Raw genomic sequence first — 262,765 nt, forward strand, 5'->3', positions numbered from 1 at the left:
GATCAGATATTTTGCATGTTTGGCTGAGATCATGATGTAATGATACAAATGTAATGTGTAACAGACATCCCTGGATGTTTTTGGTGCGTTTTTTCTCTCAGTTTGTGTTAGGTTTAGGATTACTTTGCATGCCAACTGCTTCCATAAGCTTGCATGACTTGAGTTATACAGTTCATGGGACAGGGAACCCTATACATACAAAGGAACAAACACATGTTGCATAAGATTTATGGATTAAAGTAACACTGAAATTGAACAAAGTGCAAATCCCAGATGGCCCATTTAGATGTCAGGGAATAAGTACAACACAACAATAATACATTTACCGGTAGGGGGATGTGCGTCAGATGTTTTCAAAGTACGATAAACCTTTCATTTCAGGTTTGGCCACAAATCTTATACCTGATTCCAAGTGTTGTCATGCATCTGGATCTGCATGATAATGACCTACATAATATGACCTTATGCAGCTTGGAAGTGTACATTAAAAAGCGTAATACACTGAATGCTGTATAACATTCAAGATGATCCCAGTGCGTTTTAATCCTGCCTTATATCCTACACAATACCCAGATTTATTTTTTGCCAAATACCCTGCTTCTTGCCTGATAAAATGTGCTCTTGTTTTCCTACGATAGACTCATTGGTCATGCTGAAATTGCAGTGTGTCTCAAAGATTACAGCCAGTCATATCTGCTTACAGTCAATAGCTCATCTGGACATGAAACATTACATACCCCGCTCTGCCACCCATTGCTTACGCCACAAATAGCAGCCGGCTACAGGATGGCAGCGTTGTATTACAATGTCCCTTTTTTATTTTCTGCAAGTCATTCTATGTATAGTGACACTATTCTTTGGAGAGGCTGCTTACAATAGTTTGAGCATTTGGAGTGATGCCTTAAAGGTCACCTATTATGGAAAATCCACTTTTTCATGTCTTTTATATATCAACATGTGTCCCCTCTGTGGAAAGAGATTCTGGAAGTTTCAGGAAAAAAGATTTGCTCACTTTTTTTCCTGATCCATTTATATAGAAACCGGTCTGAAAATGAGCTGATCAGATTTTGGCCACTTTATGATGTCATAACGATTTTTTGGCTTGTGTAAGCCAATAACCAACCAACAGTAAATACAAGAAGACAAATAGTTTAAAAAAGTGAAATAGTGAAATAGTGCAATAAGAGTCTATATGCAAGTCATTGAAATATGATGTATTAGGTAAATAGAAAAATATTTTTTAAGTAGCAGCCAGATGAATGTTATGGATGTTGTTTCAACAGTTAATGTGTTTAACAGTCTTATTGCCTGTGGGATGAAACTATCTCTGAGTTTGGTGGTTTTAGTCCGGATGCTGCGGTAACGCCTGCCAGACGGCAGCAGACTGGACGGTTTGTGGCTGGGGTGATGGGGGTCTTTTATAATCCTGAGGGCTTTCTTCCTGAGCCGCTGGGAGTAAATGTCCTCCATGGATGGCAGCTCCGTCCTGGTGATGTTCTGTGCAGTTTTCACCACCCTCTGTAAAGCCTTACGATTGAGGGCGGTGCAGCTGCCGTACCAGGCCGTGATGCAGCCAGTCAGGATACTCTCTATGGTGCACCTGTAGAAGGTCAGGATGCTCTCTATGGTGCACCTGTAGAAGGTCAGGATGCTCTCTATGGTGCACCTGTAGAAGGTCAGGATGCTCTCTATGGTGCACCTGTAGAAGTTGCAGAGTATCCTGGAGTCCATGTTGAACCTCCTCAGCCTGCGGAGGAAGAAGAGCCGCTGTCGTGCTTTCTTGGTGATGGTGGTGGTGTGAAGAGTCCATGTCAGGTCCTCAGTGATGTGGACACCGAGGAACCTGAAGCTGCTGAGTCTCTCCACCGTAGTCCCATTGATGGCGATGGGGGCGTGTCCCTCTCCCTGCTGCTTCCTGTAATCCACTATCAGCTCCTTTGTTTTGCTGACGTTGAGATGGAGGTTGTTATCCTGGCACCAAGATATCAGGTTTTCGACCTCCTCTCTGTACGCCGTCTCGTCGCCGTTGGTGATCTGGCCGATGACGGTCGTGTCGTCAGCAAACTTCACGATGGTGTTGGAGCTGTGTGTGGCCACACAGTCGTGAGTGAACAGGGAGTAGAGGAGAGGGCTGAGCACGCAGCCTTGAGGGGCTCCGGTGTTGAGGATCAGGGTGGAGGATGTGATGTTTCCCACCTGCACTGCCAGTCACAGAGGGCGCTATTGAGCCTGAGGTCTCTGAGCTTGATGGCCAGCTTGGAGGGCACAATGGTATTGAATGCTGAACTGTAATCAATGAACAGCATTCTCACTATGTGTTCCTCGGGTCCAGGTGTGAGAGGGCAGTGTGGATGGTGAGGGCTATGGCGTCGTCTGTGAACCTGTTTGCTCTGTAGGCAAACTGCAGGGGGTCCAGAGAGTCAGGGAGGGAGGAGGTGATGCATTTTTTGACTAACCGCTCAAAGCACTTCATTATGATGGAGGTGAGTGCTACTGGGCGGTAGTCGTTGAGGCTGGTGATTTTTGTCTTTTTGGGGACAGGAATGATGGTGGAGTGTTTAAAACATGTGGGGACAACAGACTGCAGCAGGGACCTGTTGAAGATGTCTGTGAACACCTCTGCCAGCTGAACTGCACACACCCTGAGAACACGGCCAGGGATGCCATCAGGTCCAGGAGCCTTGTGTGGGTTAACCCTTTTAAAGGATTTGGACACATCTGCCCTGTTTAAAACAAAAGGGCGGGGCTCCTGATCCTTCTATGCCTCCACAGCCTGGCTGCTCTCAAATCGTGCAAGAGATGTGCACGCAGACACTCCCGCAGCACCCCCCGCTATTTCTATACCTGAATACATCATCTGTTGTGTAATTGTTGTAAATAGCATATAATGTCACTAAAACATCCAGGAGACCAAGCTCAATAACTGAAACAAATTAAGAAATACAAATCTTCCACCTCCTGGGCCAGACATGACTACTAATTCACTTGTCCTCTCTCTACTCTTGTCCCATGACTGACTGCTTTAATTAAACCCTGATTGGAGCTGGGAAGATGGTAGTGTTGTAACAGGATTGCGAGCTTTGGCTCAGAGTATCATGGACCTCTGGGATGACGCGGAGGCATTGGACAGGGACCAGACGAGGCCAAAGGTGACTTAATCAGCAAACCGACTGGTACAAACAAATCTGAGCATTACGAAACTCACTCAAGAAGATGATTGTGATAAAATGACGGGGTATAGGTATGCAAACATCAAAACGAGCAATCCAATTAACGGAGTGCACAAAAACACACCGCCCCATTGTTGCTCGTCCCTACCAGTGAGCCATTTCACCGATCTATGAACTCGGCCAATTATATTAAACTGAGATGGTGATATTTCAACAAAAATCAACGACAGAATACAACATTTGCAGAACAAACATCCTTAACATTAGAGATGTCCCGATCCGATCACGTGATCGGGGATTGGAGCCGATCACGTGATTTTCAAAAGATCGGAATCGGGAGAAAAAAATCGGGGATCGGGAATTTTTGATTTATTTTTCTATAAAATATTTGTATTATTTTATTTAATGTTACAAAACTAAAATTACCATGTTCACGTCTTAAAGTCATCCTGAGGACTTAGTTTTGGTTTAAAATTACACAACATCATGTATGTGTTGCTTCTTTTGGGCTTGTTTTCATAGACCTGGTTGCTTTTTCTCTCAAATCTGGCAACAGAGTGGGCGCAGTGTCTAATAGTAGCAGTAAGCTAACGAGAGGCTACGTTCAGCTCGTGACTCGGGAGTCGGGACGGAGAAAATGTCAGGAGTTTGGAAGTATTATAAAATTGAAAGCGAAGGCAGTGTAACAGCCAGATGCAATGTTTGCAAGGCGGAGGTTCCGCGTGGTGGAAAGAACAGAGCTACGTTCAACACGACCAATATAATACGCCACCTGAGAAACAAACACCAACAACAACACGACGAGTACACAGCGGCCACTCAGGTAACGGCACTGAAACAAGTGAACAACCGACACTTTCAGAGACTTTTAAAAGGAAGGAGAAACTGCCCCAGAACAGTGAAAAGGCCAAACAAATAACAGCCAAGATAGCTGAATTCATTGCGTTGGATGACCAGCCGTTATCTGTTACCTTTTTTTTCTCTTAATGCATTGCATAAAGATCGGATCGGGAAAAATCGGTATCGGCAGATTTTCAAAATCAAATGATCGGAATCGGATCGGGAGCAAAAAAAGGTGATCAGGATATCCCTACTTAACATGATGTGAGTTGCTACATTACTTTGTGCATCAATACAACAAGTTAACCACTAGCAATTCAGCGGGGTTAAAGTGACAGTTGGCATGACACATCATTATTAGATCCACACAGCTGGGCACTTGTTTAACCTCTACAGATTACACAACCACAAGGAAACAGTTGTACTTAACCTTTAAGCTGATTTTTAAGAACTAAGAGTTATCCACTACTTATCGCTGCGAGGGTCAAAGCTAATGACTTATTGTTGTATTGGCTAATGCTTGAGTTGCGCAGTATTAGGGCACTATCTAAATATATATGTGTATGTATAATACAACTTCTCACTTTAAATGAAACACTCTTGTTTGATCGTCAAAAGTGAAGACCACGTTCATGTTATTAGAATCCCCATTGTTAAAACGTGTAACACCTCAGGCATAGACTCAAGATGATTGTAGAGTTGCTCATATAAGGATTAGAAATATAAAATGTATTTACATAGAGCATTATGAACTGTACAATTGTGTTTGATTACTTTGAATGTTTACATATTATCAAAGTCAGACATCTAAAATCCTTTATAAATGGTTGACCATTCGCATTTTTGATTCTGATAATACATAATTGTAGAAACGGGTAGCTAGAAATTCCAGTGATCCTGATAATACATACTGGTCAATTCTAACTGATGATTTATTTTACCTTAAATGTGTTGGATATTTAAGAAACCCCTATACTTTCATTCCAAATGGTCACAAGTGAATTGACAGTTGGGGAACGTCTTGTACGGTGCTACTTCCTGCTATCAACATTGATTTCCTTTCCCAATCCAGTATGCTAAAATAAGTAACATACATTGTGTACAGTACATTTACTGTAGTACTTAGTATAGTCACAGCAGAGCTCTGACCCTTAATGTCACATTGGGCAGCCTGCCTGACCTGGATGCACTCCAGCTTCTTCAGACAACAAAGTGGCCTAACACCTGATCCTGATTAGCAGGTAGGACAAATAATTGATGCCCCATTACAAGTTAATCATTTCAGAGCTGACCGTTTGCCCTGATGTCTGGTCCTTCGACATGAAGGAAAGACATGTCGCCCAAAGACAAACTCTGTTGGATGATCAAAAAAACATGGTCATATATATTAATGATACTCCAGCAAGTCTTGCATCTCGTCTGTGCCCTTAAACAGAACTCAAACAGTCTATTATTACCGTTAAATGTATGCAGCTCTTCATCTTTTAATCCATCCATGATTTTAATCTTAATCCATGTATATTTTGCTCAAATATAACCATGTTTCTAATGTAGTGGCATTGATCACGGAAGGTATTTTTTGCTTTCCTTTTATACATCAAATTAAAGTTATTGGCTTTATTCGTGATCATGACATTAAACAAAGCTCAGTGTAACATATGCTGCAAGTTGGTTGAAGTGAAACAGGTGCAGGTACTCTGCTTAGACAGTGGATCAGGTGTTGAACCATTGACAGCTTTTCACTGCCTGAGTCTTGATTTGTTGCATATGCGTAGTAATCCCATAGGATTGGAAAGTATTTTTAGTAATGCTTTGCTGGCGTCTGTTGATCCCCTGATGGGTGACGTCTATTAAAATAGTCATGGACCAGCCTTGCTCATGTTGCTTGTGTTACCAGTATGCTTCTTAGCCATCTACAGGTAGGCACACCCACAGTGCTTGAATAATAGGATTAGACCTGATGGAGAAATCCAATCGGGTTTTCTTTCATTGTAACTTTAGTAAGTTGCTCTGTCTGCTGTCTTATCAGAAACTCATGGTAATGAAAACCAAACAAGAGTCTGATGAAGATCTCCTCACACTGACCATATGGTATTTCGTTGTGTGCTGCTCAGTGATCTTGGTTTATGGGCTGTCATTACGTGCTCTAAGTTTGCTCTTTAGTTTCGTTTCACGTCAGGATTTCTACTCCACAATGACCAAATGTTTACAATATCGCACCGGAAATTAACTACATGTCGGATAAAAACAGAACACGTAGGTTTTGAAAAATAAATTTAAGAAATCACCATTTGAGAAGGGGTGGAAAACATTCATTTGATATTTCACCTTTCAAATATTCCAAACAGTGTTCTTAAAATTGTTGTCCGTGACCTACAAGTACCTTTAAAAGGACAGATCTTTCTCCAACGTGCCTCTGCTAATGCATCAATCATTACGGCTCACTTTTGTGTTTTTGTACCAATAATCAAGATGAAATGTAAGTGTTTTTCACCTCTCTGAATCTTTTCAAGCTATTCTGTTGAGCAATTACAGGAAATAAAAGAAGGTTTTCTGTTCTCACTATTAGTCTTCCACTGAACATTTCAACATGGTAAGAAGCTTCTAGGAACTTTCTGTTCACCTGCATTATTACTTACAATATCTGCAAAGTATGTCACCTGTCGCATGCAGTGATTAATCTCACAATGTAGGGGTTGCAGTATCTTTTATGGACGTCAAGCTGGAGAAACTTCAAGTCTCTATCTCATAATATTTCTCGCTTATATCCATTTTTATGTCAATGTCTTTGTTATTTAGGAATAATATATTGATGTAGATGTCACTTAAATATGTGAGACATCTCTTATGTCACATCAACATGCGATAACAACTGGCAGGATTTATTTCAATAGTGTGATATTGTTGTTTTTAAAATACATAAATACTCTGCGTTTCAGCTTCTAAACCTCATCATGTCGTGTATACATGTCTGCCATGCTATGAGCAAGTTGAAACCCTGGAGTAAAGTGATGGCGACGTCATGTCCGGCTGATTACGAGAGAAATCTAAATGTTAATTATGTTTCCAAATAGTCAAATCCCCTGAATGTTGAAAGCCAGAGATTTTAGAGGCTGCTGGGAAAATCCCGTAGTAATCCATGGTGATCTGAAGTACTCTAGCCCCCAGACGGCGCAGACCACAGCCAGCTGCTAACAGACAAGTGTCCGTCTGTGTGTGTGCACGCTTGCATGTGTGTTTCTGTCTGCATTTAGGGCAGGGAACAAGAGGGAATTACTTTAGATAATTCAGGACATTTTAGGGTAAGAGGATACAATTTGTTCCTGTTCAAAGGTTGGGGAATGAAGTAAAGGATAGTCTATAGACATAAATATGTAATCTGTGACATCCACCTCTCATCTACCCTCTAACTTATCCCACTGACGATAACTCCTCCTAAAACATATTTTTAGTTGTGACACTATAGCCCTCCCCTGTTTCAGCCTCGTATTACTTTTCACATCTGTCCTCCCTAAACCTCAACCCTTCAATCCGTCTCGGCGATAAGGCTTCCTGTTGTTTTAGGCTGCTGCGTCAGCAGAACAGCAAGGTTACAGTTCCCTAAAGAAAGAGGTTTCCTGCAGCTCGATCTATTACCTCACACAGAGCCCTCACCTTGGAAGATTGATAGGTCAGGCTTGATTTTAAAAGGTCACCTATTATGCAAAATGCACTTTTGCATGTCTTTTATTCATAAACATGTGTCCCCTCTGTGGAAAGAGATTCTGAAAGTTTCAGGAAAAAAGATTGGCTCACTTTTTGTCCTGATCCATTTATATAAGAACCTTTCTGAAAATGAGCTGATCACATTTTGGCCACTTTATGATGTCATAACGATGTTTTGGCTTGTGTAACCATTAGCCAATCACCAACCAAGGTAACCCCCCCCCCCCCCCCCACACACACACTATATCACCTGAATCTCCTCCTAGAGCTCCATTGAGTTCATTTTAACCAAGTATCTCTTAGAGGGGCGTGGGGAGTGGCTCCTTATTTTCATCTAAAGTAACAGGCAGAGAATCAGCACTTTTGGAACAGGGCTGAAACAGAGGGGATTATGGGATGCTGCAATGATCTGTTTGGTATTTTAGCCAATCAGAGACATGTTTTGTATGTATCTGGACTTATAATATATTGATGAAAAACAGTATAATAGGGTTAGTAGTTAGAAGTACTGAAATATACTTGCACTATGCAAATGTCCTCAACAATGCAGTAGCCCTAGTTCAATGCACTGCCATTGAGGAGCAGATGAAAGTGTTGTGTAAGGTTGAAGGTTTTCAGAGTGGGTCAAGGAGGAGCCAGGGTCATTTCACAGTGATGCAAAGTCCCTTAATCTTGGAATTTTCTTGCCTTGAATTCAGCCCCGCAGCAAGTTTTAATCCCAAGCTGCCCTCACCAAGCTACACCAATCTAATGACTGTGTTTATGGTCTGCAAATCCTCACAAAGAAGCCTGGATTTGCAAGTAGGAAAAGTGTTGTATCAGACACGAAGAACATTTTGAGCTGGATACATTTTTGATATACTGATGTTTTTTTTAAATAACGATGACAAGATATATAAAATCCACCCTATCCTTAAGCATAATGAATGTTAAAAGTCCCCTATACTGTTTTTCATCACCTCAGTTGGTTATTGGCTAATGGTTACTGTTACGACCCGCCCCCTACTTAGTGGTAGTGGCTCGTGGGGAGACCCGCAACATAAAATAAAACACAGCAAACACGCAGCATTAAACGGCGTCTTATTTATTCCAGACACAACCGTACTCACATGGCCAACTGGCAAATGAACAAGGGCTGGAGGACAGGAAAAACAAACAAAAGGACGAAGGGGGCCTGGGCCAGCCACACCACGGGCCGTAGGACCCAGAGCTTCCCTTCGCTACCCAGAGATCTAACAAATCCCTGCGGGAGAAAATAAAGCCTGCACTACCTGGTCCTCCAGATTACATAAGACACACAAGTAACACAGGGGATCTACAGATCCTAAACAGCAGAGTGAGGTAGTCCACGGACAGAGTCTTCCGGCATCTGGATAGGGAAGAGAACTCTTCTCCTCCAGCTTCCCCTTTTCAAGTCCCCAGCTGAATGTCATTAGGACACCTGGGGGAGGCGGAGCCAGGGGCGGACCAGGTGTACCTGCGCAGCAGAGAGACAGAGAAAAGCAACACAAGCACGTAACACCCCCACCATGAGTTAGTGATTTTTTATTAAACAAAACAAAACAATCGACTTTAAGTTGACAGACGTGCTCAACCACTCAGTCCACACACCGAACAGGCTACATATCAGTCAAAACACACGCAAAAAAAACACTTGCAACCACTGCGACATAGTAAGAACAGTAACACCTCCAAGTGGTTTAGAGCCAGAACCATAGCCAGTGCTTCCTTTTCGACTGTGGAACCAACGGTGGAACACGCCCGCTGGTGGGGATTGAATTTCCCGGAGCGGTACGACACAGGGTGCTCCACCTCACGATCAGCTCCAATACGTCTGCACGCTGCGCATCAGGCAAGTGTGCCAAATGAGACTCCATATTGACCAGAGTCTCCGCAGCAATCGGGGCCTCTGAGGTTACAGGGGTGACACTTTTAGCACTGGACAGGGCCTCCACACAGGCAGCGACAGGGTTATGAACAGCCCCAGGGCTTATCGTACCGGATTTCCCACCATCACGCCATGATGGAGGGTCCCTGACCGGTCTGTCCAATTCCGTAGCCGTAAAAATGTCGCGGGTGACTGCCACCGCATTCACTCCCGGCTTAACGAGCACTCTGCCACCGGCTAAATCATTCCCCAAGACCAAATCTACCCCTTCAATGGGAAGACATGGCCGAACCCCGACAGTTACCGGACCTGTGACCAGATCTGACTCAAGATGAATATTATGCAATGGCGAACCCACACACTGCATACCCCCTACCGCCAAAAAATCGTTATGACATCACAAAGTGGCCAAAATCTGATCAGCTCATTTTCAGACAGGTTTTTATATAAATGGATCAGGACAAAAAGTGAGCAAATCTTTTTTCCTAAAACTTTCAGAATCTAGTCTTTACACAGAGTTTATGAATAAAAGACATGAAAAAGTGGATTTTGCATAATAGGTGACCTTTAAAATAACAACTTGTGTCTTACTTCCATTGTTTGGCCTTTGATTTGACCGGTAATAACATTGTACTGACCAAGGGAATTGCTGGTAAATGCAACCCGATAATAACATCAGTTGCAAATTGCTGAGCTCTGCTGCTGATTGGCAGGGCCCTTCAATTGATAATAAGTGTTATTAGTCACACCTGTGCTTGTCCTGCTATGACATGTCAAAAAGTACACTTTGAAAAGGGTCTAATTAACCATGCGGGAACAGAGTGGTAAAATGCTTGAAGATAATTAAGAATCACTTCAGAATTACGAGGTGGTAGCTTTGAGAAGGAGCTATTGATTAGAGAGTGTCATGTGGGCTATCAGTCTCTTAATTGTCTTCAGTTTAATTGCTTTACTTTGTTGGACCATGCTTAGTTAAATGTTGTATTAACAAGGGATCAATAGACGACAGCTCAGGGTATTTAGATTTGTACAGAAACAAGTGTAATCCTGTCTATCAAAGTTAATATGTACATGACATGTTCAAAACATCCTTGTTCACATATGGCTTTTGTTGGAAACTGATCCCAGACCTGAATGTGAAATGTGTGCCTGCACTGTATTTATGACAAGCTGCAAATAAGATGTTGTAGCTGGCACACATGCTGCTGGTGTATTAAAATATGACTTAATTTTGGTTCATTACTCTCAAATCCAAGTTGTAATACAGCAAAACGCTTTCGGCTGATTTTGTAAATAGTATTTTGCAAGCAGAAAAGCAATCATCAGCCTTTAGCACAAGTACTATTCCATTTATTTTGCCTATAATCAATCGTGTTACTGACACGCATTGCATTGGTTTGGATTGCCGTAGCAGTCTTAAGCAATGCAACATTTATTGTGCCGTCTGTCGGCCAGGATCAGTACGATAAGAATCTTCTAGTCACAGTCACACTGTCAGGATCCCTAAATGTTTAATAGACCATTAGGAATCAAGTTTTCAAAGTGTGTGGTGTCCATTTTAAACAGCTGCTCCTGATTAAACATATCATTCCTTTGTAGGTGATTTATCTAAATTGATTAAAAGTCGTTTGTGATGATTAAAGTTTTCTTTAATGTGGCCCAGCAGAGGTTAAATAATGTGTGTATCTACTGGATGTCCAAAACACTAAACTTGTTTTCTTAAATCAAGAGAAAACAACTACTGGTGAGTATATGCAAAACTTTCTTCACTAAAGTGTAATTTACTTCTCTATTTACCTTCAGTACAACCAAATGAGGTTTACGAGAAAGCTTTAAATCCAGGTTTAAGTCCTTTGAGCTCATTCTAATGAATAATTAAGGTGTCCCAGTTCGATCTCAAGCTAATGAATCCATCACTAATGACTCATTTAGCTCAGGAGGCTTGACATCAGTATCCAACATTTACCCAACAGCACTTGACTGCATGACTCTGCTAGTTTCAAGTGTTAGTCTGTGTCGAAGCTCCTCTCCAGCAACTCTTATTTCCCCAGGGAAGAAAAGTCATTTGTCTGTTTATATTATAAGTTATGTCTCATTCAAGCTGGAGGTTGGATTGACTGACCTAATCTTGTTTTTATTGCAATTTATTCCCTGTTCTTTTTGGATAGACTTATGTCATCGTTACGTGTCATTGGTCAAGCTTAATTTGCCAGTGCCTAATGCTGGCCTTCTTTTAGAAATGAGAGCATATGTCTTTATATTTGGACATTGCCCCATCACCCAAAACATAGGCTGCTGGGACTTTTTCCAAAAAGTGTCAAAAGTGTATGAAATAAAAAATGTGGAAGAAAGGAAAGTACCTTTGTCAAATGATTTTCTCAAACTGATCAAATCAATGAAAGTGTCAGAGGAAACTGTCCTAGATGATTGTTACTCTACAGAGCAAATTCAGTTAGAGACTCTAAATCTACTTAAAGACAGAATGTTATTTAATTCACTTTCGAATATCAAGTGTTTTTTGTACACATTTTTTTAAATGTGCAGTTATCCGTTAAATGGACCCCATGGGTAATTATTATTTTTGCAGGTTTTTGACTATGAAACACACTATAAATCACCTGTTTGGAAAATCATTTAAAGGGGACCTATCATGGAAAATGCACTTTGTGATGTCTTTTATACATACATACAGTATGTGTCCCCAGTGCGTCGGGGAACTCACGCAGCGTCAGAAAATAAAACCCTCTCTCTTTTCCTCCGTACCCAAATCTTTTAAAAACGGGTGTACAATGAACGGATACAGATTCCATCCGAACTGACGTCAAATCGGCAGCGGGCCCACAGAAAGTTGCTATCAGAAACAATGCCTGACGTGTTTTGGACGTCTTTGATTACATTAGCAAGCCTCGCTAACACTCAGAGCTAACCTGTACTGAAGAGCACAAGTGTTTGAAAAGCAGGAAATAAAAAAAGAACTCACCTTGTGATAATCCTGCAAGAGAAAAAGCATTTGAGCTCCATACTATTTCAGAAATAATCCTTGACATGGTTTAAACAGGATGGCGTTTTATCACAACCAAATGTAACTTTATCTCCGGTAGAATTCTGATCAGGCATTAGCTCCACCTCCTCTTCTTTCATTTTTTCAAGCTAAGGACCCAAGATCCGCGTTTCTCTAACAGGGCTTCAAAAGAGGGGTTTGAGCAGTATGAGGGATGGCTACAATGGGTGACCTGTTTGGTATTTTGAAAAAAAGACTTCACAGACACGTTTTGTATAGGTATGGCCCTACAATATATTTTTCAAATATGGCATGATAGGTCCACTTTAAGGGACCTACATTTATTTGCTATAATGCATCATGAGGGGTACATGAATTTCAATACCAAAAAAACTAAAAAGAGAGGCGATTCATTTAATAATAGATTTTTTAGTCTGGACCAAAGCAGTGTCCTGACATAAAATACATGAAAATTCAGAGCCATGCAGCTAGTATGGTGGAAAAAGGCTAAACACCTTGGACAAGACAATCACTCTGATAGCGATTAATATCATTAGCTGGTTATAAGCAGATCAATGAGCCAACAAGGGCAGCTGGAGATATGAATATGAGGTGGCAGATGAGAGAGAAAAGTTCACAGTATGTTAGCCTGTAGCCTAGCTTAGCACAAAAACATGAAGTAGTTGAAATTATAGGTTTGTTCGGCAGAAACATGTGCTGCTAAAAAACATTTTATCCCAGCAAATGAAAATCTTTTGGGTGTTTTAATCAAAACCCATACATTGAGAACTGTTAGAGAATATGTCTTCCTTATTCCTACTGTAAGTGTCAAAGAATAATTATTCCTTACTCCTAAGATATTTAACCTTATTGCCTGTTGACGTTTACGACCAAACCCTGGCTCTGTTATCTCTCTTAAGGAATGGGAGGCTCCAGCTATCTTGATAAACCAGTTCAACTCTCGGTCACAAAATGGTTTACGACTGTGAGAATGCTGGCTTTCTAAGCTCCACAGATGTTTACGCCCATCCCCAATATGCTCATTAACTCTCTGTAAACTAGTTAAAAGGTCTATCGAGAGATAGGCTGGGCAGAATTGACATGACAACCCACCCGTGCAGTCAGAACCTTTTGCTGCTGTGACTTGTGATATGAATTCTCCGGCCGTATCCTTGCAATAAACTATCATTGTTTGACATCAAAGCTCCAACTCTCCTTGTGTCTCTCTGAGTCCTGACTCTCCATTGCTGCAGAAGTTTCCCTTAGAAGAACCATGTCAATGAGCCAATTAGGCGCTTTCACACCGGAATACTTTTCCGAGGAATAGTTCCGATAGTTCCTGGGATTTTGTGTTCACACAAAAAAGATCTGGAACTAGAACTTTTTTCGGGAACCTTTTCACCCCTTTTTAGTCCCTGCTAGAGAGCAGGGACTTTCCTGGGGAGAAAAAGGTTCCAATTTCTGATTGGCTGGGCGAATTGCAAACCACGGCCAGTAAAACTCGGAAAAGTTTTGTGAAGCCGCCATTTTATTTGATGGCATTAGCTTTATTAGCATTAGCACAGCGCACCAATGGAGAGAGACTAACTTATGGCAACACAAAAAAAAACATGGGAGCGGTGGAGTGATGAGGAGGTGTCGGCGCTTCTGGCGATTTACTCGGAAGGCTTCAATGGAAGCTGCTGGGGGTCCCCAACTCCGGGGACTTCCGGCCGGGGACTTATGGTGGCAGTATACGCCGTGAAGTTGTTTGCGGCCTGCCAGTAAACCCAAAGCAGAAGAAGAAGAAGTGACGTCAGCGGCTTCATTTGCGTAATCCTCCGCCAGGGACTTATTCCGGTGTGAACGCGATCTACTAGATAGTTCCAGAACTAAAGATTTCCGGGGAACTAAGTTCAGGGAACTATTCCTGGGAAAAGTACTTGGTGTGAAAGTGCCTATTGGTTTGGTGTAGACGTTTCTAATGAACTTTTATTATGTTCCCAACCACATTTAATTCCAAAACCACAAATCAAAAATATGTCCCATTTCCACAAGATTTATTAGTAGAAGCTTTCACTGCAATTTCTTAAATCAATAAAGAAATTGTGCAAATGACCTCTGTGCTGATATGAAGCTGCATAGCTTTGTTATATATGGCTTACGTGACCTCCTACAGTCAACTGAGATCTTGAGATGGTGCCAAATAGTGCGATATCAAACATATGTTACTGTTTTGTTGGTAATTATCTCTTCCTGGTTGGCGGATGTAGATTACATCACCCTCGCCTACACATAATGTGAGGGATTCATCACTGCTGCATTAGGCAAAAAAGATTTGCCCGCAAAGAATACAAATTAATTGTATCTGATTTAATCAATGCAGCACTCAGAAAGGATCCAGCTGCCCCTAGAGATGTCGCTGCCAACCTCTAACCGAGAGGTCACTGTATAAATATTGTTTCCTGGCAAAAGCGAAAACATTGTTCATAAAACTGTGGGCAGTAATTCTCAGCCCTCAAGCTCATACAAGCTGAGTATACACTACCTGGACAGCAGAAGATGGCAGAGAGCCAAAACAAACAAGTGGCAGCGGAAGATAGTAGAATATCAAGCCAGGGAAAAGACTCTCAGGAGTTGGCAGAAAAATCCAGAGCTAAATTATGGGTAAATGTTTAGTTTATGCAGCAGATAGCGATAAAGAGGATTCCAATGTAATGCTGATTCTCTGCTGTAGAATATGTGAGGGATTTTATTTTGCCTTGTTTAACATTCATAACCTATCATTCGTTCTGTTATTAATACTTTTACCTCCTCTATACTGGAACTTAGCCACTTTTTTTGTCCAGAAAATACACTGCAGTATAGTGTTCCCCAGACGTTTTTAAAACTATTGGCCCCAGTCTTAACATCATAAAACTCTGTATGAGACTTCTTCAATCATAGTATTGACCTGCTTTTAAAAGGAACCCGGCTTCACGTTGCATCTGAACCTTTTAGAGACAGATTTATGAATTTAAGTCACTTTCAAAGGTTTTCTTGGCTCCTGGAAGTAATAAAACAGAGAGATTTATTTTAAGAAAGAAATAAGTTATTCCTGCAAATCAGCTGAACTTTGGGGTTTACCAAGACCAGGTAACTTAGGTTCAAAATAACATTTGACTTATTTGAATGCGTGTTCATGAGTGTTTTTCAGTGTGGGTCTTCCGCCTGTGAAATGTAATCCGGCCTGACAACAGAGCTGTCATTCTGTGTTTACAACGTTTCATGGGCTGCTCTTTTCACTAGTACAAAGTGGCCAAGGAATTGACATTTTGATAATTAATCTGCCATTTTGATTATTTATCCTTTGCTCTCTTTGGGGATGCTTAGAGGCAAGTCTACAGTGTTTGGGCAACAAATGAATATATTATGATTATAATTGCCCTACGATATAAATATGCGTTTAAATAATTTTGGTAAACATAAGCAGACTGAGACCGTTTATTATTTTGTTGCTTTTTTAATTGGGCTGGTAGATTTTATTCTAGCAAAAAACTGTGAAATAAATGCGGGAAAGGGAGAGCCAAAAGTTTGAAATTTACAAAGTCCTATTCAAATTGATATAAATACAGTACTACAATCAATATATCAGTTTGTTATGGATAGTGGATCGTATCTAAGATAGTGGACATCCCTTTTTCTTCCTTAAATCTATTGCTTTCTCTTTCAAGCTCGCAATAAAATCACCTTTGGCGGGACAGACATTCGATGAGTCAGTCGGTCCACCTACTTATATCACACAGCCATGCATCACATGTGGAAAAAAACCTTTGGCTCTGCAGCTGTAACCCCATTGACAGAAAAGCTATCAAGTATAACAGAAAGGCTCCAGCTGAGTGGATACAAACTGTCGCTGTATTTCAGTGTCGGGCGCTTGCGGGAAGCTGGCAGCGTCCCACCGTTGACTAATGTTATAACCATGAGGAGGCTTTCAAGAAAATGAGCTTTCCGAGTGGGAACATACAGGCGCTGATGGATCGCTGTCAATTTCCCACCTTTATGGGCTACAGGTCACGGGGTTCCTTCCTCTTCCTTGTCCTTGCTTCTCGATGCACGAGATGGTTCAATGGAAGGTCGAAGGAAGTCTCACTAATCAAGCGCGGCGGCACGTGTCTCTGGCTGTGTGCACCTCTGCGATATGATAAGTGCGTTTACAGACATACATTTGGATCCCAAGGCAAAATGCTGTGTTCTAGGAGGGTGATGTAAACTCACAATAAACCCGACATAATGTTCTTTTGAGCAGCAGCAAAAAGTAAACAGCAGCTGTCTGGGACATGTGACTGAACGCACGGAACGAGCTACATCGTGATTGATAAGCCCGAAGATTGCCTTAATTGAACACAGTGTGGCAGCAAGGCATATCAGCTGGAAACAAACATACACAAATTTGTACAAACTGTAAGCATGAATAAACTTCATACACACACTTTTCTCACAAGCACTCCCTTTCATCTGCTGTTGTTCACTTCGTGCTTTCTCTTAACTGTTTTATTTTGTCTGCCATTTTCTACAGCTTTTCTTCCTTTTGTGGTAAACACAAATCCCTTATGCAACAAAAGCCTGTGTGGGTATGGACTTTATCATCATGCTAATAACGTAGCCAGTGTGACACGTGGCGGACAGCTTGTCCAGCTACCAGTCCAAATCCATCAGATCTAGCTAGTTCTAGCTAATGATATGGCTGCTGCCCCCTCCCTACACGCAGATCACGCAGACTCAAACATCATCTTATGCCCAAATTCCAGCTGAGAGGGTCTTCTCTACAGCTGGCCTGATTGTGAATCGCCTCTGCACCCGCCTCTTCCCTGAGCATGTAGACATGCTCATATTCTTAAACAAGAATGAGTATTGAATAGCTGCATTCTGTGCATAGGCCCTGTTATAGGTTGTTGATCTCTGTTGTAATAGGGTTACGTTACCCTGACCCGTTATGTTGTTCGTGTCTGATCCCTCTTTCATTTAAAAACCAAGTTATGTTTTAAGCATGAAAGCTGTAGGCCTAGCTGTCAACTGTTCAAACTGTGATCACCAGTTCAATACATTTGACAAGTTAGACTTGGTTTCTATACTTATTTGAACATGTATTTATTTATTTTTCAAAATTAATTATTATTTATTTATTACTTTTTTTTTTTTTTTTAAATAGGATATGTACATTTTGGTTAATCGGTTAACCGTTTTTGGGAGTCGAATATTCGAATATACATTTGCTTTCAAATTCTCATCCCTAATATGTACACAGTACAGTACATGATCACATCAGCTGTTTGTATGATGGGTGACCTTTTGGCCATTTTGGGGCCACATTATTTACATTGAATTGTTATTTGATACAATGTGTTTTTATAAGAAAAAACATGGATTATAATAAGGTTCCTGCAAAAACCAATAGTCAGAAAAATGGTTAGAAACTTAAAAAATAGAATTGGGCAGGATAAAGATGGACATTCAAACAATTGTACCAATAATAAATGATTCATTCTTCAGTTTTTCATATGGTTGAATATATCTGTTCCATAGGTGAACATTTGTATTAACCTTATTATCCAGACATGACAGCTACAGCACGGTAAATGCACTTTTTAATTATGGATATGAGAGCCGTTGCTAATGGGCACAAGTGTTTCCTAGTTAGCACTTCCTGTCTCCACGGACACGGCTTGACATTTGTGTGAAAGTGTGTGTGTGTGTATCTGCATCCAGTATTTGCTGTTGTTCTCTACTCTGCATATAGTGACATTTCATCATTAATGCAAGTATGAAACTATACATCTACACAATGGTTACCACTTGTATCTGTCTTGTCATTGTGTGGCAACATGGAGACGTTTGAGGGCATGGTTAAAGATTCTCTTTGTAAAGGTGGGCAGAAGCTCTCGAGTTTCACAGTGCCACTTCTCTCCGTCTGAGAACTGGCATGTTTTTACAAGTGCAGCCAGGGCACCTGATACCTTGTGTGTAACACTAGAACATTTCCACAACCCTCACACCAGCCCTGCGGGGTAAGATTTGATCACAGACACCTCAAGTGCAAAGGAAGGACAATTAAACCAAATCTCTGCAAATCTTATGTTGTATTTGGTCATTTTTAGTTACTCTAAACTAGTTTTCTTCTATATCAAAAACACACACTTTGGTTAATATTGGGCAAGAATGTACCGTGAACAATTTCAGTATGATCCACTGTTCAAATAAATATAATCATAAGACTGAGAAGAAAGACGTATCTGCTGTATTTTATTCTTTATCTTGCTGAAGATAATAGGAATGTCCTAGTCTCGGGGGGAGTTGGTTACATCTGCAGGTTTTAGATCATACACGAGGCACAGTTGGCTGTATGATTAATATTGCAGTTAACCAAGAAGCTGAAGATAAATCACAGGCGCTGCTTAAAATATAATCTTCAAGGCTTTGATGTTAGCACAACTGTGTACAAGGACTTACATGTAGGTCAGGTTGATCAATTGTATTTTCATGCATCGCTATCATACAGTGGAGATCAGATCTAGCGAAATACAGTGGAATTGTTAAAGAGGATATTCTCTTTTTTTTGTACCTTTACGGTGTACATAAAATAATAATATCAGAGTAAACACTGAGCAGCATTTGAAATAAGAAAAACTTGAAGACTGCCATTACATTTATTGTACAGAACTTCTCTCTCTCTACACACACACACAACACACACACACACACACACCACACACACACACAGCACACACACCACCACACACACACACACACACACACACACAGACACACCCACACACACACACACACACACACACACACACACACACAACCACACACACACACAAACACAAAAACACACACACATACACACACACACACACACACACACACACACATCACACACACACACAGCACACACACACACCACACACACACACACACACACACACACACACACCACATCACACACACACACGACACACACACCACACACACACACACACACCACACACACACACACACACACACCACACACACACACACCACACTACAACCACACACATCACACACACACACACACACACACACACACACACACATCACACACACACCACACACACACACACACCACACACACACACACACAGTGGGGTATTAACAACACAGTCAAGTGAATATTCAGACCATCTCAAGCCCTCTTGACAATCCCTGCTCTTTCCTGCACTTCAGGCTAATACCCCAATGCAGCAGTCGCTTGTACATTCCGCACCAACACTCACTGAAGACACATCCATCTGCCTGAGATGCTCTGTGTGCAAGAGGCAAGCATATTCCAGCTTTAAACACTAGCCACAAATATTTGACAAACAATGCATATGCATATATTCAATGCATACATTTACACCAGCACACTGTGTCGTATAGTAGTGGGAATATTCAAATGCACAAACCATCACTCCTGACATCAAAGTATATTCTGGTTACATTAGAAATCCCTTTCAAAGCCCTTTTTTTTGTACCGCTTCCATGTTCTGTTTGTCCCTGTTCTGTTCTGAGCTGATGTGTTTTCAAATGGGCAGAGGAGGTTTCTATTTCAGCTGCAGAGCATGTATTCATGCAGTATACTGCAAGTTTCTCACACCAAATGTACAGGTAATGTATGTTTGCACATTCACCTACTGCACTGCAGGCAGCACTCTATCGCCCCCTCCCCATCATACCCTTTGAAATCCACATAATGCAAGGTGTCTGATGCTTAATCTGAGACTTTATTGATCACAGGAGAGTGTCTTTGGGGTAATAAACATGACAGAGAAGTGAAAGGTGAAGCTTGTAAAGGAATATAAATTATATGAAAAGGTTGATACTATTCTGGTCTGTGAGATTGCCCTGCAGGCACAGTTTGGCAGCTTGAATGTAAATCCCCCAGGTGCCAGGTTTATACTGTACAGTATGATGCAGCCCTACTTTGTTTGGTATTTTAGGCTCAGAGGCACACAACTAGGTCCCTCGCCAACACATCCTGCCCTTCCCTTTTCCTGTGTCATCATCTCTGTCTACACACCATGTGAATATAGGGTTGGATGTAGTGTGGAGATATATGGGCTTGTGTTATCCTAGAAAACATATCTCTGAGGGTCTGAAAACACACAACAAATCATAATCAGAGCCACATCAAAGGATCCCTTTATTTATTCCATCTAATGTCCAAACCACAAAGTATTAATTCATTATAACATGCTGCTTCCTGTGCAGGACATATTTGAACATCAAATAATAAAACAAAATAATAAAAATAATAATCATGGTCAGATAACAACATGGCCAGATGGCGAACGCCAGATGTTCATGATTACTTAAATACAAAAGTATTCCCGATTTGAACATCATTAGCAAATAAAAAATTAGAAGAGAGGGGAGGTGGGTGCGAGAGATTCCTGTTACTGGCACTGCATCAACGAAGCAAATAGGAATGCCCTTCGTGTTTTGACTGCATATGGGGGGGGGGGGAGGCTGGCTGGTGTTGATGTAATCACCGCTGCTTTATAAAAAAAAGATGGGCTGGCTCGCAAGGTCCTTTACCCAGATGCTGTTGCGCAATAACTCATTGAAAATTAAAGCTCCGTTGTTTAGTATTGGCTTCCAACCTCTGGGAGCAGCCGGACAGCTTTGGCTGCATGTCGCTGAGCCGATGCCCATTGCCAGCCGCAGGAGGCCATTGATGATCCACTGTCTGTAAGCCGGAGGATGGAAGGACACTGTGCGACGCTTGTAAGCCCCGGGATATTAGACCACTATAGCTCCAGCTTCATACACATTTAGCAGATGATGTACCATAATGTGGATTTAAATGAAAGCGGATACACTGAGCCTTAGTAGGATTTAATTAACATTTATTCGAAAAATGGCGAGACTGTGTTGCTGATTGGCTGACCTAACTGGTGTGACATGGAGGAGGATATCAGATCACCACTCAATCACACTGAGAGAAGCAGGATGTATTTTTCTCTGGCTTACACAAAAAAGCCACAAATGGATGGGCATTTGTTGATGTGAGATAATAATCCCATAGGAAATGATTTTAAGCATGCTGCAGTTGGAATTAATCAGTTTATTGCATTACCTATAAACTTAATTTGGGGCCATATCACACAGTCACTTTCATCTGGCCAAATACTAGATAAATGACAACAGTTGTTAATGTTTACAGATTTAGAGTGCATACACAATCTGGATAGAATTAGGTTTCGTATACAGGTTATTTGAAAAGACTAAAGTTATTTGTATAGCTTTCTTTATTGACGTCCATTGGTTTATGCAACATACTTTATGTTGGAAGAGCCAAGGTGGTGCAGAAGAACATCATTACTCCTTTGATGAGATTAGTCTGATGACCCAGATGGAGAAATTGGATTGGAGCAGAAGTAATGGTATTGAGCGGGAAAAGATAAACATAAATACAATGTACTGTAAATGTTGGATGATGATGAATTCAATTTTTGTAGAAAGTATTGGAAACGCAGACTTGTCTTTCTCATGAACATGTCTATAACAGACTTTTTGCTGACTGTGCTATACTATAGGTGACACATGCATGCTAAATCACATACATTACTACAGATAATGACTTTACCACCATGACAGGCTTAATTCAGCATGACAAATTAATGGTATCACATGACATTAGGAAAACTGTCATTTAAGTGCTTATAAAAGCCTTCTACGAAATGATGTTTCACAGACAGCAGCATTTCATTTGTGCATGCCATAGACACACATTTCAGCTTATACGTAATTATCTCAATGTTTCGTATTAACTTGTTGCTGTATTCATTTGTGGCTGGTTGGTGAATGTTGCATCGGCCAATGATAAAATGGTGATGTTTAGCAGGTACATAGTTTACCAAGTTTAGGTTGTTAGCATGCTAGCATTAGAAAATTAACATAAAGTACAGCTGAGGCTGATGAGCAAGTCTTAGTTTTAAACATTGGATAATTTGATACATTAATTTATAAGATGTTGGGTCCAATTACAAATGCAATGGTTGTTGAGATAATTCAATAAAGTCAAACATGTCATCTAGCTTGTGGCTTTAGAGGAAATGGGATTCAGATACATTGACTGGAAAGCCTGAACACAATTGTGTACCAAGCTTATATATACAGTCTATGGTACCAAGCCATGTATTAGATGTTGAGATATTTCAATAAATAAGTGAATACTTTGACCTGCTCATTGTGCTTCAGGATATGTCAGATGACCTTCAAATTCATTTGAATTGATGTGAATAAGACCTCAAATATCTGCACAGAATTGAATGGCATTCCATCTTAAAATTGATGTGATGAGTCTGCCTCTGATTTGGCCCTTCTGGCGCTGAGCTTAATCAAAACTCAAAAATAGCCCCCAATTTAAAACCTATGCCGTTGAATTAAAGAGGTGCACCTGATACAAGTGTTTCTGAGTCCTCTTTGATTCATTCCAGAAAGGTCCAGGTGTGTGAGGAGGAGATTGTGTTGCCCATTCAGACACTGATGCATTATTAATCAGAGCAGTCTCACCAGGTTCCCACCGAGTGCCACTTAAATTCTCCTTAGGTCACATAACACACCTCAGCGTTTCACACCAAAGGGCCAATTGAGGGGAACTACAACAAAAGAGCACGCTGGTGAAACGCTGTTATCATGACAGCAACATCTGCTCATCATACTCAAAGAATGAATCAGTCAGATGCTAACACAAGGTTATGTTATGGGTTATTGTAGAGGTTTTCTAAAAATAACAAATCCCATACAGGTTAAAACTAGGGCTGCCAGCGATTATTCGATTATTCGTTACAGTCTCCATCATAGAAAATTATTTTTAAAATTCGATTTTATTTATATATAATCGATTATTATTCGCCAGGGCTGTCCGATTTTGATCATGGTCAGTTTCTGGCATCCCTAGTTAAAACACATCTGATTTGATAAACCAAAAAAACAAAGAAAAACTAAGTACTGGTGTATTCATCTGGAATTAATAACAATGGGGTAAATTCAATAAAGGGAAATCGAAATGTAAAAATGTGGGGGTTGTTTGCAACATAAATTAAAGCATTTGTCTTTGTTCTTTTCAGATAGGTTGTTCCAATGTAAAAGAAGATTCCCTAAAAAAAGAAGGCATGGCTTTTCTCCTCAGGGATTAATAAAGTATGTCTTAATCTTAGTCTTAATCCCTTTTTTACTAAATGAACTCAATTTAAGTGAATACCTTTTGAACAAGTTGGAGGTAAGAGCCAGATAAATCCTTAAGATATTCACTTTTCTTACTGATAACTTTATAAGAAAATAAAGTATTATTAAATATAGTGATCATGGTACACAGTTTACTTGCAAAATATCCGGATGTTTATACTGCCGTCATGAGCATGTTAGAAAGCTAATGCTATGCTTCTCAAAACACAAAATGCCATAAAGTAAAGCCTCACAGAGTTGCTAGCCTGGCTGTTTTAAGTTACTTTAGATATTATTCGTTCTGCTCAGAATTCCAAAGGCAGATTTGCCTTCAATATTGCTAACTGATGCAAATGTATGCCATTGGGAGTATAAACTGTTTTAAAGTGGACCTATCATGCTATATTTGAATAATATATTGTAGGGCCATACCTATATAAAACATGTCTGAAGTTTTTTTTTCAAAATACCAAACAGATCATGCATTTTAGCCATGCCTCATTTCGCTCTATTTGCTGTATTCCAGCCCTGTTTTTGCAAGGGCTGATTCTGTGGCAAATGAGCTGCAGTTGACCACGCCCCCCTGCAAAGGAGGGGGGCGAGGCACGAGCGTCATGTTACCATGCTGTTACCATGCCACGGCAACCTCTCATTCCCCTGATAGGTGGAGAGTTGCCATAGGCGGAGCTCCTTGTTTCTGATGTCAGAGATATTTCAAATCTGTATCAGATCCGTTGCAGCCCCGTTTTTAGAGATGTGGGTATGGAGGAAAAGAGAGAGGGTTGTGTTTTCTGACACTTGGTGAGTTCCCTGACACACCGGGGAATCATATTCATGTATAAAAGATGTACAAAAGTGCATTTTGCATGATACAGTAGGTCCCCTTTAAATTTGGCTTCAATTTTGCAGTTCAGTTTTTTATTTAAAGAAGAAGAATACCATAATGATCCAAAGTTATTTCAATAATGTTGTCAGACACTTATTATAACAATCTGAGATTGCCAGTAGCAAAGAAAAGCACTTTTGATGGACTTAATGGATGGCGCCAAATTGCTTTAAGGATCAAATTGCAGCTCGTTTCACGGCTTTATTGTTCTCACTCATTAATGGGCCAATCTCAGAAGTTGCCCTATTACAGAAGGATATAATAGTTGTATTGATCATCTACTTTAACTCTCATAAAGAAAGTCACTGAGCGTAATTCCCAAAATGTCAAACTATCCTGTAAAGGTTTTCGCATAAACTGAGGATGTTATTAAATACTTGCAGGATCTCATATCAACCCTTTCACCACGCCCCTAACTGCTTCCTGTCGTCTATCTAGTACACATCATAACAACCTGAATGTCAGTTGGTAGGCCGGTGAGCACATCCGTATCGCATCACAGACTGAAACCGTACCAGAGTGCAAAGTGTCCGTTGGGGTGGGAATCAGGTGACCATCCCTAAATTACCTCAGTGAGATTATGTAGGTCAAACCCTCCTTTGACTAATTACAAATTAAAGATGGAGAGTCTTGCTTCATTCTCAGAAGGCATGGAGATATATATATATATATATATATATATATATATATTTACTACAAATAACAGTAAAACTTAAATTGCGTGCAAGATAAAACATTATTGTCCGCCATTGTGCTTGGTCCACAGTCCACACTTAAAATACTACAAGACCAAATGTGTCAGACTATAAAGCTTAGTTAGAGAAATACCTCTTTGATGTTGAATGTTTAGCTGCATTTCTCTCCATATTTACCCTCTGGCTAGAGCTTGAGAACAAACAACAGAGTATTAAAACATGTATTATTGACTTGGCACTTCCTTTTGTGACTGTAATTTTATTTGGACATCTAAAAGATAATAGCATGTTCACTGAAGCAGGGTCCATTCTGTTTTTAAGGCCTGCGGCTGTTTTTCAAGGCTAACACAAGATTCAAGATGTTTATGTAAGAGAGGGCAAAACTGAGAACATGATGATACGTGTTCATGCATGAATCTGTTTATAACACAACTACAACGCAGGGGGAAATGGGAGGGATTGTTCACTGCAGAAATGTGGGATTTGATTTAAATGTTTGCACCTAAATGCAGAAGGATCATAAAATATAGGGGTAATGTAAGTGTTGACAATACTAATCCATAAAATACACTCACATTTAAACTTAGTGCACAATATGTATTGTACAAGCGGAAACTAAAATACAGAGTTGCTTATTAAACTACAGTCAATACATCTAAATTATTCAGCTGGACAAGGGCCACCGGAAAATGACGGAAAAATGACATTTACATTTTAAGGGCCAATTGAGCTGTTTCTAAAAGTGGCCTTATTGATTTCATATAAATGAATATTCTAAGATTTTGGAAAACAATCTTATTGATTTTTGTTTTTACGGATTCAGAAGATAACATTAAAGAGGATGTATCATGCTCATTTTCAGGTTGAAATGAGTATTTTGGCCTCTACTTTGACATGTTTTCATGCTTTAAAGTTCAAAAAGCTCAGCACCTCTTTTCACCCTCTGTCTGAAACCAGAGCCCAGTCTGCTCTGATTGGTTAGCTTGCGGACTCCATTCTGATTGGTCAACCACTTAGAGATGTTCAGCCTCTGAGCCCATCACATACAATGTGTTGGAACACTAGCCAATAGGAGTGCAATAGTTAAGTCTTTGCAGACCATTACAAATGCACAACAACCTATAAAACATACTACAGGAAAGGAAAAACTCCAAAACACAATAGGGAACTTTTCACTCACAGATCATCCCATTATATCTCACTTGACTTTTCTTTTCAGGAGTTAAAGTTACCAATTTGAGGTTTCACTTTACTTTCTCACTTGTCATTGTCAGGTTCACAGGAAACAGTTGCAGCATCAGGAAAAAGTGTGTGAATGTGTGTTTCCATCTTCCAATCAGAGCAATGCTATATACCTTGACCGTATTTGGATCAAATGACAGCTGTGAGTCAGCTTTCTCAGCTATGAACATTATTAAAACACAGTACTGTTCCAGCTTCACCAATAAACATACACATGTGCATAGCAATGGAACTCACTCCATTCAACACAACATCTAAAATACTGGCAGGCCCATTCCTCTGACCAAATGCAATGTGTGACATTACATATTGTAATTGATATGAAGATGCATGTTAAATAGTGTTTTTCATGTATTAATGAGTATAGGGTATATGATACAATTAAAACATTATGAGGTCAGGACCTGAGCTTGGAGGAGATGTTAGAACTGGACCTCTTTAACACTAGAACCGCCAGAGGTCGCTGTATACCTAAAACCGCCAACGGGTCAAATGTACCCGCTATTGATTTGCAAGGTACAATGTTCTTTTATTTATCATACAGAACAGTGAGTTTTGATCGCACAGGGATGAAACCTATACCAATAGAATCTGTGGACTCTCAGCTTTTCATATGATATAGTTTGTGCAGATAGCATGAAGTATAAAATATCGCTAAGAGTGCTGATTTAAACACTTGGTGTTAGACTTGTGTTTTGTTTAGGTACAAATCTCTCTATCTCTCTCTATCTCTCTATAACTATCTATCGATCTATCCGTAATGTTCTGTTCTATGTTCATATAATTGTCTACATAAACAGACGACCCGGACTACTTCTCTCATTCCGAGTGTCCATCTTTATTCAACTTGCACGTAACCTGCACATGCATTACGTCCTCAACGTGAGCTCAGTCATCCAAGATCTTGTATTCTCCAAGATGTTACACTATCTATAACTATCTATCTGTCTATATCTCTCTCTATCCATCTATCAATCAGACAAAAGGCGTTGCTATAGCAACACGTCATGTTTACGCTGCATTTTCTATGAGGTAAATATTACCCGCTGGCGGATATAGGTATAAATGGCATTTTTTTTGCCGATTTTTTCAATCTGACTTCCTATTGACAATTGTTAACAACAGAGGGTGCTACATAACACACTTTCAGGAAAAGTCACGGACTGGGAGACTTTAATATGTTATTGAAAAAAAGTTACATACAATCAAAAAACAGCTGCGGGTAAAATGTACCCGTTGGCGGTTCTAGTGTTAAACTTTAATTAACAACAGTCTGGCGCACTGTGAGCTCAGGAATGTGATATATGAATGGAAGATGAAGGACAACTCATGAATGGCATGATCATTAATTCAAGTGAATTTTAACATATGCAAGTGTAACTACTGTAAGGCAGAGCTCACACTCACTTCCCTGAATACATGCTGCACTGCCACTCTACTTATGCTGAATTGCTTCCATGTAGTGTGCTAAATTATGATGTCACCCCCCCTCTCTCTTCACAGTGCTGCCGTAATTCATGCAGCCCATGTTATAACAAACATGACATCCTAAAGGATTGCTTCCTACGATGTAGGTCAAGGATCAGCATGCAGTCTCTGGTTCACAAAGCCAAGTCCTCGGTTTGTTTTTATGAATGCATCAAAAAAGACGGATAAATTAGGAGATACCCATGTGCGTTTTTGAGACTGAGCAAAAATGTTATGTTAATGTCACTTGAGTGTAAACAAACTACAGTAGGTGGCCTAGTTTGAGCGATGACAGCAAAACATTTCATTCTCTTTTTAAAGTTTATGACGCAAACTAAGGACAGCTGTTTGGGCATAACATCTCAGTCCAAAGAGATTCAATTCAATTCAAAACCTTTATTTATCCAGGTAAAATCCCATTGAGATCAATGATCTCTTTTTCAAGGGTGACCTGCAAAAGATACATGCGTCAATGCACTCAGGTTTTAAAAGGTGTAATTGGAGGAATATGACCACATACTGTTTGCTATCCAGTACGTTGTCAGATCAAATAAGCTGATGGGGAAACAGGGCGAGAGATTAGCTGTCAGTGATGTGCATCATCAACTATACTGATCTCTATGTGTGTGTGTGTGTGTGTGTGTGTGTGTGTGTGTGTGTGTGTGTGTGTGTGTGTGTGTGTGTGTGTGTGTGTGTGTGTGTGTGTGTGTGTGTGTGTGTGTGTGTGTGTGTGTGTTTATTCTCAATGCTCTCTTGAACATGCTTTGTGCAGCAGTAAATCTAAGGCTAACGACCACAGTGCCCTCCTGTGGGAATAGGAAATATGACTTATTCAAAACCAGGTGTGTTGGACATACATACAGTATATCATTTAGCTAGTCTTTAGTATTGATCCGCTACTTGTAATAACGAAATACTAAAGGTTTTGCAGCAGCTGGAATTTGATATGAGTTATAATAAAATAATCATTTGAAAGGACTTGTTTGATTAAGGGAGGGCTACTCGTTTATAGGAAGGTTTACAATCTGTGTCAGTGCTTTCTTTTACACTATAATGCTAATTCAGATGCAGGAAGGATTTAATCAGTTCATTCATAAACTACAGCTATTTCCTATCATTTAAAAAATCATAGTTGGTCTTTGTACTGTCCTCTTCATTTTCCTTTTACATGCATTTCACACAAAAAGTTAAAGTTCTAAGTTCTTTCAGGGATAGATCTTCTAGAGGTCTGAATACTGTAGAAAACAATAATGTAATGTAATAAGGAATTCATGTTTTTAATGATCTTGTTTGTGGTTTCTTTTGTGTGGATTGATGGGATGTCCCTTCTCTTCTCCTCAAATGACTCCTGTGTCTAAGTTAATTTAGTTTAAACTATTTTAAACACATTCCTGACATCGGTTTTTTCTGCCTTGGCCTTGATAAATGTATTTAGTTGATAGATGGATGTTATATTTATACTTGACGAGGGCTCTCATGAAGAGCCCCCCCCTCCCTCCTCCCAGCTGCAGGGCTGCTGACTGCAGGTTGAATTCTGCCTTCCTGGCCACTCGGCACCAGGGAAGCAGATGGGTAATAAGGTCACCGCAGACGTACATCAGCACAGACACACTGCAGACGCACCAGCTGTGCTGACTCAGGACAACATTAGACCCAGAGGAATTGAATTAAGATCTCTTTTTGTAACAAGGGGATTGTTGCTCTGTGTGTTATATGACAAGCTGTTCGGCAAGTGGAAATGTAATAAAGCAGAATCCAAAAAAAGCTTGCCTTCAACATGAATACAGACGAAAACACACAAATACACACCCTTTTCTGCCAAAGTTGCAACCGTTTCTTCTCCAGGAGATGTTATGGAAAAGGACTAGAGCCACGAGCGCATGAACGTTTTCATTCTTTCCGTGGTGAATCTGTATTGGCACTTGTATAGGTATCAGCAATTTCCTAAACAAAAGAGCCGTTTCACTTTCTGTAACAAATTGAACAAGGGATTTATCCCATGTTGTATTTTGTTTTGACCAACAGCATGATGAATGTTTGGTATACTTTTGAATACTTTTCTCACAAAGCAATACATATAAATACTTTGTTTCCCTCATACACAAACGACTTCATCAGCTGTCTCCTTATAATCAGAGTTGGCCTATACTTTGGTTTGGTAAGTTTGACTGAAATTATCATTTATCACAGCTTTTAGTGAGTTTCCCTTGAAATAAGTGTTTCCCTGCTGGGTAGGGAAGTAGCAGGGAAGTTACTCATATAGTTTGATATACTTTCTATGATAGTCATACAATGTTTTGATTCTCTATGTAAAGTAAATGGGTTATATTGGAGCTAGAAAGTGCAACCACTGGAGTACAGTATGCTATGTGCAATGTGTTTAAAAGTGGCTATAAGGTGTGGAAACAACTTTGTAGACGGATGCAATACCAGAAAGTAAAACAACTTCACGTAATGGGGCACTTCACACTCAACAGAATACCTTTGAGCACGTACCTGTTCTCCTTTCCATGTCCTCTTTGTGTTCGCTGTCACATTGGGTTAGCTATGTTTGTTGTGCCAAGCAAGCCCACCACTCTAAGATGTCGTCCTGCTGTTTTCACGTTGCATGTTCCTCTCAAAGATGTTTGATATCCTGAAAGTTTGTTTTTGACCATGTAGGCCAGCATTCCTTCGTACAGGCAGAAAGCAAAAAATGCGTCTTCTCTGACAAGCTAGCAGCTAGCCATTTATCACGAAATACCACACAGCGTTAATTCGGCTGAATTATTTACGTTACTACAATGGCTTATGTTTATAATATAATATGCCTCTATTTGTGGGCCCCAAAGGTTAATGACTTTTACATATTTGATGTAGAAGATATTCAAAATGGTTCATGTTGACAAGTGTCTTCCAACTCCTGACAACTACAGTAAGTGGTAACAACAGTGCTTGGCTAATAGCCAATCAAATTGCAGCAGGGTCATGATCCTTTCGTTGCCATCTGGTCACGCATGTGCATTAATTGATGTTTTCCTACGCTCCACCACAATACATTGCGGAAAGCTCATTAAAAACGCCTTTTAAAACGTGTACATTCATCCACTGCCTTCAATTGTAGGATAGTAAAGAAACGCAACATTGACTGAGGTAATCTCTGTCAAATCACACTTTTATTTAACTCTGGCCTTAACACACACTGCACGAAAATTGAACATCATTTAACAACGCATGCTGAACAATTTGAAAAACTGCGGCAAAATGAAGCTTTCCTGGTTTGCGGATTATATTTTTATAAGAAATAGTGTAGAAAGAAAAGTCATTTTGTGCTTTTTTTTAACATCGACATGATTCAAATATTGTTGCAGAAAGCCCATCATATCAGCTGCTAACCTATCATTAGCTTTTTGCCTATCATTGATTTTACATTACAATATTTGACACATTTCAAAAATCATTACCACCGCAATTGCGTCACTGTCACAGCATTTTGATCATGTTTAAGTGTGCCCTGCAAACTGTGTTCATTGTGAAAAGCTTCTTGCTCCTTTTTTCTTAATTAATGCTATTACCTTTGCTTTGCATTCACTTCCTTTATAGAAAATCCCCTTGATTTACAATCGGAAATAATGTACATTTTGTGATGTATACAGTATATTCAGAATGAAAACTCATGCAGAGTGATTGTGTGATGCAGAAATAAAAAAGAAATACACCAAATCCTTATTTAAACACTCTTTTATTTTACAATAATATGGTGTGGGACAGGTCATAAATTATTACATATTTTCAAACAAACAAACAGGCACATTAACTCCTTTATTGTGGCTTATTGACCTATATTTTTTGTAAAATCTTGTTCTGTTTCCCTGTAGTTTTTTATTCAGAGTAAGCACTGCAATAATTACAACACCTTGCACAGTTGGAAAACCAAAACTACACATATCTTCAAGTCAACCAACATATAAACAGTACACCACCTTACAGGTTTTGGCGAATAAAAATCTGTGTTCAGTGCATAATGTGCATGGCATGGGAGAAGATACATTCATCACCATCTAGTCGCTCAGTCCTCGTTGTCGGAACTGTCCACTGGGTCAGTGTTGTGGGTCAGCATGTAGTTGTCCATGTCGATGGAGGGGCAGTTGTGGATGGAGTAACGCAGGCGCTCAGCGAGGATGGCCTGGCTGGTGTACGGGGGGAGGCGGAACAGGAAGAAGCAGGTCTGCGCCGTGGGGAGGCCGTTTACAGGCTGAAGGAAAATAAAAGAGAAACAATATATATTGTTGGTACTTTAATATGTTTTACCTTGTGATAGTTTTTTTGTATAATATTGGATAAGATATGAGGGCTTCAGGATTTTACTGACTTTGCAATTGCATGATCATTCACAGAATTTGGAATTGATCCTTTTAGATTCATAATTCTGCTTATAATAGAGACTTATTAAATTATTATTATGTTATTTATTTTAGAGTATCTGTACAAATCATCTGCGATAATTCTGTTAAAATAGATTTTGTGGCCCGGGATATTTGTACAGCCAGATAATACTCTATTCAAAATGGTAATTTAACACATATTTAGCCTTTAACAAACATTGTGCTTCCTGCTATTTGTATATTCACCAGTCCATATTTCGATTTTGATCTATCCTATTAGATATCTATCTATATCTATTTGGAATTTGTTTGCACGGTGAAAAAACATTGAAATTAATTACCATTAACAGTGTATAGAGCAGGGGTGTCAAACTCAAATACACAGTGGGCCAAAATTAAAAAATCGGTACTAGTCGAGGGCCGGACTGGTTCAATGTTTATTGCAAAACTTATTGAAATGAACTTATTGCACATATTAAACCTGGAACTAACAAAGCTTAAAGTATTGCCTATAAAAACAACATTAAAAATTAAATAATCAGCTGCATTCATTTCTTATGGCTCTATCTGCAGCTTTTCCGGAGTCATTTCTTATGATTACATTTTTCCACAGGCCAACAACAGCTTCAAAAAACAATTAAATCCACCACGGGCCGGCCTTGAGTTTGACATGTGTGGTATAGAGTATCTATAGAATACACTATCTATACTATAAAAAAATAAGTTAAAATACACTGTAATAGACCAAACAACTACTAAAATAAATATAACATAGGATATTGTATACTTACAATACACAAGGTTGCAAAGTAGTTGCAGTTTTTATAATATCAATTTAAATAAAAATCAGGTAAAGTGTGAGTACAACATGTATAAATTGTTCAGGGTTCTTTTTTGTGACCTCACCCTATCAACCTTGATGATCTGGAACTTCTGCGCGATATCAGCCGGGTTGGAAGGCAGCCTGGACCGGCCGGAGACGAAACGTAGGAAAAGCACTCGCTCCTCATTGGTGAACTCCTCCAAGCTCTGCCAGAACCAGCCAATGAGCTGGTGGCTCTCGGTGATGTCACGGTAACGCACCAGCTTCTTCAGCATCTCGACTGAGACCTCTGGCAGGCCACACACCAGCTGCTCCAGCTGCTGAGCTGTCAGCAGGGAGAGGAGGGGCACGGGGATGATGGTGGACATGCCCTCTCTGGTTGCTGCCACCTGGACAACAGAACAACAGCGCTTTGATACTTCTGAGGCCAGATAAAGGGAACAACAGCAGCACAACAAACAGCCTGTGTAGTGAGCACTAATGGAAACTGGTGGCCACGGTGGGTGTTTAAAATGGATGAGTTTCAGATACAGTGGAGGGAAATGCCCGACAAAGTTTTTATTGCACAGTATTATATCGTTTTTTTCTCAAACTGTCTGTCTGAATTTATCGTTTCACCCCGTGTCTGACATGCTCTGTTTTAGCTTGTCTCTTTAAGCCCCTCTTCCAAAAATGATGGTGCCCCTTTGCAGCGGTAGTAATCAAGTAGTTGGTGAACATACTCAAACTGGGGGATATTCTGGTCATGCATCCCACAAAAAAATAACTGACTGGGTTGCCTTTCACAGTTTGTGAATTTGTAGGCACTCCATATACCCAAATGTGTGTGTACAAGCACTGAAAAGTGTGTTTTTTCATGATATGTCCCTGTTAACACGTCTGTTCAATACATTTACAATATTATCCAACATTTCAACCCTTTATACCTGTGAATCCATCTCATGCAGCCTGTAGTCCATTGCTCTCTCAACATATTCAGTCCGGTTGGAGAAGGTCAGGGAGATGTTTTGACCTCCAGGAACTACAGGTACCAGCCTTCCATCTGCACTGTGGGCCATAAATGTGTCCAGTGGGATCATCTTTAGAGGTCAAAATGGCAAGGGTGAATAAAGGTTAGTATAGAAAAAGGGCTTTAGGAAAAATAAATTGAAAAGGTTCTCTGCCACAAGACGATTTGTTTAACATCTCACCACATGGAAGTTATCCTCAGTGATTCCACTGTTTTCCAGGTGAAGGATGCCTTGGAGGGTGCGGTATGTGAGCAGATCCACCTCCTCCAGGTCCCCCCCTCCTAATGGCATGGAGCAGAGCTGTTTCCACACCCAAGGAGCCAGATGCAAGTCCAGAGGTTTCTTGGTGCGGATGGCTACAGCCATGAGGATTCCAAGGAAGCGAAACTGGACTATGTGATCCTCTGAGAGAGCGGCTGGGTTCAAGAAGAATCTGTGGGGGTTCACAGCCAATAACAGAAGTTAGGTTTGTTTTTGAAAATGTGATGTTTTTTCCTCTGTAAAGGTTACTTTGTGTGTTTGTGACTACCAAAAGACAACTGTACCTGTCTGTGTTACTGCCCACATCAGCAAAGCTGTTGGGAGTACGAATCAGAAGATCCACCACACCAGCCTGCAACTCCTGGTGAAAACACATTGTTTGTGTCAATTTACAAAAAAGCACAGAATAATCCAGGCTGTTTCATCTCTGTTCAGACCTTGTGTTTGTGTTTTCTTCCTACCTGGCACATCTCAGTGATGGTGTCATCAAACACTCCTCCGGCATCGTCCGCTCCCTCTCCGACAAGTTTGACCTTCCAGGCTCGTGACGGCAGCCGCAGCTCCAGGGGATTCAGACTCACCACTTGCTTTGCGATCTGCACAAAGATGGGCTTGCTCGAACGCCCTCTGTGGGAGTGTAAGGGAGGAGACATCAATCAAAGATTAAAAAAAAACATGGAAAATATGTTCCACCAGTTCAAAACAGCCAGATTCTTTTTTTTTCTTCATTCCGATTCTTTAGTACCAACTGTCTGAATATCATGCTCATCCTTACCTTGTGGAAATCCGTTTTACAGTGATCTGTGGCCCATATGTTTTGCCCTGGGTCATTGTCCTGCCAATGGAGCGTACTAGAGGCAAAGTGTTGACCTTGGGTGATAGAAGACCTCTGAGTTCACCTCTAATGATGGCTGTCGTCCCTGAACTATAGCGTGATGTGGACACCTGGATAGAGTGAAGGACAGGGAATAAAAAAGGGCAAAGTGAAAGAGGCATTACAATGGCAGAAGGACGGCCGGGTGCAAAAAAGACAAACAAGCGGCATCCGCAAGATTAAAAGCAATATTAAAAGTTATCCATGTTTACCGGCTTTTTGGTGTCCAGGTTGAGCAGCCTCCAGGACTTGTACATGAGGTCAGAAAAGTGGTAGAGTACCCTGAGGCGCATGCTGAGGACATGAGGGCTGCAGTCTTTGAGTGTGTTGTACTGGGGGGGGACTGACTGGGGAAGGCCTAGCTGGAAACTTCCAGAGGTACCTGGAGATGAAGGTGACAAATTAAGTCCCAGGTGTATTCCCCTTAGATCACAGCTGCCATGATAGAAGTGTATTTATAGTTACAGTAGGACTGATCGGTACCTGAGTTTTTCAGCGAGGTAGAGGGGGTGGTCCATGCTGCACTATGGCAGCGGCCGGCAGAGATCTGTCTTATGTTTTTCCCCTGGAGGCTCGATATGAACGTGGGCTCCTTCACCAGGTTGGAGTGTCCAAGGCCAAGCTGGAACACACACATAAGGCTATAACAGTGCTTCTGATGATCAATCTTCAGATGGTTGAAGGGTAACGTTTTTAATAGAGGATGTTGGTTGCATACCTGTCCCTCACTGTTGCAGCCCCAGGCGTAGATGTCTCCAGTGGAGGAGAGGGCGAGCACATGTTCACAGCCCACAGCAATGTCTTCAATAAACAGTCCCTCCAGAGACGGCACCACCTGGGGGCAGGATTTATTCTTCAGCATGGAGTCTGGTAGGCCGATCAGACGCTCTAAGAGAGGAACAGAGGGAAGTGTTGTTAGGCATGGGCATCAATATATCATAGTTTATTAGTTGTGTCTCAATTATATATTCTGCAAAGACGGTTGTCAAATAAATGTAGTGAGGTCAGAAGTGTAGAAGTGGAAGCATAAAGTAGAATAGACATGGAAATAACCAGGTACATGTACCCCACCATGTCAACTTAAAAACAATATATTTTTTCCAACTCTAGTAAATTCATGTTTAATGACAGCAGTTGTAGTATGCTGTTTCTATTAGATACTCATACAATAACTACTTATATTTGAAACTTTTCAATCATTAAGACAAAAGTAAACGAAGACAGTACAGTAACAATATGTTCACAATAAAACATACCTTGTCCAAATGTGTAAACATGTCCATCACAGGCCAACGCCACAGAGAACTGCGTTCCACAACAGACCTTCTTAATCCCCTTGTTGCACAGCTGCTCCACTTTCTGTAAAAACAGCACAAAAAAAATGCATCTAAAATACATGAAAGCACTGAATTTGTGTTAAAATAAGTCAATAGATACCTAAAACAATAGATACAAAAGAGAGAATATTAAGCTTGACTTTGGTGTTCCCCATAACCGGGAATCTAACATATATGCCCAGTGTTTTGCCTTTTGAAGATTCTTTAATTTTAGCGCTGTGTCACTGTTGTCACTCACCTGAGGGTAGTATTTGGCTGTAGAGGAACCTGTTCCCAGTTTGCCGTAATCCCCATCTCCAAATGCCCACACAACCATGCCATCAAGGGACAGCACCAGTGTGTGCTTAAGACCACATGACACCTTGGAAAGTGAACCAAGATAGTTTGTCGAGTTATATTTTAATATGTACATTTCACTGTGCATACTGTGTCACCAAAGGAGTTACATTTAAACGCACACAGTTCATTTCTTACCTGTCCCACATGATATCCCTCAAGCGCAGCCACCCTCTCAGGCAGCATCTTGTTGGATGTTGACCTTTGACCCAGACGACCAGATTCACCGCTGCCGAAGGTGAACAGTTTCCCATCTGCTGTTACCACGGCCGAGTGCCGGAAACCACAAGCAAGCTGGGAAGGGAAAGTAAAGCCAGTTGAATTCATTTATCACTTGCTCTTTTAGAACGTTGTCCTGTACCATAGAAGAGTACGGAGCATTTTATCTTTACCTGAACGACCTCTTCTCCTTGTAAGGCCTCTATCTGTTTGGGTCTCCTCTGCCTTTCACTGTTACCGTGGCCCAGTTTCCCAAAATCTCCATCCCCCCAACTGAACACCTCCCCGGTCTCAGTCAGGGCCATGGAGTGTCCGTCAGATCCACAGGACGTCACCAGCTGAGTCACCACATACCCTGCACACAGAGCAAAAGTCAGTAAAGCTCAACAAAACACAATAAATGAGGAAAGTGGAAGCTAACTTTCTGTTGTGGTTAATCAACATTGTTGGAGGCAAGAATGACACTATCTAAAAGTAGAACAACCCTGACTTGTACCTTGGAAAGCAGAGATGATAGTGGGGATGTAGAGGTCATCAGAATTCCCCTGGCCCAGTCTGCCATATTGTCCTTCTCCTACAGCCAGGACCGTCCCATTGGACTGGACCAGGAAGGAACAGTTCTGTCCACACACGACCTGAAGGACGATGAAAAAACACCCAAGGGAGAGAAAAATGAGACGACAGTAGAATGAAGGGCAGAGTCAGTGTCCTGGGTGAAAAAGTTGTTACCTGTTGTGTCTGTAGAAGAGAGGGAGCTAGAGTGGGCATCATCAGGTTGGTTCCGATTCCTGCCAGCTGTCCGTAACGTCCGTTCCCCCACAAGTACACCTCACTCTTCCCCCCCAGCTGCCAATCCTGAGAAACAAACAGTATTACACTCTGCAGCTCGAAGAAAATCTCATTGTGTACACAGACGGCGAATTAAAGAGACATTTTATCATCATTTTGTTTTGTTTTCTAGATGGCTTGGCTGTTACCTCTGGTCTGGTGGTGGCCCATGACATCAGCTGTTCATCCATCCTGAAGCTCCACTTACTATTGTCCTAAAAGATAGAGAAGTCTCTCAATACATGCCTAAAATATTTGAAACGTGTGTTTAATGTGGCTAATTTAGATTCCTGCAACACATCAAACCTTTCATAAACTGCACATTCCAAACACAAGGAGGAGAAGAACAATCTCACTTACTTGTCCCTTGCGGAGTATTTAGAGTCAAGGTGGTTGCAAAGATAACAAAACTGGGACTTATTCATCTCTTATCATGCCTAAATTAAATGGATCATCATAGCAGCGATGAAATTCAATCCAGTTTTAAGCCGCAACAAAGGCCAAAATGTGGCCTGCAACGGAACTGCTTGTTTTTTAGCCAAGCAGGTTAAAGAAGGTGCCTTTGTTTCTTGGCTTTGGCTGGTAGCCCAAAAGTGGCTGGTTAAGAGCAGAGTGAAGTCAACATGCAATGACATTCATTGAAAAGTAAATATAACAACGGTTTTTTCTTGTAATTGTGAATCCCATATTGAGGATACAATCATACATTAGCACAAATCCCCCCACATACTTAAACCTGGCTGACATAACAACAGCACAAAGTCAATTGTCACTACTTACTAGTGCCGTGGTGAACTCAGTGGCATCCACCTCCTGCACCTCCGAAAGACTGAAGGATTCTGGGAAGGCTGTACCGCTGGCAATCGCCTCAGCGCTGCGGACAGTAGTGGCGTAAGTGGCGAGCCAGCTCCACTCCGATGGGCAGGAGTGGGCATCAGGACTGCTGTGGTGTGGAGGGCGAGGGTACCGGCACAGATGTTTCTCTAAAGACAATCCCACCGTCAGGGAGGCCAGGCTCTGCAGGAAGGCACTGTGGACGAGCTGATCACCCGCCGCCACATGCGTCTGCATTAAGAGAGGACATTATTTTCAGCTCAGGCCCACAAAACAACGAATAATGAAACTTTGAAGTGCAGTTTCAGTAATGACCTTCTCATAATTGTACTGTGCCTGCAACAGCAAGGGCAGCCTCTCCAGGAAGACGGCGAAACAAGGGGCCCGATTTAGACCCAGGACGTTCTGGCTTCTGAGGACCATACGACAGGAAGCTAGCACGTGATTCTGACTGATCCAGTCAGGGGTGCAGCAGATCAGCAACACATCCTGGAAAATAGACAATGACAACCGAACTGTAAGGCAATACAGGCAAGTCCAATTGTTTTATCTACCAAAAAGAGAACCACTTTTTTTATCTGCTCTTATGAAATACAACTTGGAATTTGGGGAAGTTAGATGATAAGAGCGATTCCATGTTAAATATGAAGGTAAAACCATGAGACAGTTAGCTTATATTAGCATAGAAACATGAAACAAGTCTTTGAAATGATGTTATGAGTGATTCAAATTACCTTTGACCTCCCAAAGCAAGCGGCCACACCCAAGTTTGGTATCCAGGTAGTACTGACTACCGAACCCAGACCTGTAACCGTCTGCAAGACTGAACCATCCTGCAAGATGCAAAGAGAAGCAAAAGGGTTAAAACTCTAAATTAGATCTCTTACCGTTTCTTAAAAATAATTTTACGAAACAAAAGTTTAATTGTCATCAAATCTAAGTGATATTTGCACTGGCTTCAAGTAGAGCAGGTGGTACAGTATATGTTGTTTTCTGACCTGTAAAGACCAGATGTTGAGCAGTCCCCCTATGCCTCCAGAAACCAGAGCCAGTCCACTTGAGCAAAATGAAAGGGACTTCACTGCTGTGATGTGGCCATGCAGCACGAACACACTCTTTGCACTCTCCTGCTGTAAGAAGAAACAGAACTGGATGATGTCATGAGCTAAATCAGAGACACAAAAGCTAATTCAAGACAAAATGGCCATACAATGCTGAAACAAATTTGACAACAGAAATGTAAGGATTCTTTTGTAAAACAAAGGCTGCAAGAAGGAGCTTCAGATGCAGATGCAAACTGACCTTTTCTGACCCTGTGCTTTTCTCCTGGCCCTGGGAGCTGTTCAATATGTTGGGCAAAGATACAAAAGTGCCCCCCTGTGGCAGAGTCCAGACATGCACAGAGCCATTCTGACAGCCTCTGAAGAAACATGGAGAGATAAATAAGAATATGCAGCAAAGATACATTGAATATTATTCTTCATTCATGTTAGATTATAATCATCCTACAATTACATTTTCACTTATTAATTATATTTATTTGTACTTCCGCATTGTTACCATTTCAATTGTTCAGAGTATAGTGGTTATTTAAACTCACGCAGCCACCATGAGTCTGGGGTCAGGGGCTCTGCCAGCGACTGGGCACCACTCTGCGATGTTAACGGTGCTGCTGTGAGTGAGGGAGTGGAGGGTCACCCAGGAGCCTCCGGAGCGTCCCAATATCTTCACTACCTCTGACCTCCCCAAACAGAGCAGTAAGTGTCCTGTGGGGTCCCATTTTAGAGAGCTTATACCGTCCTGTAAGTTGGAGAGGGGTAATGAGAGGTCAATTAGAGGAAATAGTGTGGAAAATGTCTTGACTGTCAATTGACAATTGGTTACGACTTTAGCAAACAAACCTGGAAGACTGAGAGAACCACAGGCTGCTCGTTCTCATACACCTCAGTTGTGGCCAAAAGGATCTTTCCACTGGGGTAGCCCACTGCAAAAGGCTTGTCCTCGCTGTGCCAGGCCACACACTGGGGAGCTAAGAGAGATTAGAGCACAAGATCAATCCCTTTAATTTAATTTGTTTGACTTTCTGAAAAAATACACTTGTTCACTTTTTGCCAAGTTGGATGAAAAGATCAATACCACTCTCTTGTGTTTACACTAGATATTGATTTACAACAAGCAGGTAGATAGCTTAGTTGAGCATACTGACAAAGACAGAGTGAAAGCAGAGGGGAACAGTTTGCTCTGCCAAAATCCCCCCAAAGAAATCTAAGGGGAAAAAAAGTCTCAAGAAAGAATAAATAGTTGAATGCAAATCTTGTAAACCAGCAACATGAGTTTTTTACATTTCTGCAAATATTAAACATGCAAAATATCAGTTAGTAAGAAAGCATAAGACTTGCTAGTAGTTTCCCTTTTTCACATTTGCATTCAGATTGTGTGCTAAACTGAGCTAATCATCAGTTGGCCTTAGCTTCATATGTACTGTATGGACATGAGAGTGGTACCAATTTTCTAATTTCTTTAAGTGATAACAGTGTGTGCATTGTAGTAGTCTCCTCACCCTCTTTCATGTGGCAGTGGGTGAGTTCAGTGCTCTTTACATTGAGGTCTAGCTGCTGCATTGTGACCTGCAGCCAGCAGAGGGAGCCATCCAGCCGGCCCACCAGCAGGCTCTCAGCAGGTCTGTTCTTACAGGCTGCCGGCTGCTCCAGAACCCACAAGCTGAAGGCCTGGGCCCAGCAGAGCACTGTGATCCGGGACATCTGAGCCTCCACATGACAGTGGGATCCTGTAATGTAACAGAAAAATGACATTTGTAAATGTTTACTATTAGTGATGAGCAGTGGCGAACCGTGTCTATCACAACTGGACCTTCTGTAGACTAGACACACACACACCCCCCCCCCCCCCCCCCCCCCCCCTCCCTCCGTGGCATTATTATAATATCCGTCTTTTCACTGAATTGTCGTCTTGAAAAGGGTACTCACAACAATTCCGCAACAACTTCATCTTCACCTGTTGCACTTGTCATTTCAACGTTAAAAACAATAAAACGGCATGAATTGCTTCGTCGCATTCATCTAGATCCTCTGTCTCAAGCCAGTTAACTAGCGGGCCTTCTAGAATACCCTGGAACCGAGGGAAACTGAAAGAATACGCCCATTGGCTACAAATCAATATATGATTGGTTGATCAAACTGTCAGTCCAAATGTACGCTCTCATTCAGTGCAACGGCCAGGGCATTCGATCAAGGATGTAGAATACCTTGTTGAAGGATATTCTACCCAGAGACCCAGAACAAGATCTGATTGGTTGCTTTCTTTTCTAACACAAAACCACTGAAATGCGTAGCATGGTCCGAGAAGGACAAACAAATCAACGTAACACTGTAATATTACAGATCAACAACACAGATAGGATTCTCATTTATTCATTTTATATACATTTTATTTATATAATTAAATCGATTTTTTGTTTGTTTTATCTGAGTGTTCCAGGGTATTCTCTGAATACCTTGAAGGCCCTGACGGTTTGCCACTGGTGATGAGGGAGGCAGAAATTCAAGGCTATACAAAAGCAACCAAAAACAGATGTACCTCTTATGTTCATGATGTTGATGTGTTTGTTCTCTGGGGCGGCCAGAAAGTTCCCCCCTGTGCTCCAGTACACAGGAGACATGAGACTACATCTAGCGGCCCTCTCACTGCTCGATCTGTCCGCCTTACTGGAGAAAGAAAGTCACAGGAACAAATATTTAGAACTATAAGTAACCCAAGTTCTTTGACAGGATGCACATTTTCTGTAATATCTTCCTAGGTAAATCGTTTTTTGTATTAGTACTAAGTAAATGTACCTGTTTAAGTTTCAACCTAAAATATGGTACAACGTCAGTTCTATTGGAAATATTTGACCTAAAATGAAATGTGTATTTCTCTAATTGAAACCCATTTTCAATCTGAAGCTAAATCTTTTACAGATTTTGACACACTCTCTAATTGTGTAGCTGTTAACCATCAGTTCAATCTGTGTTATTAAATACACTCCTTATTGGTTTTCAGTGTGTAAATCTAAATGTTCAATTATCAGTAGAAATTAAAGATATAGCTACAAAACAAATTATGAATTTGGTTGTATATGTTGCTAAAATGAAAAAAGCACATCCAAAAAAAAGTCAAGGTTTGCCGTTTCATCTTCCATCAAAGTGTATACTTTCAGATATAAACTATAGCCAAGCACGAAACCCAATACTAACAGTACATTTCATTTTGAAAGTGTTAATATGGATATTCCTTTCAAACAAGACAGAAACAGCACCTGGTGATGCAGGAGAAGGTGGTCTGCAGCTCCACAGTGTTCTGGCTCAGGCTCCACAGCTGCACCACCTTGTCCTGAGAGCAGGTAGCCAGCAAGCTCTGGTCACTGTTCCAGGAACAGCTGGTCACCTGAGGGGAACAGACATAATGGAAAGCTTCTTTTCAATTCTGCTCACATGATAGGTTCTGAAAACAAACAGTACTGAAATGTGCCACGTTCTCCCCAGGTCCAAGGATACTTCTTTGTTTCTAAAAGACTAACTGAAAGAAATATCCCTGTCTTGGTGGATGTTTTAAGGACCGTAATCCTCAAGCCCCGCCCACTTAATGCTCTGCACATCAATGGGGAAGCTATGATAAAATTCTTCATGTTGTCAAGCTTTAATGCAAATGATTGGATTGCTCTTTTTTGAGTATATACTGTATAAGCTTTTACATTGTTTACGTGGATGGAGGATGGGCTTTGCATTTGATTTTTCTAATCCGTCTCTCATCCAAAGGCAACAGTGTGGGTCAATACAAAATGTATAAACAAAAACACTGCATATCCCGTTTTTAAATAATCGAATGAAGCAGATTTTTATAGCGTCCCTCACCTTGTTGTAATGTCCTTCAAGCCTCTTGAGAGGACTTTTGCGTAAGTCACCAGCCAGGTCGCTGTATGTTTGCGTCCGATTAGGACCATCCCTGCCTGTGGCGGCCAGAGCCTGCACCAGCTGCTGCGCGGCCCACTGGCGGTGTTTACTGGTCAGCCGCGCAGAGAGGACACAGGCTGCCAGCGCATTAGCCAGCTCCAGAGGGCCCACTCTGGTCAGGAGGGGTAAAGGGGAAGGAGGCAAGGACGAAGAAGACACCCCTTGGCTCCCTGTATCTAGGCCACCTACGCAGAGCAGAGCTACCATGAAATAACAACATCACAAGTTTCTAACACTGTGTGGAGGAAATTCTTAAGAGAAACTGATACATGCTTAATGGAAAAAGTTTGTCTTTTGTTATATTTAATAAAGTAATAAAGAAAGTCAATATACAAGTGAAATCGATCTCAAATGCAGGAACAGAGCAACTTCATCCTTAGAGGAAAAAATAAGTTCTGCACCCCGAACACAGGTAGCAGTCCCACTTCAAGTATATATTCATGACAGGAAACAGCCCACTGGTCCTACACCCCATCATTAAACCATTAAACCCCTTTGTCCCCCTTTTACACTTCCTTTTGCCCTCCTGAAATCTAAATCCTTTACATATGTCTCTGTTAAACACATACAAGACTAAAAATACAATTTAACAGTGTAAAAGGCAATCAGAGTATAAGACTATATGTTTTAAATGATTATATGATCATTTGACATGACGACACACTGAAATAAATAAATGTTTACTTTCTCTCACCATTAGCCTCATGTTCTGTCTTATCTGAGCTGTGGCAGTGAACACCCTTTTCAGTGAGCAGGGACACCAGATTTTGTGTGACCAGGAACGTGGGGGGCGTCTGCTCGATGTAGTCCTTCTGCGGCTGGGAGGCCTGCGATGCAACTGTCAGGCAGGTGCTCAGACAGCTCCTCTGCTGCGGGTCGCTGATGGCCCCGATGTTCACCCCTGTAGCCGCTGCCATTAGTTCCTACAGGCAGGAACATTTACAAATGTACATAAAAATGTTAAAAAAAATCCTATACCACACTGTGACACAGGATATATTATGTTATCAGGGATGATATTTTCACCATTTAAATTTGGAAGAAATTAATAATTTAACAAATATATTATTTATTCAGATTGTGATTCGTTTACTGACCTAATGTTACTCCTATAAAAGTTACATTGAATATATCGCCTGATTCATATAAAAGCAATAAGATATCCAAGCAGATTTTCAATAAATAAATTGGTCCAGCCCAGAAGTCAACAGTATTATAGTGAAAACTGTAATTATATTTAGACTGTTATATAAAAGTTATCCAGTAGAAAAAAGGAAGTTTAATTGATGTACTAAAACATGATATCGTTTTAGACAAATGTGTCACTTCGTCAAACATAATTGATATGGTGATATAGTATATTGTGATGTTTATTTTAGACAGGATTTCACATATCCCAGACATAGTGCAGTTATTGTCATATGCTGTTTTTTGAATTAATTGATTAACTGACCTGAGTGCATATCTCCACCAGCTGCCTGTAAGCAGTAGGGCTGTGGGACACCACACTGCCGATGGCGGAGGTCAGGAAGCTGAGGCAGGTGGAGTTGTTGCGCTCTGTCGCCGGCCCCTTCACACCTGACTGTCTGTCCACACAGGTGTGAGCCCTGCCCCCTGCTGCCAGAGTCATCAAACGCACCAGGATCCGGATATCTGCCAGACCCAGGGACTCCAGTCCGTTAGAATGGCTGCACACTGACGCACTGGAGAGGAAGAAAAGAAGACTCTAGAAATCACAGCTCAAAAAAGAACGTCATAAATGCTGTATATTCTTGTTGAAACATACCTTGAAGCAGTCTGAGACAGTGCTCTCATCACCATGCTGTAAGCTAGCAGAATCTGGGCTGTGGATGTGACTCTTCTTAAAGCTTTTAGTCTATCATGAGAGTCCCTCAGAGATACTGCCTGCTGCCCGAGGCTCAGAGAGGTCTTCTGTTCAACAAGGGCATTCCCTGGTGAGGAAAAACACATTATCAAAACATGAATCAATGGACAAATCCCTGATACATGTTGCTTAACTCACAGTTTTACACACCATCTTGTGTGGGCATGCAAAAAAGTCAAAATACTGGATCAACTTCAAGAACACCATGTTTACTTTTGAGGCCCAGCTATGATAAACGTGTGGTGAGTCACTACGCAGCAGTGAGTTTGGCTGATTCTCCTGCTGCCAACAAGCACAGAGGGAATGTGGGTGTGTGTTACAAGTGGGGATACATCTTTCACGGGAGATAAAGTGACGAAAAATGCACTACCACATAAACAAGAATACAGTAAGCAACTTCATAGAGGTGTGCTGACAACAGAATTTGTAATTGTGGCTGTGGCTGGTTGGTTTTGTCACACTGTCCTAGACTCATGGTAAGACAAGCAGAAAACAAGACTGGAAGATCATGCAGAGACAATGTCTAGTGCTCTAAAAGTGTGGATTAGTTTCCATATTTTGAACTTTGTGTTGCAGAAAATATTTTTTTTCCATCATATTACGCATTCTGTTCTTTAGACATGTTTACAATTTCTCTCTAATAATCAAAATAACATATATTTTTTACATAAAAACCGATCAACTTGCACTCTTGTTTGCATAGACCTGATCGGCTTGTAAGGGTTATTTTGGCAAAACTTCAAGACTTTGGCCTTCCTATACTATTACCAAGACATTATACCTTTCGGAGCTCCGGCTTTTGTAGGGTCAGTTGAGCTGTACACGAGGGCCCCGAGTGGATCCGGCTCAGTGAAGGTAATGGGGTCTGGTACCAGCTTCTTCTCCGTCAGTCCCAGGGGACGCAGCAGAAGCCCAAAGTCCTCCTGTCCTGTCAGCTTGTCTGGGTCACACTCGTCTTGGTGGCTCATTTCCCAATCATCTGTTCAGACAGAAGCACCAGCCATTTGATAAAATTACATTTTGTTCTGTTGTACAACTGCCATTTCAGAGTGAAAGTGCCTCCCGTACCATCTGAAGTGCTGTCCATTTGACCAATCAAATCTGATGTCAGACCTTTAATCCTGAAGGAAGACAACAACAATAAATAACAGGCTATACAAGCAGCTTACTTTCACCAACCAAACATGATACCAATAAACAGTCTAGTGGCCCCCTTATTGATTGCCATGTGTAGTATGAATCCATATTTTTCCTTTATTACTATACCTTTCATATTTAGAATTTGGGTCGTTTAAGTTTGCAGCCAGATACTTCTCCCTGCAGGAGCTGCAGAGGAGGTAGAAGGGGAAGTTGGATCCGCACTCCCCTTTGAACCAGACATCCACGTAGGCCCCGGTGCTGTCGTATCCTTTACGCGCCGCACTCTGACCGCAGCCCGGGTGACGCCGCTTTATGTGGTTGTTGAACTGCAGGGTGAGGGTGTTGCACAGTTCACACTTCACCATCTGACTGTGTTCCTCTCCGGCCTAAAATGAGGGCGACAAGATGTAACATGATTTATTAATTAGAGGAAAGTAACATCATGTTTGTATGGAGGGAGAAGAGACTGTTTTAATCTGCTTACGTATTTTGTCTCTTCAGTGGGGTCACATGTTTTATGTATATTATGTGCTAAATCTCTTTTCATTGCAGTTTCACATTTTCCTTTTCTTTATTCCACAAAGCAAGGTGTTCAAAAATGTTGGGTATATTTCAAGATTTATTTAAAAAAATGTAAATCACGTCTTGCATGATAAAAGTAATTGTAGATTGTATTGTGTTTTGCTTATGTGTGTTTATGTCACCTCCACTATCTGCAGTGTGTCCCTCTCCAAGCTGAAGAAAGACGGGGTCAGCAGGTCCTCATAAGTTTCCTCATGGTAAGGGTCGTCCATGTATCCCAGCTCTGACTCCTCCGCGGCGTAGGGATGAAACTCCACCTGCTCTGGCCAATCACTGACGGAGGTGTGCTGCTGGTACAGCTGCGGGAGGGGGTTGGGTGATGGCAAGTCTGAAAAGATGGTGTTTGCTTCAAATGAAAACGAACAATAATGTAGGTTAAGGATTTATTAAGAGTCAAGACTCAGGCTGATCACATTCACAATATTACAATCATGTAAGGGAAGCTTTAAAGGTCTCCTATTATGCAATTTTTAGGCATGGGTATACAAATATATAAAAAACATGTCTATGATAAGTTTTGCTCAAAATACGAAACAGATCATGCATTTTAGATATCCTTCATATCCCTCTATCCCAGCCCTGTTAGAGAACTGCAGGTCCTTAGCTTGAAAAAAAATTAAAAGGGGGCGGGGCTAATGCCTGCTCAGAATTGTACCGCAGATTCAGCTAAATGCTGCCGTGATGAAACGCCATATCATGTTCCAAACCACATCAAGGATTATTTCTGGAAATGTATGGAGCTCAAATGCTTTTTCTCTTGCCGGTTATACCACAAGGTGAGTTCCTTTCTTTATTTCTTGCTTCTTTACACATACTCTCTCCAGTACAGGTTAGCTCTGAGTGTTAGCGATGCTTGCTAATGTAAACACAGACCATATTACGTCCAAAACAAAACACGTCGGGCATTGTTTCTGATAGCAACGTTTCTGATAGGGCCGTGGGTCCACATTTCGGACATTATGTCATATCGGACGCAAATCTGCATCAGCTCCGTTGTACCCCCGTTTTTAGAGATTTGGGTACGGAGGAAAAGAGAGAGGGTTTTATTTTCTGACACTTTGTGTGTTCCCCGACACACCGGGGACACATATGTATGTATAAAAGACATCAAAAAGTGCATTTTGCATGATAGGTAGACTTTTTCTTTCTTACAGCTTTTTGAATTAACGCATGTTTTGATGTGTTTTGATGGTTATATTCTGTGACTCTGACCTGCTCTTCTGAACGAGGTCCTCTGACTCGGGCCTGAGCGCCGCCGCCGTGCAGGAGGAGGTCTGTTCCTCGTGAGGTGGACATCCAAAAAGTTCTCCCTCTCTATCCAGTCCAGCCCCGGCAACAGACTGTAAACAAATAACATAAAAAAACATCACACCACTGACAATGATAACACCACCATGCCTGAACCAGATTAATAAACGTCCTCGAATCCCTAACCTTTCATTGATTTGAGTGGTTGGCCGCTCGGGACATTGTACCGTCTCCGGCCCATCTGGAGACGGGGTGTCGGGAGCCCCCTCCAGTCTGGATGACTCCGTCTGCTGCTCCTCTGTCAGCGGGTGCTCAAGCATCCAGCTGGCCAACACCTCGATGGTTTGAGAGTCCAAGTCACCTGCTACATCTGGCGGGCACATGGAAGTTAAACCGTCAGAGTTCAAATGGAAAAGGAGGATCAGAGAGTGTTGCATTGCTGATTCGTGTTTGACATCGCCACCAGATGATCATGCTTCCGTGTGCTGTCTGAGGTCACACTGCCACATCTGTTCAGATGATAGTGTGTGAAAAGTGTAAGTGTGTGAAAATGTGTGAAATAGTAAGAGGGAAGACCTCAAATTTAAATAATGAGAGTTTGTGATAAAACAGGGGTTACTAAAATTAATACAATGTATGTTGGCATATGTTTACCTGTAAATAACACGTACTGATATATGCTGTGTGTGAGCCAATAATCTGAATTTGTTCAGCTTTACAAAATGGCCGAACCATATACTTAGAAATCTGTGTCCAACACTTTTTGGGGAACCTTCATTTGAACTTTTTCCAATGAGAAATAGTTCAAATCTGGTAAATATCTGATAAACTACAGTCTTCAAGGAGTTATAACCGATTTCAGGCATAAAATCATGTGCTTTTTAAACACTTTTCCAATAAAATCATATTAATAAATTGACTCCCACCCTGAATAACAGCATCATATGAATCCTCAAACTAATAATTTTGTGTATCTTAGAAATACTCTTTTTTTTTTATTGAAGAACTTCTAACCAAATACTTCAAAAAGGCATGAGCACACAGACAGATGTTTAAAATAGAAAGCATATGAGGCAAATCATGTGTGATGTCAGACTCTCCACCAAGCAGTACCTGCTGCCTCCAGGGCCCAGTAGATATGTCTCATAGAGAATCCCATTTCTAGCAACCGACTGGTGACAAACATTTGTGTCCGTTCTGGTGGTTGAGAAGAAAAGGAAAAGTACACAAAAAACAGAAAAGAAAAAACAAGCCCACAAGCTGAATTTTTAAACGTGTAGACTGTAGTGAAATTTGTCAGAATAATAAAAAATGATTATCACAATTGTTTTTAATTTCCCCTCCCTTAATTTACTTTCCGCTTATTAGTTTTACAAACTACAAAAAGCACAATAAAAATGACAAACAACTGATGATGAAAAAATGGTGCCATTCAAGCATGTGAGGGCAAATCATTGTCAATCATGCATTAGCATTTGATTGTGAAAATATCTTTCCCATAGCAAAGCAAAACACATGCTGAACATATGTGACCATGCAAGAGACAGAAAGATCCTGCTGAGTAAATATAAATCTACTCCTTTCAATTTTTCAAATCATATTAGTAGCATGTTTGATTATGAAGCCAGCATGGGGAAAAAGTGTGTTAAAAATGAACTGACCGGCAGGACTGCAACGATTAGCAGAGCTATTCTCTTTAACACTGTATGTCGTTTGTCACTCATTTTAAATTGGGAGAGATATTTCAATCAGACTTTTTTATTGTGTCTTTTGTGTATGTATTGATGTCTGACAGCTTTTCCCCCATTAAAAAGGTCTCTGCACTTGTCCTTACCCAGGCTGCTTCGGGCCTGTGTGCTGCAGGGACCTGGTTCCATGAAGCTAGTCTGCTGCTCTGTGAAGGCATCACAAGAAGCAGAGCTGGCCAGGCTGAAGCAGGGGTGCAGCGCGGGGGGGGCGCTAACCAGGCCCGTAAGCGTGGGGAACCGAGTTAAGACCATGTGCCTAGAGGGAGTGAAGATACAGCATATACATGGTATAATAAAATATAAAATAACACAGTTCAAGTGGTGCTAAACTGCCAGTGTTCAGTCGGGACCCAACATTTGAAATAAAAGAGAATCTGAAGGAATAAGGAACAACGTCTCTGAAGCAACGATGTTTCCTTCCGATGTAGCGTATCTGAAGGAATAAGGAGAGCTTTTTTAAGCAGATTATTTTACTCGGATGTGCCTAAAAACACAATAAACCAAAGCATGTATCCCTATATTATCATTTGTTTCAATATTAACATCATGATCAAGCCAGGTATTTGTTGTCGTGGTGTAAACTGATATTCAAAAGGTAAAATATGTGAGATGAGAGCTTTTGGCAAAGAGGTCGGTCCTTTTTGTCGAAAAAACTCATATTTAAATGTTGTGTTTGATTGTATAGTAGAAAGGAGGCTGTTTTTGTTTCCTTTATACAAGCAGGAACAATACAAACACTATGGTTAGGAGAGCAACAAGCAGGCAGAGCTGCAGCTGAGGTTAAAGGCAGAACAGGCACAATCCTCACTCTCTGTTTTCAAATACATCCTAACTCACCCATTCCCTGGACTTCAGAAAAGCTGCTGCTGCCAAAAGATACACGTCTGTAGCAGTCAGTAACAACATCAGAACTGAAGATAACTGTAGTTTGCATCTTTCTGAGAATGCACTGATTGAAGCATTTAGTATGAATTACCCGTCCAACAGTCAAATCCAATTAAATCATTCATGATCAACTTGTTTTATACTCACTGGAGGAGGCTGATGGGAAAGAAAGGGTTGAAATTATCGAGGCCATCTCCCTGCAGGTTAGTTGGCAGAGAGGATGCCAGGTCAGTGTTAGAGGAAGAGGCAGAGGCTCTGTTTGATTGGCCGAAGATGGCAGTGCCTTCTGAACCTGCGCTGTACAGGGACAGAGAGCTGGAGGACTTGGAAATGGGCTGAGAGGACGAGTGGTGGCCAGATTCTGCAAGAACGAAGAGAAAGGAAGATCACACCCAGTACTTATTATTGTACTATGTCTTGAATAAAATAAAACAAAACTGCTTTTAAGTCATCAGTCCAACTCCCTAGTCCTTTAAGACAAGACTGAGGTGTGAATATTGATTTTTGATTAATATATGTCATAGCATTCCAACATTTTACATACAAACTAGAGCTGCAAAACTAGTCGATTTTCAAAACTATTTTAGATGTTTCTCACTTATCCTATAAGATAAGTGGATGTTTTTACTTCTTCTTATTGTCTTATGTCAAACTGAATATCTTTAGGTCGTCTCCTGTTACTCAGTAAAAAAAAAATGAATGAGAGAGACACTTTTGCAAATTTGCAACGTCAGGTTCTCAGAAAATGTGGTAGGAATTGTTCCTACAGATTCTTTCAGACAAAACTCAAAATTGGGGAAATAATCTACGGACGTTTTTAGTAAAAGCTCTAATACTAAATATTATTAAATAGTCAAGTACGGCTAAGCCATGCCTCCGTCATAATTCTTAATTCCTTCAAACTCAAGATCAAACTTCAATGACTGACATAACTCAAGTCAGGTTAAGTCAATATTACCAACATAGCTTTATATATATATATTATATAGTAATCCTAGATCACAAATTGTCTAAAGGGGCTTGGAAACCAAGTTTAAAGTCATCAGATCTGCAACACAACATGACTTACAAACATCACTACTAAAGTATGTTCAATCTTTAAATCTAGATACCTTTGTGTTCTTTGTTCTCCTGCAGTCTGTTCAGAGCTCCTTTGTAGATCATGATCTGAGCCCTCTCCAGGTCGACCAGAGACACGCTCTGTTTGATGGGGCAGGGTCTGACCGCCCACTTCACCATGCTCTGCACCACATACTGCAGCACTGACCTCAGCTCAGCACTCTCATCCCACTGTTTGCTGCTGGTCTTGGCCTGGTCTGGGTTTGTGCTGGAGAGGGGACTCGTTGGGGAGTTGGGAGGGTCGTGTTTTGGCACTAGGAGCAAATCTGAGAGCTTCTCACAACTAAAAATGACAGTCAGGGATTTTAAAGCTCCTATGAGAAGGTATGAGACTCTGACGGCTCTCAGTTCATGTGCAAAGACATCCAATTTGGAGGTTTGGGGAGGTTGGGTCGACTCCTTTTGGTCAGCCATCTTTGTGGCATCTTTGGTTGTGGACGATGATGGGAAGGCGTCTGTCTCGGCACTGCTCTGCGCCGCACCATCTTTCATGTTCTCCTCAGAGTATTTCCTTTTAGGGTTGGAGGCCGGATGAGTCCCCACCCATCCCTGCTCCTCCAGCAGCCCCATCAAATAAATCAGGTCTAACAACACCTTGGGTTTGAGGCCTCTGAGCGGGGTGACGTCGCAGCAGGATACGTCGCAGGGCTCCAGCGAGATGATCGGCGTGTCGCTGGGTGACCAAGAATTCATGGAGCTTAGTTATTGAGAAGGATGAGAAGAACCCACAGATACAGCATGGAGTGACGACGGGACGGATTCAACAGGGGTTAATGGATTAAAATGAAGAGGAAGAAGGAAGAAGAAAGTAAGATCAGGGGGGAAATGATAAAATAAACTAAGATGTTAGACAGATTACAGGGGACGGAAAATAAACACAAAATTGAACAGTAATCAACATGCTGAAAGGACCGAGACAGGAAAGATATAAGAGTTGTTACATGGAAAGCAATGAGAATCATCTTTAAGGAAAGATATGCAAAGAGATTCCATACATAGGTGAGCATATTCATATATGTGTAATACCTGACAGAGAGGTCTGCCTCCTCCCACTGCAGCTTGGCCAGGGGGCTTCCTTCCTTCAGGACCCCCAGCAGAATGGCCCTGCGCCCGCTGGGCTTGTGCAGGCAGAGACCTCCAGCCCGGAGACCGCTGTCCACCCCCCCGATCAGAGCCAGTACGGGCCACACCTCTGTGCAGAGAGCAGCCAGCTTGGCGTCGGACAAGGAGCGACGCTGAGACAACAACTCCTCCGTGTCCTCACCTCCCTCCCTCTCTCTGTCACTCTCCTCCTTATCAAAGTGTGTGGGGCCAACGCCTGTGGGAGAACGTTTAAACAGTGAAAAAAGACAAAGAGTAATAATTGATAACCATGAATAAAATATGCTTCATAAGGATATAATACCTTTAGCAAAAGATGTACTGAAACAAACAGACAGTTTTGAACACTGCACGCTTATTCTTTGGACACTGCAGCACATTTTGATCGACAGGGATGCTAACTTTATTTTAGCTTCACATGATTGAAAGATAATGTGATAAAGGGTACTATATTGAGATGGAAAGGCCTGTTATAATCTTTACAGGGGAGTAATCTGAGTGACAAGACAGCTGATTCAATTATGTTGAAGGGTTATGTACCGTACAGGAAATATTCAAATGACCATGTATTAGTACATTTTCATATTCATATGTTCTAGGTTTACACAGTGAGCAGTTAAATAAGTAAACCTGGGGATTTAGGTCAACAATGAGGGTGGCTGCACAACCCAAAGCAACTATTAACTTAGCATTAGCAGTATCAGAATACACCTATGAAGGTTAGTTAGCTGGTCAGGTATCTGTTATGGCATCAATTATGTTTGCACTACAAATGCAACCTGTTTATTCACCCCATTTGAAATGAGATATAAAGGTCTATGCCTTTATGTGACCACTGCAGGAACTGACTGACCTGGATTGAAGCTTCCCAGTTCGTCGTCTTTCAGCAGGGGGCCGATGAGCTCCAGGTGGGTGTGGATGTACTGGTTGATGTGCGAGGCCCACTGGTCACAGCGATGGAGTCGGCGGAGGAGCTGCAGAGTGGACTCCAGCAGCACCGTGGTGCGAGGGCTGCAGAGGGGCTCCCCGGGGAGGAGGTTACTGGGCATGCCTCGCATCTGGAGGTCCCGCAGTGCCACCTGGGAGAGATACAGAAGCGAAAAAGAATGTCTTGAAATAAAATGTACTGTATGTGATGCTAAAGAAATTTGGCAAAGAAAGACCATTTTAATTTGCTTTATACATTTCTCAAATATATACTAATTGTTCTTATTTCCTTACATTCACTGTACATGTGGATTCTGTCTATCTATTCTCCTCTTTAATTTAAGGTCCAGTTCATAGTTACATTCACCGTTACCAAAGATATTCAATAACTAATCATATTTGACGCACTAATACCTACACAGGATTTGAATAGGTAGAACAAGAGTGCCACTATGTAGTAAGTACCTTTAGTAGGTACAATAAATCCATTACCTTTTCTCCAGGATTACTGCTGTAGAACAACACACAGGGGTACAGTTCAGAGGCCACCACACCTTCAAATGCCAACTTTGGATCCTAGTAAAAAAAACACAGACACGCAGAAATTGCAGTAAAGTCCAATTGAGTAAAAGCCCTGCACGCTAACTTTGAATGTGTTTTCTGACCTTGTCATTCTTAGCAAATGATATAGTGTGAGCCTCCATGTCCAGGATGCAGGTGATGGTGTCCCCCTGGGTGAAGGAGGGAAGTGTTCGGACCAGCTCCCCCCCGTGGTACAGGTTGCCGCTATAGGCACGGTACAGCCACATGTCAGTAGTAGTGTGATGGTTGTGATCTCTGACTGGCCAACGAGAAACACCCACACATGTGCCCTCATTGCCTCGGTTCTCTTTGGTGATGTGGAACTGAGAGGAGGAGAGTTTGGTATATATATAAGGTTATTTTTAAAGCATATTTCTCTGGTAAAATCTGGGCAACAACCAATAAAGAAAGATTAACTTGGATTAATGTAATTGTTTTCTTTCATTTTGTCCTTACCTTCCAAATGAAGCAACCAGATGTGATGGCAGTGGTTGCCAGGCCGTACCCCTTTCCTCCTGAGCCATGAGAGAGGATGTTCCCGCTCTCCAAAGAACAGCAGATTAGCTTGTGAGGGTCAAATGAAAAATCTCCAATGGGAATACATTCATCATAGCTGCCAGGATTCTGCAAAACACAAGTTGGAAAAAGGTAATGGTCAAAGATTTATAAAAACAAGCAATACTTTACTAACTGACTACATAATAAGTGCTTAGCAACATTTTGAAATATGAATTATCATATGATGCCATTGACTTTTGTTTCATTGTTATGTTATTGTCCTCTTATCCTGCCCCCACCAGGGAGAACAGGCCCATCTGCTCCTCTGGTAGTCCTGCTGTTAATAATTTACATACTGCCAGGAGTGAATTTCACTTTTTCCTGAGCAAAGCATTTTCTAAGTCTTGGATACATGCATTCGGGAAAGCTGAAATTTGTTAAAATGCAGTGCACACTAATCTTGGGCCAGTAAGTCATTTATGGCACTTAAATAGGGTTAAAAATATATCATGAAAGCCGGATTCAGGGCCACAGGTCATAAGACTATTAAACACCTGAGCTCTGTTAAGTGCCTCCATAAACATTCATCTGTTTCCATCTACTTATTTATTTATCTATCTATACAGTATATCCTATTCCATTGACGTGTACATAGACTCTTCTTGCACTATTTCTATTTTATTTGTATTTACTTGCACATCTTGCAACATTGTCTTGCACTATTTTTATTGGTTTTATCTTTTTGATGTCCTATATATATTCATGTTGCATTGTTTGAGGAGCCTTGGACTTTTCATTGCCATATCTACACTGTAGCTACTGTGCAAATGATAATAAAGACACAATTGGACTGCAAGTACATTTTTGTTTACACTGTAACACACTGACATTAAACTGCTATATAAGAGGTATAACAGGAAGTACATGATCATTTACATAGAATCATTATTGAAAGAAAGGGAGTGTTGATATGAGTGCATCCAGAAGACTTTCTACAATAATGATACTGCTGTATTACCCCCTTGTCTTTTTCAGCGGTCTCCTCGTGGTGCTTCTCAGCTAGTGGTTCCTTCCACATATAAACAGACACAAGCTGAAAGAGTTGTTTAACAATCTACAAGAACAAACAGAGAAAAGGGAAACAAAATGTAAGTCTTCATTATCCCATTCACAATTTCAAACTCACATACATTGAATGCAGGAATGTCTCCTATATTGGCATGTTGCATTGACATTTTTACATCATACCTGTTGAATTTGAACAGGCTCAGAACAAGCAGGTAAAGTCTTTCTAAAACATGGAAGGCCAAAAGCTTAGTGCGGAGGTTCTGGAAGCACGGAGCACCTGAAAACAGGACAGAGGAGGTGAACACGGAGTAAAACCAAAGTAAAATGCACTCAAACATATAAAAATATCAGTGCTGTTTTTTTTATTTTAAAGTTCCTTACCTGAGGAGCACTTGTGTGAAATGATAGACATGAGTGGATCAATCCATTTGACAAAAGTAGATAGTCTTTTCATTACTCTTAAAGACAGTACACGCCTCAAAAACACCAAGAAGTCTGCAAGCTGAGATTCAACCACTTTGCTGCTTTCCACCCCTAAAACAACAAACAAAGAAGGAAAGGTATGTACTGTAAGGATGCATTCCATTGTGCTCTTTGTAAAAAAGAATAATTCAGTGAAGTTTTAAATTGTTAAATGTGAAATACCAATAGGATGTGCACTCTTGCTGCTGGAATCGTTTTTCTCAGCCGTTCCTCTCTCTGCCGTCTGCTGCTGGTGGAAAGTAGACAGGATATTCTGGAGCTGCTCACACATCACTTCCATTAGAGCAACGGATACATCCATAGGCAGCATTTCCTCACAGGAGCTGAGGACACAGGACAATTCGTTCGGAAAAATAACCGCTTAAGAGTACTTTCACTTTCTAATGAATCCAATAGTTCTCACCTTGCAGCCACAGTCAATATCTGAAGCAGGCGAGCACAGGCTAGTCTAACAGAGCCACTTAGCAGCATGGATCCAGATGTAGTGGCTGCAAACCAGCCCTGGTTCATCACTGCACAGCTGTTGTTGGTCAGCATGGAGAGGATTTCAAGAATGCCGCATTTAATGACCAGCACCAGGTCCACTGGTTGGTAGCAGAAGTTCAGTGCAAACATCGTGGCTAGGAGAAGGTGCTGGCAGGAGCCTGGGTATGAAGAGACAACATCTTAACTGCTTGCAAAATCTACTAAAACTGTGCATAAAAATAAGTTCAAATCCAACCTTAATGTGTCAATATGAGAAACAATAATGAACAAACCTGGATGTTCTCTCTCCAACAGGGCCCTCTGTTTGAGGACACGCACCACCTGCTGGTAGAAGGTGTGCGCTGCAGATTGTAGCTCCCTTTGCGTTTCCAAAGAAGCTGAATTCGTACCAGACTGCAGAGCGGATTGGAGAGTAATTCATGCAACAGAATGTTAATATAGAACAAACAAATCCAATGAGTACAACATTCAGTGATTCTAGTCTCTCCATCTGGCTTGAATTAAATATTCATCTGCACAAACATTGTGATAGCACTATTACTAGATGTACCATGTAATGCTGCGTCTCATAATTAGCTCCAGAGTGAGAGCCGATGATTTGTGTTCCCAAAGAGAAACATCCAGAGAGGAACTGGAGCTGCACGGAATACAGCAGAGCGGGAAACCCACTGCTCTTCTCCTCCATCTTAGACAGGAAGGAGGACATCTGACACAAGGCCTCCAGACGCAACTGATCACAACAAAGGGAAAATTAAAGGTGGGTTAACAACTTTCAAAGCATTTTCTTTCACTCATTTCAACCTATATTGAGCTTATGGTGGCTGATTATGTATAGATGATGTTTCCCTGGTGTCAACATGTCGACATTATTATGTGCCCAGAGAATTCACCATTATTTTGCTGCAAATTAAAAATGTGTTTATAGGGAAGCACTACTGACTTGAAAATAGGCATCATTTAGTTGTGCAATCATGTGTTTCTGAAAAAAAACTATTGTCCCTTGAGTTAATGTAATCTGCCATTACATGAATTGACTTCTAATAAGGAATCAAACAGATTTGTTATAATATAAACACAAAGCTGCAGCTGTTAAGTAGTGTTGTCATTCCTCAGCAATAATAAGGCCTGTCTCTCTCCTCCCGTTCCTGTCTAAATCACTTGAACGCGCTGTCTTTAAACAACTCTCCTGTTATCTCCATCAGAACAACCTTCTGGATCTGCACCAGTCTGGTTTCAAGGCAGGTCACTCCACAGAAACTGCTCTCCTTGCTGTCTCTGAGGAACTGCACACGGCTAAAGCAGCCTCCCTCTCCTCTGTCATCATCCTTCTGGACCTGTCTGCTGCATTCGACACGGTGAACCATCAGATCCTCCTTTGCACTCTCCAAGAATTTGGAGTTTCAGGCTCTGCACTTTCCTTCCTCACCTCATACCTCAAAGACCGTACCTACAGGGTAACTTGGAGAGGGTCCGAGTCCGACCCTTGTCAATTAACTACAGGAGTCCCTCAGGGCTCTGTTCTTGGTCCCCTCCTCTTCTCCTTGTACACAAACTCGCTCGGATCAGTCATTAGTCCGCATGGTTTTTCATACCACTGCTACGCTGACGACACCCAATTAATTCTGTCCTTTCCCCGCTCAGAGACCCAGGTCGTCGCACGCATCTCTGCTTGTCTAGCAGACATCTCTCGGTGGATGTCTGCTCACCACCTCAAGCGCAACCTTGACAAGACTGAACTGCTTTTCCTTCCGGGAAAAGATTGTCCCACTCTTGACCTAACAATCAACATCGGTACCTCTATTGTTTCCCCGACTCAGACTGCAAGGAATCTGGGTGTGACCCTAGATAACAAACTGTCCTTCACTGCAAACATCGCTGCTACAACCTGCTGCTGCAGACACACGCTTTACTGCGAGGGGGACCCAAGTTCCCATCAGCAAAAACACGTCGGTTTGCTATCGTGGCTCCAAAATGGTGGAATGAGCTCCCCATTGAAATCAGGACAGCAGAAAGCTTATACATCTTCCGGCGCAGACTGAAAACTCATCTCTTTCGACTCCACTTCGAGCGATATAATTACTAACAAAGAATTGCTAACAAAGCACTTATATACTAATAAAGGACTGGCTCATCTAAAGCCAGTTGAGTAGCACTTGAAATGTTTTTGCTCAATGAAACCTGATGTACTTATATGATTCTGTTTTCTTCAAGTTTATATCTTGTTGGTCGAATGCACTTATTGTAAGTCGCTTTGGATAAAAGCGTCAGCTAAATGCAATGTAATGTAATAATTGACTGTATGCTTGTAATACCATATCAAATAAATCAAATCTCATTACCTCCGCCCTCTGTTGCTGCTGCAGTATGGCAAAAGTAATGGATTTGGGATCGGCTTGACCACAAGTCTGTCCAGCCGGCAATGTAGGTGAGGAGGGGGACATGTGGATGAGGCTTCCACAGACAAAGTGGAACACCTGGTTGAGAATAGGCAGAGTGTTGCTGCCATAGTGGGTTGAGGTGGTGGGGCTAATGCACTGCCGCAGGCGATCCCAGGCATCTTTCATGACACCCAGAGAACACAGAGGTAATCCTGGAAGAGATAAAAGATTAAAAAAAAGGTTAGTTTTTGTACACCTCGTACAGAGTAATTTATTCAGTGTCAATTCTGTTTTTAAAAGATACTTGGTTGATCCCTGACAAGAAATAGCAAAATAACAAGTTGGGCGCAGAGCAGGACATTTTATAATAAGAGACTAATTCTAAAATGTTTCTTAACTCTGGAAATAATGCAGATTTGACATGCCAAAATCTTTGGTGAGAGAACTCCAACATCATTACACAATATGGAAGTTGGATATTTTGGGTGACATGCTTATTGTTGCAAAACCTTAGCCGTTTCTCCTTTGTTTCAGTCCTTATTCTAACCTAAGAAAACAAGTTACAGCTGAAAAGATATCATAATAATATTGCTCAAGTAAAAATGTTTTATAATATGCAAAACAAGTACAGAAAGCAGAGTCTCCCTCCATCAAAGCTAATTAAATATGTATTACAAAAAGAATATCACATAAGTAAAACTAAAACGAGAATCCAAACCTAAAATAGTGAAAATTAAAATGAGGTATACAATAAAAAATATATTGTTATTTTCCTCCTCCAGGAAACTGTTCCTTTAATACATGACAGTATGGTATGACGTACCTTTTAAACATATTCCACCTACCCATTTTATTCTTTGAAGATCCCAATGAGTTTTTGGATTGGTCAGACTAAGTAAGACAAAGACAATACATTAGCACTGATGAAGAGGTGTGGGGCAAACTGTTGGAACAGAACAAGGCTTACCTGTTTCCGGCCTTCAGCAGCCATCTTTAGGAGTTCTGTTGTTGATTTCCTGAAATGACGGGAATAGTTAGTGCAGAAACAGCTCATACGAGAAACTAAGAACATATGCTGCCTAATATAAACTCTACCTTGCTCCAGGGTTTATAGTCTGACTCTCTCTTTCACTGGGCTCCGCACAAGCAGGCCTGAGCCCGAGCAGCAGGAAGAGGCAGCGGGACACCACCAGATGGCAGGCGTCAGGGAATCCCAAGCTCTCCTCAGATTCCCTCTGCTTCTCCCACTGCTGCTTGGGATCCAGCTCCCTCTCCGGGCTGACGGGGCTCTCCATGCTGCTGGGGAGGGTGGAGGTGCCGAAGGACTCGTACACCGTCACGTTCTGCTGTACCTGCATGGCTTCCCGGGTGGCCATGAACGATTCTAGGACTTCTGCAGAGACAGGGAAGATGCATTAGAATCAGATGTGTTGTTATTAAGATGATGAGTTGTGTGTATGTGGGGGGAATGTAATTATCCCTGTCAGGGTCTGTCTGCCTTGAGCAATTAAGATTAAGTTAAATAATGGGCATATATTTTTAAAATGTCATTATTTTCATTGACATTCAAATATCTAAATTAACATTTGAATGCTGCGCAGCTTTTTGTATATTAAATTAGTTTGAACCTGGTATTTCAGCACGTGACTATTTCTGACTTGTGTTATCCAAACCTTTCCAATAACTCCAGAGCATTATCAAGTAAAATAGTCATAACAATTAATAAAAGATCAATGTAACCCTTTCCAAAATTCACAACAAGTTTTATTATTTAAATAAATGTTGTTCATCAATCCATATTTGGTGGCATTTATCCTTTAAAAAACAAGAAAGGCTTTTTAAAGAAAAATGTGTTTCACTGCAGTCTGCTATGTTCATTAAAACATACTTGATTTTTTAAATATATGAAGTCATTTAATCTGATAAATTACGTCATTTAAATTGATGATTTTGATTAAAAAAAACTTAAAAACATGACGGACATTTAAAGACTCATTCAAAAATCTCAATAGATGCTTTGAATGTAAAAATAAATAAACAAGGCATTTAATACAGCCATAAATCTCCCATTACTGCAGAAAGGGCAGGAATAGAGATTAGCCTTTCTAACCTGACAGGTACATACGACTGTTGCCAAAGGCGTCCTCTTCTGTGACCTCTTCCTGGTTGTGGTTTGCTGTGGGCGGGGGGGGCACCTGCACCTCCCGGCTGCAGTGACCCACTGACTGCTGCTCAGGGTCCTTCCCCACCTGCTCCGCTGAGGAGCCCGGCTCCTGCCTGTCTGCATCCGGACTTTGAGGAGACGTGTTCTGCAAAAACAGAAACGTTTCAAATACACTGTTTTTCTCTCTCTCTTTTTTGGGATTATATCAGAGTAAAAATTAATATTTATGAAAAAGAATAGTCTCTTGCCAATGGAATTGTTAATAATATTTACAGAACAAATATTAAACAACAGTATATTGTCAGAGTGATTGTTTAAGTTTGTTTTAAGCAAGATATGCACATGCATAATATTTTAGTAATGGTACCTGTTTATCAGCAGTCTGCACCTGGGACATCTTTGGAGAGTTTTTATGGGCCAACAGAGAGCTTCTGATTTTATAAACCGTTTCATAGACGTTCAGCAGCATCTCACAAGGGTCGTATCTGTCCAAGGGTGAGTGAATACATAGTTTATAATTAGGTTTGTTCTGCACAGCGGTATGAATCATGCACAATTAATCAGGGAATATTAAATGTGTGTTACTACTGACTTGTCCTGCCAACAGGCCTCTTTCTGCAGCCCAGTGTGTTTCAGCAGAGCAGCAAGACTGCAGCGACAGACGGTCTGCAGCAAACAGTCGCCTGAAGATCCTGCGCTCTCCCACTCTGCACTCACAGCAAAACAACACAGCTCATTACAACAAAATCACAAAAGATAATTAAAATAATAATAATCAATGATGTATTGTGAATCATTTGACACGTCAGGTACATCAATACAGATGCATAATACTACTTCGTAATTTCTCTATAAGCAATAGTTTAAATGAACTTAGTTTGTCCACTTTCACCTTGATAAATACTTTGAACACACGTGATGCACTCGTAAAAAAACAAGCAGATGTCTAAATACCTTTGCTGTGAGCGTACTCCTCCATATTCTGCCACAGGCCCCCTGCAGCCCCTCTGGAGGACCCCAGTGCCAGCTCCAGTAAAGTCCTGGTTTCCTCGTTCAGACTGAGCTCTGCCAGCCGGGCGTCACTGCTGCCCAGCAGGACCACCTCCGTCAGCCATGCCATGCTCGAGTCTAAAGGACAAAGCATCACATGGGACATAGGAAAAGAGAACCAGTGAAAGCTAAGTACATTAGAGTGTGTTTGCATATCACAATTGTGCATTCAGTTAAAGGGACCCTATCGTGCTCATTATCAGCCTATCAGGCACAGGCTCTAATGTTCAAAGTTTTTTATTGTCATACTGCCTGTGCTATAGCACCTCTTTTCTCCCCAGTCTGCTCAGATCGGTTAGCTGGCCGGCTCTGTTGTGATTGGTCAACTGCTTATAGATGTCCCGCCTTTTAGCCTATCAAGAACAATGTGTTTGAGCGCTAGCCAATAGAAGCGTGAGTCTTATACAGGGATTTCACTATCTTAGATCAAAGGTCTCCATCAAGGTGGGGGGGTCACGGGGTGTGGGAGAGAAACTCCCTCTGGAGGGAACATTGGGATGTTAGCCTTGGCAGACCATTTACATGCACAAAGACCTTTATAACACACTACAGGATAGGGAAAAACCCATAAACACATCCATGAGTGGTCTTTTTTGGTCGAAGGTATACAAAATAAAAGGTTAGCCGGGTAACTCCATTGTTTGTCATCTGTTTTACTCCATCCCCATGTTTATTGTCTATATTACTGACAAAACCTAACCTAACAACAACACCCCCTAGTGGTCCGTGAGTATATTGGTAACATTTCACATTTGAAATAAATAAATAAATTTAAGTTTTCCGCACTCTCGCGGGAATATCTCCCTAATGGAGCGAGCTTAAGTTTCAATTATTTCGATTGTATGATATAGCCCAGCGCAACACCTTCATCACACATGTTGCCACTTGTTTGTACCATTTTCAGGCGATTTGTAATCTGTTCTAAAAAAAACGATGTGTTTTTGGATATTTGTGGAGTTAGGTGGTCCGCGAGTGTTTTTTGTATTGGTTAAGTGGTCCTTGGTATGAAAAAGTTTGAGAAACACTGCTCTATAGGCTCTTAGCCAAAGAAAGATCTGGTTCCTAACAGAATGTAGAGACATTGATGCAACAATATTCTGGGGAGGAAGTTGGTATCTATCTGCCAACACATTGGCTCATATGAAAGCATGGAGAGAGCATGAAGTTTGTTTTCCTACCCAGCTGTTCAAAGTCCATCTCGAGCCCGTTCCTGAGGAGGATATTTGATAGCCAGAACTCTGACATTTTCTCCTGAAGGGACGGCGGCGGGCCTTGCAGCATACCACCGAGGCACCGGCCCACTGCCAACGCTACAGAGCGCTCCAGATCCAACAGCCAGACCCACGTGCCCTCCTCCTCCTCCTCCTGCTCTTCCTCCTGCTGCTGCGGCTGCGGCTGCTGCTGTCCAGGGCACAAGTTCTCTTCACTTTTATCTGTAAGGAAGATCTCTTGTCAGTGTATAGCTTGCATATATTTTATACTATAAGAAGAATCTTCAGCGTAGGTCCTGTATCCGTTTTTTTTATACATTTTCAGTGGTAGAAAGTAACTAAGTACATTTACTCAAGTGTTGTACTCAAGTACTTTTTTGGTTACTTGAGTGTTTCTATCTAATGGTACTTTATATCTCTACTCGGCTACATTTCAGAGGCAAATATTGTACTTTTTACTCCACTACATTTGTTTTAACACTCATAGTTACCAGTTACGTTTAACATATAAAAACACATGATGTGCTGATATGGTATAATGCGATACTTTACTTCTAATTTAAAAACTATTTCTAAATTTGCTCCAAGACAAACTACAACACTGAAATGCTCTAACATGTATAAAAACAGATAATACCTGATAATACTTCTGTATTTTATATTATTCTGAAATGGGCCATTGTGCAGAATAAGTACTTTTTGTACATGAAGTACATTATGTTGCTAATACTTTTACTTAAGTTTCATTTTGAAATCAGGACTTTTACTTGTAGTGGAGTATTTTAAGAACATAGTATTTGTACTTTTACTTTAGTTAAGGATCTGAGTACTTCTCCCAACAGTGTACATGTGACACTGCTGTAGCCACTAGTAACAACAATAAACTATGGGTCGAGGTAGATCTGACGTTAACTGACCTAAACATGTTTTCTGAGCCTCCATCCTCAGCTCTTGTTCCTCCAGGAGGCCGGTCTCTGGTATGAACCTGTTGAAATCATTGAGTTGTTCCAACAAGGCCAGCAAATGGCTGAGGAGGGGCTGCACTGTGCTGAGGGGCAGCAGCAGCAAGGAGTACATTACCTGGCACAGCAGGCTGCCAGCCACTGAGTTGAACAACACCACTGGGACAAGGGTTGAGATGAGAGAGGGGGGTTAGAGAGACTGATCAAAATAAGTGAGAAATTCAGATGGGCAACAGACACATAGAAGCAAAGCATCAAACTGCTCTAAAACCTATGGACCTGGGGCCTCATTTATAACGCCGTGCATAGGATTCACGTGGGAAGGTTGCTTACGTAGTAGAAATCCAAAAAATAGGTACAAAAATGTTCCGACATTTTCCGATTCACCAAACATTGCGTACCGGCGAGGAAAGTGCGTACAGCACTCCCTACGCCGGTTTCCCTTTATAAATCACAATCGACTCGAAATGCGGTGCAGCTTTTGCGGGCTTCACGTAACGCCCATATTTGCCTATAAATAGTCAAAGAAACGCCCATTCATTCATTCTGACTGACTTTATGAAGAAGATCGCAGGAAATGACGACAGAACAGCTAAAAAAGACATCTCACACCGTGTCAGATGTTGGTTATTTTGGGGAGGTCGAGATAAATCATTGTTTGGTGGATGCAGTTTGAACTAGAGTAGCAGCATGGAGGTCGGAACGTCACCAAATAAATAAATAAGTGGTCCGAAAAAGGTTCATGACAAAAAAAATACACATAGCCTAACCTTCCTCAGGCAGTGTGTTTGTACCGGGGACAGGAGACACCCCCTTGATGAGAGACTGTAAGAAATGATCGGGGAATCCCTCCGGAGTGGAGTCATGACGACTGGATCTGAATTATGTTTTCGTATTTGGTGGTTTGTGTCCCAGCTGTCGATCAGCTGTGCGCAGCGTCTCCACTGCAGCAACTCTATATCCACCAGTTGGAAATACAACTAATGTGTTGTGTTATATTAGCTGTACAATTTACCACATATGGTGTTCTTAGTTTCCATACCTCCTGTGTTTTATGAGCGACTTATCAAGTCTTAGCAAACGGCATAACACATGATTAAACATGGTAGTATATAAAACCATGCTCGTACAACCTATAGAAATGCAAAACCGCATCATTTATGAGAAAACATTTCATAACATTAACACAACATATTCGAGGTGGTTTTAAATAACATATCCGTATTTATTTATTTCTCCAAGTTATGTTTTTGTGTGCACTGAGGAGTCTCAAACAGGCGTTTGTTTAATCATTTTAAGATTGGCTTTAATCAATGTTTGAAAATGAATTCTTCATATATGATAAATGAGAGGTAATATTTTGTTTATGGTATTATTTCCACATATTTCTCTCCATTCTTCCTTCTGCCAACGGTGTCGCAGTTTCTCGTCCCTCCCGTGTTTGTGCTTAGTGCGTACGCATGGGTTAGAGTTTGCGTGGAGGACTGCACGTTTTCCCGTCAAGTTAGTATTTTATAAATCGCAAACATTGCGTAGAAACTGGCGTACGCCATTTTTTGAGCGTATATCCCTTTATAAATGAGGCCCCAGGACAGTAACAAAGTAGAAGAGTTTGAAAACTTCAGTGGGTTTTATTTTCCATCTTTTATTATACATTTGATTTCATCTTATGTGTGTTTTATTTTCCATTATTATTGCATTCTAACGGTTTTTATGTCAAATCTTTTTCTAATTTCCATTATTGTAGAGCTTTTTGTGCTGCATTTCTTGTATGAAAGATGCTATATAAATAACATTTATTATTATAATGATTTCACAAATACAAATAATTATACCTGTTGCCGTAAAGAACCCTACTCTATACGTACAGCGTGTACATATATATTGTTGTAAAAATGTTGGAAACTGTCTTTCCACTGGTCCTTAAATATTATTAAAAAAAATAGATAATAGAAAAACGATGATATTCATTCTATTTTTGTGAATAAAAGCACCTAAAGCTCACGCAAAAACATTTTTGGAAAGTCAATTTGTATTCTTACCATGCAGCTTCTTGATTATTTGATTATCCTGGGAACTCTCCTTCAGCAGTTTGGTGGATCTCCTGAGTGTCTCAGCAGCACAGGGAAGCAGCAGGTAAAGATGCTCACGGAGCAGCGTTACACTGCTGTCATCCTACACAACAGCGGAAACATTAAAAACATTAATGCAACCATATCACTACAGAACTCCGGGTAAAATATACTTGAACATGAGTGTACCTCAGGGCTTGAATGGATGTAGCAATGGCCCAGCAGGTGTTTGTGCAGTCCTGACAGCAGCTGGTGGAAGTGACAGGGAGGATCAGTCTGTCCCTGGCTTTCACTTGATAGCTGCTTGTCACTGTTCTTCTCCAACTCTCCAAATGCCCGCTCCTGCATGAACACACAGAAAGCATGCAAAGGATTAGGAACATCAACTCTAATTTAATGGTAAAAATGTGCACCAAAATACTGAGAAAACACAGGACCTTCTGAAAAACAGCAACATTATTTGAAAGACAAAACCAAGTATGCACAATGCATCTTTTCAGTACCGTGTAAAAGCCGATACTGAGGAGCAGAGTTCTGAGCAGCACCTCCGCTAAGTGCAGAGGGTCGTAGGCATCGACAGAGCTGGAAGACGAGGGAAGCCGGGCCGACGGAGCGGGGGTCAGAGGGGGACCCAGGGCTGTCACCTCCCCAAAACTGCTGTAACCGAGTAGAGAAGCAACATGGCTCTGATCCTGAAGGCTGCTGAGGACCATGTCTAACTGCAGACGCTTTAGAAGATACAGAGAAAAGAATAGGAGTTAAATGTTTGGTATTTGATCATTTTAATGTGAGGTTACTACAGGCGTCTCTGTGGAGAAGCAACAACAACACATTTTCACAACATACAAGGAGTCTTATATTGCCTAGCAACGCTCCAAGTTGGTGCTGTGATTTGGACAAACTGTTCCCTAGCTTCATCTGAATCAGAGTGATATTTGTAATGAGTGAAACAAGACAAGGCTTTTTCAAGGCAGATTAAATGTAATGTAAAACATGTGTTCTGTATTTACACCTATGTCTTCTATACAAAACGCATTGCGGACTGATCATTTGTTCAGGCAAAAATGTAAACTTACATCATACTGTATGGTCATGATTACCAGCACTACTGTAACAACACATAGGGGAATGATTAAAATAGCACCCAATGGCTCTACATACCTGTCCTTTAGAGAGGACATTTAAGCTCTGAGGGCCCTGAGGAAGGAGAGAGAGGAGCAGCTCTGTTCTCTCCCTCAGTGGAGGAAGCAGCAGGGACGCACCGATGGACAGCGTGTTCAGAACTGCCTGAGGATGAACGGGAATGTTAACACAATATGGAAAAGATAGTTGGATATCAATGGTTAGCATTTACTGCAAGCAACCAATTAAATTAAATATGTACTCTAACAACCTACTTCACACTGATTTAGACACAAAACGGTATCTTTATTGTTGCACCTGCACCATTGTTTTTCACGATAATTGTGAAAATAATTCAAGCAGACTTTTAGTGTACCTGTTGTATAGAGTCTGGCATATTAGTATCTATGAGCCGGAAGAGCAGGTTTCTGAGGGGCCTGCCCTGAGCCCCCAAAACCATGGCACCAGTGCCCCCAGCATGGGCCAAGGACAAGTGGATAGAGAGCAGCTTCATGCAGAGCAAAATAAACTGATGGTGGTCCCTGAGGAATACACAGAGAGAGCATTAGGAGTGTCTGTTAAGTGAAGAAATACAATCTAATGTCACAGGGTTTAATACCAGAGTGCTTCATGAATTTAATGTCATACCTTTTAGATAAGAAAGGGGGAGGGGGATTGTCGTCCCCGATGCCATCACAGTAACTCTCTAGGAAGTTGCGTAGGTAAGTGAATGTGCTCTCTTCCAAGTCGACACAGAAAGGCCTGTGCCACGCCACCAGTTGCCTGGAAAATACCAAGTCACTTGAGAGCTGAGCAAGCACAAACGTGTCAAGACTAATAAGAAGAGGGTGAGACAAACATTGTTTCAGCAGTATGAAACAATCCTCAATGGAGATGTTGTTTGGTGAGACCACGTCTTTTTATGGAATGGAAAATATACAAAGGAAACACATCCAATACAAAAATCGAGACATGTATGGGGAAGAAAATATATCTTTAATTTGTTTTAGGTATGTTAGGTTTACCTGTCTGTTGGGACTGCGGTCCAGGCCAGGCTGTGAGAGGTGCCAGCAGTGATTTGCTGGATGGACACCCCCTCTAGACCGAGCACTTTCTTGGGTTTGGTAATAGGTGTGGAGGTGTGGCCTTGCCCACACTGGCCCATGGTGTTGTTGCCCCAGGCATACACTTCATTCTCTGATGAAAGGGGGAACAATACAGCCGGAGTAAAATCACAATTTTGATATCCCTGATGAAAAATGATAACACCTACGCGAAATTACATTTATTCTGAAAGCAAGGTTACATTTTTCTTTCCACACGTCATCTGAACAAATGACCTTCAACTGTTAAAGGTCTCTTACCGTGCGTCAGAGCCAGACAGTGGCTGTCTCCACATGAGATATCGATGATCTTGGTGATACTCAGGTCTTCTATGAACCTGGGTCTCAGAGAGGTGGTCTCAGCGGAGCCAGACCCTAAACACGAGCCACAGCCCCATGCAAACACCTAAATAAAGAAATACAAATGTATTGTCTTGATCTCCTTATTTAACTCTGAATAATACATATTGACAATATTGATAACAGGCAACAACATGAATTCCACTATTTAGTTTAGCGGTTTCATTATTTATTTTTTATTTATTAAATATTGCTTTTTTTAGGGATACTTCTTGTTATTGTACTATCACCTTTGCTGCTGTCACATTTTCCCATGTTGGGACAAATAAATAATTATCTGTATTATCTTAAGGTATTAGCATTTTTAATGCTTATATTTTTTTGTATATGGTTTGTAGCATAAACCAATGCCACACACCACAGCATGTAAAGCCCAAGCTCATTTTGAATACCTATCCCTGGATGTGCCTTGAATACAAAACACTGTTTTGCATCCTTTCATTCGGAGTGTACTCAAATAAACATTCATTATTTGTCGCTAAACATATCAAACCTCTTACAACACTAATCTAGTAAGCTTAGCTACAGTATGGTTAGTTAAAAGATGACCATCTTCCCTCTCACCTGTCCTGCAGAGGTGAGGGCCAGAGAGGACTGGCTGCCAGCACACACTTTCCTGATGATGAATCCATGCAGGGCCTCTATGACCTTTGGGCGATACACACGATTGGTGTCTCCATGACCTAGTTTACCTGCAAGGGTGAGTCATGTACCAGCATTAGTACACACTAGCCTAAGACATTGATATTATGATAGACCACAAATGATCTAGGATCCTGTCCTTCAGGTACAATTATTTTCATTGTGTGTCATTTTCATTTTATTTCCTCTTTTCTATAGGAATAAATACCTTTCACTCAAAGCATAATTTTACTCAATTTCATAACAAACTACATTATCTATGGGCTTGAATCAAAATGTGTCATTTGTCAACACACCATTGTCCCCTCCTCCGAAGGACCACACAGTGCGTCCATCCTGCGCCACAGCGATGGTGTGAGAGCTGCCACAGGCCACCTGTCCCACACCACTGATGTCCTTCACTAGAGTGGGCATGTTACGACTCTGACTGTCACTGTGACCTGATCAGGGGATAAACACAGGACAACAGGTTGATGCTGATGTACCCGAGGAGGCGCTTCACTGAAATAGTTGAGACAAATAAGATCTAACAACTTGAGAAAAAGGGCGTGTACCAAGTCTGCCAAAGTCGCCTTCTCCCCATGTATAAAGCTCTCCATCATTGGTCACAGCAGCACTGTGTCTGTAGCCAGCAGACACACAAACAACAACCTGGAAGAAAAGCCATAATGTATGTTAAATTATGTTAAATCACATAGCTTTAAAAGATGAATAAATAAAACTGAAAGGCTTGAATTCCACATCCATCTTTTCTCAAACAAGCAGCTTTATTTCCGTGCTTACTTTGCCAAACATAGGTCCTTGTATGATTTTGGGGTATTTCTGGGTAGCACTGTTTCCATGGCCCAGTTTCCCATATTCTCCATCACCCCAGCTGAATACCTGAAAGAAATATTTTGGAAATGTTATATCTCATTGAAAGTAAACAAGAGAAGCATAACAGTCAAAGGTACAGACTGCAGTCATTTTAACTTGTTACCTCTCCCTCTACAGTAATGGCCAAAGTGTGGCCGTCAGAGCCCTTGGAGGAGGACACCTTCTTCATGTTCCTATGTGGCTCCAGCACAAGTTTTTTGGGCATGGACTGGTTATTGGAGTCTCCAAGGCCCAGACGGCCATAGCTGCCTTTTCCACATGCTTTCACTGAGCCATCTGCAGAGACTGAGAAGGTGCAGTACTGCCCCGCCTCAATCTAAAAGGAGGACAAAGTTGATAGAAGGAAGGACATTTAAAGATCAAATTTAAAGTGGCAGAAAAAAATAAGGTTAATACTATTTTCTTTTTATTTATTTTTTAAATATATTTATTGAATTTCTACACAATCAAGAAGGGGCATGATACCAATATGTACCCCCTTTTTTCCACTTATCCCAAACACAGAACAAATTCTCCACACATGCAATAAGATAATACATAATATTAATTAATTAATTAATTAGGTCAAATAAAATAAAAAATAAGTAAATAAATCCCAAAAATAAATAAATGATTTAAAGAAAATTACAAAGACAGCACAACAGTAGATGAATATACAGATGTGTACACCGAGGGTAATAAGACACAACAATTACTTAAAGGCTTGTTAGAGATGATAAACTATATGGAAATATGCCTCGAAATCTCCGTCCATGCTAGTCCGTAGAGACCACTTCGGAGGCCTTGGGTCCCTAAGACTATTATTTTACGTGGAATATACTTGTTCTATCCGTAAGGGTATCCATACCATTTGGGCATCACTGAAGCCCTGTGTCAGCTTTGGCAGTAGGATTTTCTCCAGAGTTCCCTCTGCCAGCTGATGGCTGCTGTTGCTGCCCCACACATACACCATCACTGTGTCACTCTCTGATCCAGGAGCAGCTGCATCAGTGCTGCAGGAGCACAGGCAGTAGGACGCTAGGTTACAGATCTGTCAGAAGGGAGGAGGAGGAGGAGGAGGAGGAGGAGGAGGAGGAGGAGGAGGAGGAGGAGGAGGAGGAGGAGGAGGAGGAGGAGGAGGAGGAGGAGGAGGAGGAGGAGGTCCATAAAGTCAGTAACTAGAAAGTATAACAGTTCTTATCAGTGCCTATCTCAAAAGCCCTCTTACCTCCTCAAACAGGCAGAGAGCTGCCTGGGAGAGTCGACAGAGTCCATCTGCTTCCTTCTTCAGCACCTGAGTGTTGACGGAGTCCCCACGGAAACCCTGGAAAAAAAGATAGTTTAGTTTACTCATCAAAGTGTGTTTGTAATATAAGATGTGACTCACTGTGTGTTTATTTTAGGTTTGTTAAGAGGTACAGTTTACTAGTTTTATTACACTTTAATTATCCATTTGTATGCACACATTCTTTCTTTCAGAGACAAGTCAGTGCATGATCAGGCAGAGGGTGAAATCAAGAAAAACAGAGAGGAAAAAAAGGTTAGATCCTAGTCCTCAGATGCAGATTAAGTGTGTTTTGTGTAATACTGTACCTCGGGAAGCTACTACATTTATCTAAATTCTGTTTAGGACGAGTAAACTCAATCATGAAGTTGTTAGCAATACCCAGACATTGTTATTCTTTGTCAAGATAAAGTGCAAAACTGATTACCCTGCTAAACAATTAATCAAACAGGCTTATAGGGGAAGGGCAGGAAGACTGGCTCAATCTTAATCTTATCTGCACAATAAGGCATCACTCAAAGCTTCAATGAGAATGTTAATAACAAAGAACCACCTACCGCAGGGATGGGTAGTGAAGAGCTATTTTCCTGCTTTATCGTTACACATATGTGCATGTAAGTGTGGACATTTCATTTGTAATATAACATGAATTACCTACTACGAATAATACAATAATATACCAAGGCAAATCAGGACAATCAGAAGGGCTGCACAAAATAGTGTTTTTTTTTTTTTATTGTTATCAAAATATCATTGAATTTTGTGCCTAAGCAGTCAAAAGGCAGACCTACGTAAAGTTAATGATTAGTTCACTAAAGGAAAGTGTTTTTCACCTGATGATTTAGCTAGATTTTGCATATGTCTCATATTGTGCAGCTGTAACACCCGAATAGACCATTTCCAAAAGGCAGAAACAACCACTTCTGTTGAGCTGCACACGTCTGTCAACATTTCTTCAACTTGCTATAAATTTGCCTTATTTATAATTCATCCTTTTTAGAGAAAAGCTGTTTAAATTAATAAAAGTTAACATTGCCCATACAATCAAACTAGAACGATTACTCCAGATTATCCAATGTTATGGTCTGGAAATATAACATTTCAGAAACCTAATAAATCTAAATAATAATGTGATGTTAAGACAATACAATTCAACCTACGTCAGCGCGGACTCCAATGGTGTTAACAATCTGTTCTCTCAACAGAGTTAACGGATCATTCAGTAACAGGAAGATTTCTCCAATCACACCAAAACAAATACAACACAACAACAGAAACAAAACAAAGGTCCAAATGTAAAGACATACCGAATATTGCTTCATTTGTAGAAGCGTTTGATGGATGACATCAAAGCCCACGCCAGCCGAGTGCTGGGAGCTAAGTGAGGAGGAGGAGGAAGACAATGTAGAGGAGGAAGACGGCATAGAAGCAGCCAGAGCTACCTCCACCCACTCCAGCAGGAACTTCAGAGAGCCTCTCTGCATGGCCAGGCCCAGCAGCAGCTCCAGCGCTAACCTCCGACCGGTCGGGTCCGCCCCCCCGGTCCCGCTGCTCACTGATGTCTTCTTCAGGAAGTCCGCCACCTGCGCCAGGCAGTCCAGCCCCACTGTCGGGATCTTATTCTCATTGGCCAGAGACAGCGGTGGCAGAGAAGTCAGCACAGAGGACGCCGTGGCTAGCACGTCATTGCAAAGCACCGACTCCGGGTGAACGGAGGCCGCGTACCTCCAGTTCTGCTGCAGTAAGGAGAAGAGCAGACTCAAACCTGTCCTCACACCCATCTCTATCAGAACATCTGTACCCGACTTGACTTTGGACACCCCCCCCGGCAGGCAGGGCTCTGAGGCCAGCTCGAGTTGCCCACATTCTGTGCCATTGTCTGTGGACTGTGAGTGTAGCTGCACGTGGAATTTGTCATGGTATTTGCTGTGAAGTGCGTAGTAGATCCTCTGGAGGACTACCAGCCTTTGGTGGAGGCCCAGGGTGTAGGAGGTCTGCGTCAGCATGCGGTGAGTCAGCCATCGCTGACTGTGGAGCAGGGATGACAGGTACTCTTCTTTCGCCGCCGAGGCACTAGACTCACACTCGAAGTCTGGCAGGCGGGGGCCCACCAGTTCATGTACAGGTTGGGCCAGAGTCACCACCTCCTTGTTATTGAGGAGCTTGTTGTAGAGCACAGCAGCTCCATGTCTCCTGGCTGTCTGTACACTGTCTTCTGCGGCCCAGGAGCTATTGAAGTGCTCCTGCCATTTCAGCAACACATGGGTCTGACAAGGCACCATGTCTGAGCATTATCTATAATCGTATATACACCTGAAAACAGAGAGGCAGATTTGTCAAATTCACACGTACCATTAACATAATAAAAAGGATCTTTATATTCACTCTAATACATTTACAGGCAACATTCGCAGCTGAAAGCCAATGTCCTAATGCGTTTTCCTGCCAAGTAAATTTAGAGAAAAGGTGTCAGGTTTCTCCTCAGTGTTGGAACTTACATCCAGGCTAGTGGCATAGGCCCAGTGGGTATCACTGAAATAGGTCAGCTCACCCTGTAATAAACACACCCACACTAATGAGGAGGATTTTGTCTCACAAGATGCGAAAAAAAGGGAGGTTTTTGGTTTATTAACATTTGAGTGTATTCATTTCATAATATAACATTGCCAGCCAAATAATTAGACCTGATTTGAGAGATTTGGCAAATGTGTGACTAAAATCTGATTCCCGTTATAATTATCTCCGATTCTCAATGCAGTTATCATAGTCATCATCTCTAAGTTGGACCACTTGAGCTCCACCTGACCCCCAGTCAGTCTGCATTTTTGTCTGCCTTCCAAACAAATAAAGACAAAGTTGATGTTGCAGTTTGGCTGAAAATGATACGTTTATTAATCGATAAGAGGGTCCAAAGAAGACTATTCACCAACTATTGTGATAATCGATTCATCGTTGAGAGATTTTTTATGAGAAATTGTGGAACATTATGTTTTCAGCCTCTTAAATATGGAGCTTTTCATTTTTTTCTGAAATTTAACAGACCAACAATTAATTTATTCATCTAGAATATAATCAGCAATAACCTTTACTTGCAGCAAGATCATTTGTACATATGTATTATTACCCAAATATAAATAAGTTGTCTGTCGTTCCTGTCAAGACACAAACACAAGTTGTAGGTAAACAAACTGGGCAAACCAGATATCTTCATAGCTAAGACTCCTAAGGATAAAACTCCTTGCGTAAACATGGAGTCATCTGAGGGAAAGCATGCCACCATAGTCCACCGTCATCTGCCCTGCCTTGCCTGAGGCCTGTGGGGCTATATGGTTTCCACTCGGGCCAAAAATAACACCAAGCATTGATATAGCAATGGGCTCTTTGGGTCAGGCAACCACCGGTAAATAACCAGCAGCGATGTAAGGCACAACCATCTCTAGTTGTAGGACATGGACCTTAAGGACACCTCTCGAGTGTTCCTCAACACAGTCTATGGGTTTTCCTCCTTTTTTCCACCTAACTAACTTTATAGTTAATCAACCATTCACTATACAGCTCATGACATCAGTCCATCACACAGTATTCGCAGTATACACTTAAACAAAAAAAAATCCTCTCGTATAACTTGTTAATTGCTATGCTAGCAACTTGCCAGTTAGATATACAAATAAAACACGAAGGCTTGAGGGGGGGCTAGTGAAACCCTAATGATAAAACCATTCACACATCAAAAGCAATATTAGATAGTGAATGCATGCAGCACCAAAATGTAATGTCAGTGATTTTAAGAACCCAAAGCCACGTCAACATGTTTCTACACATCACATGTGTTATTGCTTCTCCAAAAAGTATACTAGCCAGCTGAGGTGACACATGATATTAGACCGTGACAGTGAAGTACGGTTTATGACATTTAAACCTTGGCTTTACGGGTTACCTCCTGATATTTTTCCATTAGATACATCTTTTGAATTAGCTTGTCTTTATGTCATAAATGTTACAAAATAGTGAGCCTAGTGTCACTTGATTTAATCCCTTGTTTACTCCTGCATACTGTCTGAGACCCCAAGATATTGAATGTGAAATGAAAGAAGACTGAGGAAAAACTCCTAGCTCTCATCTGGATTTGAGAATGAAATAATGCCAATAGACTAAATCAAATAATAACATCAGGATAACTGGGCTTAATATGCAAAAGAGAGAAATGCTCAGCTATTTAGGAGGAGCTGCACCATGATGCTTCACTTTATGATTGCAGAAGATAAGGCTGCTGGATCTGATCCAGGGGTTTGAAAGTCATCCAGAACAAACTGGACCAAGGGATGTGTGGGCTGCTGTTGCCACGACAACCCTGACCACAATAAAGCAGTTCATGGTTGCATTAATGGATATCATAACCGTTGCTAATGTTAGCATTCATGGGTTTATTCACCACAATATGAGCTGCATAATGTCTGACAGCAACTTACCAATCATGCTAAGATGCTGGGGGTGGGAGGCAGTGAACAAAAACACACCATTTAGCTTTCTGCATTAATTTGAGCAATGACATTAGCCGGCATGATAATATAATAACTGTACAATAACAACGTTGTCCAGTCGTGCTATCAAGCTTGCTACTTGAATATTCTGTCAACCTTTTTGAACCGTTATGTGTATTTTATCTCTGCCGACAGTTTCAGTGTAGCATTAGCTATTCGCTACAACGACATAAACAGCCTAATGTGTGCATTTAAAACGCAGTCTCCGCCGTGTCATTGAAAAACACCGGTATCTTTATTATAGCATCTGCGGTGACAGCTGAGCTAACGCTGGCTGCACTGCAGTTGCTAGTCTGGTCCATGGCTGTCAAAACGACCAAGCCCCTCCGCTTGTTGTCTGACAGCTCTCAGCAAAACACTCCCGCAGCTCGTTAACGTCGTTAAAAAAGATTAACATAAATATAACAAAGAATACACCACAGACATGTTAGCTACCTTGACTGTAAACACCCGCATACATTTGGTTTGCGTTACCTGTCCCGTCCCAGTGAGGTCTCCCTTGGACGTGAATATCATATCAACCTTCTCCTCTTTCTTCTCCTTCTTCGGCTGCTGCACTGTTAACCGGTGATGGCCACCACAGTTAGATGTCTGCCCCCTTGTGTATTGGAGTGGGTATCATCAAGCTTTCATAATATTATTTTTCGTATGTGATTGAAACCATTATATTAAAAAAATGTCGGCGATAAAACAAATACTCTAGTCAGCACATGTTGTCTTTAATTGATACACCTCTAATATTAAAGCAGTAGAATACAGTGCTATAGAGAGCCCTTGTCCACCAATGAGATGCATGGGTGGAAAAAAGGCCCTGTAAGTCAATCAGTATAATGGATTGTAAATAATGACTTAATATCTGAACATTATGACTTTGAATAGAAAAATAAGAACGTTGTATTTAAAATGATTAAGATAGCATCCCAAAATAATGACTTCTAACCATAAATAGCCTAATGAGAAAAGTGTTCTAGTTGTTTTGTGACATTATTTTTGATGTCATATCTATTTAAAGCATTGCTTTTCTATACATGAAAAAAACAAACATGTGGGGATGTTCTCAGAATTCTGACTTTTTTCTCAGAACCCAAAAACAATATAGGCTATTATTATTTTCACATCCCCAAATTATTTTTTTCATGTGGCCCTAATCCTCTTCCGTACTTTTCCATGTCATATAGATGAGATCATTTATTTCAAATGATGTGTATAAAAGAGAAATTCCCCTATTGTTGTACACCAAATTAACTTGACATGAGTTGACTCAGCATGCAACTAACTAAATAATTAATGCATCATGTTTTCTGAGGCTCTGGGGAAAGCTTTGTCAAGTCTGAGGAAATAATTATGATGTTGCATTATGGAAATGTAGGATGTCGTGTTTTTGGACCTTGAACCACAGTACTGACCAAACGTCAGGATGTCTCAGGCTGCAGCTTTGATTTTGACCAATCTTTTTTTAATCTCGTTTCCCACATTTTTGGAATGGCAATAATACATGTGCCCCCTTTAAAGAACTCCACATGGGTTCTCTGGTTGTTGGTGTGTTGTAGTAATCCCTTGTCACGTTTATGCCCCAATACAATACTATGTTTAATGTATTCACAATCAGTTAAAAAGACGAAAAACAATCAAGTAAAGAAAGAAAGCTAAACAAACTAAATCACCTTACGAACTCATAAAATGCCATTTTTTGTATTTTCAGTCTGTTCCTTCGTTTTTCTGTTACAGCATATCTTATAAACCTTAAAGATGTGATTAAAATACTTGTATGCATCTTAGTGGATATAAACTAGTGTGCAACACATTCTTTTATTACTATTTTTGCTTATTTTGGTGTTGGACCATTAGACACAAACAACATTAAGAACATTTCACTTTTCTTATGCGAGTCTAAAGATGATTTTATTTTTGCAAAACTGTATTAATTTTGGTAATATTATTAGCATAATTTCCAATCATAGGATGTTGTGACTAAAAACATCCTAACATCAGATGTGATTCTTCAAAGCTGAGCCAGTCACGAGGTTTGGGGGGGGGGGGGGGGGGGGGGGGGGGTCTGTCGGTCCCCAACACAAAAACAAACCAAAAATAACTTATGACATCAGGTCACACGGATTTCAATTCGTGGATGGCGGTCCAGAGTTAATCCCACGTCCAAGCCGGATCTCTAAAAAAGGGAGCTGACTGGCAAAAAGGACGACAACACCGGAATGAGGAAATTGACGAGGGGCAAAGCCATGTGCAAAACAAAGTTGTTCATCCCTGATAACCATACAACCTGATGAGCCGGGGGTCACTCCACTGAAGTCTCACAGAGGTGCTCCGTCTCTCCCCGAGATATCCAACACACAGCAGCCCATCCAGGAGCTCTTCACCCGGCACCATGTCTCTCCTCCTCATCACGGTGCTGACTTCACTCATAGTGCAGGATGCTGAGGCTTGGAGCACCAATGTCAAGTACGCGGTGAACTGCCCGGACAGATGCAACACGGAGCGGTGCGGCGCGACGCAGCGCTGCGCACGGACGGTGCTGGATGACTGCGGCTGTTGCCAGGTGTGTGCAGCCGGCAGAGGGGAGCACTGTTACCGCACCGTGTCGGGCATGCACGGGGTGAAGTGCGGACCGGGATTATTCTGCGAGTTCTACAAGGATGAGGACGATTATGGAGACGAATATGGGATCTGCAAAGGTACTGTCGACATTGTAATGTGCCCAGGGTGCTGCTTCTGTTTGCTGCGTTTTGAGTGTGTGATGCTCTGCTGCACCAAATCTCCTTTTGGTGTTACAGTGTTTAAGGTGCTATTCATTGGATTATCACAATGAATAGCACCTGCCTCATAACCAAATACAGTGTATGTGTGCATGTGCAGACTTGTGCATCCTTGCTTCCAATGAGAATTAGACATTTAATTTGACAAGCTTAGGAGTTTATAGTTGAAACATCAATGATAATACAATATAAATGATTTTTTTGGGTCTATTGCTCATGTATCTTGTAATTCATCCTTATGATTTTGACTGTGAATATGAGTCTATAACAGGAGTAGGCTACATTAGATCCAGAGACTTCTCTAAATTATTGTTTTCTTTTTCTTCAGACTGCCTGTATGGGACCTACGGAATTGAGTGCCGCAAGACTTGCAACTGCAAAGGTGGCATCTGTGACAGGGAGACAGGAGCATGTCTCACCCTCAAATTCTTTGCCAAAATTGCCAGCAAGCTCAAGACTGACACTCAAGAAGGTATACATCTCGACACTTTAAAAAAAAAAAACTTCACTCTGCTGTCAAATGTCTCACCAGATTGACTCAATTCAGTTCTGAAAAACAGGTCATTTGTGAATTGAGAGATTAATGAATTCTGTCACCTGTGTTTCTAGGGGGAGAGGGGGGCTCAGGAGAGGTCAGCTCTGTCCAGAACACAGATCAAGACACGACCAGATCCACGGCTCCAAAGCGGCTCAACCCTCGCTGACAAGTCCTGACAAGACTGAATCTGTTCAGTGTAAATGTGGCATTAACTTATAAATGAACTGAAAGATATATTTTATTATGTTAAACGATGAAATACTTTTTTTTTTTACAGCAATACGTTATATTTGGTTTGTTTGTTTGTGTTTGACACAAGCATCAATTCCAATTAAGTATGCAGTCTCTGTTATTTTTTTGTTTTTGTTCATCGTCTTTCCTTTTTGTACTCTGTTCCCATGAGCTTCAATCTCGATCTGATGTTCTCATTTAGTGTGCCTTCATAAATTACTTTGGAGAAAATGACAAGAAAAATATTGCATATATTTTCAAACTGGACAAGCAATAGTTGTTTCATTGTAGTCCGCTAAACATTTTGAAGTCTTCCATTGTGATATTTAATGTGTACTGTATACAAAAGGGACATGGGAAATATACTGTATATGACACCAGCCAATGTAATGAATGCTCTTACAATTAAACCAAAGTTATCACTGACTGTTGTCATGTTTATTTTAATTGCCTACAATGTTCTATTAACCTAATAAGCGATGCAGAATTTGTTACAATAAGTGTATTAATTTAAAAAAAAACGAATAATTTATTATGTAGTAACCAATAATGTAGTAACTTCAGCAGTTTATTGTCATGTTACTGTTAAGGAAAAATGTAACATCATTAATGGTTACTGGAGTTTCGGACAAAACATTGGAATTCAGTATGTTTTTTCATACTAGTGACTGCTACAGAGAGTGATATCTTACAGAGGAATTTCACATTTCTAACAGAGGCACAAATCCTTTAATATAAGCCATGATATTACATAACCGGTACTGGTATTGGAAACTGAATTAATATATGGTTAGTTAAATAAGAGAGTGAATGTCGAGTATGCTGTAATAGGAACATTATTTGTCATTATGGCATGCTAACATAGTTCATATTACATTTTCTTAGTTTGAAATATACAGTGTACTTTTGAACTTGGGTGTGCATTTAATTCAGTATTTTAGAATGATTTCAATGAAAAAAGAGGAGGATACATAGTTGCTCTCAGGACAACATTAGAGAGATTAGAGAGGTGGTCTTTGAACTGAAGAAATGTTAAGTAGTCTGTATAGAAATATCCTCTGGGTAAGAAGAATTTGAGTTTTCCATGATGATCTGAAGTGGTACATGCCAACTGAGGAGCAGAACGTGCTGAGAATGTTTCAGGCATCCTTGACTCTTGAGTTCTTGGAGAGCTCTACTTTCTCAACTTCCACAAATGGCAAAGAAATGATTTGCTCCCACGTTTAAAACATATCTCACTGTCATTGCAAACATACTTTATTACTAAAATTAAAAAGGACAACTGAAGAGCAAAGGCTGGGTTTCCTGGCTTTACAAAAGATCACAGACGGGGCAACATTTGAGAAAGTTCCTCTACCTTCTTCTCATAAAAGCCGTGTAATAATGATTGGAAACAACATGAGAACAAATGTGATTGGTTTATTAAGGTTGCATAAAGTATTTGAGAAATGGACATTGTAAATTCAGCTAAACATTTATATTATTTCAACTCACCTCTTCAATTTTCAGAAAATAAGTGAAATGGTTATTTTTGCAGGCCGATTTTCCTAATATTGTTAGTGTCATGCCAAAATGCATGCAAATATAGAATACAGCTTTAGTATAAGTCTTTAATTATCTACATCAGACTGTCTTTGAAAGAGATGTAGGTTCCATTTGAATATAAATGTGTTAACTTACAAATTATATTACAATAAATGCCATGATCAAATGTGAATTAAGCAATGAGTTAAACATGTGAACTTATTGCTTGCTTGTAATTCATAATCAAACAGGATAAGTTATGCTTGATGAGAGGAAGATTTCCCCTCAAAATCTCTTAAAGTGCACGCAATTAAAATAATAAACATTTTGGCCAAAACTGCAAAAATAATCCTGTCCCAGCTAAAAATATCTCTTATTAGCCTCACCTCTGACTCTTACCGGTACAAAAATGTTTTCCAGTATTCAGCTTGTTTATTTCCTGTGCTTCCTGACACCTGTGAAAATGTCCCTTCTTCCTGTTGTTGTTGTGTCTGACCAGGACGGGAATTTAAAAGCAAGGATTTTTTCAAGAGACACTTGAAAAAACCTTGGAATTTACAAGTGACACACAACTGCAAAGGCTCTGTCCTCTTGTCCAGGGACAGAAAAAAGACACTTCACATCCACTCTATTCAATGCTTACTAAGATTAAAGACCAACACCTAAAAACCCATCAGTGAACAAACCAACTGTCCCTGTGAAACAATGAACTTTAATAAACTGACTGACAAAATGTTGTTATATAATCTTGATTCACGTTATCTATTGTAAATCATGTCTTAAGTTAAAAAGTGAATTATTAGAAATCAGTTTTTTTTAAACAAAGAGTAGAAATGTTTTTGCATACAAATAAATTATGCCTTATGGAGCTGAAGACACACACACCACACACACACACACACACACACACACACACACACACACACACACACACACACACACACACACACACACACACACACACACACACACACACACACACACACACACACACACACACACACACACACACACACACACACACACACACACACACACACCACACACACACACACAGACAGAAAGAATTGGGAAACTATTGAGGAGGACCGGAGAGTTCACAAGTGTTCGGGGCTCTAATGTTGCTCTCATTCCCCTGAGAATGGACAGGCCGAGACCTCGTAACCAAACAAAGGACCCTTGAAAATAACAGGAAAGCGATGGTGAGAAATACCCTTTATCTGACTCCCTGAACACGTCACTGCCGCTCCTGCAGAAACAAATGTGCGTGAACGAAGTAGTAAATAACACTGATTTACTGCAAATAGATGGTCTGGTATTTACAGTTTAGCCCTGCCTCAACAGGTTGTTTATTGTAGCTGAAGAATGACATGTCTGAATGGAGACAACATGTAAACACTGAGAAAAAGGAAATTAAGTGGTGAGATTGATTACATTGATAGCAGATAGCTAACCTGAGGCTTGTGAAATCTCACTTAACTCATTGGCTGTTATGTTACTTCATCAAGATGTGATGCAGTTTGAGTAATTAACTCACATTTCCAGGATTCCCAACTCCTTTTCTTTCCCAACAGGAACATCTTGAGCCGTAAACGACTGGACTGGTCAGACTTCTGACCCCTGGAGGAATTGTCAATGTGGCGTGAGAAGAAACAACAGGTTTATCATCACACATCAGAATGACAAAGAGTTACAATGTTAATATAGGTTGCCATTTTAACCATACATCTGTAACAGTCTTCTCTTTATGTATTTGACTACTCTAAAGTGTTTTATTCCATAAAATGAAATGTGGAGCAACATTTTGTTCTCGATTATTTGGAGCAAAAAAAAGTTTGGGAAATTATAATTATTTCTGCTTCAACAGTAGCACCACATCAGTACTACAGTATGTACAAAATACCCTCAGGGAATAATATCTGAGCAAATCACAATCTGTTTGAGACAAACAACAATATCATGTTGTGTGATCAAAAGATAAGGCAATTTATTATTTCTGACTCAAACTTCTACTCAATTTAGGTTCAATCTATTAGAACATGATGTATTCAAGTGCAAGTTTGTCACTCATTAGGCTTAAGTTACAGTAGATAGATCTTAGCAATAGCCTATCTTATGCCTCACAGAATAATTGAATGTCCAATACAAGTGCCAAATGCTGGACAACTACCATATTTGCATATTCTAGGCAGATTTATTGAAGAAGGTCTGAGGCTAGGGTAGGTAGGATTTACGATGTAGATAGAGGTAACTGATTTGAATAAGTTTCACATTTCTTTTTATGTTAATTTGTTGTACAACTTAATTTGGTAAGGGCTCTAAGGTTGCACAACACCATTTTTTTAAATTATATCTCATATTATTATAAAACAAATGTATTTTGAGCTTTGAAAGTAGTAATACATTGATGTTGTAATACATTGATGTTGTACCGGATAGGGTTTTTAATTGAAAACCTTCTGAGTTCCTCTTGTGCTGTAACACATGGACATCTGGTGGCTCTTTGATGCTATTGTGCTGAAAAGTTTTCTTCTGCATTTATTTTCATGTGTTTGTTTTGAAGCTTTGATAAATTAATGCAATAATAGATGTTACTTCGGTTTAGTGTTATTTTGTATTTGTCATAAGTATAATAAGGATTTTACAGCACGATCTATTGTTAGATTAAAGATAAACATTTTAAAGTTTTAAAAATCACCACCAGAGAGCAATATTGTGTAAAGTAAAATAAGGAGAGCTGATTTTAGGTATGGAGGGATGCACTGTTTCTAAAGTAAAGACAAACTCCGATAGAAAATCAGAATACAGTTGCAAAGGAAAGACTAAAAATAGAAAAATAAAAACAACCAAGGACTAAAAACAAAATAATAATTAACGCAGCAAAACATAGCTGCCGCTTATCAAAGCATGATTGCTCATACACCATTTTACTGGCATTAGTAAACAAGGTCTACTGGATTTTGACCTTTCAGCAGGTTGAGAGAAGTAGCAGCAACATTCCTGCAATATTTTCTGTCCCTATTGAAGTCAGGAGGAGAATGAAACCAGCAGTGACATGTAGACTGTTAAACTAAATAGGGGTGACCTTGACCTCTAAAGCCTCCCACTTCTTAGACCCTGTTTACATGGAGACGGCTTGTGTTGTATCTGCTACTTTTCTCTTTCGTATAGCCCGTTCGTTCACACAAGGCCGTAATGGAACCAGGGAAACGGACCCCTCAAACGATAACGAGTCCCAAGGTGGGTAGATCTGCGGACGGAATGCTCTGGGGGGCCGCCCGTCCACAGAGCGGCGTGCGTTGAAGCTTCAACGCAGCTTCCCATTCACTGTGAATGGGGTGACGCCATGCTTTGCCCAACTACATTGTGGTTCCGTCGCTTCGCTTTGCTCACGTTGCTCGCTTCAAAAGTTGAGAAAAGTTCAACTTTTCAAGCTTTGACGGAAGCGTCAGCCAATCAAATCATATGCTAGCACAAGTTCTAGCCAACTAAACCGCTTGTGTGTCCGGGGCGGGAGATTCATGTGAGTGGTTGTGGGTCGAGCTTCAGAAAACGCCCGCCGGCAAGCTTCAACGCACGCTGCCGTGTGGACGTACCGTAACGGCTCCGTGTGTACGTCCTATACGATCATTTCCTGATAACGATGAAACCATAGCCCCACCTCTGCTGCTCACTGCTGTAGCATGGTCAGTAGCAGCATGCTACAGATGTTAGTGCAAAATCCACAGCTCCTCTACCACAACCATCAGCAACAAGTGGACATGGAGAACTGCATGAACTACATGTTGTTAAATCCACTGCGGAGCATAAACAGAAGGGCAACCATGGCAACCATTCTCGGGGGGGGGGGGGGTCTTCTTTGCTGCTTTTGGTGTATTTTATGGCGGAAGTACAGCGCCACTTACAGGCCCGGCATATGTACTACAGCGTCTCCAGCGGTCTCGTGTGAAAGGACAAGTTTCTTGAGCCGATACTGTGTGAACGGAAGACTTTTTTGATATCGAATTCGGTTCGTTCTCCGTTTCGTCTCCATGTAAACGGGGTCTTAAAGTTGTGTGTTGTATATCAATAGGATTGTCCTATTGATATACTATATGTCAGGTGATTACTATCTGTAGGACCGCACTACTAGCAGTACATATAAGTGACAATGTGATCCATTGTTAATGTGAAAATATTGAGCAAAGCTCATTTTAAATTCTGCAATGACCAGACACTTACCAACAGAGGTCATGCACACACAGATGTATAATATCTGCCTAGAGCAGTGAGGGGACAAAAGTGTACACAAAATACAGCAACACTAAAGTCCATATAATAATGGAATTTAAAGTCGATGACTTACTGTGTCATGCGGGTCGCTGGGAAAGGATTCCCGTCGTCTGCCTCCAAAGTTTTTCATTATCTTCCCAGAAGTCACCAACTGTCCAAACCTCTGATGACTGCAAGGCCATGAGAACAGCAGATCCATTGAGAATATTTTAATTCCCGGAGGCTTTTTTGTCAAGATTCATCCATTCCAACCATATGAGTTATCTCCTATCGGATAAGGTCCCCCACAGTGTCTCATGGGAGAAGATGCATCCCCAGTTTGTTTACAGATGGCAACTTCTCACGTCACAAGGTCAAAGTGTTTCATGTTCAGCATTCCACGTCCTGCAAATATATGAAACATGCTGAAGGATGGCTGAGCACAGATGGCTCAGGAACTACTATTGTTTGTTCTCTACATTTCATTTAATCTGTGTTTTCATCTCATGAGGCTTTAAATACCCAGAAAATGTGTATTGTGTGGAGTGTTATTGGTATAAATACATTTGACTTCATTCTCACTGTTAGGTGTTGAATGTAAATGTCTTTGCACAGCTGCAAAATCCTTATTAAAAGTGTTTTCATTTTATAAAGTATAACTAAAATTACCTTTAATAGTTACTGCACAGGAGCTAGCATGGCTCACAGCAGTTATACCAAAGTCAGAATGAAAACAATGTCTGATTTCTAGGCTGTGTTCTAGCAACAAATAAAAAGCCACGTCGCAAATAACCAGTGTTAATGAACCATAATGAACCCATATTTTGGGAAATATACTGTAGGGGGAAGGTCTAATACTGGTGGCTGCAGAAGACTTGAAAATGTACCAAAGCTAGCTCCAGGATTTATCGAGACCATTATTTCCCAACATCGGGTTAGGATAGAAAGAATACAAGTGCATTAAATATAATTAATCTTTTGTAACTTGTCAGTTGTGTTTATTTTTCCATACAGAATACCAATACATCGACCAAATCACCAAGTATAGTGGTAATGTGTAAACAGTAGTTTTTTTGAGGGGTTAAAGACATAAGTGTTGGGAACCCCTGGTGTAAATTATTATTAAAAAAATGGCATACAAAACAGAAAAAATGTTTTAAATTGTTGCTGTTGCTCAATATGTGCCATGCAACATGTAAGATTCAGATGACTTTTTCAGGTTACTCCGCACTGGAGAGAACACGGGAAACACAAGGGGAGAAAGGTGTTCTGGGAAAACGCTGATAATAAACTCTGCATTAAGGAAAGTGTCAGATTGAAGCTTTGGACAGATTGATGTGCTGCTGCTGCTGCCACTTTGATCTATGGTTTGACAGATGCTAATAGCAGGTCCGAATGTAATGTTGACCTCAATCCTGCCTCACTGCTCAGGGTCTGCCCGTAGATCAAACAGATCAATAGATAATGTGTTCGGCCTGACCCAACACTTGAACCTCTAACACCTCCGTACCGTCCAGGACCACAGCAGTATGACATCACCGCAAAGTACACACACTGCCTCAGTCCGAGTTGCACCCAAGTCTCACATGGTGTATTGTTTGTGTGTGTGTAAATTAATACATTTCCATCCTGATTTGATTTTGAGGAAGTAATTATTGATGATACATCAGCCCACATAGACTGGAATTTCCCTTCATTATTAGTAATGAGAACATTTTCCAGGACCAGGAGATGTGGAAAACACGTGCTTTGGATACAATAAGGCGGTGTAAAGGTTCTGCATCTGTCTTGTGTTGAGACAGATGTTGTTAGTTCTAAATGTATGTTTTCAGTATTGGAAAGATTGGTTTTTGTGGTGGATCTCTGGTTGTGTTTTTTTGTATCTTTTTAAAAACATCTCATTCTTCATCATCTGCATCAAATTGTCTTCCAGCCTTATCTTGTTTTATACATTTCTTTCTCATCAGTAAACTTATTCTGTAAATTATTACACATCATTTTCATTTGATTAGCTTGCATGATAAAGAAATTGTGTAAAATGTGCCTGCTCTCTTGTCATAAATCAATAGTCTCCGTGTGGTGAATAGGCAGGTTGTGAGGAGTTGAACAATAACTCAATGATTGCATGATTAAGCTCAGGAATGTACTCCACATGTCAGAATTCCTCAGTTTGTTAAAGCAGGTAGTAATTTTCTCAAACCGCAAATGCCTCACATCCACTACGGTTCAAAAGCTTTATCCATGATATAATCTCCATTTATTCTATAGAAAATTAATCATACTATTCTTTGGAAGGAACCACTGCAATACTATGGAAACGGAAGACATTTCAGACCACTCCCAGGTAAACAAGATGCACTTTACACTGGTGTGTATACAGCTGGGCTTGCACCAAAGTGAGGACAGTGTCACTGAATAAATGTTTGTGGAGCTGCATGCACGCAGTCATTTGTATACAACATATTGAAGACTCCTTAAAAGAGGGGCAGCTTTCTGTGTTTGTATGCAGAATAACTCACAGATGATATAAAGGGAACTGAGAATTGATATTGCACATTAGTAAAGTTTGGGGAATTTCCTGGCTGTTTACAATATGAACAAAGTGTGAGAGTTTTAAAAACTGCCAGTTGCTTTTGTGTTATCTGAAATACAAGCGAAAGTGAGCTGCACTGCTGGAGCTCTGCTTGGTGAGAGCTCTCATCTTAAGACTTCCTAAAACACGCTCACTGAAAAACACACACACGCTTCCCCCCTCCCCTCCCTCCTCTGTAACCAACATATACACACACAGTGTTCTCAGACAGAGTGTGAGCCAGGATGACTGGAGGAGTTAGGACTGCATAGGCTGCAGTGTGAGGGGGAAAGAGTGTGTGTGTGTGCATATGGGTTTGCATGTGTCTGGGTGGATTCCCGCTGTACTGCTGCCCCATGTGTGACTGTGCTGACCGCGACAGCCATCCTGTTCACAGCGGAGACTTTCTCAGCATGCAGATGGTGTGAGCAGTCAGGGGAAAAGTTTATAGCAGCTCGTCTGATCCTCTGCTAACTCCATCCACTCTGCACGCACCGAGTTTGTTCAGGGGAGCAGCAGAAGGAGCTGGAGTACAACTTCAGCTCTTCTCACCCCGGGATCTCTGTTGCTGTTGATTGATTACCTGTCACAGGATTGGATACAAAAAGGTGTGTTCATCACCACCACCACACATCAGAGCTGAGGGATTCGACAAGGCTTTTAATTTGAAAGGTGAGTCTACTCTGAGTTTTATAGCGTGTTTATTGCCTCCGGGGTATTGTTGTATATTGGTGATTCTGTAGCAATGTCCCATTTTTCTTGACATCTGCAGGCAAATTGTCTGACTGACTGGTTCTATTTTACTGATTGACTCTATGAGGTATGTTATTTATATTTCAGTAGCTATCCCTGAGCTGAATAGATACAATTGCAGAAACACCCCTATGTTAAGCACAGCAGTTTGTGGTAGTTGCTGCTATGACATTTGGTGTTGTTGTTAAGAGTCTGTTTTTTTCTGATTTGTCTATGCATTTAGTCTTGCACACATGAACCAAAACCATAAGCAGAGGAGGTCAGCAAGTGCCTTCAGTTTACCGGAAATCATTATGGTACTTTTTTGAATATGCTTTTCCAACATCACTCAGAAAATTGTTCACCTTCTTTGGGATTTGATGTTAATTGCACATCTGTCTGACACCATGTACAAAATACAGTGCGTCCTGTAAAGTATAACCAAACTATTTCCAATGAAAGTAGGTAGTTCTAGCTTCAAAAGTGGCTCACAGATGCCAGCTGACCCAATACACCCATTTGCATATTGGCAACGTCATTGAGCCTCATTTGCATGAAGCTTAGTAGTTGTGTTGGTTGAAACGAGGGACAGTCTGCCTGCGCCAAGGCAAGAGGAGAGGGAGAGAACGACTTGGCAGAGGAGTCGTGGACTTCTATTACTCCGAGCAGCATGGGCAGGGGTCTGCAACCTTTTTGACCAAAAGAGCCAATTTGTTCCTTTTTCCCAAACATTTTTTGTCTGGAGCCGCAAAACATATTTCATAGATTGATAGCTTATAAAGTTGTATTTATTGTTATATCAGACAAAAACTACAGTTTTTTTGCATTTATTAGGCTATTTATTACATTATATAAAACTGTTAACCTCTAATAAGAAACAAAGAACTCCTATAAGCAGAATGAAAAATAATACACAGGCCTACTTTAAAATAAATTAAACACAGCACTTGGGGAGTCCTCTGCACATTTGAAGGAAAAAAATATAATTAAAATGGGCCCACTTTGAAATAAATAAAAGATCTGCCTCTTCCTTCAGACTTCCCTACAGAGCCCCTCCTCCAACACACACGAACGCGCACATGACCAATGAGGGCACGAGATAAGTTTGTGCACAGATGGAAGGCTGACAGGCAGGTAGGCCATCCAGTTATTTTAGCCGGGACGGTGTTGGTACCATATGTGTTCGGGGTGTCACTACCCGATCTGCAGCTCTGCCCGATCTGCAGTGCGCATGTGCGAGAGAGAGATGAGTTATTGTTATTACGACGTGACTTCACTATTATTTAACAACTCTTTTTATTGGGTTCTTTTATTTGGGGTTAAGTACATTGTCAGAATAAGTGAGACAGGGATTTAACTTCTGTTAGACAGCCATATGCCATACATTTTTGCACACATTCACAGTAAATATGTATTCAGTATGATAGCTGTCTAACAGAAGTTAAATTCATTTCTCACTTATTCTGACAATGTACTTAACCCCAAATAAAAGAACCCCATACAAAGAGTTGTTAAATAATAGTGAAGTCACGTTGTAATAACAATAACTCATCTCTCTCTCGTTTTATTTTTGAGCTTTGCTAAAAGCCACTGTGTCAAGTGTCCATCTTGGGTTGCCGTCTGGAGTTGTCCAATATGGCGGACCATCTCGCACATGCGCACTGCAGATCGGGCAGAGCTGCAGATCGGGTAGTGACACGGGGTACCATATGTGTTCGGGGTCCGTCTCTTACCAATGACGTCATGCATTGTGATTGGCTGTATGGTAATTTACCGGTAATTTCGATGTATATTTCCATAGAAAATGCTAACCGCTAGCCAGAGATGGGGTCGTTACTAAAAAAATGTAATATATTACATATTACATATTACTTTTTAAAAAAGTAATATATTACACTACTTCGTTACTCGCTACATAAAGTAACTCGTTACTTTACTCGTTACTTTACTCGCCGAGCACGTACGAACTGCGCATGCGTGAGTGGCAATAACTCTCCTTACCAGCAGGCGGCGGTAGTGTGTATTAGTCATTCAAAACAGGCAACAACCGGAAGACAGAGAAGAAGAACAGACTACGTGATATAAACAAACAACAAATAGCTGTGCGTTAGCTTCACCTTAGCATGTGTTCTTTGCAGGTGCTTGTTGAGGTTTAACGTGGTGTTTCCAGCAGTGGATAACAGCTTCTGGCCTGGACACAGTTTGCACCTCACCGTCACATTCCTGTCTATTCTTCGGACGAACTCAAAATAATGGGCATACCTCCACCCCTCGAAAGTTATCGCTGACTCAGCCATGTTTATGCAGCACTGCAGATGTGGACGCGCAAATCGCGCAGATTACGTACATATAAACCTGCGGCGGAAACCCCTCTCGTCTGTCAGTGTGATTATGACTGATTTTGAGTAAGTAACGAAGTAACGCGTGTCGGGGCAATGTTAGTAACTGTAGTATGATTACTGAATTATAAAAGTAGCGCGTTACACTACTCCGTTACTTTGTAAGGCGTTACACCCAACTTTGCCGCTAGCCACAAAGCTAGCATCGCAGCCACTGCTTCGTTTTCGGAGACTTTGCACACGTTCTTCACACGCTAGGAGTACTTCCACTAGCTTCGTCTTGGTCTGTAGATGTGATTTGATGTGTCGTGTGTCCCCCAAAAATAACAATCGACAGTGTAAACATAATTATGTAAATAACCCAATTTGTGTTCTGTGAAACGGAAAAGGATTTTACATTTTTTTTTTACTTTCGTTGCAGTGTCTTAAATGTAATTTAGGTCAACTTCCTGTTTGAAGTTGTTGCTATGGAAACAACATGACGGAGAAAAAAGTAATATCTTCTACATATAATAACGGACAAAGTAAAGAATTAAGTGTAGGCTATGTTTAAATGTTCGGAATTTGACCGTGTATGATGGTCCTCTTGTGTTGCCGTACAGCCAATGCTCCGTTTTCGGAGACTTTGCACATGTTTTTCACAAACATTTTCACACGCTAGGAGTATGGGAGTACTTCTATTCGCTTTGTCTTGATCTGTAGATGTGATTTGCCCCCGAGCACCCCTGGGTAAATTACCGTACAGCCAATCACAATGCGTGACGTCATTGGTAAGAGACAGACCCCGAACACATATGGTACCCCGAACCAAGCCCCCAGGAAGTGCGCCGGAGTCTGATGAGAATATTCGTGCTGGTCAAACGGCGGTACTACACTTCCTTTAGGTTGCTGGGCCCGGAAACACTTTTTCTCATTAACTTACATTGGAAAAGAGTGGTCTGTAACTCGTTGGATAATTTTTTTTAAACTAAATAAACTACCCAGTATGAATGTTTGTATAGCCCTTATTAAAAACATTCGGTCCTCAAGTTGTAAAAATTTGCTAATAACGTTATTCTGAGTTATTTCCCTCGGCATTATGAACGCGCATCTAACCCACGGGACCGCGCCGCCCGGCACGTTCATTACGTGTTCAGTACTACACGAGTTTCTCTTTACCCATGGATGCACAATAACAACGGACCATATCGCCTTACTGCCAGCCCACGGAGCTGTAATAATGGATATATTGCACATGTTTGCTGTAATTCATCATTTGTAAAATATTATACTACATGGGCTGTATGATGTAAATCTTGTACCGTAAATGTTGTATTAAATAAAGTTAATATTACCGACGTAGATTAACGTTCCTGTAGCTTCTTATTGCACTTGCAATTGTTTTAGTTACTTGTGGGCTACTTAACATGAATAATCACAGTTACTATCCTTTTACTCCATCACATTTCAAAAAGAAATAGGCTATTGTTATTTTAACTCCACCACAGTAATCCATCATCAGCTTTACTTTTTAGATAAAGTTTTAACTCACAATTGATCATAACAGGCTTCAACATTTGTATATATTACCAAGTGGTTTCATGTACAACCCACACAAGTATCATGCTAAATGAAGCTCTGTTGCTTGGATATCACTAGATCCTGATGTCAGCGTAATATAAAAGTACATAACGATTGATGTGTAACTTAGCATAATTTACTAGCTAGCCGCTAACTGCCGCCTCGTTAATATAAATCCAGTACCATGCTGTCATGAACGTGCGGTGCTGTTACGTATACGCAAATTCACGTGCTTAATGTGAACGAGCCTTTTGGGCGGCATGGTTAAAGTTGCGCATGCTCTGAGTGCACATACGGGTACTTCTCAGGCATGCCGGGTAATCTGTGACGTTTCGCTCTCTCAAAAGTTGGGCCATTTTGTCATCATGCGCTAATGAGCAACTCTCATAGGAATTAATGAGGCCCCGCCTCCCACGCTGTATCCAGTTCTTATTATACATCCATGCCCCGAACATATATGGTACCGACTGTCACTACCCGATCTGCAGCTCTGCCCGATCTGCAGTGCGCATGTGCGAGATGGTCCGCCATATTTGACAACTCCGGACGGCAACCCAAGTAGGACAATATTGACACAGTGGCTTTTGGCAAAGCTCAAAAGGAAAACCCGAGAGAGATGAGTTATTGTTATTACAACGTGACTTCACTATTATTTAACAACTCTTTTTATTGGGTTCTTTTATTTGGGGTTAAGTACATTGTCAGAATAAGTGAGAAATGAATTTAACTTCTGTTAGATATGCCATACATTTTTGCACACATTCACAGTAAATATGTATTCAGTATGATAGCTGTCTAACAGAAGTTAAATATCGTGCTATCGGGACGTTAAGAGCATTCCATAGAATATAACAAAAAGTGTTTTCTGAAATAAATTACATACCCCATTGAATTATTACTGAAGATCGTCAGCTGTCTTCCTCTCCCGTGTTGTTCCTCTATACGTAAAGGCTGCAGCACCTTTGACAACTTCTCTCTATATATCAAACATATCGGTAAACCAGCATTGTTTGCTGTGAAAACATATAACTCTGTCCACGCAGAATTAAATCCTGTGTTCCTCCGATACTTTTATTTTCTTTGATTTATCCATAGTTCGCTCATCGAGCCGGGGTCAGGTTATTCGCCTGCGAGAAAAGGCGCTAGCGCGGAACCGTAGCAGGATGTGACGCATAGTTTAGTTGACCTCATTAAAACAGTTTTGTTTTTTATTTATGTGTCACAGTATCACCTCAAAATACAAGATACGAAACATTTTCAACCATGCAAGAAATTATAAATAGTCCTACAAATACTTTTATTTTATTTCCTTCTTATTTTTGTCTAAGCTCAAGGGAGCCAGAGCAGAGGGCTTAAAGGGCCCCGGGTTGCCGACCCCTGAGCATGGGGGATGAATCACAATATTTTGAAATAATTTCTTACCCCTTTAAAACTAATTGAAAAAAAGTTGTGTATTGCCAGCCACTTTGACCTGATGTATGTCCTATTTGGTATCTGGACCCAAGTAATCCAACTGAGTCACCAGTAGTGTGAAGATATAGTGAAGAAGAAATGCACCTGAGGAAATAAGTTCACACCTTTCAGTTTAAATATAGATGCCTCACACCGATTCATTACTATAATCTGTATCTACTGTAAAGCATGCTTGCTTCATTGTAGTCCTGTAGCAGCATTCCTGAAACAATAATTTGCTCTAGGTAACCCATACAATAACTGCTGGAGAGCAGGGAAGCATCAATTTCCTTACCTTTTCAGGTAGTCATGTTATTAAAATGATTTGCACAGACTGTGTTGTTGCTGTGTTATACTAGTATTTTCTCAAAAGCTTGCTAATTCTGGTGCAGGACATACAGATGGATAGAGTGTTGCATATGCCATCTGAAACAACCGTCGGCTGGCAGAGCAGACACAACAACTAAATTATGTTTGGATTAATGTGTTTGTTGTGGTAGATGTAAGAGGATGTCACTGATTTCCAAATAACAGCACATCCATAATGAAAAAAGGAGGAGAAAAAAGGATGAGAAGGTATTTCAAATAAAAGGAAAGAAAGGATGAGAAGGAAATGACAAGGTTTGTAAGTGTTGATAAAATGCTTTATGTCAGGGAGGACATGAAAGACATCTCGTTTCCCCCACCTGATGTGTTAATAGAAAGGGACGATGTGAAAAGCAACAAGGCATGAGCTGAGGTAGAAGGAGAGGAGATATGATGACCCTCGCGCCAGGAATGTCTGCAGTGCACAGGCTGTGTCGCTGGAAAGCCCAGGGATCAGGTTCCCCGTGTCAGCTGCTGCAGCCGACTGTTCCCATCTCACTCTGTGATATCGGCTCATTGAGACAGAGGAGGGGACGTAAACAGGGAAGACTAAAACTGCAGCAAAACTGGAGTTGATATCAAATTATTTCAGGAATGGTTTGGGCTTTCTGGAAGATGAGAAGATTGATGAAAATGGTATCAATATAATACTTTATGCCAGAGTGAAGATGTCAAACTACAAACAACTTCTGATAGTTCGCCCAGAGAATCCATAGTGGTGACATTTATGAAGGTTAAGATGCAGAGTCAGCAAACTGCACTCGCAAACAATCTCTGGGGGAAATGACTATGATCACAGGTGTGATTTTCAATTTGCCCTCTAACTTTGGGAACGTATTTGTTACCTCCCCCAAGGAGGTTATATTTTCAGTTCTCTTCTGAAGGATTATAGGAAAACGACTTGCCTAATTTGCACAAAGTGTGGTGGAAGGTTGAATCTTAGGTCAAATGAAACACCTATTACATTTTGGTGTGGATCAGACACATTATTTTTTACTTTCATTAGCAATGCAAGGTAGGGCAGATCTTATGGTGCTATTCGAGTATCTTATTTCTCCCTCCATTCATATTGCTGTGTTACAAAGGATAGCCACATCAACAGTATCGTTCACTCAGTTCTAGCGCTGTGTCAAACACATGTAGAATGAGTCAGTGGTCAAACTGAAAGTCTTCACCCTCGTTTCTTTCATAAGGCTGCTGCTCTGTTTCCCAGACATACTGTGACACATGGCATGGAGGAAAATGGAGAGGGAGGGGTGGCAACGCTAGTGATGGGGTAGCGAGTGTATCATACCAAAAGGGCTGCAATGTAGACTATAAAAGGGGGCCACATATGGCGTGTGTAGACAAAATAGAAACTGACTCATCACATTGATTCATACAGGAAAGCCAGTGAGTTAACTTGGCTTTTCAGCAGCAAAAAGGAAATGTGTCTCCAAGAAACATATCGCCCACCCTAACCTCGCTACCTCTCATCCTGCTTTAATCCATCCTCTTTGTGACTCAGTCAATTGTGTGGGTAGAGACAGGACAACCCAATAATGAAGGATAGCTTCTCAGATCGTGACCTCACCCCTTCAGCTTTAAATCATTCATGAGAGACCTGCGTGTGTTGGATGAAGCATTGGATTACGTTTTTTTTTCTTTTCGAGGGTTTCGAGTTCTTCCATCTGTGACAGATCTGAAACCCTTCCTCTTTCACATCCTATGCAAAGATTAGCACACTTACAGCGCAGAGAGAAACCTACTCTCACCTCTGTAAACTTTTCAGCAGGAGTCTAACAGAAACAGACGGCTCTCGAGGTAGCAACTTTGGTAGCGGCGGGTTATATTTGTCTTTAACACATATGGGTCACGGAGGCCCTAATGTGTAGACTTGAAGGGGCAGTTGCTTAGGGATATTTAAAGGTTTCACAGCTCTAACTATGATCAGAAGTTAATGTTACCTCTGAAGCATGATTGTTGGTGTTTGCAGTTTATCATGCACAAATGAGATCCACCGTTTCTATTAAGTGTGCATGGACTTTGTCAAATCTATTGGCTTTTATCTGAATTAACCTTAGAGAGATGGCTGCTAAGGGAAGAAAGAGAGTTTGTCATAGCCAGGTGGATTCAATCAGTTGTCAAACATGCATATAGAAAACAGTTGGTACATCATGTGGCCACCAATCACATCCTACTGGCAACTTTCTGATAGTGTACTAGAGGAAAGAAAAACAGAAGACATACTGTACACCAGACATTGTCAACAAGACTTAATCAGAGTAGTTAAAGGATGTTGCTGTTTTGACCCTCCTTAGTGACTTTTCTGCTTAATGCACCAGTGACCTTTACATCATCCCAGGAAAGTTGGCATAAGCTTTACTGGCAAGAACTGAGGCAAATGTGGAGTACAGCAGCTGCTGAAAGTACAAAAACTGGAGACAGACATATGGTAATGGCACTGTCTGCCACATGTTAAAGGAGATTACAAAATTGGCTGCTATTCATCAGTGTATCATTAAGGTTTAAGTCAAGAGATTTTCGATCATGCGATCATTAATGACCTTAATTATAAAACATACTGTATATTACCTATTAGTTATATGTCTGGGAAAAGTAAATTATGTATATAAAATAAGTCCATGTCCAATTCTAATTTAGCAAAGTTAAGTCACGTTTTTGATAATTATACAAGTAAAAGAGGTGTGCATGGGCCTGTATAGCAAAACCCAGAAGTAATGATGAAAATAAAGATACAGAAACTTTATATACAATAAATGTTATGAGTATATTTAAGAGCCTAATTAAACCACACAATTACAGTGCAACAAAATTCAGCAAGCAGCATTAAAAAGTCAGGTAGGATTTCAACCAACTCTTGTAGCTAATGGTAGCCTAATTAGCTAGATAGCTAAAGCTAACATTTTAACCGACTAATCGCCTGAAATTGTTTCAAAGATTACTCAAAATGTGGTACATGTCTCTAAAACCATTGCACCATTTCGGCCTGTGATGCTTTATAGCAAGCACAGGATGGGAAAAGCAGCAGATACAAGTTTATTGAGTCCACATTTTCCTCAACAGAGTGCTCCCTTGCGGCTGTTTTGACCGGCCACTTCCTGTGGTGCTAGAAGATTTCCTGCCACTGTCCCTACCTGACACCAACACTTTTGACAGTATGTGCCACACTCTATAAAGTTTAAATTGTGGGAATTGAATACTCTTCTTTTTACAGCCTAAAACGTATGATTTAGGAAACGGTGTTGTATTTTACCCCCAAAAGAAATCTTTAATTCCCCAAAGGATGAGCCAGACTCAATATCCTTTCCTCCAAAGAAGCTCAATTCAAACAAAGCCATGTCAAACAGTAGTTCAGGCTCTCTGGCTTCAGCTATCTCATATGGGGAACAAACACACTGTGCAAGCAGTGCAAATGAGCAACCTCCCCATGCTGTGCGAAGAGTCCTGTATGGACAATAAGGTCTGCATAATTACATTTCAGCGATTTTACAATCTCATGAAGCTCCCTCTCTTGTTTAAACCTCTATATAGCCGTATTTCCTTTGCGCGTGGGTATAATGTTATTCATAATGTAGCCAACACATGGTGCTTCTGACATAATTTACACATGAGGAAAATAATAATTCCTGCTTGCATATAACCGCATTCTGTGTTATCCTAAACTGTATAATGCAACAGCACTTACAACTTTTTTTATTAGCATAGGTCTATCATCACAAGTATTACCTTACATCAAATGTTTGTATCCGACACAATTGTAAATGATTTATATGCAATTCAGAGCCATCTCGGCTGCCCTGAGAACAGCTTTCATCACTAAAGACACATCCAGTAGCTGTATTTTATGAATTTGTCGACAGATGCATATTTACAAACCAACAACTGGCATCCCTGATCCCGAGATGGCCTGGCTCAGCATCAATTGTATTGAAGGATAGAGACGGACAAAGAATACCAATACCTGTGCCAAAATAGAGACAAACACTAATGGCGTATTGAAAGATGTGTACCCTTCAAAGAAAAGGCAGTCCATTCATTTTTCCTTTTACTTGTGGAATGTATTCATTGTTATTCATCTGCCACAGGGCCATGCATGTATGGCATCCTGCTAAGAAATGACAGAGCGTGCCACAAAACCTTAGGGGGCTGATTCGTGACTATCTTTATGTTTTCTTTTCGAGTGGGTCTGGTATGTGCAAGTGTTTATGTGTGTGTTTGACTGTCTGTGCTGTATGCTGAGCTGCTGTTGTTTTTTTATAGTGAAGGTCAGGGTGTCCCTTCCCACTGACTTCGTATGGTGAAAGTTTTCAGGCGGACTGTGAGAAAATTCTGGGATATTGTTAAGCTCAAATCAAGACATAATCAAGTGAAGTGTTACTAGACAAGAGCAGATGGTAACGCAGAGCACTTGCTGCTTTAGAAATGAAACGCTTCATCATCCTGCCATACTCATTATTCTAGAGATCAATCACCATGTCATCACCAAACTTAAAAAGAATAATTGAATACAAGTTATACATCTCATTTTACTGCTTATTTTGGTGTTTGAGAGTCAAGGGGAAGATAACATTGTCACATGCAAAGATAGAATACGTTCACACAAACTGAGACACCTGCAGACACAGGGACACAGAAAGCACTTCAGGGAGGCTGGTTCAATCTGCTGAATGGATAAAAACATCCAGGTAGACTGATGTGTTCTTGCAAAGACTTTGCAGTTACATCATGGATGTGCTTAGAACCATACTGTATTTGGCATCATCTGTAGGTACACTGTGCTCACAAGTGTCAGCAAAATATATGGTTACATATAAAATACTTTTTTCCTTGCTGATGTTGGGTTGTTCATAAGCCTAAAGAAAGGTATTCAGTCTGCCAGCATTGGCCTGGTTAAGAACCCAGTGTTATTGTAGGTTTTTTCAAACATATGAGCAAGCTTTTGTGCAATACAACGTATACATAAGAACACTGTGTAGTTGTGTTGGCGTCTAAACTGTATACTAAGCAAAAAGTCAGAAGAGGAGTGAGTCAGTGAGAAAGTAATCATTTCCCTCTCAACAGCTTTTTCTAGCAGCAGTGACTGAGAATCTACTGCTATCTTCCAGTGCTCACGACGAAGCAGTTGTTTATTCAACCATATGGTTCATGAAATATAGGATCCATTACTTTATGTCCATTATTAACACATAATTCTGTTAAGATATGTCTGCTTAAACTCACAAACGGGTTTAAGAAAGATCAATTAAAATGTTACAATTCATAATCCCATTCCTACATACAGTAGGCCAACACTAACTTTTCTTCTTATCTTTTTCCATTTGCCTGTTGATTTATAGATGTAGTAATGGTTATGCCTTTTATATCTGTGTAGCAATTTATTACTTCGGGAATAGACCACAGTGTAATGCACATTTTAAACAGTGTTTCTACTCTATGCTATTAGTCACACATTGAGATACCCATAAGTAATTTACCATTTCCCACTGTAGCAGTGCAGGTCAGTCCCAGCAGTGCTGTTAACTAGGCTCTGTGCAGGAGGCATGAAGTTGTAAAGGGGCTGCGGCACCAGCCTGGCAACACAGCAGGTGATTCCATCAACAGATGGTGCATCAAGCCTAGACTGTGATTTATGCTGTGTGCGTACACTTACAGATTGTTTTAACTAAAAGTAACAAGTGTATCATAGGCAGCAGGGATACAGAGGTTATTCCTTCAAATATTAGTATTAACCGTTCCTACGAAATGAACATTTTCCCCATCTCAGGTAATAGCTTTCACCGCTGTTGAAATAAGGGGACTGACCACTTTTTTCTTCTCAGATCCAGCACAAAAGTAGATCAAATATGATGTATTGATGGACAAAGGCAATAGGTAGGATTTGGGCCCCATGTTGCAAAACAAGTGAAAAACTAGAGCAGAGAGTGTGTTTATACATGCTCATGCATACAGTGCATGCTTTCTGGGATTGTGTGCATGGTACCAGAGACATTTTTGAAAACAAAACAGCAGCCCTGCTGCACTTGTTCTGGTGCTGCCTGGAACGCTGCTGGGCTGCATCTGGTCCTCATCTGGACCTGTGGGCTGTTTGGACTTCCACCAAGGCAAGCGCTCAGCTAGGGCCATTGACAACATGGCATTGCTTAGAGCTGACAGCAGCAAACTTTACGCAAGTAGCACTGAATGATGAGGTTAAAACAATCTATTATGCGTATGGAAACAATAATGTGAAGGGTGGTGTCTATGAGCGCACTCAGGCCAGAGGGGCCTAGTTTTTCAAGCTTAACCTGCGACACACAGTACAATAACAGTGCTTTTGAGTCCATGCCTCAGCAACAACAACAAAACAATAAGGGCATTTTGCCTAAAATCTACTTTAGGCAACAAAACAAGGCTACTTGGCTAGGTTTAGGAAAATATCATAGTTTGGGTTGTGGCTCAGTGGATAGTGTGCTGGACTTCGAATCAGGGGATAGCAAGTTCGAGTCCCACTGCAGTCAGCAGGTCGTTGTGTCCCTGGGCAAGACACTTCACCCCAAATTGCTCCTGTGGGGATTGCCCACAGTACTGAATGTGTGTAAGTCGCTTTGAATAAAAGCGTCTAACAAATGACATGTAATGTAATGTAATTATAATAGACCCTAAAAGGCAGAGAGGCCGGAAAGCTTATTCCTCCAATGTGCTTAAAAAAAACTAGGTATGTATGAGGCCTGATACAAAAGGTTGGCTAACAAAACCAAGTGACGCCGTTTGTGTTACATCATACATGTACTGTACAGTCCATGCTTGCTTCTAATTAACAATCCCAACGAATCCCCGGAAAACGTCACTTACCTTTGTCCGGCCAGCTGCTGCACTTTGGTCCAGGCTGTGAGGGCGGTGTGCAGGTGTGTTCACTGGGTGGATATAAGTCCGTTTCTGTAACAGGAAAACAATGAAAGACGGACTTTTTTGGCTTGTTGCCTCAGTTAACCGGCAGTAATATGGACTGCGCCTCCTTCCTTGGTGAGCAAATTAGCCTAACGTGCCTTTATTTTTTAAACGCTGTGAAAGATTTTGGCTTCTCAACATATGAAAAGCACAGGTGCAGCTGATAGAGTTCACGTGAGCTCAATTAAGGCTAGCAACAGAGCCTGCGTGCACAATACGTGGTGTAATTAATGTTATTAGCATCACCTGTGTTTTTGTAGGCAAAGGTCTGCTGCAGGCCTGTATGCTGAGTGTATGTGTCAACACGTGTGTGACAGTATGTAGGGGCCTGGGTACTTAAAAGTGCAGAATGCCACAAATAACCTCAGTTTTGCAGGTGGGCCTCTTTGGTCATTAATCAAAGTGTTGAAAAACTTTTACTGTTAACCTGTTGATACTGCTAGTAGATACAACGTCAGAAAATAGCTATCAATACATCCTGTTGGGGACAGTTAATGTCAGTACAATGTCATGGCAATACCTCTAAAGGTTGTCCGGGCAACCGACAGATAGATATTGCCGTCCATACAGCCATGTCGCTTTAATGGGGAAAAATAAGATATTTGTCATGATCCATAATGTTTCTTAACCCAAACTGAACATAACCATACACGTACAATGCATCAGAGACCCCAGATCAGATTTCCTCCCTTGAATAATAAGGGCTTTGTCATAAGAAAAACTAAAAACCATTGAGGCTCAAGGAAACTGAGACAGAATGTTACACAGACGCAAGGGAGAGACTGGGGGCCAACATGTGTAGGTTGGTGACACAAGAAGCCGATAAAAAGGGATTAGAGGTTTGGCCTGTGCTCTTGTTATCTGGTTCATGAATTCCTCCTCCCACACTTCCCCTTCTGCTCTCATCTCCTTGCCCTCACTCAACACTCAACACTCAACACTCAACACTCTGTCTGCCTGGAGTTCTGTGTAACGTTCCCAATTGACACAGCAAATAAGCAACTCTTTAACAAAATACATTTTGAACCTCATGAGGTATTGAGCCACACAAATAGTTTAAGTGTTATTTGAAGAGGTTTTGAGGTGTCGCATTTTGTTAGAACTAAAACGACATTTGAAAAGCTTGTATAACCCACAGACTACCTAAAGAAAATATTTTTATTTTTGTCAGGCTGAGGTGATTATGATACCATTAATCTCCCCAATCATATGACATAGTACATTTGTCTTTTGATTAAAATCTTGAAGAATATTTTTGTTTTACTTTAGAAGGTTACTGCATTTTGAAAGAGAGCATTTATAAATTCTGCAGCATCTGTTCATAGTATGTTGCAGAATGTTCATCATTTGTTCACCCTTTGCCTGCTTGGAACTGCTACTGCAAATAACAATAAACCTTTTCTTTCCCTTTTTTCCAGATTAGAATTGCTGCAATGGACGAGCCGTGTGTGTCCCACAGCAGTCCCCAGCGCAGTGGAGGTCAGGCCGGCACAGAGGTCCAGCGGCAGGGACGACCCAGTGTCATCAGGTGTGGGTGGCTCAGGAAGCAGGGAGGATTTGTCAAGACTTGGCACAGTCGCTGGTTTGTTCTGCGAGGGGACCAGCTCCACTATTACAAAGACGAGGAGGAGACCAAGGCCCTGGTAAGGCTGTGAACAAACTGAAAGACTACACACAACTGATTTTGAAATAATATCATCAAAATGGACTGCTGTCTCTCTTAGTAACAACAACATATTAGATGCCAAGTATTTAATCATGCTGGAACTTGTGTTAACACAATAGGTATTCAAATTAATCCATTGTGCATTATCAAATACCAGAACTAAGAAAATGGAATTACACAAAACAGTCATTGAGTTTGGTCTACTCTACAACTACAGTTGTAAGCTAAATCAACAAACAATTATAATCTCTCTAAGCTGATCAAGCTGGCAAATTGAATTGATTCCAGCAGTCAACTCACTTATTGTCTTAGAAAATATGATGAACTTTTAGACATTGTGTATGAACAGCTGATCATATCACAGGTTCATGCTGCAGGTGGAAATATTCGGTAATTATTTGGTTAACATACACTACCCTTATACTACTATTCAGTGACGTGCGGTGAGGCACTGACTCTTTCAGTTTCAGATTTACAAATATTATATTTTGACCTTAATCGAAATATTCGGTTATTTTCAAAAGCTTTTTTAGTCTGATGCTTCAATTCATTTTAAACAGACCGTTCAACAAAAGGATAGGCCTACCCACAATTTAAATATTGGATTGTTCTTTCTTAGTAAGATGCCATTTGCATTACAATTGTGGTCTTACCTTGACTTGAAGATGAAGTCCATGCTATCCTTCTGGACAACAATCTCTATTACTTTTTTGTAAAAGTCCTCCTTATCTTCCTCTAGTTTCAAAAGTCTAGTTTGTTGTTCGCATCTACCGTCCTTGCGTAGAATAACAGTAGCAACAAGAACCTGTGGGCTCACGTGCGCCCCCTTCAGTGCGGCAGAGGTTATGGCTGCCTCTCCTGGTGCTTTTTTCATTGCCGTTGTATGATGAGACCAGCGAGCCTAAATATCATATACGTGAAATAAGTTATTTAGAGACTATGGATGGCGAGGATAAATGTAATAAAGGGATCTACAAACATTACATTGGTGACATACAGTGAGATGGTGCAGGCATGCGCTTAGGGCCCGCTTTCCAGCCAGTTTCTGTGGGGTGACGCATTCTGAGGTGAGGCAGAGCTCATCTGTGCCTCACCTTACCCCACAGTAACTGGCTTGAGCGCGCTCACAAAATAAGTGCCCGCGCTAAATTAGTGCCCGCGCTCCAGCCAGTTACGAGAGGCAGAGCTCGTCCCTGTCTCACTTCTCATCGCTACCCGTAGTTGTAGCGGAGCTCGGCAAATTTGCTGATTTTGACTATAAAAAGCGATTGGAATCATACATAAATCACATTTACAAAACAGATCAGTGGAGACATTTTATTATTATTACTATTTAGTTTTTCTTTAGTTGTTTTTCCGTTACATTGGAGGAGTATGACAGGTGAGGCTCTGCCTCCCCTGCCTCCCCTGACTGCACGTCGCTGCTACTATTAAAGTAAATCAAAGAGTTCTCCAATTTGTGACAAACCCATCTACCCAGACTTATCAAAGAGGCGTATCACAAAACAATGGAAATGCACATTGTAAATAGTAAACCAATAACTCAAAATCTACGTAACGTATATTTCCTGTATTTAATAAAAATAAGATGAACCAGGATATATTAAAAACCTGTTTAGCATGTAAATGATGTATAAGTATGTCACCAAAGTTCTCAGGTAGCTTGATATGGTAAACAATCTTTTATACGTTTTTTTGTATCTTATCTTCACAGAAATTATTTGGTAGTGTTAAAAAAATACCTCCCAAAAAACTGTCTCGTTCACCTGGAAAGTTTAGATGTTGAAATTGTACATGTCAACACTGCATGAGTCAGGTTAATTGATTTGGAAAAACGTTAAGCACGCTAGCTCATTGGCACACCAAGACACATGAGGGAATGAGTCACATCTGGACACACAGCTCTTTGTCCATTATAAATGTGTTTTTAATTTGAATTAGTTTAACATGTATTAAGTCAGGAAGTCCCATAATTAGGCAACAATTATTACAACCATTGATACCGAAGGACATTTCAAGACATCAGATTGAAAAATGTAACACCTGAAACAAAATACGTTGAAAGATAGAATCTGAAATGTCTTCACGCTACAAGATAATCTGTGTGAGCCATCAATCAAAACTCAGCCTGAGACTGTAGATCCCATTACAGATAGTCGGGGCTCCCGCATGTGCTTTATAGCGAGTAAAATAATCCTCCACTATGTCTTCAGCCAATGTCACCCCATCCTATTACAGAGTCTGTACACCATGGATCAATGAGATCAAAACGCAGAGAGAAACATGTATTTTTAAGGTTAAAATAAAGGGGATTGTTTTAGGACAAATATAGCTCAAAACGAAATAATGTGTGTTTCATATTTATTTTGTCAAGCGAGATACATAATAGACATTTAAGGTCCTGAAAAACGTATGTAAAACTTGTAATATGATATAAAAACATTGTATTGCAGTAGTAACGGCCAAAATTAGTTAGGCTTCAGTACTGCAAATAATGCTACTCTTTGTAGTTTTTTTTAATAAGGCTCCTGCTGGTTTTAAGATGACTCTACGTGATGCATGTTGTATAAAGGATCACATTAAATGAATCTAGAAACACATGCATTTAGTCAGAATAATATAAATTACCATATTTCTGAAACAATGGACACATGGGGGTCTACGGAGCAGATGCTATCACACATAACCACGTCCGACTGTAATTCACATACCCTCGTTTGTTTTGAATGTTTGACTGTATGTCAAAGTAAACTGTTGAGAGCCAATACACAAAGCTACCCTCAAAGAAGAAGAGACAAGGAGTGATGCAGACAATAAGGCCGTCTCTAACGTTACTGTAGCCGGGCAGCCGCTCACACTGAGCATGTGCCGACTGAACAAAGAGGCAGACAGACTTTTGATTCTCATTAGAAAAGACAAACCATAGACATGTGAAAAAGAATCATTTCACAAGGATTATTTTATTCACTGGTGATATTGAACTCACAACTAAGAGATTCAAATCAGTTTCATTGATTTGTGTGGCTGCTATTATAGAGCTGTTCAGTGATCAGTTTGCTGGAATTGAGTGTGAAGAGACAATTGAATAAAGATGACTAGTGATGTTCAAGGAGTAGTTCAACATTTTGGGAAACAATGAAGGCTTATTCACTTTTGCACACAGTGATGAATACAACTTTCATATTTCTCCATTCAAAATAAAGCTCCAGCCAGGAGATGATTATTTTATTCTTGGCTAAGGGCTGACAGCTGATAGACATGAGTCAGTGAGCAGATTTGCAGATCTCTGTTTTTATTAATCGGTGATTTACATTTAACTGCTCAGCTATTTCATGTTGTGTGTCAACCTTTTGCAATTCAACTGGCCAGCTGTTTCACACCAGAGGCTTTGTTCTTTGTTCGCAAAAAACCCCCACAAAAGACCACAAAAACATTTATTTCCACCCAAACAATTTCCACAGGAGAATTTAGCACAATTGAAATCTTCAATCTGCTCCTCTACCCACACAACGTCGTCTGGCTGATTTCCCAGTGAGCTCAGCTCAGCTCAGCCGAAGCCGAGCCACACCAGCAGCAGACCTGAAGGTGGGCCGCTGGCCAGATACAGAGAGGAGATACCGTTTACTGCTATTTCTGGGATGCTCTGGTTCTTAAGCTGTCTACAGTGTTGCCTTAGTTATTTTGCCTGGGAAAATCCTGTGGGAATGATGATCAGCTCTTCATTATAATTTAAATTCACTGACAGGAAATAACCTTTGAATTATTCTCGCCATCTCTATTTATCCATTCAGCTACTCCATGTCTTTTCTTGCCTACTTCTGAAACAAAGCCAACATACATTTCAGACACCTAGAACTGCTACTTTTGGCACAGAATGGGAGATTTCAATAAAACTAGGTCAGGCAGAGTGTTCAATGCCCTTAAATCTTTGTGACCTCCAAAGCAGAACAGCATGGCACAAAACAACCTCCTAACAAGACACAGCAACAGAATACAAGATAACTAGTCTGGAGTTTCCAACGTCCTGAAAAAAGGACACATGTAGGGAAAAGTGGTGGGAGAGATGAAGTTGTTCCTTTTGCGTCTAATACTGACATTCAAGATCAGAAGACCAAGATACATCCCCTAATTTAACTTAAATCTCCCTGTCCTGAACTACATAAAGAAGCGGTGTGAAGACATATTTAGATCAGCTATTAATTAAATCTCTCACGTGCTGTGAAGTCTCCATTTGTTATCTGTCACATTAGACTAATTGCTGCTTCCTCAGTGGGAGAAGGAACATCTGCCCCTCACTGTTGCCTAGGGAAACAGACGCCAACATAACATAGACTGATTAGACACGAACAGTCACATATTTAAACACAAAGGCCACATTTTCCTGAAGCAACCTCTTCTGGCAACACTTTAAATTGGTTCCTTTTTACCCTGTCCACAATTTCTTTTTTTTGGGCCATAGCTGACATACATTGGTCCGATTCTAAATTGATGCAGGTGTCTTTACACAATAAAGCAGAAAGTTGTAATCAAGTTAATATTTCAATGATAAGTGAGTTATACTTCGACCAACATGCAAATGTCTAAGTCCAATCTCTGTTCAGCTATTTTTTTGTTGATTCCCAACTCCTGAGGGAATTATCTGGATATTTAGCTGATAAATGCTCCACTAGGTATTTACAAGATGTGTTTGTCTGCTGGCTGGAGCAGTTGTTTTTGTATTGCTTTTGTGTTGAAAACTGTTTCCTGCAGCTCCTGTAAACAATCTTTAAGAGTGGTTAAAAGAAAACTGTTATGTTGCTGAAAGAAGCTTTCAACTTTTATAGAGCTGAGAAGTTGTAAGCTCTAGGTGTCACTACTAGAAACATATTTTACATAATGCATTGTTGTTTAATGATTCGATAAACAAATATTGAATATATTTGCTTTAATTTTAAGCGATTGGGAAATGCTTACTTTAATTGTTTTGTAATGGCCTCTCCAGACATAAGGATCCAATTAATCTGATTTTAGGTGGTAGTATTTGTCTTCTTTCGTGCATTTATACTGCTTAGTAAATATAATGTAATGAACTGGCACAAAAGGAGAATTACAAGTGCCTTGAGGAATTCTGATATTTCTAGATAACAAATAGCGCATATTATTATTGTCAAAACAGGGACCATGTTGTGTCCCGTACAGTTGTGCCAAACCTCTCTGAGCAACTGGTGGAATCTGAAGAATGGGAGTCAGATAGAGGTGAAGGGTCACTGAAAAGCATGCGCAGGGTACGGCACGTGTGGGCTCAGTGTCAACATGCCATCTGCCTGCCCTTACTCGCCCATGGAGATGTATGCACGCACAAGCATGCATGTACTCGCTCACATTCTCTCACACACACACACATGCACTCAGATTTCATCTGGCCGAGCCATTAACAAAGACAGAATTCATTCAGCGGGTGAAATGGTATGATTATTGTAATTTAAACCACTTAGCATCGTAACTACGTATATTCCAGTGAAGTATACGAGGTACCATCATGAATGAATGAGACAGTTGTGAATGAATACATTGGACTAATTTAATTGTATTATAATATATTTAGAAATGCAGGGCTTATTAAAGTTTGATTATGATATTACGTTAGCCGATTAATATTTATAGCACAAAGGCGACGTGTGTGAATCCAAACAACATGATCTAAAGAAAAGTAGTTTAATGAGACATTTTATTAAATCAATAATGCAACAGTGCAATAACGCACTGATAACACTTTGTTCTCGAGCTTTAGCCGTAAACTGTTTGACCTTGGCATTTAATGGGAGTAAATAAAATGCCATTGCAGCTCTGTAATTATTCATTCTGCAAGACTGTGTTGCGAAACATTAACACTGTACCATTTGTCTGAGCCTCGCTTCTGCAGTTACTCTGTAGCCACTTTGGAAATTGCCAAAGGATGGTACAACTTGTGACTTTAACAGTACCATGTAACTGTAGCAGAATGTATATTTGTATGTGTACTTGTAAATTGTGAAGGTAGCAATGAGATCACATCCAGGCGTGATCTGACTTGAATGTCAGAGGAATGTGGACAATAATGTGGACACTATCCAAACACCCTCTTGTTTACGTCACTAAACGTACAACTGACATCATCTTCTGGTTACAAATCGAAACACAGATGTCACATTTAGGTGTTACATTGAGTCTGGGTCACAACTCATACTTAAAGCCAAATAAGGCATCTTCTCATACATTATTACTCTGGATAGACAATAATATTTAGGCAGAGTCCTTTTCTGCAGCAGGCTTACAGTAGTACATTAAAGATGGGATAACATCTAAGACAGTGCTGGCTGTCAGTATTCCTAGTATGCACACTAAACACGGAGACTATTCCCTGACATTCCCTGTATGGGGAATAAACGTGGAATAAGCTCTGTATTGATTGACAGAAAAGTCAATTAACCCTCACTAGACAGTTTTCTCAAACGTTCTCTGTACCCAATACCTTTGGTGGTAGCCTACTTACACTTTAGGTATGTGCAGGTGCAGGGGAGCATCTTACCTCACAAGAAGTGAGTGTGCAGCTGGTGCAGGAGCGGTCTCAAAGCACATCAAAATTCTAAACACAAAAGGGGCTTCAGTTTGTATCCCCGGGCAAAAGACCATGTCCGTTACATGTACAAGCCCCTGTATTATCAAACAGCATATACTTGTATTGGGTTGGTTAATGTCTGTAGTTTTGGGATGATTTAACTTCCACTTACTACTGTATAATAAGTATTTTTTTTTAAATATTAAAGGTGGGGTAGGTAAGTTTCAGAAACCGGCTCGAGTGCACTAAAATGTGAAAGTACACAGCCGAAAAGAATCCGCCCCTTCCTTCAGACTTACAGAGCACCTCCTCCAACACACATGAACGCGCACATGACGTCAGCAGACTGGTGAAAGTGGCCGCCTGTTGCTGGCGAGTCATTGAAGTACTGCTGCAATGCACGCCCAATGACTGCACGCCCAATGAGGGCACGAGATACATTTGTGCGTGCACGAGATGGAAGGCTGACAGACAGGGCGGCAATCCAATCCGTTTAGCCGGGCCGGCTAAACGGATTGGTTGTACTTTTTACAGTATTACGGCTTCCACAGATGACATTTTTTAATGGATTTTTTGTCAAAGCACTTCAGATATTCATTGCTATCGGGATGTTAAGAGCATTCCATGGAATATAACAAAAAGTGTATTTCGAGCCGGTTTCTGAAACTTACCTACCCCACCTTTAATGGATTAAAAGGACCTGATTCAGCACCTTTTAGATAATTGTTTTGGCTTTGTCACCCTCAATTGGCTTTGTCACCCTCAATTGGCTTTGTCACCCTCAATTGTTTTTGTAGCAAATGTGAACAAGCTTAGAGAGACATTTTTCAGGTACTATTATGAAAACTATCCTTCTTATTCTGTGTGGCAGGTCGCTGCTCAGTCAGTCCCAAGTCAGCAACATAAGTGACCTGTCAGACAAAAATGTGTATCAGAAGTATCAGTTCACGCCATATAATCCATTCCACTGTGTCCCCTTATACGCCCCGGAGGGAGAGCTGAGAGCAGAATCCAGTTTCAGAAACACAAAAGTTATCTGTTATAGTTCTGTAGTCTGTCTTTATTTCAGTTTGCTGTGAATAACCTGAACTATAAATCAAAGCTGTGCATGAGGTTAGTATAGCATGTCTTAGTAAGGTACTATACATCATTATCTTTAGAGAAAGCTTAATCGGATAGCAGGAAGGAAAGAGCTTAAATTACCAATAAGGGGACATCAAGCACATGTGAAAGATGATCATACAAACACACACTCTATGTATATACCTAAAATGAATGCAAACATGCTGGATGACAAACAAATGTGTGATATCGCTGTTGAAAAGTCCAGTAAGCAATGACTGACCGTGTGTGTAATATAGACACTGGTATGGCAGTACTGTAGAATATCCACTGAAAGACTTTGGTCAATGACAAGGCATCTCAAAAAGTAATGGTCACATTGAAATCCCTGTAGGTATTCAGTTTCTCCTGAGGAAAAATACAGATAAAACTCAAATCAACCCACAAAATATATCATACTATGGCAGGCAGCCTCATCCTACTATCCACCTTATTTCAAACTGTCAATCAGCATTTCCTTTGGTTCAGCTGGACTAAATGTCATCATATTATCACTTCAGAAGATATTCTGTACATCAAGGCTTTATTCTAGGCTACTTTTTCTTTCCTGGTAGTCAGTGATATTTAAGTCCTGGGGGTGTTTATCATCTAAGACCCCAGGCAGTCTGCTTTGAGATGTCAAACAAACAGCATGAGACACGACTTCAGTGGAAGTAAAGCTAATGAACAGTAATGTGGTTTCTCTCCGTTCGACTGCAAGTGCAGCTGTGCTCTAGTTTTAGAGGTGGGACTCTACGGTAACAGAGGGTCCAGCTGAACTAGCTGCAAACTAATTTAACTGGAAAATAGATGTGCAGGAACTTTGCAAGGCTAAGCAATGGTGCCTCCTGCAGCTGTGCTCCACTTTTAAAGGTGTAGATATTCTGAAACTTGGAGTTCAGCTGAAAGAGCCATGAAACAAAATCATAGGAAACATTTGAAACTTAGATTTTTAAACAGGACCATGTACATACAGTATGTCTATAGAATTACACAGTACTTTACATACATACACTTGCTACTGAATTGTCATTAATTGTTACCTTATGTCTATTAAAAAATGTTTGATAACTTTACCACAACTTGAAAATGTTTTAGTACAACTCAATACTGTTCACCATCAGTATGATGTAGTATTATACAGTGTGAAACAATATGCCTTACAATGACATAGCACTTTGTATCTGCACATGTTTTGTTTAATATTGACCTTAAATGCATACATTCAGACATTAATAAGGTTACACAAAGAAAATCCTTACATAGATTTAATAAGGTTAAATAACATTTATTACATACTGTAGATTTAATAAGTTGAATATAGATATCGCTTATATATATATTTAATAAGGTTAAATAAAGACATTAAGAGACGTTCTGCACTGCAGAGGAATCTTTATGACAGATAAGCAGTGCATCATTAGAGGACATTTTTAATGCTTGTCCTTACATTTACAGTATTCTATATGACATCAGTTTCATTTCATGTTTTGGCTTGAAGCCTGTTAACATTTGAGTCCGACTCCATGTGTCCCACTAGGTCATATAGCATCATTTTTTTTTTTTAAAGTACATTTTTGACCTTCTTCTCTTGAGGTTTGACTTTTTTAAAGAGGACTGTTTATCCTTTAATGTATTTCATTTTATTTTTGACAAGATTTCACAGTAATTGCTTTGGCAGCAACAATAGCAGCAGTGACGGGACACTGTGCGTTTTCCAGCTGCTCGCACATAAATCGCTGTACTGTCTTGTTGTTTTATTCTGTCTTAGGGATCTTGTCGTTTTTTGATGGATTTGCTTTGTGAGTCAGACCATGCTTTTCTTTATTGTCTGCCTATAGCTCCCAGCTTTTTTTGCACATTATTTGTTAGAATGTTGTATTTGGTGCCAGAAATTGTGTGTTTTTCATAAATTCTGCCTGCATTAAAGCCTAAGTATGATCATTAATCTATTTCACATTAGAAAAACACATAGAAACGAATGTGCATTACAGTACCTGTTCATTCTTCTTTGGTCACTGTTTTAAAGAAAAATCCTTGCTGCCTCTCACTGATTTTAGCAAACATTTCACATACTTGTCTTGTCTAAAAGATACATCCTTGTTTTGTCATTTTCCCATTTTTTTCCAATTCCCCTCTCTCTAATTTTAGTCTATTAAGTATCCTCTCCTCTTGGTTTATCATTTCTAATATCCCACATCAATCACGCACAGTTAATCCACCAGATAAATAAAGATTAATGTAGAAATGCTTACTTTTTTCCACCCTGCGTTTGACAGGCATATTAATATTTCAGTGAGTGTTATGAAGGCGCAGCTTTGGGTTCACTGGGTATTGTACTCTTTTGAACAGAGCTACCTGTTTTATAACTGTGAAATAATGATGACATTTATTGGATTGATGGACTCAGTGGAGCGATAAGGGCAAAACTACCGTTTGTAAATCTTTGCCACATGGATAGACAGGTCTTTAGGGCAAAAGTACAGACTTGACTATTGAAAAGAATAAACACAGACAGACTTATGCACTTACACGCTTTCAGAAACATATAGAGAATGTCTCCAGGTCTCCCAGGGAGTTTGACTTCCTGTCTGCAAGGTCACTGAGGCTGGAGAGCAGTCATTATTGGAAAAAAAGGACCTCTGAACAACTTGCCAAGGTTTAATGAGCACTTAAATGACCTGTTGCACCAATAACTTCTGCTTAATTGACTTCAGTGTGAGCATTTGTCTGTTTGAAGCCTGGAATCAATTTCTGCTCCACAATATATTGATCTGTATTTCATTTTCGTGCCACATGTCCTTTTTCCTTCACCATCAAACCAAATCATTATTATTCAACAAACTAATATTATCTCTGAACCAGAACAGAATATGGTGGCATAATTATTTTTATCCGTAAATTGTCTAGAATCTTTATTTTCATTAACACCAGGTCACATGACTACTTGCTGATATGTGAAGGCTCAAAAACAAGTAACTCATCGTGTAGAGCTACTTATCTACAATTGTAGTGGTTTGGTTCATACTCACTGTCCTGATAGTATCAGTTTCTGGTGCAGCTGTTTTCAGCGGAAAAATAAATAAAAACCTACTGTTTAATAGCCTCTCAGCACAAAGTTAGCCGTTCTCTGTCGGCTGGATGAGAAAGCCCTACCTTCTTTAAAGGGCAGAGGACACCATTTATTTCCATTGACTCATCAGAACATATAAAGATATAAACAGTGGATTCCATATGTCATGGTGTACAAGCTGCTACTGAGTATTCCTATTATTTTATTGGAAAAGCCAATCTGACCTAGTGGTAATTAATCAAATGTCTAAGGCTGCAGTAACAATGAGGCACACCATTCCATTCACCCTTTAACTGTCAATAAACTCCAAACAAACGTGAAAGTTCACAGGGGTAAAATGTCTTGTTTATGACCAAAATGGACGTCACATTTGGATTTAATAGCTGCAGTGGTCAAAAAACTGGAAGTGCTTGAATCACAATACAATCAGTATTATGGTATTTGCTTGCAGTCTGAGAAAACACACTGAATTTGATTTAATTTGGACCTGAGCTTCCTGCTGTCGCTTCCCTCAAACAGATTCCTCTGAGCCTCTTCTGTCCCATATGTGTGTGCAGAGCTTTTTAGTTGAGAACAAAAGATAAGTGGGCTTATGTCATTACACTGTTTCCAAAAAATGACCTCATCCTTGTTAACGACTATTAAAATGGCAGAGAAAACCCCAAAATAAGTTGGGTTCCCTTGCCATGTTGGGTTGGGCCAGGCTACTCTTTGCTTTGTAAATATTACGCTGTCTGTGGTGGGGTTTGTCTGCAGCAAACAACAGGCCACCAGGGAGGATGTCAGTATGGAAAGTGTGGCTGTGGCTTAGAAACAGAGGGGAGGGAATATCAGTGGTTTTGTGGCTTCGGAATATGGAGCAACTACACAGGTCCTTTTCTTCTTTCTAATAATATACACAACCCATAAGGCATACATGTTTTAATCTATCTCACCCACACACGAACCATTGAAGTCATCTCTTGTTTCCTTGGATCCAGTACAATGTGCATGACAAAAAGATCTGTGTTCGAAGAAAAAAAAAAGAAGTTCTTAGAGAAGTTTTTAATCCCATGACACTGAAGCTGAGCAGATTCCCTTGCGGACAACCACATCAAACACTCATTCCTCCAATCGTGAGCATGTCTGTCCCATCTTTATAACCCTTTTAAAGAGCTTCATCTGGGCCTCAGGTAGGGTTTCCACGTCCTGGTTGTCACAGTTATGGCTCATTAAAGAGCTCTCTCTCTGCAGGAAGGAAACGGACTCCCCTCAGATCCTGTTAATGTGTTTGGCTCCTTAATACTGTTGCTGTCACCAATGCACATCTTGTCTGCGTTAACCAGATGAAGGGCACTCTAATGACTGTCAGATGCTGCATTGTGGCACGGATGTAACAATGTTCATCAAGTAAAGAGTCACTGTTTGAATGCATAATGGGTCAACCTGCAGCTGGTTGTGTTGTAATCCTTGTTTATAGTTTCTCATTGTATCTGTGAAGAATAATTAACTGCATAATAGTTACTCCCTAGTTTAAGTAACTTCTTTGTTGTACCGATAGAATTACCACATGGAGGTACTTGTGATTTACCGGGCAGTTACTAAATTGCTAAGCGTGTGGTGTACGTAGTTAAAATATATGTAATTCTTAAGGGTTGCATCTAATGATTTGTTGAATTATATAGCAATTCAACATTACTTTTAACTTATAGACTGACCGTTTTGCCGATACAATGTTATAAAATATAAAAATTACACACTATTTTCACATACTACCTGTGGCCTTTCTGAGTACAGATATATTAGAGGTAAATATCTAATCTCTGGTCCAGTCAGTGAGTGTGTCAGTCTCTTGTGCAGACACATGCTGTAAATCTGCCTCTCTCACCTACAGAAAGTCTCCACAGTAAGGTCACTGAGAGGTACAGTCTGGAAAAAGCTGATGCTGAGTCTCCTGCTATTTAAAGCAGAGATGATTTGACCTCCAGTGTCACCCAGATTATGTATCATTGTGGACAGAGCTGAGGCAGAGATGGTGATCCACTATAATGCTGCCACTTTGCCACATTTTATAACAGCTCAGCTCCATCATCCAGACCCGCCCATGGGGACTTGGGTACAACCTTTTGACTGGCAAATATGTTGAAATACTGGATATGATGATGCAAACTAGTTTGACTAATATGTCAGGGATTTAAACATATTTCTCCTGTTATGGTACATGAGATTTGGTGAGCTGCTGAGCTCAGGAGTGCAGATGGAAAGGTCTTGCAGAGTGAACTGTTATATCAAATGGCAGATGTGCAGTAACATCTGAAAAAACCCATTACAAATTAAATGCAACTATGATTCAAATAAGCACTGCGCGTCCGGTGCCTTGCTCAAGGGCACCACGGCAGGGCAGGAGGTGAACTGGGACCTCTCCGAGTAGCAGTCCACACTCCATATTTAGGTCTGAACCGGCGACCCTACGGCTCACAGTCCAAGCCCCTACTGACTGAGCCACTGCCGGACAGATGTATGATTAGCATAAGTTCGTTCATGATGGCTCACTTCAGTGATAGTGAGGACATCGTTGCGAAATTATTAACCGAGTTATTTTCAAGATTGAGTTACAATGATAAACTGGAGTGGCAAAGGATCATCTGAATGACCCGCCATCAAGTACTTCATCCAAAAGGATGGACTTTGTGTTTAAGTGATTTGATCATCAAAGGTAGGCCTAAGTCATTTTCAATGTGGGCCGCCGTGCCGACTTAATTCATTTTTAATTGTTTCTTGGCTGTGGGTGCCCTGTCATGATAGGTGTTTATATAAATGGTGTTGTTTTGTGTGGTAGAGGGTCGCTGTCATTGTGCGTTTTGAACGCCACTGCGTTACACATATTTTCTCCAGTAGCCTACAGCATTAGCTCTGAGTGTTAGCATGCTTGCTAATGGAAACACAGACCACATTACTCCCAAAACACGCCACGCATTGTTTCTGATACAGCACATAGCTTGACATGTTCTTTCTTAAGTGTTTACCGCTAGAACAGTGCCATTATATGTATTATATAACAACTTTACTCTAAGTGCCTCCTGCAGACATCTTGCTGAATACACACAGCTGCGAGAGGGGATTCAGCTAGACGACTGTATACGGAGACGATAGGTTGGGACGTGTCACGTGTGCCGGAGACGATAGGTTGCGACGTGTCACGTGTGCCGGAGACGATAGGTTGGGACGTGTCACGTGTGCCGGAGACGATAGGTTGGGACGTGTCACGTGTGCCACATGCCGCCAATGACGTCATAGGAGCCAAAATCCTGAATCTGCTCGTTTGCACCCCCGTTTCTTTTCTTTTTTTTAGAGATGTGGGTACGGAGGAAAAGAGAGAGGGTTTTGTTTTCTGACACTTTGTGAGTTCCCTGACACACCGTGGACACATATTTATGTATAAAAGACATTAAAAAGTGCATTTTGCATGATAGGTCCCCTTTAAACAATAAGGATGAATAAGTGTAAAGTAAAGGGAATATATACTTAACTGAACAGATGTATAATGCCGAAGATGTTAAGTCAGCATTTAATCCTAAATGTTTTATCAAAAATACCCTTATTCTAAACTGTCAATGTTGTTTCTCCACAGGGAGCCATTTTCTTACCTGGAAACAAAGTTACAGAACATCCAACCAGCGGCGATGAAGGAGGGAAATTTCTCTTCGAGATCATTTCAGGTAGGAAGAAAAATACATTTTTCATTTTAACTAAGGGCAAAATGATAATACTCATGTGGACTGAAGCAGGAACAAAAACAAAATGTTGCTCACTGCAGCACAGGCATTACATTGAGTGAGAATCATCAAGAATTCAACAATGCCAATTACTGATTTTATACATGCTGCTTTCTATCGCTCTATGTATTTGCTTATTGTTTGCTGTGATTGCATGCACAGAGCGTTAAAGAGGTATGCAATAATAGATTCCGATGATATATAAACTGTTAGTGATTTCGCTGTGTGAAAAATACTCATTGACTTTGTTGCTGATAGTTGGGACGAAAAGCTTGATGGTTCTACTATTTGATATGAGAGGGGTGTCGACCATCTCATCTCAATTTATGAGTAATTGATTTACTTCAGCTCAGAAGTCTGACTCACAAACGGACTTGAACCACACTGCCAACACTTCACCACAAGGACTAACACATGCACTACTCCAGGAGACTGTAAGGAAACATGGACTGCAACACTAAGGACTAGTGGGGGTATTTTCCCAGGCGGAGCGATGCCTGGAATTTAAGTCTATGGAATAGATATTTAAAACACACATGCACACTGGGGAATAAGGACAGCTGGTAAAAGATGCAGTAGCATAAACAGTAAAACATACAGGAAACACCAGATGTGTGCACAAACAACTGGCTTTTTATTTATCTTTGTATTCTCCCTGGTGTAAATATCTCTCAGAGGAAACTGAGTTATCAAGACAATTTCTCACATCATTTGTGGTCCCCATTGGACATACTCAAAATAAGTGTGACCTGATAGATACCGGGGCAGTTAACATAAGTGAGCCAACAGTAATTTGGGCAGAACTGACAGTTGAAAACTCTAGCTGTGGTGCAAATACAAGAGAGTTCGCTTGAAATTATCTTGATGGTGTTTTTGATATTGACTGCTAATTACCTAGCTGTTTATATAAATAGTTTCCACATCATATGAGGATTAAAAGATCCCTGCAGAGATTATTTTTCATGCAATTTCCGTTGCTTTTTTTCTTCGTGCAGGCTAATGTTCAAATTGAAATAGTCAACTTGTCAGCTTGTGAGTAATAGCTCTCATGGTAGGAAGTGGTTGTGTTACATAGAAATAATACAACTGTTTCATTTTCCATCTGCTTGTGTGCCTATGCCATGGTAGAATATATTTTTGATGTACTAGCACATGTGTGGAGCAAAAATAGTTTCCTGGATATAGAGCTGCACATGGTGTCTAAAAGCATTATATGAGATGTTTTGATGCTATTTGATCAGCTTAAAGGGAGGGATTGGGTGTTGCTCAAAGACATTTTGACAGGACATGTAGATGATGAGACACACTGCACTGAGTTTTCAATCCTGATACTTTTAGTAGTAAATTATTGACACTATCCATATGGATCTAAAAATGTGTTTCCAAATAAACGGCAATGCTTTTAATGTGTGTAACGCTTGGCTAAATTAGGCTGTTTTGCAAAAAAAGAATTCGGTGAGAAAAATGGCATAAAAGGGAAGTTTCAAAATAAAACTTTCACTTCTCTTTTTTTACTCTAGCTGAAAATGACATACAGTAGAAATAAATACATGTTTAGGTATTTTTATGATTTTTGACACAAGCAGAGTTAAGCTTTACTGTAAAAGAGAAACTAAACAAATACATTCACACCCAACAACATAACATGCTAGTGTAAATATTTTAGGGTAATGTAGAATGTCCTATAGGGTTAGGGTTAGGGTTTGTCATGTTGCCAGGTGATCAGTCTGATTATCATGCAATTTGCATTTCAGAGTATTACTTAAAATCCAGTTCACCGAAGGAGTCATCACATGCCTCACTGACTCAAATGTGCCCAAGTTCAGTCTCAGTTTCATTTCCCTTCGTAGGTGCTGCACTATGTGGAGAAGTTGGTTACATAAAACTGTTTTATTTTTCCTTCTGGTTTGGTGTATTGACAACCTTTCCATTTCTCTTGACTTATGAGGCTTAGGGTTTTTGTTTTCCAGGCTCCACCACTCCAAACACTTTTTCATTGTGTCCCCTGCTGGATCAGCCTGTATTAACTGCTCTAATAAAAAAAAAACTGAAAGAGGGGAGAGGAAATGTAAAATCCTGTGAGTTTTCTCTATCTGGAATAGCAGTCATCACAACATTTCCACAGTATACAGGGTGCTATTTCCAGCTGCCATATTCAACTTAAGTCACCATAAAGATGTCATATGTTTTTGTCTGTTGGAAACAGTTTTCTGATATACTGTAGTTTTTTTTTGTGGAAGTGATGGTAATTGCAGTCAAATATCTGCCAGTTTTAACGTTGTTGTTGTAGGATGTGCGAACACAGTCCCTGCTTTATTGGGCCTAATAGATTTAGAATATGAGAGGTACAATAATATAAGACTTCCCATTAGGGAATACAAAATGACAGATGTTTTCTCACTAGCTTTTTATCCAAAAGTATTTGTGGTGCGTTGGAGTTAAAAAATCAGGGGCGGTTACCTGAAGGATGCCTAAAATAATGAATGACTTCTGCTTTGGATATCTGTATTTTTAACCAAGGTCTAAACTGATGACTGATGAGTCTTTCTTTATCGTAAATGCAACATTTTCATAGTTTTGTCCTAATTCAGTCTCATCAGTTCTTCTAAAAACGTATTTTTCAAATGTATAAATGCCAGGCTTGTTATGGTGTCTCAGATGCCGTTAAAATGAGCCGTTACAGAAATGAAAATGACTCCCTGTACGTAAAGCAAAACAAGGTCTCAACAGACTTGAATTCTTTAAAATACCACAAAAAAATACTGCTCAACAGTTTTTTGCCATTCGGTAACATCCACAACTACGCCCTCACACGGATAGAAAACAAGAACATGGCTTGTTATGCGACAGCAAATAAAGAGGTCTTAGAGAAGCAGGGAGAGCAAGTGGAAGGAAAACACAACACATTTATTCCACTGGTCTAAATGTGGCCGTGCAGTTTGAACACAACACGTAGACAGTCTCTGGCAGACGGACAGACGGGATGTGATGGGGGGGGTTTGGTTTGAGGAGGGGAAATGGGGAGGAAGTCAGAGTTGTACAGAGATGTCCGTTGTCTTGTAAGGGTAAGGTTTGAGCATGTGACGGGTGTCGAGTAACTGCCAGGGGCCTGAACATCAGCATCAGGACATCTGTATGTGAGATTATGCTCTCTGATTAACACACTCTATGTTTAGCTTTTCTCAGTTAACCTGCTCCTTGAAAACATCTCTGCTACTTTGTCTGCTTGTGTTGATGCTTTTTCTGCATGTCCTTCTGTCTTGTCTTTGTCTCTGTCACATCTGGATGATGTGCGTAAAACCTGCAGACTCAGGAGGAGAGGGGGCTTTTGGAGCACATTAACCACATGGTTAACAATATTTAGACTGGAAACATGGCGATGTCTTTATTTTATCACTGTGAGACACACAGGTACAGACCTATGGTACAGACACAATGAGGCTTTTGTTATGTTCGCCCACACCGAGGCTTAGCACCGTGACGTTCTTCCATCACAGCGACACGTTCCAACATGTGCAAGCACACATGGGCCTGAGCTAAAGAGAAGAAGAATCACAACAAGTATATGTTGATACAGCTGTCAACATGTCTGTTCATAGCATTATCTAAATCTATGTTTCTAATGTTTTATATGTTTAAGCTTAGCTTGAGGATTACATTATGATCAGTGCTTGAATTGGAATGAAAAAGGTGCCAGTACTCTAAAATCAGCAACTTTTTCAAGTCAATTTTATATATACAGCCCACAAACAAGAATTTGGCTACTATAATGCTGGTGGGTTTGTCTCTTTACTACTGTATATTTTAGAAAGGTTCACTGTACTTAACATTTTTTATGATAGGCAGCGGATATGGCTAAAGCTCAGTAAGGTCAATATTAACTGAAAATATAGCAATCAAAGTCTAGATCTTCTGCTGAAGACACATGAAGCAGAGACCTTTCAGGTGAGAGCCCCTCTGGTGGTGTTCAACATTAATGACAAGGAAACAAAGCTCTGGTCAGAAGCATTTTTTATAAAAAGCTTTAACAAAATTAAGTATTTCTGTACATTTTGAATGCAATCTAACTTTCCAACTCAGAAAACGAAAAACGAAAAAGTGCCAAAAGTCTTCTCACATGGCTGAGCTGCTTTGCAATATACTTCACCACTGAAGAATACAAATATGTATAAAGTAAACTATGATGCAATCTAACTTTCCAACTCAGAAAAATGATAAAGAGCATGAACAAAGAACATGTAAAAACAAATGCAAAATTTGCACAATCTAAAATGAGAAACTGTAACTGCAAGTAACAAAGTCTGAGCCATGGTAAAGAGTTACATTGAACACCAAGCTGATCAGATAACTCCCTGGTTGGTCTGAAGTCCTTCTATCTCCAGGATCTGTACAAATCGGCACATTATGCCAAAAGTCTTCTCACTGGGTGAGCTGCTTTGCAATATACTTCACATTGTTAGAAAAGGCTCCAGAAGGCCTTGGGGACATCAGTATCAGGGGCTGGAGCTGGACAGGCTCTTTCATCAGCACTTCTCCTTCCCTTTGCCAGCCAGGACCTCACATACTGTTCCGGATTGAACTGTCCTAGTGATGGTCCATTACATTTAATGAAAACCAGGCTGGACAGTCGGCTGACAGAGAGAGCATTCCTTTTTGCAGTAAGGATATCGTTCATGCAGCTGAATGCCCGCTCACACTCACTAGTGGAGACAGCGATGGTTCGGACTGCTTTCAGTAGAGGCTCCATGGCAGCAGGTGTACGGGATGCCCTGGTTTCCTTGTATTCGCGAAAGCCCTGAACAGTCTCTCTTCTGTCCACTTTCAGCACTTCGCACAAACGTAGCACCTCTACGTCCCCATACTGTACGTCTAACTCCTCTTCAGGCCAACTTCCAGGATGGATAACTTTCATGTCCTGGATTAGCTGATTGTCCCGGGCCTCCCGGCCATGTAATGGGATTTCTCTTGTGCTGACATGAGAGGAGGTTGTGGAAGTCATTCTGTGTCTCAGATTCTCTACCATACTGCGGAAAAACTGACCTGCATGAATCTGTACAAGCCTGCCATTCTCACGCAGGGCAACACCCTTGAAGGACTTCTCAGCTAGAGCTGTATGAACTGTAGTCATGTGTGGGCCAGGCATGGTGACCATGGATTCAAAAACTCGTATTTCTCGAGTTAAGAGCCTATCTGCTGTAGGCAGTGTCATCTCTCTTTTTTGGAGTTGCCGAGAGAGGTCGCTGAGCTCTGTGAGCGCATCGTACATCAGTCCCAGATTGCTGACAAACGTTGCAGATGTGAGCACATCATCCAGGCCCTTGTACTTTGCTCTGTCTCTGGAATCCCTGCTCATGTCGTTTGCAGCATTTGTGAAGTGATCATGAAGCACTCTGTAGTTTTCCCAGACTGCTCTGACGCTCCTTTCACTTGAAGCCACCCAGCGGATGGACAAAACACGCCCTATCACCAGGAGACGCTGTCCGACTGCTTGCGCACACTGCGCTAACTGCCTCTGATTTTTGGGGGAGGCATGGAACAAGGAATAGAGTTTGTCAAAAAAGATCTGGAAATGATTGAGCCCTGAGACCTCCTTGACCACATCCCCAACTGCCAGCTCTAGACGATGATTGGAGCAGTGCCACACAAACAGGCTTGGGAATTTACTACACAACTGGGTAGCAACGCCTGTTCTCTTCCCTAGCATGACTGAAGCCCCATCACATGCAAAAGAAACGAAACACTGACCTAAAAAGTCCTCGTTAAAATCTCTTCCAAGACACTCCATTAACGCCTTTGTGATGTCATCAGCCGTTGTTCCATCCAACTCGATCAGCTCCCAAAAAAAACGTTTCGGGCTCAGCATCAGCTAATGCTGAGCGTAGACACACAACAAGCACCGTTTTTACCACTAATAGTGGTAGATTCATCGACCAAAACACAGAGTTTTCTTTGGTTTTCTGTAATGTCTTTTGCCATTTTTTTCTTCAGCTCATGAGCTATGTGGTCGATGATTTCGCCACAGGTTTTATTGGAGTGCAAAACCCTGCCCACGTTTAGCCCATTCAGTTTCTGTACATTCAAATCAATTGGCATGTCTGTGAATGGCCGGCTATGTTTGCCAATTTTATATGCCGTTCGAAAAACTCTGATAGTGGTGTCTAATTCAGATTTATGCATAGACTGCACTTGATGTTGAATAGTTTCACGTGAAGCAGATGTAAGGATGTCAGCAGCTTTTACATGGGCTTGTGATTCTTTATGTTCTTTGATTTTTTTTTCTCAGGCTAGCTTGTTGTTTGCCCTTGTCAACACCGAAATGAGACACTGCACACTCACCCCATTCAGTTGACAGTTTCAGTCCTTGTCCAGTGTGTATTCCCAAATATTTGACATCTCTGCATATCCGACATCCTAGCTTCTTATCTTTAAGAAGGAGCCATGCATTGGTCTTGCAAAAATATTGCACCTGGTCCGTTGTCCAGCAGTCAGGTGCATCGCTTTGCCCGGTGTTGGTGGTGGCAGTTGCGCCAGCAGCAGCTAACGTTAGAGGCTCTGGAGGAGGCGGCGGAGCTAGTGCTAATGCTAATGCACTAGAACTTGGAGCAGGAGGATCAACCAAAGAAAGCTCCCCATCAGACACAATTTCCAACACAGGCACAGCATTCTCTGTATTTGAAGTTTCTTCCGGCGACAACCACTGTCTTTTTGCACTTTTATTAATCCACGCTAACATTTTAGAAATGCTAATTTGTGACGTGACTTGCTTTCCTTCTCTCGGGGGCGTGCCTGCTCTGTTCTATCACTCTACATAGCCACCCACTGGGTGGGAGTTGCACTGCATAAACACAACACACGTGCATCTAGGTATGTAAATTGTAAAGCATTAAAACATGGTTTTACTAACAGTTTTCAGTATGTTGTTACTTCGGCATTATTATTATTATTTTGAAACGTGTATTACTATTAAATCACGGTCAAATAGGTTAATTTTGACATAGTCGTTTCCACCACAGTATTTACATGGAGAAGATAAGCCCCGCCCCCTCTCCAGCACGTTCTGTTTGAATGACAGGAGTAAACAGCTGACAGCCGCTGTGAAACTCCAGCGGTTAGAGCGATGAGAATGTCCGTTCGGCACCTCATGACGCATCTACTGAGTACCGGGCGGCTGTATATATATATATGGATGTATAATAAGAACGGCGGGAGAGTGTTGAGTACTGGCACGGTGCATGAGTACCGGAGTACCACCAGCATGCCGGTACTGAGCAAGAAGTGCCGGTACTCCATGGGTCAGAACCAGAAGTGCCGTGCGTACCGGTGAGTACCGGCCCAATTCCAGCACTGATTATGATACAAGACATTTTCTACCAGCCTATATTTCCTGCAACTGCAAACTTTTCTAAAATTCCGTACTTCCATTTGCGATCAAAGAACAAGAAACTTCTTAAGAGTATCTCGCACACACAGGTGGTGCTGACAGAATAAAAGCTGGATTTCTCTCAATCCATATATCGGGACATCCTGCTGCTCAGGATCCGCATGCAGCTTTATCTGATCTTAGTGAATCCTCCAAAGAATGTCAGGTATGATCTGAATACAGCGAGGTGATGTAACATAACTCCTAGCTCCAGGGATATGGGTTGTGCGACTCCAAAACAGTGAGATGGCAGAGCCTGCCTTCAGCAAACGATGCATTCAGACACAATGGCACAGACTCTTTGTTTATTCATCACACAAAGCTGCATAAGTACTTGTAGCTAAATGTCAATCCCTGTGGTCTAACTGTGATTAATCATCCCACTCCCATCAAACGAGAATCAACACAGGAAACACTCCCCGCTGTGTTTTTGATGGAAGTGCAGCTCCTCTATCCCCAAGCTCTGATAAACACAGGCTGTTCAGAATGTCACTCTCTTTTTCTTGCGCAGTCTTTTGCCCCCTCTCTAAAATGCTCTTGTTAGTCTGGTTAGAGTGGTCAGGCCACAGCAAGTCACCCCTGCTGAATTATGGGAATATTTCTCCACTTATCCCCAGAGGCCACGTCCATTCATTCATGAGAGGACCTTGGCATCAACCTGCCATGAGCAGGTAGACAGCCTCCAGCCTGAATGCTGTTAACATGCAGGGCTCAGCCTGAGTCTATGCACACCTGAAGAGGTGTCCTCTTCCACCAGCATCAAAGATTATGTTTAGCTTCAGATTATTGTGCAACGTAAAGTAATGTCTGGGCATTTCCTCGTTTTGAGTTGACATCGTGCTGAGGTGAAGTGAGGATGAAGCCTCAGAGCTCTTTTTTAATAAAGGTGATAGTGCCCTCATGTGGATGTCTAAGTCATTGCAGTGACGGAGGAAAATCCTATTATTTTGTACTCAAATGTGATATTATTTGCATTGAATAACATAGTATCAAAACATGGATTTCCATATTTTGTCAAAAATTGGAACAATGAACTAATTGAGTATAATTCATACTTAATCAATTCTAACATATTTTAGTCTGTGTGCTGATATTTAATCCAAGGTACATCTCTGTGTACAGAAATGACTAAAGTTCAGATTGTATTTTACACTGTATTGTTATGGTTTTGGTATTATGGTATCGGGAAAATGGAGCACAAAATAATGTAACTATTAAGCTTTTGTTAACATGCTGACAAACTGCTGATGAGGACTGTGAGAAGCAGTTCAGAGCTTTGGTTCAAAGTAAACTTTTGTGTGCGTTTTTCTTAAGTTTGATCACCTTCTACTTACATTTTATCGCATTTCGCTGCCTGTATTTATTATCTTTTTGCCCCTAGCTAAAATATAAGCATCATATTCATTTACCAAGTTGTATATGTCCTTTTTGTTTTTGTATTCATGCTTTTTTGATTAAGAGCATCTACAATTAATGCTCCTTATCATTACATGCATGCCTGGTTGACAGCCAGGTAGTCGCGTTTATGACCCCTGCAGTGACTTATGAGTGTCATATGTCACTGAGGTAAATGTCTTATTTATACAGTGTGACCTGTGTGATTGAGTTATGATAATCACAATGTAAAAATTAGTCTTCACGCAAGGCAGTGTAAGTAAATCAGACTCAAAGATGTTTGAAGCATGTTTAGAGACCCTTCTTATTGTTATTATTCCTGTTAATGATATTATATGATAATACTTTGAATGTGTTTTACCAGGACAACATGCTAATCTCAATATATAGTCAGTTTCTAAATAAAAAGTAATGACTGAATGATTATTGGAGGGTGAAGACAGACAAGCTATTAGAAGACTACAGACCCTGAATGTTCATTATGAGGAGGTTGCTTATAAGCTGTCATGTTGACTATATACACCTGAAGTTGATGATAGGAAGATGGATGGGTGAATTTAATAAACATAGGCCCAAGCCAGCAGGGGGGATTTAATAACCCAAACAATTATTCTGCTTGTTCGTGGATGGTAACAAAATAGGGCAAGCTGGGAGTATTACTCTCTATAGGTATCAGTGTTCAAGGTTAGGGGATCCCTGTTAGAGTAATTGAGAAAGCATATTAATCTGTGGTGCTGACATATCAGTGTCCAGATGTATGGAGGCCCCCATGTCACATTAGTCATGGATAACTTCTGCTGCTGGTATTGGCTGTATGTGTGTGTTTGTGTTTAACACTTTGTATAGGCAAAGGTTCAATGGCTACTGGTTTAGTTTTACATTGTAATTGTGTTTATTCCAGAACTACCTTATTCAATGTGTATCATCTCATCAGCATGAAATGGATACTTCTCTACAGTGTATATAGGAGGGAGAGACCAAGAGCAGCACATTGATCACTGAACTGCAAGTTAATTTATATATACATTAAATTAGATTGGACTTAAATTGCAAACCTGACAAACACCTTTCAAAAATGTATTGTTGATATATATAGCACATACATACTGTAGATTCCTATTAGTTACTCTCCAGGTGTGATCTAACTTTAATACAATGTGTGATCTAACCTGTTTTACTGATGAGATCTGATGGCAAAGACCTCCTTTATACCCCATTAAGATCCTCCCGATGTTCTGCCCTTGCTTATGTTTTTTTATTTCATAGAGGGCACTGTGACTTCATTATATCCCGGAGGACAGCGAGTGAGCAGATCATTTTGGCATCATAATTCTCTGAATACAATTCATCAAAGTCTTTGATAGATTCCATGAATTCAGAGATTCAACTATTCATCTCAAAGGTTGAGGAATGGGGTCACTGAATATCTCATACAGCTTATATAAAATGTACATGTAATGTAAACTGCACTGTAACTTTTATCCATGTATTTTTTCTTTTAATGTTTATTTTATTATCTTTTATTTGTAATGACTGATTTTAAATGCCATTTTCTTAATGTCTTTCGTTTTTTGTAAAGCACTTTGAATTGCCTTGTGTTGAAAGGTGCTATATAAATAAGCGTGCCTTGCCTTACATGTAAGCATATTTCTGAAAAAAAATTATTCTGAAAATAAATCTGACAAATATAAAACAGTTACAAGACAATGTGAACATAAAATGAAACAATCTTTAGGAAAGTTAAATAAGGTAAAAGACAAGTGCTCACACCAATCAAACAGATGAATAAAGAGAACAGCATAGGCAGGGGGCGCACAACAGTTGTTGGATACAATTTAAAACCAATGTGTGTTGTTAGCTATAATATACAAGATCAGTAGCATCAGGAAAAGTTAGAGGATTAACGTGATAACCCTGAAAGAGCTTTAATAAAAACATCATAAAATTGAATCATAAAAATGAAGGTCCAGCTATCAAACTCCAAGGAGAACGGGGAGACAGCCCCACTCAGCTATAATAAATAAAATGACAACACCTCCTACACCTACTTCACTGTCATACCTAGAATATACATTAATCAATATGCAAGTTTGATCAAATGAATCTGACACAGAGTATATAAACAAGAAGCAGCTCTCTGTTTCAGACTCCATGTTTTGACATATTGATTCAATTAGCAGTTGGATGTATAGTGCCCAGCTTGTAATGCATCATAAATCCAGGAGGCATGAAGTGGCAGTATCAAGGCATGCGTTTAGAGGGAAAGCAGTGGAATTTATGGATATTAATATGATGAAAAACAAAGATGCCGGGAACAGCATGAATGACAAGAATATTTTTAGCATCAAGTGAAAATGATCCTCATTTGTACGACCCCCACTACTCTATCCGTTCAGAGTGTGTCCTTTCCCTCTCAAGAATTCACTTGTGATTTGACATTGCCATAACGAAACTGAACTTCTCTTTCCGCTCTATCTTCCTCAGCATGTGTGTGTGTGTGTGTGTGTGTGTGTGTGTGTGTGTGTGTGTGTGTGTGTGTGTGTGTGTGTGTGTGTGTGTGTGTGTGTGTGTGTGTGTGTGTGTGTGTGTGTGTGTGTGTGTGTGTGTGTGTGTGTGTGTGTGTGTGTGTGTGTGTGTGTGTAGACATGTTTATGCACATCCATGTTTTACCAGCATGTGTAAGAAGTCATTAAGCTGCTGTCTGTGACACAGCAGCATATTGCCTCCTGCTGCTGTTGACATTGCTCATATGGGGCCTCCAAGATTTACATTCCTTTTTGTAGTTTCACTTGAGATCTGAATTTATGATCCAAGCACTCAGCATTACAAAGGGGCTGCATGAAGTGAGAACATACATGTAGTCACTAGTCAACAAAGAGGATTTTCATGTTGAATGATGTCAGCCAGTATTATATCCCTCCACATTATAAAGCCACAATCCAACAACTGAAGATAACTGGCTACTTTATTTACATTTTCCCGACGTTAGATTTCAGGCAGAAGATGTTTGTGTTCGACAGTGTGACAGTTCATTTGGCATTGTGATGACATTACAGTAAATATAATTGTGTGTTTGTTTAAGCCATGTTAGCCGCGTGGATGACTGTCAATCCCTCGTTGGGTCCACAGTTTTGCCCAAGATTGAATTATATCAGTTTTTTGACGGATTGTAATGAAATCATTCAGACATTCATAGTCCCCAGAGGAAGAGTCACACAGACTTTGGTAATATACTAACTTTTTATTTAGCATCACTAAAAGATCAGTAGGTCGACATTTTAGTTTTTTTATTGGAAAATACCTCAACAACTGTTGGATGATTTGCCATGAAATTATGTACATATATTTGTAATCGTAAACGTTGTAATGACTTTACTGACTTTTTTAATTGGCATCACATTTTGTACAGGCAGTCATGATGGATTGGTGGCAATACATTTCGCGACAACTTTACTTTAGCAATCCATATATGTTTAATGTACTGTTACTATCAGGTCGGAATTACATTTGTTTTCTGTTGTTTGGTTTATGGTGATTTTCTCTGCCAACAAAGCTGCTGCCTAGTTGCTGAAGTACAAGCTTTGTTGAGGAAAAGAGAAAATGTTTTTTACTTGCTCCTTATCGATTTCTGGGAAACCATTCAGTGGCCCAGGTGGTGGAGGCTGAACGTTGCTTAGTGTGCTTTTCCAGAGGCTGGGAAATGCTTACAATCTACTGGGGAAATAGTTGGAAGGTGTAAGAAGCAGTTTAGGAAAGTAAAAACCCAGCGGACACATCCTTTATTCTGCAGAAAAAGGAGGAAAATAAGTCTGAGAACTTTTCCTTGGCAGAGGCTGCTATATAGGAAATGCATTAATGTCAAGGCAGCATACTGTAGATGAAATACCTCTTGATAATGTTGGAGAGCCATGATTGAAAAGACTCTGTGTGACCATGAATTTAGGAGCAGGTCGACTGTACTGGCATATACTGAAAGCAGACCATTTGAGGGATTGTGTCTTTAAACAGCACGCAGACAACTCAAACTCCCTTCCTCTGAAAGTCTGTGACAAGACGCTGGAAAGGCAACTGGCTGACTGTCAAATATATTTAAAAGTAACAATGCAGACTTGGGTGGTTGTCAAGGCAAAGGGAACATCTTTTTTGACCCTCTCAGAGAACGTTGAAAGGTTTGGAGTTGGCTAATTATGACTACATGTGGCGTTATGGATTGGTGAAAGGTCTCTGACCAGTTTTCCCAAGGTAATGTTGCAGGAGGTGCTGTGGGAGTCTGGATGGAAGCTGTTCAGGCTCCGTAAACGTTGAGAGGAGATATTTATAATGATCAGGTTTGTTCAAGGGGGCATTGGACTCTCTGACAAGGATGCCTCCCTTCTGTGTGGGATTCTCCCAGACTGCTCATTACGGCAGTAGGTCTGGAGAGTGTTAAGTTCACTGACTGTAGGGGGAAATCCAAAATTGTAGGAAACATTGTCCTTTTAAGGTAATCTGATGTTGGGTGTAATGGTTTGCATCTCTCAATTTGAAGTTAAGTTTGTTAAGAAAATACTTTCACTTCAAACGGAGTAAAAGAAAACTTGCACCTCAAGAACGTCGTTTTTGGTGGGTTATGCTCATGCATGAGGCTAGAATATAGGGATTAACGTTTTGTGTATCAAATGTAATTCAAAGATTTCTTTAAGAATGCACCATGTTGTGCCTTACTTCTGCATATGCATACAATGTGAATGCATTGGATCTGACAGTAAACAATATGCTTTGTTTTGTAAGTGGGAAGTTACAACTGTATGACAGCACATGAACATGACTGATGGTTTTACATGGTGTCGGTATCTTCATCAGCAATCTGCTCAGTGGTTACAGTCCTTTTACAAGTCTCTATAACAACACCGTTTGAAGTTTATATATTTGAATGATGGGTCCAAATTCTTGTACGAGCTCCTATAATGGCTCAAGTGAGTTATGAAGCCCATTTTTCATAAAGCCATGATTGATCAACCACTAAATGGGAAAAGGCAGCTGCAATAACAACACCAGAGGTGGACATTTAATGTTGCCTGCTACAAGATTTTAAATTGTGTAGCACACTATGTACTCTCGAAGCTGTCACAAAATAAAAAAGATGACTAACTACAGTAGCAGCTTGTGGTGGTAAATCGTTTTGTATCTGACCTGTGAAGGGCAACAGATGTAAGGTATTGAGAAAGCAATGCACACAACCATAGATTTGTACACACATGTATTTAACCCATGCATACGATCCTTACTTCTCAACCACTCGTGTGAAGAGCTGTTGAACTGGTGATTGGAAAAGGTACGTGACAGAGAGCAGGAGACCGGGGAATGTAGTCCGTCTAAACAATAGGCGTCACTCTTTATGTATGTGGTAGAAATATCTGCCTCATTCTCATCTCCTGTTTGAAAATTCCAGACCGCCTTCTTCCTGCGTTATTATTCCTGTGATTGAGACTGAGATCTTATAGAGGAAATGCAAACAGGCCAAGTCTCTGGCCTAATAGAGGGACCTGACAGGAAGCGCAGATGCTTGCATAACAGCCTTATTGAGAGGATCGGTATTTGACATGTCACATAGCAATGTCCTCCATTAGTCTCCCCTTCTAACCCCCCGTCCACAACCCCTGCTCCCACATGTATCAGGTGAGCACATATTAACTTCCAGTGAACTTTCTGCCTGGCTACTGCTGTGTGTTTGTCTGGTGGGGACACTTAACTTGAAAAATCAGACCAATGGTATGTAAACTGGTTTCTGTCTGGATAAATATTTAGATGTCTCCCACAACCCGTTTTTCCCCCCTCTGAGTTAAATCCAACAGGTAATGTTGGGTCTTAAAATGTAATCACTCTCAGGTTCAAAGGGGCGCTCTGTGCCATTTGATGAAGCAAATAATGATGGGTGAGATTGAATAACGATAAGAAGCCTATTAAAGAGGTCCTCCAGCATGGAGAAACCCCGGTGTCTCAGGGCTTCTTGGCCACCAGTAGCTGCAGCTTGTGGACCCTGTGTGGCTGTATTTATAGAGCGCTGTGGATGAGTCATTTGGCCGAGTGCCCACTCTTCCTTCACCAGATTTACAGGTCCCCACTTTGGGGAGGGCTGCTTGATTTACGATGCACTCCCTCCACCACCACCAGCAGCAGCCCCCACCCCACCCCTCTCACTTCCTTCAGAGAACATCTTGCCTTCGGCTCGCTGTCTCACTCGTTTTCATTCGGCTGCCGTCTCCTACACTTCTATCGTGTGTGACTTAGAAATGTGCTTCCTCTGCTCTTTCAGCAGATATTTGCAGAGGAAAGGCTTTCTGAGATGCAGACAGACTAGCCTCAGCCTGACTTTGCCTACAAGTGTTGCAGATTGCTGTGTGACAGTGACCTCCCTTTGACTTGGTAAAATGAAGTTTTAGACAAAAAGAGTTATATGAGGTGGAAGGAAGCAAGAAGAGAGGAGGAGGGGGAGAAGGAAGGACAGTAGTAAGTGGTAGTGAGCAGTGAGTTTTAGTAGAAACAGAAGGAGACAAATCTGACTGTGGCACCGAACGAGAACAGATGAAGAAGTGGCACGGGGGGGTCGGCGGTCAGGAGCCTCAGCGTGGCTTTTGCTCCCTCACCGTCCAGCTGAGGAAGGGGCACGCCTCTGCACCCCATGGATCTTAACTCCAACCCAGGTCTGTCTCTCTACATTACAGAATTGAATACTAACGCATTTGCCTCTGGTTGTGAGCGTTTAATTTGATTTGCGGTGATATTATAAGATCAGTTTGTAGTTCAAACTACAGGAAAAGGGTGGAACGATTTCTCTGTAGCTTTAGTTGTCTTAAATGTGTTCTTACTCACTTTCTGTTCTCATTGAGACAGCGGTTTTTCCATATGCTGTCCATTCATCATTTCAGCAGATGGGCGTTTTACAAGTAACGGTTCACAGCTTATGTTTATTACAGCTGTGATTTCAGATGAGCAGTTTATGATGCTTGCGTTTTTGATTTTCCCGCCGTTAATGTGACCTTGCTTTCTATTTATTTATCCATCTGCAAACTATGAATAACTGATTTATTATTTCTCATAAAATGTGTCTTTTCATATGCAGTTTGTCTTTTGAAGAGGGGCATTTGTGATGCTGTATTGACAAAATGGCAATAACCATTCATCTCTTGGAGCTTAATGAAGATCCTCCTTCCTGTGTCATTCGTTATCATTTACACTACACTGCAGTTTCTCTTTCCCCTTAAGAACATGCTGTTATCTGCTGGGACTTATAACTACATTAACATTGGAAAACATTTTAGGACCAAACATTGCTTCTAGGACATGAAAAAGGAACAAAAGTTCAGGACTGTATGGCAGAAGCAGAAACACATCACACCTTATTTATTCCACACATTCTGCTTCCTCGTCAAAATATGGCGCCTACATTACCCAAAATGCAATTAAGCTGTTGACAGTTCATCCAGAGATTTGGATGTGTGAGAAGCTAATGTACTTATGTTATTTTACTCAAACAGAGACGAGGAGCAACAGAGGTCTGGTAAACTCACTTATTCCTTTCTCCACTTCCCAAGATTTATTTTTATATTAAACTTCTTTCTTAGTTGACATCCTATTGGAGCCCCAACAGGCTTAAAACCATTTATTTCCCACATCTGCAGTTGTACTTTCCAACACCTGTGCACAGTTTTTGGTGTGTAAAGTAACACCTTTCCAATATTCCAATGACTGTTGAATGAGTAAATATAAAAGCAGCAATCTGAGTCTTCCCTCGCTGCCAAGAGATAGCAAAGATTATGGAACATTTTCCATCGCACTTGTAAAGTATTATAGCCTTATAGATGGTTTCTTGTGAAAATGTCAAACCAATTTAGTAATGTGATTGCAAACTGTTTGCAAAAATGAAAGGCAGTCCGCTAGACTGATGAGGCCAGCCTACCAAGACCTCATTAGCAGAGAGCATCTCTAACAGTAAATGTTTTATTGCTCTGCACCCTGCTGATCATGACACATAAACTAAGCAAACATTACATATCTCAATGTTAACAAAAGGAAGACTACATACAACGTTTAGCAATTCCCATGTACACTTATAACTTGTAAGTATTAAGCTATACTGACACAAGCCAGAATAACTTGTATAATAACATAAGCTTGTACACCTTGTGCCGCTTAAATGCCACCCACTTGATATGTAGCTTTAAAAAAAGTCTTTCCAGAGGAAGGAAAATCATGCTAAGCAAAAAAGCATTCTCAGCCGGGTCAAATTTCACTTTGCTTGGCTGCTTGAGGCTGATAACAGAGCACACTCCTGAATTCATGGCTCCCTGCCTGCCTGTAAATCCGTCCTGGGAGAGACGTTCTCCTGCAACAACCTGAAGCAACAGATGGGAGAAAGGAGAAATACAATGTTGGATCCTGTGAAACGAGATTTCAAGAAGTGTTGAAGGAGGAAAAGGAAGAGAGGTGTTTTATATGTTTGAGAACTTAATGATTAAAACAGTTTCTTATGAAATGATAAGCTCAGCATTTATTTATTTTTTATCATGAACACTGTCCAATTAGTTAGATATCCTCAGCATCTGCTCAACTTTCTTATGGGTTCGTCTGACTTTAGTTATATCAAGAATTAGATCATTCTTGGCTGTATTGGTACTAGCCAGCATTAAAACCAGTCCATGTGACAATAGAAAGCACATCAGAACAATCTAGTATCTAAACTTACTCTTATGCTTCCCTGAATGGCCAGCAACTAATAATACTGATGATTGTGCTAAATAAAGATCAGATTAAGAACTACACTGATTTTACAGAGAAAATAATTTATTGGAAGTGTGGTGACTATAAGACTTGTGATGGCAGTAAAAGCAGCAATAAAACTCACTGTATGACATCATTTGACAAGTTTAGCATCTGAGCTAGTACTTACTTTTTAACAAAAATAATAAAAAAAACACAGAACACACTGCTTTTTGTTAATGCCATAAACCAAATTTTAGCGGGAGATCTTACCCAGTGGCCATTACATTGTGGAATCAATACATTTACATAGTCAAAAAAACATTATATTTCTGACAGCATTATTTAAGCATTAAAGCAGAAAAACGGACCGATCAACATCAACAACAGTTCAGCAGTGTACACTCAAACACACAAAGAGCCAACATCAACGTCAGCATTTCTCTGTCTCTCCACTTAGATCACCACCAATCTTTTTATTTGAACTGCACTCCCCCTGCACTGCAGCCCTCTCCGGCAAGCACTGCTTTGGCCAGCTTTGTCAGAAAAAACAACAAGGATGTGGAGCGGCTACGCAGACAGGACTGCTGCGATGGCCAAAATGAAAACAGGCTTATCTTGCCCAAGCTGATGGATGCTGTCTTTCTCGCTGTCTGAATAATTCTGATGCGAGTCAACAGGAGGTTTTTATGGGGCCTGCTTCGGTCACACAGATTTGTGGGCAGAAACACACATTAAAAATAACTGACAGACAGATACAGGCAGCAGTTTATAAACACAGCGACACGGATGCTTCTGCTATTTTTTGCACCAAAAATGGTTGTGGTTCTTATTCCACCTCATCAGTCACTAAGTAGAAATGTGAAGTGGTAGGAGAGGCTCATGCAGGGTGATGAGTAATGGATGTATGTCTGCTTTACATCAACAATAATGTTCTCATCTGACATGCCCTTCAATCTCCCAAAGCAATCAAGCAAATTGAAATGTTGATGAATGCTTCTATGACACATAACCAGAGTGAGTTCATTGTGAAATTACTTCAGCTAAATGAAAATCATGAGAAACATCTTTAACGCAACTATCAGGAATTTTTACCATTTTCTTTATCTCTCTGGCCTTAACCAGCCAGACTCACACTTTTCCTGTTTACTTTCATTGCTGGTTGTCTTTATTTTTCATGGTTAAAGACATCATATGTAAGTAGTGCAACAATGAACCAGAAGTCCAGTATTCTGTAACCCTGTCTGGAAAGTTCAAAGGGCATTCCCAAAGGCCACGCTGACTCAAACTATCAATTTTGGCTGTGGGGAGTGCAGGTGTGCATCTGCCCTGAAGCCCTCATCAGGGCTGAAAGGTGATATTATGAGGTATTAGTGAGCAGAGCAACAGGTACTTTGTCAAGTCCACTCCTTGTTTCATTCTCTGGACAGATAAAGGGAGGCGCAGTCACTTTGCAGAGAGCCAGGATGTTTGTCTACGTCTTTTCCTTCCAAGTAATTAAGATGAAAGCTGTCTACAACATCTACTTGATTACTTTCTTTGTCTAGTTTAAAAGAAAAAAGCAGTAGCATCCTTATCTGCATATATGTGTATAAGGCTAAGCCCTGAAAACATCCTGTATCTAAATCAAAACAAAATTGGAAACCGGACAAACATTGTGGGAGATCCTTCATTTTGGGGTCAAAGAGTGCACACCCAAGTATGAATTCCTGGCATGCATTCCACACAGATTTACAGTTTCACGGAGATAAGTGCATGATATATACACTTGTCCAGTTGGTGATCTGTCATAGTGAGATATGTTTACATAACTCTAAGGATGTCTGCATGTTTCACACAGACACAACACATCACATGCATGTTATAGAGCACATACATAGCACAGAGAGAAACATAGGGTATTCGTGTTTGAAGTGCATTTGGCTGTACATGAAACACAAATTCTCTGACAATCAGTGATGATACCAGGCTGAAGGTGCATTAAAGACCAGTATCAGGTTGACTTTAGAGGGCTCTGCTGCAGAGTTTATTCCCTGTGATCTGTATATACTCCACCTTCCAGAAGCTTCCTCTGAAGTATCAGTCCTCTTGTATCCCTGATTTGTTTTAGCCTCCCAGCATAGCGTGCAAGTGTTCAAGTGACAACAGCTGCCATCCCTCACCAAAACGCAACACACTAACATTTTAATGGGACATTAATCCCTGAGTCAGTAGTCACTGAAGCTGTCAGTGGTTCACTCGTAAGGTTTTTGGTATTTTAACAAACCTCAAACCCTTGTTGTGCATAGTTAATTAAAGTTATACTGCAAGTCACCACAGAAATAAATAGCTTGAACAGAATGCTTGTGGGTTCATGCCAATGGCCGAGAGCTACTGTAAATGTCACTTGTGATTTATATTTACATTTGCCATTTTTGACTGTTAACACTTTAAATCCAAGTAGAATATTAAAGGATAATTTCAGGGTTAGTGTTTTCCTTTACTATAAATCACACTTTACATTTCTTACATCACTTTACTTACTTTTTCCATTTTCCAAAGCAAACATAGTTCATTGTCGGTTGCAAGATTCAAATGTCATGGCCTGAAGGCTGCCACTGGTTTCCATTTCAGTACAGTAGGAACATAAACTTTAGGAAACTAAAAACTATCTTAGTTTACTTTAGTACTATTTACTCATGTTCTTCTTTCAGAGTAACATTAGAATAAAGTAGCATGTGTTTGTGACATGAAGTGAAACATACAAAAATGCAGGTGTGATTCTTATAAATTGCACCCGCAGACACTGTATAACTTTATATTCCATCTGTACTAGTCTCCAGTCTTTATAATTATCTCGCCGACTTATGTTTCAACACAAGCTCTGGATTTTAAGTCGAGTCTGATCCGTTTTTCCTAAAGTTTAAATTGATTCCCCTTACATAATACTATATTTACAGCAGCCTTGGCAGGACACACAGACACAGCTCTTTACTTAGTTGGCATGAAATTGTCACGGACACACTTGGCTTTTTGACAGCCCTCCCTGAACGGGACAGACCCACTGCCTCCCCCCGACTGTCCTCATGACAACTCATTAAACTCTTCATATTTCCTCACTCAACAGCAAGGTATCATATTTACCATTCACCACCAAAGAATATCGGACATTTAAAGATGATGGACATTGGACATTACTCTCCATTTTTGGTGCCAGGATTACCTTCTTTCCCTGTGGGTGCCTGTAGAGGGACAGTAGAGCCAAACAATCCTCGTCCCCTTTGACCTCCCCCCTCATATTCACTCTGTTACTCATTCAGCATCAGATGGTAATGGATAGCCATAGTAATTCTATGGAGTCTGTGTTCTTCACGAGACAATGTCTTTGGGGAGGATAATGTTGTGGTGTCTGCCTTCAGATAATGTTCATTGACAAGCAAGGACCACCATGACACCAGGAAGATAATTAGCCATCGATACCTTACTGGGGGTAAGGTGGAACAGGACACCCATTAGATAGAAGGATAGATAAAGCCACAGAGAGAAGAAAGCTATACACCAGGAGTCTGTCAGCATGACAAATCTATTAGTTTAGTGAGAGAGAAAGCCAAACATATTAGATGTTCAATGATCGAAAAGCAGAGAAAGTAAATCCTCACATTTGAGACAGTGGAACCAGATAATGTTGTACGTTATGCTTTTTGTGCAATTATTATTTGATAATCAGATTCTGAATATCTGTATTGTCATCATAATCAGGTACAGTGAAATGTTGTAGGCTTCTCTCAGTGCAGTTAAAGAAATATGAACACGTAAATAACCACAGTGATAAAAGCAGTAGTAACAGAAAAAAAGAGAAGGCACATATATAAATAAAATAGTTGGGGAAATGGATTTTGTTGCATCTCAAATGTGTAACATCATTGTCCATAAAGCAATTAGAATTGAATTGCCACATAGGGCTTCATCCAACAATTATTATTCATTATTTATGACTTATCAAGTAATAGCAGTCCAAAATAAGAACAACTGCTTAGCCCAAATTCCTATGTCCCATTTGTTTTTCCAATAGTGCACTATTTCCCTACTTTTACTTTGTCTTCATTAGTTTTACTTATTAACCTAACCCCAACATATAATGTCACGAAACATAGCATCCAAGTGATAAAATAGTAGTAATAAAGTAATATAGCCTCTCTCTCCCACATGCCAAAAGTCAATATTATGTCATTATTATACTCTAAATAGTTTGAGGTTGGAGATGTTAACAAATCACTGCAGTGTGAATGGGACATACCATGTTTGCTTATAGGGTCATGCCCTGTGTCAAAGCAGTGGCCTTTTTAAACTCAAGCCTTCAGAGAGATCTGCCTATTGTTCCCATTACAGTGCTTAGATGTGTGTGTGTGTGTGTGTGTGTGTGTGTGTGTGTGTGTGTGTGTGTGTGTGTGTGTGTGTGTGTGTGTGTGTGTGTGTGTGTGTGTGTGTGTGTGTGTGTGTGTGTGTGTGTGTGTGTGTGTGTGTGTGTGTGTGTGTGTCCCAACCCCCTCTTCAAACCTCCCTTTCTCTTTCACACCCTCTCAGCTGTGCTCACTCACTCATTCTCATTCTGAGCCAGGCCAAAAATCTGGCAGAGTGGCTCCTCCGTTAGGAACTCCCGTCCTTAAGTTAACCCGGGCTGCTGGGACTTTGCATCCCACTCAGGGAGCTTCTTTTCTGGATGCCAGAGATATGGAGATGGTTCATCAGGCAGTGCATAGTTTTCCACATTACGGATTTTGTGATGTACTTTCCTCTCACCAAGGTAACAAAAAGTGTTATTTGACTACTCTGAGCCTGTTGACATCTATCTAACTCCACTAAGCACTTTACTTTACACACTTATTTGTTGTAACAGCTGCACTTTGCATAGGGATTGGATCATCTGGAGGTGATATCACTTATGAATTAAACTTTTTATAAACAAAAGATGAGAAGGGAGCTGGCAGTAGTTTTTCTTTCCACTTTAAATCCTCGTCATCATTCCCAATGAATGAACAAACATTTTTTCATTGTGACTCGCTGAGTTACTTCCTGTTCTGTTGGAGGTATTTATGATGTGTGGACTTCTGAGAAGACCATCATTAGACACAATATTGAATCTCAACTTGCCCCTGCTTGCATGCAAACAAGAAGACTCTTGCAGACAACAGAGTACAGACAGTGATGAAGTCATTTAATCTCCCTCTGTATACACACATGAACACACACAACCACACACACACACACACACTGGAAGAATTATGACACATATTTTTGCCATTTAAAGTTAAGCAAAGTAGTTACAGTGTCTGCATTGTTTTCTGAGCCAGAAACAGCTGCTTCCTCCACCTGGCAGGCAGCACAATCAGGCCTAACTTTTCACATATTTTATAAGTCTTCCACGAAATGTATTCCACTTTACTGAATATTGACGACACTAGATACGTTTTTGTTATTTCGAACCCTTTAACGTCCCACCCTTTTGGGCGATGTCTGCCAAAATGAGACAAACTGACTTATTTTCTTTCATTGTTAGACACTTGTGATGAGATGAACATAAGGTTAATCACATTGAGACAACATATTTGTAAGGTTAAGTGGATTCTCTGCCAAGTAATGTTGACGTTAAAGGAATAGTTTGACGTTTTAGCAGAGGTTTGATGAAAAGATAAGTAGGATGTCTGTTCAACAGTGTTCATTCAATATAAAGCTACAGCTGTGACACAGTTAGCTCAGCTTAGCATAGACTGACTGGAGGCAGGGGGAAGCTAGGCTGTCTCTGTTATGTGTTTGTTAAATCCATACAAAAACAGAGCTGTAAAAATAACATGTGGCAATTTAACAGAGGGTTTAGGTTCTGAGACAATTTATTTGTGCTAAGCCAAATGTTGCTTAGCTGTAGTTTCAAATGTAATTGGAGCACACCCCAGGATAGCCATAACACCCCCTAAGCACCCCCAAGAAATGTATGTGGTTTTTTTATGTGTGAAATTCATAATTTGAAAAAGGATTGATTCGAAAATAATAGACTACAGTGCAAGTAGCCTACTTCTGGGTCTCAGTGTTTCATTCTAGCTCTGCTCTGTGTGTGTGTGGCACGAGCCATTTTGTGTGCGTGCGCGAGCGAGAGAGAGAGAGCGAGCGCGCACCGGTACCGGAGATTGTTGTGGTTAGCCTCTGGTGCTGGCTAAGCTAACGGATATAAGGAGCTTTTTCAACAACAAGGTGGAGGGAGAACTCTCTCCTGTCAGTGTTGCAGTACAAAATTCAACTGTAGCGCCAGGGACATTAATGGGAAACCCTAAATGTTTGAGCACCCTCTATGAAATGTCAAGCTACCCCACAGCACCCCCAAAAGAAAATATCTGGCGCCGCCACTGCATGTTGTGGATGCTCTCACTGCGTGTTGATGTACAGGTCATAGAGAAGTGTAGCTGGGCTGCAGGTATTTGTGAGCAATTACAGCACAGTGGGATCCTTTGTTGTCCCCCACCTGTTTCTGAGCCATTAGTTAAAGACTAGTCTGCAGCTGGGTTCGGCTGCTTATTAAGGCCGGTGGTCAACACTGGAATGAACAGCTGTTTGAACCCAGCTCAGATAGTAGCCTAATTATGACACACAGCTAAACCTAATGGTGTTTGAGTTCATTAATATGATAGGGTTTGATGTGAGGGCATGCAATTATTGAGATGTCATTTAAATAAATAGGACATATCCATTTCATTTTAGCAATGTATTTTCTTTGTTTACTGATGCTGTATGAGCTATCTGTCTGTGGTTATTCTGTGCCGTTGGAGTAGCCTACAGTGTTCTCTGTATGTAAATAACAGAAGTTAAGTAAAAGCTGACTTCTTTTACCAGTAGATACTACACAGCAGAGTATTTTCAGTCGTAACTTGAACAGGTGTGAGTCTCAAGGTGAATAAGGAATCCTTCTTTATTACGAGCTCTCTCCTCTGAAGCAGAAGTCTGCACGCCTCAGTAAAGCTGACAATTGTTCACCGCTGAGTTTATAAAACTTCGGAGCGGTGTTCTGGAGCGTGGTGAATCAGGGGAATTGTGGCAGCTGTCACGGTTGTCTCTTCAGGTACAGTCATGCTATCAGTAAATATTCTCGACTGTCTCTGGCAGGGAATTCCTGCTGGAATTAGTGTCATTTAAGACGCAATGATTTGGTTCTTTTTTAATAACCGCTGGTGCCAGTCACAGAAGAAGTGTGTGCTGGAGAATAATACCTGCAGGCAGCTCCACCACAGAATAAATGAAAGGGGAGCCTCATATTTACTGGACAGATATGGAGTATTTACCTACTGGTGACGGGATGATATTTTGAGATAAAAATGCTTTTTCAAAATCTTATCTTGTGAATGTTGCAGAATAGAAATTGCAACGCTAATATTTGTGCTTCACTGGAATGTGTCTTTACTTATATTCTCCCTTTTATGATGGTGGTTTTATCCTAGAGACTAATCATTGATTGGTTTCTATTTGTCTGAAGTCAGGAGACAATGCAGCAGGAGTTATCTGGGAATGCTGTGTGTTTGTGCTAAGGCTCAACATGTGTCTCCAAACAATTAGCTCTTATGCTGTGAAATAGTTTAATTGCATTTGGCCAAAAAAAACTCCCATAGAAAATAACTATCCATCAGTTCCTGGTGCAGTTTATAGCACCTATGTCATTCACAAACCGATGAATGGCAGCTGCTCATTTGAGTCAGTTTTTCCAATGAACTCATTTGTTTAATCAATTTAGCTCTAATTAAACAGTCAATTAAACTTCCTGGACATAAACACAAAGGGAGCCAGAGTTACATTGTTCCGACTTGTGTTATCTTTTGTAAAGTAGTAATCAGCAGTAAATCTAGATAAGGGTTGTTATTCATGTCATCTGTCTCAAACAGCCTGAAAATGGATGCCTATCTGCTGTTCCTGATACTTGTCTGTTTCATAGGAAGTATTAAGCAAACTTGCTAGAATAAGTATTATACTGATATTATAGATAGATAGATGGATAGATAGATAAGTACTTAATTGATCCCAATTTGGGAAATGTTTGCGTTGCAGCAGCATAAAAAACAAGGCAACGTACATAACAGAAATTAAGACACGAGAAATAAACAATCTAAAATATTTCTGAAGTAGAAATAAAATAGCATTAAAAAGTAAAAAAATATACATGTGGAAAATTACGTGGAAATACAAATTTCCAGTAACAAAATTATAATGCAGGATTAAGTTACTGGGCTACAGAGGTAGCAAACATTGTTCCTCAGTCATAAAGAGATCTCAGGAAACAGCGCTCTCATAGTGTTTAAAGGTTTCATCCAGGATGTTGTCCATATGCTGAGCAAGTTTGACATTGCTCCTGTCTTTATAAACAATGCAGCCAATTCAGCCACTGTGGAAGAAGGTTGAGCATCACCAGGAAATGGCAGTGGGAACAGGAGTGTGCTGTAATAGCCGTGGTATGCTGTATAATCCTGTTGCATGCTTGTTTAATAGCTTCACAACCGTTGTTTCCAAAAGGAAGTACTGTCCCGCCATGCAAGTAATGGAAACAGAAAGGGCTGATTGATTTTAAATGTGGACAAAAGTACTCTCAGGGGAACCAGGAAATCACAATTACTTTGCATCACAGTCAATGCAAATGTGACTGAGAAACTTTTGGGTGCCAAATTGGCAAGTGTGACAAATTGGCAAGTGTGACAAATTGGTGTCACTGTGGAATCCATCTGACAGATCCACTTCACTGGTCAATAAATTAACATCAAACGGTTGACTTTTTAACTAGTGACGCTAATAGAAAGCAGGGCAAGGCTTTTAACCATTTTCTTGTGATTCTAGCCCAAATTTTCTATTTACAGGATAGTGACAGTAGTTTTTCCTGCAAAAAAAAGCCTGCACCTGCCATTAAAGGGTAACCTAAGATGATGTCAGTTGTAGCTAAATAGACAAAGGTCTCCCTTAATTATATCGTTCCTCTTTGTCTCAAGGACACAATATGCCAGCCATGTGTCATTGTTATCATTTTCTCTTATTTAATTATTGCCGTTTAGCTACTAAAGTGTAAATATACTTTTGAAATGTTCATAATCCACCCATTTTTTAACACTACAATACAGCCATGAACATTAGCACATTTCTTCTGAACAAATTTAATTTACATTTTTATTTGTTACCTAGCAAAGGGTGATCATTTTGTTTATTCACAAGCTGCAACAGCCTCTAATGGCTATTCGGTAAACTGCAGTTTTTGGCACAGGTTACTGAAGAAGTTTACAATGACCAATGACCCATGTTAAAGTTATCAGTGCCCTACCTAATTATTTACTTTATTTATTTGTTTACTGAATAATTTTGCAATTATTTATGTGTGAGCGATGTATATTTTCAATAGGGACATGGGGGTTGGGGCTAACTTGGTTTCGAGTCCACCCTTAAAAAAGCTTTGCCCGCCCCTGCTGGTCACTGTTTTACAAACAGTGGACCCACGGACATCGATATTCTCTTCCTGTCTCCATCTCTGCATTTAAATCCATTATTTTACCAGCCAATGTGGCCACTTTGTTACTCGGAGTTCTCCTGGTTAATACTCTTTAACGTGAAGCTTGTTTGACGTATTTTGGAGCGACGGAGCTCTTCCACCGGCGGAACAACTCACATGTGCGCAGAGAGCTGCACATTCACCGTCTGAGCAGTGCATCGTTCCGCTTTGTTGACAAGTGGCTTCAGTGGAAGTCTGTTGCATGTCGCAGGTTGAGGAAGCTAAAGATGAAATAACATCGTGGATGTGAATTCTGCGCTTAAGAGGTGAGGAGAGCCTCTTTGTTTATGTTGAAGTGATGAATGGACGAACAGCAAAATAGCTCGAATACAAATGCTGCTTTGGCTTTGCGAGACTAGAGATTAGGGTTAGATTGACAAAGTTAATCAATCGTGTATCCGCCTGCTCCATGCGAGGTGTTAATAATGGCACTCAGGAGCTGGTAGCTACTGATCACTGGATCAGAGGGCACTATGCTAAAATTAAGACGAACGACTTGTTGCCTGGACACAGATCATAATACAGGTAAAAACCTCAAAATGTGTGTTTAGAGTTTGATTTTGCAAGCTTTAGTTAGGTAGCTCTACTGTTACTTCAGTCACAATATGGAGGGATTATGCATTTATTTTACTTACTGCAATGATATTTGGACACCATACAATCATCATTAATCTGCTTTTTACTATATTGTTTAAACTGTGACTTTTCAAACCTGATTCTAACAAGAACAGAACATTTCATAAATCGTTTGTTTAGCCTACTACCCAAAAATATATCCCAAATTTAAAATGTGATCATTTTGTGTGAATTAGTTAATAGTTGTAAAAGCGTAGACATGCATACCGCACATTTTACTTTACAGACACCATCAATTCTACTTTTACTGATTATTTTCATTACTGATCAATCTGCAGAAAATGTCACAGTTAATTGTATACAACTGTATTCAACAAATACTATCAATGCTTTTTACAATGCTATGCAATGGATACTAGCAGCAAATCCTTACATTTGAAACCTGGAACCAGAGAACATTTGTCATTTATGTTGATCAACTTATCAATAATTGACTACTCGTACATTGATTTATGTTGGCAGTCTGAAAATGCTGAGAATGAGCAATAACAGTAATGTTTCGGTAAAGTATTTCGATATTCAAGTACAATGGCTCTTCCTCTTGAACTGTTCTTAATTCTCACATTGGCTGTGTTTTATAAAGTGGGTAAAGATTGCAGAGAAGGAGAATGCCACACAGAGAAAACACTGGCATCTGCTGCCTGCTAATGAGATCTCACTAAGACTGACAGGGAGCATCTGTATCACTGTCAACGTTTGGCTCCAAATATAGCTCTCCGACTAATCCAGATCAAAATAAATTTGAGCCTATTTTTTTCGGTTCTTCGAAACTGGTTTACATATGGAACTGTTGTCAGAGTGAATTCCTTAAGCCCACACCTGCAAACGTGATTGTTCATTTATGAAAGTGAGTGACATTGATAATAATAACCTGATATTGGGATGGGGAATGAGAACTGCTTTTGGGGAAAGAATACATTGTTGAATCTATTAGAACATCTCTCATTCTGATGTTATGAACCTCACTATTAAAACTTGAACTAATGACTCGTTTGGTCCTTTTTGAAAAACAGTTTACATTTTTGCTTCATTTCAAGTCATTAGGACTCCTTATTGGTAATCTGTCATGTTATGTTTAGAGAGTCCATAAATATCTTTTATATGCAACGCTCAGGTCTCATCCTGGAATACAATCGATGGATCAGGATCCCTAGTGGTCAAAGTCATGCATAATTCAACTGTTGTGTGACACCCCATTTGTCTCTTAATAGCGCATCTCTTCCGAGAATAGAGCAGGTGCATCAGTGTGAAATGCCACGAGTCGTTTGTTTGCGTGTTTAATCTCAATAAAGATACGTTTGGCAGTACAAATGTTGTCTGTTGTCGTAGTAAATGGCTGCAGCCAGATTTGTCATGTGAAACAGGCCCAGACCCTCGACTTCAGCCTGTTGGTATCACATGACAGTAGAGTGCTCCTGGCTATTATCCACGAGTCGAATCAGGATAGCTGAGCCTGGCTCAAATGGAACATACACGTCTACCCAGGGATATAAACATTATTTTTGATTTATCGCTGCAGCACAGTGGAGAAGGAGTGTGTGTGTTTCCAGAATTGAGACACCTTATGACTGAATTATTGTATCATCCATGAACATTTGAAGTAAGTGATGTGTGGGTTACCAAGAGGTCATACAAGAGTCATCTTCCCTATATACATTTCTTGTCCTTTGGATGTTTTAGCTTCACTGTGCAGTGTGATGTATGTCCGAGTTTGACCCTGAAATGATTCCCCCCCCCCTGTATCTGCTGAAGGGGGAAAGCTTCTTCTTACATCTGAGTTTGATGATTTTGTGCCATCACATTTAGTGTTAGTGCGAGTATGCAACATGAAGTTTCCAACGCTGAGAACGGACTTCTCAGTGAAGATCTTGTGTATATTAGTTGACTGTGGCTACAATCTACGGGAGAATCTAATCGTCTATATTTCTGTGTTTTGTTTGAACAGGGGGAGACAGAGAGCGGATGACAGCCAACCATGAGACCTACCTTCTTATGGCCAGCACCCAGAATGACATGGAGGATTGGGTGAAGACGATCCGCAGGGTCATCTGGGCTCCTTTTGGCGGAGGTCAGTAAACAAACAACCACTGTTGTTATTAGCTGCATAACATCTTAATGTTAACAAGAAACAGTTTGGTCTTCTTTGAGATGACTTGCATAGTTTACAAAAGACAATCAAAGTGTTAACCGTCTGGTTGAATCCCACTGATTTAAAAAAACGTCCATTATATTGAAACATCCATTATCATTGAGAACTGAAAGAATGAGTTGCATTGTGCACAATGATAATAATGTTACTGTAGTTGGTGCATGGTAGAGTTGGGACTTACCAGTCATTTCCAGGTACAAGTCAATACCACATGTATTTTCACAACTGAAACTAGATGTGATTACACAATACAGGTTTAGCTGTTTTATAAAGATGACTTGAATCAGTTGACCACAATTTTACCAGTATTATATATCCTAACTTTTGAAGACTTTATCTCCAAATTTGACAACATGGCATGTTTACAAAGACTGGAGGTTGTAACATATGCTTCCTCCTTCCCTCCTCAGTGTTTCGTTCAGTGTCCTTCCACGTTTCTTACTATAACTACACTAGTTTAGTTTAAACAGCCCTTAACACACAGGCTTTTTCATGCACCTAATTAGCACTTCAATATGTTTTTCCGAACTGTTATCTCCCTGAATACTTCCACAAAGAACACTTATATAATGCAGCAAAAATGAACATAATCTCTTATTAGAACAAATGCATAAAGGCTTCAACCAATGACATTTTGCGGAATGGTTTTTGTTGAGCCTATATCTTAAATGAAAATATGAAAAATAAATATTTATGAGAATTATAATAAGACAATGACTTTAAAGAGGCAACTTGTCTTGTCTTTCGAAATAAAACCCTGAAACAGATAATATTTGCAGGCAAGTATTTTGCATTTTAAATGTGTTTATTCATCACGCACATACTTTGTAAAGGCTTTTAGTCCTAAGAAAATTTGCTGCGCTTGATTTGTGCTGCTTGAATCTCTTCTCACACGTTTGTGTCATCATCGTGCAAGTTTGTTTTTCTCTTCCTATCGCGCTTGTTCGTGCTAAATAACAATGGTTGTTAAAATCAATTACATGCATCAAATAAGCCAACAAACAATGGTGATGTAATAATCAAAAAGTGCACAGTAATTCAAAGCTGAAGTGCATGATGTTGTAATTGTTCTCATGAAGTTTTCCCTGGGATCAGTGTGATGATTACAGAGTGTCCTGCTGCGCCGCTACAGCTTGTTATTGACTTTGCTGGCAGACATTGGTCTACATTGTGTACGAGCGGGGCACAAGTGCAGCGTTTGAGACCGGACGGGCAGTTCAGGCCGCTCTCTGTGTCACAGTGAATGGACGAGCCTGAGCTGGCCCCTCTGTTTTCAGTGCAGGCAGTTTGATGTCTATTGCAGTTGACTGCTCTTCAAAAGGACGAGCCATTTGTCAAAGATGCCACAAGAAAGGTGGCGGAGCCGGCTTTCACACATATACACACACAGCTCACACACAAACGCACACATATTCCAGGCTTTTACATTTTGCAGAGACTCAGCTGAGCCCTGATTGGCTGTTATAGAGTGATTAAAACTTTTGATCAGAGTGACAGATAGAGAGGGAGACCGTGTTTGACCCACAGAGGAGCTCGGAGCTGTCATGTTGTGCCCAACACTTGCTATGATGTGGAATTAATTACTGGCCAGCAGTTTGACAAGAGACAGTTTGAAGTCCGATGATTGAGAAATGTGCAGCTGTGGTCTCTCCATCTGGATCTTTGGAGAATTTTTCCATGGTAATTACCAATTCTTCATATGTAAAGATTTAGCATTTTAATTTGAGCTGTTGTTGGATTCCTGCTATGTAGTCAATTCAAATGTTAAACTGTAAAAGTACAAATTGAATATTTCCACCCATGTAGTTTATACATTACATGGGAGGGTTTTCTAGACAGTTTCAGTTGTTGGTTTGGAGGACTAGTGGCTAAAGCAGACAACCACCTCCAAATATTACATTTCCTTTTCTTTGACATTTGAAGGCACTGTTTTCAACCTTACTTACAGTTAATACCACAGTTTAATGTGATGTGTGTCCGCCTTCTACTTGTGGGTTAGAGTTCTCATTTAGTGTATGACTTGCTCGATTTGGGGCCGTTTTGTTTCACTGTTTATATGTAACATTCAGAAAAGTCATCAAGGCGTTCAAATCAGGTTCATATCTCCTATTTGAGGAACATTTATCTACCACATCACAGAACAGGAATTAAGGACAAGGAAGAGAAGACGATAAGCACTGGAAAAGGAAAAATTGGACCGTGTTGGGTCTGGACCTCTTTCCCCTTCCTCGTGTGTGTGTGTGTGTGTGTGAAGATATGAGTGTGTGTGTGTGTGTGTTGCAGCTGGTGTAGCTGACAGAACCTGAGAGTGCTGAAGGAACCTGCTGAGTGTTAGCAGAGTAGAGGTGTTGCTCTTGTGTTAAGACTTTTTCTAGATGTGGTACGAGCCAGCAAACATAAACACATGCACACACTCTTCATAAGCTGGTCCACACACACAGCTACATGTGACCCAGGGAAAACATTCCTAGACTCATGACCAGAACGTCTGGTGGGATGAACTCTTTAACATCCTTTTTCTCATTTGTTCTCTGTTGTTCTTTTTATTACGTGAGGATATTCACTGTCCTTTACTCTGGTGGAGCTTGACTTATCCATCTTTCACTTTGATTCAGCTAATATTTGGAACACGGATACACAGCTTTCATTATATCTTGGGAATTTCTTGTGACTGTTTCGTTCATATTTGGGTTTTTGTGAGGATTGAAGTGGAAAGGTCCAAGACTTCTCTGTTGATTTCTGAGCTGCTTATTTTCAAATGAAAAATCATTTTAATCAACATTTTCTGAGACATGGATATGAAGACGGTTTGACTGACCTAGCAAACTGATGCAGCGCTTTTATTTCAGAACAGTTTTTTTTTTGCTTTATGTCAAAGCTGCAAAAACCGAGGCTGGTTTTTGTAAAATGCTAGACTGCAGACACTTTAAATTCTGCGCCTCGGGTGTGTTATCTTATCACAAATTTATTAATAGGCATTTCTTCCGGAAGCTAACAAGTTGTGTCCTTTTCAAGAGGGGTGAGTATGACAACATACCATAATATTGATAGTGGTAAAACAGCTTGCGTAAAATGTACGTTATGTACCAATACTCCTGTTCAAAACACTCATTTAAGATACAATTTCACCAACCAACACCAGTTGATTTAAAGCTTTGTGTTGCTATCTTAAGTGTCAATGCACAAGGGTTCTGTTAAGCTCTGTTTAATTTAGTTACTGTATACTACCTTGTTGTACAGCGTGTATGCATGAGTGTGAGTAGCCTCTGTCTGTCTCTGGAGACCGGAAAACTGTGCAGATCCAAATCTCTCAGGAAGGCTGCCTTAATCCCCTCTTGTGTTGCATCCACATGAGACTGTTGCAAATGGAAATCAGTCTCTTTTTACGCCGACTGCCTCAGACAAAAGGCGAGAGGTGCTCAGCAGGAAGTTAGAGATTTGATCATCAGACTAAGGCTTTGTGGGTGTACATATTTTTTGTTCGGACTGTCTAGCTGGCCTTATCTGACTTTTTCTTCAATTGATTTAACTGCTCTCTTTGATGTGCCTTAAGCTGCAGATGCTAGGCTAATGTTTTTTCTATGAAAAAGGTTACTTTCACTTCAAAAGAGAAAGTGAATTAGTGCAGGATATTAAACGGTATTAATATTTCAAAGGCTATACTATAATTCTAGTAATTTCAGAATCATACTCTGTAGCTGCTAAGAGACAGTTTCTGTCACAAATTGAAACAAATTGTAAGCATCTGTGATACAAGACAATATCATAAAACCCTGGAAACACTGGAGTTTGATATTTATATCGCTTTGAAATAAAAGCATGCTGATTATGTCCACACAAGCATCAAAGAACAATGACCCAATACTGATTTTGTGAAGCATTAATCAATCTCTTACAATCATTAAAACTTTGGTCTTGTGTTTCAGGGATTTTCGGTCAGAAGTTGGAGGAAACTGTGCGCTATGAGCGCCGGTTTGGGAACAAGCTGGCCCCTATGCTAGTGGAGCAGTGTGTGGATTTCATCCGGCAGTGGGGCTTGAGGGAGGAGGGCCTCTTCAGGCTGCCCGGACAGGCCAACCTGGTCAAAGAGCTGCAGGACGCCTTCGACTGTGGAGAAAAACCTTCTTTTGATTGGTGAGTGTACGGGCTGCTTGGATTTCCTCAGTGCATTTGAATGGGAAGCTGATATGTTCAGGTTCTGCACCTCTGGAAACACACAGGTGCGACTGTTAGCCTGAATTCCTTCAGACATTTTATGGAAACCAAAGGTGTTTTCAATACTGTTTTTCCATCAAAAAAATCTACAATTTTTAAGGGACGCCTTATAACACACAAAGATAATTGGGAAGATTCAGAAAATTACTCTAACCACCATTTTAAACAAGTTTCCTCACCTTCATCCTTTCTCAACAGGAGATAAGTAAAATATATTTTATGTAACTTACAACACATACATACAGAAAATACATATTTTAACAAATATTGGTCTATACTCACCCTTTTGAACACAGTACCTGCTGCGATATACTAGCAGATGCTGACACAATTTGATGAATTCTTATATTCCTCCATTTATTGTGTTTTTTCTCATCTCCAGTTCGCCTTTTTCGATGCTGAATTGTTAAACACAGCATTACAAGGCATTGTAAGTGTTTATATCACATATGTTTTTCAGTGCCGAAAACACGATGTAATTAATCAGGTTAACGGCTGATGCTTTTCACTCAGTTGCATTACACTGATGCTATGCTGTTAGCTGACAAACACCTGAAACAGAGCCAGTCTCTAATGTTATCAGTTTCACCTGTGCTTCCCCTGCCATGACAAGAAAAAGGTTAGGATTTATTTTTACAAGGAGGTAGATATTTTCTCAGTAAATGCTAAACAATCATTTTGATTAAATTCAGTTAGTCTGCAGTCAAATCTTGAATATATATTTTATTTTAAGTCTACAGGTGCATAAGCAATAAGAACCAACATTGAGCAAATGGAGGCACTGAATACATTGTACAACTAAAGACCCTTTGTCCACCCCCACAAGGGTTTTCACTTGATTAGACCTCTCCTCCAGGCTGTGTGGGTGCTTGATTGACACCTCTCTCGCCCTCTTTGTTTTGCCCTGTCACACCAGCATTTCAAACGGATGAATTCAATTAAGTCTTCACAAAATAAGCAGAGCTAGAAACTTAATGACATAGGGAATACTCTGATCCATGCATGCAGCAGTAGGTGATTTAGAAAATATGTTTCAGGTTTGTATAGCTTTGTCGTTCAAAATATATTTGCCAATAAGGGAAACTGTTTGTGTATTTGACATATGACAAATATGTATTGTGAAGTACTTTGACAGAGGGGAGTTAAATATAAGTGGGTGATAACACATAGCAAAGGATGCAGTTAGCAATAGCTTAGTCCTCAAAGGTAAATGCTGTCAAGATAGGTTGGGATATTAAAAAATGTTTCACTCTCATCCACTGGTTGCTTAAATTCCCCTGAAATAAATAAATGTGGTTAAATACTAGTCCTTCCCATAGTTTTAAATGATGGTATGACCAGATGTTAAGGGTCAATTTACACAGTTATTATTATTGAAGTGAATTAACATTTGAATTATGCGGTCACATTTTAAAATGAATTGAGATTAGTCAAGATGTTAAGGGCGATCATTTAAATTGTGAACTCAATTTTCTAAATAACGTATACAGACCCTCCACAATGTGCCTTCATACTATGCGTTGTGTTGCTGTCCTGCGAGACAGAGCTGTTTTTTAAAGTGACAACCTTCATCCATAACTCAGGATGACAGAGAATTGCTCTGCTCCTCTTCCTCTTTCACTCCCACCATCTATTCTACCAACCATAAATAAAATCTGGATAGGAGTGACATGAACCCAGGCCTACATACATCAATATCTGAGCATTTCCTAGAAACACAGGCCACAAAATCACCATCATGTCAGCTGCACCATGACACATCTCCGCCTCCTACATCTTTAACACAAATCATGTCGTGCAGGGGCAACACCTCCGCCCTCCTCCGTCCCCACACACGTCTGATTTTAGTTTTCTTAACCGTCCCTCACCTTGTGATTCCCTCGTTAGCTCTGATACCCTCCTGCTTACCTCCGAAATCCTCTTGCATTCTGGCAGATCTTTTAGTTCTCTGTGTTGCCTACGTTGTTACCGGTCTGTCTTTCTGTTGCTTATGTTCTGGTTTCTTTCCTGTATTTGCCTGATTCTCGTACAACAACAATCTTTAGTGAGGCTTAAATAACCACAGATATTTGTGGCATTTCGATCAAGCATTAAAGCAAGAGTTTAATTGATACACCCAGATAATCTTTTATGGCAGAGAGATAAATATGAAATTTGTACACTTCGTCTTAAACTCTTAAAATATTCACCAATTTGAACACTTATAAATAGACCCCATTGTTCTGAATTATTATGAATAAATCGGTATATATGGTTTTATACATATTTTACATAAGATTTCTTGTATCTCCACATTGACTTTTGTTGTATAATGTAGTATAATGCACAATTTCCTCAATTCAACGTTTGCTGCAATTCCCCCGAAGTTAATTAATTTTGTCACATACTAGTAGAGTTGGGAACCGAAACTCGGTTCCAGATGAGAACCGATAAGAAAATGCCGTGTACCGGGTACCCATACAAAATACACAATTTCGGTTCTGCTTAACTGTTCCTAAACGCTGTAGACCCTGTATTCCACCGGGTCCGTCTGCGCCGCGGCGCCCCGTTGGAATACAGGGTAAGGGCGGACTGGCCATCTGTGTGTTCTGGAGAATCACAGAACGGCCGGTCGTCAGCGGGCCGTTGACGGCCGGCTCGGTACGCTGACGGCTGGCACCGCCCTTAATTTTTTTTTAAACTGCATCATGTAAGTTGCGGCGACAGGCGACCGAGGTCCACAGTTGCCCCGCAGCGAGGCTCCCTCCGCCCTCCCGTAGACAGTTCACAAGCTCAGTCACTTCATAACACCAAAGATGGTTCGCGGTAAACGCTCTAAAGTGAGGCTCCACTACACTAAAAAAGAAAAAGACAAGGCACAGTGTAATGCCTGTTAATAGCTTGCCACAGGCATAGCTCAGTTAAAATAAAGCACAGCATGTATTTTTTTAATTTGTAAAAATGTCAGTTAAAGCTTAAAATAATAAAGATATTTTTGTTATCTAAACGTTTGACCTCTTTCTTTTACAATTTTGGAATCAAATCAAATCGATAAGAACCGGAATCGATAAGCAGAACCGGAATCGGAATCGATACATTTCAAACGATACCCATCCCTAAAGTGCTTACCACAGTTGTAATGTCTCTATAATTATATATACTGTATTTCTATTCTTAAATGGGTGTACAGTAACTGTAATGTAATGCCATTTTTTCCCCGGGGATCAATTAAGAATCCCTGATTCTGAAACACAACACTACAGACAGCTGTCTTTAAGATTTCCCAGCAGTCCTCTTGCAGCAGGAGTATTCATGAGGATTTCTGTTTGCCTCCATGCCATGTACCAATAATAATTTCTCTATTTCTGTCTGTGATGTTCCTGTGCAGTAACACGGATGTGCACACAGTGGCCTCTCTCCTGAAGCTGTACCTCAGAGAGCTGCCGGAGCCCGTCGTCCCCTTCAACAAGTTTGACGATTTCCTGGCCTCCGCAAAGCTCCTCAGCAAAGATGATGAAATGGTAAGAAATTGAGCTTGATTGGTTTCTTCCTACCTGTACCTTGCTTATACTACATATCCACAGAAGTGAGCACTGAAAAACTCTCACATAAATCATCCGAAGTGCTGCGCTGTGGGATTAAAGCTGGTCTCTAAATAGGATTTCTCTCACACTTTAAAGATAATGCTTCACAGCAGGGGGCGAGTCTTTGGCTTCCTCACAGTCTCTTAATCCTCCTCCTCCTCTCATTTACACTAGAGCCCAAGTTTGTGCATTTGTGTGCATGTGCTTGGATCTTGTATTTAAGTGTTACCACCTCAAGCATAGATTAGTGCTGCCATGCCTGTGAAACTTCCAAGGACTTTGAACTAAAAAAGGAACAGTGAGGAGAATTCACAATAAAAGAAAAGGTTACCAGTTTGTCATTGGATTGCAGCAGGTTTTGGTTGTTTGTAATCCTGTGAGATCATTTCAGATTAGAACATTTACAAATCAGAATTGTGTTTGATGATTGTCTTATTTGAAAACATTTCTGCATTTTGAAAATCAAAAAACAACCACACATGGGTTAGCATAGTAGTTTAAAAGCTCTCATAAAGAGGAACAATATTAACTCTGATTATAAAATAAAACATACCTTTGTAAGCATTCCCCAGAAGGTGATAGGAATAATTTCATACTAATTGTTTTTATATTACTAATAATGGATTTTAGTACCATTTGTTTTGTTCTCAAAAATCAAAGCATTGCTTTAATCAAAATTAATCGCTGAGAGAAACGTTGGTCCTCTAAGCATTTTCATTTTAAATATCGTAGAATATATTTTAATTATTTTTCACTGATTTGTTGTGTTGTCTGTTGGTGTGATTAAAAAGTAATTGCATCATCTGCAGGGTATGAAGGAGTTGAGAAAGCTTGTGGAAGATCTACCTCGGGTAAACTACAACCTTCTGAAGTACATCTGCAGGTAATAATTGGTTTTTAAATTATATTTAAGTAAAATCATGATAAATATTCAACAGGGAAATGTTTATTCAAATATGTTGTTTTGCCAGATTTCTAGATGAAGTCCAGTCGTATTCAGGGGTGAATAAAATGAGCGTCCAAAACTTGGCCACAGTCTTCGGGCCAAATATCTTGAGGCCGAAGGTCGAGGATCCAGTCGCTATTATGGAAGGTCAGTATTATGGCTCGTCATGTGTGTGTGTGTCTTGCATGCTGACATTATTTTAACGTTAAGAGTAATTATATGCACATTTCAAAAGGAAAGAGACTGATTTCAGGTCTCATCTTTTCAGGTACTGTTCTGGTCCAGCAGCTCATGGCCGTTCTGATTGGCCGCCAAGACGTGCTGTTCCCCCTGGAAGAGGACAGCCCCACGGCCCTCGAGCTTGCCAACAACAACAATATCGAGCTGCCACGTGGACAAGCCACCACAACTACCTCCGCCATCACTACGGTGACCCAGAACACCGAGAACAACAACACACAGGTGGTGCGGCAGTGTGTTTGGGAAGCACCCGAATCTCCGTCACACCGCCAGCACGTGGACAACAATGTCTCCCCGCGATCGGCCAGCCCTCGTAACGGTGTCATCGGACGCTTTGACATCACCCGCAGTCCACCAATGACTGTTAAAAAGAACCCAGCTTTCAGTAAGGGCAGCGGGATCGTAACAAACGGCTCCTTCAGCTCCTCGCCCTCTTCAGACCCCAGTCAGGAGAAGAGCCAGACTCTAACAGGAGGCGGGAGTTTACCGGTGCGCCGCAGTGGGACGCTCAAAGGCTCCGGCACCAAAATGGGCACCAGTGGCGTGACGAGTGGTGGCAGCGCCGGAGGGAACGGAACTGGAGTTGTGCGTATGGGCCTATCCGGCACTGATGTGGGTCTGAACGGCCGCAACGGTCTGTGGGTACCAAATGGCTGCGTCACGTTACGAGACAACAACAAAACCCGAGACAGCACCCAAGTGGATCAAACATCCAATCAGAACCGCCTGTCCACGTACGACAACGTCCAGTTAAACCACCACAACCTGCAGCAGCAGAACCACATCGCCAACACGTGTCTGAACAGCAGCTGCGAGGACAAGCAGAGCGTGGACAGCGCCACTTGGTCCACCTCCTCCTGTGAGATCTCCCTGCCGGACAACTCCACCTCCTGCCGCTCCTCCACCACCACCTGCCCCGAGCAGGACTTCTACGGAGGTCACTACGAGGACATCGATGGAGCGGTGCGAGACACTGAGCCCAAGTCTGGTGGAGGAGGGGAGGGGGAGGTCAGGAACATCAACAGAGAGGGCAGTGGAGAAGGAGCGGGGGGGAGCAGTCGGGGCACCAGCAGCAGTGATAACAGTGAAGGATACACTGTGGGGAATGGAGCTGGGAGCCACAGTGCTCTGCACAGCCTAGTGGCCAGTCTCAAACAGGAGATGAACAAGCAGAAAACCGAGTACGAAGCCAGGATAAAAAGGTAATGACATTTAGTTTTGTTTGCTTATTTAGTGAAAATTCATGAGAACGGTATTCATCGTCTAAGACAGGGGTGCCCAACCAGTCGATCGCGATCGACCGGTCGATCGCGGGGAGATTCCCAGTCGATCGCGAGATCTGTCTAAAAATAGAACAACAATATTCTGTTTTATCGTTAATGTCCTATAACATAATCTTCCCGTGCCAGAATAATGCACTTGAACGCATCAAAGCTTTGTGATTGGCCGGCTAGACCCCATGTGTCGGGGCGTGGCTGGTCGGCAGTGGGCAGTGCACTATTTCGCTGACGTTGTCCAACGTGTCCGTGTCAACAGGAGTGACAGTCCGCACACACACAGGGCCGCAATTATGGCAGAAGCAAAAAAGCCCAAAATATATAATTTTCACTCCGAGTGGGAGGATGATTATTTGTGTATCTATTCCAATTCAAAGTCCATCTGTCTCATCTGCAATGCGAGCGTGGCTTTATCGAAGAAGGGTAATTTTCTAATTTAGGAGCGGCATTTCAAAACAGTGCACAAACGCTACGAGACGGAATTCCCTCCTAATTCTGCCCTACGCTCCAAAAGGGGAGGGGCCTGAAAGGACAGCTAAATGCACAGCAGTCCATTTTCACCAGGCCCAACAACAAGAGCAAGGCTGCTACCAGAGCATCTTATCGTGTCAGTCACGTTCTTGAGAAACACATGAAGTCTTTCAAAGACGGCGAAGTTGTGAAAGAAGCATTCCTGGAGGCTGCCGACGCGCTTTTGGGGGACAGTAAAAATAACAGTAGCATTTCAACAGGTTTTTTGATATAATAAAACTCAAGTTAGATACCGTTATTAATCAGCTGTAAGTTTTAGTTTGTTTGAACTTATTCATTATAATTATTGTACAAAATGGTATAAGAATGCAAACTTAAATTGATTATAGTCTATTATCAATTCAGGTTAAGAAACTAGTGTTGCTGGCATCCTATTTTAAAGGCATTTATTTTTATAATCTACTAAAATGCAACAAAAAAAGGGTTTGATTCTATAAATGTTGTCTTTTTTATTGCACTTTGGCAGCAGATTCCTGTGTAGCTTCAGATCTGAGTTATTAATAAGCCTAATTTATACTTTTGTAGCAACACTATTTTTATATAATGGCAAAGAAAGGGTTCATCGTCTTTTCTTCCTGTGTCATATGTGGCAGCACTGTTCAATGTTTCTTGAAAACATTACCCACTGTAGTGTGACGTGTGAATAAACTCCAACTCTGTATCAACAACACTGTTGTGTAGCTTCAGTTAAATACTTGTATGTGTGTAGATTAGAAAGAGGTAAGATAAAGGATCTGCAGTATTTTATGAAGTATTAATCGTACAAAGTTCAGTTTTATACAAGTAGAAGTGTGTATTTACCTGGTAGTAGGCTGTCAGTAACTACGCCTCTCTATTTGGACTGGTAGATCTCGGCAGACTGGCAACTTTAAAAGTAGCTCTCGGTTAAAAAAAGGTTGGGCACCCCTGGTCTAAGAAGTGTGTTTTCACAAAAACTATAAATAATGACCAGATGTAGAAATCTTAAGTACAAGGGATGACACTTTTTCCTCTAAAATCTACAAAGTTTGAGATATTTTTAAGTTTTAAATGGAATGCAACAAATAATGAGTAGACAGTACAATATAGAGGAATGTGCACGAAAGATATACAAAACCACAATTGAACATTTGCTAAAATATTGCTGAATACAATTTAAACAAGACTGTATGGTGTGATGACCTTAAACAAAACATCATGTAGGAAGTATTGGTACAAAAGATATTCCATTAACCTCCTCAACAATTCCACCGCAATTCATTTAGCATATTGAAAATGCAAATAAAGTGTTTATTTAGTTGTTCTTGATTTTCTATAGCCAGTTTAGTAAATGCTGACACTTCTTCCAACGCTTTGTTGCAGCTTGGAGCAGCGTAACGTGGAGCTGGAGACGGAGATGGTGAGCCTCCACGAGGAGCTGGACCAGGAGAGGAAGAAGTACACCATGGCAGAGATCAAGCTGCGCAACGCGGAGCGCGCCAAGGACGACGCTGAGCGGAGGAATACGATGCTGCAGAAAGAGATGGAGCAGTTTTTCTCCACGTTCAGCGACCTCACTGCGACTGGAAACCCCCCAGCAGCCGACCCCCGCCGACCAGATCGTAACAACCCCATCTGGATACAGTGAAGGGAGGCTTATGATGTGATGTGAACAATATGAGTGCTCCAAACAGGATTTGGCTGCTGGTTGTTAAGGGAAAGTTACAATGCAAAGGTTAATGGCATGTTAATTTAAGAAATAAGAGGTGTATGGCTAATGAGAGCCACCTGTATAAAGATAGACATCACCTGGAGTGATGCCAGACTGACAATATGTGTAAATACAGTGTTATTTAAACAGCTCCCAGACACTCATCTGACTGAAGAGGATTGAAGGCACACCATAGTCCATGATGATGCGTCAAAAAGGTTGCGTTTAGCCGACAAACATAAAAACCTTGGACCTGTAAACACAAAAAAGACCATGCATATATTTAATTATCTTTTAAAAAAATCTAACCAAAAACATCTTGTTGTTCCGTGTAATTCTGTATCTGCTCATGTACATAGAGGGAAACGATGCAGAAAAGTGTCATGTATGTAAAAATAAATGAAAAAGTAATATTTCAATGTTTATCTGATATTTACGCAAAGTTATCAATGTGTGATATTTTATATTACGTTTTCTCCTTGCACTTACATGTTTGTTTAGTCTCAGCAAGGTGGTACTGAATGTTCTGTCGGTCAATGTGTGTACCAATTACATTTGGACAATATACTGTATAATATGTGCTTCTGTGCTTCTGTGCTGTTTATTTACCCCATGACCAAAAAAAAGAGCCTGTTCTGTAAATATTTTATTGATAATCATAGACACTACTTGTTAGTCTGCACTGTGCGTCAACACACATTCACATGTATATGCCACCTATTGAGTTGATACTGATTGAGGAATGTTTTGTAGCTTGTAAAGATACATTTTAAGACTGTACGATGGGTCATTGGCTAAAATCCCAGATTCAAACAAAAAAATATCAGTTGTCAAATCTGAATTTCAGTGGAAAAATTCTCTCTGAATACGCTTATAAACAGTTTCTGAGCATACTAGATGCCAGTTATAAAAATATCTTCCTGTACTTTCCATTTTCCAGTTTCAACACCTAAAAACAGGTTTTTCCCTAAACTAGCACAGAATAACAAGCTGCAGAGTCCCGATACAGAGTTGTGTATTTTGTTTATAACTGTGAAAAAATTGAACTACAGCATCAAGTCTTCTACATGGAGACATGAACAACCTGGTGGCTAGTTTCATTAGCAAGTGGTGTGTGCATGATGGTGCATGAGTCCATGCAGGCTGGTGTACAATATGTGAATGTCTGTAAAGTTACTGCATATCGATGAAGTCTTTATGAGTGTATTTATGTAGCTTTAAGCCAAATGTATACACATGATGTGGATTTGCTGATGGGTACAAAACATCTTGAGCTGGACTTCTGAACAGAAGCTGCTGCTGGCTGCTCTTCCTCTGAAGACCAGGTCTTCTGCTGCTGGTCCACGCAGGACATCTGGAATGTGCACATGGAGGGGAAAAAGTGCCTGAACAACTGAAGGAGGAGGGGGAGAGGAGGCGAGGAGGCTGTGCTCCTCATTTTGCACCCTCCACCGGGAAGTAAAGGGCTTAAGCCGAGCTGACTGGCACCTCGTTCTGTGACTCCACACAAAGAGCACATTATGGACGCAGGGCGGGGGGGAGCAGGAGTGGGGCAGTGGAATATTTTCATGACATGATACTTGATACACAAAATAAAAAAATACTTAATATGAATAAAAGTGCATTTTCATTTGATTCCTCTTGTTTTTGTCTCAAGGTCTTTCAAAAGGTGTGAGAAGATACAGCATTTGGTTAGTCTCGCATGTAACGTGAGGGGACATTAATAGAATAGAATCGGAGGGATGAAACCCTCTTTTAATGGTCACACATGCAGAGCACACTACACAGTGAAATGTGGCCTCTGCATTTAACCCATCCTAGCACCAGGAGTCTAGTACTAGGAGCAGTGGGCAGCTATTGTACAGCGCCCAGGGAGCAATGGGAGTGGGGGGGAAAGGGGTTGTCTGGTGCCTTGCTCAAGGGCACCATGCGGCAGGGCCCAAGAGGTGAACTGGGACCTCTCCAAGTAGAAGTCCACGCTCCTTATTTAGGTCTGTTCGGGGACTTGACCCGGCGACCCTATGGCTCACAGTCCAAGCCCCTACTGACTGAGCCACTGCATTAGGCCTGGCACCGATGACTATTTTCCATCAGATCAATTATTTTATATACAAATGATAACATTATTAAAAAAAAATAGCTGATTAAACCAGCAGTTGTGGATAAATGTTCAAGTAGATGTAGATAAGTACATAAGTAATGTATTTCATGTCATTTAGTTTTTTGATAAAACAGTTGGGCAAAGACATTGTTTGAAACATCAAATATAATAATGTGGTTATGGACATGACTCATGACTGACGTCCCAACCTCTTTGAAGTCCCTCGCCACAACAACACCAGCCCCGTTTCCTCTCCTACAGAAAGACTAAATGTGAGTTGCCCCTTGTAGGACACCAGAAAAGGGTAGGCGAAAGTTTAAGGGAGGAAAGGGGACCCACAACATTCAGAAAAAGCCAGATGTTTGCGTCCCGTACTAACATGTGGAGACATGCGCTTGCCGTGGGTATGCATTAATGAAGGTAGAGATCTGGGAGGGCTGATAGGCAGAGGGGATGTTGTGTGATAGGTCGTGGCACATACACACACACTCACCCGGTCACATGTGCTAGCAATAAGTTAGCCTTGTTGTCACTCTGGTCAGACAAACAGATGGTACTGGACTGAGGCTGCTGAGACACAAATATTTCCAATTTCAGCACTAAGAAGACGAGAAAAAATGAGTTCATCAAGATGTTCCTGCTAATAATTCAGAAACAAAGCACTTTTCTTTTTATACTGCTGTAAAACTAACAAATATTAAACTTAGGACATTGCTATATGCTTTAAAGAGTAATAAAGGCTGTTATCATACATTTCTATTACGATGTATTTTACAACACTTTGAAAACACACAGTTGAGTGTTGTACTTTGAACGAAGGGATTACATTAACAATCTCCTTGAACTCTGTAGATTAGAGTTTTAGAATAATTTATGGTATTGTTTAATGAATAAAATGTCTTATTCAAGGGGCGAAATTATAATAACATGAAATAAAAGCAAATGTTGGCAATACAAATGTTGTACGATAAAGTAGCCTATCACTATCACGGTCCTTTAATAAGTTTACTTATTTCTATTACAGTTATTGAGCAACTCAAACAACTGTATATTACATATACCGGCTGTTTTAGTAGATTCTCTGATTTGTAAATTATATACAGTAATGTAGTTACTAGGTAAATATGATTAGGATAGCTGCTCAGCCACCAAGTGTTTTTGTTCATATTTAACTAGCTCAGTTATCTTCAAAAGGTGTTGCCTATTTAATCATATTGAGGTTTTTTCTGGACACTAATTATGCAAATGTAAAAATGTATTACACTGTTTACCAAAAAAGGGGGTATTATTTGCAAAATAAATCTCACTCCGCCACCAAGTTGTTTTATTTTTCATGTTGACTTATTCATAGTGTAAAAAAAGTTAAGTTGTTACAATTTCCATGTTATGAAAGCATTATTCACAAATTAAATAATAGTAGACTTAAACATAACTGAAGTTGCCCATACAAACTATATCATTTAAATTAAACTTTGCTTAGGATCTGTTTTGTGTGAATAAAGTGATAGTCAATATACAAACATATGTCTACATGGACATACAGTATTGTAATATATGTAATCTGTATGTCAAATATGTCTTATATGTCTTAAATGACATGATGAATTGGAAATGGGGGACCCTGATGTAAACAAGACGAAAGTCTTTCTCTGGTCTGCATCCCCTTAACAATTGTATGTTTTGAGCTGTACTGTACTGTACCCAATATACAAGCTGTTAATAAACTTTTCAATCAATCAATCAATCATTGTCTATAGTTGTCTATTATACAACCAGAGAAGGTAAAGTGACCACAGTTTTAAAGATATTTGGAAATCTGACAGTCCTATAGTATAAATCACCATGTTACTGTGATATGAATGTAATACTTAGGAAAGATTATTGCCTTTTCTATCATCCTGCACCACCAGGCAGCATGTGTTTGCTCTAGTGTTGAACTGAGAGCCTGAATCTGAATTAGGGTCTGTGTAGGTGGGACTCTGTGACTGTGGCATTTTGGATAGATGGTTTCTATAGAGACAAAGGCCAGAAGAAACACTATAGGCTCATAGAGACATTTTGAATTGCAAATCACTGCGGGTAAAAGGAAGAAAGGTACACAGTTTTCCAAGATCAAATATTTTGTTTATTTTCAATCACATACATATACTATTTTTACATACACAGTTCCTTTAAAATGTTGTGTTTACAGTAACAGCTTTCAGTTTTTTTTTTCTTTTTCTTTTGCATTTGTTTTGACTTTATTTGAAACGCTATAGCCTGAAGCTTTGAGATCAGCGTGAAACGGATACAATTTCTTTTTTTTTTCAACCAGACAATGTCAAAAGAATGTTTCATTAAAACAGCACGGAGTAAAAGAAACAAGAAAGAAGGAATCGTAAAAGAATTTAAGAACAACGTCACCTGATTCAGATGAGCTTTACAGGGTTTCATCATCGTAGAGTTTCACATTTAAAGATTCCAAACATTTTAGCATCACCCGACCCTTCAGTACCTCCCTGTCTGAGTGCAATAGTGTTTATTGCATTGTTGGATAATTGTTATTTACAATATGACTTGAAAGAAAGAGGTGAAAATTAAAAAGATGGGGGTCACAAGTACTTGGTCCAAAGATGTAATGTTGGCACAGCTGAGTACAAGATGTATTCTACTTTGTGACAAAAATGTGGCAATAATATTAATGGCTGATTGACAGACAGCCATCTTTAGTACAAATAAATGGGGATACATTTGGCTAATCCTGAATCCATTATGTATCATTGAAAGCCCCTTGTGACCAGATTTGGAAGCAGGATTGGTGGTTGACATATTTCTAACTTCTAAACGTTGTGACTTAACGTGAATACACACATGAATTACTTCCAAACACACACCAGTACTCTCCATCGACATTCTTTGAAAGCAATCCTCAAAACCCTATTGAAAGAAAAAAGTGAAAACGTGAACTGTGAAATAATCCGTCCAGATGTCATATCACATCTCCCATTTCAACCTTACAGACAGTTAGTGTTGAATGCTGGTTAATTTGAAATCACTCACACACACACACACACACACACACACACACACACACACACACACACACACACACTGATGACAAAGCAGAGCAGCAATGACGTGAGTGAAACAGTTTCTACATTCAGTGTTGACAAACCCAGCTGTTAGAATCAACTCTATTTCAGGCCCAAAAGCACCTTAATATCACAATAGAATTGTCTGGAGGGATGTCTTATAAAAAGATCACATTCAGAGAAAGAAAGAAAAACGATGGTTCAGTATTTGTACAACAGTACCGTGAGTATCTGTGGTGCACAGTAGAAGTCGACTCAAAACACTATGACCCCTTTGTGAGAGATTCTTTTTCAAAACACAAAGACATTTAAAGGTTTCACCCTGTTTTTTGAAAGATTGCCCTGGCCAGACCCTGACAGAAAGCTGAGCTAGCGTTAGCTTATTCTGGAGACGTCGCCCTGTTAGCTCTGTGAAGGTACTGCAAGTCTGTGTGTGGTTCACTGTACACAAGCCACAGGCAGGAGGAGAGTTAACAAAGTAGCCATTAGAAGTAACCTATATCATTTTGGGGGAGTGATATTTAGACAGTGTATGTACTGTACAGTGACAGGGTCTTTTAGGTGAACAAGAATGGAATTAGACTATCAAATGTTAAGAAGCGTATTAAACCAATACCTGACATGTCCACCTAAACAAGGCCATGACTGGGATTTCACTTTTATTCTAAACTAGTGGACATATGAGCATTTAATTTCTGAATAACATGGTTATATTCATAAAAATCAATGGTGTTTTGGTGTTCTAGAAACGTGAAAGCAACCTTAAGTGTCTTAAACTTCATCTTTGTATTATTTCAGTAACCCGATTGTCAAGAACCAATTCATTATTAAAAACAGTTTGAGTAAATGTTTTGTAAAAACTAGCATTAGCATAGCCGTACAATCTGAAGATATTTCACACCACGTCACAGTAACTGCTAGAACACAAGGTCAAAGCGCCAACATTTGTCCAAAGAGTTTTTAATTAAAAAAAAAGTTTCCACCCAATTTGGTGGTTTAGGGATTAAGATTGTTAAGGCAGAAAAAGAAGAAGCAGAGGAAAAAATACCCAAAATAATATCATTTCTGTACTTGCAATGCTTCATTCCTAAAGGCACTTGCCATATTCAGGTTCCATCTATCTAAAATAAATAAATAAATAAATACATCCTAGAAATAATTAAGAAATAAAGTAGTCAACATAATTGTGTGGTAGCCTCTATCTAGTAGTTGTTTTACTTTAGGTGCAGGGAAATGACGTAACAAAATGATACATTGCTGCAAGGTTAACACTCAACGCCCGCCTCTAAACTACCTACTGTATCATTTGTATCTCTTTCTATGTTTCAGACAGTCAAATAAATAGGAATAGTCTCCATGTGGCGACACCACAGTGAAACAGACCAACCTCCAGCGCCCATGAGGGGTTAACTGTACACAATGACATGCATCCCATGGGGGGGTGGAGGGACCAATCATACACTTCCAGGATAAATAAAAGGTTCATTACTCACAAAGCAGACTTTTTAAACCCCTTATTTCAAGAAGTCTGAACACAATCAAAATAATTTATTCCAGAGTGTACTGACCCTTTAAGTCCCAAACTCAGCCCTGACATTTAATAATGTCTCAATGGCTTGCCTATGGTTAACAAACACACACTTACACACACTCTTACTCACTCTTCCTATCCTGTGACCAGACCCCCCATGTCTGGAGTTAGTTTACATCGTATATAAACAAAAGTCTCTATTCAGACTCATTTTAGCATACAGTGAGATTAGCATTGTTTTAAATCTAGTCATGCAGGACTACAGCAATAGGCAGGGACAACTGAGGTGGAGAGCAGTGATGTGGCAAGGTGCGCTAGTCAGAAAAAAACTCCCAGTGTACTGACCGTCAGTCCCACTCTGTGTGCCCTTCAGCTGTACAGAATTACATTATTTACAAGTAGCGCAAGGGAGCGCCACTCTGGGTGAGAGCGACTACATATCCCTGCAGAATAACCACATAAAAACACACAAATCAGGCAACCTTACATGGGGGAAGTGTGGGTGGGGATGAGGGCCTTTAGAGGTTAAAATACAGCAGTGTCATTACATAAGGGTAGGATAGGGGGAAAGGGAGAAGGAGAATGTATTGTACAGTAGTGATGAGCAAAATGGCAGCCCACCTTGCCACAATGATTGGAGCATAAATGCTTTGGTAAGGAATCGGGAGACCAGCAGCCAGCCAGTATGCACTTTACAGTCGAAGCATTTTGGTCATTTTGTTTGGATGCCATATAGAAGATATGAGGGGTAATATAAGCAAAGCAACTAGAGGATCATTAACATACTTCAGTTTAAATACCACTGCTGTTTTTGACAATGCAGGCTTGAGATTTCATCATTTCAGATTCTGTATTTCCATAACTTTTGTTTTTAATATTCATTTTGATCTTTGCTCTTTTTTTGTTGTTGTATTTTCAGTCGGTCATTTCAATTTGGAGTCCTTCACCTGCGGAAGAACATGGGGTTGCGCAGGCAGGCCGCTAGTCACCTGCAACACCCCAGGGGTCCTGCAGAGGTCTCCAGGCTGCTGTCAGTGTCTGAGGCCAGGGTCTGGTCGGTGGACATGGAGGAGATGTCGTTGATGGAGGAGGAGGGGGGGAGGCTCTCGCTGCTGTTCACGGCTGCACCTGTGCTGAGGGAATCAACGGCAGCAACGGGTTACAACGTTAAAGATTTTGTAAGTGCACACAGAGAAACGTTTTAGCTGAGATTGAGACACATGAACAACATCTTTGGGACACGACAATCACAGTGTCTATAATGAAGGGGAAAGTGAATCACAGGAAATGTCACCAAAGGCTGCAGCGATTCGGCAATCCAAAACAGTGAGCTTATGATCATTGAAATGGCAGCTAAATAACTACTTATAGATATTGTTAGGATTGTATCTTACATTAGATTGAGTCATCTGTTTTCCTGTTTTATTTTTGAAAATTCCTCAACCCATTTTATATATGTTTCTACTTCGACCTCCCCAGCTGTGTCTTGTCCTTGTGATTGGTCTTGCATGTATTTCAATTCATGTTTCTGTTTGGTGTTGTCAGATCCAGCTCTTTTTATTCCTGGACAACTTGCAATAAATAATTCTGAGGTTTCATTAAGGACTCTTAGTTCAGTCACTTCAGATGCTATTCTGAAAAATCTCTTTTTTTATGATTTTATTGCATAAACCCACTCTATCTGGACTCGATCTACAGAATTAATAAGGTACATTCAAGTTTTTCATGTATAATTGGTTCAAACACAAACCTTCATATCAAATCATTTTTCAAAATGAAGGATCAGAGGGTGTCAATGAGTACCACTTCTTAGTGATTCTTATTTTCTCTTTGATACGTTTATGTGGAAATCAATGTTATAATGGGTAGTATGCTTTGCTGTAGGGGATTAAAAGCTACGCCTGATTAAAAAGCATGATAATAGGGGATTTGCCATCTGAAGAAATCACTTAAACAACCTTTTATTTTGTGTACACAGTGCTGGCACACTGTAGGTCGGCTGTTTGTGTCTGCTCCGTGTGGGAGGTAATTGCTTAATGGAGACTGGTGGGTACTCCAGCTGACCCAAAATAAAACAGAGAACAAAGCAGGATTTATGTCTGGCATTAATTCAAGAAGTCACTTCACTTGTACGTTTATTTACAGTAAATACATCAGAATTACCTGCCACTGTTACTATCCAGGTGCAGTATACGTTTAAATGTTATAAAACCACAATAGTAGAAGTTAGAAAGATTAGAAGATGAATTAAGCTTTTAAATCATAAACTCATTATGATTAATCATGGGGGGAACATTTGCCAAACTTTTGATTTGAGATTATAACTCTTGTGTTGTGCAGCCACCATCTGCACTCAGTGAACTCAGTCTTTTTTTTAATGAAAGACTCATGATGATGATGGTGAATGTGTTAGATAATATACAAGGTGGCAAAGAGACAAAAGTGAAGCGTTAGTCTGGAAAAGCCTCTAAAAGCAATAATTACAGCATTAAATATGCTAAAATCTCCCACACACTGCCTGAGGCACCATGTGTGCACTAAACGTGTGTTTCCTGCTGCAGTAAAACACTGTCTGCAGTTACTGCAGTCTGCTGCATAGATACAGCACATACAGCCCATAATCTGCTACAGTCAGCATCAGACATAAGGCCTGCCTCGAGGCTTAATTACTGCCAAGTAAAAAAGAAAGACAGATGGAGTTCATGAGTATGTGAAAAACAGGGTGGAGAAGAGATGAAAAGTAAATGTTGCATTACTGTATGTGGTACATCAATGCTTTGAACCCTTAACTGACTATGAGGTCTATAGGCTCATATTTCCTTTGTAATATTTCAGCTTGAAGAAATGCAACAATCAATCAAAAATGGCTATTATAATTCTACAAATGTATTAGTTTATTTACTCTGGTTTGTTACAGTGAGAGTCTTTATTGTACTGTAATGTGGCAGTTACCTCTCATGGTCAGGAGATGTTACTATCTCTGCAGGATTTATCTGAAGCTTGCTTTTCTAATCTTTAAAATGCAACAGTTTTATTTTATTAATGAGAAATGGGTGTTGTTTCACCATAGCAATAAAGTTTTTTTCACAGTGACGTAGGGGTGGCCTGATACATGTGCTAACATGATTCCATACTGCCTCTCTGTGGTGAACTATGAAAACAGCACTTAATGTTCTTGCAGGACTTTTGCAGACAACAGGACAATATAAAATGTCAGCTGCAGATGAGGACTGACATTTCCTGTGATAGACCCCAAAGGACCTACATCTTAAGTCATGACATGTTAAACCCAAACACACTCAGTTAGTGCACATAGCATAAATAAATATATGATGAGGCAATTTTAGCAATTACTCATTAGCTGTCCACCAATACCATTTAACAAATTGTCACAAACAACATTTAACTTGAAAAAACAATGAGATGCAAAGGACAGAGACACATGGTCAACAACACAATGGGTTTCTCTATTTACAGATAACTCCAGTAAGGTTATATTAAATTCACTTACAGAGCGATTAGGGTTATGCACTGAGAGTACCTGAAGGTGAAGGCTGTCCCTTCACAACGCCATTCTTCGTTCTCTCCTCAAAGTTCATCACCTCTTTGTAAATGAGTTCTGCAGGAGAGCAAAGTTCGGACAGGAAGTCATTAAACGTACAAAGTGATAGCACGCACTTTTGGTGATTTCCTGTTAGCCAGTAGTGGACAGTAGATTTATTTAAAAACTGAATGTTGAGGTACTTTACTTAAGTTTCCTACTATAAACTTGTATTTTACATCAATACAGTGGCACATATTTGTGTATATAAAAAATGGTCTACTCCACCAGCTGCAACACTGAAGTGACACATTAATTAACATTAATCAGTACTTTCCCTTTTTAACTTTAAGTATATTTTGTTGCTCATTCTTTTGTACTTTCACTTAAATCAAAATCTGTGTTGATACACGATAAGTAAGTACACGTTTTGAGAACTTAGTCCACCACTGCTGTTATCTTACAGTATTTGGCTTTTGGTTAAATGATTTGAATAATTCTCACCTTTCCATTCATCAATGGAGTGTTCTCTTTCATCCAGCTGCTTGTCGTAGATCTGAGGTGGAGGCTAAACGTAAGAGAGTACAAACAGTTTAGTAAGTCAATCATCAAACATAATTGAACAGGAAATTCATATGGCTGATATCGTTGGATAACTCCAGGTAAAAGGTGAATAGAAAAACATCTAAGATACACTTTTGTATTATACTGCATCAAATTTAGCAAAATTAAACATCTCTCCTTTAACTATTTATGTAAACAAAGTCATGGATTATGGAGAGAATAACTAAAAGAAAATAAACATTCTGATAAGCCTTAATCCCATGAAAATATAATAAGCATCATTTAAATATCACATGTGTCACATTTATCAGATATTACAGAAAGATCAGGATTGAACATCAGACACACAGGAAGATAAGAAGACATCTGGTTGTCCAGCTAAAATGCCAATGTCCCTCTCCCGCAGGATTGTCATTTTATCTAAAAGACGAACATGCTGTCAGTCACCCCTCCTGATCCTCTCAGACTCTGACACCATAATCTCACTGCAGGTGACAGGACCACACACACATACCTGTCCGATGTGACCTTGGAGGGACAGTTTAATTCAGTAGCAGCAAAAGAGGTTTTCCTCATATTGTTCTCATTTTGTCTTCTCTATAACATATATTCCTATTTATGATTTATTATTGAGAGTGCTGAACCAAATACATCTCCTATAATATTCAGTCTTTAATCTTCATCAACAAAAGTCCCATTGATCTTTTTTCTTTTTCTTTGGATGTAGGGCGGTTGTTATTTACCATGGATATTTGGATGAGATCTCTGGCCTTCATCAGCAAGAGGTGACATTAGAGAAAGGGAAAACAGCAGAAAATGTGTTGAAATGTCATTCACAGCCATATAATACATACCATATCAACTCTAACAACAATACCATCATGGAAAACCATCAAAAATGCAACAATGGACGAAGTGCACGGTTATGAAATCCACTAAAAATGAACGACAATGAAGGTGTGTCATGTGGCGTTTCTTTACAATAGCTACTGTATTACAGTATGCTATTTAATGCTGAAATGAATCAGCTAGTTGGTGTATTGCTACAGAAATTGGTTTCTGTGCAACTTTATTGTGCAGATGGCTTTTTCCCAATCTCACTGTCACCTCATACTAATGAGGCACCAACTGAACCAGAAACACCACCACTCTTACGCTACAAAACAGAACGCATTCATTTGCTCACTTAGCAGTGAAAGAAATGTCTTTACAAGGAGCAAAACAAATCTATTCTCCTAAAGATTACAACTATTCAAAGTTCAAATAAAGTGTAAGTAACAGAGGAAAATGAAAATGAGATGTGGAGCAAAACTTTAAAGGGGACCTATCATGCAAAATGCACTTGTTCATGTCTCTTCTACATAAACATGTGTCCCCTCTGTGAAAAGAGATTCTGAAAATGTCAGGAAAAAAGATTCGCTCACTTTTTGTCCCGATCCATTTATATAAAAACTGTCTGAAAATGAGCTGATCAGATTTTGGCCCCTTTATGATGTCATAACGATGTTTTGGGTTGTGTAACCATTAGCCAATCGCCAACCAAGGTAACTACCGCCAACCTTATCACCTGAATCTCCTCCGAGAGCACCATTGTGTTCTTTTTAACCAAATATCTCTCAGAGGGGCGTGGGGAGGGGCTCCTTATTTTCATCTAATGTAACAGACAGAGAATCAGCACTTTGGAAACAGGGCTGAAACAGAGGGGATTATGGGATGCTGCAATGGGTGATCTGCTTGTTATTTCGAGCCAAACACTTCAGAGATATGTTTTGTATATATCTGAGACCTATAATATATTGATGAAAACCAGTATAATAGGGGACCTTTAAAACTCAATCATAGAAGCAGCAAATATCTCTTATACAGAACAGACTGCGGAATACATTTGACATTTGTATAGTGAGTCACTATGATGACTTTTGTCCGAAAAAGAGGAAAGTCATTATCAAATTTCGTTGATTTACAAAGTAAACAGTGCTGACCAACAGAGGATTGAGCTTGTGATGGTGATCAATACACAGCTCTGCCAAAGGCCTACTCACCGCCTCCACCTCGGCTGGATCATACCACACGTTGATGTAGGGGTGCTGTAACGCGTCGTCCACTGATATCCTTTTAGAGGGGTCGATGATCAGCATCTTAGACAGCAGGTCTCTGGCCTGGCTAGCTGTGTTTGGGAAAGGAGACACATCTGTTTAAGTTCATGAAGCAAGAAAATATTCCTCTGTGCCACATATTTGCCAAGAAATTGGAGCACAATAAGGAAGGAAGGGAAAGAGAGGGAAATGTCAGGGATTAAAGAGAATAATAAACAACAGCAGCTTGTCAAAGGAAACCAGATCTCAGAAAGCCTCAATCACATGTGGATTAGCAGATAAACACCACATTTTTACGGAGGGAAAGCTTTGGAAAGATAATTTAAAAAATATTTTTTCAGAAATAATGTGGGCAAAATGTTTTATATGTATGCATCACAAAATAATTTGCAACACTTGACAGCCATCCAGATTTTTTTTCTGTCCATTTTTTTAGCTAATTAAAATTCAAGATTCTAGCTTGTCCCAAATACAAATCTACCGTTTTCTAATACATGTAGGTCTTGATGTAAATTGTCACAGGCTAAGACTGAAATATTGTATGGAAACTGCTCCAACTGGGGTGTGCCTAGATGTAGTTTTATAAAAGCACCAGTATGTACAATAAACTGCATTCGTTTTTTTTTAACATTTTGCTTCCCGACATGTACAAATGCCATCAGCAGTCGCTCAGTCTCTCTCCCTTCAGGCCATCTTAGACTCATGTGAAATCGAGAAAACTTTAACCACACACCATCTCTCTCCTACACACACTGACCCCATTATAAATAGCTCTACAGCAGGACTGAAGAAACTGAACAGGAAAAGACAGATGAGCCGTGTGCAGTCGCTGCATTCTGCCTGAGCATCAACACCTCAATAACAAACGGATGGTAAGTCTGTAAAACGACTCCTCTATCGCTCTCCTTCCACCTCTCCTGACTCCTTATCTATCTTCTCTCGTGTCATACAGTACTTTCTGTCAGCCACTGCCTCATGCAGTTAAAAAATAACCAAAGCCCTAAGGATGTCTGCCTCAGTTCCTACCTGTGACAGAACAAAACAGCAGCACTTCAACCCGGTCTCACACCCTCCCACACTTCTATCTAGCTGCATCTCCTTTAACACTGTCACTCCAGCAGGGAGCAGCCAGAATACAAAAGTGATTCATGAGAATTCTACCAGACAGGAGCTTTGATGTGGGAACAGGGACACAGAAAAAGCTTATTTTGTTATCTCTCAATGGAGGGAATTTGCACTTTTGGGAAGAATGGTTGCACTCGACTTAGACGAAGATGATGTGGTTAACCCTCTGCATAAGAATAGATGTAATTCACTACGGCTCACAGAGGGGGGATACAAATATGAGTTTCAATGTAGAGGCCCAAAAGCGACATCTAAAATAAAAGTTTTTTGAGGGAACATTTGTATTCCTATGCATGAAGTAAACAAAACAGAGTCTACAACCTGCTCTGTGTACACCAACACGATTTCCCTCTTTTTTTCGTGTCACACAGAACAATTTCAAAAGCAATGTATTTCTATTGGTAGTGTGTTTCGTGCCTGCAACACGTCCGGTCTGGTCTTGGAAGACCGGAAGCTGTGGGGTTCATAAAAACATGTTCTTACTCAATATCAAGCCACGATTATTGTTTTTATTTTAAATCGTATAATGTCGGACTTTTTTTGCCGTCCGCGAGGAAAATAAATGGGGCTCAGAGCCGCAGAATACTGAAATCTTTTTTTCCTTCTAATTTGTTATTCTTTTCTAAATAACACATTGTTATTTACTCAACAATAACACACAATTATCCTTGTTTTTATTTATTTGTTTAATTCTATAATCTCTGGCTTTTTTGGCGTCCGTAAGGAACTGAATTTCAAAATAAAATAACCGGAAACAGATACACACCCACTGAACTGATTACCCAAGATCCTCAGCTATGGTTGAAGCTCGGTGATTGGATTGTTTAGCCGCAATGCACGTTGGGATATGGTGTTAATGCGTTATGAAATCCGAAAAAACATTTTTTTTTAAAAGAAAATAATACTTTATTCCGAGTGTGCTTGCTTTTCTCTTTGGAAGTCATCACATAACGGCATTGTAATACACGGTTCGGCTACATTAAATATTACATATCTGCCGTAGTTATTTATTTATAGAGCCCTGATTAGAAGACTAAATATGTTATATTTGATGAAAAAAATATTAAGAGTACATACTTTCATAGGGGGAAAGTAGAAGGTCAATGATAGAAATATAGAATATAATAGATCAAGAAGATACTGTAAGTGATCTCTACAATAAAACAGTTTAGTACTGGATGTACAAAGATATTAATAGGAGGAGGTGCAAAACAGAAAAACGAATGAACCTTTATTTAAACATTAAAGAATACTTTAGGTTAAAGGTGGGTTAGGTAATTTTGGAGAAACCAGCTCGAGTGCGCTAGAATAAAAAAAAATACACAGCCGGAAGAAATCTGCTACTTCCTTACAGAGCCCCTCCTCCAACACACACGAATGCGCACATGACCAATGAGGGCACGAGATAAGTTTGTGCACAGATGGAAGGCTGACAGGGAGGTAGGCCATCCGGTTATTTTAGCCGGGCCGGCTAAAATGATTGGTCGTGCTTTTTACAGTGCTACGGCTTCCACAGATGAAATTTGTTATGGATTTTTTTGTCAAAGCACTTACATGTAAGATATGCATTGCTATCGGGATGTTAATAGCATTCCATGGAATATAACAAAAAGTGTATCTCGAGCTGGTTTCTCAAACTTACCTACCCCACCTTTAAGGCCTTCTTTTAAATAAGAAAAAAGCTTTGGGGGTATCTTTCTACAGATAAATATTAAGCCTGACAAAGTACTTAACGTCTAATATATTGCTTTCCTGCAATGTTAACTATGTTGAAGCACTTATTTTAACTGATATTATATTATACATATGAATTATACTCTTATGTATGTAGATAGAATAAGAAATGTGCAGAATATGACAGTTTAATGGTGGAGGTATACACACATATTGATAGATGTCTTGTAATGCACTGTTGAGGAACCTGTGACCCAAGTTTTTCATTCATTGCATAACTACACCGTAGTTGTGTATATTATGTCAATAAACCTTTGAAAATCTTGAATTCTTGAAAGGGAAGTGCAAACTAGCAATTATATACAGTCTTTAATTAACTATTAGTAGAGAATAACTAGTAATGAATATGCTTTATAGGGATCTGCAGATAAATGTTTAGTCTTCTCAAGCACCAACTATCAAATATCTCGCCTGATTGTTGTCACTTGAAAATCACCTTCCCTGAATTTTACTCAGGTGTAACTAAAGTCTGATTTAAGGGTTGTTTATATTTCACATCATTAATCAGAATCTGCAAAGTAACTCAAATAAATGTAGTGGAGTAAAAATACCAGGTTAACCTCTGAATTGTAGTGGAGTAGAATTACAAAGTAACAATGAGCTGTCATGTGGGTATATATTAATGCTGCCCATTATGGATACAAGCTATTTTCACCCATTTATTAATTATATGTTTTAAATTTAATAACACCAGCCAGCATGTGTAGTTCTTGGGGGGGGGGGGGGGCTGGTCCCGTTCGAGTCCAGTTTTGGATAGTCTGCCGTGGTTTCGTTCCATTTCAAAGAGCTGTTTGACGCTCGACGTAACCTTGGCGCACTGCCACTCCAACATCCAATCCCAGAGCTTGAAGATTAATCACGGGGTTTGTCAAGCAACGGGACTGTAGTCCCAAACGATAGCAGAAGATTATGGGTAGTGTAATATCTTCGGCCATCCTAAACTCCGAAATGTTTTTCGGATTTCATATCGCATTAACACCATATCCCAAAAAACATCCAATCAGCGAGCTTAAACCATAGCTGAGGATCTTGGGTAATCAGGTCAGTGGCTGTGTTTCGCAATGATGCTCGAAATGTCCCTTATAGGCCTACGTCTATTTCCGGTTATTTTTATTTTGAAATTCAGTTCCTGACAGATGCCAAAATAGCCAGAGATTATAGAATTAAACAAATAAATAAAAACAAGGATAATTGTGTGTTATTTTTGAGTGAATAACAGTGTGTTATTTAGAAAAGAATAACAAATTAGAAGGAAAAAAAGGATTAAAAAAATACAGATTTCAGTATTCTGAGGCTCTGAGCCCCATTTATTTTCCTCGCGGACGGCAAAAAAAGTCCGACATTATATGATTTAAAATCAAAACAATTATCGTGGCTTGATATTGAGTAAGAACATGTTTTTATGAACCACACAGCTTCTGGTCTTCCAAGACCCGACTGGACAAAAAGACGTGTTGCAGGCACGAAACAGACTACCAATAGAAATACATTGCTTTTAAAATTGTTCTGTGTGACACGAAAAAAAGGGGGAAATCGTGTTGGTGAACACGAATCAATAGATTAAATGTCGTGACTATTTACACGAAATGCCGTGAGACTGGGTTGCTGTGTAACCGTACAGCTGTGCTTTAAGATAAAGGCTAACATTAGCATTGGTGCTACACTAACCATACAGCTGTACTTTAAGATTAAAGCTAACATGATGTTTTGCAAGTCTTTAGGTTTAGCATGTGGAAGATCTTATGTTTAGCATGTGGAAGATCTTAGTCTAGCATGTTAGCATGCTCAAATATGCTAATTAGCAGTTACCATAAGGTATGGCTAGGGCGGGAATTTACATTTCAGTCATAAACCGAAGTTTTGGTTAAATTGATATGCTGACCTTATGACCTGTTCATAGATAGATAGATAGATAGATAGATAGATAGATAGATAGATAGATAGATAGATAGATAGATAGATAGATAGATAGATAGATAGATAGATAGATAGATAGATAGATAGATAGATAGATAGATAGATAGATAGATAGATGGATAGAGATGTGCTATAAAGCGCTGCTCTAATTTATTGAAACATTAAATGGACTGGCATTATATTTCTGTTATAATTTATAGCAGGCCATTGTGATTTTAACAGGCCTGCCCATGTGTGGTGTAAGCAGTAAAACATGCTTTCACAGTTCCCCTGCTAGAACATAACTGTGTCCCTCACATGATGATTTTGTGTAAATGTTACTATGTCCTATATGGGAGATAAACTTTACATCTTATGTGCTAGGGCTTCAGTAGTTAACAAATATTTGGCATCATAAAAAATCCTACGAGTGATTTTACGATGTATGTTATTTCTTTCTATGGTGAACTCCTCCTAAATAATTGCATATAATGCAAAAATAATTCAATACAAATAATCAAACAAATTGATTAAAATGACATGCATGACACATCAGTGACGTGCGGTGAGGTTCATGGCTGGTGAGGCACTGACTCTTTCAGGGTCAGATTTACAAATATTATATTTTGACCTTAATCGAAATATTCGGTTATTTTCAAAAGCTTTTTTAGTCTGATGCTTCAATTCATTTTAAACAGACCGTTCAACAAAAGGATAGGCCTACCCACAATTTAAATATTGGATTGTTCTTTCTTAGTAAGATTTCATTTGCATTTGTGGTCTTACCTTGACTTGAAGATGAAGTCCATGCTATCCTTCTGGACAACAATCTCTTTTACTTTTTTGTAAAAGTCCTCCTTATCTTCCTGTAGTTTCAAAAGTCTAGTTTGTTGTTCGCGTCTACCGCATGGATGTATAATAAGAACGTAGAATAACAGTCGCAACAAGAACCTGTGGGCTCAGCCTCACTTGCGCCCCCTTCAGTGCGGCAGAGGTTATGGCTGCCTCCCCTGGTGCTTTTTCATTGCCGTTGTATGATGAGACCAGCGAGCCTAAATATCATATATACGTGAAATAAGTTATTTAGAGACTATGGATGGCGAGGATACATGTAATAAAGGGATCTACAAACATTACATTGGTGACATTCAGTGAGATGGTGCAGGCATGCGCTTAGGGCCCGCTTTCCAGCCAGTTTCTGTGGGGTGACGCATTCTGAGGTGAGGCAGATCTCATCTGTGCCTCGCCTCACCCCACAGTAACTGGCTTGAGCGCGCTCACAAAATAAGTGCTCGCGCTAAATTAGTGCCCGCGCTCCAGCCAGTTACTGTGGGCTTACGTGAGGCAGAGCTCGTCCCTGCCTCACTTCTCATCGCTACCCGTAGTTGTAGCGGAGGAGCTCTGCAAATTTGCTGATTTTGACTATAAAAAGCGATTGGAATCATACAGAAATCACATTTACAAAACAGATCAGTGACCAAACACTTTTGATCAGACATTTTATTATTATTACTATTTAGTTTTTCTTTAGTTGTTTTTCCGTTACATTGGAGTATGACAAGTGAGGCTCTGCCTCCCCTGCCTCCCCTGACTGCACGTCGCTGCAATAAATGATACACATATCAATGCAATCTGATAACATGGCTAGAATACAGTTGATTTATGACATTTCTCACCTTTGAGTTTGTTGTTCTCAGAGTCAGCAGGGAAAAGGCAGTCGGGGAAGAGCTTGGGAAAGGTGAGACCTGCATATTTTGGCCGGTTCTCGACGTAGTTCCTCACTGTGGGCTGGAGCTTCTTCATGAACTCTGGTAGTGGTGTTCCCAGCTGCTCGATCACCTTGTTCCACTGGTCGATGTCTGGTGTAGTGGGTCAGGGTTAAGGGAAGCACACATGGGAGACGCACTATCCTGTACTCCAGTGTCCACTCGGATAAAACCTTCCAAACAATACTACAGAATATCGATTTAGAAACAAACACTAATATTTAGATTTTCTCAAATATTGAAATTATGGACTTGTGATAATGGAAATGGTGTGTTCAAATCAAATGTAAACACATAAATATAAAACTAAGTATCATCAGCAAAAATACGAGTTAGACATACCTAAAAGCATGATCATCAGGTTCCACCAAGTATTTTTGTCAGATTACAAAACAGTCCTATCCAACCCTCAGACAGGCATCCATAGAAATTGACAAAAATGTGCAGTTTTTCTTATTGAATTGAGGAAATTGTAGGCTTTAGTGTGTTTCAAGCAATGTTTATTGCAACTCAAATCCAGCTCCAGTGAGATATTAGTTTGTGTCTTGATGAAAATACTTTGTCTATATTTCCCTACCTAAAAAGAAAAACGTAGTCATATAACAATTATCCTGCTTATGAACCTCCTGACCACAATATATACAGTGTGAATTTTAATTAACAAGAGCCATAAAGCATGTGGCTGTGTTCTGTGGGGAGTGTTGGATTGGGTTTCCCCTCCTTTCTGGCAGCAAATACTTCCTCTCTTATTCCAAATGACCTGCTCCCCTCTCCTGGTTCTCACACAGGCTGCCAGAGGAGGCAGGGAGCTGCCAGAGCGACCAGAGATCCCTGTTACTTCATCTTGCTGGAACGACACCTCCTTTTTGTCTCCATTGCAAATTGGCCATGATCCACCAAGTGCTCAGAGAGACAATTATTTTCATCCACCAAGGTTCTTATCCATGGCTCTTTAGCAAGTTGTTGGATAAAGCTGTCCCGATAACTTCTGTTGGATGATAAATTGTCCCAGATATAATTGTAATAAATGATACTATTCTCCTTTTAAGATCATTTTATGCCACTGATATATGTTAATATAATAGCACAATCCTCAGTCAAATCAAGTGTCTCAGGCTCTGTTAACAAAAATCTACAAAGTCTGCGCCCCAGTCATATAATGGTAGTGAAACATTCTGCTAATTGTAACAACACCCTTAAACATAAGTGATGATATCGAGTTCTGAAAACATTATGAAGACCTTTTGTTTTATTCCAGCTAGAGGTGTATCTCCTCAGCATGTCGTTGCCAAAAAGCATTACGCTCCACTCTGTGTGCTTTTAATCACTGGATTCAGGACATCACACACCTGAACGCACCTGAAAGCAATGCTCTCAAGTAACTGCTGTTTTTTTCATGATATTCAGGTTTACATGATAAACAGAGAGAGGGAGTGACGAAGGTCAGAAGGATACGGTCCGTCCCAGGGAACAGCACTGTCCCTCTTATCACCTCTCCAAAGATGCAGCCGACTGACCACATGTCCACTGGGGTCGCACACACACCAACACACAGGTACATGCACAAGCAAACACACACACACACACATGCTCGCATTACCGTCATCTATTAAAAATCACATAACACTTCTACCTCCTACACTTGTTAAACACAAAACCAATTCCCAAATGTTTACCCTGTATGCCTGTGTCTATTTTTCCTGTGAAACGTGAAGATATTGTTGATGACTCATCTTGAGCTCATTGGGTGTTAAATCAATTTATCCCGTCAAATTAGATTTGGAGAGGGGTCCACCTGTAATTTTTGTTTTACTGAGATACACCATTACAGAAGCTAGAGACAACCTAACTTCCATTTTACTACATGACACTTTATAAAGTAATAACAAATAAAAGTGCAATCATTCCTAAATGAAAATATGCAGTACATGTCATCACATGTCACACCAGTATTTCCTTTCTATATTTGTGCGACATGTAAGCCAAACAGAGCATTTTGTTTATCATCAATCCTTAGCTACCTATTTAACACACTGTTTTACTAAATGGCCTTTGAACACACAGTCACCCTGCGGCTCGCTGTGCTGGCGGCTTTTCTTTATCACCATTTGACAGGTAGGTGCCGATAACTTCAGCCAGGTCAATACTTAAAGTCGAATAGTCCATGAAGTGAATTAAGATGAGCAACGACGGGGTACCAGTCCAGAAACTAATCTATAAGCAGCATATTAACAAAAGCCATTGACGTACAGTAAGAAAGGATGAAGTGTTAGGTGATAAGAGTCCCAGAGACAGAAGGAGGGAGATAGTGCAGAGCTCATTGCAGGGGTTTTCTAGTTCTCCAGAGCATTAATCTTTCAGGGAGTGCACACTCAGGGATGGAGAGACAGCAGTATTAGGCACAAGCACCTGCAGACACACACAGTTTATCTGCCGCTTAGCATTTACAGTGCAATCCTCTTTTAACCAATGAGGTAGGAGATATTTTACATGTTCGTTATTGTCAACGAATCCCAAGGAAACACTAAAGTCCTTTATAAATCATTTCTACCTTGTAAAATCTGTATTAAGACTTTACCATCATGGCATTTTTCTCATTTGTTTAGCTAACATGCTAATAGTCAACCTTTCAACTTTCCTCACACCACCAATGAGTTCGATCAAGCTGCTACTAACAGATGCTCAAAATGAATACATAATCCTTCATTATTAATTTACTGAATTTTTAATAACTGTCTGACTCATATGTGTGGGCACACTCAGATGGCAAGATGTACTTCACATGTTCACACACGTGCACAAACTCAGCAGGGGGACTTTTGATCCATATCCATCCTAATGAAAGAAGTCATCTGAAGGATGCAATTACAGCCCCTCGCTGCAGGAGGACACACCGGGTATCCCTCACAGAAACACTCTAAATAGCCCACACTTAAATATTTAGAGAAAGAGCTCCATATTTTTGAACTGAGAGATTGAATAACGCTTAAGATGCAGACATTGTGACCTGAGAACAATTATATATGATGCTTGTGTTAGGGTCTTCTTGCAGGTTAAGTTAAAAGTGTTAAAAGAGGTTCAGTGGACATTTTAATGGAGATTTGTTATAAAGGCAGCAACATTATTTAATTCACCTCATTAACATACAGGGAACATTAATAATGGAACTAAAGCAAACAATTACCATGTGAAGCATGTCACACTGTATGAAATAAATATTTACATATATCATAAGAATAATTGTCAACCTGACTATAGGTATTATTCCCTTTAAGCTCTCCAATCAATTGACTTTAAGAGTGTTTAAATGGGCAGATCTTGAGTCGTACACTTGCAACCCATGAGTTCTACAATAAAAACAAAGAGTGATCTTATTCATTCTCTATTATATACAGCAGGTGTAACCTAAATACAGAAATGGTGTTACCATCAGATAACAAGGATACAGTCCCGCCCAGGGAAGAGGATTTTGTGGCGCACCATTTCTCCCATAATGCACCCCACCGACCATAAATCCACTGCACGAAAAGAGGTGACAGTAAGACGAAGCGGGAGCAAAAGAAAAGAGAGGAAGGCAAAGGTTAGTGTTAGACACATTAAGCTTTCTGGGAGAAGCAACAGTAAGTAGCCGCCAGTCAGCGAAGGAGAAATAATTAGTCAGAAGCTGGTTACATAGAGACAAACTCAAACGAGAAAAGTAATAGACAGAGAGCAGAAGAGGAGAATGACTAACTAGCGGCAGGAAAATCAGAGCCTTGGAGCTTACAGACTTCTATGCGTTGGAGGAAAGCTGCTAATGAGTCATAGCTTAGTCTGATATTCAACCACATGTCTGCTGTTCTAGAGGCTTTTAATCAGTGACTCGCTGCCAACACTTCATTTCATTTAAGTTCATTTGTAAATTGCACGGCTTAGGATTTGTTTGTCAATTTGAGTAAGAAACATACATGTGAGATCCTGAATGGCTTTTGATAAAAAACAAACAAACATGATGTTCATATCAGCTTCAATAAACTATTTTAGTGAGGTAGTGTATCAGCAAATATTGTTACAGTAGTGCTATCCTTTCAATATCTCTGAATTTCATCCACTCATTCACGATGAATGCTCACCGTTCTCTTTGTATCCCATGCCCAGGATCACCTCTGGGGCTCTGTAGTATCTGGTCACCACATAGGGGGTCATCATGAAGCTGGTGCCTGCGGTCCTGGCCAAACCAAAGTCCAGGATCTTCAGGGTGCAGTCTGACTTCACCACTATATTGCTTGGTTTCAGATCCTAAAGATGGGAATAGACTGATTTGAGAAACTGTGTATACAGTACATAGGTCATTTACTAACCTTATATTCATAGACAGGTTTGAATTATTACTGTTATTTGACTTGTTTATTATGTAAGGAGTATTGCATGTGGTTTAAAAAAATAAGTAGCATTAACAGCTATGTTTGTTTTTGTTATCAATCTATTAAAGGGGCAATACATGTGATACATTTGATTACATTTATATTGTCACTGAAGACCAAAGAACCCTGTTTCCACTGTGCCACCTTATCCAAAGTGATGGCTACTGATGTTAAATTTAACATTTCTACCCAGAAACTTGTAAAAACAAACCATATTAAAGAGTTAAACAATTGAATGGAGGTGTCTTGCTCTCCTACCCTGTGAATGATGCCGGCTGAGTGCAGGTGTTTGATTCCACACAGCATCTGGTAGAGCAGGTAGGACATTCTCTCGTGGTCAAGCTCCATCTGAATCACCTGGCACAAGTTGGCATCCATCAGCTCCATCACTAGGTACCTGGGGAAAAGATTGCATGGATTCACAAGGGGTTTACGGACCTAACAGGTGAGTGACTGATGAGTTATATCACGAGTTATCCTTAAAGCCCCTGTCACACTGTCCCGAAGTTGACACCCGATGGACACACGAATATGGAATTGTGAATTTCGCACGAAGATGGCCCCGAACCACACACGAAGGCAACATTTACATTACATTTAAGACATACAACTGCAACGAAAGTAACACAAACAATTATGTTAAAGTACTATGATACTGTACTGATATTTTCAGACTTTGTTCTCTACTTTCTCCGTCTTTATATGTAGAAGATATTACGTTTTCTCCGTCATGTTGTTGTTTCCATAGCAACAACAACTTCCTGTCAACTCGCCTTCAAAACAATATATTATATCCTTTTCAGTTTCACAGAACACAAATTGGGTTATTTACATAATATGTTTGCATGATTTTGTTGTGCAATAAAACAACCCGATGGACACACGATAAAGGAAATGTTCAAATTCGGCTCTGATCGTAGCAGCAGCAACTTCGTGAGCGGTGGCAAAATCTTTGACATGCCAAAAAATAGCCGAAGGACCTTGCGAAGGTTAATTTTCGTGTTGAATTCGTGTGTCAATTTTGCCCTTCGTAAGGCCATCGTGAGGGCATCTTGTTATCATCGGTGCCATCGGGCATTCGCCCCGATCAGAGTGAGGGCAAATCCCCGATGGCACCGATGATAACACGAAGATGACACGACTTGACAAGATGCCCTCACGAGTGCCTTACGAAGTTGCCACTCACGAAGTTGCTGCCGGAGCCTGATAAACTCCACCGGCGGTCATACGATGGCTTAAGATGCCCTCACGAATGGCCCGATGTTGCTACGATCACAGCCGAATTTGAACATTTCCTTTATCGTGTGTCCATCGGGTGTCAATTTCGGGACAGTGTGACAGGGGCTTTAACGTAATCATTTGAATTATAGCTCTAAGTGAAAGTGATAAACTGAGCATTCCTTTACCACATCTGGTGCCACAAAGACAAATCATTTGCAGTTCTGTTTACAGAGACATTGTTCTAAACTCTAAAACAATCTCATGTATCATTCATTATGTGAACAGGACACCTCTATCAGCCTCTGGTTACTACAGTACTTTCACTCCAGAGGTTATGTTCCAACAACTGCAGGTGTGAAGGGGCAATGAGCAAATCAGTCCCTTTCTACTCTCTGTAATTTGAGTAACAATATGACAGGAACATAGGCATCTTTTCTTTTCCTGTGACATGGAAATATAATCATGCATAGAAGGATTTAGTATACTCACACATCCTGGAAGTCCTCTAATGATTTCTGTTGTGTGAAGACATTTAATAAACTGATAATCTGAAAGAGAGAAGAGCATGGAGAGGGTCACCGTAAAGCAGTTTTAGTAAATGTACAAAATCTAAGTTAGCAGGGAATGTGGAGACAAGTATTAAAGACCCTGAAGAAGGACACTGCTGATTAAGAGATAGAGTAGACCGAAGAAGTGAATTGGAACAAAAGAGTGGGGATACATGTGTAGGAGGGGAAGAAGACAAAAAGAAAAGAGCTCAAACTGTGGCACTGGAGATTACATTCTTGCCTTGGAGAGCTCTCTGTTTCACTCTCCTGCCAGTTTGGTACATTTCTGGAGGCATCACATTTAACACGGTCGTAATGTTGCAGTATCTTGTCTCAGTTTTGTGGCGAAGGGATTTATCAAGAACCAAAAAGAGACACTGAGTGGGGTATAGTCTAAAACTGTGCCTCATCCTGACAATAGAGACATTGTCATCCGTCCCACATTCGTCCCTATCCCCATTACCCCTCAGCTGAATCACTTACATTTTTGTGATTGACACATTTCATGAGCACCAACTCCCGGTAGGCCCTCTTTGCGTGGGTCTGGTTCTGGAAGGGTCTGCTCAGCTTCTTGATGGCTACATTTCTGTCCAGGACAGCATCGTAGCCCGCACTGCAGAAGAGATAAAATAGAGGACAATGGAACCATTTTCCTTTTGTGTTTATGGTTGGATGAATCACAATACTGTGGCAATCCACTCGGAATGTCATTGGACACAAACAGAATAATTATTTTTGACAGCTCCAACAACGAAAAAAGACTGAAAAATAAAATAAAAATGATTTGTTTAAAAAAAATAATGCGGTATGGTCTTGTCAGTAACAGATAAACCTTAAAATCAGGTTCAATGTGGCTGATAGGCTGTTCTGAGCAAAAAAACACAAGCATTTTTTTAGCGATTAGAAAACAGTTCTAGCAAAATAAGCTAAGTCATGGTAGTTAAACAATGTGTGGTATAAAAGGCTAGCAGTGGGAGCAGCCATCTTGAAAATGTGCAGCAATGCTCCCAAGTCATGTTCTTTACATTCTGCCAACATTGCGTGAATGCAAGCAGCAGTAAAAAAAACCCAGGAAGCCACTGTGACCTGCCAAGAAATAGGGACCTTTGGACCGAGCTGGGCTAGCTGCTCCCAGCTAAGTTAAACGCCACAAACGTTAAATGTAATATACAGATAGGAGAGGAGTATAACTGTTATCATAGTACAACCTCCTGACATTTGTATTGTTTTGTGCAGATTAAATGTGTTGATTTCCTAGAGAGCTGGTGTGCATAATTGCTATATTTGGACACAGCCAAGCTAGCTACTAAGCCCTGTTTCCAGTCTTTATTCTAAAACTAAGATACTGGCAGAGGCTTACAGCACAGATTGAAAAATTGCATTGATCTTCTCATCTAATTCTTAGCATTAAAGCAGATAAGAGGATTTCCAAAAATGTAAAACTATTCCTTTAATTCAAGGTACAACCATTACAATGCTACCATAAAACCTGACTTTACCTACTTCTAATTATCAGCATGAAATATCAGATTACACTTGATTATAATATGAAAACATTATTGATGCTGTTGTATTATGAACAATGAAGAGTACACTGCAGTGAAACAAAGGAGGACACTTTAGATGGCTTCTTTTTCCACATAGTGGCTCAACCCATTTTGGAGGTCATTACTGCAAAGTGAATTCTTTGCAGACTCGACACAATCCCAGCCCCTGGGAACATTTGGGATTTTGTCTCTTAGTGTAGATGTATGTTTGCTTTCAATGAAAAGCAGTACCATGACAAGAAAAAGCCACAATAAAGATGCCATTCACATCACATTCTCAGCTGAATCTTAAACTGACACACATTGACTCTCAGTGCTGTATGCAGGCTCACTGCATCAAGTCGACGCTGTGTGTGTGGGTTTGTGGATGGATGGGATACAAGTATGGTTCATCATGTCTCTGGAGACTGCAGGCCAGAGATGTTGTGTGACCATGGAAACAGTGAATCCTTCATAAAAGCATTGATCCAATAGGGATTGGGGCCTGTCATCACGTTTCTTGCTGAGTGAAAGATGATGTCATGACAAGCTAAACTAAAGCCTTCATCCCTCTTAAGATTGCTTGGAAAGCTCAGTCTGACCGAGCACAAAAGTCATAAGGGCAGAGATGTGCACAGATTGGTAAAAGTGTAACGTCATTACCATGTTCTCAGGCTTTAAGGGGCAAGAACCTCCTGATTGCATAAGAAAAAGCAGAATTACTCACTCTCTGCTTTTTTATATTCTAATTTACATACAAGCTGTTGTGCGGCACATGTATGTTGGTAGAACAACTGTTTAAATCAGACAGATGTTCATGTAGATGAGATTATGACATCCACTCTGGGATTATGCTGACAATGATGCATAGTTGGCAAGTCGCTCTAATTATGTTATCATCCTGTCATAATAAAATCATTCTTCTAACATTAATATACATGTCACAGCTTTGTGCTATACTGTTGACACAGATGAGATAATTTCAATGTGTGTCACATTTGATCTCTATATCCAGAATAATATTACATCATTATTTGGGGGTTTTATTATGTGGTTTGGATCGTGGTAATGCCGTCACCAGATGACACCAGATGACAGCTGTAGGCAGGAACAAGCGGAGCAGGTTAAATTAGATTTGCACTTTCTCCCTGCCATCCATCTCTACAATATCCTTCAATTGGGCACAATCCCAGCATTAGCAGTAGCCTGCCCAAGCTCCTTTGCAAATGCACAAAATTGCTTTGGAGCGGAAAGAGAGAAGGGCTGAGGGCATGGGAAGCAAAGGAAGGACAATAAAAGAGAGCGAGTGGAGGGCAAGGGGGTTTAGACTGTTGAGAGCAGCAATTCTTCAAACACCATATAAGAAAGGAAGATATAAAACATGTCAACTTGACTCATCCCAGGGAGCGTCTCTGAGGGACGTATATCAACACAGTGACACTGCATTAACATAAATACAACTTATAATAAATATGGATTTGTTCGGTCACTTGACAAAGACTGTGAAATTCCTTTAAGTGGAGACTTGGCAGTGGTTCGCTGCATTCTGACAGGGCATGTGAGATGAATTACAATGAATATGAGCTCTCTGTAATCCGGATTAAGGATTCACCCGTTCTGTAAAACCGTTATAGCCAACGCATCCTTATTCTATCCAACATTTATCATCAGCTCAGTCAATCCAAATTGTGTGGCCAACCACTTCACATGTAAGACTACATTTTGCCAAAAATCCTGATTCAACTAATAAATATAGTCATTTTTGTAGTTTTTTCATGTAATATTTTACAGCTTCTACTGATAAACAATGCTCATATTTGGACACTTTCTTAATAAAGAAGCAATAATGGACCTTCATTTGCACTGCATTTTGTTGTTTGCTTTTACATTTCCATCCTTCTTACCTTCTAAAGTCTAATATAAAATACATTCATAAACTATTGAATTTGTATAATAGGAAGACACAGGTGCGCTTCTCAGTTAGGTATGCTTTGACAACATGTCAGTCACTTGCAAAATACATTTCTCCAAAATTAGAGGAGGAAGATCTTTTACTCATTACTTGCCACAATTGATCCTTATTTGTTTAGGGACACAAACATGTTTATACGTAATCACACTCTGGTTTAGTTAAAGCTTAATCAATACTTAATTACACATGTTTTCACAGAAATAATAGAAAATGTTGAAAAAGTTTAAAAGAAAATTGTCATCGGATCATTATCTTAGATATTCCTATTCACCTGCATCACAAATACATTAATAATTGAAGTTTATTTGTTCTTTTAAAGCAAACTATATCTGTTTGCCAGGCTTAATGTTGGGCTGACCACAACAATTCTGTCAAAATGGATCCCAAGGCTGCATGCTGTGCAGATGTTATGTTTGGTCATGCATAATGGAGACACAGCAGGATGTTGTAGAGCACTGAAGAGCACTGACTTTCTGATTGCCCAATTAAATTAAAAAAGTAAAATAAATTTTTTCAGCCCTTTACTCACACAACAGTGGAAACAGTAAGCAGTGATTATCCTCCCTTAACAATCTCCCACAGCAATAAACGACAACACCATTAGAAAAACAACAACCAGCTAAATGAGATAATCACACATTGAATACTAATTAAAAAACACATCAAATAGCGTGATATGATGTATAAGAGGACATTAAGGTAACACACTGTTGAGCACTTACCAGACGATTCCCTGAGCTCCAGAGCCGATGGGCTTTAAATTCTGGTAACGTTTTAAAACTGTGAAGGTGGAGTCTCCCACTTCCACACTGTAGAACTGGTTGTCCACTTTGCTTTTGCTCATCTTGTAATGTTGGGCGATATATGACACATCCACTTGTTTTCCAAAACCCTGCATAAATAAAACACAACAAAAAAAGATGTTGTTAGTTATGTTATAGAATATTTATGTGTTTACTTACCTGGCAAGCAAAACATCTGCAATAACAGTAACAGTAAAAGGTCATTCTTATTGTGCATTTTATGTCAATACATTATTATTTTAAAAAATCATTAACCATCCAAAAATCAATCAATGTGTATCTAGCTGCTTCTATAATATTGACTCTTTCTTTTGCATTAAATGTGTGTATATTGGTATTTAAGTGTGTGTTTGGGGATATTTGGTTAACGGGGAAGGTAGAATAAACAGGACAGGACACACAGTACAGGCCAGTTTACACTGTCTCCATGCAGAAATGTAAACTCTACATGTTATGACATTAGTGGCACAAACTGTATTCACCAGACTGAGGACATTATTATTTCATAAATCTGCACACAATAATGATCAGGCTGTAATTACTTGGGCAGAGCAGTGGAACAAACGGTGCCACAACAAAAAACTATCAGTTAATTACAGACTTAGTAATTACAACACTGCTCACAAACAAAACAAAGCTGTGTGTATTGCTGTGTATTACTAAGGGGCACACGTTTGAAACACTTCCTAGAAATGCAATGAAAAATGTATATATTTGATTTAATACATTTTAATTGAACATTGCCAGCATAGTATCCAACCCTCTGATCTGGTTATTTCAGTACATGCAGCCCTTGATATATAGCCATCTATAGTGGCTATTAAACATGTACTCATGCACGTGTAGAACAGACACCACATGCCAAGTTCATAATTTTAGCTAAAGCGAAATAGCCTGTAGCCAAACATGCAGTTCTCACACATGCAGACTTGTGATATAAACTCATTGTAAGGAAATTAAACCCGTAGGAGTTTCACATTTAAAAGGAGACAGGCGCTTAAGCTTCAGCTAGGAAGCTTCTTCATTATTTTGTCTTTCAGTGGCAGATAAACCCTTTTATTCTTAGCTTGTCGTGAATTCATTTTTAACACCATAAGGCTACAAACTCTTCACCTAAAAATATTTTTGCCACAAGCTATTTAAACAATAGCTCACAATTAATGAGTTGAAATCATTTTGAGCTTCAGGGTTATCCACCGCTATATCTTTACTGTTGAATACATGTTGTTAAAAACATCTTTACTCAAACGGTTCCTTTGGATATCTTAATTCTAAATACAGAAACACAACAATACCACAACATACAGAACAATGAAGGGGAAATGGAAGTGAATGAGTACTGTACCTTGTTTACCTGTAAGGAACACACACCTGACAAAAGGCTATCTTCACATCCAGGATTGGTTGGCTGCAGTTGTATAAGAAATGTCTGCTCATAAATACCTGTAACACACAAACAGAGGAGAGCCAGAGTTAGGGAGTGAGTCATGCGGACATATATGTAGCCTGCAATTTGATCAGAAGGAATGAAACTGATCCTAAATATAAAGTGTAAATATAAACATTCAATCACATCTGGATTTATCTTTTATTGCTGACAACAACAACACATAATATATAAAATATAAGAAATCAGTTTGATGTATCATGGTCTTAGTCGAGCATTGTGCACAGTAATGGAATAGTTGTTTGGGCCCTTGTTCTTCCATCGCTCCATGTTTTCTCTCTACTCTGTCCCCATCATTCTCAATCAAAGTGAGAAAAACAACATGTTGTCCCTACCCACTCCTCTATTACAGTAACAAGAACAGACCAATATGATCCATTCTTCATCAGAGTACAATGCACCACAATGACCAATGTCTTTGTGTTTCAAGGTACCGGTTTGACGTGAGTTGAAAAAAGACCTGAATACAGATGGTGTTGTCGAGGAGAAAGACAGTAAGGTTGTGGGTGTTAATGACTGACTGGCACGCTGAAGCCTTATATTTCTGCTATCCCTCTTTATTTGCACAAGGCTGATATCATAGCAGCACGTCAACACTTTTTGGGTCAGATTGTATAGCACCTTTTGATTTTCTTATAAATCTTTAATTTTCAGCTTTAAAGCTAATTATTTTGCCAAAAAGGTTGGAGCCTTAAAACCGATTAATCCCTTAGTGCACACACGTGTAAATGTCCTCAGTGTCTTTTGGTTATATATGAAGTAAATCAAAGTTATTAAATCAATAAGTTTTGTTGTGCAACTGATTTATGCATTTTTTTTTTATCTTAAAACTACAAACACATATACATATTCTTCAGGCAACAACCCAATAATATACATGTCTCATCTTCTTTGATATTGACCATGACAGTAAACTACTATAACTTCTCAAACCAGGTCACGGGATCTCTGCGACATTACCTAGAAAATATTTTTCAAAAGTTAATTCAGACACTGAGGAGATAATGCATTCAGTTTCACATGGTTATCTTTAATAGCACTATCATACATGAAGCAAGATTTCAAAAAGCTTGTGCCATCAGGCATTTGCATAAAAGTAGGGTAGAAACGTTGGCAAAGCTGGGAGGCTTTTACAGTGAAGGTCAATTTGGTTTAAACGTAGATTTACACATTTCCTGGAGCTTTTGTGTTGGCAGTTCAGTTCAAAAGATTGCAAAGGAGGAATAAAGTAGAGCTGCATGGGCTGCAGCTATCCCACAATGACTCTACCTTCAAAGGGTTTCCAGGTAATGAAGCTCCCAGTGTGCTAATGATCATTTCTTCTGAATAAATGCATAAGTAATGTTAATGTTGGCAATGAAAATAATAGGCTAGAAAAAAAGTTTTTGGTCATATACTTATAAAAAAAGTGACAAATGTCCCTAAATGTTTTGGCAGTGTTCACAAAATGTAGAATAGCAGCTGAAAGGATGTGTGTTTTCTCTTAGGATGTAAATGTAGAACTTTCTGGACACAAATGTATTGCTCCACCAGTCTTTTAATAATGACACAGTCGAGGCGCCTCCGCTAAATCCAGGGCAGTGTTCAAAAAGAGATGTGGGACACTAAGGCGTTTGATTTCTGGTTGGCCCATTTAGGCCGACAGTTTACTCTGTACCTTTGCTGTTGAACACTGATTCACTATAGTGCCTGGAATAAAAGAAGTAGAATAATCAAACAACTGAAATTAGATTCTAAGGGGAGTACAACCAAATAAAAACATTGGAGAGAGTTACATTGAAAACGAAAAGTACAGTTTTGAAGAGAGAGTTTTCTTAGATGCATCCACATATTGGTTGCAATCTACCACTGTTGTGATTTCATTTCACATCAATATGTTTGACATGACACCACTCTCACCACATTTAGCAGCACAATATTTGCTATCAATCTAACAGGTCAACACTGAAATAAGCCCCTCCACCTAGCTAGCTACATCTGTCCCGCTCTAATCTTCAGCCATCTGTGTACATAACATATTAAACCTCTCACATGGCCAAAATGTTTGTCTTCCAGCAGTGTATGGTGTAATAATTCAAACACAACCTGGATCATCTCTCAAGATGATAACAGGATGTGCAGGAATATGTGGGGCACATAACTGGTTTGGATTGTTGTTTTTTCTTTACTTTACAAAATATTCAAACGTTATCACTTGAAAACAACATGAATGTAGAACATGGTTTTTTTCTGCCGTTATACTTTTATAAAAATCAGAATCAACCAGGACTTTTGCCCCCAAATATTTGGTAAATGTACAGTTTGCTGCTACTAGTATGAATCCTGCTTGGTTTTACCCATACTCTACAGTAAAATATGCAGTACTAATTAATTGTTAATGAAAAAAACGTCATTAATATTGATATAATAAGAGAAAATACATGAAGAAACATGAACAGGAGAGGAAAAACTGATCATGTTGTTATAGCTCTTCATTTTTATGTTAACATCAACATACAAATATGTTGCATATATACTGTTATGAATATCACTTTTTTCAAGTTTTCTGGGACTTTCATATTCACTCAAACCTGGTGGATAATTTCAAAAGGGATGTAAACCCTGTAGATGTTTGTCCACAAAATATGGAGCAGAACCATGAAACTCTGTGGGATCTTAACTGGATAACAATAAACAATTCATCTTGGAAGTGTCATTTGAAAAAAACATTACACTGCATAACAATAATAAGTTAGGAAGTGCTGACTGTCATGAAAAAAATGACTTGATTTGTATAATTATCGAGAACATTTAATCATGAATATGTGACAAAAATGACAAATATCACACTATTTTTTGTCTTTGTGAAGCTGACAGCAGATTCTGTGTTTGTTGAACCCTGAGACCAGATTCTGCTGATAGTGGTAATGGTTGAAATGCTGCTCTAGCGTCTAAAACTAGTCAGCACCATTCTTTTAAATGCCCATATATCATTCTGACAACAATTTGTTTCATCAGTACATTGTCAGGTGAGGGTTTGTTACTCCAGCTTCAGAGTTTGGAGAGTGCTTCAGCAGGATGTACAGAACATTTGGACACTTTGTTGTAAAGATTGTACGACATTTTCAATTTGTAGCAGTCAAATGTTGGATGTTAGTTCTGGCATTTCCCCTTTTCTGGTAGGTATTGACTTTGTGTCTGTTAGTGTTGTTTGAATGTATCAGCCTGGGATAAAAAACAAGCCAGTTTAAGATAAAACTGTGCCAAAGCATCATAGTCTTTGTCTCTCACTAACACATTCAGACACAAATGTATTGCACAATTACAAAAGGCCGGCTCTGTTACACTGATGAGACACTCGTTATTAGGAAAAAACTAAAGAAACTTAAGAATGAAACAGAAAAAGACAAGAGAGGAGGTTTTAATTAACTGGAATGGGCTAATGCTTATTACTGATACAGCAGACCATTAATCTCCAGTGCTGCATGGCGATGCTGAGTTGTGCTGGTGTGTGTGTGTGTGTGTGTGTGTGTGTGTGTGTGTGTGTGTGTGTGTGTGTGTGTGTGTGTGTGTGTGTGTGTGTGTGTGTGTGTGTGTGTGTGTGTGTGGTGTGTGTGTGTGTGTGTGTGTGTGTGTGTGTGTGCTCTGCAGTAGCTGTTCTTTAGTATTTGGATCCTTGGCATTCTGTTACATCCGCCTCATGGGCACAACAACGCCTCAGGCAAACCAATGATCACTCTGCATACTGAGTCCCGTTGTTGAGCAGTATCTTATAATCCCAGCACGATCTACTGTAGGACACTTCAGCTCTCTCTTTCACCTGCTAGTTTACTGCACATGCATGGCAACCATGCTGCATAGCAGCCTCTGATTGGACGGCTGGAGGACCAGTGTTGAGGGCCAAAGAACTGTTAACATGAGCAAAGGCACCAGATCAGCAAATGTCTCACCGTTTATGCAGTTCTAGTGTTCACTTTACATAAATGGCTTCAATTAGTTTCTTAGGTTGTGATAACAAATATTTTAAAACTCCAATTATATTAATTGAATTGATTCAATTAATGTTAGTATCAAAGGTTGACAAGAACGGTATCACCCTCTCGGCTCAACTAGAAGAAGAAGAAGGCAACATTTTAAAAAGAAGCAAAGAGCTAAAGATAATTATCAGGAAAAGGTGAACATTATCAGACACTGGACCGTTTGACTTGAAAAATGCAAGTCTAACTATTAACATTTTCAATTGCTGCTTTACATTTAGGCGTGGCCATTTTCCACTGTCGACATTTTGTACTATATAGCCGACTCAGATATAATTGATGACATGTTAGTGTTCCAGTAAGACATACCACTCTGGGTGTATTGTACACACATGTAATGGAGCTAACCATTCCCTGGGACAGACCTGTCATGATTATAGTTTCCAGTAAAAAAAACTGAAATTGTCAATTTATTTTCACAAAATGAAGCTCTATGCTAGATTAATCAAGTAAGATCAACATGACAGCATCAAAATACCCAAATTAATATTTAATTATGCCAGTATGCTAGACAATACATTTGTGTGAACTGCAGAAACACTCATATCAGACAAAAATATTATTCTTATCCAATTTAAATCATCAGAAAAATAAAATGCTGTTCCAGCCTTGGCAGAGCAGCAGGTGAATGATTTTGAGTTTTTTCTTTTTAGAAAGGTAGGTTTAAATTCATAGACACTATTATTGAAGGAAAGGATATGAGAAAACGAAAAGTGTAATTTGAGTATGTTTCATTATTTGTTTAAAAAAGTGCAGCCAGGGGAGATTTCAAGCCAATGTTGACTGAAAATGTGTCTTGACAATAAGGTGTGTACACAAAATATTTAATAGAAACTGTAGCCTACTGCAATCCATAAAAATAAAAATAGATAGAACATTTTTTAAATAGATTGGCAGAAAATGTATGGCAACAGTGTTATAGCAGCAGGTGTTTGGAATAGAAAAACAATGAGGTGCATTATCATCCACTGTGCTTGCTCTATGCATTTTACAGACTATTCCTGACTCAGCACACATAATATAAGCTGAGTTATAGACAATGTTTTATGCCTGCATGAAATCGGTTGATTGACTGTTATGACACCATAGAGCTTCTGATAAAGCACAATGTGCCCCCCTGTCCTGCACACCAGTGTAATTGTTTCCTGTCGTATCCATCTTTGTTTCCTCTCCTCTCAACAATCTCCTTCCCTCTGTTTTGTTGAGGCTTTAGCACATGTTGTCACAATGTACCCCACAACAGCCTCCATCTATGTCTTCATTCTTCCCTCCATCCTAAACTCTGATGAGAGTCTGCGTTCTCCCTTTTCCTGCCTGTCTTTTGTCCCTCCCTCGCTCCCACCATTCCTGCTCCCGGGCTCCCAGCCTCGCTGCAACCGTCTCCCCTCCCCCTCCCTCCGAGCTCCATTGTGAGTGCTTGGTTCAGCAGCCTCAGCCTCTCCTGCAGTATGCAGCCTTGCCTCCACTGAGCAGCCTGAGCCAAACGCAGTACAGCCTCCCATTTGGGCTCAGGGGAGGGGAAGGGGAAGCACTTCAAACTGCAGATAGAGCCAGGAAAACAAGACGGCACCGACTCCACAGCTCATCTACAAGGCTGCAATAATCTGAATGTTCACTGGCATCCTATCGATTTGTTTCTTTACAACATTTATCCTCTCTGTCTGTGCTTTCATCTGTCTCCTCGCTCACATCTCCTCATTCACTTCAAGTAAACAACAGACATGTTAGCTGAAAAGCTGCTTACACTGCAATTTCCAGATGAGCCGCATGGTAGAAACATGCACAGCTTTTGGCAGGTGCATGAACACATTTTTGATTTAAAGCTTTTCTTAGAGAATCTAAAACGTAGGGATAGGTTATAGGCGAAAGACCAAGCACGTTATTCAAAGCACCATGCCCTTCTGTTAAACTCCTGAGTATTCATATATATCACGTAACAGGGTAGAAATATTTGATTTCACACAATGACAGAGCTTTCTAGATGCCATGGTTACAGTAAAGGATGTTTTCTAAAATAGATCACTGCTGAGTTTACCACACCTTGTACTTTATGTACTAACATTTGTCCAATGCCGAAATCTCTCACATATATTATGCATCATATACACAAAGTGGATGGAATGCATCAAAATCGGAAGCCTTTAGCTTTAGTGCATAGAGAACGTTTGGCGATATAAGCCAGGTTTACAGCATTGTATTTAGTCTCAAATTAATGCCTCCTCTAAAATCCTTTGATGGCCTCCGAGTTGCTACAATGTCCCAACCCTTAGTGACTAGTCTCTTTACAGATGTGCTGCGAGCAGACTGGGAATGAATCAACACAGCTTAAAGTCTGGCACTCAGCTATCTGCAAAAACAAATAAAAGCTGCATTTTTGTCAGATCAAATCCAATTATGTAACTGTGCATCTCACTCTGCAGGCACATTTCTCTGTTTGTCTGGAGTGGTAAGCAATACTGCAGCCTGAGGGAATCAACTTTCATGCGGCATTAATTTAATTTGTTTATAAGAATAACATGGTAGTGTCACTGTACGAGTTTCCCTAAAAACAGCCTTTATAGTTCAGATGTAAATATGGTCATACTAAACATTAATCGCACATTTCAGTCATAATAATTATGGGTAATTTAATGCAAACCGTTATAAAAGCAGTAAAAAGTGCATTATGACACCAGACAGAGATAATAAAACTCAAGTGCGTGAAAATAATATAATACACCATTTCCTTCTGGTAAACATAATAATGTTGGTTTAATTATATAAACCAACATTACATCAGGAATCAAGAGAAACTCATGCTCAGGAAAACACAGTCATACTTTCTTATTATTCCTTCAAAAAGAGGATGATGGACGACTCACATTTTCATCCTAACATGGATTATTAGTCGGAAAACCACATTTTTTACCAAACTATCTCCAACTTCTTTTTACTCTGCATGTTTGGTTAAGTACAATGACAAAATTACCATTACAACCTGTTGGGATTCATTAGGACCACGTTAACACACAGCAAGGACCAATAAGTCAGGGTCATTGGGAGATGATGGACTGTGCCAGTGTTCCTCAGTAATTCATCCACCACTTTGACCTTCCATCCAATCATGAGAACCATGGCAGAATGGCCCTGAAAAGACTGATGCTGACATTTAAGTAATTGATGGTCAGCTATTGTTTTGGAAAAGTCATGAACTTATCCCATTCAGCCTCTATTAAACGTTATACCAGCTATCTCGAACTGGACAGTGTTTATTGTCCTTTTTTTCACATGGTTATGTTTCTCTCCTATTATAGCTCATGCTGTTATGAATATTTCAGTGCGACAACACTAGAATTCATTAAAATCCTATAATATCTCTTTTAATGATGTTTAGCCACTTCGCTCTAGGTAGTTACCTCTATCACATTTTAAATATTTGCAAGTATTTTCTGTTATTAAGTCCACCTTTTTATGAACTGATCATCAAAACACCAATCTGCACCCTAATTGATTATCAATTCTTTGTTTAAACAACTATATTGTCAGCTTATTGATTGTGAGGATTTGTTGCTTAACTTTGTTTAACATCATGGTATATTGAATATATTTGGGTTTTGGACTATTGGTTGAATAATACAATCCATCCATCCATCCATCTTCTCCCGCTTATCCGTGGTCGGGTCGTGGGGGTAGCTGTTCCAGCAGAGAGCCCCAAACTTTATGCTGAATAATACAAGACATTTGAAAATGTACTGTTGGACATTGTGGGTATTTGACAGCTTGAACAGACACTTTAGGATATTAATCACCAGATTAATTAATAATTAATCTAACTATCAGTTGTTGCAATAGTTCCTTCCTTCGCCGAATAATCATGCGAGCAACCCCCATTATCTCATCTTAATACATTGCCTTACTTTGTTGCATAACAAAGGATTAGCAAACTGATGATCTCAAAGCAGAATGGAATTAAAATGCCAGCATCATCCACTGCAAGATAACATTAGTCTGCTGTTGGCTATTTCCATTGATGATTCTCCATGGGTAAACAAGCTGCCTACCTAAAGATCAATATCAGTGAATATCACTTTGTGTAGACCTGCAGTGGCAACTCCATAAAAAAACCCGGATTGTTTTATAAACTGAAGCAGAAATATTAAAATATATTCAATACACATGATGTATCTCAAGCTGATGATGAAGACGAGGATAAGGAGACATAAGGTGAACCTCTTTATCTAATGAATCACTCCCTTCAGCCGCTGCAGAAACACTCATAAAAGCTTTGTTTAATTGTTAAGCGTGTTCCCTGCAGCACTTTCACAAGCATCGAAGCCTGTACATGAATAATTCAGCAACCAAGGTCACAGCGCTAGAACCTCTCTCTTTTCCTCCTCTTGGAGAGTTTGTTTTGACTCCTTTAAACCTTCACTGACTCACACTGACTCGACACACCACCAGTAATTAGACCATGACTGTGGGCATGCACCAAAAAGGTATGTGGAAGAATTTGAAAACTGAGCCAAATACTGGAACTAGTTTGTGACTGTTTACTTGCACCTGTGCATTTACAGTCTATTTAAATATTTTTCCAATAATATGCACAAGAATGCCCAAAACTAATTTAGAGAAATTATCTACCCCTGTGGCTGCATCTCCTTTATTCCAATGTTTCCTGCACAGAGTGGGTGGATAACAACTCAGCCCCTCTGTGTTATGAGTTCAGTTTTAATGACAAAGCCTCCCATAAACCTTCCCTTAATATGCACCACAAACAATCACGGCACCTTTATCACTGAGGAAAAAAACTGATATAAATAAACAAATCACCTTTAAATGAGACTGCTGAGAACATTTCTATCAGCTATTCTTGCACTTATGGTGGATCTGAGGCTGGTCCCACATCCCTGCTGAAGTATGGTCTGCATAATGCACAAGGTGCGCAGCTGACTTCTGAGGGGGAGGAGGGATAAACTCTGCATGTAGGCCTACAGTATGGAGACTATAAGCCTTGTGTTTTGAAGAGCATCATCCATTTGCACCACCCCTGCACTTCTAATAAAAAACGCATAACATGCTTCACAACAGTGTTTATTCACACTAAGATTAGTAAATTACATGGTTCACAAAAATAAGATTTAAACTCAGAATATAAAAAAACAAAGAACGTCCTATCATGTGATCTTAATTTCGGGACAACATGATAAAAAGCTGTGTAATGTTAAAGCTTTTGCCTGTAAGGATGGAGGTGGTGATGGAGAGGATGGACAACATTTTGTCAGGTCAAGACTAACGTCATAATGAAATCACAGTGCTGTAGTTGTTATAAAACAACACCCGCGGAGGTGAATGCATCAAGATGGGGTTGATGTTTTCTTCATTTTTTTTTTGGGAAGGTGTCCCTTGCACCGAGGGATCGCTAGTGGACTTCATTAACCTTCCCTCCCGATCAATATTCATCACTCCACCCTCCAGGCAGCTTGGGGTGCACGCATCGCACCCACATTACACAAACACCCGGCCTTACCATTCCGTGCCAGCTGATGACGATCCCAGTCCGGTGACAGTCCTTTTCAAAACATCCCGACGAGAAACAGTGCGGTGACCATAGTTGAACGCTTACTTTACACCGTTCATAAAGATGGGTACAAAAAATAAATAGGCTACTAAAAAACAAGACAATGAGCAAATAAAAAGAAGCAAAGGTGGACGATAACCGATGTTTGCTGATGCTGAATCACTCTCCTTCCTCTGCTCACCACCTTGTAACTGTTGTGCTGCAAGATGCTGGCTGTTACATTGTGGACCTACGAGAGCAGAGCGAGAGGGAGGGAAGAGGAAGGGGGTATTGGGAAATATGTTGCCACAGCAACCCACCAGGTCTGACGTCAAACCCGAGCAGAGAGAGAGAGAGAGAGAGAGAGAGAGAGAGAGAGAGAGAGAGAGAGAGAGAGAGAGAGAGAGAGAGAGAGAGATGAGAGAGAGAGAGAGAGAGTGAGAGAGAGAGAGAGGAGAGAGTGAGAGAGAGAGAGAGATGGGAGAGGAGAGAGAGAGAGAGAGGAGAGAGAGAGAGAGAGAGATGCATGTCTCTGTACGGGAGGGGCGCAGCAGCATCACTGTGTGTGTTCCCATCTTGTACCGTTGAGGCTGAATGAGACTATGGGGCGGGTTGTTGTTGTTTAGATTTGTCTCACTGAGCTGCCAACATCTCACCTCTTTCATTGGTCAACTCATTTAGCCAGGGCCGGCCCTGACCAATTTGCTGCCCTAGGCAAGATTTTAGCTGGCGCCCCCCCCCCACCCCAAAAAATGCAGACACTCACTATGACTCGCGCATGCGTGCACGGTTGTGGCATGACCACCAAAACAGAAATATATGGACCCAAGATGTGTGCAAATGTATTTAGTATCCTATCCATTTGAACATGATTTAAGTGGGGGGTGGACCTAACGTCCTAGGGGGGTCCGGGGGCATGCTCCCCCGGGAAGATTTGATTTTAATATTGAAGTTAAAAGCATCAATCTGGTGCACTTTGAGAGCAACATTAAGAGATATGGATACATCTCTCAACACCCATATGAAACAGAACTGTAAGCAGATTTACTTTTTATTTATGGATATTTTACAAATCACTCCCCTTTTAAATTGTATTCTTCTTTATTAATAACAACTCAATCAAATCAGAGCCTCTCAGTCTTTCAGGAGAGAGCTCTCTAAAGTTCTCCCCCCGCAGCCGCTTACACAGTAAATTCCAATGTTAATAAAAGCCGTATATGTTTTTTGGGAGTTTGATTTATTTTAAATTAACACAAATACAAAATTAAAACCTATGATTGCACACTAAAACCATTATTTCCAAAAAATAACTATCCATAAACCTCTGGTTTTTACTGGGGCTGGGGCAGTTCAACTTGATTTGGGCGGGGGGGTGCGCCATAGTTTATGGACGCTGTACGCAATATAGGCGTAGTTCTGTTAGTATAAGATAATAAGATGTACTTTGTTGATCCAAAATCGGGAAATTGTGTTGTTATGAAATAAAAAATATATTATTTTTTTTATTTCTAACTTTTTTTTAATTTTAAATTTGCGTTGCCCCCCATTGATTGATGCGCCCTTAGCATTCGCCTATACTGCCTATGCCAAGGGCCGGCCCTGCATTTAGCCAACAGTGCAGGGGCGCTCCAAGAAATCTCTGCAGAGGGAGGTCAGATACTGAAAATTAGGTTTGTATAGGCTACACCAAAACCAAAAGTGATTTCAATTTGAGGGTTAAGAATTTGCAAACTTTGAGTTTCTTATTCCACACGTTGTGCAAGATTCAGTGGCATCTAGCGTTGTGTTTGCAGATTGCAACTACTCAATACCCTACCACTACCCCCTCCCTTTAGAGGTAACTGTAGGGAAATATGGTGGCTTTCAGGTACAGTAAAAATGCAAAAGGGGCGGCTGATCGTATCAGGCCACTGGCAAACCCTTAGGAGGCAGGACTGCAACAGTGACAATGATTGTCTGCTAAAAATGTTATAAATACTTAAAAACAAGAAGAAAATGAATGAAAGACATCGGTAAAAAAAAGGCAAGGCACATTTTTAAGAAGGCATTAGTACAAATAAACTCAATGCATTCAGCAACAAGCATAACAAAAATCGAATCGCTTCTGAGATGAGCTTTTAGTGTTTATAGTGCAATTTCTTTCTTTTTTAAAAGTGTTATTTACATAATACTTTTGTTAGCCTTTCTGGACCGTTGGTTTTATTGTATTTATTCATTATTATATTTTATTTCCCAGTTGTACCTGACATATCGCTATGACTCTTCATCTCTTTTATATATTTCTGCAAAAAAGAGAAAAGTAATCAAATCATTCATCCTATCTGTAAATGTATTCGGATTATCTGCAGTATGCACATGCCGATGGCTCTTTAAGCCTCGGGTCACATCTGGATTGGGCAACAAGACCTTGCTGCCCACCCTAGACTACTGAATGCAGTCATTTAATACATTGATTTTTAAAGCCGCAGTATACATTTCAGATCTACATTAAATGAGGTTTGGCAACTTCAAGAAGAGGAACCAAAATATATGTGAGTGTTAAGCCTGTTTAATGTTGCTGTTTGGTGTGGAGCAGAATGGATTTAGTCTAAATTTGGTTTAACAGACCACAAGAGTAACATTTTATATAGAAGTGATAACTGTATGCAGCTTTGGCAGAACTGTTGCAAACTCCCAATCATAAATTACATTTCTCAGTATTTTTATAAAATGCAGTCGCCAGCAAATGAGCTTTTAAGTATAAAACCAGTCCATCAGGTGGATGGAATAACAAAACATTAATTAAAACATGGCAAGGCCTGTAAAGCGCTCAAAAGAAGGTCAGGTTCTAATTTCCTCAAGTCAGGCTCCAAGGTTGCCCAGCTGCCAACAATGAGGTATGTCCTGACCTCAGTTTAATACGAAGATTAATAAAGCGTTTGACATTGTTGACTTTCTACAGCAATGAGAGGTAATTGAAATCTTTTTTCAGAGTCTACTGACCCTCATTGGGTAGCAGTTCTCAGTTTGTGTTTGAGCATTGAATCACATTAAATTAATTGTTTTCCAACATTTATTTTAATGCTAACAGTGAGGGGTATTGTAATGCATTATCTTGATTATTATTGATTAAAAGGTTTTGCAATGTTTGTTTCAAAACAACAAGAATGTGCATTCATAACATGGATGATCATGCTTATAGAATCTAACATGAGATTGCGTACACCTTTCTTTTCTTCACATGAAGCAAGCATCTATGTGTTTTAAGCTATGAACAATTGTCAATGCTCACAGGCTAGTTGGTTTTGCAAGAAACACAGTAATATCACTCCCAGACTGAGCTTATAAATGTGGGTGCTCAGCAGTTCCACAGATCAGCCAATCAGAGGCAGAGGTTGCTGCCTTGTTGCAATCCATTGCAGTCTCATTCTCCAGTGAGATAAGCCACTTGAAAAACTGGTAAGACATTAGCCAGCAGAGTTAGCTTACCTTGAATAAGATGCATCCAAATTATATTTGTGGTTGGACACAACTCTGAGGAAACCTTTACATGGATGAACACCAGAGGTACAAACATTATTACAAATCATTTCTAATGGCTCTCTGACACTTTATTGCCAGACGTGGCAAGTTTTTACTACAACTCCATGCAGATCAAGGAAGTATTTTTCAAAGGCTACAGGAACGTTTTTGTAATGCTCACCAGCTGTACCCCAAAGCTAAACTCGCCAGTCAGCAAACCACATGCCTTCAGTCTACCAGGTGCCCCATTTTCCAAGAATGTCAGAGCATACATAGTCACTCTTTCAATGCTTCAGTGCAAATCACTCTTGGGATTAAGACCAGTACTGATGATGAGGAGTTAAGGCCGATACTGACAGAAGGAAGAAGAAATTCTAAATTCAGAAGCCCTTGCATTTCACATTTCAATTGGTGATAGTTGGCCTAACAGTCTCCTGATGGGGCCTCTCTGCCTCAGGTAATGAACAAAGTTGAAAATACATTGAATGAAATTAGACATTGAATGAGAAATTGATCTTGTAGCCTGCAGTTTATCAAATACTCATGAGTCTCCATGCTTGCTAAAAATAAAACAAGTCAGTACTTTACATTTGTAACATTTAATAGTAAAACACTAGCTAAACACGTGCATTTTAAAATACAGGTTTCTCTTGTGAAAGTCAGCTACACAATGACTCAGTTTATTCTTTATTTTTTCTTTGGAAGTGCCATGACCTGGAGACGAGGAGGAAGGAACAAAAATAAAGTCTTGTCTTTCCAGTCAAGCCTCATTATTGAGATCATTGACTACATTTTAAACATTCACCCTGTACTGCAGTGGAATGACGGTCACATTACTGCACAATCTGCTCTCCACAATCTCATATAAGTCTTGGTTGAAGCCATCTACAAAGTTATTTCAGGGTCTATAGTAAGAATATTAATTTAGCACTATTGGATGACTAAATGCCTAAGGGTTTTGGTACATTAGCTGACACTAGTTTTGATTATTATGGAGTGAAAAACACTGCTACTTTAGCCCAATGCTGTTATTGTTATATAAAGAAGCAAACACAAGTATAATACTAAATGTTGTGTGCCTATGTATGCATGCATGAAAACAAAAGGAGTAAAACAATTCAGAATACAGAATGTACACAAGAATAATTGTAAAACACGATGTGCAATGACATCAGCTTCTGAGATGTTCAACTGGCTGAATGTAATTTAAAACATTTGTGTTACGCAAGTAATCTAGTCTTATCACTCCAACATATGGTTGGTGATAATGATCATGCCTTTACTGACAGACACAGGCAGAGATAACCCTTTCAGCAGTCACCATTTATGTAAGATATATAATGACGAGAAACAGCCACTAGATGGCACAACACAGTCCATAAATGAGGCACTTTGAAGTGTAAGAAGGAAGGAAGTATTCTGCAGTGAATTGCTTCCTGACTGCTTAGATGGCTCCTAAACAACTTTGAAGTTGTGGGAAAAACTGAAATATAGGCTTGATCTTTATAAAGATGTGCCAGTGCTATCTCCTTCCCAGGAGTGAAGGAAACACCACATTACACACAATTTAACCAGTTTTGAGAGCATTTCAACTTTTAATATTAGTAGTGAATTTCAGCTTTTGTATTAATATTTATACTAAATTACATCTAGTCTTATTTGTGCATGATTTTAAAGTGAAATCACTTCAGAGTAACACATGTTGTCTAATTAAAACCCGTAACTTACGTGGACTATGATGCCTATTGCACTATTTTTTCTGTTTTCCTTTTCTGTTAGGTATGTTGCATTGTTGGAGGAGACTGTGACCTTATATTTTCATTGCCAAAACTATATCTAGCCATTGTGAATATGACAATAAAGCTTTTCAATATTTGAATCTGCACCTCAGTTCCATCTTTGACTTTTACTGTATTTGAACAAAAAATTGAAACTGATTTTTAGTTCATAAAAGCAACTATGTAGGGGTTTCCTACCTATAAAACTTAGAAGAGCTATAGAACATGTAACCAACCTGATTCTGCGTCCAGGATACATGCTTACTGTACATTTTACTCCCAGTTGAGTGTGTTACTATAGAAACGGTTAAATGACAGTGCACAGCAGCGAGCCAATGGACAGCCATAGTAAGGTGTCTTGTTACTCCAGCCCACGCTAGCTGGGCTAAAGGAGGGGTTATTCCGCTCCACGGCTAATGGTGACTTGGCTGCGCTTGAAGGGAGCTGAAAGCTGTGTTGTGGCCATCAAACACGGATTGTTTTGAGCACTTTGCAAGGAAGAGATTTGTTTTTAACAGTTGGATAACATTACCTGCCAGTGAAGTGGTTTTTCTTTTAATCTGTATGCGCCGCAGAGGAGACCTGTTGCTCGGCTGCCTCGCCGCCGCTTAGTCAGCCACTCTCCAAGATGTTGCTTTGTGGATGGGATGGCGTCTGGTCCCGTTTGTGTGCGCACTCATAGCCTCGTTGGAGTACGAACATTTCCCTTTCAAGTGATTTTGTAGCTCTTCGCGACTGGTAAGTTGAAAAAAAGTTAGCTAACTTTAGCACAACGGTTGCCAGCAACTTGTCCCCGGGAAAACGGAGGAATGGTGTTGCGGTGAGGCTCAAACGCCGATGCTTCAAAGAAAAACGTTGACAATGATGTTAGCCAGCTACTTTAAGGCTGGTAAACAGTCTATTTGTTGATATTGTGTGTGTCTATTTTGTGTTAACGTCACAACAATGCAGCCTCTACTGCTGTCTGACATCGGGCATCTTTGACCACACCAGAAACTGTATTTTACGTTTAGGAGGGAGGAGTAGCTAACCACCACCAGCACTATTTGTGTAATTTGGAGAAAATGGTCAGCAATTATTGATAACATGTTAAAGCAGTGTTGTAAAGTAACTAAGTACATTTAGTCAAGTACTACTGAAGTACAATATTGAAGGACTTGTACTTTACTTGAGTATTTCAATTTTGTTTGCTACTTTGTACTTCTACTCCACTACAATTCAGTGGTAACCCGTGTACTTTTACTCAACTGCATTAATTTAGTACCTTGAGTTACTTGGCACATTTGTATTAATAATGTGAAATGTAAATAACACTAAAATAAGTCTTTATTTACACCTGGAGTAACATTCACAAGCTACCCTGTAGCATACAAATAAATTAAACTAGCTGCACCATTACCAGCTGATAACTCTAATGCATCAATAATTATAATCATATCATTATATATTATTCTGAAATGGGCGCATATGCATAACGCGTACTTTTACTCTTGGTACTTGAACTATATTGTGATGCTTATACTTTTGTACCCCTACTTGATTAACATTTTGAATGCAGGACTTTTACTTGTAACAGAGTATTCCTACACTCTGGTACTTTTACCTTTACTTAAATATAAGATAGGAGTACTTCTCCCATCTCTGTTAACGTCACAACAATGCAGCCTCTACTGCTGTCTGACATGGGGAATCTTTGACCACACCAGAAACTGTATTTTAAGTTTAGGAGGGAGGAGGCACCACCACCAAAATAAGTGTCTGACTAGCTAACCGCCACCAGCACTATTTGTGTAATTTGGAGAAAATGATCTGCAATTCTTGAAAACATGGTAAAGCTTGACAAAGCCTTTTAAAGGCATAATGTGTCAGTGCAGGCTGAAGGCTTTATGGGGGTTGTAGGAAGGCATTATGTTGTACCCCCTCCCCCTTCATTACCATAGAAAAGTAGTAAAGTTAGCTAAAGTCAAAGGTCATGAGGCTTTTGACTATGTCAGTCAAGCCTACAGAGAAAGGTAGCAGGAAGAACATTCCCATCTTGAGAGGTTATGATGGAGTTGGTCGGTGTGTGTGTGTGTGTGTGTGTGTGTGTGTGTGTGTGTGTGTGTGTGTGTGTGTGTGTGTGTGTGTGTGTGTGTGTGTGTGTGTGTGTGTGTGTGTGTGTGTGTGTGTGTGTGTGTGTGTGTGTGTGTGTGTGTGTGTGTGTGTGTGGTGTGTGTGTGTGTGTGGTGTGTGTGTGTGTGTGTGTGTGTGTGTGTGTGTGTGTGTGTGTGTGTGTGTGTGTGTGTGTGTGTGTGTGTGTGTGTGTGTGTGTGTGTGTGTGTGTGTGTGTGTGTGTGTGTGGTGTGTGTGTGTGTGTGTGTGTGTGTGTGTGTGTGTGTGTGTGTGTGTGTGTGTGTGTGTGTGTGTGTGTGTGTGTGTGTGGAGAAGAGGGGGGGTGTTGAGTGAGGTTTTGCAAAACCATGCTCTGCATGTCACGGCGCACATAGCAACCCTGTGATTAACAGAAACGGAGCGGATGAGGTCGAGACCAAAATGAGAAGTGAGGGACGTGGGTCCAGAGCTGGGTTGATAATCATGGGATACTCATGGCTCTCTTTCTGGCTGTTTCCTGACCCTGGATGAGTTGAAAACAAAACATCCAGGGTGGCTTATGGGTAAGGGAAACCAGTCCATAACCTGGTTCAGTGCTGTGATAATGGCCAGTGTCCATCAACAACCCTGTGTTAAGACAATCTGAGAAGCATGTCGGCAAATTGACTAAATTGTAAAATCATTACAATTAATGAAAAGCACGCCACCAGGCACTCCCTTTTTATCTAGGTGAGTCAACGCTTCCGTTTAATTTCCGCTACAGGTTTCTTCACTGGACACTTTAGTGAGGCCCAGCTGTGAAAGCAGACCGTCTCTACTCCTTTTACAGCTTCGGGGAAAAATACATCAGCTGTATGTTTCTGAACATTAATTTCAACTATATTTCTGCAGTTCATCAGTTTACTAGCACACAGCCTGGACTTGGTTTGCTGCACACATTTTGAAAACATCTTTACATCATCTGTCATGTTGGTTTAAAAGATATTCTGATGTATTAGACATTGTGTGTGTTCATGAATGTGGATGTTGTGCTTGCAGGCTGCATCATACAGTATGATTCTGGGAATAGAGGTTCACTCAGAGTTTGTTGTTAAATGTTCCTGGCATGAATAACTTAAGGAAGATTTTCACCTCAATGTTGGCTTCTGTTCCAAATGTGTTTGCCAGCTGAGACCACTGTTCTGATCTTTGGAGGATATGAGCAAATTCTTTCTAAAATCGTATGTTTCCAGTTATGCTTTTGGATGGTAGAATCTTGCGTTTTTATGGCTGTTTGCTTCGAAAGTAAAGCTCCTCCAGTTTTCAGAAGATTTGCGATCAAAGAAAAGTTCAAGAGCGATAGATGTACATGTTTTTCGGATCGTTGTGTTCTTGGCAAATGTAGAAGGATGAGCACTGGAAGAGGCGGCAGAAACCAAAGTTATTTGTAGGCTACCTTCTTAGTAAAAGTTGCTCAGCTGAAGTGAAATTTTTCAAGGGATTGTTTTCAAATCCAATTCATGGGTTGAAGTAGCTGTGTCAGAGACAGGAAGGTGGGAGGAAAGGAAAAGATTCACCGAAGTGCAGAGTAAAGAGAACTATCACGTTTCCAAGATTATTTTCTTTAAAATCCTTGTGACTGTGCCCAAGACTTTCTAACACTTAGCAGCAGCAGGCTAAGCCTTGTTTCGATGTGTTCTTTCGTGCTATAGTGTGGGAATACCTGGGAACAAACATCCCCAGTGTTTGAAAAAGAAAAAGAGAATGAGGCGCTGAAGTGGTGAAGGCTGTCTGCTCTCGCTGTTTTGGGCCGCTGCCTCCTAAGCCCCCTCAATAATGAGCAGGACCATAGTCCAATGTGAGAGGAGCTGGCCTGCACAGCAGCCTCAGCGCGGATAAAAAACATTCCACTGTAGGTCTCTGCTGAAATAACAAGGGCCGCAAAACAATCAGTCTTCACAGCACCCGCTCTCCCCATTCTCATGGGTAATGAGTAAGATGGGTAGTAACCCACTTTGCCTCGGACTTCACGCCTCCCATTGACTAGAATGTTTAACCTGCATTCCTGCATAAACATTTAGGCCTGTGACATGCCTACTCATTAACTCTCTTCTACAAACTTGAATTCATAGAAAGGACTTTGTTTCACATATTGCTTTCAAAAATAAAGCCAGACACTAATGAGGCGGCTGACCCAGTTTATGCCAAGAGCTTCTGGAAGAGTGATATGCTCAGATTTAGCTCCAAATGGAACAAAAGTGGTTGGACACGACTCTGATGGTGCAAAGCCTGGTTTTAAAATGTTGAGTCAACTCTGGTTGTTTTTAGCAAACCTAGCAACAGAAGGATGTTGATCTTTGAGTCTGTGGGTCGGTCTACCGCTTTGATTCAGATAGTATCTCAAACTATTGGATGGTTTGGCACATATTTAGTACAGATAGTTATAGTTCCTAAATTATATTTCCCAATGACAATGGTGTTCCACTCATCTGTCCAATGGCTGCAGGAGTGCTATTGTCCGGTTTGGAAAGTGGGACATTTGTAGGCAACATTCCAGTATTAGAAAGGAAGGGGGAAGGGGGAAGGGGGAAGGGGATTCTAACCGGTTCGACCATCAACCAAGTAGTTTGGGACTTCTGCTTACAATAATTATAAAAGTTGAACTTTAATATGTAGATGTGGAAATGTTGGCAAAACAGGTTCAGTTGATGCCAGAGATGGATTGCAGTTGGAAAAGTTGAATATCCACACACAGCCACCAATATGTGATCTCACACATTCGGTGCACCTGCAGTTTTGGAAAGAAGTTGGAAAAATGTGTTTTTGTTTTGTCAGTGGTTCCAAAGAAATTGAACATTTATGGAAAGTGGCATGTACCGGCTTGTACCGATCCCAGACAAAAGTTATGTTTGGTTGACGTTGCATAGCAACTATGCCTCATTTGTTGTGTTTTCATTTTCCATGTTTTTCTGTATAAAATCTTGTGTGAAAGCTGTGATCTAGCAGATCCAAATATACCCTGCACTGTGTTCAATGTGGGGTTGCTGTCTCATTTGTGGGGGGGAAACGTAAAATAATAGGCCTAAAAAGTTCAAAACACCAGAAAAGCAGTCAGTTGAAAATATGGCTCTGTTTTCAGTCTTCGGCGTTCACGAGGTTCTGGCTAAAAATAGAGTTTCTTGTTTTATTGCACCATGACTGTCTGACATTTATAAGCAACTCACAAAATGTTGAGTTATTGGGCAGGACAGAAAGTAGGAACAAGTATTGCTTACAATATGTTGCCAGCATTAAGATAAACAACAGTTGTATGATAAATGGTTCTAAAGATAAATGGTGTGCTCCTTAAAGAAGTCAATCGATTGGATCCTGAAAGCAGGTGTCTTATTTCTTACACAGACCGTTATCTTAAAAACGTCCATCTGTTTGGTGCACTGTTGTGAAATGGAAAATCCAGCAGACTTATTTATTTTGGAGTCGTAACTCACACTCTGCTATTGTGCAATGATGATTGGCTTGTCAGCAGGATGCACCAGTTTTGGTTCACAGTGTTGAGTGTAATCAAAACAAAGGTATCGCATCAAATGACAACTTCGCAAATCTTGTGACAACCAAAGTCATCAATTCTGATTCAAAGTCTCACGCAATATGGCCACCCTTTTCCTGATGCTTTTGTCTGCAATACAAAACACCTTTTAATCCCTCAGACACTCACATAGCACCTATGCATGTTCAAGCAGCATACTCTAATAGTTTCTGCCAAGTAAGAAGATGTCTGTCAGAACTGGAGTGTCCTGTTTTACTCACATTGACATCATGGCTGGATATGGAAGATTAAACATGATTTACTCTTCAGCACATTAGCTGGGGTTTAGAGAGAAACCGGGATGGATGGAAGATTAACACAAAATGTGTCATTTCTCTAATTCAGGGTTACATATGGCTTCCAGCTGGTTTATAGCATTTAAAGCCCACAAATACCCATTCCATTTAAATCTCCACTCTGGGTTACAGACACCTCATTCAGAACAACTGGTGTCCAACCTTTTGAGACTTCATATTAAAACATGAACATCTGGGTCACACTAGTTCAAAGAGTGTCAATTCAGTCTGTGTGAAGTACTTTATGTTACATGATAATATATTTAAATATATTCTACACAACGAGCTGAATTTGTTTTTACTACAGCTGTCCACAAGATAAGATAAGCTACCTAGTCCCAACCAGTTATAGGACATGCAATAAGTGTGAGTTATTACTGATTTCTATTGCAGAAAGCAGCTTCAAGAGCACTAACGTGTGGCTCTGCTTCTCCACTTCAGTTGGAAGCTGCTATCTTAACTTTAGAGGCTGGTGGAGGCTCCAAGTAATAAACTGCTACGAGTAAAGCAGGGTGTGTTCATGCGCGCATCATGTGCTTTCGCTACGTCTTCGATGACAAGACGGCTTACCTTTTTAGAATATTTGGCCCGAGGACATGTGAGAGCAATGCTGATGAGAATGAAACTGTGATAAGAGCAGCAATGCTGAGGGTTGTTGTGATATGGCAGTATGAGCGTACATGCTTTCACTTTACACCGTCAGGCCTGTCGAGACAAGTGTGTACTCTTACAGGATTAGATTTGGTAGGGTTATAATTCTCAATTGAATTAAAAAGATGTTGTTAATTCTGCCAAATGTTCTTTACTGACAAGATTATCAAAATCTTGGACCTTGTTTTAAGTCTAAAGCACACATTGTTTCCGATTGAAAGATGTGATTTTTCTTTCATCCTGATATGAACTTCCTGCCAGAAGCTGCCATCATATAACAAAAAGCATTGCCCCTGAAGTTGAAGCTTATTTCTGTATTATTGTGTGTCAATTAGCTGGTTTTAAATCAGTCCTCTTTCTCTGCGTTCACAGGGAAGATGCACGTGTCTCTGGCAGAAGCCCTGGAGGTTCGGGGGGGTCCGCTGCAGGAGGAGGAGGTCTGGGCCGTGCTCAGCCAGAGTGCTGAGAGCCTCCAAGAACTCTTCCACAAAGGTATGGACATGTGCAATCAAGATGTTTCATTAAAAGATGGTATACTTGCACGGAGGAAACGTAACACTCTCTTGGATATTCATGTCCTCCCTGTTCTGTCCACTTTTCTAAATCTGCCCACACTGCCTTGTTTCGAGAAGGATGAATGGAAAGATCCAGATCCCATGAGTTGTAGGTGGTATTCTGTGTTCACAAATGTATTGATCACCCAAACCAATCCATCACATCGACGCACAAATCTATAGAATAACATTTATTTTTTAAAGACTAACATTTGTAAAAATAAAACTACTCATTTGTTTTTCCGCTCTTTGCATATTGGTTCCGCATCATTTGAACAAAGTGCATTTGTGTGAGTCATTTGCTCCTGTGAGGGTCATTGTCCTTGAACCCAAAGAGAGATAAGTCCGCCCAAAACCATGGTGTCTTTGTAACCAAATGAATCTTTAGCAGTGGTGTGACTAAGGCAGGTTTAACTGTGAGTCATTGGACAGGAAGTGAATCAGCAGGCACCTCCGTAGTGCACTCTTTGTTGTTCAAAAGTTGAATGGTGTCTAGTCTTCTACAAAGCTATGTAAGCCCGGCTTGTGAATTTTCTTGAAGCCATATACAGAATGTAGTTGTGCAGAAACCAGCTCGACCTCTACTTCCCGTTATGCTGACTGGTTTTTATTGCAGACAAGCCTGGCGTGCTGAAGGAATTCCCTCTCATCAGTGTGGCCTGTAAATATGCTTTCTATGCTGAGGTCACATTTACAACAAGAGACATTGTGCTTAAAAGCTCTTCATTTATCAAAGCTTCTTAGATCAAGTTTCAATGACAAAATGCAAGGTGTGATTCTTTGAATATTTTAGATAGTCATACTTTTTTCTTTCCATATTATTGTGCTGCAGCAATTGTGATGACTTGGAAATTCTTCTTTTTCCTTCATGAGTGTAATTGTGTAGCTCTACCTAGTAAATTGTGGCCTCTCATGTGTACAGTTTGAGTGCTGAGTGAAGCTTACATTTGAAGAGCAGATGTCGGACCCAGCTATTACAGACTCACTGAGCTATCCAAAGAAGTATGTTTACCACACCAGTGGATTCATAACAGTCACCATTTAAACTTACATTTGTCGTATAATTTGTAAGATGTTGTCAGCTATGAAATAAAATGGAGAAGTGGAGGTTTTACTTTAAAAAGCATAAAAAAGGAAAGGCTTTTTTGTGATTCTGAAGCAGAAGAATACTTTAGATTCATCTTATATCTGTCTACGGTCCTGTGAAACCTAATGTCAGGATTTCGCACACCTTTACATGACTTTTCAGATATGTTTCAAACATTGTCAAACTCAAACCACAAGCAAAGTGTTTTCCTCTATGTAAACAGTTGTGGTTAGTCGCGTTGTTTGTATAATAATGATTTGTTTGATTAGGCAATGTGTGAATAGGTCAGATGTACTAGAGGAGTCGTTCCTCATGCCTGTGCTTGTAGAATATTTCAGACCAAAAATAATATCTGCTTTTCCCAAATAGTGTTTGTCTGCAGTTTTCTTTGTTCTACCGCTCGACATCTGCCATTCTGTCACTCTCATGGCATGTTTGCTGCGCTATTGAATGCTGCACAGTTTGCGAGCAACTTATTTGAAAGAGAAACCTCTAAATAATTGTTAAGTAGTATTGTCTGCCACTAATACATTCACATGGCAGCGTATCAGACTGAAATGCTGCCTTGTTCAGAGAACTCGGTTGTACAAATTGTGGGAATCAAATGATGCGTGCCCAAGTCAAGTTCTTCTTGCTTTCTATGATGTTGAACAGTCAGTTTCCATCAGATATAGTTTCTGCTTATATACCGTATCTGCAGTTTATTGAATCTGTAGTTTAGTTTGTTATCCATCAAGATACAAATTCTTCAGGCCGAGTCATACACGTTTACCGAGCGAGAGTTTTGTTTGGGATACACCTAGTAACCCAGTCTACTTTTGAGAAGAATCTCCAAATGGTCACACGAGTTTTAAACAGGAAACTTATATTTACTTAGTAAATTCCAGCTTTTGAAAGCAGATATTTGGTGCCTCAAATCCAGTTCCTCTGTCCCTCTCGCTGCTCCTCTGAGCGTTAAGTATCAGTCAAAGAAAAGAATTTTGCAGCGCTGCTCAAACATTCCTTTGTATATTTTTAAAACGTCCTCTAACCATAGCGCTAGCTGTGGCTTTGTAGGAAAAGAGAATTACGCTGTGTAGCCATTCCTTTCTGCTCCTATGCCTCAATAGTTATTTTCTTGCAGGCAAAGAAAGCAACATGTGTTTTTGTTTACTTCAATCATCTTGAGTTTCCATAAACGCTCAAGCCTGAGCGAGAAACATCCACTGTGGTTGGAGATGTATACAGTCGCTGCATTGAGACTGTAAATGCTTACACACAAGTTGATGCTAGGATCGAGCTTGATAACACAGTACTTAACTTTAAATGTCTTTATGTGTTCTATAACAATGGCTAGGAATTTAAATAATGGAAGACCGAAATAAGTTGTTTGTTTTTCCTCTCCCTGATCTTGTCTCTGTTTCCCTCTCCAGACCCGACAGCCATGGGCTTCATCATCTCTCCCTGGTCCCTCCTCCTCATGCCCTCTGGAAACATCTCATTCACAGACGAGTATGTCACCCAGCAGGATCTAAGGGCCTTCACAGCCCCAGAGGTCCTGGAGGGGTTGTCCCTGACTTCCATCTCTGACATAGAGAAGGTATAAACCTTTACATACCTCATGTAGTGACAGAAGTATATATACTGTTTAGTCTACAACTTCTCATGCACGGCTGGTGTGAGTTTTATCTACTATCAACTCAAATCTTGTGTGAATGCTCATATACTTTTAGTACATCTCTCGCAAATTACTTTCCGTTTTTAAGGTTTAACACATTAAGTTCAAGTGTTGGAGATGTATAGTCTAATCATAGTCTTCTACTGTTGCCCATTGAGTACCTTATAGGTTACTTGTTATAAACAAAGTCATGCTTATGCTCAGTGTATTTCACCAAATCACATTGTAAGGGTTAAAGCATTTCATTCCTAAAATGACTTTTGCAATGCCTTTTTCTTTTATATCTAAATATGTCATCTGTTTACATCCAAGCTTGCCATGTTCTTTTGATGATTACTTGTCAAATGGTGGGTGTAGGAACTACTGTTGTTTTGGTGGGGAGGTGTTTTTACCAAGAGCACAAACTTTTTTAAATTACATAAAAACACAAACATATTAACAGTTTGCAGACCCGGGTATTTAGTCGTGAGCAACGATATTATCTCCTGAAATGCACGACTTCTTTAACAAATTGCACAAAACCACACCCCCTCTATTTGGCTGCCCCTCTGGTAGAAGAGTTAACATCTTGCCTGACTGGATTCCCGTGTCTGGCACGGCCCCACAGACCTCAACACAGCTTGTGCTGAGTCAGTTTTCCAGCCCTGCTCCCGTCTCCCCAGAGTTATTTCAGTGTGGCACATCTAATCTGTTTCTGTCATTATCAGTGACTGAGGGTAAACATACGTCAGCTGCCACTGCCACCATTTTTCCTTTTAATATTTGTTCAACGTTTGGGGGGCTGTTGTTGCTTTAAATGGTTCATATTTAAATGTCCACATTTAAAAAGAGTGTGAGTGTGTCTTTAAGTCTGCACTTGAGCTCTGTTCCTAAAAGACCTTGAAGGCTAGGTTGCATTCTTTGGCAATCCCTGAATTATTCTTTCCTTTACCAAGCCCAACATTCAGGGGAAGTGATTTTTCTCTCAAGCTATGAGTGCAGAGTAATAAGGAGAGGAAAATGTTTTTGGATTCAGGCTTAAGCCTCTGCCGTTTCCTTTTCCAAATAAGAATGAATTCAACATGTATTACACTCCAGCTTAGTCTGTCTCTCTTTCTTCCACTCAGGGCAGACTTGTTTTAACAAGGTTCACTACATAGTTTAGTTAATAAAACCAAACCTTTATTTTTTGTATTACATACTATTAGCTTTACTTATGTATCATTGCATGTGGTTATAAATTGCACATACTTGAAGATTGATACATAATATAAATGCTGCTTATTAAGTCAATATGATATTTCCTTCACAGATGCACATGTACTCTCTGGGGATGACGCTGTTCTGGGGCGCGGACTATGAGATCCCCCAAAGTCAGGTAAATCATCACCAAGGATGCTTTCTTCCAAAAAGTGTTCCTGAGCACCAAGGGCAGTAGCTTCAGGTTAGAAAAGCAAGCGTCTCAGTTTAATCAACCTAACCAGAACCGCCTAAGCAGAATAAATCTTGATGCAGCATTTTCCCCTTCCTCATTACTGCTGCTTGGGTGCTCTGGAATAATTCCCTTCCAGAAAAATAGAGACTCCCTCTGAGTGAAACTCTAACCAACCAGACAGGCACTAGGAAACGGGATGTAAGCATATCAGAATTATGATAATAAAGTGTTGAGATTGTTGCTTATTTGACTGAAGATATGTGTGTCCTAAGAAGTTTCTGGAGTAGATGCTCTTAACAAAAAGAGACTTGGTGTTAAGAAAGTATTTAGCAAAAATAGTTGCACAGGAACGGAGAACAGAAGGCTCCTGGGAGCGAGGGAGGTGCAGGCACAGGGAAAGTCGCCATAGTGAGCACAATTTCGGTATATTGCGTAATACAGAGACTTTTCCTTGCGGCGATGGGCTTAATCAGCGTTGTGTGAACTTGTTTGGCAAGAGCTTGAATCTAATGGACGTTCATTAAAGGTAGGGTAGGTCATTCACTTCAGAAACACTTTTTGTTGTATTCCATGGAATGCTCTTAACATCCCGATAGCAATGAATATATTAAAGAAAGGCAGATTTTTTCCGGTTGTGTACTTTCAAATTCTAGCGCACTCCAGCTGGTTTCTCCATTCTACCCTATACCTTTAATATGTAAAAGGCCCAACACTTTGAAGCTTTGATTCCACTTGAACTGTGCTTACTTGCAGCCCAAATGCCTCAAACCCTTGATAACAGACTTTGTAATTGTTATTTAAATTAGCCTTTTAGAATGAAATCCGTATATAAATATCACATCTGGATAAAGAAAAAAAGACACTAGTCATAAATGCACTCTGGAATGTGTTTGAATCTGTCACGTCCTCTGGAGATGGTTTGGCTCACAATGCATTAAAATCCCAGCCAGGTGTAAAACCCAGAGTGTTCAAATGTGTGAAAAAGGACCGCCCACAGGATAGAGATGACTCACACTCTTGCTTGCCATCCACTCAGTCCCATTGAAGGGCTGTGGCCTTGGTACAGTAGCTGTACAGTTGGCCAAATACACGTTGTACATAATGCATGTAGATAACGTGTTTAAAGACATAAAGTACACAGCTTTATAGACACTGACAGTGGCCAGTTTCCTCGATGTATCCACCATTTTGTTGCATTATGTGCTCAAATGTGGCAGTGACGTTTGAAAATTCACAAAATGTAAATACTTTTTTGCATTTACATTTATTTATTTAATACACTCCACAAATAGCATTCAGTATTATTCAAAAGAGCAACCAAAAGAGTATTATATCTTGGTGATACTGATTCAAACCAGCATAAAGTCATGCGTGCACTGACGCTGAATTAACACATTTACTGTGTTTTTACATGTTTTGATGGAAAGTATTTTACATCACTTTGAGTTAAATCGAGGCTTAGCTTAGGCCTTTAAGCTAAAACATGTAGTAGGTTGACATTTAAAGTAGGTGATGGGCTTGTGCCATGCTGGCGAGGTTTATCTTTTCCGTATCTGAACATAATGGAAGTCAACCTGATAACACATATCAGATTTAGAGGTACCAAATGGAGATTTACATTTCATCCTGTCCCTGTTTGTATTTGAACCGTGTTCCCTATGTTTGCTTTGCAGCCTATGAAGTTGGGGGAGCACCTGAACAGCCTGCTTCTCAACATGTGTGATGATATTACACTGAGTCGAATGTCGTTGCGCACGGTGCTGGACATCTGCAGCAAACACATTAGAAACTCCAGTTGTGACCCTCCCTTCTCCTATATCAGAAAACTGGTCCGGTTGGTACTGGGCAGCCTTTCCCAGGTAAGCAGTTTTATTATGTGGGTCGAATACAACATTCCTGTTTTCAATAGTTGTGTGCAATTTAAAATACACGTATTTGCTCTGCCTAAGTGCAGCACTTTGTGAATTATGCAACAGTTCATGATTGAACCTTATTTCAGGATGGATGACTCAGAGGGAATGTTTATTTCCCCTCCTTGCTCTGTCCTGATTTTCTTCACACCCGCTCTTTGTTTTTCTTTCCCCTTTACCCTCTCAGCTGGACGGTCTGCTGACTGATAGAGAGTCTCTTCCAGAGCGGAGTAATGAGATTCGGGAGAGGCTGAGAGGAAAGGGCCTGCCCTCAGGTAAGATGAGCTGACACACTCACTTAACACAAAGCGGTATGTGCTTGGTTTGTTTCCAAAGGATCTTCCCAAGTGTGGAAAGAGTACTTTCTTGACACAGTGATTCAGATTTCTTGGCTGCCAATGCTTCATGATAAAGGGGTCTGGTTTCTATTAATCTTCCAAAACACATGTTGTTGTTGTTGTTAACCTAAGTTCTGTATGGTTTTCATTTGAGTGGCACACTGTCTGGAACAAGAAACAATCCCCAGAACCTAGATTAGTCAGTTCTGTTGAGGTAATAATAATGAGAATTGTTTGCATAAGTAGGTCAAGAGATTAGTTTTTTTCTTTCTAATGAGAAACTAAGATGATAATGTGTAGGTGGACATATTGTTTATAGTTTGGAAGTTGGAAGAATGTATCTTACTCCTTTTATGTTGAGAGAATCTGATGTTAATTCCTTCCCTGGTTGTCAAGTTATTCATCCATTAGATCCTCACTTTCTGCTTCCTTCACTTTCTTGGAAAGAATCGTAATCGCTGCTACCTCGAATCGGATTTAATTCAGGAAAATATGACCAAATCTTCCCGGTGGTTTCTGAGAGAACTTGGGCATTTTTCCAGGCCATGGAAAGGAGAGCGCAGCACAAACATGGCTGTTGTCCCGATTATGTAAGCTCGGCATGGCATTGATTACAGATGCATATTTTGGAGTCACCAGTGAAGCTGCTGGTCTGCTGTTTGTATCAGTGCTTTGTTTCCCTGGCTGAGCAGCAGCCAGCCCTAGGGAAAGTACATGCAAAGAGAATTACTCAGTACTTAAGCTCCTCTCTTCTCAAAGAGCGGATCTCTCCCTTCTGGATGCCAGTAGTTGTTATTCCAGCCAGGGGAAATAAAGCCATTGTCTCTTTTTTTCATGTTGGATATTTCATGTTTCCATGTATTCATCGCCGTAGTTCATAGAAGTATTAGCTGACAACTTTGGCAACAATTGACTTCTGGAAGAAATAAAAGACATCCTGTGTTTTCGTTTTGTTTTCCATCTATTCTGTGTGTGCTTCCTGGAAGACAGCCTGTCCCTCTTTGATCCGTTTCCCTGTTAAAGCCAAGCATATGCTTTGTAGATTAAACCCCCGCATACAGCGCTTGTTTTTTATTTTGAAAAACTCTTCTCCCCCTGCTCTCTCATTTCTGCATCTCTTTCTCTTGTTTTTGCTCCTGCATGTCTGCCTTCTGTTTGTCCCTTTCACTCAGAAACAAGAGCTGTCACTGGCAGCAGTGTATTCACATCTTGTCTAGAAAGGCCAACTTTGAATTTATGGACAACCAAAGAGAGCAACATTCATTATTCAGTTTCACCAAATACACAGTGCTAGATGTGCTGTGCCAGAAATGGTTTGTTATTGTGGTGCCACATGCTCTATTGTTTGTTTGTTTTTAATAATAATGGGGTATTTAATGAAAAAGACTGTATGTAGAAATGTTGGTTCCCCTTATGGATCAAGAACAGCATGCTATTTTTCTTAATTTTCTTTTCTTCAAGCCATTATTGGTTAAATTACAACAAATTAATAAAGTTCTATTTTCCATTAATGGCTGCTTCATAAACACCCCTTGGGGCTTTTTAACAGAAACTTCATTTCTAAATATTGCTTCTACTAATTCTAAATATTTGTCATAAAATCCAACAACCAACCATGGGAACAACACATGAGGAGATTTTAAGTAGGAAATAACCAAGGACCCTTAGTACAGAAAGTAAACACATCTATCAAATCAATCTGACGAGCCCGGTGTCATGGTTGGTAATGATAATAAACACAGTAATGTATACATCATTTCTATTTATGACTGATAAGGAACCTGAGGACAAACTGTGTTTATATACAAATATCCATATACTGTAGCTGCTTTTCCAATCTGTATTAGAGAGGCCTGCAGCAGGTGCTCAGTCCGTTGAGGCCAAGCCAGGGTATCAGAGCAAAGGAGGGGAGTATACGGTGGACGGTGCCCAGTTTAGGTGTCATGCTGATGATGTTAGAAATAGATGCCAGGTTGCACAGGCACTTTGGCGTAATGAAGCATGCTATATTTTTTCAGAGCAACATCCTTTTTAATCCCTCTCTAGGTCCACCTTTCATCATAAATACCTCTTTCTGTATTAAAAGTAATGTGCGTGATTCACTCAGAATAATTTCTATTTCAGATTATCTCTCATTATAATGTGAAAAGTAAATGTGCTAAGAATCTATTTCTGCTTTCATCTTTTCCTCTGAAGACCTGCTCAATTATTTTCTTTGCTGGATTATGTAATCCAGCAAAGAAAAATGTAAATGTAAGGAAAATGTGTTCTGGCAATGTCAGCTTCTGTCAGCTTCTGTTCGCAGTTGAATAAAGTGTTGGATCTCTCCTGTTCTCAGGGAGGAGCGCCGCCCCCAGGGTTCTGGAGCGCTACAGAGCCAGGAGTCAGGAGCAGACGTCTCTGAACCGGGGCCTCAGTCGCTCCATGGGCTCTCTACCCATCCAGGACCTTTTGAAGGGGGATGAGGGGGAAGCCCATCAGTATTACCCGTCTGACTATCACCCCAACTCTGACTCCCCCACAGAATTCTACCCCAAACCCCCCTCACTCCATCACCAGCTGTCCTACCCCTATCTGCACCCCCTTCACCCGCAGCAAAAGGGCCGCCCTGTGGAACTGGACCGGCGGTCTTTAGCCTTCCACAGCGTGGACCTGGCCCCTAGTCGGGCCAAGAAGAACTGGGCTTCCTCCGTGGACTTGGCCTGCATCGACCCAGAGGCTCTTCGTTTTGGGGCTCTGGAGGATGCGCGGAGGGGCAGCAGTATCATAAACTCCCACTCCATAGGCAGGCGCAAATCCCCCCTGCGGTCATCCAGGGAGAGGGAGTCTCGCTTCTCCGAGTTCAGTGGGCTGAAGAGCAGGAAGCCTCATCACCACTCGGCCCTGTCAGTGGGATCGGGACTTACTGGCGCATATGACAGGATAAAGGAGCGACAGAGGAAACTGCAGGTGCTAAGGCAAGCAGTGGATGGTGAGTATACCTTTCTAACATAAAAGGTTCATTAAAAGGGTCTTTCTTGCATTGACTTGCTTCTTAAGGCGCCAGTATGATTCATCAGAAGTGCTTGTCCGATTGTCCCAAAGGTTTTGGAAACCGGCGTCAAAAAAAGTAGTCAGCGTTTGAAGATCTCTATGAAGCCCTCTATTTTCATTATCAAAAAGTAATTTTCCTGGTTACGCCTGAGTGCAAACTTTGAATAACTTCCAGGAGAATCTGTCTATCAAAGTGTGTCCTGGTTTCCCAATATTTACACAATATCATGAGGGCCAGCTTTTCACCCCGCCTTCGTTTGTGGCCGTTAAGAACTGCTAAGAAACCATTTGCTGCTCACTGAACCAGTCATTGTCCAGCATTACATTACTCTTAGTGTGTGACATACTGTGGATGATTGTCATGTTGTCACTTCCTGTTAGTAGCGGTATAGCAATGCACCATTCTTTCAGTCAAAGGTTTGTAAAGATGAAATGTCGAGACTTCTAAAATGATTGACTTCAATGTAAAAGCTGTTCAACTCTGCAACATTTAAAAACCCCACCACATAGCCTTTGTTGCAGTTTCATGCAGATATTGAATTGGTTCCTATTTAGTCAGTTTGACAGAATACACTCAACAATCACCTGGTCAGAAGTATTTAAGGATAAGGAGATTCGTCATTTTCTTTATCGTGTAATGTGTCAGAACATTGAGTGAGGACATTTAATGATACTACATCCATATTATGTATTATGAGGTGGAGCACATTTTCAAAGGGGAAACCCCAGCTCTAGTCTGCTTCTGAGACAATGATACATCTTCTTTATAACAAATCCTTTCAAGATCCCAGCTGTGTCATAAAGATATATAGGAAGTGTCAACTGGGTGTTAAAAATAATCTATCAGGCAGTAAAATGGTGTAAAGCAGTTTGGGTGAATCCGCTGCAGGAAGTTAGTGGCTCACCTGAGAAAAGGTGACAGTGAGGGGGTAACGTTAGCAAACAGACACCAGGGTAGTTAAAGGTTGTCCATCTCTAACTACCATGTGGCATGAGAGCTTGCTGCTGGCTCGAATGAAGTTTCGTTGGTGGCTGTGCGGCAGTGTTTGGACAGAATGTATGAGTCACTGGTACCGAGGTTTCCAAATGACTGATTCTAATTACAGGCCAGCTTAATTCTAGCCTGCTCCTAACTGTCACTCATGCTATATTGCCAAGTCCCTTTCTTTTTTCCCCCCTAACATACAACTGCAAAAACGCAGATATAAGCACACGCATACGTGCAAGGTATTTGCAGACTCAAAAAAAACAATCTCTGTGTAATCACATGCTTAGACGAAGCACACGCAATATAATTGTTTAGCACTTCAGCAGTCAGCAGCAAGGGCTTTACATTTCCCTCGGGAGCTTATTGAATTCTTGGTAAAGTCTCCTTAGGCAGGCAAGTTTAATGCAGGGTCATAAGTGGCTACATGCGTCTGCTGGCCATCTGCAGACTTTTTTTTAGGAGCGCGAGGGATGAATGGTTTCATATAATAAAGCACTGTCTTCTACCTCGTCTTCCCTTTCCTCCTCCCTCCCGCTGGTTTCACATACTCCTCACTCTCCAGCTCCCTCCGACCTCCGGCCTCCCTGCCTTTCTGGCAGCTATTTTTATTGCTCACCGAGCCACCGACTGACAGCATTCTTCTCTGACTGTAGCTTTTCATCCCCTCCAAGTCCGGCCTCCCCTTCCTCCCCTTCCTCCCCTTCCTCCCCTTCCTCCCCTTCCTCCCCTTCCTCCCCTTCCTCCCCCTTCCTCCCCTTCCTCCCCTTCCTCCCCTTCCTCCCCTTTGCCTTTTGCTGATTGTAATCAGAGGCACTTCCCATTTTTTCATTTCATATCATTGTGAAGAGAGGCGCTAAACTTCTTTGCCCATTGAAGTGTCAGAACAAAAAAAAGGAAATTAGAGATAGCCATTGTTTGCTTTTTCTTGCTCAGTTCAAATTGGAATCGGATTATGTATGTTTTTTTTGTGCCAAAAGTTTTTAATATTAAATGATGGTTTATGTTAGAAACCAAGCTGACACAAAGGAATTCTTACTACCATCGACTGAGGTCGACCATGAGCCAAAATATGTTTTTACTCCATCCCAGAGCTATTCTGCTGTAGTATGAATGGGGTCTAATTGAGCACAGCCCATTTGCTCGGCCCCGTGGATGTGTTACTTGGCAGAAACCTTCTTTTCTTTCTTTTTCTCTTACTTTTTTCTGTTCTTTTCTGCAGGAAAGTGATGGCGCAGCAGTGGTCAGTGCTCTCAGGTTTCACCCAGTTTTTACACTGGAGCTATGCCGTCTGTGTGTGTGCGTTTGAAAATCATACTCAATCAAAAAAACATAACTAAACAATGTGTGTGTGCATGCCTGTGTGTGCATGGGCATGTTTATACCTTGTCCCCCTATGTCTCACCCCGGCACGTCTGCAGCCCTTCCTCCTTTTTGGTGACAAGGTGCTTCAATCAGTAAAAGCTTTCCCCGCAGACCTAGAAGCTGTAATTGGAGTCATGCTTAGCGGATGAGGGAATTCCAAACATTATTAACCATATTGGACTTTTCCGGCACTTGGCAGCAGGTCATGCGGCTTTGTGCCGGGGTGCGTCCAGCTTGGACAACAACACAGAGCACGGCTGCCTCAAGGGAAGGGGAGGCGTCCGCAAAAACAAACACATAACCCAAAACCTTCGCAATTATATTACAGTTTGGTGTTTTGACTCCAAAGGTTTCAGCAGGAACGATTATAAGGCTATTATGAAAAGCATTAGGATTTATTCATGATCAATTTGAATACACTTTTTGATTAATTTCCTCCTCACATTAAGCATGATGTCTAAAAAAAATACCTATAAAGGTTCACAAGCTGTGTATCAGTTTTATGAAAATACATTTCCATTGATTTCTTTTTTCACTATGTGCACTTAAACTTTCACAAAATCTAGATGGTATGTTTTTCTTCTGAGTCATCATGACTTGGCAAGAGGAGTCTTGAGGGTTTCTGTTAGCTATTATCCATTTTAGTCTTTGCTTTAAAGGAAGTTTCTTTTTTCTTGCCTCGACCTCCAGACTTTAAATAACCTCACAGTCTGAGTTTGTGTCTCCTCACAGCTTGAACGCCCCAAAAGGCCATAGCCTATAGGAGCTGTTTGTGTACTCGTGGAGAAGTGTTGGTTCTGCAAGGACTCCAGGAGAGAGGAAAGAGTCAAAGGGAGAGAAAATGATAAGATAAGGCAAAGAGAGGAGAGACAAGCGAGGAGATATGGTTGAAATAATTGTTCCCTAGAAAAAAAGCTGCTCTTCCAGTTAAAATGAGTATGACTCCCTTTACAGAGAAAAAGACATGACGGAGCAAGTTGAAGCGTGAGACTATTCCTCTGCTCTCATTAAGCCGTACATCATGTATTTAATCACTACTAGAATGTTCTGACTGACTGGAAGCCTCCTCTTCCTAACTTTAGTTCATTCTCCTTTTATGTTTGTGCATGCTTGCTACTTACCACTGGAACTCCTTTAGGGTGGAAGAGGAAAGAAACAATTGTAATCTTTGAGGAGGAGCTTTGCAGTTCTTGTTTATCTGAGTCATCACTTACTCTATCTAACCCTCCTGCCTCCTTGCTCACTGAAATGTCAACATGATTAGACAGATATCGCTGTTAATCTGTTTGATTAGCTGTGACCCTCTTCCTCTCTTCCCCCTCACTGCTTTGAAGTGCAGTGGGTGTGTTGAAGTCATGATACATTTTTTTTTAATACCATTTTTGTTTTGAGGTTCTCTAAATATCCTTATCCACCCTGGGGTCATTTTGACTGACCAACAACTACATCAGACACTTGTGGCACAACCAGAAACACATTTAAATCACTCCGAAAGACACAATCATAACACTTTTTTCCACAGGAGTTAGCTTTTTGGTGAGGTTGCCCTCAATATGCAACATTGTATCATGCAATCTAATACCCATGTGGTTTATATATGATACAAGATAGGCCGAGGCTGTGCAAATACAACAAGGTCTTTACTTACAATTGTCATCGTCAAAAAAGTAAACGACCACTTCAGATAAAAACAACTCATTCGAGGGCCTCCAACAAATTGAAGTTCAACAAACAGATTTTTCAGTGTTTTATTTTATAGCATTTAGGGCATTTAAAACTTTTTATTTTTTTAATGATGAGGTTAATGTCCTTTTTAATGCAAGTCTTTTTGGGAAAATCTAAATGTATTCCTGGTTTATAAAGAGGCATTAAAGGTAGGGTAGGTAATTCACTTCAGAAACACTTTTTGTTATATTCCATGGAATGCTCTTCACGACCAATCATCTGAGCCGGCCCGGCTAAAATGATTGGATGGCCTACCTGCCTGTCAGCCTTCCATCTCATGCACAAACTTATCTCGTGCCCTCATTGGTCATGTGCGCATTCGTGTGTGTTGGAGGAGGGGCTCTGTAAGGAAGTCTGAAGGAAGTGGCAGATTTTTTTCGGTTGTGTATTTTCAAATTCTAGCGCACTCGAGCTGGTTTCTCCATTCTTACCTACCCCACCTTTAAGAGTTATATAATGGAGACTAATTAGTAGTAGAATTAAATGAAACGTTGCTGTGTGTTGTTTCTATTATATTTTCTTTTAATTTACTTTCATAAAATGAAGTAGCACATACAAACACTTATTTCCTCAAATATGTATCCTTTTTGGTTTCCCTTTCCTTCTGAGCTGTAATCAGATCATAAACAGTTATTCACCATCCAATTGTGGGCTATCCTGTTGATAGTGGTCAACCTATGCTGTGTCAGAAATGGGTTTGATTTTATGTCTGCATTTTCTTCCCTAATTCACCCTGTAGGTCTCCAAACTGATCCTGACTGCATACATAGCAATGTAGCAGAGAGTGTAGGACAGGTGACTGTGCAAGTGTGTGTGAATCAGTGCATGTAGGTGTCAGTGTGGGTGTTGAAGCAAATATCTTTCTACTGGCATTGGTGAAGCAAAGAAGGTGAATCACTATAAATGACAAAGAAGAGACTGTTGCCTTGTGTAACTTTTTTAATGCATATATCATTGCTCACTTGGCAAACATTTGGGGACATTTGACCACTCCTTTTCTGTCTTAGTAAGACTTTAGTTGCTGCACGGCACAAAGCACTTTACTTATGAAGGTAAGATAGATTTCATTACAAAGACATATTGTGAAACTCTTCTGAACTTAAATGCCTGAGCAATGACTCGGACATGCCGTTCATTCATTGAAGCTGTGAAGCTGATCCTGAAGAGCAGGACTTTCAAGTTCTATGTAATAATAGACGGGAAAACACATGACACATTATATCAAGGTTCCGACTGTTTTGAAAATATTTGTTAGTCTTTTCCGGCAGCTGTACCACAGGTTTCTATGAAGCATTGCTCAGAGAAAAGTTCATCTTTGTGGTGAGCTGGTTTGTACTTGCTGTGGTTCATCCTGTCAAGCAAAACAAAAGAATAAACCCTAAAAGAAAAAACCTCTGACCTGACAGGAGGCATGCCTGCAGACACTTGTGTAGAAGCTGCTTTTCAGTGTAGTTACGTCCGTCTTTCATTAGGAGTGTTTACCAACAGCGTGACTAATACCTGCTGCTGTCTCTTTTGAGCGAGTACTGTACAAGAAAAACAGTAGCTTGTCAGTCTAACTGCTGTCCAAGTTTAATAAATGTGTTCTGTGTTTTGTGACATTAGGAAATAAACCTTAACATTCCTCACAAACTGAAAACAAGTCCATAGCACCATTTTGGAGTTTTCTCATGTGCATGAAGTTAATGTTTGATCCATTTCATCATTTCGCTGACAACCTCCTATGTTAGTGCATGATTGTACTTTCTTTTTTTATAAAATGGTCTGATGGTCTTTCTCTTCCCTCAGACCCAGTCCACACTCATCAGAGGTACAACAGTGATTACAGCTCATCCAGTGAAAGCCCCTCTGGGACCTCCTCGGATCCAGACTACAGACAAGGTACAAGACTTCTTTAGCATCATAGTTATTCTATACACACAATACCTATCCTGGAAAAAATGCAGCTGAAGTAGGAATTCAATATTAAAATAGCCTATATATTTGAAATAACTAAACTCTTAGTTTTGAAGTACACAATTGTCTGTTATCTGTAAAGACGAGAAACCAAACTCGACCTGAATGGTTCTCTGTCATGTTCCTGATGATCTAAGACCCTGCTGGTTTTCACATGGACTTTGGACATCTGTGACTTGTTTTCACCTGGAAAGGAGAAAGAAAACCATCAGTAGCCTGGGCAACAAAGCCTGGGATTGAAAGCCACTGTCAAAGGATATCTGTTATTCTTTGTCTCCATTGACAGTGGACTGTTATCTGTCTAAAGCCAGATTCCTGCTATCTTAATGCCAAACCTCACAGGACACACTTAGCGGGCAGAAAATGCACTGCTTCACCCCCTCTTGGGAGCTGCTGTCCGTCATTTATCTGGTGCTGATCATGGGATTAGATCATGGTTTCAACTATGTAGGATTGCACAAGGTAACATGCCTTCATTATCAGTGCAAAAGGAAATTGTGCAACAAGGAGAGTCAAGACTTCAACACCTTAATAGTGTGGGAAACATCAGGATTGCCAATGAGCAAAACACAGCAGCAGCTCAGATTTTAATATGTCCAAACTGAGCTATAACTTACCCAGACCCTCTGTGTTCGTAAAAAGGCCTCAATTCACTGTAAACATGGATTCAATAGTCACGGACGGACACAAGTTGGATGTATTTTAAAATTGGTAGAGTGTGGCACATATCAAGAACATATAAATATCACAAGAACTCTCACACACTCTTGGGATGCAGAAGATTTATTCTGTACTGTACTCTAATTGGCAGTTTCACATGAAGTGGGATTTCAAGTTTCCATTTATTTTTTGTGTGTTTACTAATTTTAAGTAATTTACTCAAGAATGTCAGTGCAGCTCAAGACTGACTTAACAAAGGTCAAAAGCAGTACTTATATTCCATTTCTCACCATACCCAAGGGTATCACCTTTGGACAAAAGCCTGCCATTGAGCTCAGGCAGCTGTGAGGAGTTTAGACGTACCAATGGAAACCGTGCCAATTTCATCTGGAGACGGATCAAGTATATTAAACATGTTCCCAAAAAAAAAGAGGATGAATTACTTTCAACTCGAAAGCACGATCAATCACAACTTCTAAGACATAAAAAGGCTCTTAATGTACTAGACAGGGCAGAACCTGTCTCAGTATATTTCAGTAGTGTATGACACACTGTTGCTGTAATGCTGAGGTGTTGCTGATTTTTACGCAATTTACTTCAAGAGGACAACATAAATATTATTTGTTGCTTCTAATTTGACCTGGTTTTCCCTCCAAAGTGTAGGTGTCTGCATCAGGAGGGTTGTGTTTGATTGTGTACGTGTGAAAAACAAATACTGTATACTGTATGTGTGCGTTTGTTTGTACACAGCTGATACTCCCATGTCTCTTCCAGCTAAGAAACCAGGCGATGTGAGGAGGTTTGGCTCCCAGCTGGCACTTTCCTCTGAACATGATGCCCTGTCGCTGACAAGTCACAACAGGCACAGGTAACACTCACATTTGTATACAGATGGCAATTCAACAAACAAGGTACCAGTGTTGTGTCGTATCTCCCAAGTAACCAGCATACAGCTAGTAGTTTGTTTATTCGTATGGAAATCTTAACCTTCACAGGGACACTGCAGTGTCGAACTCATTTCCAAGTCGTTTATTTCTCGGTAAAACCTTTCTTTTTGCTTTCTGAACCCATTATTCTTCTACGAGATCTCTCAGACTTAATAATAAAATATGATTTTAAGAAGTTCCACAATCAAGGCTTAAACAAAAGACGTAACAAACTCCCTCTTATAAAGGCAAATGTAAGTTACTGAATCAGTTAAAAAAGCTTTTAATAAAAAGCTGTACAGACTGGTTCATATTTACACATCTTTGAATTTCATTATTTTACATTTGTTTTATGTCTCTATGATTGATCACTTCTTGAAATCCCTCCATTTGTGCAATTGTTGTATATCGTATGGTGTGGTATTTTAGGAATCACCTTATAACACCCACCAGATTTATTGGAAATGGAAATGGATCAAGTTTCCCCACAGGGTTATGCATGTCTTAAATCAAGTGTGTTTGCGTTTTCCGTTCCCTAACCAGAGAAGAGAAGCCACACACGAAGCTGTGGTGTTTGGTCCTCTGGGCCACAAACAGCTGGTGATGCACAGCAGGGTCAGCCCATGCTTTACTAATGAGGTCATCTAATGTGACATCCACATTCAGCACTCTCTATCTCTTTAATCTCTGGCATTACGGAGAACTGCTGCCTGCTGTTGCTGTGCCTGCTAACAGAAAGCCCATGTTTTCATTCAGTCCCTCTGCACAGAGCGCTTGTTTTCCCCCGACACTAAAGAAGGGCATTCCAGCTACTATTTGGTGTCTTTTTGTGCGAACACATTGTCTGACAAACTCTCCTCATGCTGCTACTTTCAAAAGGCAGTAGATAAAAACACTGTCCCTTCTCCAACTCCAGGCCTCTTAGATCCTAACAACAACAACTGCTTTTAACTTTTCAGTGTTTGAAGCTAGTGGGCAGGGGAGACAACTCCTTTGTAGTGGCAGCTCCAAAGCTTAAAAAGCATTCCTCTTTCCATCAAATATACCTTCATTGACACCTTTTAAGAAAAGAAAGACACACATGTATTAATTTCAAATTGATCTTACATATTCTATTTTAGATTTGTGCACTTATGATAATATTGCCTTGTATTTTCCCACTGTCATCTATTGAAAGCCACTGTCAAAGTGCTTGTTTTAAACATGTTAATAAACTTGACCCAACTTGTCTCTATTCAGCTCTTTGACAATATTGCACTGTTGTGACTCCAGCCCTCCTCTTCTGTTCTCCTGCAGGCTGTATGAGGGGGCGGCTGATGAAGATCTGGTGGAGGCAGAGCTGCTCCTCCAGAGGCAGGAGGAAGAGGTGCAGCGGCTCCAGGCCCACCTGGCCAACAGGCTCTCCAGGGCCAACCTCTACCCTGCAGATGACCCCCTGGCCCCATCTCGCACTTCCATGCTCGACCTTCGGGACCCCCTCCACTCCTCTTCTGTTCCTCTTCGCAAACCCAAGGTTTTTGCTCTTAACGCTTTACCAGACTCCAGAATTTGCTTCAATCTGTGTTTTTAACTAATCATGCCAACTTTGAGGTTAACTTCAGGTATTTCGGTCTTGTTTTTTTTGTTTGTTAAAAATGTGCTTTATCACTTTGGAGCTTTTTTTGACCACACTTGAACAAACACACGTGACACAGCTAACTCTTGAACTCCCAAAGTGATCAAAAGACATTATTTCAACACGCACACTGCAAGGGGAACTCCCTACATCCAATGTCTGACTATACTTTGCTTGAAGCTTGTTTATATGGCAAAATGTGATGAGAGATGCACAATTTAACTCACTTGAACTCATTGGCAACTAGCTTGTTATTGCTATGCTCACTGGATGTGCTGGTAATACAAATTGCTGACTGGAAATCATAATTCTTATCAGCCTGCATACAGTAATTAAAAATATATGGGATTGTGGTACATATGTTTTTTTTTGGTTACGCTTGGATTTATCCCACGTATGATCACAACATCTGTCAGCACAGTGGTAAACATAGCAACCAATCTGCTGATGTTTGCAGTAAATACCAATACTGTTTATCAACTATATTCCTAATAGGTTAATTATACATGCAAAGGCGAGGCATATTTCCTGTACTGCTCTTTGTAGATCCTAAATTGATTTAATTTCTGCTGAGGGGGGTTTCCAGTTTGTAAACAATAACCTTTGAGCTAAGGCAAAGGAATCTTGCTCATCCGCTTCTGGTAAGACCTGGTTACAGAACGTACCAACATGAATCACATGAACTGTTGTCATTGAAATGAGATAATCGGAGCAGCCATTACAACATGCAGTGTGAATAAGTCATGTGTGTATCATAGATGTTTTTGTATCGTAATGCAACACTGACAACACGGGAACATGAGCACAATCAGTTGTCATAACAGCAAAAACAAACGCCAAGGTTGAATATTATTCTTTAATATTTTTGGGTAAAATAATGATCTCTCTTATTACTTTTTATCTTTACCCCAATGGCAGAACTTCCACGGGCCTGAGTTTGTGAAGATGACCAGTGAGCCGTGTGTTGCCTTATCTGTTCCCTCTTCCATCATGGTGAGAAAGTACATTTAATTCCTCCTTTTTATTCAATGATTCCATGATGTTGCCAAAAGAAAGTGCATTATTTTTTCATTACTATTCCATAACTCTCTCTCTGCCCAAAAGAAGCGTGGTAAGGTGGAGGAGGTGCAGAGGAAGGTGGGTGTGGTGCTGCTGAACGGCCAAAAGCTGGAGCTGAGCTGTGACATCAAGGCCGTTTGTAAAGACGTTCTCGATATGGTGGTTGCTCACATCGGGCTTGTGGAGCACAATCTCTTCGGACTAGCATACCTCAGAGGTAGCTAATGTAGCCTGTTCTTATCTGTAGTTTGAGTTGCATGAATGTTGCACGTCAGGTATATGTAGGGGTAGTCCGTCTTCTATATTGTGTGTGGTTGTGTGGCGGTTACCATAGCTCTTTTTAGTTAACCAATGTTAGGTCTGTCACTGATCCACGTTGACCTTAAGTACCTTCTCCTCTCACAGTAAAACACTCAGGAATCCAAGGTTTCTCATGAAAGACCTTTGAGTGATAATGATTCATCCTAGAGAAAAATGTCTTTAATTAAATCTGAATTTTAAGCATATCAGATATGGTTTGATTATTTTTTAGTGCAGAGATTTGTGGTATTTCTATGAAAATTCATTTCTACAAGTCATTTAGGATGCAAAATGTTGCTGCATGAATTAATTCTTATTCTATCCCAACCCTCTTTCCCTAAAAAACACACTCACAGATGATGAGTTTTTCTTCGTTGAACCTGATGCCAAACTGACCAAGGTGGCCCCAGAGGGATGGAAGGAGGACCCTAAGAAGAAGAAATCAGATGTTCCTTTTAATCTTTTCTTACGCATCAAATTCTTTATTGATGACGTCAACCTCATACAGTAAGTATATGTTTTGGTAGCGAGTTACATTGTTAAAGAACAATGGACCCTTGTGTTGCAATATAGACAATAAGACAACCAAATATGTGTGCATTTATTTGTGTACAACAGGCATGCTATGACCAAACATCAGTACTACCTACAGCTGAGGAAGGATATCTTGGAGGAGAGGATGCGCTGTGACAAAGAAAGTGTCATGCTGTTAGCTTCACTGGCACTGCAGGCTGAATTCAGTGACTACCAGCCTGAGGTACCGAATCTCTTGAATACATCTAAGGGTTACTAGTCAGCTGCCAACCCTTAAAATGCTGGATTTAACTGAATTGTGAAATTATTTTATTTTGATATATTATAAAAAGTATTGCTAAATATATCAATTTGTTGTAGAATGTGAGTTAAAGACTTCTATTTTAAATAGTTTCAGGAACACAATTAATTGTAGTCTTATTCAATTCATGAACTGACCTATAGCGGTGTTTCTTCCTGTGCCTCAGCTCCACGGGAAGACCTACTTCAGGCTGGAGCACTACCTCCCGGTGTCTGTCCTGGATAGAGTTGACCAGACGACCATCAAGGAAGAGCTGCCCAAACTTCACAGCAACTACTACGGGGCGTCTGAGTCTGAGGCAGAGTTTGAGTTTCTCAAGGTCAGCAAGACCAGAGAATAAAGGAATCGTGATTTCTTACAGACTGCCCAAAAATATTTCAGTTATTGCTACACAAGTGTTTATTTTGTGACAAACACAGCGAATAGTTGTTTGCACACAATGGCCTTGGTTCCAGGAAAAAGTGACAAATGGTTTATTTTTACAGAAAAAGTTATACACTTGAGTTGATACTTGACAACAGACCAAAGAATTGCAGTGTCAACTACAAACAAAAGTCCTGGCACGGCATTTTGCCATATTCACAGTCCACTAAAGCCTCTCTTTTGTCTTCAATACCTTTATTCATCACATAGAGGGGAAATGTACATAGTTACAGCAAAAGTGATACAAAATAAATACAAATATAACACTATTATATAAAAGGGCATGCACAAAAATATCAAAATTAGAAAAATGTAAAAGTTATTCAAATGCCACTAAATCATATTGAATAACATTATCATTTTTTAATTTAACCAGATCAAATGTTTTGCATCCATATTTGATCACATTCTGATGATAAACGTTTTGACTGCATGAACATTTCAAGTACTAAATCAATACGGTACTGTGTATTTGTGAGAATGAAAGACTAATTTATTTTATTTTGATTGTCTTAAAGGTGAGCCAGAGGCTGACAGAGTATGGGGTCCATTTCCACCGGGTACTTCCTGAGAAGCGGTCCCAGACGGGCATCATGTTGGGGGTCTACTCCAAGGGGGTGCTCATCTTTGAGGTTCTTAACGGAAATCGGACCCCGGTGCTAAGGTTCCCTTGGAGGGAAACTAAAAAGATTTCCTTTATAGTATGTACTTGTCTTTATGATCAAAAATAAAAGTATGCCACATGTAATTCATTCACTAATAGTGAACTACTAGATGCTCCTCACTTTCACTAAAATGTTTAACCTCTCACCCTGAAGAAAAAGAAGATTTGCCTGCAGAACACATCAGATGGGATTAAGCACCTGTTTCAGACGGACAGCAACAAGACCTGTCAGTATCTGCTCCAGCTCTGCTCATACCAGCACAAGTTCCACCTGCAGATGAAGGCTCGCCAGAACAACCAGGAGCTTCAGGACCTAGGTATGAGAGAAGCAAGCAGCCACACATAATATGCCCTCAGGCTCAGACAGATGGGAATATTTGGCCAGCAATGAGATGCATTTAGTTTCACTGAGAGGAGCACGTCACAGACATTTTCCACACACCAGGCTGAAAAGTGATATATCCGAGTGTCCAGAGAAAGGCCAAGCTCCCGATAATGTCAACAGTAAACTACATTGTTTCCAGCAACAGCTGCATGCGTCAGCCATCCCACATATCCTCTCCAGATAGTAGCTGGAGCCCACTCATTTCCCTCTCTGAATTCACATTCAAGTAGTTATTAACCTGAACATAAAAGCACATCATATTCTCCATATTATGTCAATCATCATGTCCATTGTCTTATCTGTCCATGTATCTGTCCCATTTATACATGTGACTCAAACATATGGGCATTTCTTAACAGTTGATTTATCTTGTTCATGTTGCCTTGCTTGGATTGATTTGACAGAAGCTTTGTCTGTATCACGTATAACTGTATAACTCCTACCAGATTGTTGACATGAAGTCACAACTAAGTTTATATTTTGAGTGCCAAGAAGAGCAGCCAGACCGTTAGCGATGATGATTAAGATGGATATCTCCAGAAAGAACCTTAACCGTGCTGATTTTTCCATCTAGACAATAATTACTTCAGACTGCTGAGTTAATGAAACTGATCAACCCTCAGGCTCTTTGGAATTCCCTTGCTTTATTCACTTGTTTTACTTTTGTTAATTACTTTTTCTAGCAGACACATTATTTCAGTATCCAAAAGTATCAGTATCTCTGACTTTGACTTTTGACTAAAACTGGTTCCATGTTGAAAACTACCACAATAAAATAATCTTACATATATTTTTATAGCGATAAAAGCAGAATAATATTTTATAATAATATTATACTGTAGAATGAGCCATTTTGCATAATGAGTACTTTTACTTTTGAAACTTTTAGTACATTTAGGTGATAATAATTATACTATAATACTTTTGTTTAAGTGACATTTTGGATTCAGGACTTTTACTTGTAATGGAGTAATTTTATAATGTACCTTAGTATTTTACTTTTACTTAACAGATCCGAGTTCTTCTTCCACCATTGCCAAAATCTCATTATTTTCAACTATCCAGTGACTTTTTTTTTTGCGTGTACTTTCTTGTAATCAGAAAACTGCCCCTTGAGCAGTCTGCAGTATTCCCTGGACTCTCGGAGTGGAGACTCTGTGGGGAGGACGGTGAGCTCGGGCAGCCTGGCCCCCAGCTTATCAACGCGCTCCAACCCAGACCAGCTGAAGAGGATCTCCTACTCCGAGGTGGCCCTCCACAAGGCAACCTCTGGCACCGTGTTGGTCCAAGATGAGCTTCACTTTCCAGGTTTCAATCCAGTGGCCTCCACGGTCCTTTCCAATCCGCGGATAATGAGTCGCTCTCACCACAACCTGGGACAGATGCCAGAGTCTCCAGAGCACCGGATGGCAAAGGCGTATCAAGGCCAGTCGCAGGCCAGGCTGAGTCAGGCGCCACCAAACCAAGTGCCCTCTCACTTCCAGCAACACCAGAGAGCCAGCTCAGACACAGACTCCATCTCACACCAACAGGACAAGTGAGTCGAAAAAAGTCAAATGTTGAGGAAAAGTCTAAAAACACTAGCATCTGAAGGATACATTGAGAATAAAAGTATAGTGCGTGTTGTAAATGCTGACATTATTTCATTACTTTACCATCCATCAAACGACTCAGGAAATGTAATATTTTATGCATTTGCACGCCTTTAGTTTGCCCTTTTAAAATGTTATTTCATGCTCAGTTAAGGAAATGGGATCTTGTTTTTATTAGTTGGCCCTCTGTGAAGTATTTAATGGCAGAGTCTCCAAGCTCACTTCAGGAGGGGCTGAGTTTACTAAATGAGGAATTGTTACTGGGCTGTGGCTCTGCCTAACACCACAGAGACACAGAGAGCTCCACCTCAAGCCTCTAATTAGCCCTCCGGGGGTCTGTGTGTGTGGGTGCTTTAATGTGTGCCTATTCCTATTTCAACTTAGTAACAAGACCTTTTGTCTGCCAGCAACTCCCTCTCGTGTCAGCTTTACAGATGACATGTGTGATATTTCTTCTCTACGAATGACACTGGGCAAGCACACTTTCGTTGACCCTATGTAATATGAAAAGTTTCCCCCTCAGGCTAAATCTTCTCCTCTGACTCTCCTCTCAGATCTTTGGGAGCAGTGTCCCACAGCAGCCCAGTATGGAGCGTCAGCAGTTCCAAAAAGGAATCTGACTCTTCTTCCACAGAGGATACTGGCCAGGCTTATGTAGTTGGTAAGAATGCTGACCTTCGTATGTTGTGGCTCCCTGGGGATGGATAGTATAACTAGTGGTGTTCCTGTCTGCTCATATACATTCATGTAATTGTATTTTGGTAGAAACTTTAGAAAGGTTAATATATATCACCAGCAGTTAAGTTATCGCTCTGTGAAGCTACAGTCATGAGATAAACAAAATGCACCTTTAAGAAGTGAATTGCCACTTACCTATATGCCTAAATATAAAAAACTTTTCTAATGAACATTTGGAAAGAAAGTCATTATAATGAAAATGGTATATCCTGTTAACTGGCAGTGAGGTCTAAAACAAGAGGATTGCAGTGGATATTTTTATGACTGGCTGCACATTACTAGTAAACGGTAAAAGGGAAGAACGAGTGTCACATTTGACATTTAATACTTTTTAAGAGTTTAGTATTGTTTAACCTGCTGTTCAACAGCTAAGTAAACCTCATGGGGAAACCTCAATCATGGTGTTAAATGACCTTCAGTTTACATTTTAGAAACCAAATAGTTTCTGTATAAAATGGCCCGATGCAACGGTCAACATGTTAATTATGAATCGATGAAAATGTAATATTTCCTTTGTCATTGTCTGTAAATGGAGCCAAAGATTTCATTGTTCTATTGAATATTTGTTTTAAAAGAAAGCACGGCCTTGCTAATATATTGTCTTTTCTCTCCCCAGGTGTCAGTATGCACAGTTCGTCTGGACCACCCTCAACCCCAGCCTCTGTTAACGGCATGTATTACAATATCCATCTTTCATTTTCCCAGATACAAACACTCTGGATTTCCATGCTTTGTATACAGTATCATGTCGAATTGCAGGAAATCTTAGACTGCTCTCTTCCACAGCTTGTGTCGTAACATTATTAATCCCATTCTTCAATCTGGTGAACCATATGCCGATCGTGGCGCAGCCAAGTACGGATATACAAACCAAAAAAAAAAGGCTGTGTTCTAAATCACAATTATATAATGCAGAATTTAGTCTCTGTCCTCTCAGGGCTGCCTGCCTGCGGAACTGCCCCCGGCCCCCCATTTAATAGCTTCATACTTGGCACTAAACTCATGACCTTCCCTTTCATCTGAGCTTAACCCGTCCTTTCAGGCCCATTAGCCAACAGTGCTAAAGTAGGGGTCGTTCAGCAACACTGTATGCCTGCCCGAGCCGATTAATAGTTACAGTGTGGATATACTAATCCCCTCCGATATTATGTGTGATATTAATTTAACAAAATGACTCTGTTATAGTTCAATCACAATGAGCTAATCATGTTTTAACCATATATTACAGTAGCTATAACAAATGTGTCTTTGTGTTGCACAGATTCACTTAAGAAAAAGGTCATTGCCTTGCCGTCTCCAGAAAGAGAAATCACAACTGTAAACCTGAAGAAAGATGTGAAATATGGCCTGGGTAAGGGTGAACATTCATTCTCCTGAAATAATAACTGAATTTCACACTGAGTTTCTGTTGCCACCTATTAGCTTTCAGAGTCAACAAGCATTTACTGTTATGTTTTGTGATTGTGTTTGAATGTGAGTGTGTATTTACATCTGTTTGTGTGTGTTCTCCAGGGTTCCAGGTGGTTGGAGGGCAGAACTCTCGTGTGGAGCTTGGCACCATCATTAGCTCCATCACTCCAGGAGGTCCTGCTGATGTCAACGGCTGCCTCAAACCTGGTAGGCTAGTGTTTAGATAGACTCCTACATATAGGTGACAGTTAGCAGTCCTAGCTTGTGTGTAACAGTTGTAATGTTGGTGCAGGTGACCGGCTGATCTCAGTGAATGATGTGACATTAGAAGGCCTCTCTCATTCCACTACCATTGAAATCCTTCAAAATGCTCCAGATGATGTGACTCTAGTGGTGCTACAGCCCAAAGAGAGGCTCTACAAAGGTAAGAGGAGAGATATGAGTGTAGTGTTTTGTTTGGTATGTACATGGTGCATAACCAGTTTTATCTCTTACATCCAGACTTGCAGACCGATCTCAATATTTGTCCTTCTTGTTTTGACAGAGTCTTATTCAGGCTATGTTCCCTACCCAGCCAAGTCTGCATTGAAGGCACTTAACTCTGACCAGAGACGGGAACTAGACTTTGATACATCGGAGGAGGAGCAGGCGGGAACAGGAAGTCCCAGCCCTCCTCTCCACGGCGCTGGCACGCCGTCATCCGGCTCCTCCCCGGTCCACCAGCACACCAGCTTCAGCTCTCAGGACTCCAGGACCAGCAGTGTTGCTAAAATCAGCCCACCAACTGTTGATGTCCGGCAGTGCCTAGAAAGAATTACAAATTCTAGCACAGCTGCAACCTCTGCCACACATCAGAGACCAGAACCTAACGTGGGTTTGGAACCCACGCCACCGGCTCTGCCGCCCAAAACTAGAAAAGCTAAAGTAGCAGAAGCTCCCAAGGTTTCTGAGCACTCTGACTGGGGGGATTCGGACATGGATGAGGAGACTCTTTCCAGTAGTCAAGAGAAACTCAAAATACAAAAGGTGCGACCTTTGTGTTTATGAATTCATTGTTTTACATGGATCCTTTGCTTTTATACAAAAACCCTCAACGGATGTGTGAACCAAAACTCACAAAAGGTTTTTAATCCTGGTGGAAAAAATATAAATCAACTTTTGGTAATGAGGATATATGGCTTTTTCACAAACAAGCATTACACATTACCTTTCAGATGCTTGGCACAACTAACTCCCTGTTGTAAACAACCTTTGCCTATCATTACATTTACGATGTCAATGCAGGGCAGTCTGTTACCTTTACACTGCATGTCATCGCTTGAGTGTGATATCTATATTTCTTCCTCAGCGTTACCTAGTTCAGCTTCCTCACTCTCCGTTGATCCCTTTATCTTTCTGCATGTTCCACCTTGTGATAATTCAACTTAATAATGTTCTCTGTTTGCAGGAAAACATCATGGAAAGTTGTAATGGTAATGCCCCAGGGGTCAATAGTCTCTGTCCAGGAGAACTATTTGATGTTGAGCTGTCTAAAAAAGACAGCAGCCTGGGCATAAGTGTCACGGTACTGTTCGGAAAGGTTTTCACGCTTTCTTTGTTTCGCCCCTTTCCCCCTCATCATGTTGTCCGTTTGTGCTTATGTGTCGCTGGGTATGGTATGCTTTCCTAACGCTAAATGTTGTCAGGTCTGAAGCTCTAACAGAAATAGCATCCACCGAATTATTTTTGCATGCACTTTTTTTAATCACTAAGGAATATCTTTTTTTATGAAGTCACAGTATTTTTCTGTTCATTTATAGGAAGTGCAGTTTAAACAGGACTGTTAAGTGAGCTCTCCCATGACTTTGCTTATTGTTGCTGACTCCAGAGTCACTTACGGATGCTAATATTATGTCTCCCTGATGGATTTTGAACACCTTACAGTAAAAGCTCAATAACAGATCACATCACTGTGTGTCATCAGACCAGGGTTGCTATCCAATATGATTTTAGAATAAACACTGATTCATTTTGTATTGCAATAATGATTACTATTTAACTTAACAATAAACTGTCATAACCAAATGGACACTGATGAAGGCTTCTCATTGTCTCTGATTATTAGGATTTAACCTCTCAGGAATTTTGTCAATAACATCACAGTGGAGGATTTTCTTTTCATTTGCAAATAATTCATAGTTGCAGTATGATAAAGGCTTTGTCTAACTTGTATTTTACATTTATTTGAAAAAGATAAAGCATAATTTTGATAAGAAGGGTTTACTTTTTTCTGCTTGATTGTAAATGCAATTGGTGAAATCCAGGCGTGAAGCAGCTAATGATATTTGAAAACAAACAACTCCAACGTGCCTTCAAATACTTCTTGTGAAGTTTGGTTGATATTTTTTTATACTAACAGTCTTCATAATAAACCAAGATTATATTCTGAACCATCAGTTAAGACAAAGCCTTTATCATTTAACATTACACTTAAAATGAAAAAAAAACCTTCCACACCTCTCATCAACCCCCATAAATAATACATAACGAACCATTCTCTCTTTGGCTAATTGGACTAAAGAGGTGTGTTCATGTCTTAGGGTGGCGTCAACACGACTGTTCGACATGGAGGCATCTACGTCAAAGGCATCATACCGAAGGGAGCTGCTGAGCTCGACGGAAGAATTAAGAAAGGTGAAGTAAAGACACAGAAATATTTAATTATAAAGTTAATAATTGGAGCAAACAAGGTATTAATAAGACTTATTTTTGTTTGTGCCCTGTGCTCAGGTGATCGTGTGATGGCTGTCAATGGAACAAGTCTGGAGGGAGCCACTCATCAGCAAGCAGTGGAGGCTCTGCGAGACACTGGGCAGGTGAGGGATGACATTTACCCGAGCACAAGCTGTTTAGTCTCAGCCCAGCTGGCCACTAACACCAAGTAAATCATCTGCTCCCTCAGACTGTGCACTTGTTGCTGGAGAAAGGTCATCCGCCGGCAGACAGTGTCCATGCTCCCCTCACGCCTCAGAGCACACTACTAACTGCGAACAGCTACCACGACCCAAACAAGAATAAAAAGCAGCCCCTTCAGGTCAAAAAGAAACCGGAGTACAACTTTGTTACAGAAGGTGAGGCAACACGAAGCTTTATAGCAAATGTTTGGTTTGTTTTGTTTGTTGATTAACCAAAACATAAAGACTTTCTGCAAAAGCAGGTGTAGTTTGTGGGAATGCAAATAGTTCATACATGTGTAAGTATTGTATACAAATTGAAGAATGTTAACTTAACCTTTTAATATTAAGGAAAATAGTGGGACATTTTTAATAGGTTTAGAGCTGTTTTTAAGTTTCAACAAAACACTTACTACAATTATATTAGCTGATAATGCAATTGCCTTTTGCAATATTTGGGGGGATGATCACAATATTCCCAATTATCATGCTGTTAAAGATAATCTCTACAAAACTAAATATTTTATTTAAAGTGTGCAGGTAGGATTTCTCTTTAGATGCACAGAACATACCACATATGTTTGCTAAATATTGCCTTTACTGTGATTTGGATATTGCACTAATCCATATTGTGGTTTCAATGCAATTTCAAATAATTGTGCGGTCCCATTTACAACAATGTACTACAGTACTTACACATCTAGATACATCACATACCGGTAATAACAAAAAAAAGTTAAAGTTGAGTATCCATTACGCTGTTCCTGCATGTGTTTCTCCCCACAGACAATGTGTTTGAGGTGTTACTGCTGAAGAACACGTCAGGCCTGGGCTTCAGTTTCAGTCGAGAGGAGCACATCCCTGACGAACCCCCCGGCTCCAGCATGGTGCGGGTTAAAAAGCTGTTTCCTGGCCAACCAGCTGCAGAGAGTGGCCGCATCAACGTTGGCGACATCATCATGCGGGTCAATCAGACCCCTCTCAAAGGACTCTCACAACATGTAAGTAGAATATGTCTCACTGCTGTGATCGAGCAGTCATATAAATAATTATTAACTTGGAAAAGTAAGGAAGCGCTATGAGTAATGGGAAAAAAAATCTATTTTTCTGAATTAACAGGAGGTGATTTCAGCCTTGCGAGGAACGGGACAGGAAGTGAATTTGCTTCTTTGTAGACCTGAATATGGAGTTCTTCCTGAAATGGACGCTTCAGCTTTGGTAAGTACATCATATATTTTCTTTCTAGCTACTGCTTGGACACTTCAAGTACCGGAAATAGCTGAAAAATGTATTTAAACAAATGTATTTCCCAGTCTCCTAAGCCATCACCGCGGAAGGAGCCTCAGACCCAGGCAGAGCCGAGCCGGAGCCTGGACAGGGCGACCTCTCCTCCGGGGACACAGGGCCAGACAGGTCGAGTCAGCGTGGAGGACGCCCTGGAGAGGCTGCTGCTCAAAAACCCCGGCCGACAAAACAGCTACAGCGACAGCACTGATGGGGATGAAGAGGTGGAAGAAGCCTTCAGCCCAAACCCAGCAGAGCACAACAGGCAAGCGTGGGAGCGGAGTGTCTACCACAACCCCAGCAGCAACCTGGGACTGGGACGATACGACAGCACGGGTCAGCTGGACGATACCATCAACCCAGCCTTCTACTCCCCAAACCTGTCCATTACAAGATCGGACCTCAGCAAGAGGTACGCATGGAGTAAATCAGGGGTGGGGAACCTCCGGCCCCCGGGCCGTATACGGACCGCGAGACCATTTGGTACGGCCCTCGAGGTAATTTATAAACACACGCAAAAAAGAAAACAATTAAAGAGATCTAGACTGCAAAATAATTAAACAAGCAAGTGCCTGTTTTTCCTGGCCAAGGTCAGGATCCTTGAACACAACACAAGCCTAACGTGTCATCACGTGGTATATGTCTCGTCCTTTATATATACAGGGTGTTTCTCAATCGCGAGTACGCTTGCTTGGTAGCACATGTCTTCCGAGCGTCTTGCTTCAGAAGCGAGGCAAGAATTCTTCCTGGCATTCGGAAAACAAAGAGTGGAACAGGCGAGCAAGTGTGCGTCATATGAGACGCCCCGCCTTACATTTTCCGCCACAGATTTAGGGGAAATGGTCCGTGTGCAAAGCATTGTGGGGATTTTAAGACCGCGGAGTCTACACATGTGCAGCCTCGACATTTCTCAATCTCCAAACGAAGTACGCCGGGCTCGGTAGATTTCCAAGTATGCTGGACATTGGAACAGTACTTCGGCGGCACTCAATTATGTAGTATGCTTGAAATAGTGGCTCTGGAGCAGCTTTACTCGCGATTGAGAAACACCCACAGTCTATGGTCTCGTCTGACAGGGGTGTAGTGCTGACGGAGAGCACCAGAACGCCGCTCCGGCACTTTAGAAATGGCAGTACCCATAAGGAGGCTCCATGCCGCAGTTTTTGCGTGGCTGTGTCTTTAGTTGAAAGCCCAGTGGCGATCTGCTCATCTGTCATAAGGAGCATGCCCCCGGACCCCCCTAGAGGAGGTTAGGTCCCCCCCACTTAAATCATGTTCAGATGGATAGGAAACTAAATACATTTGCACACATCTTGTGTCCATATCTTTCTGTTTTGGTGGTCACGCCACAACCGTGCACGTGCATGCATACGCGAGTCATGGTAAGATATCTGGATTAAGAGGTTGCTTTTTCTTGGCACAGCATGAAAGAAAGGCCAAATGAATGGGCTGTGATTTTAGTTTTTTTAAGCAGAGGTCAATAATTTGTACGGCCCTCGGAGGATGTTGAAATGGGCCTTGAGAGGAAAAAGGTTCCCCACCCCTGGAGTAAATGAATAATGCATAATATCTGCATTAATGCTATTCTCTGATATTAAATGTTTTTTCTTTGTGGTTGTTTGGCAGGTTTCCTTCTTCCCCTGTTACAGCTGATTTGGAGTCGTCCTCCCTTCATATGGTGTCCTCCCCCACTGCTCCAAGCCCTGATCCCCTGCCTCCTCCTCTGCCTCTGCCCTTAAACCTCACCGTGTCTGGCAATGGACAGGAAATGGAGGACTTTGTCCCGGTAAGGCCTGAGGAAGGGAAGCTCTGTTTGACTCAAAAAAAGGGTTTCACTCGACCAAGGGTCATTTCTCTAACTGAGCTTTTTCTCCGTTACTAGGAAGTGGAGCTAAGAGTCTCCCTGGTGAAGTCAGAAAAAGGCAGCCTTGGCTTCACCCTCACCAAAGGAAGTGATCACGGGTGTTACATCCATGACATCGTCCAGGATCCAGCCAAAGGAGATGGCAGTCTCAAGCCCGGGGACCGAATGATTATGGTACAAATTCAGCCCTGATCCCTTTCATCGCAGCCTAAAGTTTGACCAACCTATGGTTTAGGTGCACAATATAAACCCAAAGAGATATGGTGTCAAAAAAAAATGTTAAAGAAACATTTTTGGATCTAAGACAAGATTAGGGCAAACAGAACAAGGCTAGCTGTTTTCTACTGCTTCTAGTCATTTTGCTATGCTAGAAGCTGTTTCCCAATTGTATGAATCTTTATTTTCTTCCTGCAGGTGAACAACACAGATGTGAGCAACATGGGCCACACAGAGGTGGTCAATCTTGTGCGCGCTGCTCCCCGTGTGGTTGACTTGGTGGTAGGGAGGGTCCTGGAGGCTCCCAAGCCCCCAATAGAAGCCCACCTGCTGCCTGACATTGACTTTGAGGGCAGCCAAGAACCCATGGGTAAGAAACAGACCTTAAAACAAACAGTCCTGGCACTAAAATTCAGGCACACTGCTAACAAGTGTTGCATCATTTATACGTTGTCCTATCACCAGGTTTGGTACTGGACGGTGGCAGTGACAGTGTTTACGATGTCTTGTTTGTGAGAGAAGTCCTGCCCGGCTCAATGGCCTATGAGGAGGGCACCCTGAGGCCTCTTGATCTGATCCACTACATCAACGGTGCTCCCACACAGGACCTGACTCTGAGTGAGAGCACCAGACTGCTGGAGCTCTCACTGAACGACCTCACACTGAAGGCCACAAGGTGACCTTATAAAGAATTACACATGTTTCCTGGCTCAAGATACTGCATGTGCACCATTTCATTCACTTCTTTTTTGTCAAAAGGGATGGAAAGCCTGTTTCTCCTGGTCAGAAAAGTGTCTCTTTTCTTAACAACAATGTTAGCCCCAAGATTTCATCCAGCATGAACGGTATGTTTCAGACATTTAAGGTGTCAACTGACAACAACAACAAATGTATCTGTTATTTTGCATTTAATTGCAACATTGTTTTCTGTTAAAGGGTTTCTTAAAGGAGAAGATCCCAGAGATACAGAGTGTATTGCAACACTTTGTCCTTTAGAGGTAAGTTGAGTCAGTTTGGCTAAATATTAAATTGTGCTTCAATTAAAAGATGTTTAACTGTTGCATTTATGTTATTTCTGTATTGAATGTCAAGCAAACAGTTCAAAGAAGGTTGAAATGTTATAATGGTAATTGTACACATATTTCTATCACAATAATGTTGTGTTGGCTGCAGGGGCGGATCTACGGGGGGCAAGGGGGGGCAGCTGCCCCCCCTTGCCCCCCCCACTGTAGAGCCTTGCCCCCCCTAACTTTTGTTTCCCTAAAACTGTACTAAAACAAACCTACACTATTTCCACAAGCTTCTCAAGCAACAAAACAAGCATTACATTAGTTAAAAGTGAATCATTTTAAATATAATTTTAGGCCCGTTAAAAACGCAGCTACGGCCCTGCATTAAACTGCGGAGCGGCGTTCACACAGACCGCGGCTCACACCGGTGCAGAGAGGGAGCGAGCTGTCCCAGCACCTATGGATCAGCTTCCCCTGGGAGCATTTCCCTTTCCACTAGTTTTGTTTTTACTAAGGACGAGAGCTTGAAACTAAATATTAATAAAACGCTGCCGTTTGAATCGATAGCGTTTAACAGACGGGCGCTGTTTGGGGCGTTACGTTACAAAATACTACGCAGACAGCGTTAGCTGGGAGATCGATCACTTTGCTAAACTACGCGGTAGCCTACTATTACATCCACGTAAACTACACATCACAGCCATGAGGCCAGATCAATGAAACCAGGATACATCCTTTACTGTAAAAACTGGATCCAAACACAGCTGCCTGTGTGCGCTTGGTCAATACTTTCTGATGTTATATGATATGCTACATATTAGCTAGGCTACATGGCCCTAACGCGTAAAGTTATACAAGCATTTGTACCAGTGCTTTTCACAAGTAGACTCTTGCAGGCCAGAGTATAGGAGTGATTCAACAACAACACAAAGACATATGAGAAGTGATCAGGACGAACAGAAAGAGGAAAAGGAAAAGAGAGTTCACTGAAGAGACCAGGAGGGTCAGAGCAGGAGGAAGAGGAGGAGATGAAGAGACCAGGAGGGTCAGAGCAGGAGGAGGAGATGAAGACATTAGTGAAGAAGAAGAAATGTATGTGAGGAATAAAGATGAAGTATCAGAAAGAGGGACAGAGGCAGGGATCAGGAGGCAGAGGAAACTCCAGCTGGACCACATGGTATGTTCTTATTCTCCTTACATATTCCATCACAGCAGCACAATCTAGCAGCTCTTAGTATTGACAAATATTGATTGAAATGTGTTGCTGCACAGGTCACCTGTAGCTCTCTGAAGAGATGGGTGATGTCATTTGTGTACTTAATTATAAGTTGAAATGTTGAGCTTGTCAATCTTAATCTGAAAATACAAAAACTGAAATATAGGTAAGAGAAGAAACTGACACTTTTGTGATGTAATTCCCTCAATGCAGATCACACACGGACTGATCCATTATTTTAATAGGAGAGTAAATGGTATGGCGTGACGGGGTTGAAACAAACTGAGGGACAATATTGCAATTTTATAGATAATTCAAGTATTTTTTCAGAATTTATTTTTGATCAGTTAAAGTTGACAAGCATATGATTATATTAGCAGCAACATTTTGGGATAATTGGCCATTTTGATTGGTTTGATATTAAATTAATATGTAATAATGCTTAGTGAGGACATGCAAATATGTCTGTCTAATACTAAGAAAACCAATTTTTTAAAAACTAAATATATATTTAATTTTACATTGTAATGCAAAAAAACCTGTTCCATTAATTCATTGCTTTAAAATACATTTTGTAGTTTCCTTTCATTTAAAATGGTTGAGGTAAGCTTGGGGGACTCAAAGGGCACCCGATTGTTTGTCTGAACACCTTGTTTCTCTTGTGCATTAAGAACACTTGTGTTAGGGCATGAATTAACAATAAATAGGTTATATACAGTATAAAATACCACGTACTGTCCGCCCTCCCATGCCACCCTGGCATGACCTCTTGCCCCCCCTTTGCCCCCCCATGTAAAATGTTCTTGAACCGCCACTGGTTGGCTGTCATTAAATGCTTGACTGTTACCATCAAGCTTTGTCTGTTAAAAAATCATTACTTTAATGACTTGTTCACTTCCTAACAGTATACTAAAGTTTTAAATCATGGATTAAAGGTGATGGCACGTTTGTTTGTTTGTTTGTTGAATTTGCAGGAGGAAATCATCAGGCTGGATCTGGAGAAGCTGCAGTCAGGAGGTCTGGGCTTCTCTGTGATCGGAGGAGAAAGAGGGATTTTTGTCAAGTCCATCACACCGGGAGGAATAGCAGAGTCCTCGGGGAAACTGCAAGTGGGAGACAGGCTGCTGAAAGTGAGTGGTGTCACACAAATACAGCTCAGAATTTAGGCTGATAATATCATATTTATATACTTTTGTTTAACAAGATTTTGCCATTATTTTACTGTTCAAATGTTGGACAAATTGATTGTAACTGCTGGCCTCTGCCCACACTTTGAACAAATATATGTTAAATAGTTGTATTGTGAGGGGTTGTTTTTAAAAGTAACAAACATGGAATAGTCCTATTTCCTTTCCAGATAAAAACACAAAAAGCACAATTTCAAAGACATAAAAGGAACAAGTGAAGTAGATGAAAAAAATATAAATAATACATAGAATTCAGAAGAAAAAGAGCAATTATTCATTTCTAATAAATTAATTTAACGCCATGTAAATAAATAACACATTATTAAATGCTCTACAATGTTTTACTTTTGTTTTTGAGATCCTCGTGTATTCAATCGTGTGATTTCTTTCTGTCTGTGTTTTCCTTGCAGGTGAATGAAGAACTAATGACAGGCGTGTCTCACACCAAAGCTGTCACCACTATCCGTAAAGCTAAAGGCCTGGTTCATCTCATAGTGTCAAGACCGCCCGACCAGAACCCAAACACTTACCTGGCCTACCTGCCCATCAACTCTGACAAGTGCAATGGAAACACAGGTACAAGCAGACACACAAATCATGTATATTTTAGAAAGGTTTTGTCTGATAGTTATCCTGTTTTAACCATTTAAGAAGAGCTCATTTAAAACCAGATTGTGACTAGTGTTAGAGTTTGTGATAATTAGATGTTTCTCTCTAAACACGCCTAACTCTCCTTCTTGTTGTTTGTAGATCTGAGTGACGACAGTGGCGCGAAAACAAAGCTGTTTACTCTCAATGATGAGCTGAAATCTAGCGGCTTCCCTTCTATACCACCAATAGGTAAAAACACACAGGCTGGAAAATGTACCTTAAATATTAATAGGACAATCCTGAATATTGTATGATTTTACCAGCAAGATTCATTCATTTTTAAATCAAATGATAAAATTGTAAACTTCATTAACATATCTGTGTTCCCATGTTTCGCAGACTATGAAGATGAGCCATTAGAACAGAAAAGAACAACAGATCACAGCGCTGAGCTTTCGGAGGACACAGACTGCGATGGCTCTTCTTTACCTGAAGACTCGCCTGAGGTCAAATCTAATCCATTAGACCTGCTGTCAAATTAAAACAATATGCAAAAGTTATATCTTTCTTTCATTGTTCAATAACAGAGTTCCCGGAAAGTGGAATGGCAAGAGGAGAGTGTTGATTATCCAAGGAATGAAAAGTAAGATTTTCATTTTTGGATATAAATCAGTCACAATGGGGACTTTATTATTATTTATTCATAAATATCTCACTGTTTATTTGTTTAAATCAACAGCTATCTGCAAATGAGTGCTGGACAGCCAGAGGAAGATGAGATCACATGGGGAAGTGAGGAACTGCCTATTGAAAACATGAACAAATCCCAAGATGGTAAGACACATTTGGATTTAAATGTTTATTTAGTTTTCAAAACACATTAAAATGACACAATAGGATTTGTAATTCCGTCCTTCATTCTGCCCCCCTAAGACGAGCCAATCATCACAGAGGATGAGCTGACCTCTCTGCCCCTCGTCAAAGTGGTCCCTGATGGCCAGTACACAGAAGCAAAGCTCAACACTGTGGTCCGCATGATAAGGGGGCTCCTGGAGCAGAAGGTCCCCCTGCAGGAGTTTGAAGTAAGTCATGTCAATGTCTGTCAAATTAATTGCAAATAATTGGATTTAATAAACGTCTTCTTTTCTTCGTGGCAGAACCTTCAGAATCTCCAGCCTCTGGACGACTGTCTGATAGGTCAAACAAAGGAGAACAAGAAGAAGAACCGCTACAAGAACATTGTTCCCTGTAAGTCCCAATGGATTTTTTATTTTCACATTACCTTTTAATAGGGGGTTTGTCGGGTGGCAAGGTGAAGCGGTGAAAATACTCAATATATAGATTAAATAGATCCCTTCAAAGTTTTTGACATCATTTGAAATCAGATTTGTATGCACCCATCTCTTCTAGTTGACACAACTCGAGTTGTGCTGGAAAAAGACGGCGGCTACATCAATGCCAACTTCATCAAGATGTCAGTGAAAGAAGAGAGTTATTTGTACATCGCATGTCAGGGTCCTTTACCCACCACCCTGGGTGACTTTTGGCAAATGGTCTGGGAGCAGAAGTCCAATGTGATCGCCATGATGACCCAGGAAGTAGAGGGGGGGAAGGTGAAATGTCAGCGGTACTGGCCCGACACTCCGAGGACAGCAGAGATGGTGGACGACAGGTTACAGATCACGCTGATCAAAGACCAATACCTCGACAATTTTGTCATCCGAGTCATCGAGGTCAAAGATGTCCAGGTTAGTTTGTCTCCAGATTTTAGATTGCAACTAAAACTTCAAATTGGTTGAAGGCCTTTAAAATGACCTTTCAGCATGTTGTAATAAAGGTTTGCAAAGAGTAGAGGGGGGTAATTGCCATAGAATTGCTACTATATAACATTATCTGGATGACATGATCAGAATGATATTTGAAACCAATTACTTATAGTTGAACATCATACTGTTTTTTTTTCCTTTTCAAGAAAACTGCCTAACCCTGGAGTATCACTTGAATTACAATATGTTAAATGGTCAATGATCATTATGGAGTTGTTGCTCCATCACAGCCAAAATAGCCTGCCTACCCCAGCTTGAATAGACGCATTAACTTAAGAGTTTCTCCCTCCTCAGACTAATGAAATACAGCGTGTAACTCATCTGAACTACACGGGATGGCCGGACCACGGCACGCCCTCACAACCCGAGCAGCTGCTCACATTTATCTCCTACATGAGGCACGTCCATCGATCGGGGCCAATCATCACACACTGCAGCGCAGGCATCGGCCGCTCAGGAACCCTCATCTGTCTAGACGTGGTTCTGGGTCTCATCAGCAAAGACGCTGATGTAAGTAGACAATCTTTACTTTGTGCAGTTTATGTATTCTTTATAAAAAAGCTTCTGCTCTTATTTGTAGTCTTTGTTTAGTATGATCACAATCTAATAATTACTTTCTACAGTTTGATATTTCAGATATTGTAAGAAACATGAGACTTCAGAGACAGGGAATGGTGCAGACAGAGGTGAGTTTTACTTTTTGGTTTTAGTATCTTAGTTAGATTATCTTAACTCTAAACTATTTGATGCAAATATTACTTTTCATTTTGTAAATGATTTACTAAATGTATCCTGCTTGTATGGTTATTCTATTAGGCACTGGTGTTTTTGATGTACTCTATTTGTATCTTAACTTATAAGACACCTCTTTGGTACACATTTTCTCACACCTTTTTTATTTTTATTTTACAGGACCAATATATTTTCTGCTATCAAGTGATCCTCTATGTCCTGAGATGCCTTCAAGCAGAAGAAAACATCTCTGGATAGGAGCCGTCATGTGGAGGCTGTTCGACTGTTTCACAAGAGCAAAACTAAAATGGAGGAGAGTTCACACAGGCAGAAATTGCCAAATGTACACTACATGTTTTTAAAATGCCTTAAAATATTCAGATCTTTCAGAGTAAATCCTTTTTAAAGAAGTCTATATTTTTACATTTGCTTTTTGAGTTCTCTCTCTCTTTGGCTGCTACTCCTTTTCAATGCATGTATGAGAACTGCTGATTGTATTTCTTGTCACCTACAAGAAAACACAAATGTTTTTTCCCAGATTCATGGATATTCTAAAATAATTATGTGGAACAAAATTGTACTTTGTGTATTTTGAATCCTATTTTAATGCTGGAACATGCCTTGACAGAATACTATGTCAGTATTTGCTTTGTAAATCTATTATACAGTAATTGCTCAATGCTTGAGGTAAATGATGAAATTAAAAGTGTACATATTCATCTCATGAAAATTAAACTGGATACATTTTAAATGTTGTGTGGAGGTTTTTTTCTTTCATTTATAATTAGGAAACAAAGGTTTTTCTTGTCTTGTCATATCGGTGCATATTGCCTATTAGCATAATGTTTCCATAAACATAAAATCATTCATGCGTTTAAAAGTAGGCTTCCCATTTTATACCTGCCTTAAAAATATCAATGCAATGCCGCATTGATTTGGAGTTATCGGGTCACACAATGCCAAAGCTATTGAAAAAAGTAGTAATACAATGACAGCATTTCTGAAATATAGACATGTAAAATTGAAAAAATTAAAATCGAGCCCAATATTTGAGTGCTACTTGTCTAGTTTATAAATATATTTCTGCAATGTGTTTACTCATTAGTTCACATGATATTGAAGCCATTGAATAATAGTTTGCAAAGAAGGCTTGGTAAAGAAACAAAGATATTAATATGAAATAAAAGAAACATTCAAGTTGAAACATAAAAGCTGTGTGAAGTTTTAGTAATTGAAAAACTGGCAGCAAAGAAGGAAACTCCTCCTGTGATCAAACCGGAAGTGACTCTTAAAACCGGAAATGACGTTTGGACGTACCAGCGCAAGTTAAATGGCAGCCTACACATCTGCCACGCTTGCCTTGTAAAAGTTGCCGTTTTTCATATTTTTCTTGTTAAGAAACACGCGAATTCATCTGCAACCATGTCGGGGAGAACAGGCAACAAGCTGCCAAACAATCTGCCGCAACTGCAGAATCTTATTAAAAGAGATCCGCAGTCTTACGTGGAGGAGGTAAGTGTTGTTAGCCGAGCTTGCTAACTAGCTAGTCGACTTGTTGTGTTAGTCTGAGACTAAACATATTAGAGGAAATTAATCGATGGTGGTTTCTGCACAGTTTCAGCAGCAGTACCGACACTACCAGTCCAATATGCAGATCTTCAGACTGCAGCCTGACAAGCCGAACAAGGAGCTGGCGGATCTCTCCATGTTTCTGGCCCAGGTACTGTTCTGTCTGTTAGTGGGAAATTGATATACAAATGTTCATTATAACGGTATAAGTATTCCTTTACTCTTGTCTGTACCTTTATTGAGTCTGTATATATCTGATCAGCAATTGAGGAAATATTTTAGATCCTTTACTTGGATATACTTGTGTTTTGTTTTTAAGATTCACGATATGTTATTGTCATTGTAAAACAGGCAGTTGCACTGTAAAAGGACATTCTTACGCTCAGCTCTCCACACTTTTATTATTAAAAACCTATACAAACAAACATATAAGATGTACATTAGTACAAGAAAATGTAAAAATATAAACTGACATGCATACAAAAATGATGTAAAATATTAACTAAACCCATAGATGTAAATCCTGTGGAGTAAAAAGCACAACAGTTGCTGCTGAGATGTAATGCAGTAAAGTATATCATGTAAATACTTAAGAACGAGTACCTCAAGTTTGAGTAAATGTACTTCTCACACCGCTGCTCAGTAATATTTATTTTGATATTGATGGTGTGAGGTTACAGCTGTTTTTGTGTCATTCAGGTTTCTCACTGCTACCTGCAGCAACTGTCAACCTTTCCACAAGAGCTGCGTGAGTTATTAATGAGTCACCACACAGTCCTGCATCCAGACCTCAGAATGGTGAGATAACCTGTGCCTATCCATATTAAGTAATTGATCAAAAGTATGTGTCTCTTAGCATTTCAATGTTTGTGTCTGTTTCCTGTCTTCATCAGACATTCTGCAAGTCGCTGATTCTTCTGAGGAATAAAGATCTGATCGACCCCTGCGGCCTCCTGGAGCTCTTCTTTGAGCTGCTGCGATGTCACGACAAACTGCTCAGAAAGGTGAGATCACACAGAACATTACTCTAAGCATGGAGTGAGTGGGTATTATATTTTGTATGAATTTACAAGAGTGGTAGTTGTGAGTCACGGGGAGAATCAAAAGACCATTTCAAATGCTTTCCTGATGTTGTGTGTGTTTACATATTGATATGTTTAAGGGTTGCTCTTTCAATGTTTCACTCTTCCCCTTTTCAGAAGTAAACATTTGCTTCCCTCTCTCCACAGACACTGTACTTACACATTGTCGCAGATATCAAAAACATCAATGCCAAGCACAAAAATAACAAAGTTAACACAGTAAGTAAACAAACCACATGTGTCAAGTTTGACTGTTAGTTCTATTGTTCCACTCCAGAGCTCATTGTCGGAGAAATTGTGTTGTGTGTTGCAGACATTACAGAACTTCATGTACACCATGCTGAGAGACAGTAATCCCCTCGCAGCCAAGATCTCTTTAGATGTAATGGTGGAGCTTTACAAAAGGAACATATGGTGGGTTTTATTTTTTACACCAGACTTCATAAGTCATTCTTATTATTTTCCACTTTAATCTAATTGTCTTTTTGTCTGGGTCACAGGAACGATGCCAAAACAGTCAATGTCATTGTAACAGCGTGCTTCTCCAAGGTTACAAAGGTAGGTTTTCCCACATTTCAACCAATTGCTTTTTATATAACATTAGTTGCAGTCCTGTACATACTTACCTCTCTTCCTGTTTAGATTGTTGTTGCTGGTCTGAAGTTCTTCCTGGGCAAAGATGAAGATGAGAAAAATGACAGCGATTCAGAATCCGAGGCAAGTACCAATAAATGCATATACATAAAGTAGTTAGAGAAAGGATACTTTTCTCAGTCTAGAAGGCAGTGATGTTGATGCATATGTAAGATATTTAAATGTTTATCTTTCAGGCGGAGGGGCCAACAGTCCGAGATCTGAAGGTGAGATACGCCACTGGCAAGAAAACCACCAAAAGCAAGAAGAAGATGGACAAGGCAATGAAAGTCCTCAAGGTACTACTCTTGTTAATACTACAATATCATGACTTATATCGTTATATTTTACAATTGAATGAATTGAGTTGATTGTTTTGAACTCTTTTGGCAGAAACACAAGAAAAAGAAAAGGGTAGAAGTGTTCAACTTCTCTGCTATTCACCTGATTCACGATCCTCAAGGTAGGTTCACTCCTCTTTTCCTCACCCACTGCAGAACAAAATGTATGTGTAGGGTCATTTCCCCATGTTTACAGAACTGTCAAATCAAATATCTCTTTCATTTAGATTTCTCAGAGAAACTCTTGAAGCAGTTGGAAGACTCTAAAGAGCGCTTTGAGGTGAAGATGATGATGATGGAGTTCATATCCAGACTGGTGGGAATCCACGAGGTGAGTGGTCTCATCTGTCCCCCTAATTGGTTTGCATAGCGGATTTGTTCTTTTGTGCAGGTGTTATTACATTTCCACCAGATATGAAATGGTCCTAATAGGCACTGTCAACATTAGGATCAGACTTCTATACAGTTCTGAATGGGCCATGGGAATCATGCCTTTGACGCTGCATTATATTGAATATAAATGAGGTATGAAGTAGATTTTATAGTGAGTATAATACTATTTTGTTTTGTTGTTTTCCAGCTCTTCCTCTTCAATTTTTATCCCTTTATCCAGAGGTTTCTGCAGCCACATCAGAGAGGTAACATAACTCCCAGTTAACTTAATGAGACGTTTTGTATCTGTTTATTAAAGACATAGACATACTTTATTGTCATTTCAAAAAGACACGGTGTACTATTAAAACGAAATTTCGTTGTACTGGCTTACAGGAACAGGACAATATAAAAACTTGCTAAAATTGTACATATAAATAAATAATAGTGACGTGGTGCTGATAAAATTAAAGATAAAGTGTGTGTTTAAAATATAAAGACTTACTATACATATAAATAAAATAGACATACTATATAGAAAATATGTGCGCTTTACACAGCGTAATGTAATCTCTGTGTAATTAATTAATAATTAATATAATAATAATAAAGGTGGGAATCACCAGAGACCTCATGATTTGGTATTGGCACAATATATCACAATACCTTATTATTGAAGTTTAACAATATTATGAGTATTGCAAGTTATTCACTTTTTTCATTTACAAATTATTAATGCAAAAACATTTGCTAACTTTTAAATCTGTAAATGTTATATTAATAATGTCCATACTAAAAGACTGATACATTGTGTGTGTGTGTGTGTGTGTGTGTGTGTGTGTGTGTGTGTGTGTGTGTGTGTGTGTGTGTGTGTGTGTGTGTGTGTGTGTGTGTGTGTGTGTGTGTGTGTGTGTGTGTGTGTGTAAGATATTGGGATATATCCTGTATTGATTTATTTCCCCTGCCCCTACTGTTGATGAAATGTTTTAAAGAAACCTTTTTTCTTTTTTGAGAGGTGACAAAGATCCTCCTGTGTGCAGCTCAGGCTTCACATCAGCTCGTCCCACCAGAGGTACATGTATATTTATCGTGATAAAGCACACGCAGCTATCAGAATGATTCCAGTATAACTCTTCTCACACATTCCTTCCTGTTTAGGTCATTGAACCTGTTATCATGACCATCGCCAACAACTTTGTGACAGACAGAAACTCCGGGGAGGTCATGACTGTGGGGTAGGTAGAAGCCCTGGACACTTCTGATTTAATGTATGCATGGTTAACAATGTGCATTATATCTGCAGTCATTTTGCAACTTCTAAGAAATACTTTACAGTTTTGCATTCAATTGTTACTCTTTTTTTGTTTCAAGTATCAATGCCATCAGGGAAGTGGCCGCCCGTTGTCCTCTGGCCCTCAATGAAGACTTGCTGCAGGACCTGGTTCAGTACAAGATGCACAAAGACAAGAGTGAGTGAACGTTTTTCTGACACCTGTCCTTGAATCCCAATGCACCGAGTGAAGGAGGTGTAAATATATGTGCATGTTCACTCATGTTTTGTCTGTATTTGCGTTCAGATGTGATGATGTCTGCCAAGGGACTGATCCAGCTGTTCAGGAGTCTCAATCCACACATGCTGCACAAGAGAGACAGGGTGAGCAAGATGTTACTTTTACAACAAACAACACTCCTTTTTAAAGAACTGAATGATAACTTCACATTCAGCAATCGTGAGTATAGTTACCTTTGCCAGAAGTTATGTTCTCGGTTGAGTTTGTTTGCTTGTCATTAGGATTGTTTGTATTTATTCACAAACATATATATATATAGGAGATGACATTCCCAGTGTGTTGTGCCACCTTTCTTTTATATTTTTGTGGCAATAATGTTTTTAGGGTTACGGTTACCTTAAATTCAGATTATTATTATATAGATTTTCGTTAGGATTGGGGAGAAACTACAAGAGCAATATTCAAGAAACTTGGTTTTCGTGTATTTTGGTCCAAGGAAGAACAAATTAGATGTATAAAGCAAAACCGAATCACAAAGCAGATTTTCCACTTTTGTTAATGTTGCAAGAAAGGGCATGTGGCCGAGGGCTGCTCTGACCCTTGTTGTTCGTATTGCAAGACTGACAGAGCACTTCATCACTGTGTCTTTTTAAATTGTAAATAATTGTAAACTCTGCCACTTGTTTTTTCCAGGGGAGACCCACAGAGGCGTCAGCAGAGGCCAAGATCAAAAACTACGGAGAGCTCGAGGCTAAAGATTATATCCCTGGAGCTGAAGTCCTGGAGGTGGAGGAGATTGAAAAAGATGGAGAGAAAGAACAAGGTGAGCAGCTATGATCTTGCTGCTCTGTGTATGTGTGTTGGAAGATGATCAATGTAAGGCTAATGTGCCTATTTTCCATATTGTCCAACAGATGGCTGGGAGAGCGCCAGTATCAGTGATGGTGATGACGATGGGGAGTGGGTGGACGTTCACCACTCGGGTGATGAAGACACAGCAGAAGTGGTAAGAATAAAACGTTACCAATTATAAACTGATGTTAGTTGTGTATGGTATTTGTGTTTCAATATGAGAGTTTTGTGTGTTTCTGTCAGGCGGAGATTCTTCAGAATATGCCAGTTGAGGAAAGAAAGGTCAAAGCGGCGGCGGTCAGCGGCAGCCGGCTCCTCACTCAGGAAGACTTCAAGAAGATCCGACTCGTCCAGCTGGCTAAGGAGATCGACAACGCGCCAGGAAAGGGCCAGAAGAGGACAAATGTGGACCTCGACGAAGAGGAGGACAACAGGTTGGAAAGCTGTTTGTACAAAAAGCTTAAAGCAATATGTACACATGTGAAATTGTATTCACAATAGTTGTTGGGAAGATAAAGAGACTATTTTGTTGTTTTTTGCCCATTCTTTCAGAGGAGAGGTGCTAACCTTGAGGCATATTGAGAAACTGCATAAGAAACCAAAAGACGACAAGGACACGCGCCTGGCAACAGCAAAGGTAAACCTTTATGCTAACTGTAGAGGGATGTAAAGTATATCTGATGTGAAATCATTGTTTCTTAACCAGCTGAAACACCTTTGACTCTGAAATGTCATTAACAAGCAGTTTGTATAATGTGAGGGTAAGCAATGATGCGTGGCTGCTAGGGTTGGGAACCGAAACTCGGTTCCAGATGAGAACCGATAAGAAAATGCCGGGTACCCATACAAAATACACAATTTCGGTTCTGCTTAACGGTTACTAAACGCGGTAGACCCTATATTCCACCGGGTCCGTCTGCGCCACGGCGACCCGGTGGAATACAGCAGGGTAAGGGCGGACTGGCCATCTGTGTGTTCTGGAGAATCACAGAACGGCCGGTCGTCAGCGGGCCGTTGACGGCCGGCTCGGTACGCTGACGGCCGGCACCGCCCTTAATTTTTTTTAAACGGCATCATGTAAGTTGCGGCGACAGAGGTCCACAGTTGCCCCGCAGCGAGGCTCCTCCCGTAGACAGTTCACAAGCTCAGTCACTTCAAAACACCAAAGATGGATCGCGGTAAACGCTCTAAAGTGAGGCTCCACTACACTAAAAAAGAAAAAGACAAGGCACAGTGTAATGCCTGTTAATAGCTTGCCAAAGGCATAGCTCAGTTAAAATAAAGCACAGCTATTGTGCAATACATTTGTATTGCATGTATATATTTGTATTTGTAAAAATGTCAGTTAAAGCTTAAAAAAATAAAGATATTTTTGTTATCTAAACGTTTCACCTCTTTCTTTTACAATTTTGGAATCGAAACGGGGAATCAATAAGAACCGGAATCAATAAGCAGAACCGGAATCGATACATTTCAAACGATACCCATCCCTAGTGGCTGCATATTATAATTATTCCCATTACATATAATATTCCTACTGATTATTGCCTTAACTAATCATTTGGTCTATAAAATGACAGGAAAAACACATGTTTTACTATCATTGTACAACTAGAAAACACTAAATATTCACAAAATAACAGTTGGGACCGGTACATTTCTTAGTATTTTTCATTATTAAAACTGTTTTTTGATACATTTTCTGTTGATCAAACAATGAATTGATCAACTAACCATTTCCGTTCTAATGGTGCGTTTGATTTTAGGCGGGAAGGTCCGAACGGAAGGACTTTCATAAGAAGCACCAGAAGCTCAACCCTTTCGCCAGCACCAGCAACAAGGAGAAGAGGAAGACGAAGAACTTCATGATGATGAGACACAGCGAGGGCGTCAGAACTAAAGGCAAACGTTCCTTCAGAGACAAACAGGTCAGTCACACCTGTCAGAAACAGCTACTGTATCTCACTGCAGATTAATTGATTTTATTGAATATAAAGTTGTAATTTAAATATTTTTTCTTTTTCAGATTGCTCTACGGGATTCACTGCTAAAAAAGAAGAAGTTGCACTAGAAGGACATGTTATGATGAATTTGCCTCGTCTGTCAAACATGGTCAGTTTATCAATGTATTATTTTCAGCATATAACCTGTATCCATTTACAATATTCTGAAATAAACAATATTTGGTCATTATTGTGTGAAGGTTTCTGTGTAAGTCTCATTATTTTTTGTTCTGTTTATTAAAGCCTTTTCTCCCTCCCTGATCAAAAGCCTCTCATTAGTCACAGTTCAACTTACTGGAATTTCAGTAATTTACCGTACAGTGCAAACTCATTAAAGTAATCACTATAACAGACATCAAACTCTTATATGGATCAAAATGCCTAGGGAATCATTTCTATGAAAAATATGTTTGGTGTTAAAATCTGAAATATGCAGACACTGCACTGATATACAGTAAATGGAACTCAAATCATGATGAGATGGTGTTAATGTATAATTTTAGCAAAGATTTAATTGGGCAATATAGTTATATAACAATTGTCAGACTCATGTACTTTGCACATTATTCTCTATTTTAGTGCCTTATTAACTTAAACCTGTGTGCAGTGAGGCAGAAGACAGATCATCTCTTTGCCATACCACTATGTGTTTATTTCATGTTTAACTGCACACTATTTGCAGGGATGTTTGAAAGCAAATGATCTAAAGTTAAATATGAAGCAATAGTCTAAAATCAACTTTGATATGAATACTTTTAGAGGTGTTAGAAAAGTGGTATGATGAACATTTATTCTTAAATTAGATTGGGAAAGCGAAGAAAGTTTAGCTAGACCCTTGTACGCATTATTGTCGGACCTCTGTAATTAATTT

The 262,765-nt window shown here is 40.3% G+C and overlaps 6 protein-coding genes across 19 annotated transcripts; 4 read left to right on the forward strand and 2 right to left on the reverse strand.

The window, feature by feature from the left end:
• Positions 1–31,810: 31,810 nt before the first annotated feature.
• LOC117551290 (probable E3 ubiquitin-protein ligase HERC1) lies at positions 31,811–78,961 on the reverse strand. The gene is given in 81 exon segments (XM_034224100.1): positions 31,811–32,342; positions 33,379–33,684; positions 34,222–34,374; positions 34,486–34,738; positions 34,851–34,927; positions 35,028–35,193; positions 35,342–35,511; positions 35,653–35,822; positions 35,924–36,062; positions 36,159–36,328; positions 36,697–36,799; positions 37,016–37,138; positions 37,252–37,407; positions 37,506–37,687; positions 37,829–37,967; positions 38,062–38,187; positions 38,310–38,375; positions 38,941–39,225; positions 39,310–39,483; positions 39,729–39,827; positions 39,993–40,124; positions 40,297–40,414; positions 40,595–40,794; positions 40,896–41,023; positions 41,555–41,782; positions 42,592–42,719; positions 43,310–43,437; positions 43,905–44,188; positions 44,698–44,926; positions 45,457–45,706; positions 45,790–45,955; positions 46,670–46,867; positions 46,957–47,009; positions 47,155–47,414; positions 47,733–47,956; positions 48,823–48,950; positions 49,045–49,228; positions 49,972–50,055; positions 50,693–50,862; positions 51,639–51,852; positions 52,604–53,283; positions 53,637–53,928; positions 54,565–54,790; positions 55,131–55,214; positions 55,304–55,543; positions 55,677–55,844; positions 56,737–56,832; positions 56,967–57,004; positions 57,007–57,063; positions 57,168–57,320; positions 57,432–57,592; positions 57,673–57,913; positions 58,028–58,148; positions 58,306–58,485; positions 60,095–60,345; positions 60,979–61,024; positions 61,101–61,149; positions 61,229–61,526; positions 62,244–62,442; positions 62,665–62,782; positions 62,890–63,004; positions 63,252–63,425; positions 64,526–64,780; positions 65,476–65,679; positions 67,563–67,695; positions 67,782–67,934; positions 68,096–68,320; positions 68,754–68,879; positions 69,091–69,256; positions 69,363–69,497; positions 69,740–69,911; positions 70,079–70,223; positions 70,742–70,869; positions 71,116–71,259; positions 71,374–71,470; positions 71,603–71,701; positions 71,799–72,011; positions 72,543–72,725; positions 72,903–72,998; positions 74,267–75,272; positions 77,936–78,961. Coding segments are annotated over 80 exon segments (14,385 nt in total). The 5' UTR covers positions 75,242–75,272; positions 77,936–78,961; the 3' UTR covers positions 31,811–32,156.
• Positions 78,962–79,601: 640 nt separating this feature from the next.
• On the forward strand, positions 79,602–81,466 carry esm1 (endothelial cell-specific molecule 1). Its single transcript, XM_034224168.1, has 3 exons — positions 79,602–80,190; positions 80,600–80,743; positions 80,881–81,466. Exons 1-3 carry the CDS (start codon positions 79,884–79,886, stop codon positions 80,973–80,975), a joined length of 546 nt encoding a protein of 181 aa, XP_034080059.1. The 5' UTR covers positions 79,602–79,883; the 3' UTR covers positions 80,976–81,466.
• An 8,147-nt stretch (positions 81,467–89,613) lies between these two features.
• Positions 89,614–161,678, forward strand: arhgap24 (Rho GTPase activating protein 24). 5 transcript variants are annotated; one of them, XM_034224148.1, is made up of 10 exons: positions 89,614–90,059; positions 104,185–104,409; positions 118,794–118,881; positions 148,618–148,740; positions 152,748–152,955; positions 156,404–156,536; positions 157,409–157,482; positions 157,571–157,692; positions 157,814–158,987; positions 160,935–161,678. In XM_034224148.1, exons 2-10 carry the CDS (start codon positions 104,200–104,202, stop codon positions 161,197–161,199), a joined length of 2,397 nt encoding a protein of 798 aa, XP_034080039.1. In that variant the 5' UTR covers positions 89,614–90,059; positions 104,185–104,199; the 3' UTR covers positions 161,200–161,678. The 5 variants fall into 5 exon arrangements, with proteins under 5 accessions (XP_034080039.1, XP_034080042.1, XP_034080040.1 ...); XM_034224151.1 differs by lacking the exons at positions 89,614–90,059; positions 104,185–104,409; positions 118,794–118,881 and adding an exon at positions 134,016–134,436; XM_034224149.1 differs by lacking the exons at positions 89,614–90,059; positions 104,185–104,409; positions 118,794–118,881 and adding an exon at positions 141,060–141,275.
• Positions 161,679–165,465: 3,787 nt separating this feature from the next.
• mapk10 (mitogen-activated protein kinase 10) lies at positions 165,466–202,445 on the reverse strand. Of its 7 annotated transcripts, none has more exons than XM_034224065.1 (14): positions 202,130–202,445; positions 192,532–192,603; positions 191,080–191,249; positions 187,343–187,472; positions 186,801–186,859; positions 185,349–185,487; positions 184,800–184,965; positions 182,143–182,214; positions 180,598–180,780; positions 174,113–174,237; positions 172,814–172,840; positions 172,011–172,074; positions 171,507–171,584; positions 165,466–169,093 (listed from the first exon to the last, which is right to left on the reverse strand). In XM_034224065.1, exons 1-14 carry the CDS (start codon positions 202,130–202,132, stop codon positions 168,951–168,953), a joined length of 1,431 nt encoding a protein of 476 aa, XP_034079956.1. In that variant the 5' UTR covers positions 202,133–202,445; the 3' UTR covers positions 165,466–168,950. The 7 variants fall into 7 exon arrangements, with proteins under 7 accessions (XP_034079956.1, XP_034079955.1, XP_034079961.1 ...); XM_034224064.1 differs by lacking the exon at positions 182,143–182,214 and adding an exon at positions 184,134–184,205 and having other exon boundaries at positions 202,130–202,441; XM_034224070.1 differs by lacking the exon at positions 182,143–182,214 and adding an exon at positions 184,134–184,205 and having other exon boundaries at positions 171,477–171,584; positions 202,130–202,441.
• Positions 202,446–207,818: 5,373 nt separating this feature from the next.
• Positions 207,819–254,282, forward strand: ptpn13 (protein tyrosine phosphatase non-receptor type 13). Of its 4 annotated transcripts, none has more exons than XM_034224109.1 (49): positions 207,819–208,176; positions 214,414–214,533; positions 217,095–217,261; positions 218,631–218,696; positions 220,427–220,612; positions 220,851–220,938; positions 223,340–223,972; positions 229,898–229,990; positions 231,500–231,593; positions 232,948–233,164; positions 234,185–234,259; positions 234,371–234,542; positions 234,982–235,132; positions 235,244–235,382; positions 235,627–235,779; positions 236,402–236,584; positions 236,702–236,864; positions 238,034–238,469; positions 239,079–239,185; positions 239,879–239,932; positions 240,524–240,613; positions 240,775–240,879; positions 240,965–241,096; positions 241,217–241,698; positions 242,120–242,251; positions 243,252–243,345; positions 243,442–243,527; positions 243,614–243,782; positions 244,392–244,606; positions 244,725–244,823; positions 244,919–245,301; positions 246,516–246,675; positions 246,772–246,927; positions 247,168–247,339; positions 247,435–247,645; positions 247,729–247,814; positions 247,906–247,967; positions 250,170–250,325; positions 250,793–250,958; positions 251,133–251,222; positions 251,373–251,479; positions 251,561–251,616; positions 251,713–251,807; positions 251,907–252,055; positions 252,131–252,221; positions 252,384–252,721; positions 253,094–253,309; positions 253,423–253,485; positions 253,712–254,282. In XM_034224109.1, the coding sequence occupies exons 2-49, from the start codon at positions 214,419–214,421 to the stop codon at positions 253,787–253,789; spliced, it is 7,731 nt and encodes a 2,576-aa protein (XP_034080000.1). In that variant the 5' UTR covers positions 207,819–208,176; positions 214,414–214,418; the 3' UTR covers positions 253,790–254,282. The 4 variants fall into 4 exon arrangements, with proteins under 4 accessions (XP_034080000.1, XP_034080003.1, XP_034080001.1 ...); XM_034224112.1 differs by having other exon boundaries at positions 242,120–242,236; XM_034224110.1 differs by having other exon boundaries at positions 234,374–234,542.
• Positions 254,283–254,825: 543 nt separating this feature from the next.
• Positions 254,826–262,093, forward strand: sdad1 (SDA1 domain containing 1). The gene is made up of 22 exons (XM_034224137.1): positions 254,826–255,043; positions 255,147–255,251; positions 255,800–255,898; positions 255,994–256,104; positions 256,330–256,401; positions 256,496–256,596; positions 256,683–256,740; positions 256,825–256,899; positions 257,013–257,114; positions 257,209–257,278; positions 257,384–257,487; positions 257,737–257,794; positions 258,542–258,600; positions 258,687–258,763; positions 258,900–258,997; positions 259,106–259,182; positions 259,733–259,862; positions 259,954–260,045; positions 260,135–260,325; positions 260,444–260,528; positions 261,658–261,819; positions 261,918–262,093. Exons 1-22 carry the CDS (start codon positions 254,954–254,956, stop codon positions 261,960–261,962), a joined length of 2,061 nt encoding a protein of 686 aa, XP_034080028.1. The 5' UTR covers positions 254,826–254,953; the 3' UTR covers positions 261,963–262,093.
• The last annotated feature ends 672 nt before the right edge of the window (positions 262,094–262,765 follow it).

This window comes from Gymnodraco acuticeps, unplaced genomic scaffold, assembly GCF_902827175.1.
Source record: "Gymnodraco acuticeps unplaced genomic scaffold, fGymAcu1.1, whole genome shotgun sequence".
Lineage (NCBI taxonomy): Eukaryota > Metazoa > Chordata > Actinopteri > Perciformes > Bathydraconidae > Gymnodraco > Gymnodraco acuticeps.

What these genes read in the sequence shown, in the direction of transcription:
- esm1 (XM_034224168.1), top strand. Translation starts at nt 79,884, where the DNA reads ATGTCTCTCCTCCTCATCACGGTGCTGACTTCACTCATAGTGCAGGAT. An exon ending in CGAATATGGGATCTGCAAAG is followed by an intron (nt 80,191 to 80,599) that starts GTACTGTCGACA and finishes CTTTTTCTTCAG; the next exon opens with ACTGCCTGTATGGGACCTAC. An exon ending in CAAGACTGACACTCAAGAAG is followed by an intron (nt 80,744 to 80,880) that starts GTATACATCTCG and finishes CTGTGTTTCTAG; the next exon opens with GGGGAGAGGGGGGCTCAGGA.
- arhgap24 (XM_034224148.1), top strand. Translation starts at nt 104,200, where the DNA reads ATGGACGAGCCGTGTGTGTCCCACAGCAGTCCCCAGCGCAGTGGAGGT. An exon ending in TCTCTTCGAGATCATTTCAG is followed by an intron (nt 118,882 to 148,617) that starts GTAGGAAGAAAA and finishes TTGTTTGAACAG; the next exon opens with GGGGAGACAGAGAGCGGATG. An exon ending in CTGGGCTCCTTTTGGCGGAG is followed by an intron (nt 148,741 to 152,747) that starts GTCAGTAAACAA and finishes CTTGTGTTTCAG; the next exon opens with GGATTTTCGGTCAGAAGTTG.
- mapk10 (XM_034224065.1), bottom strand. An exon ending in TGAGAACAACAAACTCAAAG is followed by an intron (nt 174,238 to 180,597) that starts GTGAGAAATGTC and finishes TCCCAAACACAG; the next exon opens with CTAGCCAGGCCAGAGACCTG. An exon ending in ATCCAGCCGAGGTGGAGGCG is followed by an intron (nt 172,841 to 174,112) that starts GTGAGTAGGCCT and finishes TTGCTGATGAAG; the next exon opens with GCCAGAGATCTCATCCAAAT.
- ptpn13 (XM_034224109.1), top strand. Translation starts at nt 214,419, where the DNA reads ATGCACGTGTCTCTGGCAGAAGCCCTGGAGGTTCGGGGGGGTCCGCTG. An exon ending in CTAAAAAGATTTCCTTTATA is followed by an intron (nt 236,585 to 236,701) that starts GTATGTACTTGT and finishes CTCACCCTGAAG; the next exon opens with AAAAAGAAGATTTGCCTGCA. An exon ending in GATTATCCAAGGAATGAAAA is followed by an intron (nt 251,617 to 251,712) that starts GTAAGATTTTCA and finishes TTAAATCAACAG; the next exon opens with CTATCTGCAAATGAGTGCTG.
- sdad1 (XM_034224137.1), top strand. Translation starts at nt 254,954, where the DNA reads ATGTCGGGGAGAACAGGCAACAAGCTGCCAAACAATCTGCCGCAACTG. An exon ending in AAAATAACAAAGTTAACACA is followed by an intron (nt 256,402 to 256,495) that starts GTAAGTAAACAA and finishes TGTGTGTTGCAG; the next exon opens with ACATTACAGAACTTCATGTA. An exon ending in AGATGGAGAGAAAGAACAAG is followed by an intron (nt 259,863 to 259,953) that starts GTGAGCAGCTAT and finishes ATTGTCCAACAG; the next exon opens with ATGGCTGGGAGAGCGCCAGT.